This window comes from Papio anubis, chromosome 18 (assembly GCF_008728515.1).
Source record: "Papio anubis isolate 15944 chromosome 18, Panubis1.0, whole genome shotgun sequence".
NCBI lineage: Eukaryota > Metazoa > Chordata > Mammalia > Primates > Cercopithecidae > Papio > Papio anubis.
In genome coordinates, this window is record NC_044993.1 from 53,697,691 (window position 1) to 53,922,812 (window position 225,122).

Sequence of the window (225,122 nt, forward strand, 5' to 3'; positions counted from 1 at the left end):
TTCCCAAGTTAGCTGCGACCCTGAGTCCAGTCATTGTAACTTCATTCAACAGTTCAGGTCAGGTAGGAGGAACACACGAGTCTCCACGCTCAAGTGCACACACACACACACACACACACCTGCTTATAATGTCCTCTCATTCTTAGGTTATGACCCAATATTGGAAAGGGGCAAAAATAAATTCTGTTCAAAATGTGGCAGGATTTGAAACATAATTCATGACACCAGCTACATAAATCATAAAATCCCATTTGTCCATTGCAAAAGGTCCTATTAAGCATTAAACTACAAATTAGGAGTGCCATCTTGTGGACACATCTACCACTTCCACATCATGTCACTTCCTAGCCAATTCCATGGCTGCTCTCACAGTGGAGGTCTCTGCCACAGCTCTAGCATTTTATTGCAGAAGAAAACCCAGTCCTTGAACTGGTTTCTGTGTAGAACACATTGAAAGCCCTGGGAGTGGAAACCAGCAGACAGGAAGAGTAGACATGGAAGAGCAGACGAGTTCATTGCTGGAAAGCTCGAATTGTTAGTTTTGTTAACGTGGAGTCCAATTTGACTCCATGGAGCCCAACTACCTACCCTGAGCCCTCATGGTGAGTGTGTTTGTGCATGGGGTGGGAGAATGTAAAGGGAAAGGAGGCAACAGTAGGAGTAAAACACACCAAAGGAAAGTGATGTGGGTTTATACTTGGGAACAACATTACCTTGCCATCTTAGGGCTGGAGGCATTAATCATGGCTCTCCAATGCATAATTTCGATGTTGGCATTTCCTTCCCATTCCTTTCAGAGCCCTACCCTGTCAAATATTATCTCTGATGAAATATTCCCGGGGCCGGGCATGGTGGCTCATGCCTGTAATTCCAGCACTTTGGGAGGCTGAGTGGGTGGATCACCTGAGGTCAGGAGTTCAAGACCAGCCTGGCCAATATGGCAAAACCCTGTCTCTACTGAAAAAAAAAAAAAAGACAAAAATTAGCCGGGTGTGGTGGTGGGTCACTGTAATCCTAGATACTTGGGAGGCTGAGGCAGGGAGAATTGCTTGAACCTGGGAGGTGTAAGTTGCAGTGAGCCGAGATCACGCCACTGCACTCTAGCCTAGGCAAAACAGTGAGACTCTGTCTCAGGGGAAAAAAAGGAAAAAAGAAAGTTCACATCAATTTGTAATATGCTATAATTATTGTTTTTGGTCACATATACTTTTTCCATGTTTTGAGGTGAACAGATTGGTCTTCATTCTAAGACTGTGTTGTTATATTGATTGATTCAAATTATAAATAAACCTTTCCTTCCTGTGATAAATCCAGCTTGGTCTGGATGTTTTATTCTTTTAATATATTTCTAGACCTAATTTGCTACTAATTTGTTTAGGATTTGTGCATTTATGTTCCAGAGTGATACTGGCTTTAACTTTTTCATTCCCCCTATTCATGCATTTTTCTATCATAGATAAAATGAGTTAGGAAGTGTGGAAGGAAAAAAAAAAATCTCAGGACCCCCAAATCACTAAGCCAAAGGGAAAATTCAAGCTGGGAATGATGTCAGACAAACCTGCCTGCCGTTTTATTCCTAAATAAGACAGCTATAAGGATAAAAAGCTACATAAGCTCCCTCACAATTTGCCCGCAGGGAAATTACATGCGCGTCTGAAGATCTTTACCCTAAAACAGTTCTGTTGAATTTCACCCTGGCAATGTAAATTGATAGCTTAATTAATTAATATTTATTTATTTATTTATTTTTGAGAGAGTTTCACTCTTGTCACCCAGGCTGGAGTGCAATGGCACGATCTGAGCTCGCTGCAACCTCCACCTCCTGGTTTCAAGCGGATTCTCCTGCCTCAGCCTCCTCAGTAGCTGGGATTACAGGCATGCGCCACCACGCCGGGCTAATTTTGTATTTTTAGTAGAGACAGGGTTTCACCATGTTGGCCAGGCTGGTCTCGAACTCCTGACATCAGGTAATCTGCCCACCTTGGCCTCCCAAAGTGCTGGGATTACAGGCGTGAGCCATTGCACCAGGCCTGATAGCTTATTTTCACAGGTTCAGGACAAAGGACAGAACTGAAAGTCCATCTTAAACAAATGTGTATCTGATTGCTTCCTCTGCCCTATTGTTTACATTATATTATGTAAAAATAATGAAGATTCTCTGGGCCAGACAATGACATAAGTGACTATTCCTCTGCCCATCCTCTTACATGTAAATTGTATATTCAGTGAAAGGCTGATCAAAGATTCAAGAGGATGCAACCCTTTGTCTCTGTCTACCTACACATTTAAAATTTTTTTTTTCCTTTTCTTTTGAGACAGAGTCTCACTCTGTCACTCAGGCTTGAGTGCTTCCAGCACTTCCTGAACTCAAGCAGTCCTCCCACCTCAGTCTCCCGAGTAGGTGGGACCACAGGCGCATGCCACCACATCTGGCTAATTTTTGTATTTTTGATAGAGATGGGGTTTCGCCATGTTGCCCAGGCTGTTCTCAAACTCCTGAGGCCAGTCCACTGGACTGGCCTCCCAAAGAGCTGAAATTAACATTTTAAATTTTCTTCCTTTTCACCCATATCAATCCTTTCTCCTTAAATATTGAAGCTCTCAAAATCATCTTTGGAGAAAGGCATATACATGGCTGTCAGGCGCTGATCCTTACCTTGGCCATGTAAACTTTCCACATTGATTGAGACCTGTCTCAGATACTTTTGGTTCACAGAAGTAAATGTCTTTCCCCAGCTTTCGTATATTTCACATGCTCCCTTTGATTTTGTCAGGCTTTTATTTTATTCTTTGTTAGGGTGGGTCTATTTACGTTTTTGATCTTATTCTAGGACATGATCTTTACTCCTAAGGCATGGCTTTTCTGGAGTTAAAACTATAAGGGGTGCTCAGTAAGGTGTCTCTACTGTGGCTCAGTAAGAATTCCGACGTTCTCTGCACTATGTAAACTCCGGGTCTACGTTTGTTACAGGTAGTTAGACAGGTATGAGCGGGGCAGGAGAGGGCTCTCCCCTCAACCACCAGGAATGTCGGGTGATGATTTGGCAGTTATCACATTGCCTCTCTAAAAGTGATAAATTGGGCCAGGTGCAGTGGCTCACACCTGTAATCCCAACACTTTGGGAGGCCAAGGCAGGTGGATCACCTGAGGTCGGGAGTTCGAGACCTGCTTGAACAACATGGAGAAACCCTGTCTCTACTAAAGATACAAAATTAGCTGGGCATGGTGGCGGGCACCCGCTACTCGAGAGGCTGAGGCAGGAGAATCACTTGAACCCAGGAGGTGGAGGTTGCGGTGAGCTGAGATTGTACCACTGCACTCCAGCCTGGGCAGCAAGAGCGAAACTCCGTCTCCAAAAAAAAAAAAAAAACACAAAAAAACCAAGAAAATAAAAAAACGATAAATTGGAGAGGCCATTTCCTGATAGTCAACACCTGTTGCACGAAATTAACGGTGTTAATTGAATGCAGACACCAGGGAGTAGCAACTTCCTGGGCATGTGCATTAAGAAACAAAATGGCGGAGTATGACTTTCCAGGGTTACTCCACTAGAACTTCTGAGGGAAGAAAGCCTCAGATGGGCATGTGGACAACTTCCGGAACACGCTGCGCGTGCTCACCTCCAAAGGGTGAGGGGGGCACCAGGCATGCGGGCAGCCCACCCTAAGGGAAGAATCATGAGAAAGGGGCCAGCCTATAAAGTACTAGGATCACTGTTAAACAGGGCGCTTGACCTCGGTGCCTGGTTGGGTCTCTTCAAGCATACTTTCCTTTCCTTTTTTATCCTGTTCTAAAGCCTTTTAAATAATCTTCCACTCCTGCTCTGAAACCTGCCTTGGTCTCTTTTTCTGCTTTATGCCCCTCTGTTGAATTCTTTCTTCTGAGGAGGCAAGAATTGAGGTAGCTGCAGCTGCACACAGATTCACCGCCAGTAACTCAGCTATCTTCCACCGGTAACACATTCAGTTCTCAGTCCAGCAGGTGCCATTCTCTGATAGGCCTCACAGCATCTCTCCCTTTGCACATGGCACAGGCCAGCTCATGACTCACAGCAAACCCCATTCAAATTTCTGGGCTCTCGCTTCCTCTTTACCAGCACCCTGCTCTTCAAATTCTAGCTGCTTTAGCAATCCTAAACTCTCTCTTCATTGATAGCTTTTGAGGTTCAGAAGCTACAGTTCAAATAAAACTAAGATTTATTGTTTCATTTCTGCAAAAGGAAGATGTGAAGTTACACTGATTTGCCTTATTACTCATATCTGAAACCTAGTAGAATATTAGACAGTTTCATAATTAAGTAACTGTGGGAAAAGGAGCCTAGGTATTGCTACGGGCTTCATTTCAAACAGCAGGGACAAAAGGAAGCACCTCAAACATTAGCAGCATCAACAAAAGGTGCAGCAGCATAATGACTCACCTGTAGATGTTGATAAGCCCATCAGCATGAGGCTCCAGTTCAAGTGAATTCAACCATTTCTTTACAGTTGGATCTGGGGCTCAGAGACTCCCTATAGTCTGGCATACATGATCATTATTTCCTGAGCAGTCATATATTCTAGCAAGACATCAAATTCAGGACAATAACCAATTCTTGACCTTAACCTAATTACAAGAATTGTATTAAGTAAAAACCCAAGTCATCTATCCCACTAGACAACCACGGATAAGATGGCAAACCTGCAGTCTTCCAGGCCATACTTCTAAGAGTCCTACAAAGATATTTTCTTGTAAAGGGCTACAGAATTATAGCTGTCAGATCTATCGTAGGACATTGGAATAGTAGGTTCCATAATTCAGTTTTAATGATCTTGGGGATGAAGAAGTTAGAAATGAAATTCCAGAGCCTACTCATTTTGGAGGAGTACCAGATTATGAGATGGTCTTCTCATTAATCAAGAACTCCAAGGGGAATGGCCGCCATGGATATATTTGCACTGTTCAACCTGTACAACATCTTGTCCATATAAAGGCTGAACCAGAACCAAAGCCTTTCCCCACCCCGCCAACCTGCAGACTGCAGTGAGTGTTGCTTTAGCAATTAGTCAAACCCCTCTGTTGATTTACACTCAGGTGAGCATAGCCTACGAACCAGAGAAAGAGCTATAAATTCAATTTTGTTTTAATTGGAGACTTCTTATACTCCTAGACACTTCATAGAAACAAACTCCAATTCCCTCTTTATCTAAAAACAAAAACAAAACCAAAAAAAACCAGTAAGCATCTGGTGGATGTCACTTTATAATCAACAATATCCAAGTAAGGATTTGAAAACATTGAACAAGTCACCCCAAAATAGAGCAGCTTTATAGACTCTCTTCATCTTGCAATTCTACAAGAACCATCCTAGTTTTCTACTCAGTTGTCTACGAATCCTGAAGAGGTGATTAGATTTCTCATATTATTTATGGGGGACTCCAAGTATCTGCCTAGGCAAGAATCAGAAGAAAATATCTCTGTGTCCCTCCCTCTTCACTTTATTTCTTCTTCTTTTCTTCTTTATTAGAGGGGAGACAATGGTAGAAAAGAAAACACATTATTTTTAAATAATCCTTTTTTTTTTTCTGGTCATGGGCCCCAAATGCTCTTGGTGCAAAAATTCTCTTTCAACTGAAGCATATGAACTTTATTTTGGATGTCTGAAATAGTAACGCAACTCAGCCCTCCAACACTGATGATTTATATTAGATATATGTGTATGTGCATGTATATCTGCACCTGTGTGTGAGTATGAATGTGTGTGTGGTGTGTGTGTGTGTGTATCCATGGGAAAGCTGATGTGATCCAGGCCTTATGCTCTTCTTATCCATAACTCAACTGCTAAAACATAAAGCTCTTGTTCTTTGGGCTGTTCCATCTGACAGCTCCATCATTACTGGATCTTTCTGTTCAAATGTCCAGAACCCTCAGGAACAGGTTCCTGTCCCAACCCTGACAAATGCTGCTCTTTCATATCTCAAGGAGAGAAAACAGGAATTTCACCAAATGTCTTCGGATTTGAGCATGCTGGATACACAGGTTGCTCATCTAAATCTGCAATGAAGGGGACAAACGTTCTTCTTTGGGAAAATCTTTATTATGTAAATATATTTACACCAAGATACACATGCACAGGAAAGTCCCCCTATGCATCCAGGTGTCATCTATGAAAGACACGAGGGTCACTGGTTGTAAATGAATCTCATGGCACCTCGTTTTCATCATCACTGGATACTTTCTCTGGGTTAGCAAAGGTCAGGAAGACTTGTTCCAGTGTGATCTGACTGACGGAATAGTCTTCTAAATCAAATTGCTCTTTAGCTTGCTCTAAAATGCCGAACACCTTTAACAACAGCAACAAAAGCGCAGTTACCATTGCAATCTCCCCTTCAGCCCCCAACTCAGATGAGCCTCTCCTCCACTCCCCCAATTCCTATCAAATGTATGTTGGAGGACAAAAGCACAGAAGGGAGAGGTGAGAAGGTGGAAGAATAGAGAATTGAGAAAGTGAGAGAAGGCCATTCTCTGTTCCCATTCGCTTGATGGATATGGAGTAATAATGGAATTCAGGACAAGAAATTGTAGCTATTGAACTCTAGGCGTGTTTGAAAAGCAACCTAATGGTGCTACTCCCCCAACAATGCCAGGTTCCCATTCCACATTCCCGAATCCCAAATACTCCCCATCGTTAGTGCTCTCTTAACATGCAATGTTAGAAGGGCAAGGTTGCTACTATCACCTTTCCCCAGCGATTGTCCTTGCTAGGAATGTAGTAGTTAAGGATCCCTTGATTCTCATGTTTTAAGACACTACCTAAAAAAGGAAAATAGGACAGGAGAATAATCTTACAGGCTTCATTTGAAATTGCCAAAATATTACTACATTTAATTATATACTGTGGAGGAGTGAATAGAGGAGGTCAATATGAAAGGAGATATGACCCGCTAACCCACTCTCTTTGGTATCCATGACATGATTAATGCTTTTAGCAGATTTATTCCTTATGAAATCATCTTATTATGTGGAGTTCATAGCAATTACTGAAGGCAGGATTTGAGGTACAATAAATTATCAGCTGACATGCCCAATGTGAAAAACCTGAGCCTTCTAAAAGTCTTATGTTTGCAGAGGGACCCAATCCAAGACAGCCTATTAGAAGTGGCTGTGGTTCCCAGTACTCACGGAGAAGAATGGAGAGGAGTGAGTGAATTTAGCACCTTCAGCTGACATATCCAGATTCTCACATTGGGACCAACTTGGCTAAAAACTCAACCCATGGAGAACAAGGAAGAGCACGGGGTGGAGATGGCCCACCAAGGAGCCCCATGGAGCCAAAGGAACCCCTACCCCTAGCCAAGAGAAGCACCGAGTGATTATGAGACCCTGCCCAGGAAATCATGCTTTTCCCATGGGTCTTTGTAACCCACAGCTCAAGAGATCCCCTCATGAGCCCACACCACCAGGGCCTTGGGTCTGATACACAGAGCTCTGTGAAGTCTTGACAGAGCATCCACTCAGGTATACACAGAGACCCAGGAGTTTTATATACTCCAGCCTTGGGATCCTTGGCAAGGTGGGAGGTCCATCTGTACATATCCCTAGGAAGGAAGCTGAATCCAGGGAGCCAAGCAGTACATTCTGCAGGCCCCACTTCCACATCACATCACAACTTAAGACCTACTGGCTTGGAATCCCAGCCAACCAATGGCAGTGAGTTGGAGTCTCCCTGAGATGGGTCCAAGTTCCTGGGGGAGGGGCAGCTGCCATCTCTGTGGTTTGGTCAACTCAGCCACTTCAGCCTGTCAGCTTTGAAGAATACAGGCAGTCCAAACAAGGAAAGGTCCCCCACAACACAGCACACCTGCTATACCAAAAAGCAGCCAGACTGCTGCTTTGGGTGGGTCCCTGATCCCTTTCTTCCTGACTGAGTGAAACCTTCCAACAGAGGTCTCCAGCTACCTCCTACAGGTACATGTAGGCTGGTGACCAAAGGAGGGACTCCTCCCTCCCTAACTCATTCTATGAGGCCAGCATCATCCTGATACCAAAACTGGACAGGGATACAACAAAAAAGAAAACTTCAGGCCAATATCCTCGATGAAAATCAGCGCAAAAATCCTCAATAAAATACGCAAACTGAATCCACCCACACATCAAAAAGCTTGTCCACCACGATCAAGTTGGCTTCATTCCCGGGATGCAAGGCTGGTTCAACACATGCAAATCAATAAATGTGATTCGTCACATAAACAGAACTAAAGACAAAAACCACGTGATTAACTCAATAGATGCAGAAAAGGCCTTCGATAAAATTCAACATCCCTTCAGGTTAAAAATTTTCAATACACTAGATACTGAAGGGACATACCTCAAACTCATAAGAGCCGTATATGACAAGCCCACCACCAATATCATACTGAATGGGCGAAAGCCGGAAGCATTCCCCTTGAAAGCTGGCACAAGAACAAGGATGTCCTCTCTTACTACTCTTATTCAACATAGTATTGGATACAGTATCTTGGTTGGCAGGTTTTTTTCTCTTCAGTAATTTGAACATGTCATCCCACTCTCTCCTTGCCCATGAGGTCCCTGCTGCGAAATCTGCAGCTAGCCTTATGGAATCTCCCTTATATGTTATTTGCTTTTGTTTTTTCTCTTGCTGCTTTCAGGATCCTCTCTTTGTGCTTGATTTTTGACCATTTAATTATAATGTCTTGATGTAGCCTTGTTTGTATTGAATCCGAATGCAGATATGTGACCCTCTTGTACCTGGATATTTATGTTTTTCTTAATATTTGGAAAATCTTCTGCTTTTATTTCTTTAAATAATCTAACAATTTGTTTTTTCTTCTTCCTCATAAACTCTAATAATGCAAATACTGGCTCTTTTGATGCTGTTCTATAAATCTCATGAGCTTTCTTCATTCCTCTTAATTTTTCTTTTAATTGTCTAACTGTATATTTTCAAAAAGCCTATTTGAGTTGAGATAGTTTTCTCTGCTTGATAAATTCTGCTGTTAATGCTTTCTACTGCATTCTTCATTTTATTCACTGTATATTACATATCCATGATTTCTGTTTGATTTTTTAAGAAGAAATTTCAATGTTTCTATTAAGTTACTAGTCTGGGTAATTTATTGTTTACCTGATTTTGTTGAATTGTTTTTCTGTATTATCCTGAAGTGTGCAGAGCTTTTTGATTTTGTTTTTAAGATGGAGTCTCACTCTGTTGCCCAGGCTGGAGTCCAGTGGCGCGATCTCAGCTCACTGCAACCTCCACCTTCCGGGTTCAAGCAATTCTCCTGCCTCAGCCTCCCGAGTAGCTGGGATTACAGGCACCTGCCACCATGCCTGGCTAATTTTTCTATTTTTAGTAGAGATGGGGTTTCACCATATTGGCCAGGCTGCTCTCAAACTCCTAACCTTGTGATCCGCCCACCTTGGCCTTCCAAAGTGCTGGGATTACAGGTGTGAGCCACCGTGCCTTAGCCTATAGAGCTTTCTTAAAGTGATTTATTGATCACATCAAATCGAACTCTGACACAATAAGTCCTCAAAAATATTTGCCACACACACGCATAAGTGAATATTCAACTTCTTAATGGACATATCCATCTACATGTGTCAAGGGCACACCATAAACACTATGACCAACACCGGGGTGATAATTTTTCCACACAGCTCATTCTTCACATATGCTTGACCATCCATTTCATATCTGTTTTCTGATTTTCTTTTTTTTGCTTTTTTGAGATGAAGTCTCTCTCTGTCACCCAGGCTAAAGTGCAATGGCATGACCTCTGCTCACTGGAACCTACACCTCTCTGGTTCAAGTAATTCTCCTGCCTCAGCCTCCTGAGTAGCTGAGACCACAGGTGCACGCTGTCATGTACAGCTAATTTTTGTATTTTTAATGGATATGGGGATTCATCATGTTGACCAGGCTGGTCTTGAACTCCTGACCTCAGGTAATCCACCCACTTCAGCCTCCCAAAGTGCTGGGATTACAAGCATGAGCCACTGTACCTGACCCTGATTTTTATTCTTACTGTGTAATCAATTTTGCTATTTTCCATTGCCTAGGAGACAAATTTTCAACCCCTTAGCCTAACACACAACAGGAACTTCTGTGGTATTTTGCTCAGCCTACCGAAGTGGAAACTAAGATGAAAAGCCAGAATTATTAAAAGCCTTGCCATTGCCCACACTTTAGGTTAAGGAAAGAGAGATAAGAGACAGATCGAAATGGATGGTCTCTCTTGTACTGTTCCATGTAGGCAGAGAGGTGCCTACTGAATTTAGCATGAAGAAACAGCACTCAGAAACCAAACTCCTCTTGAAAGGAGAGAAATATGTTCTTGAGAAATGTGTTACATTGTATTTGTTGTTCTCACCATTCATATGATTTATGTCTTCAATACCAGTTTTCTGTGAGTTATTGATAGGTATTGATTTTCTATAATGTTCCTTTGGCAACGTTCTTATTTGCATTTCAATACCATATCCTAACTGAGACAGCAAAAGCATAAAGTTGCATGTGTAGTGTGAAGGAAAAAACCTTAAAACTTGGCATGAATAATCTGTGAAAATAATTGAGAATTATGCTAAAATAGGACTTTAGGTATATAATTTATTTTTAGTTTTTATTTATTATCATTATTTTTTTAGAGATGGGGTCTTGCTCTGTCACCCAGACTGGAGTGCAACAGCACAATCATAGCTAATTGCAGCCTAAACCCTGGGGCTCAAGCAGTTCTCTGGACTTAGCCTACCAAGTTGCTGGAAGTACAGGCGTGAGCTACTGCACCCAACTAATTTATAAACATAAAACTGCCTTGTTAGGTGATGTAAGAGTTTGTGAGAACCTCTGTTTTTTGTGAAACTTAGCATAATCTGCCACAAGAGACTTATAGTATCAAACGTTGTCAAAGGAACATTACAGAAAATCAATACCTATCAATAACTCACAGAAAACTGCTATTGAAGACATAAATCATATGGATGGTGAGAACAACAAACATGATTTAACACATTTCTCAAACTCCTGAGCTCAAGTGACCTGCCCGCCTCAGCCTCCCAAAGTGCTGGGATTACAGGCGTGAACCACTGCCCCGGGCCGATGTAATATATTTCTGACAAAGGTAGCGCAACTTAATTCACCTGGAAATGTTGTTGTAACAAAACGTTTAAAATCCTCTAATTTATCTTTAGTCTTGACCTTGACCTTGAGGATGTAAATGTTGCCAAACTTGTTCTTGAGATGCTGAGGGCTGCCCAAGCACATGAACTTCCCTTGCACCATGATGGCTAGACTGGTACAGAGCGCGTCACATTCCTCCATACTTGCAAAACAAAAGGGCAGAATGTTGTAAGGGTAAAAGTTAAAAGTTCTCTTTTGGAGGACACTGTGTAGTTCAATCAGAGCCAGAATTTTGTGACCCTATTTTCAATCAGAAGTTGTATTTTTCCAATCATAAAACTCATTGATGGGAAGTGGGAATTTTTCAAATGAAAAAGAACATAGTGCCCAATTTTCAAATAGAGCATCTTCTGAAGTCCTGTCTTTTCCTCACTTTTTTTGTTAAACTCAGTGAGGGTTTTAAGTCATTTGATTTATTAGGATTAACATGAATCCTAATTCCTAATGAGGAACTAACGTACTCAGGCAAGTTTACTGTCCAATATTATCCACTGGGCCTAAATAATTCCCTCTTACAGCCACTACAACTCTCTCGCTAACCCTCAACCAAGCCTCCCAGTGAGCCACACCTGTGGGAGGTTATAACGATGGCTTTTCCACTTTCGCGTGTCTTTGTCACTATGTTCCAGAGCAGGCGTCGGGCTACTGGGTCCATGCCAGTTGATGGCTCATCCAGGAAGATGACTGAAGACCTTCCCATTAGGGCAATAGCAGTACTCAGCCTACGTTTGTTTCCTTCACTTCATGGCCAAAGAAGGAGAGAAAAAGTGAGAGAAGAAATGGCTATACATATCAGTTATGTATAGGAAAGAGTTAGTACAAATTTCCCAAATGCTGAGCGTCCCAGCAAACACTTAACATGGACGTCCACAATGCTGATTATATGTGACTTTGATTAGGTAGCAGGCCCAATTACAGACGTGTATATCAATTCATTTAAATTTGAGATATAGAGGAGTGACTTTTATGTAATAAATTTTGGCAGCATTATCAGTGGCATTTATTTACCCATGTTCTTAGAGTGTTACAGTTTCCAAGTCACATAAATCACATCATAATTCAAAGGGCCTACATTCCTCCTTACTTGGTAGACAAAGAACTATAGGGACCCTAGAAAGAGAAGACACTCCTTTTTTTGAGGTTCAGAGGATATAGTTCAAATAGAACCAAGACTTTGCGTTTCATCTCTGCAAAGGGAAGATGTAGAACTGTATTGATTTGCCTTATTACTGGCATCTGAAGCCTAGCAGAACATTAGATAGTTTCACAAGTAGGTAATTGTGGGAAGCGGAGCTTAGGTGGAGCTGTAAGCTTCATTTCAAACAGCAAGAACAAAAGGAAGCACCTCAATGTTAGCAGCATCAACAGAAAAGAGTGGTAGCATAGTGACTCACCTGTAGGTGCTGATAAGCCTGTCAGCATGAGACTCCAGTTCCAGTGAATTCAACCATTCGTTCACATACAGCTTAATCTGGGGCTCAGAGACTCCCCATATTCTGGCATACATAATCATTATTTCCTGAGCAGTCATATATTCCAGCAAGGCATCAAATTGAGGACAGTAGCCAATTCTTGACCTTACCTAATAACAAAAATTGCCTTGAGTAAACAGCCAAGTCATCCATCCCACTACACATCCATGGATGAGATGGCAAACCTGCAGTCCTCCAAGCCATGCTTCTAAGAGTCCTACCAAGATTATTTTTTTCCTAAAGGGCTACACAATTATAGCTGTCAGACCTGTTGTAGGACATTGGGATAATAGCTTCCATAATTCAGTTTTAATGATCTTGGGGATAAAGAAGTTAGAAATAAAATTCTAGAGCCACACAATTTGGAGGATTATTAGAATATGAAATGCTCTTCTCATTAATCAGGAACTCCAAGGAGCATGGCCACCATGATGTTTTGGCTTTGTTTAACCTGTAGAGCCATATGTATATCTTGTTCCAGAGTAAGGCTGAACCAGAAGCAAAGCCTTTCCGCATTCATCCCCAAACCAGAGACTGCAATAAGTGTTGCTTTACCAATTAGTCAAACCCTTCTGTTGATTTACACTGAGGTGCACATAGCCTAAGAGCCAGAGAAAAGGTTATCAAATTAAATTAAATTAAATTACTAATTAATTTACAGTGTTTCCAAACTCTTCATACCCCCTAAACTCCTGGCATGGCATGAGCCCCTGCCCCTCTGTTTGAAGTGACAGGGGCTTTAAAAGACTAGCTCCCTTTACACACCATCCTTCATTTTTCTCATTTTCCTCTTTTGGGATTCATACATTAAGTATTAGGGCATTAAAACACAACTGCATGTATAAATAAAATTATAAAGTAACCACACATGCTCAGGGAAAGACACAGGCTCAGAAAATGCCTGAGAAGAACGTATTTTCACACCCCAGGCTGATCCTAAGCACAGAGACAGCAATCCAAAAAACAAAAACAATAAATAAAAAGTAACAAACAGCAGCAAACCTAGGAGAATGAGGAAAATATAATTTCCAGAATTCCCACTTTATTGGAGTCAAATGTCCAGGTTTTAATAAAACTCAGAATCATAGAGGGAAACAGGAAAGTATGACCCATCAAAGGATGAAAGGAAAAAAAAATGAATGGAAACTGTACTGAAAAAGACATGAAGGGCAGATATACTAGAAAAATACCTTAAAATATTGTCTTAACAATGCTTTAAAAACTAAAGGGAGGTGTGGAGGAAGTCAAGAAAATGATGTGCAAACAAAATGGAAATATCAATAAGAGGTAGAAAACTTTAAAGGGAAACAAAAAATTCTAGAGTGGAAAAGTACAATAACTGAAATAAAGTATTAACTAGTAGGATTGAAAGTCATGTTTGAGGCTGGGCGTGGTGGCTCACACCTGTAATCCCAGCACTTTGGGAGGCCGAGGCAGGTGGATCACGAGGTCAGGAGATCTAGAGCATTCTGGCTAACATGGTGAAATCCTGTCTCTACTAAAAATACAAAAAATTAGCCAGGTGTGGTGGTGGGCGCCTGTAGTACCAGCTACTCAAGAGGCTGAGGCAGGAGAATGGTGTGAACCCAGGAGGCAGAGCTTGCAGTGAGCCGAGATTGCACCACGGCACTCCAGCCTGGGCGACAGAGCAAGACTCCATCTCAAAAAAAAAAAAAAAAAAAAAAAAACAGTCATATTTGAATAGGCAGAAGAAACAATTAATTAACTTTACTGTAGGACAATGGCAATTATTTAGTCAGAGGAACAGAAAGAAAAAAGATCAAAGAAATGTAAACAGAGCCTAAGGGACCTTTGGAATACCATCAAGTGGACTAATGTATACATTGTGGTATTCAAGGAGAATAAAGAAAAGGGCAGAGAGATAATTTGAAGAAATAATGATTGAAAACTTTCCAAATTTGATTAATAGAAACATCCAGGAGCCCAATGAACTCTAAGTAAAATGAGCTCAAAGAGACCCACACCAAGACATGTTATTATAAATTTGGCAACAGCCAAAGACAGAGAGAGAATCTTGAAATCAGGAAGACAGAAGCCATGGATCACGTTAAAAAAAATCTCTCAAGATTATCAGCAGATATCAGAAACTTCAGCAACCAGAGGCAATGGGCTGAACCAGAAGAAAAGCCTTTCCCCATCCACCCTCAAAACTGTTAAAAGAAGAAAACTGTCAAACAAGAATCTTGCATCTGGTAAAACTAGTTCAAGAGTGAAGAAGAAATTAAGACATTCTCAGATAAATGAAAGTTGATAGAGTTTGTTGTCAATAGACCTGTCCTGTAGGAAATGCTCAAGGAAGTCCTACAAGGTGAAATGAAAAGACACTGGACAAGAAGTTAATGCCATAAGAAGTAAAGATCTCAATAAAGGTAAATACATAGGGAATGATAAAAGCTAATAGTATCGTAACAAAAGTTTGTTACTTTACATTTTGTTTTCTACGTAATTTAAAATTTTAATGCATTTAAAATAATGTTTTGGGCACATAGTGTATGAAGATGTAATTTTGTGACATCAACAACTAAAAGGGGTGGTGATGGAGCTGTAAAGGAGCAGAGTTTTTTATGTTACTGAAGTTGATATAAATTCAAATTAGTATTATAACATTAATATATTAAATGTACTGTCTGACAACTACAAAGAAATAGTTATAGAATATTTACAAAAGAAAATGAGAAAGCAATTTAAATATTTTACAACAAAAAATCAACTAAATACAAAGGAAAATAGTAATGCTGGCTGGGTGTGGTGGCTCACATCTATAATCTCAGCACTTTGGGAGGCTGAGACAGGTGGATCACTTGAGGTCAGGAGTTTGAGACCAGCCTGGCCAATATGGTAAAATCTATCTCTACTAAAAATATAGGAAAAAACAATTAGCCTGGTATGCTGGCATCAGCCTGTAATCTCAGCTACTCTGAAAGCTGAGGCAGAAGAATCACTAGAACCCAGGAGGCGGAGGTTACAATGAGCTGAGATTATGCCACAGTACTCCAGCCTGGGTGACAGAGTGAGACTCAATCTCAAAAAACAAAACAAAACAAAACAAAACAAAACAAAACAAAAAAAAACCCAAAGCAGTAATGCAGGAAATTGGGGATATAAAAACTATAAGGCATATAGAAAAAATAGCAAAATGATGGAATAAGTTTCTCCTTATAAGTACTTTAAATATAAATACATTAAACTCCCCAATCAAAAGACAGAGATTGGCAGAATGAATTTAAAAAAAATGATTCAACTAGATGCCATCTCCAGGAGACTCACTTTAGATCCAAAGACATAAGTAGACTGTTAGTAATCAAATGGGGTGTAAGGGTGGCTACACTAATATCAGATAAAATAGACCTTAAATCAAGAAAATTTAGAAGAAGCAAAGAATATTACATATTAATAAAAGGTTCAATTCAGAATGGAGATGTAAAAAGTAAAAACATTTACACATCTAATAGCAGATCCTCAAAATAGATGAAGAAAAAACTGAGAGAATTAAAGAAACAATTCTATAATAATAGTTGGATATTTTAATATCCTACTCTCATTAATGAATAGAACAACCAGAGAGAAGATCAATAAGGATATAGACACCTTAAATAACACAATAAACCAATTAGATCTAACTAACGTATGCAGAACACTAATCAACAAAAAACAGAGTACACACTCTTTTCATGTGCACATAGGACATCTTCCAGGATGAACCATATTTTAGGCTATAAATTAAATCTCAGTAGATTTGAAAAGATAAACCACCTTTTCCAACCATAATTGGATGAATTTAGGTATCATTAACAGGAGAAAACCTGGAAAATTCACAAATTTGCAGAAAGTAAACTACACACTCTTAAACAACCAATGGCTAAATGAAGAAATCATAAGAGAATTTAGAAAATGCTTAGAGATGAGTGAAAACAAAGAAAACACTACACAAAAACTCATGAGGCCCAGCAAAAGCAGTGTTCAGGGGGAAATTTATAGCTATGTTCTGTCCTTGGAGCCAATGGTCAGTGTTGCCCCAAAAGTGGTGGCTGAGGAGTTCTTATAGTGGACTGTCCCACATCACCCTGAGGTAGAGCCAATTGGGATTCCAAAGAAAGAAGCCCTAGATAACCGTCCAAAACATTTGTTAGGAAAATTTACATATGAGAGTTGTGGTGTCCTTGTGATGGATAGCAGAAAAGATGTTCTACCTGGGTATGGCTATAAGGAGGGAGTTGGTTTACAGAGTGTTTAAAGAATTTGGCTCAGGGCCAGGGCTACTTTCTATGTGTTTAGCAAGATGTTTGACCTTTCAGTTTTGGGCAACAACTTAAAGAACTTCATCAGTGTCTTGGAATGTTCCTGGGCACCTTCCAGGCCCTGGCTTGTGTCCAAGCCTGTAGGAGAAGGCATAAAGTTGGCCTTGAACAGCAACTCAGTTTGGTCAAGGCACTCTGTTTTCTCAGTCAGGACAAAGATAGAAAACAGGGGAACTGGGAGCCATACAAACTATAAATGCTTACATTAAAAAACAAAGAAACAAAAATAAACATGGAAACCAGCTCTGTGATTCCTGGATGTAAGTCAAGTTTCCATGGACTCTGGCACCATGAAAAAGTGACTAATTCACATAGACCTTGCTACTTCTACATTTAAAAAACGAGGGCCACCCCTGTATTTAAAATGAGGTCTGCCAATATCCCATGAGCCATAGTTGCTGCTCAGCATGTCTCTGAGTGGGAAAAACCACAAAATATCAAGCACAAAGTTGACTGATATGCATAGATTTGAACTAGTTTGGTCACCAATATGGCCTTCTATGTAATACCTTCATAGCCCTGACTAGGAGTTATTTTTCCCTATCCTCCCATAACTCGATGGTGCTGGACACCAAGTGATCTGTCTCTTGACTCTACTATAACCACTATAGCAACCATCCCATTTTTTTTCCTCCAGGCAGAGAATGACAATACAACAACAATGACAAAAAAGGCAGCATCCTAGCAAATTATAACCATGATCCAGTTTTATATCCCTGAATATTCACTCAGTCAGGTTGCTTGGACCCTGACTTCTATTTGGAAAAGATAGTTGCATTTGATATGAAGTCAGATCTCATAGTTAATATAGATTCTAAGAAGCTTAGTGGTAATGTTGTGGCACTTTCCAAGTTAATCAAAGTGAGTTTTTCTATAGACTTATCTCTTCTCTGGATTTATTATTTTCCTCTTAATTTTTCTTGAATTTTTATGCATCTATTCTGTTCATATTGTGCAAGGTATAGGGAAATTAATAGATTGATCTATTTTTTTTCTTTTAAAAAATCAGTTACATTTCTATATGCTAACAATAAAACTCCCCAAAAGGAAATTAAGAAAACAATTCAATTTATATAGCATCAAAAAGAGTAAAATGCATAGGAATAGACTTAACCAATAAGTTAAAAGTCTCTTACACTGAAAACTATAAAAATTGCTGAAAAATTAAAGAAGACATAAATAAATAGGAATACATCCCATGTTCATGGATTGAGAAACTTACTATTGTTGTTACAAATAATCTCCAGATTCAATGCAGTTTCTATCAAAATCCTGATAACTTTTTTTTTTTTTTTTTTGCAGAAGTAGAAAAATGCATCCTAAAATTCATGTAGTACCTTCTGGGACCCAAATGGCCAAAACAATCTTTTGAAAGGAAGGATGAAATTAGAGGACTCATACTTTATAAATTCAAAACTTACTGAAAAGTTTCAGTAATGAAAAACTGTGTGGCATAAATACACACATATAGATCTGTAAAAGAGAACAGAGATCCAGAAATAAATCCTCAGGAAATGATCAATTAATCACACATGGGTGCCAAGACCATTCAATAGACAAAGGACAGACTTTTCAACAAACGATGTTGAGAAAACTGGATATTCACATGAATAAGATTGATGTTGGATCCTTCCCTTACACTATATACCATAATAAACTCAAAATGGATCAAAGACCTAAACATGTTAGTTAAACTATAAAGCTCTTAGAAAAAAAATAGAGGAAAAACTTCATGACATCGAATTTGACAATAATTTTGTGGATAGGACACCAAAATCACAGGCAACAAAAGAAAAATTAGATAAAATGAACTTCATATTAAAACATGTGTGCACCAAAGGATACCAGAAAAGGCAGAAAAAGCTCAGTTTACACCCTGTCTTCCAGGTGGCATGTGCAGCCAATGACTGGTAGATGCAGAGATACAAAGGCTAGCAACCTTGCTTCAATTGCGGGACTTGTGAAAGGTCATCTTGCTGCAGAGCTCTCAGTAAAATGGAGCAAGGCCTCAGGTGCAACTGAATTGCAGGTCATCTTCTCCTTCTGCCCAGTCTTGCCATCCTTACACCCTTATAGCACCTTGTCTGGCATATGTTATATGTAATGGGAAAAAATATTTACAAATCATGTATGAATTAATATCCAGAATATATAAAGGATTCCTCCAGTTCAACAGCAACTGAAACCAAACAACACAATTTAAAATCGTGCAAATGATTAATATAGGCACTTCTCCAAGAAGATACACAAATGGCCAGTAAGCACACGAAAAAAATGCCCAATATCACTAATTGTTAGGGAAATGCAAATCAAAACTACAAGGGGATACCACCTCACAGTCATTAGGATGGCTACTATTAAAACAAAAATTAAGAAGAGTTAGTGATTACGTGGATAAATTGGAACTATTGTGCATTGCTGGTAGGAATGTAAAATGACGCAGCTGCTGTGGAATACAGTATAGAAGTTCTTATGAAAATAATCATAGAATTACTATATGATTCTGCATTCCACCTATAGGTATGTATCCCAGATAATCAATAGCAGGGGCTCAGATATTTGTGTATCAATGTTGATGCATTATTCGCAAGAGCCAAAAGGTACAAACAACCCAAATGTACCATAAATGGATGAATGGAAAAGCAAAATGTTGTATACTCATACAAAGGAATATTATCAGCCATAAAACTGAATGAATTTTTTTTTTTTTTGAGACAGAGTTTCGCTCTTGTTGCCCAGGCTGGGCTCACTGTAACTTTTACCTCCTTGCTTCAAGCAATTCTCCTGCCTCAGCCTCTCAAATAGTTGGGATTGTAGGCACACACCACCACACCTGGCTAATTTTAGTCTTTTTAGTAGAGATGGGGTTTCACCATGTTGGCCAGCCTAGTCTTAAACTCTTGACCTCAAGTGATCCGCCCACCTTGGCCTCTCAAAGTGCTGGGATTACAGGCATGAGCCACCGTGCCCAGCCAAACTGAATGAAATTCAAATACATAGGTGAACCTTGAAGGTATTGTGCTAGGTGAAGTATATCAGATATACAAGGAAAATAGTATATGACTCTACTTACATGAGGTACCTAGTATAGTCAAATTCAAAGGAGTAAATGAAAGGATGAGGAGTTGTTGTTTAATGAGTAGAGATATTTAATTTAAGGAAAAAGTTATGAAGATGAACTTTTTTATATTATGCATTTTTCAATTTTTATATTATGCATTTTTACCACAATAGAAAGACAATGTAAAATTTTTTAAGGTCTGAATAAATGAAAATATTACCATCTGTTACATAAAATATGATAAATGTTTTAGAATAGCAAACTTGGAGAGATTCTCTGAGGCTTGAAAGAGTTCCCTCAGATTTACTGAACTTTGAATCAGTCCTTGCAAAAGGCTGACATTTTGCCCATATGCCTGTTCTTTTTTAAAATATGACATTTTGTATTAACTGTCTTTTTAGTTCCCAATTTAGCTTTTGCTCCTTGGTACCAGATTCACTTAAACTTTTTCTCCATTACTCACAGTCAGGAGACTGGACTGTTTTATGCCACCCTTATGTTCCCCAAGGGGACAAATGGTATGAACAAAGATAGTTAGGGGAGACCTCATGTCCCCCGACTTTTTTGCAAGGACCACCTGGCAGGAACAGATCACCTCCTGCCATCATGTATCACCCCCTCCTCTGTTTCTTTAACTCCTCCCCTTCTAGTATAAATGTGCTTGAGTTATTCACCCTATGAAATATTTTCTGTCCTTAACACAAGTCTGGGTGAATTTTCATTCTTCATTTTGCCTCACAGCTAACTGTCTTCAAAGTATAATCCACATTTTTAGCTCCACTTCTGGTTACCAGATGATATGCTTTGGCTGTGTCCCCACCCAAATCTCATCTTGAATTGTAGCTCCCATAACTCCCACTTGTCATGGGAGGGACTCGGTGGGAGGTAATTGAATCACAGGGGCAGGCCTTTCCTGTGTTGTTCTTGTGATAGTGAATACATCTCATGAGATCTGATGGTTTTAATGAGAGTTCCCCTGCACAAGCTTTCTTGCCTGTTGCCATGTGAGACATGACTTTGCTCCTCATTTGCCTTCCTCCGTGACTGTGAGGCCTCCCCAGTCATGTGAAACTGTGAGTCAATTAAATCTCTTTCCTTTATAAATTACCCAGTCTCGGGTATGTCTTTATTATCAGGATGAGAACGGACTAATAAACTAGACTACTGTTTATCCCGCAGGATGCAGACTCTGCCAACTCCATTTTCCTACTTCTATGGTGATAGTGGCTGATGTGATGAAGTGAGGAGAAATGAATTCACTATTCACGCTCTTGTTACTACCACCTACTTAACCCTAGTGCAATTGCTCTTGCCAACCTCATCAATGAAGTTCTACTTACTAAAGCCAATGTACATTATCCAGGCTTTACCTTGCCTTAGTCTTCCTGGCGTTTGACACATTTGCTAATTCTCCTATTCTTGAAATTCTCCCCACACTTAGCTTCTTTCCAAGGTTACACCTTCTCTTCCAAGTGGCATGTGTGGCCAGTGACTGGCAGATGCAGAGATACAAAGGCTAGTGCCCTTGCTTTACCTGGGGGACTTGTGAAAGGCCATCTTGCTGCAGAGCTCTCAGTAAGACGGAGCAAAGCCTCAGGTGCAACTGAATTGCAGGTCATCTTCTCCTTCTGCCTAGCCTTACCATTCTTACACCTTTACCATACCTTGTCTGGCATATGTTAGATGTAATGTTGAAAGAACTTGCCTTTTACTTTAACAAAGAACACAGAAGACACTCTTGTTTTAGATTCTGCTCTTACTGCTTCACTCTTCAAAAGTTTATTTCCCTCTCCAGAATCCATTGACGGCATCAACAAAACAAATATCAATACATACCATATTTCCCATCTCCCTTCCCTAGCCACCTACCTGTTACCTGAACCTGAGTCATTCATTATGCTTCTCACATCTTAGACTAACAGCCTCTTACCTGTAGGATATCTTTTGTGATGCTAAAGCCATCAATCAACACATCTCCAGAGGTAGGGCTTGCTTCCCCAGTCAAAATTTGGAAAGTAGTTGTTTTTCCAGCTCCATTGAATCCAAGCAATCCAAAGCACTCCCCCTTTTGGATTGCAAGGGAGATATTTTTTACAGCCAGAATGGCTGGGCACTTAAAATATATCTAAAAAAAAAATCCAGGAAACACAATTCAGTAAAGAATACTTATAGGTAAAGTACAATTAGTAATATCTCAGACCCCTATGGATCACTACTTGAGACAGTTTCATGATAACTCTTCTGTTCTACTGGGAGAATACATATAGAGCCCAAAGAACCACAGTGAGCCCTTGGCACCAGTGGCACACTTGTAAGTAGAAATGAAGCCAGTGTATGTTAGCCATTGAATTATATTACCTTTATGAGTTCTTTAATAAGTACTATAGAATCCAGCAACTCCTGAGGCTGCTCCAGGATTCTCTTTCTTTCGTTTTGTACATCTTCATCTTCAGATTGCCCAGATAATTCCTTGGACACTATCTCCTGTATTTTCAAAACAAAAATTATAGAGGCAGATACCCTTTAGGCATCTGTTTTAGCCTGGGTGGCTTCATAAAAGCTAAATTGAGGGATAATATTAAAAGATGTTAAAACAGAAAGTTTGAGTCATTTCTAAGAGACTTCTTGAATAGCACTTCAGCGCTCACGTATAATTTGATAAGTTGTGAGTAATGAATAATTCACTAGAGAAAGAAGAGTGAGGACCAGAGGAGAGGAAAAAGGTACTCAGATGGTAGAGAGACTATTAATTAACATGCTACGATGTGTACTTTAATACTTTGAAAGACAACTTAAAGCATTTAAAACAGAAAAACGATTTTATCACCTGGATCCTTAAGAAGAAAATCATCTCAAGAGAGTAAAAAAGCTTTTAAACATAACAGTAATGAGTTTGTAATGATAAGTGCCCTTTGAAGGGAATGGGAGCTAAGAAGTTCAGCAAGATTTAAAAGGACTTTTCCTAAGAAACTCACTGGACCCCATGGTCTATGTTTTCAAGATAAATGTTGCAGATATTAATGCTCTTTAGTCACCTTGACTAGACCAAGTAGTTTCAGGAAACTGATCCAAACATGTTAGAGCAGAAATTTGGCATAATTTTCAAGACATTTTTGTCCAGTTATTTCAGAACACATTGATTTCTGTTTTCTATAGATTAAGAAATTAGGATTACATAACTTGTTTTTTCATGAGGTGAATCAGACACCTCATGAAAAATTGAAGCCACACTGAGATAAACAAATATGATTTGTTACAACCACAGAATGTTCAACACATAGAAAGAATAATAAGAACTGACTCTGTTTTATGAAGGAGAGAGAAAAAGTCAGTAAGACTTGATACGGAATAATTTTGAGACTTCCAGAATAACAGTTTAACAGGTCTGTAAACCTGTACCCCAGTGAAACTGGTGAAAGTTATTTTAAAATATAACCGCTTAAAGCCTTTAGTAATGATCCTGCCTTAGTCCATTTTCTGTTGCTTATAACGGAATACCTAAAACTGGGTAATTTATATAAAGAAAAGCAATTTGTTTATTGCAATTATGGAGACTGGGTAGTCCAAAGGCGTGGCTCAGCATCTGGTGAGGGCTTACTCCTGGTGGGGGCTTTCTACAGAGTCTGAAGGCAGCACAGAACATCACCTGGTGAGAGTGCTGACATGCTTAATCTCATGCTAACATGCTTACTCAGGTTGCTTTCCCTCTTCTTATAAAGCTACCAGTTCCACTTCCATGTTAACTCATCAATCCATTAATCAATGGATTAATCCATTCATGAAAGCAGAGCCCTCAGCATCCAATCACCTCTTAAATGCCCTACCTTTCAATACCGCCACATTGGGGGTTCTGTTCCCAACACATGAAATGTGGGAAACACATTCAAACCACAGCGGATCCTAAGGGCATACAGCAAATGAAGAAACATGTATTCAAGGAAATCTATTAGACTTGTTAAGAACAGTGAAATCCATGGTCCACATCCTCTCCTTCCTTCCCACAGGCCAGTGTGACAGAACGTTACTCTAGGCAGGTTCAGCCAAAAATATTAGACTCCCTTTTCCCCCAGCTTCCAATCAAGGGCTAAGGTATATTTCTATAAGGGGAAAAAGGTTAGCATGTCTCATCCCATCCTTAGCAACCTTTTGCAGAGGTTATGTTTTGGGTAAGTATAGCTATGACTTTGGGTCTCCCTTCTTCGACTCAGCCCCTACTCATAAGGTGAAGGCTACCTTGGGCATGAGGTGCTATACTGGGGACTGGGCCCTGGCTCATTCATAGGGAAAGGGTTTTATGCTTGGAGAGGCAAGCCAAGAAGACCAGAGACTACTGTCCTCCACTGAACATCCAGCCCTGAAGCAGAAAAGCATTCCATTATCCCAGCTCAGAGGTTTTGCCTAGGGGGAGAGTTGGGCCATAAGACAGAGAACACCTCTGCTCTCCCCAATTTAATTGACTTAATTTGAAACAGAGGATGGAGGAAGTTAAAGCCTAAAGATGCTGTAAAAAACAGACCAGGTGCAGTGGCTCACACCTGTAATCCCAGCACTTTGGGAGGCCAAGGTGGGTGGATCACCTGAGGTCAGGAGTTCAAGACCAGCCTGACCAACATGGAGAAACCCTGTCTCTACTAAAAATACAAAATTAGCTAGACATGGTGGTGCATACCTGTAATCTTAGCTACTCGGGAGGCTGAGGCAGGAGAATCATTTGAACCCGGGAGGGGGAGGTTGCAGTGAGCTGAGATTGCACCATTGCACTCCAGCCTGGGCAACAAGAGTGAAACTCCATCTCAAAAAAAAAAAAAAAAAAAAAAAAAAAAAAAAGGAAGTTTTGATGGAAAGCAATTAAGAGGTGACTGATAGCTAGCTCCATTACAGGTATAAATCAAACCATATGCTAGGTAGTTTACTGAAGAGAACCAAGGAAAAAGACAGCTACGAAGAGCCCTCCTGGGGTAAAGATGAAGCTTAAACCCTGACTTCAAATTACCCATATAATTTAATTGGATCAGTTTTTGGAGAAATTCACACCCCAGGGCATTGTTGAAACCAATAAGAAATAAGAGATTAGTCAAGTTTAATAGCTGGATTAATATTAAACTTAGTGGAGTTTAATAGCTGGATGTAATCATGAAAAGAGACAGTCAAGAACCCTGCAAAAATCACTGTCATCCAGGGATGACTGTGCCCATGCCCAGGTCTGCACCCTCTGAGGAACAACCTCTGAGGCTTCACACAGGAAGTGAAAGACTTCACTGAAACTGCTCAGCAAGTCACTAAACAATAAACTAGCAAACAGCAACAACTCCCTTGGTGAGAATAGTACCCACGGTTACCAACCTATATTATCAAAAAAGTTCAGAGCTCAGTTAAAAAAAAAATTACAACACATGCAAAAAAAAATAAAAGTTTGTGTCACATATAGGAAAAAAACCAGGCAACAGAAACTGTGAAAGTGACCAGACATCAGTTGTAACAGACAAAAGCTTTAAAGTAACCATTACAAATATATTCTAAAAGTAAAGGAAACCATGCTTAAAGAAATGAAGAAAGGTATTATGGCAATGTCTTATCAAACAGAGAATAATGAGATACAGATTATTAAAAAGGAACCAAATATAGGTTCTGGAGTTGAAAAGTACAATAACTGAAATGAAAAACTCAGTAGAGGAGCTCAATAGTAGATGTGAAGAAAGAATTAGCAAACATGAAGATCGGCAGAAAGAGATAATGCAGTCTGAAGAACAAAAAGAAAACTAATGAAGAAAAACAGTCTCAGGGGAATTTGGGACAACATTAGGCGTATCAACATTCCCATAATGGGTATGCCAAATAGAAAGTAGAAAAAGGAACAGAAAAATTTTTGAAGAAGTAATGGCTAGAAACGTCCTAAATATGATGAAAAATATTAACCTACACATCAAGGGGGCTTAACGTACACCAAGCAGGATAAACACAAAGACGTCTATACATAAATATATCAGTACATTTGCTGAAAGCCAAAGACAAGGAAAAAATCTCTTGAAATAAGAAAGAGAAAAACACTCATAACCTACAAAAGAACCCCAGTAGGTTGACAACTGACTTCTTATTAGAAACAATAGAAGGCAGAAAGCAGGGGAATGACATGTACGAAGTGCTGAAAGAAAAAACAAAAACAAACAAACAGAAAACTATCCCCAAGAATCCTATGTCCAGCAGAGCTATGTTTAAACAATAAAGGCAAAATAAGGACATTACCAGATAACAATTTTAAGAAAATGTTGCTAGCTGACCTGCTCTACAGGAAATCCTAAAGGAAGTTGTTCAGTCACAAGCAATTGACCCCAGACAGAAATTTGAATCCATATTTATAAAGACATGGAATAAATATCAATAATAAATAATTATTTAATCCATGCTTATAAAGACAATTATGGAATTAAGAAATGGCATAAATGCATGTTTCTTCTCCTTTCTTCCATTAGCTGACTTAAAGAACAACTAACTGTACAAAATGATATGTATATACTTTTTTGTATGTTTGGGCCTATAACAGAGAAATATAATATATTTGCCAATAATAGCACAAAGAAGGTGGGAGTGAGCAAATCTGTGTTCTTCTAAATAAATGACACTAGATGGTAACTCAAATACATAGGAACAAATGAAGAAAACCAGAAATGGTAAATACAATGGTTAGTATAACAAGGGCTAAAAATACATATTTGCTGTCCATTCTTCTCTTAGTTTATTTAAAAGACATGGATGCAGCTGGAAACCATCATTCTTAGCAAACTATCACAAGAACAGAAAACCAAACACCGCATGTTCTCACTCATAGGTGGGAACTGAACAATGAGATCACTTGGACTCAGGAAGGGGAACATCACACACCGGGGCCTATCACGGGGAGGCGAGAGAGGGGAGGGATTGCATTGGGAGTTATACCTGATGTAAATGACGAGTTGATGGGTGCTGACGAGTTGATGGGTGCAGCACACCAACATGGCACAAGTATACATATGTAACAAACCTGCACGTTATGCACATGTACCCTACAACTTAAAGTATAATAAATAAATTAAAAATAAATAAATAAATAAATAAAAGACAAAACATTACATAAAGTAATAAGTATGATAATGTATTGCTGGGTCTATAACATGTAGATGTACTATGTATAATAATAGAAAAAAGAGGAATAATAGATAATACCGATATATAGGAATAAAGTTTTTATATCTCACTGAAATTAATTTAGCATTAAACTGAGGTAGATTTTAATAAGTTGAGTAGATTTGATAAGCGAAGCATATTGCAAGTCCTAAAACAACTACTAAGGAAATTACTCAAAAAACATAGTGAAAAAATAATTGAAAGAATTGAAATGTTACTTTATAAAATTTTCGCTAATTGCAAAGGAAAGCAGCAAAGGATGAACAGAAGAACAAACAAATGATACAGAAAAAGTGTAAAATGGAAATATATCCAACTATATCAATAATGACATTAAATGTGAATGGATTAAACAATGCAAACACAAGGCAGAAACTGTCAGACTGGATTTTTAAAGCCGCAACTATATGCTGTTGTGATGGTTAATTTTACATGTCAACTTGGTTAGGCCATAACAGGCAGATATTTGGTAAAACACTAATCTAGATGTTGGTGTAAAGATATTGAAACCACCTTTGCAAAAATTATAACTGAGAAAATTATGACAGTGAAAGAGATCTAACCTAACAGACTCCATCATGCTTCCAACCTCCAAGCTGTCCTGGCTCATTCCTGGGCATAGGCTGCATTAACTTTAGGAGGAACTTAGTTTGTAGTTTAACTTTAAAACAAATACAATAACAACATTTTCCCAAAACAACCCTTTTCCTGCCTGGGGACTAGACTGTCTTTGCAGGACTAACAAATTAGTTACAAGATTAGAAATCATGGTTTAGGGGTCATTTGGCTAAAGGCTGCAAGATTGTGAACCTCCCCAAATTGCTCTGCGGGTAACATGACTGATCTTAGGTTAAAACCTAAGATGCTTTGCAGACCCTGTACTCAATGGATCAGCTGGCACGACCCAGATTGATAAACTGACCCATCTGGTCTTGGCCCTCACGCAGGAGCTAACTCAGCACAAGAGGACAACTTTGACTCCCTAAGATCTCATCTCAGACCTGACCAATCAACACTCCCCACTTTCTGACCTCCTACCCACCAAATTATCCTTAAGAATCCCAATCCCCAAGTTTTGGGGCAGACTGATTTGAGTAATAATAAAACTCCAGTCTCCCATTCAGCAAGCTCTGTGATTTAAACTATTTCTCTACTGCAATTCTCCTGTTTTGATAAATCAGCTCGGTCTTGGCTGTGGGAAAGGAGAACTCGTTGAGTGGTTACAATATTTTAAAATCTTCCCTGGGTCTCCAGCCTGCTAGCCTACCCTTCAGATTTTAAACATAACAGCATCCACAATCATGTGAGCCAATTTCTTAAAATCTCAATCTCAATCAATCTCTCTCTTTCTGATAGTCCATGACTGATGTGGCAACAAAGATCTGAAACCACTGGACACTCATAATCAAATTCTTACAAGAGGCAAGATACTGGGTGACCACGTATCCATATGTATGATACTGGTCAATGTATGATTTTTGTCAAACTAACAAGCATAATGAGATTAGCTAGATGCTTCTAATTTTGCAGGACAAAATAGGGAAAGAAAAGGATAAGCTTAGGGATTCAAATTTCCAGATGAAGGGCTACATAAATGTCCTTAAATGTCTACGTCTGTCAAGAAAGAGACTCATACAGCCACAGGGCTGAGATTGCTAAAAAAAAAAAACCCCACAGCCTCATTCTGTGGGTGGCTGAATTACAACACAAATTGAATTCCCAACTTTGCAGAGTAACTACCATTAAAGTGAAGGCATTGCTTAGGAAGGAATGATATCCTGAAGACTGGAATGTGGACAAATGAGAAGATTCTGATGAAGCTGGGAACGATGAACTCCTACATTCTTATGAGACTTGTTTGCCAGTAGAAGCAGGTTCTCTGTACCTATGTAAAAAAATTAACACTACTGCAGGGCGCGATGGCTCACGCCTGTAATCCCAGCATTTTGGGAGGTCGAGTCAGGTGGATCATGAGGTCAGGAGATTGGGACCATCCTGGCCAACATGGTGAAACCTTGTCTCTACTAAAAATACAAAAATTAGCTGTGTGTGGTGGCAAGCACCTGTAGTCCCAGCTACTCAGGAGCCTGAGGCAGGAGAATCGCTTGAACCCAGGAGGTGGAGGTTGCAGTGAACTGAGATCACACCACTGCACTCCAGCCTGGTGACAGAACGAGACTCCATCTAAAAAAAAAAAAAAAAAAAAAAAATTAACACTGCTTTGTCTAACAAAACTATAATGGCCTCCCCTGAAGTAGATGTCTTGCAAAACATTGCTGATTCTTCTCAGGACCCGCCTCCACACCTCTTTGGTTTTAGAGCCATAACTAGAGTCATTTCTACCAGGCCGCTAAAGGTGAGGTACAAAGTGTGACTTATGAGGAGCTATGCTACACTCCAAAAGAACCACAGCACCAGTCAGGTCCCCATATCCTCCAGACTCCAAGTACTTAAGTACTTACAGTACTGAGCCTCCAGTCCTGCCCGGACACCAGGACAGATACCAAAGTCCCAGGATCCAGGCCATATTTTGTCCCCGGAGCACCCCACCATCTACAGTGTGGAGCTGGCTCCCACAGCCCTACACCTCAGGACTTCCCCAACACCAGGCTGACCTTCATAGCCCTAGTCATCAAGTTGGTACTCACAGACTGAGCCTTCAGGCCTTACTCGGTGGATACAGGCCACAGATGGGGCACAGAGCAGCCCCTGTGGTCGCAGGCTTCAGTCCAGTGAAACAGACTTGATCTCCACAAAGAACCTAAGCTATGGACCAGTCTCCAAACCAGGCAGTCTTTGGACCCACTCCAATACCAGGTCAGCCCTACAGATTCAGGCTCCAGGCCTATCTCAGGGCCAGGACAGTGCCAGTGGCCCTGGGCTCTGAACCATACCCAGAACTTGGCTGACTTCCATAGTCATAAGTCCCAGGCCAGATCCAGTGGCTCCAGGTACTAGGCTAGCATCCATGATCTTAGAACTCAGACCAGCGCCCATGGAACCAGGCTCCATGCTGGCTCTAGCACCAGGCTGGCTTCACCTTCCAGGATGGCCCTTATGGTCCCATGCTCTAGCAGACCCTGGGTTCAATCTTTTCCCAGTAGACCTAATAACCTGGACCACCAGGGGATACAGGCTTCAGGACCAACCTTATGGTCCCAGGCACCATACCTACCTAGCTGCTATCCCTGGCAAAAGAACAGCTTGCCCAAAGACTCCAGCAGCAAATCTGTACTTGAAACAGTCTGCTCAGAATCTCTGAACAGCTGACAGGTAAAAGGTTTTCCTGGAAAAAGCCAATCTACAAAAATTGGAATTAGTTCCTACTTATTCAAATGTGCATACATCAAAGTAAGGCAAAAACAAAAACAAAAAAACAAAAACAAAAAAACATAAAGAACAAAGGAGATCATAATGCCACCAACACCAAAACAAAAAAACACAAGTCTCTCCCAGGAGCTGACACTCTTCAAAATGATACACAAATAGTCTGACAAAGAATTCAAAATAATCGTTTTAAGGAATGTCAAACATACTTCAAGAAAATATAATAACAACAATGAACAAGTCAATTAAATCAGGTAAACAATAATGACTCAAATGAGAAATTTAACAGAGAGACTGAAATTATTTTTTAAAAAAATCTAACAAAAATTCTGGAGCTGAGAAATACAACAAATTTGAGATAAAAATTGCAGTAGAGAGCATGAACAGAAGACTTGATCAAGCAAAAGAATGAATCTGTAATTCATTTGAACATGCAGACAAGTTATTTGAAAACAGACAGAAAAGGAAAAGGATTAAAAATAATGAAAAAGAATAAAGAAATCTTATGGGATTTATTAGATAGCATCAAAAGAGCAAATACGAGTTAGCAAAGGAGAAGAAAAAAGTAAATGGTTAGACAGTTTGTTTAAAGAAATAATAGCAGAATACTTTACAAATTTGGGGAAAGTTATACATTTCCAGGTACAGGAGGGTCAAATATGTTCAATCAGATTAAATTTAAACAATACTACACCAAGACATATGAAAATCAAATTGTCAAAAGTCAAGCACAAAAAGAGGATCTTGAAAGTGGCAAGAGAAAAAAGCAAATAACATATATAAAGGAGATCCAATAAGGCTAGCAGCGAATTTCTCAACAGAGATCTAACAAACCAGAAGAGAGTAGGATGATGTATTTAAAGTGCTCAAGGGAAAACAAAACTGTCATTCAAGAATCCTATACCCTGCAAACTTGTCATTCATAAATGGAGAGATAAAGGCTTTCCCAGGAAACAAAATCTAAGGGATTTCATTACTACCAGACCTCAAGATTGTGATTACTTACAAGAGATGCTAATAAAATTTTTTCAAGATGAAAGAAGAGGGTGCTAATGAGTAACAGAAAAACATATGAAAATATGAAACTCACTGGTAAAAGTAAACATACAGTCAAATGCAGAATACTCCAATATTGTAATGGCGGTATGAATTACTTCTAACTTTAGTATAAAGGTTAAAAGACAAAATGTGGTATGTTCTTAAGGGACATATAATATAACGGAAAGTAAACTGTAACATTACAAATTTTAAATGTGGAAAGAGAAGGAGTAAAATTGTGGAATTTTAAAATGTGATCAAAATTGAGTTACTATCACCTTAAAGTAGCCTACTATAACCATAAAAATTTCTTGGGAAGCCTTATGGTACATGCAAAACAACAAAGCAGATAAAAAGAGATAGAAAATAAAGACTTAAAGCATACCAGTAGAGAAAATTATTTAATCAATAAGGTGATTGCAAGAGAGAGAAAAAAGGAACAAAGGATCTACAAAATAATCATAAAACAACAAAATGAAGGTAGTTACCCATCAATAATTATGTTCAATTTAAATGAATTAAATTCTCCAATCAAAAGATACAGAGTAGCTGAAATATATGCTATCTACAAGGACTCATTTCACCTGTAAGGACATACCTAGACTGAAAATGAAGGGATAAAAATAATATTTTATACAAATGGAAACCAAAAAAAAAAGAGCAGGAGTAGCTATGCTTAGATGAAATAAGTTTTAAGTCAAAAATTGTAAAACAAGACAAAGAAGGTCATTATATCATGATAAAGGAGACAATTCATCAAGAGGATGTAGCAATTATAAACATACATGCACCCAACTTCAGATCACATAAATATATAAAGCAAGTATTAATAGATCTGAAGGGAGAGATAGACAGTAATACAAGAATAGGAAAGTAGGAAAATTCAATACCATACTTAAATAGCAACTCATACGTTCAGAAAATGAATACAGAAACACTGGACTTAAGCAACATTTTAGACCAAGTGGAATTAATAGACATATGTAGTACATTTGATTCAACACCAGTAGAATACAAATTCTTCTATAGTGTGCCCAGAACATTCTCCAGGAGAGTTCATATGTTAGGCTATAGTACACATCTTAACACATTTCAAAAGACTGAGATCATACCAAATATCTTTTCTGATCACAATGATATCAGACTAGCAATCAATAACATGAGTAATTTTGGAAACTTCACAAATACATAAAAATCAAACAATATACTTCCAAATAATGAGTTAAAGAACAAATTAAAAGGGAAGTTTAAATCTTGAGATAAATGAAAGTGGAAACACAACATAACAAAACATAGATGCAAAAGTTCTCAACAAAATATTAGCACAAATAGTATTTCTCACAAAATACTAGCAATGTGATTGAGTTCTCAATTAAACTCAATAGCACATCAAAAGGATCATTTACCATACCAAGTGGCATTTATCCCAAGAATACAAGGATGGTTTAACATAACAGAAATCTATAAATGTGATACCACATTAATCGAAGAAAGGACAAAAACATATGATTCATATGAATAAATGCAGAAAAAGCATTTGACAAAATTTAACATCCTTTATGATAAAAAGACTCTCAACACATTAGGTATTAAAAGAATGTACCTCAACACAATAAAGGCCATATATGACACACCTACATCAAACATCATACTCAATGGAGAAAAATTGAGAGCTTTTTCTCTAAGATCAGGAATAAGGCAACGATGTCCATTCTTGCCACTTTTATTCTGCATAGTCCTGAAAGTCCTAGTTAGAGCAATTAGGCAAGAAAAAGAAATAAAAGTTATCCAAATTGAAAAGGAGTAAATTGAATTGTCCCTATTTGCAGATGCCATGACCCTAGAAATAGAAAACCCTAAATATTTCACCAAAAATATGTTAGAACTAACAAATGAATTTAATAAATTTGTGGGATACAAAATCAACATTCAAAAATCAATATTTCTATTCACTAATAACTACCTATCAAAAAATCCAAAAACCAATCTCATTCACAATAGCATAATACTTAGCAATAAATTTAATGAAAGAGCTGAAAGGTCTGCAAACCAAAAACTATACAACAGTGACTAAATATTTTGTAGAAGACAAAATCAACAGAAGATATCCTGTGTTCATGGATTGGAAAATTTAATATTGTTAAAATATTTATGTCATCCAAAGTAGTCTGCAGATTCAATGCCATCCCTATCAAAATTCCAATGGCCCTTACCACAGAAATAGAAAAGACAATTCTCAGATTCATATGAAACCCCAAAATACCTCCAAATAAATAGCCAAATAAATCTTGAGCACATAAGAACAAAACTCCAGGCATCACACAACTTGATATCAAAATCTACTACAAAGTAACAGTAGTCAAAGCAATGCAGTACTGGTACAAAAGCAGACATACAGAATAACAGAGGAGAACAGAAAGCCCAGAGATAAAATTATGCATTTAAGGTCAAATATATTCAGCAAAGGTGCCCAAAAGACACAGCGAGGAAGACAGTTTCCTTAATAAATGCTATTGGGAAATTTGAAGATCCACATGCAAAAGAATGAAGTTGGACCCTTATCTCACTCAATAGAAAAAAAATGAACTCAAAGTGGATTAGAGACTTAAACTTAAGGCCTGAAACTGCAAAATTCCTAGAGGAAAATACAGGGTAAGAGCTTCTTTACATTGGTCTGGCAAAGGTTTTTTTCAAATAATCCACAAAGCACATGCAACAAAAGCAAAAATAGACAAATAAAATTGCATGAAACTAAAAAGTTTCAGCAGAGTAAAATAAACAATAGAGTGAGGAGACAGCCTATGGATTGGGAGAATATATCTGCAAACCATTTATCTCATAAGGGATTAATATCCAAAATATATAAACAATTACAACAACAGAATAGTAAGAAAACAAATAATCTGATTTAAAAATGGCAAAAGACCTGAACAGACATTTTTTGAAACAAGACATATGAATGGCCAAAAGGTATGCAAAAGATGTTCAACACCCCCAACGCTGACACCGCCACTGGCGCGAACGTGCAGACATTGGCAACCCCACGCCCTGGTGCCGCCCCACTGCTGCTACAAATGCGCACAAGGATGTTGGCAGCCTCATCCACCCTGCGCTGCCAATGCTGCCTTTGGGAGCACAAGCACCACGGAGGCCAACAGCGCCATGCTCACCAGTGCCCCACTCTCGCCATCACTGTTGCAAGCATGAGTGTGAGCACCAACACTGGAAACCCCAATCCCAGCCCTCACCGCCAGCACCCCGCCCTTACCACACCACCACTGTAACTTGTGCAAGCTCAGCAGGCATGCGACAGCCTTGCTTCTGACAGTACCCCAATCAGCTGAGGCGTGTGCACCTCGCTGTACCGCTGTGGCTGCTGGCACAGGCAAGCAAGCATGGATCCCGCTGCCGCTGCCCCAGTGAAGTGCTTTGGCCCACGCCACTCCTTGGAGTGTTCTGGCCAGTGAACTGGGACCACTTCAGCCCCTCCAGTGCAGCAGATTCCTAACTTCCAGGGGCCAGGGAACAAAGCTGTGGGCCCAGGACCAGCTCCTCAGAGATAGAGCATGCAGCCCAAGAGTGCTGAGCTGAGACTTAGCCCCCTAAAGTCTTCCAGAAACAAAGCAGTCAACTGAACCCACTTTATACCACAATCAAATCCCCAAGGGCATAAAAAAGATACAAGCAAAAAACAAACAAACAAACAAACAAATAAAAAAACACAAAAAACCAACCCATCCAAAGGACAGCAATTTCAAATATTGAAGGAACATAAGCCCACACAGATGAGAAAGAACCAGTGCAAGAACTCTGGCAACTCAACAAGCCAGAGTATCTTCTTACCTCCGAACAACCACACTAGTTCCCCAGCAGTGATGGTTCATACCCAGGCTGAAATGGCTGAAATGACAGAAATAGAAATCAGAATATGGATAGGAACAAAGATGATCAAAATTTAGGAGAAAGTAAAAACCCAATCCAAGGACTCTAAGGAATATGGTAAAACAATACAAGAGATGAAAGATGAAGTGGCCATTTTAAGAAAGAATCAAGCTGATCTTATAGTGCTGAAAAACTCACTTCAAGAATTCTGTAACACACACTTCAAGAATTCTATAATACAACTGCAAGGATTAACAGCAGAATCAAGCAAGCTGAGGAAAGAAGCTCACCTCAAAGACCAGTTCTCTGAAATAACTGAGTCAGACAAAATAAAGAAGAAACAACAAAGAAGAATGAACCAAACCTGAGAAATATGGAATTATGTAATGAAATAAAATCTATGACTTACTGCTGTCACTGAAACAGGGAGAGAAAGCAAGAAACTTGGAAAATATATTTCCGGATATCATCCATGAAAATTTCCCAAACCTCACTAGAGACACCAACATCAAATTCAGGAAAAGCAAAGAACCCCTATGAGATACTATACAAGATAACCATCCTCAAGACACATATTCGTCAGATTTCTCAAGGTCAAAATGAAAGAAAAAATGTTAAAGGCAGCTAGAGAGAAGGAACAGATCACCCACAAAGAGAACCCCATCAGGCTAACAGTGGATCTCTCCGCGGAAACCCTACAAGCCAGAAGAGATTGGGGGCCTATATTCAGCATTGGTAAAGAAAAGAAATTCCAACCATCAATTTCATATTCAGCCTAAGTTTCATAAGCAAAGGAGAAATAAGATCCTTTTGAGACAAGCAAATGCTAAGGGAATTCATTGCCACCAGACCTGCCTCACAAGAGGTCGTGAAGGGAGTGCTAAATATGGAAAGGAAAGACCATCACAAAAACACACTTAGGTAAAAGAGCCTTGACACTATAAAGCAACTCTACAATCAAGTCTACATAACAACCAGCCAATGACATGATGATAGGATCACGTTCGCATATATCAGTATTAACCTTGAATATAAATAAGCTAAATATCCCAATTAAAAGGCACAGGGTGGCAAGTTGGATGAAGAAGCAGGACTCAGCTGTATGCTATACTCAAGAAATCCATCTCACATGCAATGATACTTACAGGCTTAAAGTAAAGAGATGGAGAAAAAGCTAAGCAAATGGAAAACAGAAAAAAAGAAGGGTTGCTATTCTAATTTCACACAAAACAGATTTTAAACCAACAAAGATCAAAAAAGACAAAGAAGGGCATTACATAATGGCAAAGGGTTCAATTCAACAAGAAGACCTAACTATCCTAAATATGTATGCACCCAACACAGGAACACCCAGATTCATAAAGCAAATTCTTGGAGACCACAAAGAGGCTTAAATAACCACACAATAATAGTTGGAGACTTCAACACCTCACTGACAGTATTAGACAAATCATGGAGGCAAAATATTAACAAAGATATTCAGGACCTGAACTCGACATTGACCATATGAATCTAAACGACACCCACAGAACTCTCTACTCAAAAACAGAACACACATTCTTCTTATCTGTGCATAGCACATACTCTAAAATTGACCACACAACCAGCCATAAAACAGTCTTTCACATATTATTAAAAAAAACCCCACAAAATCATACCAACCACACTTTTGGACCACAGTGCAATAAAAATAGATATCAATATGAAGAAGATTGCTCAAAACCTTACAATTAAATGAAAATTAAATAATCTGCTCCTGAATGACTTTGCATAAACAATGAAATTAAGGCAGTAATAAAAATCAGAAAAAGATACATAAAAAAAGAAAGAAGACAACAGACAAATATCCCTGATGAATACTGATGCAAGAATTCTCAACAAAATACTAGCAAACTGAATTCAACAATACATTACAAAGATCATTTTATCATGTCCAAGTAGGATTTCTCCCAGGGATGCAAGGATGGTTTAAGATACAGAAACCAATCAATGTGGTACATCATGTCAACATAATGAAGGACAAAAACTATATAATCATTTCAATTGATGCTGAAAAAGCATTTGATAAAATTCAACATCCATTCATGATAAAAACCCTAAAAAATGAGTATAGAAGGAACGTACCTCAACATAATAAAAGCCATATGTGACAGACCCATAGCAGGCATGCTATTCACAATACCCAAGATTCGAAAGTAACCTAACTACCCATCAATGAACGAATGGATAAACAAAATATGATACTTATACACAATGGAGTACTTTTCAGCCATGAAAAAGAATTAGATTATCAGTGAAATAGAAAATAGTCAGCATTAGAGAAAATTCATAAAGACAAAATCTGGACCTTTGAAATGACCAACAAAAAGAATGCAATTTAGTGTAGGTAATTCTATCTCAATATAGGTTAAGAAAATACAATCTTGTAGACACAGATTTTTCTTTCATCAAATAACTTCCAAGCTTCCTGAGTAGCTGGGACCACAGGAGCATGCCACCAGGCTGGCTAAGGTAACAGTATATAGATACATACCTCTCAGACCTAATTTTCAATTCTCTTAGAGTTGTTTTTAAATTATTCCACACTTGAGTACTTACTTTCCTGTATCGCTTGTAGATACCAAAGTAAATGTATTGATTGAGGAATGTTCTTAGTCTCCATGAAGTAGTCTCCCAAAAGAAAATCAACACAAGGAAAATAAAGCCTGCAGTACTCATGTCAATCAAATACTTTCCAATCATAGGCTCTTCCAAAGAATAAATATTCTTCTCAGTATCTGAAATTGGCAAAAAAGAAAATACAAGACGGCTAATCTTAGTGCACAACATTGATACTATGAATGAACAAGAACTCGGAAAACAACAAAGAAAAAATATAGTATAAAATCAAATATTAGACTAAATTGAGACAAGGTATTTAGTGTGAGAAGTACTTATCCTGCTACAAAAATGCCATTTGAACAATAAATTTTGGAGATCACCTTCATTAACATAATGCATGGTAATTAAGTAAGCATATGTATATTAATATATTTATTTATCTGTCTAATAATCATTGCTTACTATGAACAATATATCCCAAATCCTTTCAGAAATGTGAAATCTTAAGTTGCTAATTAGAAGAAAGCTTTAAAGTACAAATACTCTTGGAAAAGAAGACACACTCGCCTTTAAACAATGTAAAACTGACCATTAGCTGACACTTGTAAAACTTTCTTGGAAAGTTCATGAATAAAAGGCACAGAATTCATGTTATAAGAAAATGATAGCCTGGCACAGTGGCTCACGCCTGTAATACCAACACTTTGGGAGGCCGAGGCACGCGGATCACCTGAGGTCAGGGCTTTGAGACCAGCCTGGACAACATGGTGAAACCTCGTCCCTACTAAAAATACAAAAATTAGCCAGGTGTGGTGGCTGGCACCTGTAATCCCAGCTACTTGGGAGGCTGAGGCAGGAGAATCACTTGAACCTGGGAGGCAGAGCTTGCAGTGAGCCGAGATCGGGCCATTGCACTCCGACTGGATGACAGAGCAAGACTCCATCTCAAAAAAAAAAAAAAAAAATCCTGTTATAAGAAAATTATAAACTTTCCTCTCCTTGTTTTAAAAAAGGATATTTTAGAATAGTTTTAGATTTACAGAAAAATTGTAAAGAGAGTAGAGCGCTCCACATATCTGGTACCCAGTATCTCTAATAACATATACTAGTAAGATACATGTTACAATTAATGAATTTTAATACATTATTATAACTAATGTACCTAATTTATTCAGATTTCCTAGTTTTTAAAATATAATGTCCTTTTTCTGTTCCATGCTCCAATCCAGATACCACATTACATTTAATAGCCATGTCTTTTAGGTTCCTCTTGGCTGTGATAGTTTCTTGGATTTTTCTCATTTTTAATGGCATTGACATTTTTGAGGAGTACTGGGGGTCAGGTATTTTGTAGAATACGATCTGGGAGACCCTCAACTGGGATCTATATAAGGTTTTTTTTTCATGATTAGAATGAGGTTATGGGTTTTTGGAAGGAATACCGCAAAGGTAAAATTCAATCTTTATCATATTTAAAAGGAGAGCTCCATACACTCAAAGCGAATTATTTACTGCTGACGTTGCTCTTGGTCACTTGATTGAGGTGGTGTTTTTCAGTTTTCTCTGCTATAAAGTTTTTCCTTTCTTCCCCCTTTATATACTAGAAATTATATATTTGAATTCGAATAGATATATTTGAACATCATTTAAATAGATGTCAAACTAAATATCAGAATTACTTTAATAAATCAAAATAGACTTACAGATATTATTTGTTATATTTTGGGTTATAATCTAGTACTACCTTATTTTGTTGCTCAAACTGTTCTAGTTTTGGCCACTGAACTCTCCGTTTTTCGGAATCACATTTTATAAGTCTTTGTCATTGATGTATAGAAATGCAATTGAATTTTATGTTTGTATTTATTCTGAGTTCAGCAACCACATTAATTATTATAGAATCTAATAGTTCATTAGGGGATTATTTCAGATTTCTGGGTAGACCATTATATCTACTATTATTTCATCTTTTACATTTCTCATACTTTAGAATTATGTTTTAAAAATACTTGACTCATATCAAAGACTATATGGTATAATATTTATGCATATATATATGTATATTATTTTTTGAGACTGAGTCTCACTCTATCACCCAGGCTGGAGTGCAGTAGCACGATCTTGGCTCACTGCAACCTCCACCTTCCAGGTTCAAGCGATTCTCCTGTCTCAGTCTCTTGAATAGCTGGGTGCATGCCACCACACCCGGCTAATTTTTGTATTTTTAGTAGAGACAGAGTTTCACCACATTGGCCAGGGTGGTCTCGAACACCTGACCTCAAGTAATCTGCCCACCTTGGCCTCCTAAAATGCTAGGATTACAGGCGTGAGCCACCGCACCTGGCCTTATTTATAAATTTTAAGAATAATATCATAATGGCATCTATAAGCCAAGCCTCAAAATGAAAAGTTTACAAATATTGTAAACAGAATACTTATGTGATCCTTCACTTTTCTATTCTCCACAGGTAACTGCTATGATGAAGTGTGTTCTGATTTCCTGTGTTAATTACATACAAGTTGATCTTTACATGTATGCACTACCAATATTTTAATTTCTAAATTTGAGCTTTATAAAAACAGTATCGTACTCTCATATAGTTGTCTGAAGCCCATTTTCTCCTTATTTCTAAAATTCTCAAACATAAAGTGAAATCGAAATAATAGTAATAAAATAAACACTGTTCCCTCTGCATAGTATCAACATTGCTAACAGTTTGACACATTTTCTGGCCCCACCATAGGTGTATTCGTAAGTATGTCGCCTTTGTGTTTTTTAAAGGTTATTTTGTCATGTGCACTGTTTTTATTCCTTTTTGTCCTCCTTTCATACTTTGTATAAATGTATCCTACCTCTTTCTGGTGTGAACTGTGAATTCTCACGGACCATCAAAAACAGTAATTCTATGAAATGGTGATAATGGTTTGAGAAGATGACATGGTTGCTTGGTTTATGACAGCTATTTCTGTTGGTAGAGTGAAATATAGTTTCTTTACATGTAAATGTCTTTTTACTGGGGAGGGTGTGATGGGGTGGTGGTGGTAGTGTGGATACAGTTTTCTGATTTCCTGATAGCCTTTTGGTTCTTCAGGACCCTTAACTTATGCTGTATGTTTCCTTCTTTCTACATCTCAAGTCTCCAAGGGACAATTCTATCTTCCAAATTGTCCTGACTTTTCCCAGAAATTTTGTCTTCCCAAGAATGACAATCTTCCAAAAGTAATGAGACATCAAATCACAGATGTTAGAAGCTTAGAGCATCTAAGTAGAAAAAATGCCAATCCCTCCAACCACACTGAGATACATTCTAGTCACAAAAAGAATGCAGAGTGACAATAAACAATCTAAGGGCTCATCTTGTGATGTTAGAGAATTAATCTCCCAAATTTAGAATGTAGAAGAGGAAAATAATGTAGAAAATAAATTTTTAAAAATGCAATAAAAAATCAACAAAGTTGAAAACTTATTTTTTGAAGACTAACAAGATGATAAACTTCTTTTAAGACTGTTTAAAAAAACACAAGTGGCAAAAATTAGACAGAAATGAAAACGGAGACATCATTATTAATCCTACAGATGTTAAAAAGACCATAAGGTATTGTGAATAAATGTATTCCAATAAACTGGAAAATTTAGATGGAGTGAAATGGTCCTGTAAAAACTCAACTAACAACTCCTCACCCAGATTATTAATAAGATACCCAAATAATCCTCACTTAGAAATGTGAACAATTAAAAACCTCCCCAAAGGACAATCTCCATGCATAATTAACTTCACATATGAATTACACCCTATTTAAGAGGAAATAACACCAAACATTTAAGAAGATATGTTGGTAGATACACAAAGTCTTTGAGCAAATAAAAAATAGGAAGCACTTCTTACTTTGTTTATTTTTTATTTTATAAAGTTTATTTATTTATTTTTTTGAGATGGAGTCTCGCTCTGTTGCCCAGGCTGGAGTGTAGTGGGATGATCTTGGCTCACTGTAACCTCTGCCTCCCACGTTCAAGCAATAGTTGTGCCTCAGCTTCCCAAGTAGCTGGGATTACAGGCGTGCTACACCACGCCCAGCTAATTTTTGTATTTTTAGTAGAGACAGGATTTCACCATGTTGGCCAGGCTGGACTCAAACTCCTGACCTCAGGTGATCCACCTGCCTTGGTCTCCCAAAGTGTTGGAATTACAGGCATGAGCCACCATGCCCATCCTGTTTAATTTTTATACCAAATGTTGGTAAGTATTTCACTAAAAATTCCCAATAATTTTAGGTTAATCTTTTTAATAGACACAGACACAAGAATCCTTAATTAATATTAGTGAACTTAATCCACAATATATAACATTTAATATATCACAATAATGCTTGCTTTACCTAATTTATTACTTGATTTGTTATCATGTACCATTGCAAATTCAGCTTGTATAATTCACCATGTAGTTCAATGGAATAAATATGTAATTCAAGAGAATAAAGAAGAAAAGTTCAATAGAAGCAGTAAAAAACACCTGTTAAGATTGAACATGTATTCATAATTAAATAAACTAAACACAGAATAGAAAGAAACTTCTCGATTCTGATAAAGGGTTTCTATAGAAAACATCATTCTTGATAGTAAAATATTATAATGTTATCTTTTAAATTGAAACGAAACTGAAGGTCTATGATGACCAATTTGATTAAATTTGAACTATGTGTCTTTGACAAAGCAGGGAGTCAAGAACAAAAAATAAGTGTACATGGATTGGAAAATAAATACGTTATTAGCAGCTGCTTTGAATACATCCATTAAAATAAAAAATATACACCTAAATTATTAAAATAATTTTACAAGTTCAATAATATACAGAAAATGAACTTTTTCAACTGTATTTCTCTATATCAGCAACAAACAAAAATGACATTCAAAAAGTCATATCATTTATAATAGTATCAAAAGATACATAGGAATAAAATGAGCAACATAGTTGCAACACTTTTAAACTAATAACCACTAAACAGTATTAAATAAAAACGGTGAAGACAGAACAAATCCTTCCTTATGGGAATGCATTATGCAGTGGAAGAATAAAAACTTTGAATCCCAGTCTGGACCATAAGAGCTGTATGACACAGTCATTTTCCTCAAATGAGTATAAAAACAGGTAACTTGAGATTGTTGTGAAGACTTACAATAACGCAGGTAAAGTTAGTACATGGTTGATTATTAGTACTTCTTATTGTATATCTGATGACCACTTTAAACTTACCCTGGATTTGCTTTTGAGGCTTTATTATATTTATTTGTTTTGGTTTGGTTTTTTGAGATGGAGCCTGGCTCTGTCGCCCAGGATAGAGCGCAGTGGCACGATCTTGGCTCACTGCAACCTCTGCCTCCTGGGTTCAAGAGATTCTCCTGCCTCAGCCTCCTGAGTAGCTGAGATTACAGGTGCGCACCATCATGCCCGGCTAATATTTGTATTTTTAGTAGAGACGGGGTTTCTCTATGTTGGCCAGGCTGCTCTCGAACTCCTGACCTCAGGTGATCCGCCCACCTTGACCTCCCAAAGTGCTGGGATTACAGGCGTGAACCACTGCACCCAGACTGAGGCTTTATTATATTTAAGGAGGTTTTTTCCAGCCTTGTAAAAGGACTTATGTACCAAACACGTGTCCTGACGCTCTCCGATGAAGGAAGGGCAGATTCCCCACATGTTTTACAGCATGAACCTGAAGCTAATTTGCTAGACTTAGGGACCCTGAGGTACTTACTTGCTTTGCTACAATTTAGGTGGACAGGATGCTTCTTTAAGGTGGTGCACAATATCTTCACGTCGTAGATAGTTGTATACTGACTAACGCACTTTGCAAGGTTGTAATTGGGAAAGAGCAGCAATGAATTACGTACAACGGTTCTGGTGGTGTTTGAGATGTTGGTTAGCTTTTCTGAAAAGATAAGATTAGGTTATATTACAGGAAATCAACTATCCCCAGGACAACAAATCCTCCAGTGATGATCAAATCAAGCTCAGAAAATTGAAAACCAGACGATTATCTTTGAAGAACATTCCAGTGGCTGTCTGGAGTGGCCACTGCCATCAGTGACAAAGTTTGTGCTGACGATTATAGAATTCTGAAGCATTTTTGGTGAAGTGGGTATCCATATAAGTCTTCCTGGCACTTGATAGGGTCAGGAAGTCACTAGTGGCTATTTTTCAACACTTCTAACATGAATTGATTAAGGGAGTAAAGTACAGCCAGGAGATAGAGGCTAGAATTCAACAGTAGAGAATGGATAGGGCAAATTCTGAAACATTTGGGCGTTCAAGAAAATTTCAAAGAAACAAGCTGATAAGTTAATTAATGTCTTTCCAAAGAACGAAGTGCATATAAGTAATTAGAGACTAAGTTCCTGGGGATATGAACATGTTTAATTTAGGAATTTCCAGTGTAGAATTTTGATAATGCATTCATACATTTGGGAAGAGGACAAAAGACAGGTCTAAACAAAAAGTTCTCATAAAACACTTTGAGCAGGGAGAGATGGCCAAGACGTGAACCCTCAAACGCTAAAATTATGGCAAGTCGATCTTAACTTGATATGAGTCCTAAGTAGATCTTAACTTGATATAGAGAAAAATAATTGACACAGAATGAATAATTCTGGATATTGGCTTTTTGTACAGATGCAAAAAATATCAAGGGCTAACCCTACAGACTAGCACTGTCCAATAAAACTTTACATCATTATGGAAATACCCTATAAATCCTCTCTAAAGAATTCTAGGGAGGACCATATTTAATACGTGCTTCTTTGGCTTGCCTCGGCACATCTGTTCTTATACTTCGGTAACACTTCCTCAGATTTTATAGCATTTTTGACTAATGGTAGTTTATTTTCAGTCTATACACACTTTAATAACTTTTCTATATTACAGAATGGAATTAAGACTGATGTATAATGTTTAACAGAAGTGGCAATAGCTGTCATCCTCATCTAGTTCCCCATTTTTTTTTTTTTTTTTTTTTTTTTTTTTGAGACGGAGTCTCGCTCTGTCACCCAGGCTGGAGTGCAGTGGCCGGATCTCAGCTCACTGCAAGCTCCGCCTCCCGGGTTCACGCCATTCTCCTGCCTCAGCCTCCCGAGTAGCTGGGACTACAAGCGCCTGCCACCTCGCCCGGCTAAGTTTTTGTATTTTTAGTAGAGACGGGGTTTCACTGTGTTAGCCAGGATGGTCTCGATCTCCTGACCTCGTGATCCGCCCGTCTCGGCCTCCCAAAGTGCTGGGATTACAGGCTTGAGCCACCGCGCCCGGCCTTAGTTCCCCATTTTTAAAGGAAATGCTTTTGAAGAGTCAGTACTGCATACTATATTTGCTATAGGTTTCTGTACATGCATATGTCCATTATAAAGCTCAGCAACTTTTCTTCCTCTTAATCCTTGTTTACTAAATTTTTTTTTTACTATGTAGCAATGATTTATTTGTATTTATTAAGATTTTTATGTTTCCTCATTAATCCCTTAAAATGGGAATTTTGTTGATAGATATTTTAATATAAAAGTAAACTTCCTAGATTCAATTTGCTAATATTTTGTTCAGAATTTTTTGAATCTATATTCATGAATGAGAATAGTTTGTGATGATTTTGCCAGGGTATGGCATGGGGCTTTTGCTCATCTCATAGGAGGAGTTAAGAAGTAGCATCTTATGTTTTTATATGCTAACTGGAAGAATATATAGAACTCAGTAGTAAAGCCATCTAGGCCTTGTGTTTTCTTTGTAGAAATAATTTTAACTATTAATTTAATTACTTGAATACTTAAGTACAAATTAAATTTTCTAATTATTCTAAATCATATTCAGTGAAGTGTATTTTTTAGAAATGTAACAATTTGTTTAAATTTTTCACATTTGTTGGCCTAAAGTCATATCTTCTTAGATTTCAATGTTATAACAGCTATACAAATATACATACATATATATATTTATATAACAGCTATATAAATATATATATTTAAGTAATTCTCCCTGTCTCAGCCTCCCGAGTAGCTGGGATTACAGGCACCCACCACCACGCCTGGCTAATTTTGTATTGTTTTGCCAAGTTGGCCAGGCTGGTCTTGAACTCTTGACATCAGGTGATCTACCCGCCTCGGCCTCCCAAATTGCTGGGATTATAGGTGTGAGCGACCAGGCCCGGCCCCATTTTCTGTTTGGTTAAATTTTACTTTTATTTGTTCATTCTTTACACTTTCTTTGAATTTGTTAGGCTCTTATTTTTCTAACTATTTAAATTAGATAGTATGTTAGTTAAGTTTCAGGCTTTTTAATGTTAGCAGTTAAAGGTATAAAATTTCCTCCAATAACTCATTTGCTTCAGAGTATTTAAATTTCTCTTCAGTTCTAAATATTCTCTAATTTCTGTTATGATTCTCTCTTTGGCCCATTAACTATTAAAATGTGTTTTAAAATTCTCGATTTTGTGTTCTGTTTCTAGTTATCATTTTGTTACTCATTTTTAATTTAATTGCCTAATGGTCAGTAAATACATCATTACATATTAATTTTCATGATGTATCATCTGGGTCAGTTTCTGAGACTTATGTGTTTGAAAACATGATTTGGGAATCCATGTTCTGTGTATGTCCATTAACGCAAGTTTATTAACTGTACTGTTCAATATATAACATTCATTGATTTTCCCCACTGCTTTATCCATCAGTTACAAGAGAGGTATGTTCAAATCTCCTTCTGTAATGTTGTGTGTCTGCCTATTATTCCAACTGGTTATTTTGACTATATATATGTCTACATTATATTGGTATATAAGTGAAAATTTGGAATTCTTTTAACTTCATGCTCAATTGAATCTGCTATCATGTTGTAAACCTCTTTGTCTCTAGTAATTTTTAATGTTAAAAACATTTTTTCTCTTAATAGATTTTATGTTTAAAAATGCAATAAAAAATCAACAAAGTTGAAAGCTTATTTTTTGAAAAGACTAACAAGATTGATAAACCTCTTGTAAGATTAGTTAAAAAAATACAAGTGGCAAAAATTAGATATGAAAATGGTTATTTTTAGTCACTACTGTTTTATTTTTGTATTTTTCCTGTTACATCCTTTGCCATTCTTGCACTTTCTGTGTCTTTATTTTTTTAACTATGCCTCCTGTAAAATGCATGAAGCTAGAATTTGGGGTCAGGGAGAATCCAGAATGCAATCTTGTTTATTTAATGAGCACATTTTGTTGCTATTTAATTTTGCTAATGATATATTTGGGTTAATTACTATCATCATATTGCTTTGCCATGTATTCTTTTCTATTTCAATTTTTCTCCCTTCACCCATCTTTTGGATGTGACTTAGTTTTCTTCTGTATTGCTAGTATTTATGTGTTTCAGAAGTTATACTTTAAAAATATTCTTTCAGTGGTTACACAGGATATTTTAACCTGCCTATTTAAGTTTTATCTCCGGTTGCCTCAAAGATCTCTTCAGCCTTGGTGTTCTGAAATTTCCCAATGATGTGTCTAGGTGAGAATTTAAAACAATTCAGTCAGCTTCTGAAACTGAAGATTTGTCTTTGAATAATTCTGGAAATTCTCAGCCAAACATGAACCCCTTGTCTTCTATTATTTCTTTCTGAACTCTTTTTGACTGTACATTGGAATGTCTATCTTCCATGACTTTTAACATTCTTTCATATTTTCCATTTTTTAAATCTCATGGGATACATTATTTCTTTTGTTATCAGTTGTTGCAATTATTTCTGAAGAATTTTTAACAATTTTAGCTTTTATTTTAGATACAGGGGGTACCTGTACAGGTCTATTACCTGGGAATATTGTGTGATGCTGAGGTTTAGGGTATGGATCTCGTCACCCAGGCAGTGAGCACAGTACAGCATAGGCAGTTTTTCAACCCATGCCCCCTTCACTCCCTCCCCACTCTGGTAGTCTACAGTATCGATTGTTCTCATGTTTATGTCCATTTATGCTCAATGTTGAGCTCCCACTTATAAATGAGAACATGTAGTATTTGATTTTCTCTTCCTGTGTTAATTTGCTTAGAGTTATGGCCTCCAACTGCATCCATGTTGCTGCAAAGGATATGATTTCATTCTTTTTTTTTATGGCTGTGTAGTATTCCATGGTGTATATGTACATTTTCTTTATAACCGGTCTACCACTGATGGACACCTAGTTGATTCCATGTCTTTGCTATTGTGAATAGTACTGCAACAAACATACGAGTGCATGTGTCTTTTTGGTAGAATCATTTCTTTTCCTTTGGGTATATACCTAGTAATGGACTTGCTGAATTGAATAGTAGTTCTATTTTAAGTTCTTTGATAAATCTCCACATTGCTTTCTGTAATGACTGCATTAATTTATATTCCCACTAACAGTATTCCCTTTTTTCTATGAAATCACTAGCTGCTGCTTTTTGATCATTTGATAATAGTCATTATGACTAGATGGTGTCACATTGCGAGATGGTGTCACATTGTGGTCTTGATTTGCATTTCTCTGATGATTAGTGATGCTGAGTGTTTTTTAAAATATGTTTGTTAGCTGCTTCTAATGTCTTCTTTTGAAGAAGTTTCTGTTCATGTTCTTTGCCCTTTTTAAATGGGGCTATTATTATTATTTTCTTCTTAATTTGCTTAAGTTCCTTATAGATTCTGGATATTAGGCCTTTGTCAGATGCACAGTTTGTGAATATCTTCTCCCACTTTGTAGGTTGTCTGTTGATATTTTCTTTTACTGTGCATAAGCTCTTTAGTTTAATTAGATCCCACTTGTCAATTTTTGTTTTTGTTGCAATTGCTTTTGGGGACTTAACTGAAAATTCTTTGCCAAGGCCAATGTCAAGAAGAGATTTTCCTAGTTTGTCTTCTAGGATTTTCGTAGTTGGAGGTCTTACATTTAAACCTTTGATCTATTTAATATTTGTACCTGGTGAAATGTAGAGGTCTAGTTTCAATTTTCTGCATATGGCTAGCTAGTTATCCCAGCATCATTTATTAAGTAAGGAAGAGTTTCCCCATTGCTTGTTTTTGTTGGTCTTGCCAAAGATCAGATGATTTTAAGTGTGTGGCTTTATTTTTGTTATTCTGTTCCATTGGTCTATATGACTGTTTTTGTACCAATACCATGCTGTTTTGATTGCTATAGCTTTATAATAGAGTTTGAAGTCAGGTAGTGTGATGCCTCCCCATCTTTGTTCTTTTTGTTTAGGATTGCTTTGGCTAATCAGGCTATTTTTTGGTTCCATATGAGTTTTAGAATAGTTTTTCTAATTCTGAGAAGAATGTCATTGGTGGTTTGATAGAAATAGTGTTGAATCTGTAGATTTTTTTGGGCAGTATGGCCATATTTATGATACTGATCCTTCCAACCCATGAGCATGAAATGTTTTTCCATTTATCACTAATTCTCATGCCAACTGTCTACAATATCTATTGATTCTTAATTTAAATTATAATTTTCTCATTTCTCAAGATTCTATTTAGATCTTTTCAAATCTAAAAGGATCCCAATACTTGTGTATATGTGTGTATTATATTATTTTCTCATATTTCTGAGACTCTGTTTAGATATTTTAAACATACATGTTTTACATTCTATTCTAAAAAATTATAAATCTGAAATATATGCAGGTTTGATTCTATAGTTTGTGGTTTCTGCTAGTACTTGCTCATAAGGTCTTGCTTCTTTTTATTTTCTTTCTTCAGTCTTTTAAATTGATCTCTAGTAGCCTCAGTTAGATTCAATTTGGTTAGACACCTTTGACCTTCCTATACTTGGATATTTATGTTTTTCTCCAGGTTTGAAAAGTGTTCTGCTCTTATTTCTTTAAATACACTTTCTACTCCTTTGTCTTTCTTTTCACTTTTTTTTAAACACATGACTTAAATATTTGCCCTTCAACACTTTCCATAAATTCCGTAAGTTCTCTTCATTCCCTTTTCTGCTTTTTCCTCCTCTGACTATATATTCTCAAAAACCTATCTTTAAGTTCACAGACTTTCTTTTGCTTGACCAATTATACTGTTGATGCTATTAAAGTCCAGGATTTCTTTTTTAAAATTATTTCCATATCTCTATTAAATTCCTAGCTCTGGTTATTGTTTTTCTCATTTCTTTGGACAGTTTCTCTGTATTTTGTATTTTTTGGGGGGGTTTGCTGAGCTTCCTTAAAACCATTATTGTGAATTCTTTGTCAGGCAGTTCATATATCACCTTCTTTAGGGTCAGTCATTGGCATTTTATTTTGTCTATTTGGTGATGTCATGCTTGCTGGATTATTCATGACCCTTGTTGCAGGTCTGCACATTTGAAGAAGCACTTATTCTAGTCTTCCCTGACTGGCTTCATCTAGGAACACGCTTCAACAGTAATTCTGTACAGAGATTCTGGGCAGGCCACCTAGGGTAGTCCCTAAGCCTGAGATTGCTGAAGCCACTGAAAAACTAGAAGGCACTCTAAGCCCAGACCACCATGGTCAACACAGTGCCAGGCTGGAATATCATGGTTCTAAGGCTGATGTAGCTCTGGGGCATGACTGAAGGTGGTGTACATTGAGGACTGCCTGCCACTGAGAACTATCCAGAGCCAGGATAGTTGGTTGGCTGGTGTTGATGCAGACTGGAGATCGAATCCACCTTACAGGGACTATGGGTTCTTACCTAGTGCTGATGCAGGTTTGCCCAATTTGCAGGTACTGACTTAGATTTAGGGACAGGGGAGGTCTGCCCGTTGCTGGGTTTTACTGTAGCAGACATGCTATTAAGGTTTAAGACAAAGTCATCCTTTTATTTCTCCGTCTTTCCCTCAAGCTAATGTTATCTTTCTCCACCTGTGCTTTCTGAGCTTCAGAGAGGGATGACATGGATAATAAAAAACTGTCCTTCCTACCATCCTCAATATTTTTTTCTTATTATTGTGCTATAATAAGGTACTGTGATCTCTCATCTGATTTCTATAGTACTTCTGAAGGTATTTTTTGTGTGCATGTGTGCGAATAGTTATTCAAATTGATGGTTCTGTAGGGGAACAATCACTGGAGAATCTTGTTGCATCATCTTTTTCCTACCCCAGCTTTATAAGCTAGCATTAAAAGTGGCTTTTATTTGAAGTTATTGACTGCATCTGTTGACCTTAGTCATTTATTTATTTATTTATTTATTTATTTATTTATTTTTTGAGATGGAGTCTCACTCTGTTGCTCAGGCTGGAATGTAGTGGTATGATCTTGGCTCACTGCAAACTTCACCTCCCGTGTTCAAGCGATTCCCCTGCCTCAGCCTCCTGAGTAGCTGGGACTACAGGTGTGTGCCACCATGCCAGGCTGATTATTATTATTCTTAAGTTTTTTGTATTTTTAGTAGAGACAGGGTTTCACCATATTGGCCAGGATGGTCTCAATCACCTGACCTCATAATCCACCAGCTTCAACCTCCCAAAGTGCTGGGATTACAGGCATGAGGCACCACGCCCAGCCAAATCTCTTATACGTTGTGAGGAACACAGCGTTCAGGAAAAAAAATCACAGAAGTAAAAGTTGGCTTTCTGAAAAGATTAAGAAAACTGACAAATCTCTAGCTAGACTAAGAAAAAAGAGAGAAAATCGAAATAAATAAAATTATAAATGAAAAAGGAAACATATTTGATACCACATTAATACAAAGGATCAGGAGACACTATAATAAACAATTATACCTTAAAAATTTGATAACATAGAAAAATGTATGTATTCTTTGACACATGCAACCTACAAAGACGGAATTATGAAAAAGCACACTATCTAAACAGACCAATAATGAGCCAGTAGATTGAATAAGTAATAAAAAGTCTCCTACCAAAGAAAAGCCTAGGACCTAGTGGCTTTAGTACTAAATTCTACCAAAGATTTAAGGATGAATACCAATTGTTCTCAAACTCTTCCAAAAAATTTAAGAGGTAAGAATACTTCCAAACTCATAAGGCCAATATTACCCTAATATTAAAACCAGACAAGGACCCAACAACACATAAAAAACTATAAGCCAATATCCCTGATGAACATAAATGCAAAAATCCTCAACAACATAATAGAAAACCAAATTCAGCAGCACATTAAAAGGATCATTGACCATGATCAAGTGGGACTCATTCCAGGGATGCACAGATGGTTCAGCATATGCAAATCAATAAATGTGATACATCACATTAACAGAATGAAAGACAAAAACCATATGATTATTTCAATAGACACAAAAAAAGCATTTGGAAAATTCAACACTCTTTAATGATAAAAAAAAAATCTCTCAACAACTTAGGTATAGAGGGAATATACCTCAGCACAATAAAGGCCATATATGACAAACCCAGGGCTAAAATAATACTCAATGGGGAAAACAAACTGAAAGCTTTTCCTCTAAGCTTTAAAATAAGACAAAGATGTCCACTCTCACCATTTACATTCAGCATTGCACTAGAAGTCCTAGCCAGAGCAATTAGACAAGAAAAAGAAAGAAAAGGCATGTGTTCTTAGATATAGATGTGTTCTTAGATATAGAAAGCCATAAATACTCTAGACAGAAACTGTGAAACTTCCAGAAGAAAACAGGGGAAAAACTCCATGGCATTAGTCTAAGCAATGATTTTTTTAGACATGACAGACAACGAAAGCAGAAATAGATAGATGGGATTATATTAAGCTAAAAAGCTTCAGCTAAATAAATGAAATGATAATGAAGAGATAAACTGCAGAATAGGAGAAAATGCTTGCAAAGCATACATCTGATAAGGGGTTAATGTCCATAAAAGACCAGGATGTCAAACAACTCAGTTGCATGAAAAGCAACTTAATTACAAATGGGCAAAAATCCTGAACAGACATTTCTCAAAAGAAGACATAGAAATGGCCAACAGGTATATGAAAAAATGCTCAACATTACTCATCATCAGGGAAATGCAAATCAAAACCACAATGCGATATGACCTCACTCTTTTTAGAATGGCTATTATCAAATGGTAAGTGTTGACCAGGATGTGGGAAAAAAATCCTTGCACAGTTGGTGGGAATGTAAATTAGTAAAGGCATTAGGGAAAACAGTATGGAGGTTGCTAAAATAATTAAAAATATAACTATCATACGATCCAGCAATCTCATGATGGATATACAGCTAAAGGAAACAAAATCAGTATGTCAAAGTGATAGCTGCACACCCATGTTTATTGCAGTGCTATTCACAGTGGAATCAACCTGTGTTCATCAATGGATGAATGCATAAAGAAAAGTGGTATATATACACAACAGAACACCATTCATCCATAATGAGAAGGAAATCCTGTTCCGTGGTGACAACATAAGTGAACCGGGAGGACATTATGTTAAGTGAATAAGCCAGGCACAGAAAGACAATACTGCACAATCTCACTCATATGTGGAATCCCAAAGAAGCAGATCTCATAGAAGTAGAGAGTAGAATGGCGATTACCAGAGGGGGAGTTGTTGAGCAAAAGATACACAAATTCAGTTTAATAATAGCAATGAGTTCAAGAGCTCTATTGCACAGCATGGGGACTATAGCTAATTGGGTAAGTGCTCTCACAACAAAAATGATACATATTTGAGGTCATGCATATGCTAATTAGCTAGATTTATCTATTCTACAATATATATAGATAATATTTCAAAACATTTTGTACATTATTAATACATCCAACTTTGTCAATTAGAAAATTTGAAAAAATAAATACAATCCTCAATGTATAAGCTAAAATATAAATACAAACTTAATTTGCAATTATACCCATGTACTTATAAAGCCAAAAACAAATAAACCCTCTGGTAAATTGTAGTCTGTCTTAATATTTTGCATAACTTTGAAAACTCATTTTGTTTCATGTTTAAAAAAACAAATGCTTGCTTACTTCCAAGGACACTGGCTTTCACTTTATTGCTGGTCTATGCCAATTCCATATTTTCTTCTCAGTTCATTATTTTTGTCAAAGTATTATTCACAGTGTTTGTTATGTAGCTGAGAAGGGGAAGTCTCTTGACTTTCTAATTGCCAAATCTACTTTCTTCTTTTCTTAACCTCACCCTAGATGACTCTTCGCAACACATTCTTCTTAAAACATGACTTTTTGAGTTTCTAAAAAGAAAGCTATCTCTTTGTTCTCTCTTTTGACAAATGATTCTCAGTGACAAATACTCCTAAAATTTCAAACTCAGTTGCAAAACTGATTCCTTGATTCATGTGATGGAGATACAGGAGGTGGGGATAGAGAGGACCTGTAGTTCAGATTGGGTCTCACCATTTCAATATGAGGATTCTAGATCTTGACAGAGCAGGAGCATTGCCATCTTGGACAAGCACCACCATTTTAAAGTTCACCTTGATCAAAAACTGCCTAAATCCAAAGGGCATCAGCCTCGTGGCTAAGGTCAGCATGACCATAAACCACAAATGACATCTGCAATCAGAAATATTCCAACCATAAAATAAATCCCTCCCTGACCATCAGGCCTCTGAGCCCAAGCTAAGCCATCATATCCCCAGTGACCTGCACGTATACATCCAGATGGCCTGAAGCAACTGAAGATCCACAAAAAAAGTGAAAATAGCCTTAACTGATGACATTCCACCATTGTGATTTATTTCTGCCCCAACCTAACTGATCAATGTACTTTGTAATCTCCCCCACCCTTTATCATCTCCCCCAACCCTTAAGAAGGTTCTTTGTAATCCTCCCCACCCTTGAGAATGTACTTTGTGAGATCCGCCCCCTGCCCCCAAAACATTGCTCTTAGCTCCACCGCCTATCCCAAAACCTATAAGAACTAATGATAATCCCACCACCCTTTGCTGACTCCTTTTTCGTACTCAGCCCGCCTGCACCCAGGTGAAATAAACAGCCACATTGCTCACACAAAGCCTGTTTGGTGATCTATTCACAGGGATGCATGAGACATTTGGTGCCAAAGACCCAGGTTAGAGGGATTTCTTCGGGAGACCAGTCCCCTGTTCTCATCCTCACTCCGTGAAGAGATCCACCTACGACATTGGGTCCTCAGACCAACCAACCCAAGGAACATCTCATCGATTTTAAATCTGGTAAGCGGCCTCTTTTTACTCTCTTCTCCAACCTCTCTCACTATCCCTCAACCTCTTTCTCCTTTCAGTCTTGGTGCCATCCTTTAATCTCTCCCTTCTCTTAATTTCAGTTCCTTTCGTTTTCTGGTAGAGACAAAGGAGACACATTTTATCCGTGGACCCAAAACTCTGGCACCAGTCATGGGCTCGGGAAGGCAGCCTTTCCTTGGTGTTTAATCATTGTGGGGACGCCTCTCTGTTTATTCACCCACGTTCCAATGGTGTCTGATCTCCATGGGGATGCCTGTCTTGGTCATTCACCCACATTCCCTTGGTGGCAAGTCAATTGCAGGGACGCCTGCTTTGGCTGCTCACCCATGTTGCAGTCCAGGGCTGCTCCCCACCCCCTTCTCCGTGTCTCTACCCTTCTCTTTAAACTTGCCTCCTTCACTATGGGCAACCTTCCACCCTCCATTCCTCCTTCATCTCCCTTAGCCTGTGTTCTCAAGAACTTAAAACCTCTTCAACTCTCACCTGACCTAAATTCTAAGCGTCTTCTTTTCTTCTGCAACACCACTTGGCCCCAGTACAAACTCGACAGTAGTTCCAAGTGGCCAGAGAATGGCACTTTCGATGTGTCTATCCTACAAGATCGAGATAATTTTTGTCGAAAAATGGGCAAATGGTCTGAGGTGCCTGACATCCAGGCATTCTTTTACACGTTGATCCCTCCCTAGTCTCTGCTCCCAACGAGACTCGTCCCAAATCTTCTTTCCCTCCCGCCTGTCCCTTCACTCCCAACCCCAAGCGTCTCTGAGTCTTTTGAATCTTCCTTTTCTACAGACCCATCTGACCTCTCCCCTCCTCCCCAGGCTGCTCCTCGCCAGGCTGAGCTAGGTCCCAATTTTTCCTCAGCTTCTGCTCCCCCACCCTATAATCCTTCTATCACCTCCCCTCCTCACACCCGGTCTGGCTTACAGTTTTGTTCCGCGACTAGCCCTCCACCACTTGCCCAACAATTTCCTCTTAGAGAGGTGGTTGGAGCTGAAGGCATAGTCAAGGTTAATGCTCCTTTTTCTTTATTTGACCTCTCCCAAATCAGCATTTAGGCTCTTTTTTTAATCAAATATAAGAACTCAACCCAGTTCATGGCCTATTTGGCAGCAACCCTGAGATGCTTTACAGCCCTAGACCCTGAAAAGTCAGAAGGCTGTCTCATTCTCAACATCATTTTATTACCCAATCTGCTCCTGACATTAGATAAAGCTCCAAAAATTAAATTCCAGCCCTCAAACCCCACAACAGGACTTAATTAACCTCGCCTTCAAGGTGTACAATAATAGAGTAGGGGCAACCAAGTAGCAATGTATTTCTGAGTTGCAATTCCTTGCCTCCACTGTGAGACAGACCTCAGCCATATCTCCAGCACACAAGAACTGCAAATGCCTGAACCGCAGCTGCCAGGGGTTCCTCCAGAACCTCCTTCCCCAGGAGCTTGCTATAAGTGCCAGAAATCTGGCCACTGGGCCAAGGAATGCCCGCAGCCCCGGATTCCTCCTAAGCAGTGTCCCATCTGTGCGGGACCCCACTGGAAATCGGACTGTCCAACTCATCCGGCAGTCACTCCCAGAGCGCCCGGAACTCTGGCCCAAGGCTCTGACTGACTCCTTCCCAGATCTTCTTGGCTTAGTGGCTGAAGACTGTCGCTGTCCCATCGCCTCGGAAGCCTCCTGGACCATCAAAGATGCTTTGGGTAACTCTTAGAGTGAAGGGTAAGTCCGTCCCCTTCTTAATCAATACGGAGGCTACCCACTCCACATTACCTTCTTTTCAAAGACCTTTTTCCTTTGCCTCCATAACTGTTGTGGGTATTGATGGCCAGGCTTCTAAACCCCTTAAAACTCCCCAACTCTGGTGCCAACTTGGACAACATTCTTTTAAGCACTCCTTCTTAGTTATCCCCAACTGCCCAGCTCCCTTATTAAGTTGAGACATTTTAACTAAATTATCTGCTTCCCTTACTACTCCTGGGCTACAGCCACACCTCATCGCTGCCTTTTTCCCCAGTTCAAAGCCTCCTTCACATCCTCCTCTTGTATCCCCCCACCCTAATCCACAAGTATAGGACTCCTCTACTCTCTCCTTGGCGACCGATCATGCACCCCTTACCATCTCATTAAAACCTAATCACCCTTACCCCAATGAACACCAATATCCCATCCCGCAGCACGCTTTAAAAGGATTAAAGCCTGTTATCACTCACCTGTTACAGCATGGCCTTTTAAAGCCTATAAACTCTCCTTACAATTCCCCTATTTTACCTGTCCAAAAACCAGACAAATCTTACATGTTAGTTCAGGATCTGCACCTTATCAACCAAATTGTCTTGCCTGTCCACCCTGTGGTGCCAAACCCATATACTCTCCTATCCTTAATACCTCCCTCCACAACCCATTATTCTGTTCTGGATCTCAAACATGCTTTATTTACTATTCCTTGCACCCTTCATCCTAGCCTCTTTTCGCTTTCACTTGGACTGACTCTGACACCCATCAGGCTCAGCATTTTACCTGGGCTGTACTGCCACAAGACTTCACGGACAGCCCCATTACTTCAGTCAAGCCCAAATTTCTTCCTCATCTGTTACCTATCTCGGCATAATTCTTCATGAAAACACATGTGCTCTCCCTGCTGATTGTGTCCGGCTAATCTCCCAAACCCGAACCCCTTCTACAAAACAACAACTTTCCATACTAGGCATGGTTAGGTACTTCCGCCTTTGGATACCTAGTTTTACCATCCTGACTAAACCATTATGTAAACTCACAAAAGCAAACCTAGCTGACCCCATAGATCCTAAATCCTTTCGCCACTCCTCTTTCCATTCCTTAAAAACAGCCCTGGCCGGGCGTGGTGGCTCAAGCCTGTAATCCCAGCACTTTGGGAGGCTGAGACGGGCGGATCACGAGGTCAGGAGATCGAGACCATCCTGGTTAACACAGTGAAACCCCGTCTCTACTAAAAATACAAAAAAAAAAAAAAAACAGCCCTAGAAGCCTGCCCCCATGCTGGCTCTCGCTAACTCATCCCAACCCTTTTCATTACACACAGGCAAAGTACAGGGCTGTGTGGTCAAAATTCTTACACAAGAGCCGGAACTGTGCCCTGTAGCCTTTCTGTCCAAACAACTTGACCTTACTGTCTTAGGCTGGCCCCCACTCCCATGACTGTATCTCCCTGATCCACCTGACATTCACTCCATTTCCCAGTATTTCCTTCTTTCGTGTTCCTCACCCTGATGACACTTGGTTTACTGATGGCAGTTCCACCAGGCCTAATCGCCACACACTAGCAAAGGCAGCCTATGCTATAGTATCTTCCACATCTATCATTGAGGCTACTGCTCTGCCCCACTCCACTACCTCTCAGCAAGCCAAACTCATTGCCTTAACTCGGGCCCTCACTCTTGCAAATGGACTACGCGTCAATATTTATACTGACCCCATATCCCGCACCACCATGCTGTTTTATGTGCTGAAAGGTTTTCTCACTATGCAAGGGTCCTCCATCATTAATGCCTCTTTAATAAAAACTCTTCTCCAGGCCGCTTTACTTCCAAACGAAGCTGGAGTCATACACTGCAAGGACCATCAAAAGGCATCAGATCCCATCACTCAGGGCAATGCTTATGCTGATAAGGTAGCTAAAAAAGCAGCTAGCATTCCAACTTCTATCCTTCGCGGCAGATTTTCTCCTTCTCACCTGGTCACTCCCACCTACTCCCCCACTGAAACTTCCACCTATCAATCTCTTCCCACACAAGGCAAATGGTTCTTGGACCAAGGAAAATATCTCATTCCAGCCTCACAGGCCCATTCTATTCTGTCGTCATTTCATAACCTCTTCCATGTAGGTTACAAGCCACTAGCCCACCTCTTAGAACCTCTCATTTCCTTTCCATCGTGGAAATCTATCCTCAAGGAAATCACTTCTCAGTGTTCCATCTGCTATTCTACTACTCCTCAGGGATTATTCAGGCCCCCTCCCTTCCCTACATATCAAGCTCGGGGATCTGCCCCCACCCAGGACTGGCAAATTGACTTTACTCACATGCCTCAAGTCAGGAAACTAAAATACCTCTTGGTCTGGGTAGACACTTTCACTGGATGGATAGAGGCCTTTCCCACAGGGTCTGAGAAGGCCACCATGGTCATTTCTTCCCTTCTGTCAGACATAATTCCTCGGTTTGGCCTTCCCACCTCTATACAGTCTGATAATGGACCAGCCTTTATTAGTCAAATCACCCAAGCAGTTTCTCAGGCTCTTGGTATTTAGTGGCTCCTGGTTTTACCTCAAACTGCCACCCTTAAGTATCTCTTTAAGTGGATAGAAGATCTTCAGTGACAAAGTACACTCCAATACTTTCACCCTGATGAAGTCCTGTTCTTTACTTTTATACTTACTCTTATTCTCATTCCTGTTCTTATGCCACCCTCTACCTCTCCCCAGCTATCTCCACCACACTATCAATCTCACTCACTCTCTCCTAGCCATTTCTAAACCTTCTTTAACAAACTATTGCTGGTTTTGCATTTCTCTTTCCTCCAAATTCAACGAGGCCCTGACTTACTGCTAAAAAAAAGGGGGGGGGGACTCTGTATATTTTTAAATGAAGAATGTTTTTACCTAAATCAATCTGGCCTGGTATATGACAACATAAAAAAATTCAAGGATAGAGCTCCAAAACTCACCAACCAAGCAAATAATTACACTGAACCCCCTTGGACATTGTAGTTGGATGTCCTGGGTACTCCCAGTTCTTAGTCCTTTAATACCTGTTTTTTTCTTTCTCTTATTTGGATGTTGTGTCTTTTGTTTAGTTTCTCAATTCATACAAAACTGCATCCAGGCCATCACCAATAATTCTATATGACAAATGCTCCTTCTAACAACCCCACAATATCATCCCTTACCCCAAAATCTTTCTTCAGTTGAATCTCTCCCACTGGAGGTTCCCGTGCCACCCCTAATCCTGCTCAAAGCAACCCTGAGAAACATCGCCCATTATCTCTCCATACCACTTCCAAAAATTTTCGCCTCCCCAACACTTTACCACTATTTTGTTTTTTCTTATTAATATAAGAAGACAGGAATGTTAGGCCTCTGAGCCCAAGCTAAGACATCATATCCCCAGTGACCTGCATGTATACATCCAGATGGCCTGAAGCAACTGAAGATCCACAAAAAAAGTGAAAATAGCCTTAACTGATGACATTCCACCATTGTGATTTATTTCTGCCCCAACCTAACTGATGAATGTACTTTGTAATAGTCCCCACCCTTAGGAAGGTTCTTTATAATCTTCCCCCATCCTTAAGAAGGTTCTTTGTAATTCTCCACACCCTTGAGAATGTACTTTGTGAGATCCATCCCCTACCCCCAAAACACTGCTCTTAGTTCCATCGCCTATCCCAAAACCTATAAGAACAAATGATAATCCCACTACCCTTTGCTGACTTCTTTTTTGGACTCAGCCCACCTGTACCCAGGTGAAATGAACAGCCATGTTGCTCACACAAAGCCTGTTTGGTGATCTCTTCACACGGACACATGAGACACTGGCCAGAGATATGCCAGTCCTGAGATAATCTCCCCTCCGGCCAGAGAAATGTCAGCCTCAAGATAACCTCCCCTCCAAACAGAGATATTCCAACCCCACAATAAACTTCTCACCCACACAGAAACATTCCAAGCCTGTGATAAGCTCTCTCACCCTAAAACCAAGATACACTCTGTCTGTAAGAGAGTGGGCTCCTGACCGAAATTGGCCAGAAGCCCCTCTCAGGTTTACGCTCCAAAAATAAACCTGTCTTTGACTGTTGAGCTGCTTTTCATGTTTCTTTCCTTTTTTTTTTTTTTTTGGTGACATGATCTTGGTTCATTGCAACCTCTTCCTCCCTAGTTTAAGCAATTCTCCTGCCTCAGCCTCCCAAGTAGCTGGGACTACAGGTGCATGCCACCACGCCCAGCTAACTTTTGTATTTTTAGTAGAGACAGGGTTTCACCATGTTGGCCAGGATGGTCTCCATCTCTTGACCTCATGATCCGCCCACCTCAGCTTCCCAAAGGGCTTGGATTACAGGCATGAGCCACCATGCCTGGATCTTTCTTCTTTTTTTTTTAACTCATACAGATCTGGCAGCACAATGCCTAGAATATCACAGGCAGTCAAAGTAAGTTTATTGCTGTACATGAAGTACAAAATTTCCTCTAAAACCTAGAATTTAGTTGTCTGTAAATGTTCTTAAGTATCTGTAGGTCCATTACTCCTTACTTATTTACTGCTGCCTTCTGGAGAAGGAGAAATTTTGTGAAACTTCACACTTACTGTTTTCTATTATCTCGCCTATGAGGAAACCAAAAGTGCCTGAAAAGTAGCTGAGTAGGAGAAGTTTGATGTAGGCAGAAGTACTTCCAGAAAACACAAAGCTTATCAGGTACACAAAGGGAATGGCAGACCAGCCATACAGCGTGAAGATCAGCATAGTTTCCAGAATGTGGTAATCCGTGACATAAATATCTAATTTGCGGTATTTTATCACTCCCTGAAACACAAAGGGTACAGAGATAAAGGCAAAGTGAAGGGCAAGTGAAAAAAGAAACTAAGCCAAAACATTTAGAGAAGGAAATAGCAAGTCCTGTCTTTATTTAGCATGGGACTAGTCATTAATTAAGTCAATCTGCCTCTTAAAACATCACTGGTCATTACAGAAATGCAAATCAAAACTACAATAAGATACCATCTTATGCTAGTTAGAATGGTGATTATTAAAAAGTCAGGAAACAACAGATGCTGGTGAGGCTGTGGAGAAATAGGAATGCTTTTACACTGTTGGTGGGAGTGTAAACCAGTTCAACCACTGTGGAAAACAGTGTGGTGATTCCTCAAGGATCTAGAACCAGAAATACCATTTGATCCAGCAATCCCATTACTGGGTATATACTTAAAGGATTATAAATCATTCTGCTATAAAGACACATGCACATATATGTTTATTGCAGCACTATTTACAATAGCAAAGACTTGGAACCAACCCAAATGCCCATCGATGACAGACTGGATAAAGAAAATGTGGCACATACACACCATGGAATACTATGCAGCCATAAAAAGGAATGAGTTGATGAGCTTTGCAAGGACATGGATGAAGCTGGAAGTCATCATTCTCAGCAGACTAACACAGGAACCGAAAACTAAACACCACATGCTCTCGCTCATAAGTGGGAGTTGAACAATGAGAATGCATGGACATGTGGAGGGGAACATCACACACTGGGGCCTGTCAGAGGATAGGGAGCAAGGGGAGGGAGAGTATTAGGACAAATACCTAATGCATGCAGGGCTTAAAACCTGGATGACAGGTTGATAGGTGCAGCAAACCACCATGGCACATGTATACCTATGTAACAAAACTGCATGTTCTGCACATGTATCCCAGAACTTGAAGTAGAATAATCAACAAAACAAAAACTTCAGCCCTGGGGATGGGCATTGTGGCTCATGCCTGTAATCCCAGCATTTTGGGAGGCTAAGGCTCAGGAGGTGGGGACTGTAGTGTGTTGTGATTGTGCCAGTGCACTCCAGCCTGGGTGACAGAGTGAGACCTGTCTCAAAAAAACAAAACAAAACAAAACAAAAAATCAAAACCTTATCCCACGAGGATGAAGTAAGTTATTTTTACCTCTTCATCAGAGGGCATTCCAGTGAGCAGAGCCACTATACTTTCCTTTATTATTTTCTTTTCTACTTGGAACAGTTATTGCAATAATACTGGCAAGTTTCCCAGAAAGTAGATTATTTCTCCAAAGACACACTTCCTCCAAAGATTTTTTTCTTTGACTACATAACTTACCTATCACTCTACCCACTGCTATGCAGCTTTAAACTGGGCCACCAGGTTCTATTCTACTTCCCCACTTCTCCCTCACATTCACCAAAACGATTAAACCAGACAGTGGAACACAAAATTAGAATGGATGGTGGTGGGGGAGAGGAACCTGTAGCTGTGAAAAGAAATAAATTTCTGGAAATTTATATCTCATTAGTTAATAGATATCACTTCTCCACAAATGACAAGATGGTCCCTTTGGGCAATTACATGATTATGTAGCAAGACAAGCAAGAAGTAAATAGTAAGATTAAGCTAAGAATAATCATTATATTGACTGATGTTCTTGGTGGTGGTAGCAAAAATAAGAGAAGATTTGCGGGAAATAGATGAATCCAGTCCCTGAAGCTATAATTATTTTGTTTGTGACTAAGCATTCTGTAAACCTAAAAGAATAAATAAAATGAAGAAATCAAATAAAAGTTAGTGTGACCTAGGAATTTCTGTGTTCAAAGTCTTATGATCTTTCAATGTCACAAATCATAACCTATTTCAAAGAAAAGCTGAATTCTGGGCTGGGTGCAGTGACTCCTGCCTGTAATCCTGGCACTTTGGGAGGCCAAGGCAGGCGGATCATGAGGTCAGGAGATCAAGACCATCGTGGCTAACACAGTGAAACCCCGTCTCTACTAAAAATACACACACACACAAAAAAATAATAATAATAAAAAAATAAAAAATTAGCTAGGTGTGGTGGCAGGCGACTGTAGTCCCAGCTACTCGGGAGGCTGAGGCAGGAGAACGGCGGGAACCCAGGAGGCGGAGCTTGCAGTGAGCCGAGATTGCACCACTGCACACCAGCCTGGGTGACAGAGCAAGACTCTGTCTCAAACAAAAACAAAAACAAAAACAAAAAAAACGCTGAATTCCTTGTTGGATAAGTAAGTAATATAGTTGTTCTTGGACAAGAGACTCATGCATTGTGAATATTTAGATTCTACTCAACTTAATCTACAAGTGAAAATGCAAACAAAATTTTCAAGTAAATATTTTAACCTCTTTATTATGAAATATACCACATATTCAGAAAAGTATATATAACATAAATGAATTATCATAATGAATTATCACAAAGCAATTCCCTGGGAAACTACTACAATGCCAATACCCACAGAAGCCTATCAGAAACTCCTCCAATCCCTGTAAAAGTAACCACTATTCCTGGTACTATTAATCTGCTTTCTGTGTCTATGAATTTACCTATTTTGGACATTTTAAGTAAATGGAATCATGCAATATATGGCCTTTTGTCCCTAGCTTATTTCAGTTAGCATAATTTTTTAAGGTTCATGCAAGCTGTAGCAGGTATCAGCATTTCATTCTTGATTATGGTTAAGTAATGTTCCATTGTATTGTATTCATATACCATATTTTATTTATCCATTTATGATATTTGGGACTTTCATTTTCAAGTATTTAAAAAATTGATGTTTGCAGTTCTCTTGGGTATAAATCTAGGAGTGTAATTGCTGAATCATATGGTAATTGTATGTTTAATTCCATTTATGATATTTGGGACTTTCATTTTCAAGTATTTAAAAAATTGATGTTTGCAGTTCTCTTGGGTATAAATCTAGGAGTGTAATTGCTGAATCATATGGTAATTGTATGTTTAATTTTTGAAGAACCACAAAACTGTTTTACATGACAGTTGAAACATTTTACATTTCTTCTTTTGTTATCCTAATGATTTTTGTTGTAAAGTCTGCTTTGAATATTATTAAAGCTATACTAGTTATCTTTTAAAGAAGCTCTTTCATCATTTTATTTTCAAATTATTTGTGTCAATGAACCTAAAGTGAGTCTCTTGTAGGTATCAGACAGTTAGATTATGTTTTTGGAATCATTCTACTAATGCCTACTTTTAATTCGAGTTTAATCCATTTATATTTAATGTAATTACCTGTAAGTTTTTCTGTCATTTGGTTATGTATTACATCATTATATTTTTCCATTCATTTATTCTGCCATTTGTGTTGAATAGATATTTTTGAGTGTGCCATTTAATTCTATTGTCTTTTAAGACTCCATGTAGTTGGGTTGTTATATTAGTGGTTGGAAATTACAATAAACATCCAATTCATAACAATACAATTTAGATTAATACCAACTTAATTTCAATATAATACAAATATTTTGTACCTATATAGCTAACCTCTCTGCCTTTTATGCTATTATTATCACAAATTACATCTTTATACATTGTGTGTCCATCATGATAGATTTATAACTATTGCTTTACACAGATGCCTTTTAAATGAAAAAATATAAGAGCTATAAACAAAAATATATTAATACTGCATTTTACATTTATCTGTTTTTACTTGTCTGGTATCCTTTATTTCTTCATTTGGATTTGAGTTACTGTCAAGTGTCCTTTCATTTCAGACTGAAGAATTCTCTTCAGAATTTCTTGTAGGGCATGACTGCTAGCAACAGTCTATTAGTTTTTTTTTCAAATTTGGAAATGTATAATTACTCCTTATTTTCTTTTAATGTAAAAAGAACATTAAACATAAGATTTACATTCTTAATACATTTTTAAGCATAAAATATATGATTGTTAACTGTAAGTACAATCTTTTACTACAAATCTCTAAGGCTTATTTATCTTGTTTGAGTGAAACTTTATGCTCACCGATTAGTAACTTTCCATTATCCTATTCTCCAAGCCCCTAGCAGCCACCATTCAACTATTTGATTTTATACATTTGACTATTTTAGATATATCATGTAAGTGGAATCATGAAATATTTGACTTTCTGTGATTGCTTTATTTTACTTAGCATAATGTCCTCAAGATTCATCCATATTGTAGCAAATGTCAGAGTCATCTTATTTTTTTTTTGTTGTTCTTTTTTTTGAGATGGAGTATCATTCTGTCACCCATGTTGGAGTGCAAGGGCGCGATCTCGGCTCACTGCAACTTCCACCTCCTGGGTTCAAGCGATTCTCCTGCCTCAGTTTCCCAAGTAGTTGGAACTACAGGCATGTGCCACCACACCCAGCTATTTTTTTATCTTTTAGTAGAGACAGGGTTTCACTAGATGTTGGCCAGGCTGGTCTCAAACTCCTGACCTCAGGTGATCCACCCACCTTGGCCTTCCAAAATGCTGGGATTATAGGCGTGAGCCACTGTGCCCAGCCAGAATCATCTTACTTTTTAAGTCTGAATAATATTCCATTGTATGTATATACCACATTTTCTTTATCCATTCATCTGCTGATGAATGTTTAGGCTTTTTTTTTTTTTTTTTCACATTTTAGCTATTATGAATAGTGTTCAGTGAATTAGGAGTGATGGTAGGTCTCTGAGATCCTGATTTGAACTCTTTTTGATAAATAATCAGAAATAGGATTGTCTGATAATATGGTAGTTCTATTTTTAATATTCTGAGGAACCACCACATTGTTTTTCATAGCAGGGGCACCATTTTGCATTCCCACCAACAGCTGGCAAGAGTTCCAATTTGTACAAACTTTACCAATACTAGTTATCTTTTTATAAAATCTTTTTTTTTAAAAAAGTCATCGTAATAGGTGTGAGCTGATTATCTCATGGTTTTGACTTGCATTTCCCTGATGACTAGGAAAATTGAGCAAATGTTCATATACCTGTTGAACATTTATATCTTCTCCTGAGAAAAATCTATTCAATTCTTTTGCCCATTTTTAAATTAGGTTATTTTTTGCTATTGAGTTGTAAGAGTTCCTTATATATTTTGGATATTAACCCCTTTTAAGAGGTATGATTTATAAATATTTCCTCCCATTCTGTAGATTTTTCTCTTGACTCTACTGATTGTTTCCTTTACTATGCAGAAGCTTCTTAGTTTGATGTAATCCCAATTTTCTATTTTTGCTTTTATTGCCCGTGCTTTTGGGGTCATAAAAAAGAATGTTTCCCCTATGTTTTCTTCTAGTAGCTTTATAGCTTCAGGACTTACATTTAAGTCTTCATTATATTTTAAGTTGATATCTGTATGTGGTGTGAAATAAGGGTCTAAATGGATTCTTTTGCATGTGGATATCCAGATTTCCCAACACAATGTATTGAAGAGACTGTTCTTTCCCCATTGTGTGTTCTTGTCACCTTTGTAAAAAATTAACTGATGGTAAATGCATGAGTTTATTTCTGTACTCTATTTTTTTCCATTAGTCTACATTTCTATTTTTATGCAAAGAAGGTACTTTTTAAACTAAGAATATGGTAAAGTTTCTACCACCAGACTTTTGCAATGTGTTTTCCAAGATAATAAGCAAAGATGGTTTATTGACAAGAGCTAGATTTCATAACCATTAGAATAGTAATTTTCCAAGAGGTACAAAAGGAAAACAAACCCTCAAGGAACTTCATTTCACACTCACCATTACTAAGCAGCAGGAGGCAAAGAAGATGATGAAATCACACAATAGGGCAGAAAGCCAGTACACAATGACAGAGACACCACTCACAAACTGGATGTGCTTCGCCTTAGTGGTTCTCTCAGTCACCGTCAGGAGACAAAAACCATTGATCAAAAGAGCCATGCCAAATTGTAAATTTATGGCCAATTTTTGTCCACTTTGAAGCCTACAAAAGAAGACATATCAGAAAATCAACACAGCAGAAAATACAGATTTCAATCAATAGCTATTTTTATCATATAAATGTAATCAGATAAAGTGGAAATAATGTATTTAAAGAGTAAAATTGAATTCAAATGAAAAGAATAACATACTCTTCATTTTCTTCAATATCAGGGAGTGGCTGAGGTTTGTTGGAAACTGTTAAGGAAGCATTGGCACCAGAAAGTGACTTGAAAAGAATGTTGTCTAACACTGCCAGGGCCACAGATGGTGAATGATATGCTTCATTGTTGAACAGAGCAGTAAGCATTACCATATTTGCCTCCGACTCAATAGAAAGTGCAATGATACATAAACGAATACAATCTTTTGTTTCCCTCAAGTACTTCAGTAGGTCACCTAGGATGAGAAAACAATATTGGTCAGTGTGTCCACAATACAGATAACCTATAATATAGGCCAGAGAAGAGGAACAGATAATTTTACTTCTCGTCACCTTCAATTTTCCCATAATGACTACTTCAAACATTTGCGGTTCCCCTCCAGCACTTTACTTCATCATTACATTCCAAGCTCTCTCACTTTATAGCCTATATCCTAAACTACTACTTCACTGAGAAAACATAGACTCTCTCAACTTACTTATCTATCTTATACTGATTTATAAGTGTTTTCATTTATAGCTTTGCTAATCTTACAGCAGACAAAACCTTCCTCTGGAAAGCACAGAAGCTAACTAAAAACATTTAAAAATATCACCTCATTAAGGATATTAGACATCTAGGAAAACTATCAACATTTGGGAAGAATGGAAATGCACTGAGATGAGTCCAACATTCTACATTCTTTTTTCTTTGAGACCTTTATAGATTTGTAAATGGTAGAGGTACCTTAGTAAATCCTCAGGCTCTCTGTGGGGCTCAAGAAGGGTAATACCCTCACAGAAATAGTGAGTAAGAAATAAACCAATTCTTTCTTTAAGAGATCGGGTCTCACTGGGTTTCCCAAGCTGGAGTGCAGTGGGAAATATTCACAGCCATGATAATAGTGCACTACAGCCTCAAATTCCTAGGCTCGTGTGACCCTCCCATGTAAGTCTCCCAAGCAGTGGGGACTACAGACCCTTGCCACCATGCCCAGCTTAATAGACACATTCTTATAAAAATTTAAACCCAGCCTCAAATTACTTCAATCCATGATTGGATTTAGATCTTTCCTTAATCTTACGGCCTGCCAGAAGTAAAACTGAATCTCCTCTGGAGAAGATAATCTCATGCAGAATCTTCATAATTTTCATACACAGTATCTGGCATTGAATTAAGAAATTATCAATTCCACTAAGAAAGAGAACCAAGAGAAAGCACAGACAACAGAAACAGATTCATTGATGACCCAGGTAGCAAAGATAGAGAATTTACCAGAGAACTGGAGTCCATAGAAATAATCAAATGTTTATGTCAGAATTAAAAAACACATTAATTACAATTAAGAAGTTAACATATAACTATAGTGGGTTGAGCACAAATAAAGTGTAGGTCAGGGCACTGGAAGACAAGTGATTAGAATACTCAAGACAAAAGCACAGTGGATGGAAAACAAGAGAGAAGACACACATCACCGATGTCAGGAATGAAACAGAGAAAATCACTACCCATCATGCAGACATAAAAAGGATGATAAAGGAATTCTATGGTTAACTCTACACAAATGTCACGGCTAATTTTATGTATCAACTTGACTGGGTTGAGGGATACCCAAGTAGCTGGTAAGGCATTATTTCTGGGCATGTCTGTAAGGGTGTTTCCAGACAAGATTAGCATTTGAATCAGTAGACTGACTAAAGTGCCTCACCAATGTGAGTGGCCATCATCCAATCCATTGAGGGACCAAATAGAACAAAAGGGTGAAAAAAAGGGCAACTTTTTTCTCTTCATGAAGGAAAACGCACCATCTATTTTCTCCTGCCCTTACACATTAGCACTCCTGATTCTCAGACTTTTGGACTCTGGGACTTACACCAGTAGCCACCTTGGTTCCCAGGCCTTTGGCCTCAGACTGAATTACTGGCTTCCTGGGTATACAGCTTGCATACAGCATATTATGGGACTTCTTGGCCTCTATAATCACATGAGCCAATTCCTCTAATAAATATTTTCTTTATACATTTATCTCTCTCTCTCTGTCTCTGTCTCTCTCTCTCTCTCTCTATATATATATACACACACACACACACACACATATATATGTATCCTGCAACTTTGATGAACTCATTTATTAGTTCTAGAAATTTTTCTTGTTTGTTCTTTGGGATTCTCTATGTAGACAATCACATCATCTGCAAATAAGAGTAATTTTCTTTCTTTGTGATCTGTATGCCTTTTGTTTCCCATATATATATATCCTGTTGGTTCTGCTTTTCTAAAGAACTCTAATACAACACATAGATTTGATGACTTAGATGAAAGGGACCACTTCTTCAAAACATACAGCTACGACAACTCAATATGAAGTAGATCATTGAATAGCAATAATTATTAAGAAAATGTAATTCTCAACTAAAAATTCCATAAAAAAGAAGTCTCCAGGCCCCAATATTTTCACTGAAGAATCGTATCAAATGCTTAAAGAAGAATAAGCACTAATTAGACACAACATATTTTAGGAAACAGAATCAGGAACATTTCTCAATTTAGTTTATAATGAAACCACACCAAGACAGTACAACAAAAGTAAACTACAGATAAATATCCTTTATGAATATAGATGCAAAACTCCTTAATAAAATATTAGCCAACAGAATTCGACAATATATACAAAGAATTATGCACCATGACCAACTGGAATCTATTCCAGGGATACAAGGCTGGTTCAATATTTGAATATCAATTAATGTCACCCTCCATATTAATAGACTAACAAGGAAAACTTACATAATTATACAAATCTGTGCAGAAAAAACTTTTGAGAAAACTCAATAAGCACTCATGATTTAAAAAAAAAAAAACTGAGCAAAATAGGAGTAGAGCAGAACTTCTTTAACTTTACATAAAGCATCTAAAAAATTCCTTACCGCTAACATTATACTTAGTGGAGAAAGACTGTATACCTTTTTTCCTAACATTGGAACAAAGAAAAACAATCAGTCTCACTACTCTGATTCAATATAGTGATGGAAGTTCTATCCAGTGTAATAAAGTATAAATGGGAACCAAAAGGCATACAGATCACAAAGAAAGAAAATTGCTCTTATTTGCAGATGATATGATTGTCTACATAGAGAATCCCAAGGAACCAACAAGAAAAATTTCTAGAACTAATAAATGAGTTCATCAAAGTTGCGGGATACATGATAACCATATAAGAATAAAAAATAATTATATGCTAGAATAAACATCTGGATACCAAAATTAAAAGGGTAATACCATTTACATTAACTGAAAAATGAAATATTTAGGCATAAATTAACAACCTATGTGCAGGACTTGTATGCTGAAAACTACAAGCGCTGATGAAAGAAATAAAAGTTCTAAATCAATAAAGGGACATCCTACATTCATGGATTCAAAGACTATACTCAGTAAAGATGTCAATTTTCTTCAATTTACTATACAGATTTAATCCAATTTCTGGCAAATTTCCAAGTTTTTATGCAGGTATAGACAAACTTATTTCAAAATGTATATGGAGGAGCAAAGGAACTAAAATAGCCAAAACAACTTTTAAAAACAAGAATAAAGTGGGAGGAACCAGTCTACCAGATTTCAAGTGTGCCATTGGTTGAAGGAATAGATACATAGATTATTGGAATAGAATAGAAAACCCCAAAATAGACCCAAACATGCCCAACTCTTTTTTGATAAAGGTGCAAAATAATTAAATGAATATCATCATTCAGTAATGGAGCAATTGCTGCCGGAGCAATTGGAGATGCACAGGCACAAAAATTAACCTGGACTCAGATATCACACCTTATGCTAAAATTAAGTCAAAGTAGATAATAAATATAAAATGTAAAGCTATAAAACTTTTAGAAAACTGTAAATCTTTTTAGGAGAAAATCTTCAAGATTTAGGGCTAGGTGGAGAGTTCTTAGACCTAACATCAAAAGCATGATCAATAAAAGAAAAAAATTCATTAAACTTTATAAAAATTAAGAAATTTTGCCCTGAAAAGAAATTGTTAGGGTGATGATAATCTACAGCATGAGAGAAAACAATTTTAAAAACTGTTTAAAACTCTATAGTAAAAAACATCAAAAATTAAACTAAAAAATAGGGAAAATTGATAAACACACATTTCACCGGAGACGATGTTCAAATGGAAAATAAGCACATGAAAAGATGTAGAAATGCAAGTCAGGGAAAGGTAAGTTGAAACTACAGTGATATACCACTACTCACTTATCACAACGGCCAAAACAAAAATAGTGACAACACCAAATGCTGGTGAATATGCAGAGAAACTGGATCACTCATACATTGCTGAGGGAAATGTAAAATGACACAGTCACTCTGGAAAGCAACTAGGTAGTTTTTTAGAAAACTAAACATGCAACAGCCCTGTTGCTAGAAAAAATTTAAAAAGAAGCTATGCCCAGTGTTCCCCTTACTTGTTGCAAGTAATAAAAATCCCCATGTTGAGTTTCCTAGACAGCAAAAGACAATTGTCTGTAAACAGACAATCCACAGAACAGGAGAAAATTTTTGCAAACTATGCATCCAACAAAGATCTAATATCCAGCACCTACAAAGAATTTAAACAAATTTACAAGAAAAAAACAAACTCATAAAAAAGAGGGCCAACGACATGAACAGAGACTTTGCAAAAGACGACATACACATGGCCAATGTTCATATAAAGAAAAGCTCAACATCACTGATCATTAGAGAAATGCAAATCAAAACCACAATGAGCTACCATCTCACACCAGTCAGAAGAGCTATTATTATTATAATTAGCTTTTTATTTTATTTATTCATTTGTTTATTTTTATTTTTTAAGTTTGGGGGTACCTGTGCAGGATGTGCAGGTTTGTTAAATAGGTAAATGTGTGCCATGGTGGTTTGCTGCACCTATCAACCCATCACCTAGGTATTAAGCTCCGCATGCATTAGCTGTTTTTCCTAATGCTCTTTCCCCGCATCCTCCAACAGGCCCCAGTGCGTGTTTTTCCCCTCCCTGTGTCCATGTATTGTTCAGCTCCCACTTATAAGTGAGAACATGAGGTGTTTTCTGTTCCTGTACTAGTTTGCTGAGGATAATGGCTTCCAGCTTCATCCATCTCCTTGCAAAGGACATTTCTTTTTATAGCTACATAGTATTCCATGGTATATATGTACCACATTTTCCTTATCCAATCTATCATTGATGGGCATTTGGGTAGATTCCACGTCTACACGTACATGTGCAAGTATCTTTACAACAGAATGATTTATATTCCTTTGGATATATACCCAGTAATGGAATTGTAGGGTCCAATGGTATTTCCAGTTCTAAATCTTTGAGGAATCACCACACTGTCTTCCACAATGGTTGAACGAATTTACATTCCCACCAACAGTGTAAAAGTGTTCCTATTTCTCTACAACCTCACCAGCATCTGTTGTTTCTTGACTTTTAAGAGTAGCTATCATTTAAAAAGTAAAAAAACAGACAAACAAATAAACAAAAAACAAAAAACAAAAAACAAAACACACATATGCTGGTGAGGTTGCAGAGAAAAAGGAATGCTTATACACTGTTGGTGGGAGTGTAAATTAGTTCAGTTACTGTGGAAGACAGTGTGGTGATTCCTCAGACTTAAAGAGAGAAATACAGTTAGACCCAGCAATCTCATTACTGTGTGTATACCCAAAGGAATATACATAATTCTATTATAAAGACACATGCATGTGTATGTTCATTGCAATACTATTCACAATAGCAATGACATGGAGTCAACCCAAATGCCATCAATAATAGACTGGATAAAGAAAATGTGGTACATGTGCACCGTGCAATACTATGCAGCCATAAAAAAGAATGAGGTCATGCCCTTTGCAGGGACATGCATGGAGCTGGAGGCCATCATTCTTAGCAAACTAACACGGGAACAGAAAACCAAATACCACATGTTCTCACTTATAAGTTGGAGCTAAATGAGGAGAACACATGGACACATAGAGGGGAACAACATATACTGGGGCCTACAGGAGGGTGGAAGGTTGGAGGAGGGAGAGAATCAGGAAAAATAACTAATGGATACTAGGCTTAATATCTGGGTGATAAAGTAACCTGTACAACCCCCATGATACAGGTAAACTTGTATCTTTACTTGTTGTCTCTTTACATAAGATTTACTGACCTCTGCTGTAATATGTTAAATAAAACATTTACAGTTTGGCTTTAGATAAAATAAAACACACAAAAATCTTAGTTCATGTACCCATGAACTTAAAACAAAATAAATAAATTTAAAAATCTGAAAAAATGAGGGCATTCTTTGACTTGAATATAACTGTCTCTAAGACATTTGTGACTAACAGGGGAAGGATAGAGTGGGTAGCCCAACACTATAGTTAAGACCTTCTTTGGAAGTAACACAAGAAGATCATCTCTGAGAGCAGTTCTTTTTTTTTTCCTCAGTGAGCTTTACCTTGTACTTCCTGAGGTCTTTGGTTGTCAGACTCGAGCATACTCTTAAGGCGTTCTGAGAGATCTGCAGTCAAATTAGAAGCCCCAGAAATAGAAAAGGGCACAATGGTTTGACCATATTGACTCAACTCCATTTGCCTAATCATTTCATGCTGTGAAGAATTTTTACTAGAACTTAAGAGAAAGGCAAGGGAGCCTATGAGTCCCAGTATCTGTAACAAAAGCAGTTTCCAGTTGCGCCAGTTGAACATCACCCTCTTTACGAACATGGCACAGAACTGCTGGCTGTAGAGAGAACACTAAGGAAAAATGAGAAAAAGATAACATTACAATAGGTATAGACTTAAACATGCCATTCATGTTGAACTCCATTAAGACGAATGCTTTGAAATTCTGTGGTATGAACATATACAAGTTTTATATTACAAACACATAAAGTTTATAGAAGTAAGTACTTGGAATAGAACCTAAGCATAGTATGACAGGACACAATTGTATGATCAATCTTTTCTTTGTATGAGGCAGGGGTCAACAAACTATGGCCCTATGGCCTGTTTTTATAAACAAAGTTTTATTGGAACACAGCGATGCCCATTTATTTCTGTATTTTCATGGTTGTTTTTGTGCTATAATGACAGACTTGAGTAATTGTGAAAGACACCAGATGGCCTACTAAGCCTTCAATATTTGTTGTCTCTTTACATAAGGTTTACTGACCTCTGCTGTAATATATTAAATAAAATGTTTACAGTTTGGCTTTAGATATAACACACAAAAATCTTAGAAGGATGATTTTCCTCAGACTCCTGATAGCCAAGAAAACTAGGGTGCTTTATAGAAGGAGTAGATGATTATAAGAAGAATGAAGAAAGTATTTGGAAACTCAGAATTCCAATGTGAAGGATCATACTAATTAGGGAACCATCCCTTACACAGTAACAATTCCCAATAGGAAAACTTATAATACTTAAAATATTGTGCATATTCAATTATTAAAAATCAGGCTCACTAGTACCCTTAACCTAGCCTCAATAAACCAACACATTTTGTGGTTACTGATTTGAAAAGAAATGAATTCTAAAACAGAAAAAAAGGATGGAGGAATAACAATGGTGAAAGCAAACCATTGCTATCTTATCTAAAACCCATCATTTCTGCATTAGAAAACTGATTAGGAAGTGGCACAGACTGCTTGCCATCTGATCGACGAAGTGTACCTCTTGCACTCCAACCATATCTACACTAGGTTTCTTGGTAAAGGTGCTCACCCCAGTATTAAAGTTAATAGTAGGGCTTTCATTCAGGGTGGGAGGATCTGCTCCCTCCACATTTCTTGACATGTTCTTATTCTGGTTCCTGTTGGAGGCTCGGCCCATTTGGGAGGAAGACTTCATAGCTTCGATATCTGTTTGTGACTCTTCTGTGTAACCGACCCTACATAAAAAAGCACAAAGTATTTCATTTCAATCTTATTCCAAAGTATCCTGTTTGAAGAATGTGAGTTGCAGCCCCCAACTCAGAAGGCTCCTTGGTGTGCTCATTGCCTGGCAGAAATCATTACTTGGAAGTAACATGGTACTTGTGGTAGAGCAATGGTTCCCAAACATGCCCCGTTGCCCTTAAATTTCTATTGGATGAAACCTGAAAGTCTGGAGAACTTACAAAGGGAACTAAGACATGTTCTTTTCCCTCCAGAGATTTTCTTTTCCCTATACATTGTCACTCACTTGAAGAAGACTTCTTCCATGGTAGTGACAGAGGCACCAACGCTAGAAATGCCCAGGTTTTCTTGTTCTTGTTCCAGAGCAGTAAACAGAGCTTCAAAACTAGGAGTAGAAGAGGAACAGAAAAAGCTAGCACCAAACCAGATGATTTTCATATTTATGTCTTTTTCTTCTAAGATAATTTCCTCTCAGCAGTAGGGAAAATGTAGATCATTTTACATTTCAATGCTTACTATAAGTTTATGCCTCTGGTAAATCAGAAAGGTGGGACAAATGGAGAGAAAGAGACTAGCAAATTGCTACAGCAATTTATTCTCTGAATTTTGTACAGTGCACACATATCAATTTCATACTTAAAGTAAAAGAGAAAAAGGAAATATGGTGAATCCACTCTACTTAGTTCTTGGATACCCATACTGTTGGTCTTCTAAGACAAGGATCAGAAGACTGTATATATGTTAATATCTCTAGTCATGAGTTAACTTATCATGAACATGAGCTAACTTATCACGTACATATATGCTATGGTTCCTATTACTCAGTAAATATTAAAAAAAGAAAGAAAATCATCCACAATTTAAAAAATACTAAAAAATAGAAAATGAAGTAAGTGCAGTAAAACTTAAAGACTTAGAGGGAATTATGTGATTAAATGTCCAGAAAAGTCTATGGAAGTTGAGCCAGATACAATGTGGAGACATCAAGTCTTTTAAAGAATGGTCTTCCTGGGAAGACATTACAGAATGTTGTGGTCAAACGATTATCTTTTTCAGAAACCTCCAGTTCTCAAATCTATCTCAAACCTTCAGTTCTCAAATCTATCTCTATCCATTTAGTTGAACCTGTCTTTGCACACACTCAGTGTTAGGGGAATTAAAAATTTCCTTTTAGAAAATCTATCAAACTTGCCTCCATATTCAAGCTTACATTCTATCTAGTTTTGCACATTAGTTCCAATCTTACACCTTGAGGTTATTTAGAATAGATACAATCCATCTGTGTGACAGCCAGTCTTTGACATATTTTAAGTCCATTTTATCCTACATTTCTTCATTTCCAATATATGACTTCTCTACTGGGATTCACTCATATTTTCTTTTTCATTTTTAAATTTGGGCTGAGTATGGTGGCTCATGCCTGTAATACTAGCACTTTGGGAGGCCAAAGTGGAAGGATTGCTTGAAGCCAGGAGGTTGAGACCAGCCTACGCAAAATAGTGAGACCCCCATCTCTTAAAAAAAAGTCAGCTGGACATGGTGGTACATGCCTGTGGTTCCAGCTACTTACGAAGCCGAGGTGGGAGGATCACTTGAGCCTGGGAGGTAAAGGCTGCAGTGAGCTGTGATTGTACCACTGCACTTCAGCCTGGGTGACAGAGCAAGAATTTGTCTCAAAAAAAAAAAAGATTAACGTGTGTGCATTGTACAAAATTCAGAAAATAAGTATATAAAGAAAATAAAAATTATCATAACACCATCCATCAAAGATAACCACTGTTAATACACTATTATTTTGGCAAAATTATTTTTGGTTCTTTTGGCTTTATGCAATATACGACGAAGTTAGAATTAAATTGTGTACTGCTTTAAATGTATTAATATAGCACAAAGTCTTGATAACCTAAATATTCATCACCAGCTTAATGAACAAATAAATTACAGTATGAATATATGACAGAATAAGATATAATTAAAATGTAGATTTCTCCACAGTCGTTTCATAAATGAAGAAAGCCTACAATTCCTAACAGAAAGTTGGCTGAGAAATCCTGGTGAGTAAACAAGGCAAGATTCTGAACATTAGTATGGTAGAATCCCATTTCTAAGAAAACTATTATTATGAGCCAGGCACGGTGGCTCATGCCTGTAATCCCAGCACTTTGGGAGGCCAAGGCAGGTGGATCACCTGAGGTCAGGAGTTTGAGACCAGCCTGGCCAACATGGCGAAGCCCCATCTCTACTAAAAATACAAAATTAGCTGGGTGTGGTGGCGTGCACCTGTAATCCCAGCTACTCAGGAAGTTGAGGCAGGAGAATCGCTTGAACCTGGGAGGCAGAGGTTGCAGTGAACCGAGATCGCACCACTGCACTCTAGCCTGAGCAACAGAGTAAGACTTCATCTCAAGAAAAAAATAATAATAAAAAATAAAAAACTATTACTATGATTGTATACACGTCAATATATATACGTAGTGTTCTTGAAAAATATGCATCAAAATAAAAACAACACAAAACAAAATAAATACACAGAAATAAAAATACACATGAAACTCTTCTCAGGGATTACTTCTATGGAGAGTAATTATGAGAGACTTTCACTTTCTAATTCATATACTCCAGAAATAAATAAGTTCTTTAATTTTTATCATCACGCAACCATAAGTAGATTAGTTAACTCTAGGTTCCTCAGTAATAAAGCAAACAGTAAGCAAAACAGAATAGAAATAAATAACAAAACAAATTTCATGAGTCAGTTGTATTATAAAGTCCTATTATGAATCTGACCTGTTTTTCTAATTATATAAGTTTATAAACCTTTTTTCTAATTATATGTTTTATATGCTATATATACAGATATTTAATACATATGGATATTATACAGATAATATATATTATCTTTTGGGGGGAATAGAGAAAAATATAAAAACGAAAAGAATCTGACTATCTCAAGTATATCCCTGTTAAATATTTGATATACTTCTTTCCATCACTACATATATTTTTAAATTTAGATTTTTTTTTCTTCTTTTCTGTGGTGCAACATACGTAAAATGCACTATGTGGCAAATGAATTTTTCCATATGAGTATACCTGGATAACATCCAGATAAGACAGAGAACAGTTCCAGCGTCTCAGAAGGGTATTCCAGGATGACCCTTTCTGGTTGACAACCCCTTTATCTGCACACACAGACACACAGACACATGTGCATATACACACAACATATGGTAACAATTGTATTAGAATCCTAGAACCAAAGATTCGTTTTGCTTTTTCTTTAGTTTTATATAAACGCCATCTTACAGTATGTGCTTTTTGGCCCACCGTAATGTCTGTGAGATTTCCTCATGTTGTTGCATGTACCACTAGTTTTTTTTTTTTTTTTTTTTGAGACAGAATCTTGCTCTGTTGCCCAGTTGTAGTGCAGTGGTGTTATCTTGGTTCACTGCACCCTCCCCCTGTCGGGTTCAAGCGATTCTCCTGCCTCAGCCTCCCGAGTAGGTGGGACTACAGGCACAGGCTACCACGCCCAGCTAAGTTTTGTATTTCCAGTAGAGACCGGGTTTCACCATGATGGCCCAGGATGGTCTCTATCTCTTGACCTCGTGATCTCCCTGCCTCGGCCTCCCCAAGTGCTGAGATTACAGGCGTGAGCCACTGCGCCCGGCCGTAGTTCATTTTTTTTTTTTTTATTGCTGAGTGGTATTTATCCATTTCCTGCTAAAGGACATTCTGGTTGTTTTTGGTTTGGGGCTAGTATGAATAAAGTGACTGTGAATATAAACATTATTTTACATGTATTTTAATGGACTTGTCTCTCCTAGGTATATACTAGGAGTGTGATTACTAGGTCATAGGGTAAGCACATACTGAGCTTACCAAAAATGACCAAATATTTTACAAAGCAGTTTCACCATTTTACACTTCTACCAGCGATGAGAGCCGGTTGCCATGTTCACGTTATAGTTCATCTTCTTAGCTTTAGCCATTCTAGGGGGTGTGTAGTGGTAATGTAATGCTTGCTTATTCTTCGTTAATTGTGCATAGTTCTGGGAAGAATTTTTGACATAGTCTTCTCTTTCATCAGTTCTGCTATTTTCTGCCATAATTATTTGGTCAGTTTTTTTTATTACCCAATCAAGAATTTATCTCACTTTTCCTCTTCAAAACTGCTGGGTCTAGATTCATAGCGTCTTCTTTAATTTGATCAAGGCTACAAAGCAGAGAGTTTCAGAAGTTTTCTATTTTTGCAGTACAATAATGTTCAGAATTGGCATTTTTAAATTTAGTATCTTGTCCACAATTCATTCTTTTCCCCCATCTTTATAAAAGGAGATTGATATTTCTCCAGGACTGACATACGATTATATACAATTTCAGGAGAAAATTATATCTAAGACTTAGGTGTAATTCTCCTTGATAAAGTGATTTTTCTTCTAAATTCTCATTCTAGGTATTGTTTTTTTCTTTTCTTATTTTTTTGCTCAAAATCAACTTTGGTATCATTGGTGGTATCAATTTGTGAAGCTTAAAATTAGGATGAGATTGGCATGTCTCCAGTTTTCTAACATCATGGTATAGATGGAAAAGCAAAAAGTTTTGGAGCTAAATGGGCCCGTGTTCAATTTCAGCCTGTGTTCAATTTCAGCCTGTATCAGTAATAACTATTTTATTTAATCTTTCCATTTGATCTACTATTGTGATTTGATTGAATCTTTCTGACCTTAAGAGTCATCATATCATTTGTAAAAAGGTAAAAATAAGTATGCTTTATATTCTCTTCATTTGTCACAATGTTACTTCACTTTAGCATTTATTCCTTTACAATCCCTTCATGGCGATCTGAGTGGCTCCTGTGTACATCTTCATTTGGAGACTGTAATTTATTTGCAGCTGTGCGGAACACTGTGAATATCTCGTCTTCCTTTTTGCTGTGCATCCCTTTTTAATTAAAAGATCATTCTCTTTGATCAAAAATATTGAATTTAAAGAGGAGTTGAGAAATTTTGCTTCCTTGATGACAGCATTGAAGCTTCTTTTCCTTGACATTCTTGGGAAAGATCTAGCTTCTGATTTTTCTTTTTCTTACTGCCAAATCCCAACCTCCAAATCCCATTTTAAAAATACAAATGGAGACAAAATTAGAAGAAATCAAGGCACATAAAAAGAGGCATTGCCAAAGCAGAACTCATGACATAAAATTTCATCTGGATCTATCATGTACATGTTTAATTTCCGGTCTATTTTTTCCTGATTAACCTGCTGGTCCTTATCTCAAATACTAGCTTTGTTTCTGTTCCACAACATAGATTTTTGTAACCCTCACATATCTTTCCAACTGTGCTGCTTAGGAGCCAACCTTTGCTCAAGATACCCCAAACTCTTAAAAAAGAGTATAATGATATTAACTACTTTCAAAACTTTCCTTGAATAACACGTTGAGGGGGTTAGACTTCCTAGTAATATTCTGTATCAGCCTGTCTTATTTGTTCTTGTTTACTACACTTTGGGTATTGCTCCATTTTCTTTAGATTTGGGATTTGGTGGTCAGAATTTCATATTGAAGTTTCCAAACATTCTTGAGGAACATTTCTTTTCAAAAAATCATGCTATGGAATCTTGCTTTTCTGTATACCTTCCAATTTTGTATGTGCCTGAATCTATCAAGTTCTTTTCCTCCTTTTCTGCCACGAAGTCTACCATGGTGTAAGGGAAACTCCCGAAGTTATCTGACATTTTTTTTTTTTTTTTTTTTTAATCTTCAACCAACATTTTCTTGATGATCAGAATTAGGCTTACAGTAGCAGTTTCTTTCTCATTTCCTCCATCTTTCTAGGAAGTTTAATCATTGGCAAGAAAAGTCAGGAATGTGTCAGGAGACCTGTAGCAACACATGTCTCTCTCTCTCTATATATATATATACACACACACCGTAATCATGTCTGTATTACAAGTCTACACTTGAATTATTCCCTTCACTATGAATCTTAAACAAACCTGTATCCAAAATATATTATGCATTTCCTCCTTCTAGCTTGCAGGAGTTTCACAAAATGATATGTAACTTGTTTCTTTCTCCTCCTGTGGTCACCCACTGTTTTTATTTTCTGTACATTTCTACCTTCTAGATCTAGAATTTTAAGCATACAAATATTCCCTGATATGCAGCACTATTCTGATGTGTCTCATATCTATCATTCCGCTATTACATTCTAAGCTTAGGTTTCATTCTACCAAGTCTCAGCATTGTTTTACAAGTTACGACCTTGTTTTAAAATTTCTTCTTCTGGACGGGCGCGTTGGCTCACACCTGTAATCTCAGCACTTTGGGAGGCTGAGGTGGGTGGATCATGAGGTCAGGAGTTCGAGACCAGCCTGGCCAACATGGTGAAACCCCATCTCTACTACTACTACTACTACTACAAAAAAAAAAAAAAAAAAAAAAAAAAGCTGGGTGTGGTGGCATGCACCTGTAATCCCGGCTACTTGGGAGGCTGAGGTAGGAGAATTGCTTGAAACTGGAAGGTGGAGGTTGCAGTGAGCCAAGATTGTGCCACTACACTCCAGCCTGGGCAACAAGAGCAAAACTCCATCTCAAAATATATACATATATGTAATTTTTTCTTTTTTTGTTTTTTTGAGACAGTGTCTCACTCTGTCACCCAGGCTGGAGTGCAGTGGCGTGATCTAAGCTCACTGCAGCCTCAATTTCCTGGGCTCAAGAGATCTGCCTGCTTTGGCCTCCCAAAGTGCTAAGATTACAGGTGTGAGCCACCAGGCCCAGTTCGTTTTAAAATTTCAAGATGACTTTCCTTGTGAGATATATTCAATGAATTGAAATACAGGTATATATGATGAAAAATTACTACTTTTCTGTTCCATAGTATTTATTCAGGCAAATAAATACATATTAGAACAATGTCTGATAGAAACTAAGTGCTCAATTGCTGTTAGGTATCAAAATTTTAGTTGGGGTAGAAATCACTGAGTATTTAACCATCATTTCATTCTTTTCATATTATGCCCTGAAATAACTAGATTTATAGGTATTTCTTTTTCTTATATTTTCTTCATCCCAATTCTTTTAGCTTAAAACTCTCCCCATAGGGGAATCTCACACCGGGGCCTGTGGGGCTGTGGGGGGCTAAGGGAGGGATAACATTAGGAGAAATACCTAATGTAGGTGATGGGTTGATGGGTGAAGGAAAACCACAATGGCACATGTATACCTATGTGATAAACCTGCACGTTCTGCATATGCACCCCAGAACTTAAAGTGTAATAATAATAATAATAATAAAAAATTCTCCCTGTTAGAACCACATGTTCTCACTCATAAGTGGGAGTTGAACAATGAGAACACTTGGACACAGGGAGGGGAACATCACACACCGGGGTCTGTTAGGGGGTGGGGGGCTGGGGGAGGGATAGCATTAGGAGAAATACCTAATGTAGATGACGGGTTGATGGGTGCAGCAAACCAACATGGCACATGTATACATATGTAACAAACCTGCACGTTCTGCGTATATATCCCAGAACTTAAAGTATATATAAACAACTCTCCCTGTTAGAGAAAACGTCATCCTGAGCAAATATATACATCCCTAAATTCATGATTTTCATTTTGTTTTGTACTGTGTGTGTCATTTTATAACTACAGCCCAGAAATCTACAATCAGTTCTTCACCTTCTAGAGTATCTTCCTATTTCTTTCTTCTGAGTGCAAACGATTAGTAAGATGATGTGGTCTCACCATATCATCTGCTTCCACGTTCTCACATTTCCTGTCTTAGAATCTCAACATGGTGTTTCTGTTCTTGTCTGAGAATGCCGTTTGTGGCCATACAAATTAGGATAGGCAGATAGTGTGGCAAGCTCAAGCAAGCTCAAGCAAGCTCTTTATCTGTGTCTCTCCTTCAGATGGATTCTGTAGCTCCTGGTGGATCATGACTACAAACCTGGCCTAAGGCACCAACATAAAATCTGCTTCCCACCTTGGTTGAATGAGTCAACTGCCTTGTATCACCAGGGAGACATAGCTAGAATATTATTTCCAGTTTTTCACTGTATTTAATTCTTCTACTCCAACTTATGACTAGGGTCTTGGTTCTACTCCACTGCCTGATTAGCTACCCCAAGCTGCTGGTTCAAGAACTTCCCAATTTTCTTTTCTTTCTTTCTTTTTTATTTTTTTGAGACAGAGTTTTGCTCTTGTCACCTAGATTGGAGCACAATGGCGCAATCTTGGCTCACTGCAACCTCCGCCTCCCGGGTTCAAGCAATTATCCCACCTCAGCCTCCCGAATAGCTGGGATTACAGGCACCTGCCACCATGCCTGTCTAATTTCTGTATTTCTAGTAGAGATGGAGTTTCACCATGTTGGACAGGCTGGTCTCAAATTCCTGACCTCAGGTGATCTGCCTGCCTCGGCCTCCCAAAGTGCTGGGTCTACAGGTGTGAGCTACCACAGCAGGCTGAACTTCCCGATTTTCTGAGTGAACAAAACTCACATGGCACAGTTCTTCTTCCTTTACTGTTTCTTTTATGACATATTCCTGTTGTTCTGGGAAAAAAAATTAAAGTCCCCCATCTCCCATATTCTTTATGAATATAACAACTGGCTTGAATCTAGAGAATACTAAAGCAACTACATAACTGTATGTGGCAAGAAGCTAAAAATATCATACTCTGAAAGTCACCAATGAATACTCTTAGTTTCTTTTTCTCTTTTTTAGGATAGTTATCACAGGAAAAGTTATTATTCTTTGACTCCCTTTCATGAGTAACTTGGCTAACTGGTGAATCCAAGCTGCCTATTTCCTCTCGGTTCATGTCATCCTGACTCTAAGAGCCATGTTTAATTAAGCCATCCATTTTTTTTCCTCTCATTATCTTAATATTTCCCTTCACTCAACTCACCAGGAGCACCAAAAACATTCATCAGTTATCCCAATTAACACCAGAAAACTATAGCCATTAGGTGCATCTCTCTGTTCACTGCAAATGGCAGCTGTAACAGGATTTTTGTCTTGTTAAATAAACTCTACTTGTTAAGCCTGAAGAAACTAGGAAAAGAAACAATGATTTCTGGCTCTCTAAGAATTACTCATTTAGCATTCTCTGGATCCATACCTGTGTGCATAATTTTTGGGCAGAATAAAAGATAACTCAGTTCCAACATCATTCTCCAAAGTGGCTGTTGGTATATAATAATGAATTAATTTTGAGACTTCTTCAACATTACAGTCAGGTGTCTTCACCATGACAATGCGGTATCCCACACCTGAGAAAAATCCATGTAGAAGAACAGATAAAATGATTTTGTATTTCCCATACTTGTGAGATCACATGTGACTTTCATTACCTGGGTAAGCTAGAAGATAGGGCATGTCAGAGATCATTAAATTACAACTCTAAGGAGCCTAATAAGTACTTCTTTTATAATTTCATTATTTCTCTTAGGGCCTGATAGTGACCTGGATTATATAACCAGATAGAGCAGAGATAGGATGAAAAGCCTCATTATCTGGCTTCTCATCCTATTGACACTGAAATCTGAGAGGACAAGATTAATATGCATTAAAGAGATATTTGTTGGTTGTCTACTACATGCCAGGTAGTAAATAAGTCAGATAAAAATCCTTTCAGAAACTGAAGAAATTGGCCGGGCATGGTGGCTTATGCCTATAATCCCAGCACTTTGGGAGGCAGAGGCGGGTGGATCACCTGAGGTCAGGAGTTGAAGACTAGACTGGCCAACATGGCAAAATCCTGTCTCTACTACACACAAAAATCAACACAGAATTCTATAAATGGCAAAAATGTATTTTAAAAGTAGAGACAAACATAAATGAGATAATTCATTACCCACAAAAGTACGCTACAAGAAATGTCAAAGGAAGGGCTTTAGGCATAAGAAACAGTATATTTTAACTGAATGAAAATAAAAATGCAACCTACTAAAATTTGTGAGGTGTTGCTAACACAGGACTTAGGAAGAAAGGTATAGCTTTAGATTCTATATTTGAAAGAAGAAAGGTTAAGAGTCAATGATTTAATGTTCCATCTTAATAGCTGGGTGTGGTGGCGTGGTGGCATGGTGGCATGTGCCTGTAACCCTAGCTACTTTGGAGGCTGCGGCAAAAGAATGGCTTGAACTCAGCAGGCAGAAGTTGCAGTAAGCAGAGATCACGCCACTGCACTCCAGCCTGGTTGAGAGAATGAGACCCTCTCGTAAATAATAATAATAATATTCCATCTTAGAAAGGTAGAAAATGAGTGAATGAATCCAAACTAAGAAACAGAAGTGAAATAATAAAGATGAACAACGAAATAAGTTAAATAAAAAACAGAAAAATGATAAAAATAATACAGCTAAAAATTCTTCTTATTCATAAGATGTATTATTAACAAGAATGATCAAGAAAAAAAAGAGAAAAACACAAATAATCAGTGTCCGAAATGAAAGTCAAGACATTAACATACGTAATACAAACATTTAAAGGATAATTAAGGGGATATTAGTTATCTAAAAAATTTAAAGTTATAAAAAAGTTCACAAAAAAGATGGAAAATCTAAATAGCCCTATATTTTTCAAAGAAATACACACACACACACACACACACACACACACACACATATATATATATTTTTTTTCACTCTGTCGCCCAGGCTGGAGTGCAGTGGCATGATGTTGGCTCACTGCAACTTCCACCTCCTGGATTCAAGTGATTCTCCTGCCTCAGCCTCCTGAGTAGCTGGGAATACAGGCATGCACCACCATGCCTAGCTAATTTTTATATTTTTAGTAGATACCGGGTTTCACCATGTTGGCCAGGCTGGTCTCAAACCTCTGAGATCGCTGGTCTCAAACTCCTGAGATCAAGTGATCTGCCTGCCTCAGCCTACCAAAGTGCTGAATTACAGGCGTAAGCCGCTGTACCTGGCCAATAAATAGATTTTTAATTAGTAAAACTCTCCCAAATAGTAATCTTGAGACCCAGATGACACTTTACTGGTTAATTCTATCCAACACTTAAGAAAAAAATAGTAGAGCCTTATATAAATGCTTACAGACGACAAAAAAGAAGAAACACTTCTGAATTCATTTTATGAGGCCAACATAAACCTGATATCAAAACTAGACAGAGATTTCAAGAAAAGAAAACTATAGACATTATAGACCAAAGTCCCTGATGAACTTAATATCTACAAATCAAATTCTGCAATTTATAAGTAATACATAATGCCTAATAGGATTTATCCCAGGAATAAAAGCTTGGCTTTATCTTTCAAACATAAATGAATGTAAATCAGAATACAAACAAAATTAAAGAGAAAAAATATGAATATTCCACTAGATCCAAAAAGAAAAACGAAAAAAAAGCATTGATGAAATTCAACGTCTACCACAGATTTTTAAAAACCTCCTAGCAATCTCCAGGAAATAAGAGAGAACACAAACAAATGGAATAACATTCCATCCTTGTTGACAGGAAGAATCAATATTGTGAAAATGGCCATACTGCTCAAAGTAATTTATAGATTCAATGCTATTCCCATTAAACTACCATTGACATTCTTCAGAGAATTAGAAAAAGCTACTTTAAAATTTATATGAAGCCAAAAACGAGCCTGTATAGTTAAGACAATCCTAAGCAAAAAGAACAAAGCTGGAGGCATCATGCTACCTGACTTCAAATTATACTACAAGGCTACAGTAACCAAAACAGCATGGTACTGATACAAAAACAGACACATAGACCAATGGAATAGAAGAGATCTCAGAAGTAAGACCGCACATCTACAACCATCTAATCTTCAGCAAACCTGACAAAAACAAGCAAAGGGTAAAGGATCTCCTTATAATAAATGTGCTGAGAAAACTGGCTAGTCATATGCAGAAAATTGAAACTGGACCCCTTCCTTACACCTTATACAAAAATTAACTCAAGATGGATTAAAGACTTAAATGTAAAACCTAAAACTTTTATAAAAACTATAGAAGAAAATCTCAGCAATACCATTCGGGACATAGGCACAGGCAAAGGTTTGATGACAAAAACATCAAAAGCAATTGCAACAAATGCAAAAATTGACAAACGGTATCTAAACTAAAGAGCTTCTACACAGCAAAAGGAACTATTATCAGAGTGAACAGATAACCTACAGAATGGGAGAAAATTTTTGTAATCTATCCATCTGACAAAGGTCTAATATCAGAAAGTAGGCAAAGGACATGAACAGACACTTCTCAAAAGAAGACATTTATACAGCCAATAAACATATGAAAAAAAGCTCAATGTCACTGATCATTAGGGAAATGCAAATCAAAACCACAATGAGATACCATCTCACACCAATCAGAATGGCCATTATTAAAAAGTCAAGAAACAGATGCTGGCAAGGCTGTGGAGAAATAGGAATGCTTTTACACTGTTTGTGGGAATGTAAATTAGTGCTACCATTTTGGAAGACAGTGTGGCACTTCCTCAAGTCCCATTACTGGGTGTGTACCCAAAGGATTATAAATCATTCTATTATAAAGACACATGCATGTACACGTTCATTGCAGCACCATTCACAATAGCAAATACATGGAATCAACCCAAATGCCCATCAGTGATAGATTGGATAAAGAAAATGTGGTGCATATATACCATGGAATACTATATAGCCATAAAAAGGAATGAGATTATATCATTTGCAGAGACATGGTTGGAGCTGGAAGCCATTATCCTCAGCGAACACACACAGGAACAGAAAACCAAACACCCCATGTTGTTACTTAAAAGTGGGAGCTGAACAATGAGAACACACGGACACAGGGAGAGGAACAACACACACTGGGGCCTGTCATGGGGGACAGGAGGACGGAGAGCATTAGGATAAATAGCTAATGCATGTGTGGCTTAATACCTAGGTGATGGGGTGATAGATGCAGCAAACCACCATGGCACACATTTACCTATGTAACAAACCTGCACATCCTGCACATGTATTCTAGAACTTAAAATAAAACTTTTTTAAAAAAAGAAAGAAAATCTCCTAGCAAAAAAGGAAAATTCATTAAACTGGTAACAGGCTTCCAAGTAATCCTTCAGGAAATCTCATACTTAATGATGAACATTATACATTTCCCCTCTAAGATAAGGAACAAGGCAAGTCTGTCTACTTTTATCAATCCTATTCAAGAATGTGCTATAAGTCCCATATAAGACAATAAGTCAAAAGAAAAAGATAAAAGGCATAAAGATGAGAAAGAAGCAAAATCTTCTGATTCACAAGTAATAGGATTGTGCATAGAATCTACAAAAGTATCATCAGACCTAATGTATGAATAAACAAGTTTACAAGATACAAGGTCAATATAAAATTATTGTATATATAAATACTACAAGAGAAACATTGGAAAATGACATTAAATACTACCATTTGCATAAATATAAAAATGAAATACTTTGGAATATATCTAGTGAAAGACCTTGACAATGAACACAACAAAATATAGCCAAAAATGGCCTAAACAAAACCTAAATAAACCAATAAATAATATGAAGCTCATATACTGGAAGACTCAATATTGAAGATGACCATTCTTCCCAAAATGATACATAGCTTCAAAGAGATCCCAATCAATATTTAACCAGAGTTTTTGTAGAATTTAACAAAATGGCTCTAAGATCTATAGGGAAATATAAAGGGCCTAAAATAGCTCAAGCAATTTTGGAAAACAAGAAAAAAGTTGACAGACTTATGTTACCTATTTTCAGAACTTACTATAAAGATCCAGTATTCATGACTGTTGTATTTGTAAAAGAATAGACCTATGGATGAATGAAACAACAGAAAAACCAAAAGTAGACCCACTTATAGATAGTCAGCTGATTTTTATCAAAGGTGCCAAAGCAATTCACTAGAAAAAGGAATGTGTTTCAGTAAATGGTTCTGGATACTCACAGGGGGAAAAAAATCAACATCAATACCATTTGCAAAAGTCAACTTGAAATAAGTCATAAACCTTTAGAAGCTAGAACTGTAAAGTATCAAGAAGAAAATATAGGAGATCTCTGCAACCTTTATGTAAGCAAAGATATCCTAGAAAGGACACAAAAATCTTCAAAAAAATTAATAAATGAGCCTTAAAATTAAACATTTACACTCATCAAAAGATACCATTAAGATAAGTAGGCAAGGAACCCATTTGGATAAATATTCACAACCATATATCTGACAAAGAACTCACATGAAGAATATGTGAAAGAACTACAAATGTTCAATCAAAAAGATAACCAACTTGTAATAGTGGGCAGAAGACTTAAACACTTCACAAAAGAATTTATGCAAATAGCCAACTTATACATGAAAATGAACTCAATATAATTATTCTTCAGGGAAATGAAAATTAAAAACACCGAGATAACTGTTTCACACCCACCAGAATGACTAAAACCCAAAAGGCAAACCAAAGTGTTGGTGTGGGTATGGAGTAAGTGGAATTCTCAAACACGCTGACTGGTATAAAATATTACAAGCACTTTGAAGAACCTTTCAAAACATCACACACATAATTTATGACCAAGAACCCCACCAGTAAGTACCAAAATATTCCACTACTAAGTATTTTTATCCAAGATGAATTTTTAAGCAAGAGAGATCTTTAAGTTCACAAGATGGATTTTTAACCAAGAAAGATCTTTAAATTCATAGCACATTTGCTTATGATATTTGAATTCATATATCATATGATAGAAATGACCTAAAACAACATAAAAATCTATGAAGATTTGAAGTTATGTACAATTGATCCATGCAACAATATAGATTAATCTCAAACGTATTGTGCTGAAGTAAAGAAACCAGGAACAAAATTATAATATATAATTCATTTATATGACATTCAACAACAGGCAAAACTAATGTATCGTAATAAAATCAGAAAGTAATTGCCTCTGGGAGAGGTGAATTGATGAAAACAGGCTCTAAAAATACTTTCTAGAATCATGGAACTATTTCGTGTCAAAATTATATATAAAGAGTCAAAGAAGACTGATGTATAGGTAATTTTGAATAATGGCCTTAAAAAGGTAAGGAAGCTATTAGGACATATTTGGTATTTTACAGTTTAGAAAAATTTTTCATATTGTAATAAATTATTCCACTCATATAGAAGCAATTTAGTACTTCTTTGAAAAACAAGAAACAGCAGATGTTTGATTCACTACGTTTCCCTTATAATCCATCAACCTGTCTGTCTGTCTATCTAACTCTTTGAAAGCACACATGCATTTAGGCAAATTAAAATTTAAGTAGAAGCCATATGGAAAAACTGAACAGAAATTTTGGATAAAACAATAAACACAAAAGAGGGAAACAATTTTGAAAAAAAGGAGTATTATTTCAAAAAGCTCATAGTTGAATACTAATTAATAGAACAGAAGGAATCACTGAAGTTTTGGGTACCTAGAAAAAAACAATAAAACATTATGTTTGAGGAATGTTATGAAGGCATCAATATCCTGAGAATAATCAAGGAGAGACAGACCATATATTTTTTTCAGGAAAATTGAAGAGCCACAGCACCGCACGGATCCCTTGACCATGATGGCTATGCGGTCACCCAGAACATCAGCTTCATCCATGTAGTGGGTGGTCAGTAGGATGGTACGATCAAGTTTAAAATGCTGCAGGAGATCCCAGGTGACCCTCCTTGAGACTGGGTCCATGCCAGACGTTGGCTCATCAAGTATCACTACCTGAAGACCAGAAAAACAAATCCATGACCATTGTTAAATATTATATACTGGTACCACTATTGTCTTACCAGTCATGGAGCTTACTTTGATTTTGCTTTTTCACTTGGTTCAACTAGGCTAAGATAATAAGTTTAGAGGCTAAGTGCAGTGGCACACACCTGTAATCTCAGCACTTTGGGAGGCCAAAGTGGAGGATCACTTGAGCCCAAAAGTTAGAGCAACATAGTGAGACCCTATCTCTACAAAAAACTTAAAAAATTAATAAAAAGGTAGCTGGGTGTGGTGGCATGTGCCTGTAGTTCCAGCTATCTGGGAGGCTGAGCAGGGAAGATTGCTTGAGTCAGGTAGGTTAAGGTTGCTTTAAGCCATGATTGTGCCACTGCACTCCAGCCTGGGTGACAGAGCAAGACCCTGTCTCAAAAAAAAGTTTAGAAAAAAATGAATTAGGAATGCTGGAATAATTTCAAACCTATGGCCATTTTATACCAACGAGATCGACAATGTCAATCCCATCTGATTTTCATTTAGGAGGTTATATTTAGAACGTTAGCTCCATAGCAGTTCTCAAATTTGTGTCAGCTGATTCTTTTAGAGTAGCTGCAGAATGCAGTGGGAATCCATATTTGGCTTTGTTTGTTTGTTTGTTTACCTTGGAGCCCCCTATAAGTGCTATAATGATGGAGAGTTTGCGCTTCATTCCTCCACTCAGTGACTTTGACAATTTGTTACGCTTTTCTAGCAGGTTAAAAGTAGCCAGCATGCGGTCAATTTCAGTAGGCGTCATCTTTCCATGTACTCCTTTTATCTAGAAAAAGGAGCCAGAGTTTACTTGGTGCTTCCAACTTTACTCTTAGAAACATATTACACCAGCTTTTCTCTTACATCATTCATGTAGTAATTTATTCCCTTTGCTTTTCTTTATGTTTAAAGAATTCATTAAAATCAATTTCGAACTTTGTAAGAATAAGAATATTCGTAGTAGCTAATCTACCTGAAGCACATGAATAGACTGGGGGAAAAGGAAACTTTCTTTTGCTTACCACAGAATAGAAATGAAGGTGTTCTGATACCGTCAAGTAATTAAACAACAGGTTCTGCTGGGGACACAAGCCCAGCGATTTCCTAATCTGGACCATCTGCTTTGAGATACTGTATCCATTAATATAGGCATTTCCACTTGTGGGAGGATAGAGACCTGGAATCAAGCAGAAAACATAACAGAAACTTAGTTTTCATAAGGGAACGTGGAAACAAACTGCTCATTAGCATATCAACTTTGAAATTTACATACGGATGACTCATTAGCATTAGCAATATTTCACACAGAAGAAAATTCTACAAAACACCGACAGTTATTTTTGAGGTGATGAACTTAGAAGTAATTTATTTTGTAATTTCCTATTTAACTGTATGTTCTATGTTTCAATGTGTATGAATAAGTGCAAATCATTTGAGTAATAAAAACATGAGTGAGTGTCATATTACAACATGCCAGCATTGCCCATCAGCCATTTGACATTTATGAATTCTGTTTTAAGCTGTGCATTGCCTTAAGTTAAGGTGTATATGGTAAGCCCCAGGGCAACTACTAAGAAAATAACTCAAAACTATATAATGAGAAAAATTATTAAAGGAATTAAAATGTTACACACTAGAAACTATTCACTTACTGCAGGCCGGGCTCAGTGGCTCATACCTGTAATCTCAATACTTTGGGAGGCCGAGGTGGGTGGATCGCTTGAGCTCAGGAGTTTGAGACCAGCCTGGGAAACATGGCAAAACCCTGTGTCTATTAAAAATACACAAATCAGCTGGGCATGGTGGTGCGTGCCTGTAATCATGAGAATTGCTTGAACCTGGGAGGCGGAGGTTGCAGTGAGCTGAGATTGCGCCACTGCGCTCCAGCCTGGTGACAGAGCGAGACTCCATCTCAAAAAATAAAAATAAAAAAAAAAGTGTATTCTGCTGAGTGGAATTTTCTATAAATGTCAATTAGATTGTTTTGAGTAACAGTGCTGTTAAGTTTTTCAGTAATTTTAATAATTTCTGTTTACTGGTTCTATCAATTGCCAGAAGAGTGGTGTTGAAGTCTCCAACTATAATTGCAAATGTGTCTATTTCTTTTTTCAGGTCTATCAGTTTTTGCTTTGAGCATTTTGATGCTCTGTTCTTTGACTGCATTCATATTAAGAATAGTTATGTTTTCTTGGTAGATTGACCTTTTTATCATTATGTAATGTCCTCTTTCCTCTTCCCCAAAATAAATACTAATTTTAAATTTTATAACAATTATTTGCAAACTTGAAAATAAAGGAGATTATTAAAGTATATATCGCAGAAATCACTAAACTGTGAACATCAAGAGGATACACAAAACTCTCATTGCTTTATCTACAGTTTTTTTTTTTTTTAACAGAGTGGAACACCTACCTGAGAGAATGGATAGAGTGGTGGATTTTCCTGCCCCATTATGTCCTAGAAGAACAGTGATCTGCCCCTCATATAAATTCAAAGACAAGTCATTTACAGCTACTTTGGTAGTGTTGTGCATTTGGAATACCTATGGAAAAAATCCCACAAATACTAACTTTATCACAATCACATTGAAAGAACATGCACTCATACCAGCTATCAAAGACACAATACATCATCAGTTATGAGAAGAAAAATCAAAGTGTAAAGGAATGAAACTATGAAAAGAAATATTTGAAGGCATAACACAAGGTTTAGAATGTCACAGTGGATATACAAACATTCCCTGAGCAATCTTATTCATTACTGCTTTCTTTTCTATTTTACTTTATGTGTATAAATTTAAGGGGTACAGGCGCCATTTTGTTACACAGATATATGGTATAGTGGTGAGGTCTGGGCTTTTAGTGTAACCATGACCCAAATAATAAACACTGCTTCAAGTGATTTTTCATCCTTCATGCATCTCCCACAATCCCACCCTTCTGAGTCTCCAATGTCTGTCATTCCACACTGTATGTCCATGTATACATATTATTTAGCTGTCACTAATAAGTGGGAACATGCAGAATTTGACTTTCTGTTGCTGGGTTGTTTCACTTAAGAGAGTGGTCTCCAGTTTCATCCATGTTACTACAAAATACATGATTTCATTTTTTTTATGGCTGAGTAGTATTCCATCGTGTGTACATACCACAATTATTATTTTTAATTTTTAAAATTGTTTTTCGAGACAGAGTTTCACTCTTATTGCACAGGCTAGAGTGCAGTGGCACGATCTTGGCTCATTGCAACCTCCACCTCCTGGGTTCAAGCGATTCTCCTGCCTCAGCCTCCCGAGTAGCTGGGATTACAGGCATGCACCACCGTGCCCGGCTAATTTTGTATTTTTAGTAGAGACGAGGTTTCACCATGTTAGTCAGGCTGGTCTCGAACTCCTGACCTCAGGTGATCCACCCGCCTTGGCCCCCCAAAGTGCTGGGATTACAGGTGTGAGCCACTGTGCCCGGCTTATACCATAATTATTTCTTTATCCAATCATCTGTTGATCCAATGGATGACTGCTTTGTTTCAGTTTCCATCTTGAACTTATAATGCCACAATCTTCTTCAGTTAATGTCTTTGGCCTAATTTAGAGAATTGTCAATTGAAAATCACACATGGATATTTATCTCAAATTTTTTATGTGTAGACTAGTAGTGCTTCTGCTTAATATACAAGAAGGTGGAAAAAGAATCACTCCCAGTCTAGCAACAAGTAGAAGCTAAAAAATCTATGAAATTATAACTTTTCTTGAACCCATCTTAGAGGTAAGGTTTCCAGGCAACCAACCAGCCTGAAATTTAAACTTTCAAGGAGAGATGGCATATTAATATTTGCTTGTCTGGAGCAGACATGGGTACCTAGGAGCCAACTTGAGTACTTATACAAGCTAGTAAGAAGATTTAGGTTAGATTTTTTTTTTTTAAATGAGGTGAAAACAGTTTAAGAAACACAATACTTAAATGGAAGAGTTGGGATTCAAGCCCATATCATTAAGAATTAAAGCATATTTTCCTTCTAACACAACCTATAGATGGTGAATAAAGGCAAACATCTTGTGTAATAGAAAAAAATACTATTGGACTGGGTGTGGTGGTTCATGCCTGTAATCCCAGCACTTTAGGAGACCAAGGCAGATGGATCACGAGGTCAGGAGATCGAGATCATCCTGGCCAACATGGTGAAACCCCGTCTCTACTAAAAATACAAAAATTAGCCAGGTGTGGTGGCGGGCACTTGTAGTCCCAGCTACTCAGGAGGCTGAGGCACGAGAATTGCTTGAACCCAGGAGGCGGAGGTTAGAGTGAGCTGAGATCACACCACTGCACTCCAGCCTGGCAACAGTGAGACTTCGTCTCAAGAAAAAAAAAAAAAAAACAAAAAAAACCTATTTAAGTTTTTAAAAATCCCAAATAGTGGTAGGTATTTTCTCCCTAGGTGTCTTATACTGTCTTCTCCACAGACTTAAGCATCAGGCTTGCAACTGCTTATCTGAAATCTCTACTTGGATGAAGTCTGAAGTTCCTATATCCAAAAGTAAGCTCTTAATTTTCCAAACTTTCATTTAAAAACCAACAATAAACTAATCAAACTGTGACTTTTCCCCAGTATCTCCAATATTCATAACTGGTCAACTAACTCCCCATTTCCTCAAGCCACTAAACCAACAGCGACATTAGTTTCTTCCTTTTCCCTCAATCCCACATCTAACCTATACATAAGTCTTCAGTTATAACCTTAAAACACATTTTGCATCTTTTTTTTTTTTTTTTTTTTTTTGACAGAGTCTCACTCTGTCACCTAGGCTGGAGTGCAGTGGCGCAGTCTCAGCTCACTGCTACTCCACCTCCCAGGTTCAAACAATTTTCCTGCCTTAGCCTCCTGAGATTACGGGTACCCACCACCACACCCGGTTAATTTTTGTAATTTTAGTATAGACGGGGTTTCACCATGTTGACCAGGCTGATCTCGAACTCCTGACCTCAGGTGATCACCCGCCTCGGCCTCCCAAAGTGCTGGGATGACAGGTGTAAGCTACCATACCTGGCCTGTTTTGAATCTTTATACTGCGATCTCCAGTGCCACCAGCCTAGTCCATGGTGCCATCATATCCTACCTGAGCTACTATCAAAGCCTCCAATTTGTCTTCTTGTTTCCACTCACTGTCCTCACAACAGCCAGAATGGTCCTGCCTGTCCAATTGTACACTGGCACCACTTCTGATTCAAAACATAATCAACATGTGAAGCGTTTTCCAACCCAAGGGTTTTGATTTTTTTCTATTTGAATCTTTTGTTCCTTTTTTTTTTTTTTTCCTTGGGGAGGGGGATGGAGTCTCGCTCTGTCATCCGGGCTGGAGTGCAGTGGCATGATCTTGGCTCGCTGTAACCTCCGCCCCGCCGGGTTCAAGCAATTCTCCTGCCTCAGTCTCACAAGTGGCTGGGATAACAGGCGCCTGCCATCACGCCCGGCTAATTTTGTATTTTATTAGAGATGGAGTTTCACCATATTGGTCAGGCTGGTCGTGAACTCCTGACCTCAGGTGATTCACCCGCCTTGGGCTCCCAAAGTGTTGGGATTACAGGCGTGAGCCACCCACCGCACCTGGCCTGTTCCTAGCTTTTCAACCATCTGGTTCATTCTCATCTAGTATCAGCTCCAAGGGCACTGTTTCAGGTTTGGGTTTCCAGGAAACAGTTCTCAATTAGAAGATTAGAATGTAGTATGAACATTGTCCAAATCAAAATGAGGTCACTTGTGTTAAAAAACAACAACAACAACAACAAAAACAAACAAAACAAAAAAAACACAACACCTTAATAAATACATCTAGGGAAGGCCATGAAGAGAGAGTTCTCATGTACAAATGCCTGATAACAAGGGCTATCACAAAAGGCTCTGCAGAAACCACAACCTGGCAGCTGGGCACAGTGGCTCATACCTGTAACCCCAGCACTTTAGGAGGCTGAGGCAGATGGATCACCTGAGGTTAGGAGTTTGAGACCATCCTGGCCAACATGGCGAAACCTTGTCTCTACTAAAAATCCAAGAACTAGCCAGGCATGGTGGCACGTGCCTGTAATTTCAGCTACTCTGGAGGCTGAGACAAGAGAATTGCTTGAACCTAGGAGGCAGAGGTTGCAATAAGCCAAGATCACACCACTGTACTCTAGCCAGGGAAATAGAGGGAGACTCTGTCTCAAAAAAAAAAAAAAAAAAAAAAGAAAGAAAGAAAGAAAGAAAGAAAGAAAAGAAAAGAAAAAAAGAAACCACAACCTTGCATAAAGGCCATTGCAGTTCTACACAAAAAATGTTTCTGTAAAGACGTCTGCCCAGCAACTGCCTGCCTGACCTCAGACTGGCACCATGCTTGTTATTAATCCTTGTAGCCAAAAGTAATTATCTGAAGCAATCACATAATCCTCTTAATTCTCCTTTAAAAATCTTTATAATTCTTTGCTTCCATGAATATATATATATACACAATTTACCAACACACATGAATGCTCTATTCCCAAGTAAATACCATTTTCTTTCAGACAGCCTCTCTCTGTTATTGATATAAATGGTGTCAGAAGTGGGATCAAAGTGAGCTCACTTCAGAAGAATCAGCAGCCCCTGGAATCAAATGTGGTACAACTGAGGCCTCTACATTCTCTGCTTCCATGAGTTACTTTTTATGCCCCAGTGAATCTCTTCTCAGATTCTCATCCTCCCTCACTTTGGTGAGTGGTTTATGACTTCATATGGGGTTTGTTTTGGTTGTAAGGCCACCTTAGTAAAGAACCTTATCTCTCTCCTAGAATGATAAGACTTTCTTTTATGACAAGCCCTTTCTGGTATAAAGACAACTACCCTTCTGGTTTGAGTATCCTGGATTCTACATAATTTATATCCTGTGTCTGAGGCATGTATTTCTGCTGAATTCACATGGCCTGCATGCCTAGTTTAATATTTTGTTTGGTCTGCATGCCTGGGTTAAAGTTTTTGTGAACACTCTGATTTTGGTTTCATTTTGGCTTGCTTATGTGCATTTTTAAATGATTTGGCTCTTTCCCCTTGCTTGCTTCTAAAAACATTCTCAGAGTAAGAAAACATTCTAATGGTAGACGCAGATTCTAAAAGCTACTAGGATGGTCATTGCCATCTAAAACACCAGTCTACACTCCTGATATTTGCTGACAGGGTTAATGGGATTGTCTTTGCTCTCAAGAGATTAATAAGAACAAAATGGGATTCTCAAACATGAAGGAATGTTAGGTTTTCTGGGATTTGAGCTAGCATTATGGGCCATTTTGGAGCACATTTTTAAACCAATGGGAAAATTATGTTTAAAACATTCACAGCTGAAATGGTCATTCTCAAACGCTTTCAAAAGCTTCTAACTATAGAGTTGACATGTAGAGCCTTCTAAGTCCTCTATGATTTTTCCAGCCTACTCTGAATCTGCTGACTTTTCTACTGATGCTGAAATAAAACTCATTGTTTACAGCATTCCAGCCAAGAATAAAAACGTCTTAAAGGGCTTTCAAATTAATGGCTTGACAAATTACAGCAACCTGAACATTTTTCAGAAATGTCCATTTAGGATTGCCTGGCTAACAATCACTTATAGTGATGGGACAGTTAATTGAAGGATTATTAGTCTACAAGAAAAAGAACTAGGTAAATGTTCATAAAAGTGAGGCTTCCAGATCAAACGAGTCAAAATCTTGAGCTCAGATCAACATTATAAGGTATCTCTCTCCAACATAAACATTTTGCTTTGTCTACAAGGCAGGGCGAAAAAAGCCAAAAAAGAAACCTGCGCAAATGCTTCCCTACCTTCATTGACTAGTCAGCAAACCAGGCCAGCACACAAAAGAGGAGATTTGTTATTAAAAATGCAAGTCTACTTGGAGATTTTGTTTTCTTATACAATTTAGCCAGTCCTAGCTAAATGTAAGCATTGGAATACTTAATCCTAAGCTTATTTAAAACTGAAAAAAGAAAAAGAGTGTTTTGTTTGTTTTTTAAAAAATCAATCTGCTATGAAAGCTACTTTACCAAAAATTTTGGTCCACAGTCTCAATTGGAGAAAGTACCTAGCAGAGAAAATAAAGTTTAGTCATGTAAACAAGTCTCATTTTGTCAGACATATAATTTGGATCTAACTCTCCTTTATAAATTTGTGAGTTTGTATTACTCTAGCATGACTAAAATTCTAAAACAAATGCTACAGCGTCTTTGTGTGTGTGTGTACATATGTGTGTGTTTTGGTATGTTTCCACATTTGTACATGTTTTATTTTATGTATTGTGTCTACATGTAAAGTCTGGCCAAAAATCCCTTAAGAAATTCTCTTCAGATTAACTTAAAGGAGCACTCATATAAAATATACAGTAATTAACTCAAATTCCTTTTAGTTCATGTGACTTATGTATATCTTTAACAAATAAGCTGGCCTTAACATCACTGGTAAAATAAAAATAGAAATGTCTTCAAAATTGTCAACATACACCTTGCCCATACATTTTTGGGTTTACTCCTGAAACAGTTTTGTATGTTTCTCTGCTAGATGTTATAAGGTCACAAAATTATAACCCCAACTTAAAAACAGAATGATCTTTATGTAGCTCCTTGATAAGTAGGACTAATTTAATGCTGTTCATTTGATAAAAACATCTGTAACTTTTATGTTATCAGCAAAATACCCACATACTTGACGTAAAGGTTCTAACTTAGGTTAACTTAGGTAAACATATGATATTCACAGGCTATAAAAGTGGATAACAGGAAAATAGCTTAAAATGATGGCTAGCTTTGTCTAATATCTCAACTTTCATAAATAATCTAGGTATAATATTAACAATAAATTTGAGAAATATAAATGAGATAAACATTTATAAATAAACTTGTTATGTAACTTAAAATTTTAAATAGATGTTATGTTAAATTAAGTGATACTTATTGTTTGGGTCATTTCCAAATAAGACAAAAAAATAAAAAATTGCTGAACATAAATATGTTTGCTGTGGACTTCTTAAATTTTATAGAAACACTAAATAAATATATTTGGGTCTATTAATATAAAAACATATGTCATGGGGAAATATGCTTCAAAAGATTATAAAATGATTCTTTTCTATAAGATACAGATATGTGACAGTTCAAAATTGCTTACTAGAAATTAAGGTTATTAAAAGTTAAAATTCTATCAATATAGATAATTCTGTATATAGTATGCAAAAAGATGTGTTTTTGATAAAAATCATAAGGCATAAATATGTGTGTTCTTTATTGAGAAAAATATAATTTTGTCTAATAAAGAGGTTAAAGATTATTTCAAAAAGTGAATTTAGGAAATACATAAAAACAAAATAGAAAGGAACCAGGAAGTGAGAGAGAGAGAGAGAAAGAGAGAAAGAGAGAAAGAGAGAGAGAGGAAAGTTATGAATATATAGGCCAGGGACAGTGGCTCACACCTGTATTCCCAGTACTTCGGGAGACTGAGGCTGGGGGATCACCTGAGGTCAGGAGTTTGAGACCAGCCCAGCTAACATGGCAAAACCTCATCTCTACTAAAAGTATAAAAATTAGCTCGGCATGTGGTGCGCGCCTGTAATCCCAGTTACTCAGGAGGCTGAGGCAGGAGAATCACTTGAACCCAGGAGGTGGAGGTTGCGGTGAGCCAAGATCATGCCACCACACTATAGTCTGGGAAACAGAGTGAGACTCTGTCTCAAAAAAAAAAGAAAGTTATGGATATAAAGATATATTTTTGACAAGAAAGGCTGAAAAAAGAAAATAGTTTTGTGTAAAAAATCTTATGTGGTAACTTTTGTCCTAAGGTAAAATGACGTTATTTAAAAAACAGTAAGTATGGGATAAAGCAGAAAGTCTAAGCATATCACTGAATGTCTGAGTAAAGTGTGATAAGGTTTGTGAAGAATAAATTTATACAAGAAATTTGTGCGTAATTAGGTTACTATAATTAGAAGGGAATAATGTCTTTGTAAAGATTGAACTTAATATTAAAAATATACTAATACAAAACTAAAAATTTGGTCCCCTATGTTAGAACAACAGGTTTTCTTGAAGTACTGATCTGTTCTTGCTAAAAGTGCAAGAGGCTTTGATTTTTAATTCTAAAATCTGTTTCTTTAATAACTATCTTCTAAACTGCAGACAGTTTTTATTTTTGCATGTTTCTTCCTGAGACCCATTTAATTTGTATACTTTCAGGTCAGAAATATTGTTTTCTTCATTCAGAAAGGTGATTTCATTTCTTGGGATAGGGCTTTTCTCCTGAAGCTTCTCTAATTCATCTCAAAAATTCAAAAACCTCAAAAATTCAACTTTTGCTGTATCCACTGCATATGATTTGCAGTGGATCATACATCACTGCCCTCAATCCTCATCCTCCCCTTGAAAAGGTTTATCTTTTTGCTTGGTTGGGGTGATAATTTTCTCTTCAACTTTTTCATCATCTCCTGTAACTTTTGCTCCAGTTTTAACTTGGCTGTTATGATCTGACACTGCAATGTTCTGTCCTGAAGGCCTAGAAAAGCAATATTTTCTTTCAGGATAACTTGATCCTAAACTCTTGGCTTTACCTGATATATCTGAGTTTTTCCATGTAACCAGAAAATTTCTCATGCTTTTTACTAAAAGCTGTGTATTCCCCTACCAAGGTACCAGTTTCCTTGCTTACATTCTTCTATGACACGATATACATTCACAATTTTGGACATACTTCCTATGTCTGATTAAATTCAGGTAACTTTTCATTAGGCTTGACTTCCAGGATACCTAAGTAAGCTTCCCAAAAGGAAAAGCAATCACACTATAGAAGGTTCTTTACCTTTTTGGTAACTGACCTAAAACACAGTATTTTTTGTTTTATCAAGGTAATTTCCTACGTTATCTTTATGAGATTTCTTTTTGATTACTCAGGTTTGAAAGCATTATGTTTTGTATACCCATATAACTTTAAGTTAATTTTACTTTTTACAATTTATTTTTAATTTTCATAGGTGCATAATCGTTGTATATATTTATGGGGTGCACGTGATATTTTGCTAGAAGCATACAGTTTGTAATGATCAAAACTGGGTAACTGGGATATCCATCATCTCAAACATTTATTATTCCTTTGTATTGGGAAAAGTCCAGGCTGAGCGTGGTGGCTCACACCCATAATCCCAGCACTTTGGGAGGCCAAAGCGGGCGGATCACCTGAGGTCAGGAGATCAAGACCAACCTGGCTAACATGGTGAAACCCTGTCACTACTAAAAATACAAAAATTAGCCGGACATGTTGACATGTGCCTGTAATCCCAGCTGCTTGGGAGGCTGAGACAGGATAATTGCTTGAACCAGGGAGGCAGAGGTTACAGCGAGCCAAGATCATGCCACTGCACTCTAGCCTAGGTGACACAGTGAAACTTTGTCTCAAAAAAAAAAAAAAAAAAAAAAAAAAGTCCAAACTTTCTCTCCTATTTTAAAATATGCAGCAAATTATTACTAATTGTAGTTGCCTTTCCGTGCCATCAAATACTTTCTATCTAACTGCATTTTTGTACTCGTCAAGAAACCCCTTTTTATGCCCTACTCTGCACTACCCTTTCTAGTCAGTGGTCACCACCACTCTATTCACTACTTTCACGAAATGAATTATTTTAGCTCCACATATGAATGAGAACATGCAGTGTTTGTCTTTCTGTGCCTGGTTTATTTCACTTAACATAATGTCCCCAGTTCCATCCATGTTGCTGCAGATGACTTGATTTCATTCTTTCTTGTGGCTCAGTAATCTTCCACTGTGTATATACACCACATTTTCTTTACACATTCATCTCCTGATGGACATTGAGGTTGATTCCATATCTTGGTTAGTGTGAGTTATGCTACAATAAACATGAGCGTGCAGATAGATCTTTGACACATTGACTTCCTTTCTTTTGGATACATATCTAGCAGTGGGATTGCTGGATCATATGATGGTTCTATTTTCAGGTTTATGAGCAACCCCTGTACCATTTTCCAGCATGGCTGTACTAATTTACATTCCCACCAATAGTATACAAGAGTTTCCCTTTCTCTGCATCCTCACCAGCATTTATTATTTTCTGTCTTTTTTATAATATCGGTTTAGCTGGGTTGAGATAATATCTCTTTGGGGTTTTGATTTGCATTTTCCTGATGATTAGCTGCATTGACAGGTTTTTCATATACCTGTTGGCCCTTTGTATTACTTCTTTTGAGAAATGCCTATTTGGATCTCTTGCCTATTTTTAAATTGGATTTTTTTTTTTTTTTGGCTAGTGAGTTGTTTCAGTTCCTTTTATATTTTGGCTATTAATCCCTTGTTGGATGAATAGTTTGCAAATATTTTCTCCCAGTCTGTAAACTGTGTCTTCCCTTTGTTGATTGTTTCCTTCCTTCACTGTGCAGAAGCTTTTTTTTTTTTTTTTGAGATGCAGTCTCACTCTGTCGCCCTGGCTGGAGTACAGTGGCGCAATCTCAGCTCGCTGCAACCTCCGCCTCTCGGGTTCAAGTGATTCTTCAGCCTCTGCCTCCTGAGTAGCTGGGACTACAGGCACATGCCACCACGCCCGACTAATTTTTTGAATTTTTAGTAGAGATGGGGTTTTACTGTATTGGCCAGGCCGGTCTCAAACTCCTGACCTCGTGATCCACCTGCCTTGGCCTCCCAAAGTCCTGGGATTACAGGCATGAGCCACCGTGCTTGGCCAGAAGCTTTTAAGCCTGACGCAATTCCATTTGCCAATTTTTGCTTTGATGCCTGTGCTTTAGAGGTCTTATTCAAGAAATCTTTGGCCAGATGCAAGATGAATAGCCAGTCCATGTCCCTTAGGATTATATTAGGACAGATAGCCAAGGAATCTTTATAGCTCTGGACACAAGTAAATATATATTGGTGTTCATTTCAAATGAATACAAAAATCTCTGATCTGATAGTGATGGAAAGAGAGATGTTCCAAATCAATGGTCTTACATTATGTCCATAGGTTGTGTTAATCTCCTGCCACAGGCAAATGATACTAGACACAGCTGCAACTGAGTCAACTATTTACTTGAGTTTGTGGTAGATCCACTGTCATCCCACAGCATTCATCTGGGTGGATTTTTGCACGAATCAGAGTGGTAACTTAAATGGTGATGTGACCAGGGATCACTACTAATACATTCTTTTTCTTCCAGTCACCCAGGCTGGAATGTAGTGGTGCCATCTTGGCTCATTGCAACCACTGCCTCCCGGGTTCAACTGATTCTCCTGCCTTAGCCTCCCGAGTAGCTGGGACTACAGGAGCGTGCCACCATGCCCGGCTAATTTTTGTATTTTTAGTAGAGATGGGGTTTCACTGTGTTAGCCAGGATGATTTTGATCTCCTGACCTTGTGATCCACCTGCCTCAACCTCCCAAAGTGTTAGGATTACAGGCATGAGCCACCACGCCCAGCCTCTAGTAATACATTCTTCAAAGGTGGTTCTAATATCTGCCACTTTCCCAGAATGTAACAATGCTTTTGATTTACCATCTTGGCTAGTGGAGGTAGGTAGTTTCAAAGGATTCAACTTGATTTGACCCTGTAGGGGCAGCTCTTCTCTAGAGGCCATGGGGCCAATGTAAGGGTTACACCAGCTACAAAGTATGTCATTTCCAATTGTACGTGTGACAGCTGTGGAGATGCCCACTGGGTGTGTCCACGGTCCCAGTGAACCTACTGTAAGCCGGACAAGGACCAGGATTTCATTTATTACCTAGCCTGCACATACCCCTGGTTAAACAAGGGGACTATGAGGACACTTTGCATCTCTGAGTATTACCTAGACAAATAGCTATAGGTCCTTTTGCAGAAAGACTCGGGTAATCATTATCATGTGCCTTTGCCTTAGTTTTGCAGTCTGCTTCCACTTAGCAATCAAGCCCCTCCTCCAGTCAATAGGTGTCAGCTCTGAAAACTGAAAAGGATGGAGGAGACCATTAATTACTACTGGGTGCCTTGCCTCCGGCTCCTAATGATTCATTCATCCACACTTCTGGTTGTATGGTTTGAGCAATGCCCTCACTGGCTGCCCATCTATCTTGCCTCCAGGAAATTGTGTTTTATTAACCATCATTTGTGGATCAAGTGCCCCAGACTGCCACTCCAAACTTGTCACTTATTAGGAAAATTGTTCACGCCTGTGCCACACCCTGATCGCGATTATTTTTGAATCATATCTCCGTTGTTATCAGTGAGTCCAGTTCTGCAATAATATCTCCTATTGGCAACAGTTCCCAATGATGCTGGTGTTCCTCTTATTAGCACATTTCTTAATGCTTCGATAAATGCTCTCTGGGTCCACTTGCAAAACAGTCATATAGTAGATTCATTGGATGGGACTGATTCAGGGTTTCTCTGAGGTTGCAGTCAAGGTGTTAACTTGGACTGTAGTCACCTGAAGCTTGACAGAAGCCAAGACATCCACTTCCAAGGGGGCTCACTCACACGGCTGGGAAGCTGGTACTGGTTATATTGGAAAGCCTTGGTTCTTGTCCACAGAAGCAAGTCCACAGGGCAGCTTGAAAGACATGGTGGCTTACTTAAGGGCAAGCAACTGAAGACCAAAGTAAAATTCACAATACCTGCTATTTTCACTTCCATTGTATTATACAGATCACACAGGAGAGGACTGGACAAGGGTGTGAATATCAGGAGGTGAGGATCGCTGGGGACCATCGTGAAGCCTGCCAACTGTAGTCTACCCTCCAGTTCCAGTGATTCATGTTCCTCCCATGTGCAAAATACCTTCACCTGCTCCCAATTCCACAATCCTTTATAGCATCGACTCAAAGTCCTGGTAAAGCAAACCTGCACAGATTAGGAATTTAAGCTTTTCTAGAGCTCTCCTATTCTTTTGATTAAGTCTGGGGCTTAGTTCTCAGTTTTTTTCTTTTCTTTGGCTACTGAGGATGAGAATCTCTTTATATGTTTCCTAGGAGGCTCACTAAATTTTATAACACCTAGCCTCTGATGGTTAATTGTAAACAATGTCCATGTATCCGTTCTCCCCCAGCAATACCTATCCAATTCTATAGTTCATATAACCACTAATACTCCCATATTTTTCAAATGCTTGATGGATGTCACTAACTGATGCATTTATTTCCCCTGGTATATCATCCCAATTCACCACATATGAACACTGTACTGCTAACTTGTACCAGAGTCTACCACTTATCATTTACTTTCTCTGGCAACTCTGGGTATCAGTAATCACTAACTGGTTCCCTGGGAAGTAAACTGTAAGATGAAAATTGGCATCCAGGAAGTTTACATAAGAGAAATTAGCATGCAGGAGTGTTCTTGGGCCCAACACCTGTGTGAAGAAAGGAAGGATACCAATTTGAGAGAGAGAATAGTAGGGCTACAGTACATACAGTGACAACAAGGTCAACCACACAAGGAGTTCTGCAGCTTGGATGACCATTCAGAGCTGACTGGAGCTGGAGGAAAAAGCTGGGCCTTAGTATCCCCACCTTGAGCAGTCACTGGATGTAGGCTATTCCAGGAAAACGAGCCTAATTTGGGATGAGGTGGCTCTGTTCAACTGAGGTTATATTGTTGGAGAGGGTCATGGCATCCACAATGGCCATATTTTCAGAGATGCTTCATTAACATAACTTATCATTAACATAACATAACTTATCAGAAATGTTCCTCCTGTCCATCGTTCTCTCAATTAATAGATCATCACTCTATTTATTTTCCTAATGGCATATACTGTGTACTACAATTATCTTATTTTGCATTCAATTGTTAAGCACTTTTATCCACACTAAAATATAAGTTGTAGTTTATAGGATCCTTTCCTTACACCATATACAAAAATCAACTCTGGCAGAGATTTCATGAAGATGCCAAAAGCAATTGCAAGCAAAGCAAAAATTGACAAATGAGATCTAATGAAACTAAAGAGCTTCTGCACAACAAAAGAAACTATTAACACAGTAAACAGACAACCCACAGAATAGGAGAAAAATTTTGCAAACTATACATCTGACAAAGTCTAATATCCAGCATCTATAAGGAACTTAAACAATTTACAAGAAAAAACAAATCCCATTAAAAAGTCGACAAAGGACATGAACAGAGATTTTTCAAAAGAAGACATACATGTGGCCAAGAAGCATATGAAAAAAAGCTCAATACTGCTGATCATTAGAGAAATGCAAATCAAAACTACAATAAGTTACCACCTCATATCAGTCAGAATAACTATTACTAAAAAGTCGGCCAGGCGCGGTGGCTCAAGCCTGTAATCCCAGCACTTTGGGAGGCTGAGACGGGCGGATCACAAGGTCAGGAGATCGAGACCATCCTGGCTAACACGGTGAAACCCCGCCTCCACTAAAAATACAAAAAATTAGCCGGGTGTAGTAGCAGGCGCCTGTAGTCCCAGCTACTCGGGAGGCTGAGGCAGGAGAATGGCGCGAACCCAGGAGGCGGAGATTGCAGTGAGCCGAGATCGCGCCACTGCACTCCAGCCTGGGTGACAGAGCAAAGACTCCATCTCAAAAATATAAAAAAATAAAAAAATAAAAAAATAAAAAAAGTCAAAAAGTAACATACTGGTGAGGTTGCAGAGAAAAGGGAATGCTTATACACTGTTAGGGGAGTGTAAATTAGTTCAACCATTGTGGAAAGTAGTGTGGCAATTCCTCAAAGAGTTAAAGCAGAACTACCATTTGACCCAGCAATCCCATTACTGGGTATATACCCAAAGGAACAGAAATTGTTCTATCATAAAGACACATGCACGGGTACATTCATTGCAGCACCATTCACAATAGCAAAGACATGCAATAAGCCTAAATGCCTATCAATGGTAGACTGAATAAAGAAAACGTGGTACATATACACCATGGAATACTACGCAGCCACAGAAAAGAACGAGATCATTTCTTTTGCAGGAACATGAATGGAACTGGAGGCCGTCATCTTTAGCAAACTAACACAGGAACAGAAAAACAAATACCGCATGTTCTCACTTAAGAGTGGGAGCTAAATGATGAGAACACATGGACACAAAGAGGGCAACAACAGGCACTGGGACCTCCCAGAGGGTACAGGTTGGGAGAAGGGAGAGGGGCAGAAAAAATAACTATTGGGTACTAGACTTAGTGTCACCTGGGTGACAAAATAATCTTGACATCAAACCATTATGACCTGAGTTTTTCGATATAACAAACCTTCACATGTACCCCTGAACACAAAATAAATGTTAAAGAAAAAACAAAATCTAATTATATTCTGGAGGGAGGAGAAAATGACACTTTTGATTATATACTATATATATTTTATCTTTCTCAAAGGAAGTAAACATGATGGCTATGACCTGTTATTAACATCTAATTTTTATTTTGATATTTCCAGTAACAAGCATTTACAATGAACTGTAAACTAAGCTTCAGTTTCATCAAGAATAAAAGATCTTTGAAACAGTACCTTGCACAAATGTTTGATCTGGATACCTGCTCTCAAATCAGTTGGTTCAGCTTCAAAATACTTGCTTTGCATTTGCTCATAAAATTCACTTACTTCAGTTTTTTTCTCAGGTGATTCCACAAACCAGTAAGAGCGCTATGAAGGGAAGAAAAGTACAATCACTGCCATGGCACAGAAAGGCAGTACTAAACAACACTTCGGTCTGTTAGCTTTTGTACTGAGATGGATTGCACAAAATTTCTTGAAATTAAAATTTTGCAGCTAATTGGCTAGTGTCTCAACACCCCGTGCATAAAACATGGACCATCCTTTTTTTTTTTTTTTTTTTTTGAGACAGAGTCTTGCTTTGCTGACCAGGCTGGAGTGCAATGGCGCAATCTCGGCTCACTGCAACCTCCACCTCCTGGGTTCAAGCAATTCTCCTGCCTCAGCCTCCCGAGTAGCTGGAACTGCAGGTGTGCACCACCACACCTGGCTAATTTTTGTATTTTTAGTAGAGACGTGGTTTTGCCATGTTGGCCAGACTGGTCTTGAATTCCTGACCTCAGGTGATCCGCCCTCCTTGGTCTCCCAAAGCGCTGGGATTACAGGCATGAGCCGCGGTGCCCAGCCAAAAAGCAGACTATTCTGTTAAAACTGTAAGAGGCCGGGTGCGGTGGCCCAGGCCTGTAATCCCAGCACTTTGGGAGGCCGAGGCGGGTGGATCACGAGGTCAGATCGAGACCATCCTGGCTAACACGGTGAAACCCCGTCTCTAATAAATACCCGGAAAAAAAAAAAAAAAAAAGGCCGGGCGCTGTGTCTCACGCCTGTAGTCCCAGCTACTCAGGAGGCTGAGGCAGAAGAATGGCATGAACCCGGGAGGCGGAGCTTGCAGTGAGCCGAGATCGCGCCACTGCACTGCACTCCAGCCTGAGTGACAAGAGGGAGACTCCATCTCAAAAAAAAAAAAAAAAAAAAAAAAATCTTAAGGAGGACAAAAGAAAATCACTGAGAGATGAGGCCATAGCAAACAGTATTATATTACTCTATTGGATCTTCTTTTCTGAGCGATACAGAAGTGAAAGATAATATGAAAAAATACTGAGAAGAGAGGTCAGGATGCAAATACTCCTCCTTTCTCCGTGGTTCTGACTCTAGGAGATCTTACCTAACCAAGGAAATAATGCAGGTGGTGAGCACCCAGATATAACTAACCTCTCCTAGCACATAAAGACCCATCATATATTAATTTATTTTTATTTTTATTTTTTTGAGATGGAGTTTCGCTCTTGTTGTGCAGGCCGGAGTGCAATGGTGTGATCTCGGTTCACTGCAACCTCCACCTCCTGGGTTCAAGCAATTCTCCTGCCTCAGACTCCCGAGTAGCTGGGATTGCAGGCACCCGTTACCATGTCCGGCTAATTTTTGGATTTTTGTAGAGATGGAGTTTTGCCATGTTGGTCAGGCTGGTCTCAAACTCCTGACCTCAGAAGATCCACCCACCTTGGCCTTCCAAAGTGCTGGGATTACAGGCGGGAGTCACTGCATTGGCCCCATCATATATTAATGTCTTTATGCCAGAGTTTAATCCTTTTAAAACATTTTCCTATAAAAGTGATAGATGACTCATAATTTGTAAAGTTTGAGGTCTCAAGCTTTCTTTTTTTTTTTTTTTTTTTTGAGATGGAGTGTCGCTCTGTCGCCCCAGCTGGAGTGCAATAGCACGGTCTTGGCTCACTGCAACCTCTGCCTCACGGGTTCAAGCGATTCTCCTGCCTCAGGCTTCAGAGTAGCTGGGAGTGCAGGCACGCCACCACACCTGGCTAATTTTTTGTATTTTTAGTAGTGACAGGGTTTCACCATGTTGGCCAGGCTGGTCTCGAACTCCCGACCTCAGGTGATCCACCTACCTCAGCCTCCCAAAGTGCTGGGATTACCAGTGTGAGCTACCATGCCCAGCCGGTCACAAGCTATCATCTACCACTATTTACGTTTACTGGAGGGCTTAGAGGGGATTAGGATATGGCTAGTGAATTAGTATGGCTGGAGTGTAAATGAAAATGGTTCTTCCACCTGACCTACTGATTCTATTACAGACAGAACTTTTATAAATATCATAAATGAAGTTCATAAGGATGGTGCCTCTATCAATAACAGAAGAATTATAACTTACCTGTAAGAAAAAGTTCCATGGCTTGGGCACACCATAGCTTCCTGGAAAGACAGCTTCTATATACCAGGCCACAAGGCTATACAAGAAAGCATCAAATAAAAACATTCCCAGCACATGGGCAAAATAAAAGTTATCCAGTGTAGTTGATGAGAAGATGTTACTCCATTTAAGTCCAACTCCTAAGACATAACAGCAGAGGATTAATTTGGTGCCAACTGAGGTTAAAACAGTTATTTATCTATATCAAATTAAATACTTAAGAAAATAATTGTGTTGATGCTTTCTGGAGATCCCTACTACAGTCAGTCACTTTCTTGCACCCTTAGAATTTAGGTTGCCCCTGAGGGCATCTCAGTAACTAATCAGGTAATATGCTCCCCATTATACCCCAAACAAGTAAATAATTGGAAAAGACTGAAACAAAAATAAAATGTAGCTGTGCGTGGTGGCTCACACCTGTAATTCCAACACTTTGGGAGGCTTAGGCGGGCAGATCACCTGAGGTCAGGAGTTCGAGACCAGCCTGGCTAACGTGGTGAAACCCCGTTTCTACTTAAAATGCAAACATTAGCTGAGCATGGTGGCAGGTGCCTGTAATCCCAGCTGCTCGGGAGACTGAGGCAGGAGAATTGCTTGAACCTGGGAGGCAGAGGTTGCAGTGAGCTGAGATCACACCATTGTACCCCAGCCTGGGCCATAGAACAAGACTGTCTCAAAAAAAAAAAAAAAAATTATATATGTAAGAAAAAGTTCCATGTCTGGGGCACACCATAGCTTCCTACAAAGGCAGCTTCTATATACAAGGCTATACAAGAAAGCATTAAATAAAAATATTCCCAGCACATAGGCAAAAAAAATTTTTTTTTGTTACATATATAAAAGTCAGGAAAATAGGGTTTAACAAAAATAAGCAGGCTTATGGGTTGTTAAGACAGTGGCTCCTCTCTCTCCACCCCTCCTCATGCCAAATGTTCATGGAAATAAAAAATTTTAGAAAAACATAACCATTGAAAAGTAGGGATGAATGCTGACCAAAAGACAGAAGAACAGAAGAATTCTTGCATAGATACTGCGCTCATAGTAAAAGGAAGGAGGATACTAAAAGCAGACCGTGTCACTTTCCATCTATCATTAGACAGCAGGAGGCAACTCCAAAAGGAGTGGGAGGAGGCTTGCAGGAAATTTTGGAAATACTAATACAGAATGCGGAAGCACTCACGTCTATAGGTGGTGGTATATAGTACTGCAGTTTTTTGAAGGAGAGTTTAGCAGTCTCAATCAATATTAGAATTGGAAATATCCAATCAGATACCAAAGATGTATCTACTAGAAACATTGTAAAAATTACAAGGTAAATACTCACTCCATGTTTCTGCATCAGCTAGAAATTTAACTCCCAATGCCATTGCAAAATTTGAGCTGAGACAGGCTGCCAGCTTCTGGATAAATGTCATTTTTCCATAGTAGAGATGGAGGCCAGCAGCTGGAAAGTAGATGGCGAAAAAAAACAAACCTCCCAAAGCAACTGCAATATTCACTGCAATTAAGAAGAAAATTATAAGGTCAATTTAAGCAATCTTCAAGAATCTAACATGCAAATATTTTTGTTGATGTGTGCACGAAAATAAGTGCTGTGAGAAACAGAAACTTGACTGTTTTATACAACATTGCTTCCCTCAGCACAGGGCTCTAATAGATAAAGTAAACAGCAGGCAAAATGAGTAAGCAATATAAGTATAGAGATAAAAATCCTAAGAATGAATGAAAAAGAAATGCTAACGATTAAAAACAGTGTAACCAAAATGAAGAATGCCTTTGAGGGGGGTTTATTCATAGACTGGACATGGCTAAGGAAAGAATCTCTGAGCTTAGAGATACGTGGATAAAAATCTCAAGAACTGTAAAGCAAAGAAAACAAAGACTGAAAAAAAAAAAAAAAAGGAGATGGGCGGATCACGAGGTCAGGAGATCGAGACCATCCTGGCTAACACAGTGAAACCCCGTCTCTACTAAGAAATACAAAAAATAGCCGGGCGAGGTGGCAGCGCCTGTAGTCCCAGCTACTCGGGAGGCTGAGGCCGGAGAATGAAATGAACCCAGGGAGGCTTGCAGTGAGCTGAGATCTGGCCACTACACTCAGCCTGAGCGACAGCCAGACTCAGGTCTCAAAAAAATAATCCAAGAACCATGTGACAATTGCAAAAGGTATAATAAATGCATAATGAGTACATAAGAAGTGGAAAAAAGAAAGAAACAGAAGAAATATTTGACACAATAATGACTGCAAATTTCCCCCACATTAATGTCAGACCACACCACAAACCCAGAAAACTCAGAGGAGAGGACACCAAGCAGGATAAATGCCAGAAAACTTCAACTAGGCAAATCATTTTCAAGTTACGGAAAATCAAAGCTAAAGGAAACAAAAGCCTGAAGAAAGCCAGAGGAAGAAAATACTTTACTTACAGAGGAACAAAGATAATTACATCCAACTTCTTTTCAGAAACAAAACCAGAAGGGGATTGAAATATTTAAAGTGTTGGAAGAAAAAAACTTTCAATCTAAAATTCTGCACCCTGTGAAATTATCCTTTGAATGTAAAAGAGAAATAGACTTTCCTAGACAAACAAACATTGAGGAAATTTGTTGCCAGTTCACCCGCCTTGCAAGAAACATTAAAAGAAATTATTTTAAGAGAAGAAAAGTGAAACCTGAATCTCTTTATGTAGATTAGGTTAGAACCTCTAATCCACTTAAAGAAGAGCACCAAAGAATTAATAAGTGAAGGTAACGTAAAATCTTTTCCCCCCACCTTTATTGAAAAATAACAATTGTATATATTTCAAGTGCATGATGTGATTTGATATACCTATACATTGTAAAATGATTATCACAATCAAGCTGATTGACACATCATCTCATATTTGTGTGTGTGGGGTCGGGTGGAGAGAGAATACTTAATATTTACTTTGGATAAAGAAAATGTGGTACATACACACCATGCAATACTACACAGCCACAAAAAAGAATGAGATCATATCCTTTGCAGGGACATAGATGGAGCTAGAAGCCATTATCCTTAGCAAACTAATACAGTAATGGAAAACCAAATACTGCATGTTCTTACTTATAAGTGGGAACTAAACGATGAGAATGCATGGACATATAGAGGGGAACAACACACATGGGGGACTTTTGGAGGGTGGGGAGTTAGACGACAAAGAGGATTGGGAAAAATAACTAATGGGTACTAGGCTTAATACCTGGGTAATGAAATAATCTGTACAACAAACCCCCACGACACAAGTTTACCTATGTAACAAATCTGCACTTGTGTCTCTGAACTTAATAAAAGTTAAAAAATTGAAGTATACAATATAGTATTATTAACTATTGTCATCATGATGTACATGTCTTGTTCTTAGTTGATCTAACAACTAAGAGTTGATTCACAAAAATAACAGCAACAATGAATTTGATTATGTACACTTATGTATACATATATCTTAGGTATATATTTATGTATATATGAAATGAATGACAACCATGATAGGATGGGAGAAAGGAATTAGAATTATTTTGTTAGTATAAGGTACTCACACTACTAGTGAAGTAATATAGTGTTATTTTAAAGTAATTTTGAATTACTGTAAATGTATATTGCAAACTCTAGGGCAACTACTAAAAAAAGTAAAAAAAGAAAAAAGAAGTACAACTGATATGCTGGGGAGAGAAAATGGAACCATATAAAATGCTCAAGGAAAACCACAAAAGGCAGAGAAAGAATGGAAGACAAAAGTAGAAACAAAGAATAAGGGCAACAAATAGAATACTATTGAACAAATATGGTAGATATTAATCTAACTATATTAATAATCACTTTGAATGTCAAAGGTCTAAATGCACCAATTAAAAGAGATTGTCAGAGGGGATTAGAAAAAAATAAGGCCCTATGGAATGTGGTCTACAAGAAACCCATGTTAGCTATGAAAACCCATGTAGATTAAAAGCAAATGGGTGGAAAAAATATACCATGCTAACACTAATCAAAAGAAAGCAAGACTAGCCATATACATTACAGTCTCAGCACACTTCAAAGCTAGTAAAGTTATCAGAGATGAAGAACGGCATTACATAACAATAAATGGGTCAAATCTCCAAGAAGACATAACAATCCTTAAAGTGTATGCACTTAAGAGCAGACCATCAAAATACATGAGTGAAAAACTATAGAACTGTAAGGAGAAAAAGCTGAATCCACTATCATAGTTGGAGACTTTCATAACCCTCTATCAGAAATGGACAGATCCAGCAGGCAGAAAATCACTAAGGACATAGTTGAACTCAACAACACCATCAATCAATAGTATATAATAAACATCTATAGACTACTTAATTTAACGACAGCAGAATACAAATTGTTGTCAAGCTCACATGTAACATTCACCGGGACAGACCATATTCTGGATCATAAAACACATTTTAACAAACGTAAAGGGACAAAAATCATACAATGTCAGCTCTCAAACCATATGACATTAAAATAGAAAAAAAATAACTGAAACATACTGGGAAACATCAAAACACATGGAGATTAAATGATATATTTCTAAATTACACTTGGGTCAAAGAAGAAATATCATGAGAAATTAATGCGTTGAAGGCATATATTAGAAAAGAAGAAGGATCTAAAACCAATAATCTAAGTTTCTACCTTAGGAAACTAGAAAAGGAAGAACAAATTAAATCCACAGTAAGCAGAAGAAAAGAAATCATGAGCATTAGAGTAGAAATTAATGACATTAAAAACAGGAGATCAGTAGAGAAAATTAATGAAACCAAAAGCTACTTGTTTGAAAATATTAATAAATCTTTAGGCATGCTAAGAAAAAAAAAGACAAAAATTAATAATACAGTAAAAAAATAAGTTTGCCAGGAGTTGAGTGATTACGATGTGTTAATATAGGTTTATCAATTGTAACAAATGTACTACTCTGATGTGGGATGCTGATAATGGGTGAGGCCTTGCATGTGGGGAGCAGAGGGTCTGCAGGAAATCTCTGTACTTTCATCATAATTTTGCTTTTAATCTAAGACTGTTCTTAAAAATATCTTTTAAAAAAATTAGGAAGGGCCAAGGGTGGTGGCTCATGCCTGTGGTCCCAGCACTTTTGGAGACTGAGGCGGGCGGATCGCTTGGGGCTAGGAGTTAGAGACCAGCTCGGGCAATGTGGTGAAACCTCATCTCTACTAAAAAACACAAAAATTAGCCAGGCATGGTGGCACACGCCTGTAATCCCAGTTACTTGGGAGGCTGAGACACGAGAATCACTTGAACCAGGAGGCAGAGGTTGCAGTAAGCCAAGATGGCACCAGTGTACTCCAGCCTGGGCAACAGAGCAAGACTGTCTCAAAAACAAACAAAAAAATTAAGAGATATTAGGAAATTCTCAGATTAGCTAAAGCAAAGAAAATTTAATAGATCTGCCCTACAATGTGGTTCTTTCAGCTTAATGAAAGGACATTAGATGGTAGCGTGAAGTCATATGAAAAAATAAAGAGCTCCAGTGAAGGTAACTACATAGGCAGATATAAAAGCCAGTGTTATGATAATGGTTTCTTTTTCCTTTTATATGATTTAAAAGATAAATGCATAAAATAATGATAAATGTGTTAATAGGCACACAATATAAAGATGTAATTTGGAAAAATACCAACATAAAGAGGAGCTGACGCTTGACAGAAGAGTTTTTGTGTAGTATTAAAGCTAAATTGTTATTAATCCAAATTAAATTGTTTAAGATACTATTTGTAATATCCAAATTATCCCCTCAGAGAAGAACTAGAAAATACACAGAAAAGGAAATTAGATGGGACTCAAAATGGAAGATTTGAGGGAAAAAAAGATATGACATATATAAAACAAATACCCAATGGCAGATGATGTCAGTTCTGTATTTTTTTTTTTTTTTTTTTTTTTTTTTGAGATGGAGTCTCACTCTGTCACCCAGGTGGGAGTGCAGTGGCATGATCTTGGCTCACTGCAACCTCTGCCTCCCAGGTTCAAGTAGTTTTCCTGCCTCAGCCTCTGGAGTAGCTGGGATTACAGGCACATGCCACCATGCCCAGCTAATTTTTGTATTTTTAGTAGAGACAGGGTTTCACCATGTTGGTCAGGCTGGTCTCGAACTCTTGACCTCATGATGTGTCCGCCTCAGCCTCCCAAAGTGCTGGAACTACAGGCGTGAGCCACCGCACGTGGCCAATGTTCTGTATTATTATCTTCACTAAAAGGCAAAGGTGGCAGAATGGATTTTTAAAAAATGATTCAAATATACAAACTTGTTGAAAGTGAAAGGATGGAAAAAGATACTCCATGCAAATAACAAAAAGAGATCAGGGTGGTTATATGAATATTAGACAAAATAGACTTTAAGTAAAAATATTGTGAGAAATTTTCAATAACTATAAAAAATTAGAATGCATTAACAGTTACAGAAGAGGAGACACACATGACTCATATTAGTAACATGCTCAGCTTCATTAGCAATTGGGAAATGCAGATTTAAGTTGCTATGCAATAACATTTCATAGCTCTAATTTGGCACAATTTAAAGCTTGGCAATTCTAAATATTGGCAAGAATATGAAGCATGATGATTCTCATCTTCTTCCAGTGAGGTTGTAAATTCATAAAACCACTTTGCACATAAGCCCTCAATGGGAAAGGAAACAATTTTTCTTGTTCTTTGTATGTTAGACCCTATACAAGGTCAGATACCCACATTTTTTTTTTTTTTGAGACAGAGTCTCACTCTGTTGCCCAGGCTATAGTGCAGTGGTGCAATCTTGGTTCACTGCAACCTCCACCTCCCAGGTTCAGGTGATTCTCCTGTCTCAGCCTCCTGAATAACTGAGATTACAGGTGCCCACGATCACACATGGCTGATTTTTGTATTTTCAATAGACAGAGTTTCACCACGTTGGTCAAGTTGGTATCGAAGTCCTGACCTCAAGTGATCCACCCACCTTAGCCTCCCAAAGTGCTGGGATTACAGGTGTGAGCCACCACTCCCAGTCACAGATATCCAAAAATTTAAATGAATGAATGAATGAATGAATGAATGAATGGTTGCATCCACTGACTTGACTTCCTATTCATTCCCTTCTTCCAATCCTTCACAAACCTACCTCAATTGAAGCATTTCCAGGCCTTTCTCAACCTGGAATATCTTAATCCATTTCCTTTTTTTTAAATGTGTACACTATACTTCATTAATTTTCGTTGTTCTCTGCATGTCTTCTTATGATGGTTAATGTTATGTGTCAACTTGACTCTCCATGGGGTATACAGATTAAACATTATTTCTGGGTGTGTCTGTGAGGAGGTTCCCAAATGAGATAAGCATTTGAGTTAGTAGACTCAGTAAAGCAGATGGTCCTCCCCAATGTGGGCAGGCATTATCTAATGTGTTGAGGGCCTAAAAAGAACAAAAGGGTGGAGGAAGTGGGAAATTCTCTCTCATTTCTTCCTTGCTGCCTGCTTGACTGGGACATCAGTCTGTTCCAGCCTTTGAACTGGAATTTACACCATCACCTCCCCTGGTTCCCAGGCCTTCAGAGTCAGACTGGAATTATATCGCTGGTTTTCCTGGGTACCCAGCTTGTACTCTGCAAATCATGTGACTCTCGCTAATGTATTTCATAAACTACTTTGTTTGCATATAATATTCATGTCCCCAAGGTCAGTATTCGTTCTGTGGGGCAGACAGTATATTTCAGATACATATGCTGGGCATGGTGGCTCATGCCTGTAATCCCAGCACTTTGTGGGGCTCAGGCGGGCGGATCACCTGAGGTCAGGAGTTCAAGACCAGCCTGGCCAACATGGTGAAATCCCATCTCTACTAAAAATACAAAAATTAGCCGGGCATGGTGCCAGGCACCTGTAGTCCCAGCTACTCGGGAGGATGAGGCAGGAGAATTGCTTGAACCCAGGAGGCAGAGGTTGCAGTGAGCCAAGATTGAGCCACTGCACTCCAGCCTGGGCCACAGAATGAGACTGTCTCAAAACAAACAAACAAACAAAAAACAAAACAAAACAAAAACAAATACACAGAAGACACACAATGAGGATCTATTAATTAAGTGCAAGAACCCTTTCTTTCATTGAAGCAGTACTGCCGTTTTCTTTCTCTTCACATATACCACTCTCATCATCAGATACTAGCAAACATCAGTCCCTCCAACGGAATATACAGGAGCCATCTCCATCTCAACCCTTCCTGGTGGAAGGGTTTGACAAACACCATACATGAAGTAGCAGCTAAAGGTTAGAAAGAATACCCAGACATGATCTTATTTTGGTTTTTGTCTTTTTTCACATGTATCCTATGCTATGTTAATTGTCTCTTCATTCCCTTCCAAATCATTTCACATGTATATGATATGTGTCTTTTCGGTTAGAGTGTGTAAACAGAGGCTGTAGATGAGTTGGCAGCTAAAGTGTAGTTACTGAGAATATTTCACCACTGGAATCTCAGACTCACCTTTACTGAATAAAGTGCTAACCATAAAGCTGAAGCATATTGTGGCGATGGCATAAAACAGCAAAAAGACAATGATAAGGGTTGGGTCACTGCTTTGGATGACTGGTGCCGGTTTAACCTAGCAAAACAATTAGGAAACCAGTTTAGTCATGCTCTAAGTGGTACTGCACCAAAACCAAAGAGGAAAAATGAAACATCCATAAGTATTTTAAGAGTCTTAGTAAAACTGATGACTTTGCTCAGTGAAATGGAGAGTTAACAATTTATTTCTTACAGATGGCCCATCCCTCTAGGTCTAAAGTTTTGTTTGCTGAGAGACTAAGCAGTCTCTGAGTTTCCACTGTGGAGTCAACAAAAGCCACATTTTCATCCCCTAGAAACCCAAGGCCCATTTGGCCCCACACCATGTTTCCCCTTTCCCTCTCAAAGTTTATTCACAACATGCTGCAGTCAAATAGACACTTGCCTTGACAAAGAAAACTATGCACATAAAAATGATGATAATGGAATACAAACAGAGGAATGTGAAGAAATAGGCCACCCAGAGCATCCAATTACTGACTCCTATCATGAGCTGATACTCCTGCGGGAGAGTTGACAGAAATCAGATACATGTAAAATAATACATCCATACAGTGCCTTAGACTTTTCAAAATACATTCACAAATATTATCTAGTTTAATGTCTACAATCAAAATGGGTTAAATAATGAGTATTATTATCTCCAATTTATAAAGGATAGAATCAGGGCTCAGAAAGTCAAGTAGCTTCATCAAAATTAGTCAGCTAGTGAGTAGCAGTACTGTGATTCTTAAAAGCCCAGAAATAATTTCCCCAGTAACTCACCTTATATTGTTAAGACATGTAAAACAGTTAAATGAAGCTATAAACCATCTATATTATCATCTCCTTTCTTTTTATATCCTCTCTCAGAAAGAATTAAAAAATTTTAAATATATTTTAATTCATTCACAATGGTTAGAAACAAACATTAAAAATAAGATAACAGGTAAGGAAGAAAAAGCTCACAGAATTTTAGCAATAATCTTTATGAACTATACATTTTCTTTAGAGGTAGTTGTTTATAGACATATGTGGTATTTCAAGTTTTAACAAAAAAAACTTGAACATAATGTATAAGTCTGTTAAGAAGATTCAAGTAAGTGATATAAGTTTTCAGAGGCTAATTTAGATATTTTTACTGAATTTTATTAATATGTCAATAGTAAATTCTATAGCTTTAGGCTGTATAAGGGCAGATAACTGTATCTGCCTGGCACATAGAAGGTGTTTAATAAATGTCTGCTGAATAAATAAATGAATGAATGTGAGAATCTTTGGAAATATGCATATTTTTCAGTTTTAAAAAATGAATACAGGACCACTTTATTAGTTACAGGGGACAAAAATAGAGAGATAAAGTGTCTCTTTTAAATTTTCTAGGGATCAGTGCTAGAACCAGACTTAACAAATTTTATCAAACAATTAAAATGACAAAGTATATTTAACAAAAGAAGTGCAAGAGTTCTACACAGAACACTATAAAGCACTGTTGAAAGAAATTAAAGCATAATAAATGGAAAGATGCCTCACTTATATGGATCAGAAGACTTAATATTATTAAGATGGCAATACACCTCAATTTGTTCTGCAGATTGAGCACAGTCCCTTTCAAAATCTCTGTGGTTATTTTACATAGATTGACAAGCATATAGAGTCTTGCTCTGTCACCAAGGCTGGAGTGCAATGGTGTGATCTCGGCTCACTGCAACCTCCACCTCCTGGGTTCGAGATCAGTAAGGAAAAAGAGAGCCAATTTAACCTAACATACACAGAGCATGCCACCCAGCAAAAACAGAATACAGATTTTTCTCAAGTGTGCATAGAACATATCCAGGATAAACCACATTACTCTACAAAACAAGTTTTATTACATTTAAAGACTGAAATTATACAAAATACCTTTTCTTATCACAAAGGAATAAAACTAGAAAACAATAGCAAAAGGAAAACTGGAAAATTCATAAATATGTGGAAATGAAGCAAAACACTCTTAACCAACCAAAAGCTAAATGAAGAAATCAGAAAGAAATGTAGCAACTGCCTTGAGACAAATAAAACAAAAGCACAACATACTAAAACTTGTAAGATGCAGTGAAAGCAGTACTCAGAGGGAAATTTATAGCTGTAAATACCTACATTAAAGAAAAATAAAAATTTCAAATAAATAACCTAACTTTACACCTTAAGGAACTAGATGAGTAAAGTATACATAAATTTAGGAGAAAAAAGGAATTGAGATAAATAGAGAATAGGTAAACAATAGAGAAATTCAACAAAACCAAAAGTTAATAATTTGAAAAGATAAAGAAATTGACAAACTTTTAGCCAGACTAAGAACAATTGAGAAGACTCAAATAACTAAAAATCAGAAATGAAAGTGAGAGCATTACTTCTGATTTTACAGAAATAAAAAGAATGATCTCAGAGTATTATGAACAACTGTATGCCAAAATATTGAATAACATAGATGAAATGAACCAATTTGTAGGAACATACAACTACCCAGCCTGAGTCATGAAGAAATACAAAATCTGAACTGACTTATAACTAGTAAGGACATAAAATCAGTAATCAAACCACTCAACAAAGAATAACCCTGGACCAGGAGGCTTTACTGGTGAATTCTACCAAATATTTAAAGAAGAATAAACAATAATCCTTTTCAAACTCTTCCAGAAAACTGAAATGGAGATAACACTTTCTAACTTATTTTATGAGGCCAGGATTACCTTGATAGCAAAGCCAGGCTAAAACATGACATGGAGAGATTATGAATATTGATGAAAAGGTTCTCAACAGAAATATTAGCAAGTAAAAATCCCCAGCATATTAAAAGGATTATATATCATGACCAAGGAGGATTTATATCTGGAGTACAAAGAGGATTCAACAAACACAATCAATTAGTTTAATGCATCACATGCAGAAAAGAATGGAAAAAACACATAATCATCTCAATTGACGCAGAAAAATATTAACATTTTTTAAATGATGAAACACTCAATGCACTAGGAATAGAAGGACATTTCCTCAACATAATAAAGGCCATATATAAAAATCTGCAACTGACATCATAGTATTTCATCAACAATCAGGAGAAAGACAAATATGCCTGCTTTTTCCACGGGCTAGAAATTTAAGTTCTAGCCAGAAAAATTAGGCAAGAAAAATAAAAGCCATCCAAATTGGAAAGAAAGAAATAAAAATATCTCTGAAAATGACAAGATCTAGCCATACTTACACACAAAAAATAAATTCAGCAAAATTGTAGGATACAAAATCAACACACAAAAATTACTTGCATTTCTATATACTAACAACAGACAATCCAAGATGAAAATTAAGAAAACAATCGTATTCACAATAGCATGGAAATGACTACAATACTTAGGAATAAAGAACAATGGAGACAAAAGATTTCAACACAAAAAAACCCACAAAACATTGCTGAAAGAAACTAAGGCAAATACACGTTAAAAACATCTCATGCGTTTTAAAATGTAGATTTTATTATTACTCAAGTATAGTGAAGTCAACAGATCAGGAGACAACTGCCACTGAGAAAACATAAATAATGATCCATTACTGGGTATATACCCAAAGTATTTAAAATCATTCTACTATAAAGACCCATGCACACGTATGTGTACTGCAGCACTGTTCACAATAGCAAAGACTTGGAACCAACCCAAATGTCCATCAAGGATAGACTGGATAAAGAAAATGTGGCACGTGGATCGTTCCAAGACAGCCAAAGAGGAACAGCTCAGGGCTATAGCTCCCAGCGTGATCGACGCAGAAGATGGGTGATTTCTGCATTTCCAACCGAGGTATGTGGTTCATCTCACTGGGACTGGTTGGACAGTGGGTGCAGCCCACGGAGTGTAAGCCAAAGCAGGGCAGGGCATTGCCTCACCTGGGAAGTGAAAAGGGTCAGGGGATTTCCCTTTCCTAACCAAGGGAAGCCATGAGAGACAGTACCTGGAATATCCGGACACTTCCGCCCTAACACTATGCTTTTCCAGTGGTCTTCACAAGAGGCACACCAGGAGATTATATCCCACACCTGGCTCTGTGGGTCCCATGCCCACAGAGCATAGATCACTGCTAGTGCAGCAGTCTGAGATCGAACTGCCAGGCGGCAGCCAGGCTGGGGGAGGGGAGTCCATCATTGCTGAGGTTTGACTAGGTAAACACAGCAGCCAGGAAACTCAAACTGGGTGGAGCCCACCACAGCTCAACGAGGCCTATCTGCCTTTGTTGACTTCACCTCTGGGGGCAGGGCTTAGCTGAACAAAAGGCAGCAGAAACTTCTGCAGACTTAAACGTCCCTCTCTGACAGCTCTGAAGAGAGCAGTGACTCTCCCAGCATGGAGTTTGAGCTCTGAGAACGGACAGAATGCCTCCTCAAGTGGGTCCCTAACCCCCAAGTAGCCTAAATGGGAGACACCTCCCCAGTAGGGGCCAACTAACACCTCATACAGCTAGGTGCCCCTGTGAGATGAAGCTGCCAGAGGAAGGATCAGGCAGCAATATTTGCTGTTCTGCAATATTTGCTCTTCTACAGCCCCCGCTGGTGATACCCAGGCAAACAGGGTCTGGAGCAAAAAACTCCAACAGACCTGCAGCTGAGGGTCCTGACTGTTAGAAGGAAAATGAACAAACAGAAAGGAATAGCATCAACATCAACAAAAAGGACATCCACACCAAAACCCCATCTGTAGGTCACCATCATCAAAGACCAAAGGTAGATAAAATCACAAAATGGGGAGAAACCAGAGAAGAAAAGCTGAAAATTCTGAAAACCAGGGTGCCTCTTCTCCTCCAAAGGATTGTAGCCCCTCACCAGCAATGGAACAAAGTTGGACGGAGAATGACTTTGACAAGTTAACAGAAGTAGGCTTCAGAAGGCTGGTAATAACAAACTTCTCTGAGCTAAAGGAGCATGTTCAAACCCATCGCAAGGAAGTTAAAAACCTTGAAAAAAGATTAGATGAATGGCTAACTAGAATAAACAGCATGGAGAAGACCTTAAATGACCTGATGGAGCTGAAAACCATGGCACGAGAACTACGTTACACATGCACAAGCTTCAGTAGCCTATTCATTCAAGTGGAAGAAAGGGTATCAGTGACTGAAGATCAAATTAATGAAATAAAGTAAGAAGACAAAGTTAGAAAAAAAGAGTAAAAAGAAACAAACAAAGCCTCCAAGAAATTTGGGACTATGTGAAAAGACCAAATCTACGTTTGATTGGTGTACCTGAAAGTGACGGGGAGAAGGGAACCAAGTTGGAAAACACTCTTCAGAATATTATCCAAGAGAACTTCCCCAACCTAGCAAGGCAGGCCAACATTCAAATTTAGGAAATACAGAGAACACCACAAAGATACTACTCGAGAAGAGCAACCCCAAGACACATAATTGTCAGATTCACCAAGGTTGAAATGAAGGAAAAAATGTTAAGGGCAGCCAGAGAGAAAGGTCAGGTTACCCACAAAGGGAAGCCCATCAGACTAACAGCAGATCTCTCGGCAGAAGCCCTACAAGCCAGAAGAGAGTGGGGGCCAATATTCAACATTCTTAAAGAAAAGGATTTTCAACCCCAAATTTCATATCCAGCAAAACTAAGTTTCATAAGTGAAGGAGAAATAAAATCCTTTACTGACAAGCAAATGCTTAGAGATTTTGCCACCACCAGGCCTGCCTTACAAGAGCTCCTGAAGGAAGCACTAAACATGGAAAGGAACAACTGGTACCAGCTACTGCAAAAACATGCCAAGTTGTAAAGACTATCAATGCTAGGAAGAAACTGCTTCAACTAATGAGCAAAATAACCAGCTAACATCATAATGACAGGATCAAATTCACACATAACAATATTAACCTTAAATGTAAATGGGCTAAATGCCCCAATTAAAAGACACAGACTGGCAAACTGGATGAAGAGTCAAGACCCATCAGTGTGCTGTATTCAGGAGACCCATCTCATGTGCAAAGACACACGAGGCTCAAAATAAAGGGATGGAGGAGGATCTATCAAGCAAATGGAAAGCAAAAAAAAAAAAAAAAAAAAACAGCGGGGATTGCAATCCTAGTCTCTGATAAAACAGACATTAAACCAACTAAGATCAAAAGAGACAAAGAAGGCCATTACATAATGGTAAAGGGATCAATTCAACAAGAACAGCTGAGTATCCTAAATATATATGCACCCAATACAGGAGCACCCAGATTCATAAAGCAAGTCCTTAGAGATATACAAAGAGACTTAGACTTCCACACAATAATCATGGGAGACTTTAACATCCCACTGTCAATATTAGATCAATGAGACAGAAGGTTAACAAGGATATCCAGGACTTGAACTCAGCTCTCCACCAAGCAGACCTAATAGACATCTACAGAACTCTCCACACCAAATCAACAGAATATACATTCTTCTCAGCACCACATCGCACTTATTCCAAAATTGACCACATAGTTGGAAGTAAAGCACTCCTCAGCAAATGTATAAGAACAGAAATCACAACAAACTGTCTCTCAGACCACAGTGCAATCAAATTAGAATTCAGGATTAAGAAACTCACTCAAAACTGCACAACTACATGGAAACTGAACAATCTGCTCCTGAATGACTACTGGGTAAATAACGAAATGAAGGCAGAAATAACGATGTTCTTTGAAACCAATGAGAACAAAGAAACAACATACCAGAATATCTGGGGCACATTTAAAGCAGGGTGTAGAGGGAAATTTATAGCACCAAATAAATGCCCACAAGAGAAAGCAGGAAAGATCTAAAATTGACACCCTAACATCACAATTAAAAGAACTGGAGAAGCAAGAACAAACACATTCAAAAGCCAGCAAAAGGCAATAAAAAACTAAGATCAGAGCAGAACTGAAGGAGATAGAGACACAAAAATCCCTTCAAAAAAATCAATTAATCCAGGAGCTGGGTTTTTCAAAAGATCAACAAAATTGATAGACCGCTAACAAGACTAATCAAGAAGAAAACAGAGAATAATCAAATAGACTCAATAAAAAATGATAAAGGGATATCACCACCAATCCCACAAAAATACAAACTACCATCAGAGAATACTATAAACACCTCTACGTAAATAAACTAGAAAATCTAGAAGAAATGGATAAATTCCTGGACACACACACCCTCCCAAGACTAAACCAGGAAGAAGTTGAATCCCTAAATTGACCAATAACAGGCTCTGAAGTTGAGGCAATAATTAATAGCTTACCAACCAACAAAAGTTCAGGACCAGACGGATTCACAGCCAAATTCTACCAGAGGTATAAAGAGGAGCTGGTACCATTCTTTCTGAAACTATTCCAATCAATAGAAAAAGAGGGAATCCTCCTTAACTCATTTTATGAGGCCAGCATCATCCTGATACCAAAGCCTGGCAGAGACACAGCAACAAAAGAGAATTTTAGACCAATATCCATGATGAACATTGATGCGAAAATCCTCAATAAAATATTGCCAAACTGACTCCAGCAGCACATCAAAAAGCTTACCCACTATGATCAAGTTGGCTTCATCCCTGGGATGCAAGCCTGGTTCAACATATGCAAATCAATAAACATAATCCAGCATATAAACAGAACCAAAGACAAAAACCACATGATTATTTCAATAGATGCAGAAAAGGTCTTTGACAAAATTCAACAGCCCTTCATGATAAAAACTCTCAATAAATTAGGTACTGATGGGATGTATCTCAAAATAATAAGAGCTATCTGTGACAAATCCACAGCCAATATCATACTGAATGGGCAAAAACTGGAAGCATTCCTTTTGAAAACGGGCACAAGACAGGGATGCCCTCTCTCACCACTCCTATTCAACATCATGTTGGAAGTTCTGGCCAGGGCAATCAGGCAGGAGAAAGAAATAAAGGGTATTCAATTAGGACAAGAGGAAGTCAAATTGTCCCTGTTTGCAGATGACATGATTATATATTTAGAAAACCTCATCATCTCAGCCCAAAATCTCCTTAAGCTGATAAGCAACTTCAGCAAAGTCTCAGGATACAAAATCAATGTGCAAAAAACACAAGCTTCCTATACAACAATAACTGACAACAGAGAGCCAAATCATGAGTGAACTCCCATTCATAATTGCTACAAAGAGGACAGAATACCTAGGAATCCAGTTTACAAGGGATGTGAAGGACCTCTTCAAGGAGAACTACAAACCACTGCTCAATGAAATAAAAGAGGACACAAACAAATGGAAGAACATTCCATGCTCATGGATAGGAAGAACCAATACTGTGAAAACAGCCATACTACCCAAGGTAATTTATAGATTCAATGCCATCCCACTCAAGCTACCAATGACTTTCTTCACAGAATAGGAAAACAACTACTTTAAAGTTCATATGGAACAAAAAAGAGCCCGCATTGCCAAGACAATCCTAAGCCAAAAGAACAAAACTGGAGGCATCATGCTACCTGACTTCAAACTATTCTACAAGGCTACAGTGACCAAAACAGAATGGTACTGGTATCAAAACAGAGATATAGACCAATGGAACAGAACAGAGCCCTCAGAAATAATACCACACATCTACAACCATCTGATCTTTGACAAACCTGACAAAAACAAGAAATGGGGAAAGGAGTCCCTATTTAATAAATGGTGCTGGGAAAACTGGCTAGCCATATGTAGAATCCCTTCCTTATACTTTATACAAAAATTAATTCAAGATGGATTAAAGACTTAAATGTTAGACCTAAAACCATAAAAACCCTAGAAGAAAACCTAAGCAATACCATTCAGGACATAGGCATGGGCAAGGACTTCATGTCTAAAATACCAAAAGAAATGGCAAAAAAAAGCCAAAATAGACAAATGGGATCTAATTAAACTAAAGAGCTTCTGCACAGCAAAAGAAACTACCATCAGAGTGAACAGGCAACCTACAGAATGTGAGAAAATTTTTGCAATCTACTCATCTGACAAAGGGCTAATAATATTCAGAACCTACAAAGAGCTCAAACAAATTTACAAGAAAATAACAAACAACCCCATCAAAAAGTGGGCAATGGATGTGAACAGACACTTCTCAAAAGAAGACATTTAATCAGCCAAAAGACACATGAAAAAATGCTCATCATCATTGGCCATCAGAGAAATGCAAATCAAAACTACAATGAGATACCATCTCACACCAGTTAGAATGGCGATTATTAAAAAGTCAGGAAACAACAAGTGCTGGAGAGGATGCGGAGAAATAGGAAAACTTTTACACTGTTGGTGGGACAGTAAACTAGTTTAACCATTGTGGAAGACAGTGTGGCAATTCCTCAAGGATCTAGAACTAGAAATACCATTTGACCCAGCCATCCCATTACTGGGTATATACCCAAAGGATTATAAATCATGCTGCTATAAAGACACATGCACATGTATGTTTATTGCGGCACTATTAACAATAGCAAAGACTTGGGACCAACCCAAATGTCCATCAATGATAGACTGGATTAAGAAAATATGGCAATATACACCATGGAATACCATGCAGCCATAAAAATGGATGAGTTCATGTCCTTTGTAGGGACATGGATAAAGCTGGAAACTATCATTCTCAGCAAACTATCACAAGGACAAAAAACCAAACACCTCATGTTCTCACTCATAGGTGGGAATTGAACAACGAGAACACTTGGACACAGGAAGGGGAACATCACACACCGGGGCCTGCTAGGGGTTGGGGGAGGAGGGAGGGATAGCATTAGCAGATATACGTAATGTAAATGAGTTGATGGGTGCAGCACACCAACATGGCACGTGCATACATATGTAACAAACCTGCACATTGTGCACATGTACCCTAGAATTTAGAGTAAAATAAAAAAATAAAAATAAAAAATTTTAAAAAAGAATAAATCAGATCGAAATCATGGAACTAAGGATTCAATTAAGAAAATAAAAAATTCACTCAAGAGCTTCAAAAGAAGACTAGATCAGACTGGGTGCAGTGGCTCACACCTGTAATCCCAGCACTTTGGGAGGCCGAGGCAGGTGGGTCACCTGAGGTCAGGAGTTCAAGACCAGGCTGACCAACATGGTGAAACCCCATCACCAATAAATACAAAAAATTAGCCAGGCATTGTGGCACATACCTGTAATCCCAGCTACTTGGAAGGCTGAGGGAGGAGAATCACTTGAACCTAGGAGGCAGAGGTTCCAGTGAGCCAAGACTGTGCCATTGCACTTCAGCCTGGGCAACAAGAGAGAAACTCTGTCTCGAAAACACAGAAACAAAAACAAAAAAGACTAGCTCAAGCAGGAGAAATAACTTCAGAACTTGAAGACAGGTCTTCTGAAATTACCCAGTCAGACCAAAGAAACAAAATACAATAAAAAGAATGAACAAAGCCCATGTGTCATATGTAACACCATAAAGTGACTAGACATTCAAATTTTGAGAGTTCTAGAAGGTGAAGAGAAGCCAAAAGGCAATAAAACCTATTTAATGATATAATAGCTCAAAACATCTCAAGTCTAGCAAGACATTTAGGTATCTTGATACAGAAGGCTCAGAAATCCACAAGTAGATACACCCCCAAAAGGTGTTCTCTACAGAACACTGTAGTCAACTGTGGTAAGTCAGAGACAAAAAGAGAATTCCAAAAAGAACAAGAAAAAGCATCTAGTCACAAATAAGGAAATCCCCACAGACTAGTGGTGGACTTCTCAGCAGAAACCTTACATGCCAGGAGAGAATGGAATGATATATTCAAAGTGCTGAAAAAACAAAAAACGAAAACAAATGTACCAGGCAAGAATACTATACTCAGCAAAGTTAATCTTCATAAGTAACAGAGAAATAAATTATTTCCTCGATAAACAAAACTGAGGGAATTCACCACTGACTGGACTTAAAAGAAATGCTTAAGAAAGTCCTACACCTAGAAATGAAAATGTGTTTCTAATAAGAAATAGTGTCAACAGCTTGGTACTGCCATAAAAATGCACATGTTGACCAACGGAAGAGAACAGAAAGTCCCCAAACAAACCCATGTATTTGCCATCGATTGATTTTTGACAAAGGTACCAATAATACACAATGGGGAAAGGATAGTCTTTTTAATAAATGGTGCTGGGAAAAATGGCTATCCATATGCAGAAGAATGAAGTTGGTCTCATCTCACATCATATACAAAAATCAACTCAAAATTGATTAAAGATTTAAATGTAAGACCTGAAACTATAAAATTACTACAAGGAAAACCACGTAACATTGGTCTGGACAATTATTTTTTTTTATTTGACCCCAATAGCTCAAGAACAAGAACAAAAATAGACAAATGGGATTACAATCAATTAAAAAGTTTCTTAAAGGAAACCCACGCACATACACAGACACATGAAAATCCACAGAGTGATGAGACAACCTTGTATTGGAGGAAAACAATGTTAGATGTATACACCTGATAAGAAGTTAACATCCAAGTTATGTAAGGTATACACCTGATAAGAAGTTAACAACCAAGTTATGTAAGGAACTCAACTCAATAGCAATAAAACAAATAACCCAATTTAGAATGGGCAAAGGATCTGAATACACATTTCTCAAAAGAAGATGTACAAATGGCCAACATATATTTAAAAAATGCTCAACATCACTAATCATTAGAAAATTGCAAACTAAAACCACCATGAGATATCACCTCACATTTGTTACAATGGCAAAAAAACAAAAGGTAACAAGTGTTAATGAGGATGTGGAGAAAAGTGAATACTTGTACACTGTTGGTGGGAATGTAAATTAGTACAGCTATTATGGAACACTTTATGCAGATTCCCCAGAAAACTAAAAATAGAATGACCATATGATCTGGTATTCCCATCCAGTTATATATTCAAATGAAATAAAATTAATATGTTTAGGAGAGATCTGCTCTCTCACATTAATTGAGGCATTATTCACAATAGTCCAGATATTACTCAACTTAGATGTCCATCAATAAATGAAGGCATAAAAAAGCAATTGCAACCAAAGCGAAAATTGACAAATGGGATCTAATTAAACTAAAGAGCTTTCGCACAGCAAAAAAAACAAAAAACAGGGGGGCGGAGCAAGATGGCCGAATAGGAACAGCTCCAGTCTCCAACTCCCAGCGCGAGCGACACAGAAGACAGGTGATTTCTGCATTTTCAACTGAGGTACTGGGTTTATCTCACTAGGGAGTGCCTGACAATCAGTGCTGGTCAGCTGCTGCAGCCTGACCAGGGAGAGCTGAAGCAGGGCGAGGCATCGCCTCACCTGGGAAGCGCAAGGGGGAAGGGAATCCCTTTACCTAGCCAGGGGAACTGAGACACACAACACCTGGAAAATCGGGTAACTCCCACCCCAATACTGTGCTCTACCAAGGATCTTAGGAAACGGGCACACCAGGAGACTATATCCCACACCTGGCTGGGAGGGTCCCATGCCCAGGGAGCCTCCCTCATTGCTAGCACAGCAGTCTGCGATCTCGGGCAAGGAAGCAGCAAGGCTGTGGGAGGGGCGTCCGCCATTGCTGAGGCTTAAGTAGATAAACAAAGTGGCTGGGAAGCTCGAACTGGGTGGAGCTCACAGCAGCTCAAGGAGTCCTGCCTGTCTCTGTAGACTCCACCTCTGGGGACAGGGCACAGCTAAACAACAACAACAACAACAAAAAGCAGCTGAAACCTCTGCAGATGCAAACGACTCTGTCTGACAGCTTTGAAGAGAGCAGTGGATCTCCCAAAACAGAGGTTGAGATCTGAGAACAGACAGACTGCCTGCTCAAGTGGGTCCCTGACCCCTGAGTAGCCTAACTGGGAGACATCCCCCACTAGGGGCAGACCGACACCCCACACCTCACACGGTGGAGTACACCCCTGAGAGGAAGCTTCCAAAGCAAGAATCAGACAGGTACACTCGCTGTTCAGCAATATTCTATCTTCTGCAGCCTCTGCTGCTGATACCCAGGCAAACAGGGTCTGGAGTGGACCTCAAGCAATCTCCAACACACCTACAGCTGAGGGTCCTGACTGTTAGAAGGAAAACCAACAAACAGGAAGGACACCCACACCAAAACCCCATCAGTACGTCACCATCATCAAAGACCAGAGGCAGATAAAACCACAAAGATGGGGAAAAAGCAGGGCAGAAGAGCTGGAAATTCAAAAAATAAGAGCGCATCACCCCCTGCAAAGGAACGCAGCTCATCACCAGCAATGGATCAAAGCTGGATGCAGAATGGCTTTGTGAGATGAAAGAAGGCTCAGTTCATCAAACTTCTCAGGGGCTAAGGAGGAATTACGTGCCCAGTGCAAAGAAACTACAAAATCTTGAAAAAAGAGTGGAAGAATTGATAACTAGAATAATTAATGCAGAGAAGGCCATAAGCAGATGGACAGAGATGAAAACCATGACACGAAAATAATTGACAAATGCACAAGCTTCAGTAACCGACTCGATCCAACTGGAAGAAAAGAGTATCAGCAATTGAGGATCAAATGAATGAGAGAATGAAGCGAGAAGAGAAACCTAAAAGAAAAAAAAGAAGAAAAAGAAATGAATAAAGTCTGCAAAGAGTATGGGATTATGTAAAAAACCAAATCTACATCTGATTGGGGTGCCTGAAAGTGAGGAAAATGGAGACAGAAGTTGGAAAACACTCTTCAGGATATCATCAGGAGAACTACTAACCCCTAGTAGGAGTAGGCCAACATTCAAATTCAGGAAATACAGAGAATGCCACAAGATACCCCTCAAGAAGAGCAACTTCAAGACACATAGTACCAGATTCACCAAAGTTGAAATGAAGGAAAAATGTTAAGGGCAGCCAGAGAAAGGTGGGTTACCCACAAAGGGAAGACCATCAGACTAACAGCAGATCTCTCAGCAGAAACTCTACAAGCCAGAGAGTGGGGCCAATATTCCAACATTCTTAAAGAAAAGGAATTACCAACCCAAATTTCATATCCAATAAACTAAGTTTCATAAGTGAAGGAGAAATAAAATCCTTTACAGATAAGCAAATGTAGAAATTTGTCACCACCAGGTCTGCCCACAAAGAGACACTGAAAGGAAGCACTAAACATAAGAGAAAGGAACAAGCCCGGTACCAGCCGTATTTGCAAAAAACATGCCAAAATGTAAAAGACCACGCCAGGGGCTAGGGAAGAAACTGCATCAACTAACGAGCAAAATAACCAGTTAATATCATAATGGCAGGATCAAGTTCACACATAACAATATTAACCTTAAATGTAAATGGACTAAATGCTCCAATGAAAAAGACACAGACTGGCAAACTGGATAAAGAGTCAAAGACCCATCAGTTTGCTGTATTCAGGGCTATCTCACATGCAGAGACATACACTTAGACTCAAAATAAAGGGGATGGAGGAGGAGAGATCTACCAAGCAAATGGAGGGTACTAAAAAAGCAGGAGTTACAGAAAATACTAGTCTCTGATAAAACAGACTTTAAACCATCAAAGATCAAAATAGACAAAGAAGGCCATTACATAATGGTAAAGGGATCAATTCAACAGGCAGAGCTAACTATCCTAAATATATATGCAGCCAATACAGGAGTACCCAGATTCATAAAGCAAGTCCTTAAAGACTTACAAAAGAGACTTAGACTCCCCACACAGCCAATAATGGGAGCTTCAACACCCCACTGTCAACATTAGACAACAGATCAACTTGAGATGAAAGAGAAGTGAACAAGAATATCCGGGGTGGAACTCATCTGCAGCAAGCAGACCTAATGAACATCTACAGAACTCTCTCCACCCCAAATCTGACAGAATATACATTCTTCAGCACCACATCACACTTATTCCAAAATTGACCACATAGTGGAAGTAAAACACTCCTCAGCAAATGTACAAGAACAGAAATTATAACAAACTGTCTCTCAGACCACAGTGCAATCAAACTAGAATTCAGGACTAAGAAACTCAATCAAAACGCTCAACAACATGGAAACTGAATAACCTGCTCCTGAATGATTACTGGGAACATAACAAAATGAAGGCAGAAATAAAAGATATTCTTTGAAACCAATGAGAACAAAGATACAACATACCAAGTCTCTGGGATACATTTAACAGTGTAGAGGGAAATTGCATAACTAAATGCCCACAAAGCTGGAAAGATCTAAGAATTGACACTCTAACATCACAATTAAAAGAACTAGAAGCAAGAACAAACACATTCAAAAGCTAGCAGAGGAAGAAATAACTAAGATCAGAGCAGAACTGAAGGAGATAGAGACACAAAAACCCTCAAAATCAATGAATCCAGGAGTTGGTTTTGAAAAGATCAACAAAATTGATAGACTGCTAGCAAGACTAATAAAGAAGAAAAGAGAAGAATCAAATAGATACAATAAAAATGATAAGGGGATCATCACCGACTCCACAGAAATACAAACTACCATCAGGGAATACTATAAAACACCTCTATGCAAAATGAAACTAGAAAATCTAGAAGAAATGGATAATTTCTTGGACACTTACACTCCCAAAGACTAAACCAGGAAGAAGCTAAATTCCTGAATAGACCAATAGCGAAACCTGAAATTGAGGCAATAGTGGCCAGCCTACCAGCGAAAAAAGAGTCCAGGACAGATGGATTCACAGCTGAATTCTACCACAGGTACAAGGAGGAGCTGGTACCATTCCTTCTGAAACTATTCCAATCAATAGAAAAGAGAGTCTCACAACTCATTTATGGGGCCAACACCTTCCTGATACAAAGCCTGGCAGAGACACAACAAAAAGAGAATTTTAGACCAATATCCCTGATGAACATCGATGCAAAATCTCAATAAAAATACTGGCAAAGCCAGATCCAGCACATCAAAAGCTTATCCACCACCATGATCAAGTGGGCTTCATCCCTGGAATGCAAGGCTGGTTCCTCACATGGAAATCAATAAACATAATCCAGCATATAAACAGAACCAAAGAGACAAAAACCACGCCCAGTTATCTCAATAGTGCAGAAAAGGCCTTTGACCAAAATTCAACAGCCCTTCATGCTAAAAGCGGCTCAATAAATTAGGTATTGATGGGCGTATCTCAAAATAATAAGAGCTATTTATGACAAACCCACAGCCAATATCATACTGAATGGGCAAAACTGGAAAAATTCCCTTTGAAAACTGGCACAAGACAGGGATACCCTCTCTCACACTCCTATTCAACATAGTGTTGGAATTTCTGGCTAGGGCAATCAGGCAAGAGAAAGAAATAAAGGGGTATTCCAGTTAGGAAAGAAGAAGTCAAGTGTCCCTGTTTGCAGATGACATGATTGTATATTTAGAAAACCACATTGTCTCATCCCAAAATCTCCTTGGCTGATAAGAAGCACTTTGTAAAGTCTCAGGATACAAAATTAATGTGCAAAAATCACAAACATTTCTTATACCAGTAACAGACAGAGAGCCAAATCTTGAATGAACTTCCATTTCACAATTGCTTCAAAAGAGAAATACCTAGGAATCCAACTTACTAGGGATGTAAAGGACCTCTTGGAGAGAACTACAAAACCACTGCTCCAGTGAAATAAAGAGGACACAAACAAATGGAAGAAATTTCATGCTCATGGATAGGAAGAATCAATAATATCGTTAAAATGGCCATACTGCCCAAGGTAATTTATAGATTCAATGCTATCCCCATCAAGCTACCAGTGAGTTTCTTCACAGAGATTGGAAAAAACTGCTTCAAAGTTCATATGGAACCAAAAAGAGCCTGCATTTCCAAGACAATCCCTAAGCCAAAGGGAGACAAAGCTGGAGGCATCACGCTACCTGACTTCAAACTATACTACAAGGCTACAGTAACCAAAACAGCATGGTACTGAGAATTTGCCAAAACAGAGATATAGACCAATGGAACAGAACAGAGTCCTCAGAAATAATACCACACATCTACAGCCATCTGATCTTTGATAAAACCTGAGAAAAACAAGAAATGGGGAAGAAAGGATTCCCTATTTAATAAATGGTGCTGGGAAAAGATTGGCTAGCCATAAGTAGAAAGCTGAAACTGGATCCCTTTTCCTTACTCCTTATCACGAAAATTAATTCAAGATGGATTAGAGACTTAAATGTTAGACCTAATACCATAAAAACCCTAGAAGGAAACCTAGGTAATACCATTCAGGACATAGGCATGGGCAAGGACTTCATGTCTAAAACACCAAAAGCAAGTAGCTGGGATTACAGGCGTGCGCCACCACACCTGGCTAATTTTTGTATTTTTAGTAGACGTGTGGATTCACCATGTTGGCCAGGCTGGTCTCAAACTCCTGACCTTGTGATCCACCTGCCTTGGCTTCCTAAAGTGTTGGGATTACAGGCGTGAGCCACCACGCCTGGCCCCGTTTTATTTCTTAACAGAGCCATAATGAAATGGGGTTGCTTTCTTTATGATAAATTGATTTAACCATAACCTTATGATTTGTGTACTTTTCTGTGTATGTATGACAGGCTTAAATTTAAAAAAAATTAAAGAATAAATAGCATAAGCCATATGAATGAAGTCTGTATAACATCCTCTGAGTGACACAAAGGAAAAAGGATTAAATAATAGTTGAGAATTAAAGAGAAACATCAACAAGGAGATGGCAACTATGAAGGATGAGGCAGAAAGTTAACTGTGTTCATCAATCAGAGAACACACTCAAGAAAGACATTACAGTCGGAAGAAATAAACATAAGCAAGCTTGAAAATCAGCCGGTCATTTTCGCTGGAAGAAAAGGGAGTTGGCTAAACAACAACAACAAAATGGAAAGTAGTTAGGTGCTAAATCTTAGGAAATCTGTTTGCTTAAATGGATTTCATTCAGCAGACAATAGAATAAATCAATCTCTAAAATTATTTCTAGCCATCTGCATTACAGGATAACTACCCTGGCAACAATGTGTGAGGTAGATTGGGGGTGAGCAAGTGGGTAAGGAGATGAGAAGAGCTAGTAAGAAGTAACGTGAACCTGATCTGTAAAGTGGTGTTGCCACTCATGAAGGAAAGAAAGAAAATGACATGACCTTTGACGATACAGAAGAGATCAGTGAAATGGAGAGACGACTGATACTAATAGCTGAGGCCCAAAGTTATTGGGCCCCTGCTATGTGCCAGGCACTGTACAAAACACTGTACGTGAATTTCCCTTTTTTGCCTTACAATAGTAGGTCTGGGTGATTGGAGGGTGATAACTTTCCAGGTAATATCTCACCAATATCATGACGGCCCTGCATGTCAGGTATCATTAGTGTCAATTTACATCTGAGAAAATAAGCTAGAAAAGTTATGTGTGCCATGTAACAGAAATAATAAGTAATACAGCCAAGGATTCAAACCTATGATTTATCGGAGTCCCTGAAACAAAGTGGATACTTAATAAATCAGTAATGAATAAATAAATAATCATTGAATGAATCATTGATTAAATGGCTGATGATGACTGGATTTTGAAGACAACATATTCTGGGCTAAGACATAATACTGGAGGGGACAATAAGAGGTCATGTATTTTAAATAATTCAGGGATCAGAAATTTGATTTTAGAAAATCACAGCATTGGCCAGGCACGGTAGCTTACGCTTGTAATCCCAACACTTTGGGAGGCCGAGGCGGATGGATCACCTGAGGTCCGAAGTTTGAGACCAGCCTGGCCAACATGGTGAAACCCCGTCTCTACTAAAAATACAAAAGAAAAGTTAGCTGGGCGTGGTGGCTCACACCTGTAATCCCAGCTACTCGGGAGATTGAGGCATGAGAATTGCCTGAACCTGGGAGGTGGAGGTTGCAGTGAGCTGACATCACACCACTGCACTCCAGCCTGGGCGACAAAGTGAGATTCGGTCTCAAAATAAATAAATAAATAACTAAAAATCAAAATAAAAATCACAGCATCATAGAATATTGGAAGTGAGTTGTATCTGAATTCATTTAGATATAATTCCAACAGTCCAGTTGATTATTACTTTATTCCAGAGAGATTTTAGGGCGTTTGGCATTTAAATTCTAACTGTAATATTCTTGTGAAGTAGACTTCTAGAACTAAAATGAAAAACTATACCTAGAATTCTAATTAAAAACAAAGTTATAGAATATTGCCAAGAAGCCTAAATGCTCGGTTCTTGCCTGCTACTGAAACACAACCATCCATCAGTGTTGACTATGTAGAAATAATTGAACCTTCCACCAAATAAATTTGCCCCACACACTCAGAATTTTCTACAGAAGCTTCCTCTACTACAAGAAAAGGGGAGTTACCTTCAGTCGATTTTCCTTTTCCCACACAAGGGATTGAACAAGGGTAAGATGATTCAGAGAGAAGATACATACAAGTACTAAAGGAATGAAAACACCAGAAAACATAAAGAAGAAATCATGGTAATATGATGGGTAGGGAAATCTCTGAACATAAACGCTGATACTGCTAAACAGCATTTCTGCAGCTTGGCCGCTATGATATTGCATGATGGCCTTATCCAGGGAGTGTTGCACAAACAGGAACCCTTCACTGATGTACCCTAAATGAGAAAACAAAGATTGATAAGTACAATAGACCAAAAAACAGCTGAGCTGAACGAAGAGAAAGGGAATTAATGTATGTCAGAGATAAAGCTAAGTGTAAGGAAGCTCTTCTGATAGTCTAAATTTCAGAGCAGCTATCATGGTTTTGCCACACAAAGACATAATACTTTCTAAAATGATCCTCACCCCCAGCTTACCAAAAGTGAAATATTGCATGAAATTGGAGAGCTGCTTTCTGCAATCTCAATTAATTTAAATAAGTGAGAATTGGATTAATTATCGGATAGGTAAAGACTTTGATTCTGTATCCTGGACACTTGAAGAGAGAAATGAAGCTCATACAACTAAGTGACATCAGTGAGTGATGCTGAAGTGCCACAGCTGAGTGACATACATGAGCTGACGTCTGATAGTCAGTGATAAACCAAGTGTGGTCCTTTGACTGGTGACAGTATGCAAACAGTTTCTTAGTGGTGCATGAATTGAGCACAGAAATGAAGGACAAGCACTTAAAACTTGCATAGAAATGTAGCATTGCCATAACATCTAAAAACTATTTTTTATGTTAATTTACATAGGTCCTTGATATACTCTGAGTGTTATTCCTGTATTTTCTCCCCTAGCAATCTTGCCTTTTTAATAGTGTCTTACATATAAGAAGTATTTAACTTTGATAAAGTCCTATTTATCCATTTCTTCTTTTTCCAATTTTTTTCAAAAGTGCCTTTTGTGCCCTAACCAATCACTACCTACCCTCAAATCATAAAGATATTCTCATCAATGTTGCCATAGAAGCTTTATCATTTTAGCTTTAGGATCATCTTGGATTAATTAATTTTGTGTAGGCTGCAAGGAAGTGATCAAGATTCATTCTTTCCATAGGAATACCAAGTTACTCCAGCAAAAGTTGTTGAGAAGATTTTCTTTCCCCAGTGAATCATACTGGCAGTTTTGTAGAAAACCCCGCGACCATATGTGTATATTTCCGGACATCCTATTCTTTCTGTTGGTCTATCTGTTCATCCTCACACCTATATGACAACGTCTTAATTACCGTAGTTTTACAGAAAATCTTGAAATCAGGCAGAATATGTCCACTGACATTGTTCTTTCCCAAGATTACTTTTTCTAATTCAGATCTGCCGAGACCGGCTCGGTCGTGGACACCCTAACCCAGCAGCACTAGAGGAATTAGACACACACACACAGAAATATAGCATGTGGAGTGGGAAATCAGGAGTCTCATAGCCTTCAGAGCTGAGAGCCTCGAACGGAGATTTACCCACATATTTATCGACAGCAAGCCAGTGATAAGCATTGTTTCCATAGATTAGAGATTAACTAAAAGCATTTCTTATGGGAAATAAAGGGATGGGCTGAAATAAAGGGATGGGTCTGGCTAGTTAGCTGCAGCATGAACATGTCCTTAAGGCACAGATCGCTCATGCTATTGTTTGTGGCTTAGGAAAGGCTTAAGTGGTTTTCCACCCTGGGTGGGCCAGGTGTTCCTTGCCCTCATTCCGGTAAACCCACAACCTTCAGTGTGGACATCATGGCCATCATGAACATGTAACAGTGCTGCAGAGATTTTGTTTACGGCCAGTTTTGGGATCAGTTTATGGCCAGATTTGGGTGCCTGTTCCCAAACCAGATCCTTTTCATTTCCATGTAAATTTTAGAATAAACTTGTCAATTTCTCCAAAATAGCATGCTGAGGTTTTTTGTGTTTGCTTTTGTCTTTGTTTGGAGACAACGTCTCACTCTGTTGCCCAGGCTGGAGTGCAGTGGTACGATCTAGGTTCACTGCAACCTCCACTTCCTGGGCTCAAGCAATTCTCTTGCCTCATCCTCCCTAGTAGCTGGGACTACAGGCACATGCCACTCACTGTGCCGGTTAATTTTTTTTTTTTTTTTTGGTATTTTTTGTAGAAACGGGGTTTCATCATGTTGCCCAGACTGGTCTTGAATTCCTGAGCTCAGGTGATCTACCCACTTTGGTCTCCCAAGGTGCTGGGATTACGGGCATAAACAACCACAGCCCAGCCCGTGCTAAGATTCTGACTGTGTGTATATTGACCCTGTAGCTCAGTTTAGGGAGAATTTACATTGTAACAATTTTGAGTCATCCAATCAAGGAAGTTAAAATATTTTGCCACTTGAGGTTCTTTAAATTTTTCTTTTAGAAGTGCTTTGTTATTTTTGATGTATGCTTATTATAATTTATTTTCATGTATTGTACTTGTATCTTGGGATTTTACTAAGTTAACACATTAGTTGCAGTAGGGTTTTTTTTTTTTTTTTTAATTTCTTTTATCTGTATACATGATTCTGTCACCTGCAAAGAAACATAATTTCTTTCCTTCTTTTCCAAAATTAATGCCTTTTATTTCTTTTTCTTTTTCTGGTACAGATGAGAACTTCCAGGAATACGCTGAATAGAACTGATGAGAGCAAACATAACTGGTATCAGGAGGGAAACGTTCAATTTTATCAGTAAGCTACAAACTTTTCGCAATGTGCTTTATCAGATTGAAGAAATTCATTTTTTGGTACCTCAGGTAGGAAAATTTTTAAAAATATACTTTTTGGCTGCGCACGGTGGCTCATGCCTGTAATTCCAGCACTTTGGGAGGTGGAGGTGGGTAGATCACTTAAAACCAGGGGTTCGAGACCAGCCTGGCCAACATAGTGAAACTCTGTCTCTATCAAAAATACAAAAACAAGCTGGATATGGTGGCACATGCCTGTAATCCCAGCTACTGGGGAGGCTGAGGCAGGAGAATCGCTTGAGCCTGGGAGGCGACGGTTGCAGTGAGTTGAGATCACGCCACTGCACTCCAGCCTGGGTGACAGAGGGAAATTGTCTCTAAATAAATAAATATTTTATATATATGTGTGTGTGTGTGTATGTGTGTGTGTGTATAATCTTAGAAGAAAAATAGTCTTTGCAGAATAGTTGCAAAGGCAATACAGAGAATTCCCATATACCATGCATTCTCAATGGGGTCACAGTATATGAACACACCTACAGTGTGTCTGTGGTATTAATACTTCATGGGGAAGCAGATATGGAAAAAATGTCTACAGGTCTCCTTAGAAAGGCAATAATAAAAAAGATTGAGAAATACTATTATATATCCTGCATGAAACCTCCCTAACTCCCTAATATTACATTTTACATTACCATCATACATTTGTCAAAACTAAAAACAAAAAAAATTGGTGCATGCAACAGCATTTATATTTTACACAAACTTTATTGCATTTTACCAGTTTTTCCCGAATGTCTTTTTTTTTTTTTTTCTGTTCTAGGATCCCATTCAGAATATTGCATTGCATTTAGCTGTCACGTCTCCATACTCTCCTCTGAGCTGTTAAAGTTTCTCATTCTTTCCTTGTTTTTCACGACCGTGAGAGTTTTTAAGAATATTGGTCAGCCATTTTGGAGAATGTTCCACAATTTGGGTTTAATGTTTTCTTACTAGTAGACTAAGGTTATAATGCAGTAACATAATGCATAAGAAACATAAGATTTCATTTCAAATTTTATGACTGGAAAAATAATATTTGAAAATTGTTATTTTTATTAATTTTTTTTTGGAGACAGAGTCTCGCTCTGTTGCCCAGGCTGGAGTGCAGTGGCATGATCTTGGCTCACTGCAACCTCCGCCTTCCAGGTTCAAGAGATTCTCCTGCCTTAGCCTCCCAAGTACCTGGCATTACAGGTGCCCGCCACCACACCCAGCTAATTTTTGTACTTTTAGTGGAGATAGGGTTTCATCATGTTGGCCAGGCTGGTCTTGAACTCCCGACCTCAAGTGATCCACCTACTTCGGCCTCCCAAATTGCTGAGATTACAGGTGTGAGCCACCGCACCCAGCCTGAAATTATTTTAAAAGAGAATAACATACATCACAATTCTGCCACCCTAACAGAGCAATTGTTTTCATATTTGGGTATCTGTCCCGGTTTTATGTTGATGAATATGCAGTTAACAGAGCTATGATTTGATAACAGAGTTCTGAACTTGGCTTCTACAAAAAGATCTCATGAATATTTTAATGACTGCACAATGCTCTGTCAAATTATATTTATATTTGTACTATTAACTTACCATACCTAAGATGTAGGTTATTTCACATTTTTAAGAATTATGCTAAATCAATCAGTTTATTTCTTTGGTTGAATAGTTTCCTCAAGGTAAGTTTGCAAAGTTATTGGTAAAAGCAAAGTCCCCACACTAAATCCTTATAAATGGTAGGCTGTATAATAAGTTGACGTTTTTAAATTACTATAGTTATATTAAAAATCACTCATCAATCCAACAGGACAACACACAGTTACAATTAATCAGGTTGTGTTGGTACCTACAAATGTTCATTAAGTCATGTAAGTCAAAAGTTCACAATTAAACCACATGAAAATATAAAGATACACAATGGTAAGGACCAGGAAAGGATAAAAGGCAATAAAAATATGTTGTTCAAAGATATAGAATGTTTCATATGGGGTTTTGGACATATTTAAAAATCACCAAAATAGTAAGTTAAAAATAAGCAGCTTCCATTGCAAGAGTAAAGAAACAGAAATTTAAATATGTAATGGCTCATCCTATATGACTGGGATATTAAGAATAAAGATCTGCTTACCAGGACTCCCCCCATCTTCATCTTGGTTTCTGGGTCCCACCGAAGGGATAGGTGGAAAGAGAAAATCTGTCAACCAGCTTGCTTCTTCATAAATATTTTCCAGCATATTACTCTTCTTTTCATTACTAAAACGCAGGTAATATTTTACCTAGAGGGAGCAGTAAGAAACAATCAATATCTAAGAGCTCCCCCAATCCCAAAATAATTAAAGAATAATCAGAAACAAAAGAAAGTTAAAGTACAACTGGGAATATGTGATTTCGAGGTAGACTGCCTGATGAGGCTGAAGTATATTCTGGACATCAGGAAGCGAGAGCAAATTTGTCCTAAGGCATCTATGCTCTAACTACATCTAAATTCAAGCCCACCTCCTTTAAATCCATCCTTTGTTAATTTTGTGAAATTTTTTATTGAGGTGTCAGCAACACTTAGATGCATACTGCAGGCTTGTGGTAAGCAAATATAGTGACAACTATAATTATGAATGTTTTTTTCCCTAAACAGACAGATGGCTGCATACTAAAATGAAATGTACCAAAAGGCATTATTAATTTTCCTTCCCTTTATGTCAGTCAAGTGTAGTGTTCTAAGAGGAAAATCTCTTCCTCTCTTAAAAGCAATGATAGCATAAAGAAGACTCCGATATGAGAATGGAGGAGGAATGTGATAAGATCTAAGTGTGGAGTGTTGCATAATCTAATTATTAAATGAAAATGTAGTATTACTTTTGGAGAACTGAGTAAATGTCATGCTGAGGTTAACTAACTTTAAAAGATAAAAAATGCGCCAGGAGTGGTGGCTCCTGCCTGTAATCCCAGCACTTTAGGAGGCTGAGGTGGGTAGATCACTTGAGGTCATGAGTTCGAGACTAGCCTGGCCAACATGGTGAAACCTTGTCTCTACTAAAACTACAAAATTAGCCAGGTGTGGTGGTGGGCACCTGTAATCCCAGCTACTTTGGAGGTGAGGCAGGAAAATCACTTGATCCCAGGAGGTAGAGGTTGCAGTGCGCCAAGATCACATTACTGCATTCCAGTCTGGGAAACAAAGTGAGACTCTGTCTCAAAAAAAAAAAAAAAAAAAGATAGCAAATGGACCAAGAGTTGTCAAAAGTCAGAAGGCTCAGACCAGAGAAATCAGGAAGAGTAGGAGAGACAGGCAGAGGCCATAGGTCTGGATGAATATTCATATACTCAGTTATCTAGACAAAAGTTTTAGGAACTTATCCCATGTTCAAGGAGGCAGCCCCTATTCCTCAAGGAACCCAAATTCTAGTTGACGAAACATACTTACATTGTAGTATAAACTCAGTGACAGACACATGGTTAAGGTATTCATGGAAGGATGTAGGAGAGAAGGGGTACATGTGGTCAGAAGAGACAACACAGAAAAAGTCACAGCAGCAGTTGCACAAGGTAAGCATGTGCAAGCCAAATATAGGGCAGGGAGAGGGAGACCATGCCAGACAGAAGAGGTGAAGTTTTCAATTGCACCAATTTAAATTTAAATTGCCAAGCCCAGTGTATACCATTGAGCCTAGATCAGCATCAGTTTATAAGGAGTCACCATCTTGAGGGACACTGACCTATACGGAGGAAGTTATGGGGTGGAATGAACGGATACCTATTACCCTAGTTAAAACCTGGCAGTTTTCCTTACTTTTTTGTTCCATTGACAACCATCTGTATCCTAAATGCAGAATGTTGGCTCTGGGCATATCTATATGTTATACTTTGGTTATTTCACTCAACACCAGAGACCCCAAGTTCAAAGCATTGTCCTTGCTTCTCCTCCTTGGGGGGTTGTTATCAGAATCTTCCTTGGTGTTTGCAGATGTTCTAATTTTGATTCAGCCTGCTTCAGTCCTCGAGTTATTTTCTTTATTTATAATTAGAAGAGAAATTATGAGACTCACTCAAAAGAAAAAGGAAAAATTTCATGTTGTGTTCCCTGCTAATGAAGATGCGTATGTTTTATTTACTGCATCAGGTGTTTTGTCCCAGGAAATGTGCATTTTCTTTACCATCATCTGTAGGGCTACAGACAGTTGCCCTATCAGATGCAATGACAGAGGCAATGTCCACAATCGTCAGCATTTCCTATGAGTCCAGTTTATGAATAAAGCCTGGCAGGTAGTTAATACAAGTCCTTCCACATCAGCATGAGGCACTGACTAAATTAGTGCACGGACACTGAAGTTAGTTAGATCTGGATTCCAATCCCTGCTGTACCACACATAAGCACTATGATCTTGGGAAAGCTATGGTCTCTCCACTTACAAAATGGAAAAATGAACAAATACCTCTACTTCATTAAATCTCTGGAAACTGGAAGTAGAAATATGAGGTTTTTGCATAAAACTTTCTCACCTTCAGTGGCAGGGGATCATTGCTATTTTTGAAGTCATGATCAAAAACAATAGCAGCCAGAACCTTTTCAGAGTTATTTACTTCCTTAACGTAATCTTCAAATTCTTCTTCTGTGGAAAAGCCTAGAACTGTAGAGAGACAAAAGTCTAATATGTGAGTTGTCCATATAAGAACAAAATATATGATAGCTCTTCCTACATGTAAGATGGGAGACTATTTTACATGGATAAAAGGCTACCAAAATATTGTTATTAAATTTCAAAACACTATTGCTGAAACATTGACATAATGAACTAATGGATACCTTGAGTGCATAAAAATGTTAGGGGTTTTAAAAAATTTGACCACAAGTTTAAAATCATAATAAATTGTTATAATAAATACAGTTAAGTAAACCAAGGAATAAAGGATGCTTCAAACAGTGTTTTGAAAGTTCCATCTTAGCTGTGCAAAAATCCCCAATAAAACACTGGCAAACCAAATCCAGCAGCATATAAAAAGCTTATCCACCATGATCAAGTGGGCTTCATCCCTGGGATGCAAGGCTGGTTCAATATATGCAAATCAATAAATGTAATCCAGCATACAAACAGAACCAAAGACAAAAACCATATGATTATCTCAATGGATGCAGAAAAGGCCTTTGACAAAATTCAACAGCCCTTCATGCTAAAAACTCTCAATAAATTCGGTATTGATGGAACGTATCTCAAAATAATAAGAGCTATTTATGACAAACCCACAGTCAATATCATACTGAATGGGCAAAAACTGGAAGCATTCCCCTTGAAAACTGGCACAAGAAAGGGATGCCCTCTCTCACCACTCCTATTCAACATCATGTTGGAAGTTCTGGCCAGGGCAACCAGGCAAGAGAAAGAAATAAAGGGTATTCAATTAGGAAAAGAGAAAGTCATATTGTCCCTGTTTGCCGATGACATGATTGTACATCTAGAAAACCCCATCGTCTCAGCCCAAAATCTCCTTAAGCTGATAAGCAACTTCAGCAAAGTATCAGCATACACAATCAATGTGCAAAAATCACAAGCATTCTTATACACCAATAACAGACAAACAGAGAGCCAAATCATGAGTGAACTCCCATTCACAATTGCTTCAAAGAGAATAAAATACCTAGGAATCCAACTTACAAGGGATGTGAAAGACCTCTTCAAGGAGAACTACAAACCACTGCTCAACGAAATAAAAGAGGACACAAACAAATGGAAGAACATCCCATGCTCATGGATACGAAGAATCAATATCGTGAAAATGGCCATACTGCCCAAGGTAATTTATAGATTCAATGCCATCCCCATTAAGCTACCAATGACTTTCCTCACAGAATTGGATAAAACTACTTTAAAGTTCATATGGAACCAAAAAAGAGCCTGCATTGCCAAGACAATCCTAAGCCAAAAGAACAAAACTGGAGGCATCATGCTACCTGACCTCAAACTATACTACAAGGCTACAGTAACCAAAACAGCATGGTACTGGTACCAAAACAGGGATATAGACCAATGGAACAGAACAGAGCCTTCAGAAATAATACCACACATCTGCAACCATCTGATCTTTGACAAACCTGACAAAATCAACAAATGGGGAAAGGATTCCCTATTTAATAAATGGTGCTGGGAAAACTGGCTAGCCATATGTAGAATCCCTTCCTTATACCTTATACAAAAATTAATTCAAGATGGATTAGATTAAATGTTAGACCTAAAACCATAAAAACCCTAAAAGAAAACCTAAGCAATACCATTCAGGACATAGGCATGGGCAAGGACTTCATGTCTAAAATACCAAAAGAAATGGCAAAAAAAGCCAAAATAGACAAATGGGATCTAATTAAACTAAAGAGCTTCTGCACAGCAAAAGAAACTACCATCAGAGTGAACAGGCAACCTACAGAATGTGAGAAAATTTTTGCAATCTACTCATCTGACAAAGGGCTAATATTCAGAACCTACAAAGAGCTCAAACAAATTTACAAGAAAAAAAACAAACAACCCCATCAAAAAGTGGGCAAAGGATATGAACAGATACTTCTCAAAAGAAGACATTTATGCAGCCAACAGACACATGAAAAAATGCTCATCATCACTAGCCATCAGAGAAATGCAAATCAAAACCACAATGAGATACCATCTCACACCAGTTAGAATGGCAATCATTAAAAAGTCAGGAAACAACAGTTTCTGGAGAGGATGTGGAGAAATAGGAACGCTTTTACACTGTTGGTGGGACTGTAAACTAGTTTAACCATTGTGGAAGACAGTGTGGCGATTCCTCAAGGATCTAGAACTAGAAATACCATTTGACCCAGTAATCCCATTACTGGGTATATACCCAAAGGATTATAAATCATGCTGCTATAAAGACACATTCACACATATGTTTACTGCAGCACTGTTGGGGGGTCGGGGGAGGGGGGAGGGGGGAGGGGTAGCATTAGGAGATATACCTAATGTAAATGACAAGTTAATGGGTGCAGCACACCAACATGGCACATGTATACGTATGTAACAAACCTGCACGTTGTGCACATGTACCCTAGAACATAAAGTATAATAATAATAATAATAATAATAATAATAATAAAAGAAAGTTCCATCTTAGCTGATCCATTCCAAGATGGCTGAATAGGAACAGCTCCAGTCTGCAGCTCCCAGCATGACAGATGCAGAAGACAGGTGATTTCTGCATTCCAGCTGAGGTACCTGGTTCATCTCATTGGGACTGGTTAGACAGTGGGTGCAGCCCACAGAGGGTGAGCTGAAGCAGGGCGGGGTGTCACCTTACCCGGGAAGCGCAAGTGGTCAGAGGATTTCCCTTCCCTAGCCAAGGGAAGCCATGACAGACTGTACCTGGAAAAACGGGACACTCCCACCCAAATACTTCACTTTCCCCAAGGTCTTAGCAACCGGCAGACAAGGATATTCTCTCCCGTGCCTGGTTGGGTGGGACCCATGCCTATGCAGCCTTGCTCACTGCTAGTGCGGCAGTCTGAGATCGAACTGTGAGGCAGCAGCCTGGCTGGGGGGAGGGGCGTCTGCCATTGCTGAGGCTTGAGTAGGTAAACAAAGCGGCTGGGAAGCTCAAACTGCAGCTCAGCAAGGCCTACTGACTCTAGACTCCACCTCTGTGGGAAGGGCTTAGCTGAACAAAAGGCAGCAGACAACATCTGCAGACTTAAATGTCCCTGTTTGACAGCTCTGAAGAGAGCAGTGGTTCTCCCAGCATGGAGTTTGAGCTCTAAAAATGGACAGACTGCCTCCTCAAGCAGGTCCGTGGCCGCTGTGTAGCCTAACTGGGAGACACCGCCCTGTAGGGGCTGACAGACACCTCATATAGGTGGGTGCCCCTCTGGGATGAAGCTTCCAGAGGAAGGATCAGGCAGCAATATTTGCTGTTCTGCAATATTTGCTGTGCTGCAGCCTCTGCTGGTGATACCCAGGCAAACAGGGTCTGGAGTAGAACTCCAGCAAACTCCAATAGACCTGCAGCTGAGGGACCTGACTGTTAGAAGGAAAACTAACAAACAGAAAGGAATAGCATCAACATCAACAAAAAAGGACTTCTACACCGAAACCCCATCTGTAGGTCACCAACATCAAAGACCAAAGGTAGATAAAACCACAAAGATGGGGAGAAACCAGAGCAGAAAGCTGAAAATTCTAAAAATCAGAGCACCTCTTCTCCTCCAAAGGATCGCAGCTTCTCGCCAGCAACAGAACAAAGCTGGATGGGGAATGACTTTGACAAGTTGACAGAAGTAGGCTTCAAAAGGTCAGTAATAACAAACTTCTCTGCGCTAAAGGAGCATGCTCGAGCCCATCACAAGGAAGCTAAAAATCTTGAAGAAAGGTTAGACGAATGGCTAACTAGAATAAACAGTGTAGAGAAGACCTTAAACGACCTGATGGAGCTGAAAACCATGGCATGAGTACTTCACGATGCATGCACAAGTTTCGATAGCTGATTTGATCAAGTGGAAGAAAGGGTATCAGTGACTGAAGATCAAATTAATGAAATAAAGTGAGAAGACAAGGTGAGAGAAAAAAGAGTAAAACGAAATGAACAAAGCCTCCAAGAAATATGGGACTATGTGAAAAGACCAAATCTGTATTTGATTGGTGTACCTGAAAGTGATGGGGAGAATGGAACCAAGTTGGAAAACACTCTTCAGAATATTATCCAGAAGAACTTCCCCAACCTAGCAAGGCAGGCTAACATTCAAATTCAGAAAATACAGAGAACACCACAAAGATACTCCTTGAGAAAAGCAACCCCAAAACACATAATTGTCAGATTCACCAAGGTTGAAATGAAGGAAAAAATGTTAAGGGCAGCCAGAGAGAAAGGTCGGGTTACCCACAAAGGGAAGCCCATCAGACTAACAGCAGATCTCTTGGCAGAAACCCTACAAGCCAGAAGAGAGTGGGAGCCAATATTCAAAATTTTTAAAGAAAAGAATTTTCAACCCCAAATTTCATATCCAGCCAAACTAAGTTTCATAAGTGAAGGAGAAATAAAATCCTTTACTGACAAGCAAATGCTGAGAGATTTTGTCACCACCAGGCCTGCCTTACAAGAGCTCCTGAAGGAAGCACTAAACATGGAAAGGAACAACTGGTACCAGTCACTGCAAAAACATGCCAAATTGTAAAGACCATCAATGCTAGGAAGAAACTGCATCCATAAACGGGCAAAACAACCAGCTAACATCATAATGACAGGATCAAATCCACACACAACAATATTAACCTTAAATGTAAATGGGCTAAATGCCCCAATTGAAAGACACAGACTGGCAAACTGGATAAAGAGTCAAGACCCATCAGTGTGTTGTATTCAGGAGACCACTCTCACATGCAAGGACGCACATAGGCTCAAAAAAAGGGATGGAGGAAGATCTACCAAGCAAATGGAAAGCAAAAAAAAAAAAAGCGGGGCTTGCAATCCTAGTCTCTGATAAAACAGACATTAAACCAACGAAGATCAAAAGAGACAAAGAAGGCCATTACATAATGGTAAAGGGATCAATTCAACAAGAAGAGCTAACTATCCTAAATATATACGCACCCAATACAGGAGCACCCAGATTCATAAAGCAAGTCCTTAGAGACCTACAAAGAGACTTAGACTCCCACACAATAATCATGGGAGACTTTAACATCCCACTGTCAATATTAGACAGATCAATGAGACAGAAGGTTAATAAGAATATCCAGGACTTGAACTCAGCTCTGCACCAAGCAGATCTAATAGACATCCACAGAACTCTCCACCCCAAATCAACAGAATATACATTATTCTCAATACCACATTGCACTTATTCCAAAGTTGACCACATAATTGGAAGTAAAGCACTCCTCAGCAAATGTAAAAGAACAGAAATCACAACAAACTGTCTCTCAGACCACAGCGCAATCAAATTAGAACTCAAGATTAAGAAACTCACTCAAAACCGCACAACTATATGGAAACTGAACAAGTTTCTCCTGAATGACTACTGGGTATATAACAAAATGAAGGCAGAAATAAAGATGTTTTTTGAAACCAATAAGAACAAAGGCACAAAGTACCAGAATCTCTGGGACACATTTAAAGCGTAATGTAGAGGGAAATTTATAGCAGTAAATGCCCACAAGAGAAAGCAGGAAAGATGTAAAATTGATACCCTAACATCACAATTAAAAGAACTAGAGAAGAAAGAGCAAACACATTCAAAAGCTAGCAGAAGGCAAGAAATAACTAAGATCAGAGCAGAACCGAAGGCAATAGAGACACAAAAAAACCCTTCAAAAAATCAATGAACCCAGGAGCTGGTTTTTTGAAAAGATCAACAAAATTGATAGACCACTACCAAGACTAATAAAGAAGAAAGGAGAGAAGAATAAAATAGATGCAATAAAAAATGATAAAGGGGATATCACCACATATCCCATAGAAATACAAACTACCATCAGAGAATACTATAAACACCTCTACGCAAATAAACTAGAAAATCTAGAAGAAACGAATAGATTCCTGGACACATACGCCCTCCCAAGACTACACCAGGAAGAAGCTGAATCCCTAAATAGATCAATAACAGGCTCTGAAATTGAGGCAATAATTAATAGCCTACCAACGAAAAAAAGTTCAGGACCAGAAGGATTCACAGTTGACTTCTACCAGAGGTATAAAGAGGAGCTGGTACCATTCTTTCTGAAACTATTCCAATCAATAGAAAAAGAGGGAATCCTCCCTAACTCATTTTATGAGGCCAGCATCATCCTGATACCAAAGCCTGGCAGAGACACGACAAAAAAAGAGAATTTTAGACCAATATCCCAGATGAACATTGATGCAAAATTCCTCAATAAAATACTGGCAAACAGAATCCAGCAGCACATCAAAAAGCTTATCCACCACGATCAGGTCGGCTTCATCCCTGTGATGCAAGGCTGGTTCAACATATGCAAATCAATAAACATAATCCATCACATAAACAGAACCAGTAAGAGAAACCACATGATTATCTCAGTAGATGCAGAAAAGGCCTTCGACAAAATTCAATAGCCCTTCATAATAAAAACTCTCAATAAACTAGGTATTGATGGAATGTATCTCAAAATAATAAGAGCTATTTATGACAAACCCACAGCCAATATCATACCGAATGGACCAAAACTGGAAGCATTCCCTTTGAAAACCGGCACAAGACAAGGATGTCCTCTCTCACCACTCCTATTCAACATCATGTTGGAAGTTCTGGCCAGGGTAATCAGGCAAGAGAAAGAAATAAAGCGTATTTGATTAGGAAAAGAGGAAGTCAAATTGTCCCTGTTTGCAGATGACATGATTGTATATCTAGAAAACCCCATCGTCTCAGCCCCAAATCCCCTTAAGCTGATAAGCAACTTCAGCAAAGTATCAGGATACACAATCAATGTACAAAAATCACAAGCATTCCTAGTGAACTCCCATTCGCCATTGCTTCAAAGAGAATAAAATACCTAGAATCTAACTTACAAGGGATGTGAAGGACCACTTCAAGGAGAACTACAAACCACTGCTCAATGAAATAAAAGAGGACACAAACAAATGGAAGAACATTCCATGCTCAGGGATAGGAAGAATCAATATTGTGAAAATGGCCATACTGCCCAAGGTAATTTGTAGATTCAACGCCATCCCACTCAAGCTACCAATGACTTTCATCACAGAATTGGAAAAAAACTAAAGTTCATATGGAACCAAAAAAGAGCCTGCATTGCCAAGACAATCTTACGCCAAAAGAACAAAGCTGGAGGCATCACGCTACCTGACTTCAAACTATACTACAAGGCTAACAGTAGCCAAACAGCATGGTACTGGTACCAAAACAGATATACAGACTAATGGAACAGACCAGAGCCCTCAGAAATAACACCACACATCTATAACCATCTGATCTTTAACAAACCTGACAAAAACAAGAAATGGGAAAAGGATTCCCTATTTAATAAATGGTGCTGGGAAAATTGGCTAGCCATATGTAGAATCCCTTCCTTATACTTTATACAAAAATTAATTCAAGATGGATTAAAGACTTAAATGTTAGACCTAAAACTACAAAAACCCTAGATGAAAACCTAGGCAATACCATTCAGGACATAGGCATGGGCAAGGATTTAATGACCAAAACACCAAAAGCAATGGCAACAAAAGCCAAAATAGACAAATGGGATCTAATTAAACTAAAGAGCTTCTGCATGGCAAAAGAAACAACCATCAGAGTGAACAGGCAACCTACAGAATGGGAGAAAAATTTTGCAATCTACCCATCTGACAAAGGGCTAATATCCAGAATCTACAAAGAACTCAAAAATATTTACAAGAAAAAAATAAACAACCCCATCAAAAAGTGGGCAAAGGATATGAACAGATACTTCTCAAAAGAAGACATCTATGCAGCCAACAAACACGTGACAAAATGCTCATCATCACTGATCATCAGAGAAATGCAAATCAAAACCACAATGAGATACCATCTCAGGCCAGTTAGAATGGTGATCATTACAAAGTCAGGAAATAACAGATGCTGGAGAGGATGTAGAGAAACAGGAATGCTTTTACACTGTTGGTGGGAGTGTAAATTAGTTCAACCATTGTGGAAGACAGTGTGGCGATTCCTCAAGGATCTAGAACTAGAAATACCATTTGACCCAGCAATCCCATTACTGGGTATATACCCAAAGGATTATAAATCATGCTACTATAAAGACACATGCACACGTATGTTGATTGCGGCTCTATTCACAATAGCAAAGACTTGGAACCAACCCAAATGTCCATCAGTGATAGACTGGATAAAGAAAGCGTGGCACATAAACACCATGGAATACTATGCAGCCATACAAAAGGATGAGTTCATGTCATTTGCAGGGACATGGATGAAGCTGGAAACCATCTTCTGAGCAAACTATCACAAGAACAGAAAACCAAACACCACCTGTTCTCACTCATAAGTGGGAACTGAACAATGAGATAACTTAGACACAGGGTGGGGAACATCACACATCAGTGCCTGTCGTGGGGTTGGGGGAGTGGGGAGTGATAACATTAGGAGAAATATCTAATGTAAATGACGAATTGATGGGTGCAGCAAACCAACATGGCACATGTTTACCTGTGTATCAAACCTGCACATTGTTCACATGTATGCTAGAGCTTAAAGTATAAAAAAAAGAAAAAAAAAAGGGAAGTTCCATCTTAAAGGGAAATTAAAAAACAGATCTGCCTGGGCGAGGTGGCTCACGCCTGTAATCCCAGCACTTTGGCAGGCTGAGGCAAGCGGATCACCTGAGGTCAGGAGTTCAAGACCAGTCTTGCCAACATGGCGAAATCCCTTCTCTACTAAAAATACCAAAAATTGGCCAGGCATAGTGGTGGGCTCCTGTAATCCTAGCTACTCAGGAGGCTGAGACAGGAGAATCGCTTGAACCTGGGAGGTGGAGGTTGCAGTGAGCCGAGATTGTGCCACTGTACTCCAGCCTGGGCAACAAGAGCAAAACACCCTCTCAAAAGAAAAGAAAAGAAAAAATCCACAAAATTTATTCAAAATCCACATTATGAGAATCTCTACTATGGAAAACACTAAGAAATTAAGGAATGATACTACTTTATTGTTTCAATATTTGAGGCAATTACGTTTCAATATTTGAGGTGATCAATCAACGGATTTAGCCTAGATTAAACTGAATCTAATTGAAATTTTAAAAGACCAGGGTGTCATTTGTACTCTTCTGAGCCAAAGTAGTCATTTAAAATATCTGTATGTGGAATTGTATACACTAAAGATTTTCTTAGGAGTAACATGTTTGATGTAAACAGGATATCAAAGGCTTCAAAAACCTGCAGGGGAAAATGAAATATCATGTGGTTTTATTACTACGATTTAAAAGGCTTGATTGTCACAACTCTTCCTGCGGCAAATCCCCAACTATCTGATTCTCAAAAGCTTCCATCGGGAGCCTCATTATTGCCAACGTAGATGGAATAGCTTGAGAGAGAACATCAACATCCTCACCAAAGGTGCTATTCCATGCTTCTCAAGTCCCCATTTCTCAACAGGGCTTCCACTCCCTGCCACACCTGTCACCTGGACTCCAACGTATCGCTAGTTCTGAATCTCAAAAAGACGAGCATACAGTCAGTTCCCCCAGCTACTTTGCTCCACTCATTTTTTGCACAAAAAAACTATGAAAAACAAAGCAAAATAAAAATGTAACACTCAACTCCAAAGATTTAGCCCCCATCCTGGACAAGTGTCTTTTCTCTATGTATGGATCCTGGGTGGAGACCCTTGAGTTTTGAGCCTCCAAAACATCTGCATTTAGGTAAATGTGGTGGTTGGGCACTTGCTTTATATTTGCATAAAAATGAGGCATTCCTATAGTTCTCATAAACAAAGAAACAGGTTTATCCAAAGGGAAGAGGGAAGAATGAGGTCAGATTCTGGTGTTCCTGGGTCAATATTTATTTAGCCTGAGGGGTGATTGTGCATTCACAATATTTATCTCCAAAACATGTACTGTAAGCCCTCACTTATCATCATCAATAGGTTCTTGGAAACTAACTTTAAGTGAAATGATGTATAACGAAACTAACTTTGCCATAATCTAATTGATATAAACAAGAGTTAAGGGCCAGCATCGTGGCTCAAGCACTTGGGAGGTTGAGGCAGGAGGATTGCTTGAGGCCAGGAGTTTGGGGCCAGCCTGACCAACATAGTGACACTCTATTTCTACAAAATTAAAAAAAAAAAAATTAGCCCAGGAGTAGTGGCCCACATCTATCATCCCAGTTTCTTGGGAAGTTGAGGTGGGAGGAACGCTTGAGCCTGGGAGTTTGAGATTACAGTGAGCTATGATTACACCACTGCACCCCAGCCTGGGTAGCAGAGCAAGACTTTGTCTCTGGGAAAAAAAAGAGTTAAGTTTTTATTGCATATTACTGTTTTCTTTTTTCGAGGGGATGGGATTTTGTTCTGTACTCCTAGGCTGGAGTGCCTATGGTATGTTTATGATCAGAAAAAACATCACCAAACATCTAAATAAATACCAAAACACTTCTAATATTAAGCATTGAAATAAATAATGTGAGCCATATATACATTTAAGACAGATTAACAAACACAAGTAAAATAATCATTTAGCTAGTTATTCCAGTTCAAGGTTGCAGGGGGCCAGAGCCTGTCCCTGCAGCTTAGGACACAAAGTAAGAGCCAACCCTAGACTGGATGAATGCCATCACCGGGCACAGTCACGCACACCCCACATTCACTTAGACTGGGACAATGTCGACATGCCAATTGCCCTAAAGTGCACATCCCAGGCCAAGGCTGGGAATCACCCTTGGAGGACTCAAACATTTTGCCACTCTCTGCATGTCTGCAAATGACCTCAAAAGTTACTTTGATGCAGGAGGAAACTGGAATGCCCAGAGAAAACCCACACAGATATGGAGAGAACATGCAAGCTCCACACAGACGACAGCCCGGGCTGGGAATCAATTTCTTTTTTCCAATCAAAGTTATAACAAAATGACGCTGGACAAAATGACGTTATTCAAGGACCTGCTGGATTTGAGGCAGCCACTGGAAGAAAGGATCCGGCCTCCCTGACAGCTTTTTATACCCAGATTTCCATGTTGATCTCTAGTCAGCAACATAATCATTCCCCAAAGAGGATGAAATGTTGATGAGAGTAACAGCTTTCAGCATGAGATGAATGAGACATCTCTCAGCCTCATGTGTGACTCCATATGACCAGCTTATACTTGGCCGCCAGTGTTCTTCTAAATCACTCATCAGCTTCAAAGAACCCCAGGGCACAGACCAGGACAAGGCTTGATCTGCGCTTGCCGCTAATCATGGTACCTCATGACTGAGGGTGTGTCCAAGATTTTGGCACCAACCCGAGCCCTTTACTGCATCTCAAACAGGGTGGGGATGGTAGGTATCAAGGATAACCCAATTCGTTTTGAAAAACAGTAAATAGACTGCTTTTCTGGTCCATAATGCTAATAATTGTGATACATTGTGATACAATTATGGTGTCAGAAAAAAATGTGATTGTCCTTAGGGACTGTCACTGATGATACATTTTGATATAAAACTGCAGGTTTTGGCCAGGTGTGGTGGCTCATACCTGTAATCCCAGCACTTTGGGAGGGAGAGGCAGGCGCATCACTTGAGGCCAGGAGTTCGAGACCAGCCTGGCCAACATGGTGAAACCCTGTCTCTACTAAAAACACAAAAAATTAGCTGGGCGTGGTGGCTTGTAATCCTAGCCACTTGGGAGGCTGAGGCAGGAGAATCCTTGAACCCGGGAGGCGGAGGGTGCAGTGAGCCAAGATCGCGCCACTGCACTCTAGCCTGGGCAACAAGTGTGAAACTCCGTATTAAAAAAAAAAAAAAAAAAAAAGACTGCAGATTTATTATTGTGAGGAAAGGGTTAATAGCAAACATAAATCCTATTTTCCTGGACCCAGATGTACCCACTAAGATAGCTATGAGTTTACTCTCTGGCAGCACTGTGCCTAGGTATGTGCTGAGCTAAAAATATAGAATGTTAGCAGTGCCTGGAACCCATTATCAACATTGTTTGCTGCAATACATCTCATCTAGAGACTGAACTTGGCTTGAGAAGAAAGTAACTAGGACTTTGCACAAATTCTGGCAAACAAAAGTGGCGGCTTCCCTATAATTACAGGGTCTACACCGTATCGACCTCAGCTCTTGAACTGCATGTGCCCTGTGTACTGGGGGAGTGTACAGCTGCACCTGCACTGTTGGGAGACTTTCATATGAAAGTGCCGATGCTGTACATGTTATGTTCCCATCCTGGATGCCATCCATTTTCATTATTCACAGTTATATTCTATAAAGTCATCACAGACACTTGAGTTAGGGAATACTGAATGATTACTCCTAGGGAAAATACAAAATTAGGTTCCTGCAAGCCTCTGGTCACATTTTCATCAATTGATCAATACATAAGCTGTTTTTTGGGGTGTTTCTGTTTAAAGACACCTTATTTAATACATACTGTTGATTCACTAACACTGACCTTATGGCCAGCAGCAGTATAACTCATGCCTGAATTAAGCTTCTCTAACACAGGTACTTTGTACTTTCTCCAAAAGACATAATCAGGGCCAGGCACGGTGGATCACGCCTGTAATCCCAGCACTTTGGGAGGCCAAGGTGGGCAGATCACTTGAGATCAGGAGTTCTAGACCAGCCTGGCCAACTTGGTGAAACCCCATGTCTACTAAATATATAAAACTGTAGCCGGGCACGGTGATGTGCCTATAGTTTCAACTACTCAGGAGGCTGAGACAGGAGAATGGCTTGAACTGGGGGAGGTGGAGGTTGCAGTGAGCCGAGATCATGCCATTGCACTCCAGCATGGGCAACAGAGTAAGAGCCTGTCTCAATAAATAAATAAATAAATAAATAAATAAAAAGATATAATCATAGCCCTTTTGCACTTAGGAACATGAGACAGTACTTCAGCACTATGCCTGGGGGTGACATTAAACAACAAAATCACCAACATAAAGAACAAAGATGCAAAAAAAATAAAATAAAATAAAATAAAGGCACCAACTATATCAAGTCAAGAATACTTGTTTGTAGTATGAGAGTTGAAACAAGGTGGACAGGGTGTCATCTTATTTGACCTGGCCAAGGCTGGGAACCACCCTTGGAGGACTCAATTTTTTTGCCACTCTCTGCATGTCTGCAATTGACCTCAAAAGTGAAATGTGAAACGGTTACTGATTTTGAGTTACATATAAATTTTAGTGAGTCATTGAATTCACAAATTCAGAATCCACAAATAATGACAGTCAATTCTACTTTCTCAAGATAGTTTAATCTGGCGGTATATTTGGACTGCCAAATACTTAATACTTAAAGTATATTTGGACTGCCATCCAAACCTGAGAACATTGTTGGTGGCTATGAAATTATGCTAAGGGGTCATAATTATCACTTTTGTAACACTGCAAAATACCAGGTGCATCTAATAATCTCCCTTTCTCAGGGGGTAGGCAAAGCTGGCACATACATTTCAAAGCTGAAAGTAGCTTCTCGGGGCCTGGAATCAGGGGGGCACCTACACGGTTGGTCAGGAGCAGGAGGAGACAAGGGCCTCAGAGAATTCAAATCATCAAAGCTGGTAAAACTAAGTCCACTCTTAAGAAAAAAATAAAGGCTGGGTGCGGTGGCTCAAGCCTGTAATCCCAACAGTTTGGGAGGCCAAGGTTGGTGGATCACCTGAGATCAGGAGTTTGAGACCAGCCTGACCAACATGGATAAACCTCATCTCTACTAAAAATAGAAAATTAGCTGGATGTGGTGGTGCATGCCTGTAATTCCAGCTACTCGAGAGGCTGAGGCAGAAGAATTACTTGAAACTGGGAGGCGGAAGTTGCGGTGAGCCGAGATCACACCATTGCACTCCAGCCTGGGCAAGAAAAGTGAAACTCCATCTCAAAAAAAAAAAAAAAAAAAGAAAGAAAGAAAGAAAAAGGGACATAGCTGGAAATAGAACATAATATCAAAATGTAAGAGCTAGATGCTGGAAATGGAATATAACATCAAAAGTTAAAAGTGGCCAGATGCAATAGCTCACACCTGTACTCCCAGCACTTTGGGATGCAGAGGTGAGTGGATCATTTGAGGTCAGGAGTTCAAGACCAACCTGACCAACATGGTGAAAACCCGTCTCTACAAAAATATTAAAAAATTAGCCAGATGTGGTAGCAGGTGCCTGTAGTCCCAGACACTCAGGAGGCTGAGACAGGAGAATTGCTTGAACTTGGGAAGTGGAGGTTGCCAAGTGGGCCGAGATTGTGTCACTGAAGTCCAGCCTGCGTGACACTCCACTCCTCCATCTCAGAAAAAAAAAAAAAAAGGTTAAAAGTTAGGTGGAAGTGAAATAAAAGGGAAGAATCACAAAGAACAAACCCAGAATGCTCTTGAGTTCCAATAAAGCTGAAATATTTGCAGTTGTCCTTTATGACTAGGCAGGCTTAAACAAGATCCAGGTGGTAAGATTAAGATCAGAGAGGAAACACAGGGTTGATTTCCTTGGACCAGGTAGTTAAAGGCAGAAAGTTTGGTTATTTCCATTGCCTTGAATGAATCCAAGAAGCAGTAATCCAAATTTCAAATGGACAGGTTTACAGAGAGAGACATGGTTTCCTGTTCAAAATGTTTCCTCTACTGTTCATTTTGTTTCATATTTTGTATCATTATTTGTGAAAGAGAAGACATATTGGAAGTATTGCTAGATGCTACAGCTTTTCCTAATAGTCACGGGTAGGCTGGCCTTATGGTGATACTCAGCATAGATGCTGGCAGAGCAGAAAGCTGTGTTTCCTATAATCATAATAAATCCAGTCTTTTTTTTTTTAGACAGAGTCTCACTCTGCCACCCAGTCTGGATCGCAGTGGCATGATCTTGGCTCACTGCAACCTCCACCTCCCAGGTTCAAGCGATTCTCCTGCCTCAGCCTCCTGAGTAGCTGGGACTACAGGTGCCCACCACCACGTCCAGCTAATTTTTGTGTTTTTAGTAGAAATGGGGTTTCACCATGTTGAACAGGCTGTTCTCAATCTCCTGACCTCATGATCCACCTGCCTTGGCCTCCCAAATTGCTGAGATTACAGGCATGAGCCACTGTGCCTGCCCAATAAATCTAGTCTTTACTGAGCACTTACTATGTGCAGAGAACTGGTCTAAATACTTCACATATACACAGCTACTCTATAAATATGACACTATTATTATTTTCTTTTTACAAGTGAGGAAGTATGCTGTTTATTTTGGTTTGTCCTAGAACCCCTAGAGCAGCGGTACACAACCCCCAGGCCATGGACTGGAACCACATCACACAGCAGGAGGTGAGCAGCTGGTGAGCGAACGAAGCTTCATCTGTATTTACAGCTGGTCCCTGTCACTTGTATTGCCAGCTGAGCTTTGCCTCCTGTCAGATCAGCAGAGGCATTTGATTCTCATAGAAGTGCAAACCCTATTGTGAACTGCGCATATGAGGGATCTAGGCTGCATGCTCCTTGTGAGAATCTAATGCCTGATGATCTGCCACTATCTCTCATCACCCCCAGATAGGACTGCCTAGTTTCAGGAAAACAAGTTCAGGGCTCCTGCTGATTCTACATTATGGTGAGTTGTATAATTATTTCATTATATATTACTATGTAATAAGAGAAATAAAGTACACAATAAATGTGATGCGCTTGAATCACCCTGAAACCATCCCCCCTCCAATGGTCTGTGGAAAACCTGTCTTCTAGGCAACCAGTCCTTGGTGCCAAAAAGGTTGGGGACCATTGTCCTAGAGAAACTGCTGTAGAGAGATATTGATGTGTGGAGCTGGTGGTGCACTGGTTATATGATATGTAGCTTCAGAGGTCTTTGGTCAAAAGCCATTTTACATTCCCATCACTTGACATCTGAAATCATTCTTTTCCTAACTTCGTTTCCTTTCTAGTTTAGATTCCAGGACCCATCTCTTTAATAACTCTTCCAGTTCTTCAATTCGTTTGTCTCTCCCACCTTCAATCCTAGTGACCTGGCCAAAACAAAACAAACAAAAAACCCAGCCCTAAAAGAATCTTTCACCTTTTTTCATTCCAACATATACCCAACTTGCTTAGCCCCAAGAAGGAGAGCATTAAACACACACAAACATGTAACCATGTCCTGAAAGCCTAGACTGGGGATAGCTGTTCTTCCCATTGTGGTCATGCGTAAGAAAGCAAATGCTGCAGCCTGGGATGATGACGATGATGATGGGATGACGGGGTAGAGCTGAACCCCAGCTGAAACTCCAGACACCTGAGCAGCTCTTCTCCTCACCCCTCCAGTAGTTACACGAGTTCTGCTTCTCCTGGTATAGGAGGTTCCATTTGCTTTCTTCCTTTCATTGTTCCCGGTCTCCTCAGATATCTAAACTGTTTTCCTGGGTATTCATCTTTCTTTCTCTCTCTCTCGCTCTTTTTTTTTTTTTTTTGAGACGGAGTCTCACTCTGTCACCCAGACTAGAGTGCAGTGGCACGATCTTGGCTCACTGCAACCTCCACCTCCTGGGTTCAAGCGATTCTCCTGCCTCAGTCTCCCGAGTAGCTGGGACTACAGGCACCCGCCACCATGCCTGGCTAATTTTTGGTATTTTTAGTAGAGACAGGGTTTCACCATGTTGGCCAGGATGGTCTCGATCTCGCGACCTTGTGAACTCCCACCTCTGCCTCCCAAAGTGCTGGGATTACAGGCGTGAACCACTGGGTCCGGCCCGGGTATTCATCTTTGACTGTCAGCTGCCTTAATTAACCATATGTATCCAGGAAGAGGGGCGAAAGCCTGGGTATGAACTTCTAGTCTTCCAAGTGAGTACAGGCAGGTAGATGACAGTGGCTGGAGGGCTAAAATGCTGAGCAGTGATTTCAGCAGCTGCACCAGGCTGGGGAGACAGGATGGAGCTCAAGCCCCACAAGGTAAGGAGCCTTCTTGAACCCCCGACTTTCAGTTGAATCATGGAATGGTCATGTCCTAGGAGTAAGGATCAATCACACACTAATACCAGGGTTATGCCCAGAAGTAAAGAGAAAACAGAAATAGGGTGGTCTTCAGTGAAGCTAAAACTAGCCTTCAGTGGGGGCAGGGGGAGCTACCAAAAGAAAATTTAACCTTCTTTGGATAAAGAAATATCCCCAAGAGCGTTCAAAAGTTTTCATCTGCAACATCTTGGATTTGATAAAAATATACAAGGCATGTTACAAAATAGAACTCAATCACATAAAAGAAAAAAGAAAGATAAACAAGTGATCCAGATACCAGAACTTCCTGGCAGGGATTCTAAAGTAACTATGGTTGATATGGTTAATAAACTTAAAAATGGTACATTTTCCAAGAGACCTGGAACCTATTAAAGATAGAGATAAATGGAAATTCCAGAACTGAAAAATATTGTTTTAAAAATGATTCAATGGAAAGATCACATGAACTTTAATTCAAAATAAATAAGCAAAAAGAAAAATAGCTAAATCTCAGTTGGAAATTTTAATATCTCAAAAATATATAAATTTGAATATATAGAGGCTGGGCACGGTGACTCATACCTGTAATCCCAGCACTTTGGGAGGCAGAGGCGGGAGATCGCAAGGTCAGGAGATGGAGACCATCCTGGCCAACATGGTGAAACCCCATCTCTACTAAAAATACAAAAAATTAGCCAGGCGTGGTGGCAGGTGCCTATAGTACCAGCTACTCAGGAGGCTGAGGCAGGGGAATTGCTTGAACCTGGGAGGTGGGAGGTGGGAGGTTGCAGTGAGCCGAGATTGTGCCACTGCACTCCAGCCTGGTGACAGAGCGAGACTCCGTCTCAAAAAAAAAAAAAAAGAAAAAAATTAATACATACAGTATATAACTTATTTAATCCTAATAATACCTGATTGGAAATTTAACACTTCTTTCAATGACTGATATAATAAGCAGACAAAAAAAAAAAAAATAGAATACAGATGACTTGAAAAGCATGACACTTAGCCAGCTTTGCCTAGGTGGCATTTATAGAACACCAGAAGCAAAACCTACAGCACACAGTTTTTACAAATGCACAGAAAACATTTGTCAAAATATACCATGTACTAGTCATAAACAATTCTCAAAATGTCAAAGAACTGGAATTGAGTATACTCTCTGATGAAAGGAAATTAAAACAGAAATCAACAACAGAAAGATAGCAAGAAGCCCCCAGTGCTTGGAAGTTCAGCAACACATTTCTAAAAATTTTAAAATTCCATGCATCAAAGAAGACATCAGAGTGGAAATCAGAAAATATTTTGAGTAACCCAAACAGACTGTTGGAGTAACCCATAATAGACTCTAAATTTGTTGGGATATTTTTGTTGTAGAATTTAAAAATTACTGGGAACTTCATATTCTTTTGTTTCAGTCTTTATTTTAAAATAAGAATGTTTTGATAAAAAAGCAAACAACAAAAAAGAATGCTTTGAGATGGCATCTACTCTCAAGGACTCTCATATCTCTTGAAAGACAAAAAAAGATGGAAAAGTTGCATGAGTGTGTGTGTGTGCGCCCATGCACACACATGTGTAGAGAGAGGTATGCTAGGGAGATGCCCACAAACTTTTTCTTCTTCAATTTTTTTTTTTTTTTTTTTTTGAGACAGAGTTTCGCTCTCTCACCCAGGCTGGAGTGCAGTGGCACAATTTTGCCTCACCACAACCTCCTCCTCCTGGGTTCAAGCAATTCGCATGCCTCAGCCTCCTGAGTAGCTGGGACTACAGGTGCACACCACCACGCCTGGCTAATTTTTATATTTTTAGTAGAGATGGAGTTTCACCACGTTGGCCAGGCTGGTCTCAAACTCCTGACCTCAGGTGATCTGCCCGCCTCGGCCTCCCAAAATGCTGGGATTACAGGCGTGAGCCACCGCGCCTGGCCGGCCCAAACTTCTGACAGTATTTACCTCTGAGAGAAAGAGATAAGAAACTGATCTGGGAATATGAAGGTAAGTGAGGGACTGAAGGCTTTTAAAATAATGCTACATAGCTTGAGTGTTTTCTAAAGCCTTCCTATATTACTCACACCACATTTTAATATAAAACATTGTTTTAAATAACTGACCACTGATCGGTGGCACAAAATCACACACCCCTGAAGGTATACTTACCCAGGTTCAAGAAGCACAACCAGATAGAAAAAAACAGTATCACAAAACTGGATAACAACTTAGAATCATCATCATAATTGGTCATCTCATTTTGAAATATTACTATTTGTTCTGGGCTCTACGAACAAAATATTTTCTGGAAATTTAACTTTCAAGTGTAATGAAGTCCATAATATTTACACTTAGTATGAGGATTCCAACGACGTTTTAATTGGGAGGTTAAGAACCAGTTAATAAGGTTGTAAGTATGTCTTCACTAAATCAACTTAGTAATTCTGTATGTTTTTTCAGAAAACGTTAAGTTCTAACCTTTCATTTGGGGGTTTAAATCCATTTTCACCCTTTCGACAATACCCTGAACCACAGTACTTCTGGAAGGCACATAAGCCAATTCCAAAGGGAAAGCAGAAGCTAAGGAAGCTGTGACGTAGAAAGGCACTTCATCGACAGGCTGAGCAGCAAAATCAAAAGGTCCGTTCTTCTTTATAACAATAACAGAGCGTACTGCCAAGAGTGCGGCACTAAACAGAAATGTGAGGACCATTTCCACAACTAAAGCAATACATCGCCGCCTCTAGAAGAAGAAGAAAAAAGATTATGTTAATTGCCCTAAGAGGTTATTAACTTTGCAAGTTCATTTTTGAATTTTTTTTTTTAATTTTTAATTTTCGTGGGTACATAGCAGGTATATGTATTTATGGGTTACATGAGATATTTTGATACAGGCACACAATGCATAATCATCACATCAAGGTAAATTGGGTATCCATTCCCTCAAGCATTTATCCCTTACGTTACAAACAATCCAGTTATACTCTTTTAGATAGTTTTAAATGTATGATCAAATTATTTTTGACTCTAGTCATTCTGTTGTGCTAGCAAATACTATGTCTTATCCATGCTTTCTATTTTTTTGTACCCATTAACCATCTCCGCTTCCCCCTTACCTACCCCAAGATACCCCTTCCCGGCCTCTGTTAACCATCCTTCTACTGTCCATCTCCATGAGTTCAATTGTTTCAATTTTTAGTTTCTACCAATAAGTGAGAACTTGCAAAGTTTGTCTTTCTGTGCCTGGCTTATCTCACTTTACATAATGACCTCCAGTTCCATCTATATTGTTGCAAATGAGAGGATCTCATTCTTTTTCATGGCTGAATAGTCCTGTATTGTGTATAATTCTTTTATATTAAGATAAAAGATACTTCATAAAAGAATATATAGGTTGCCAAAAACACAGCTTCACTCTATAATAGCAGGAGTTTCCTGGACTGTCTTTTTTCTGCTTTCTACATAACAGCCTGCTATTATCTCTCTCTGGGAGAACTCTATATTTGGCAGAGATAACCCAGCCTTCGTACTGAAAAAAGTAAAACAGTAAAAGTTGAAATTCAATGATCAAGCTGTCAGAATTTCCCCCTGTGGCCTCTGAGCTGTTGGAATAACCCTATAGGTAGTTCAACTTACCTTTAAAATAAAATTCTTCCAGAGAAGAACCATAAATTTTTTGGCCTCCGAGAAATCCATTCTTCTAAAAAGAGAGGAGGTTCAACTCTATGGAGGGAGTAAAGATTTTTTAAAAAGAAAAGATTATCTAATGATGTATAAATTTTAGACAAGTAAATTACTTAAATTTAAACTACTTAATTTTATAATCAAGCTTTAAAGACAAGAAATATTTAATAAAGGTTTAAAATAGGAACTATAAAGATTTAAAATATTTGAGAAATTGTTTATCCCTATTATTTTTTTGAGACAGAGTCTCACTCTGTCACCCAGGCTGGACTGCAGTGGTGCAATCTCAGCTCACTGCAACCTCTTCCTCCCACAAGTGATTCTTCTGCCTCAGCCTCCTGAATAGCTGGGATTACAGGCACCTGCCACCATGCCTAGCTAACTGTTGTATTTTTAGTAGAGATGGGGTTTCACCATGTTGGCCAGGCTGGTCTCGAACTGCTGACCTCAAGTGATCTGCCCGCCTCAGCCTCCCAACCTACATTTTTAATTTAGTCAACATCTATGGAGCTTCTAATATGGATAAAATACCAACCACAAAACAAAGATCAATAAGTTGTTGATGCAAGTTTCCAGATAAATTTTGCCAGTAGTTTTCCCAATCCCCATGGAAATACTAATTTAAAAACAACAAAAAACAAGTAAGTCACCACCAATGGCAAAGCAACAAAACAGTACATAAAATCACAGCACAACTATAAGCCCAAAATGCTATTCAATAATCTATCAGATTGGAAGTAACTACCACTAACAGTATTGCTAAGGGGAACAGATTTGCAATGAACTGAATGTTTATGTTCCCCTAACTTCTTATGTTAAATCCTAACACCCAAAGTCAAGGTATTTAGAAGTGGGGATTTCGGGGCTGGGCACAGTGGCTCATGCCTGTAATCCCAACACTTTGGGAGGCCAAGGTGGGTGGATCACCTGAGGTCAGGAGTTCAAGACAAGTCTGGCCAACATGGTGAAGCCCTGTCTCTACTAAAAATACAGAACATTAGCCAGGCCTGGTGGCAGGCGCCTGTAATCCCAGCTACTCGGGAGGCTGAGGCAGGAGAATTGAGGCAGGAGAATCACTTGAACCAGGGAGGTGGAGGTTGCAGTGTGCTGAGATTGCACCACTGCACTCCAGCCTGGGCAACAAGAGTGAAACTCTATCTCAAAAAATTAAAGAAATAAAAGAAAATAAAAATGAAGTGGGGATTTAGAGAGGTGATTAGAATGGGATGAATTCCCTTATAAAAGAGGCCCCACAGAGATCTCTCATTCCTTCCACCATCTGAGGACACAAAGAAAAGACAGGCCAACAAGGAGAGGGGTCCTCACTAGACATGGAATGTGCTGCCACCTTGATCTTGGACTTCACAGCCATCAGAACTGTGAGCAATAAACTTCTGCTGTTTTTAAGCCACAGTCTGTGGTATTTTGCTATAGTATCCCAAATGGTCTAAGAGAAAATTCATTCTTATATTTAATGAATATTTTCTGAATACCTACTACATGTCATGTGAGGTGTAGATATACAATGGGAAGCAAAACAAATGAAATTCATCCCTCATGGTAAGGGTGACATGGAAGTTTCCTTTTCCAAGGATCTGAAGTTAGACTGCGTAGGTTGAAATCGCACCACTACCATGTGGGATTTCACAACTACGTGACCGTGAATATCTGACTTAAATTCCTGGGACTACGAGAAAGAGAGCTGGAATTCAGGGCCAGGAATGGAAGGGATTAGATTAGGACTTGACTTTGTAAGTAAGGAGGAACCTAAAGGAGATTGACCTTCCCTGGGACTCCAATAATCTCAATCCCCCTTTTTTTTTTTTGAGACAGAGTCTCACTCTGTCGCCCAGGCTGGAGTGCAATGGTCAGATCTTAGCTCACTGCAAGCTCCGCCTCCTGGGTTTACGCCATTCTCCTGCCTCAGCCTCCGAAGTAGCTGGGACTACAGGCGCCTGCCACCTCGCCTGGCTAGTTTTTTGTATTTTTTAGTAGAGACGGGATTTCACCGTGTTAGCCAGGATGGTCTCGATCTCCTGACCTCGTGATCTGCCCGTCTCGGCCTCCCAAAATGCTGGGATTACAGGCTTGAGCCACCGCGCCTGGCCAATAATCTCAATCCTTTTAGCTTCTACAAACCCCAACTTCAAATAATCTCAATCCTCAATACAGGATGAGGGCGCTCCCAAGATTGCAAGTACTGACAGCTGCCTAACATAAAAAATGGAAAAAAGTAACAAAATGCTATAGTCAACTACTCCTACAAGCAATTTTTTCTGAATATGACATGAGACGAACATAAGATACTTTAAAATTTCTACTATTACTACAGAATATCTTTCTGACCTTGGGGTAGGCAGAGATTTCTTAAAATGGATACTAAGGATACAAATCATAAAAAAGGGGCTTTATCAAAATCTAAAATTTCTGCCCATCAAAATCTAACCTAACATCAAGAAAATAAGTCGGGGACTGAGCCTTCACGTCTGCCCTAGCACCAGGCTAGATCTCACAGCTCCAGGTTCTGGGCCTACCTGGTAGACCCAGCTGCCAGGCTGGCCCCTACAGATACAGGCTCCAGGCTTACCCATTGCTAGGCTAGTACCAGCAAACTGAGCCTCCAAGCCCAAACCCATGCCAGGCCAGATTCTGCAGTCCCAGGTTCCAGCCCAGCCTGGTGGACTTGGTCTCTGGGCCTGCCCTTGCACTAGGCTGACCCAAGCACTAGGCATGTCCCAGTGGCTCTGGACTTCAGCCCCATCCCAGAATAAGGATGGCACACCTGGGCTCAAACATCTGGCAGGAACCTGCAAACACAGGTCCCAGGCCTTTCCTGTGCCAAGCCTTGTGAACCCAGGTCCTAAGATGGCTCCAGGACCCAGTTTTTCACAGACCTAGCTTCTGGGCTAGCAACCATACACCCAACCTCCAGGCTGGCACCAGTGGACACAGGCTACAGGTAAGACCCAACTAGGCACAATGCTAATGCCTAGTTCTAGGACCCCTGAGGATAACAAAATCCATGGATGCTCAGTGTCTTATATAAAATGGTGTAGTATTTGCATATAATCTACACACGTACTCCTTATGCCTCAGATTTTCTCTAGATACTCATAATACCTAACATAAAATCTATATAAATATTTGTTACACTGCGTTGCTTTTTATTTGTATTATTGTCATATTGTTATTTATTATTATTATTTTTACTATTTTTGGCCCAGAGTTAAATCTGTGGATGTAGAACACACAGATATGGGGGGGGGTCAATTGTACACATTCTTCTCAAGCACACACACAACATTCTCCAGGAGAGTTCGTATGTTAGGCCACAAGATAAATCTTAGTAAATTTATGAAGCCTGAAATCCATTTCAAATACCTTTTCCAGCCACAGTGGTATTATACTAACAATCAAAAATAGAATTTCAGAAAATGCAGAAGCACGTGGTAATTAAACAACATTCTCCCAAACAACCAATGAGTCAATGTAGAAATTAAAGGGATTTAAAAATATCTTGAGGCAAATGAAGATGGAAACACAACATACAAAAATATGTAAGTTATATAGTGTACAGCAAAAGTGGTTCTAAGAGTAAAGTTTATAGCAATAAACATCTCCATCAAAAAAGAAGAAAGATCTCAAACACCCTGACATTATACCTAGAAACTAGGTATAGGAACTGGAATTGGAAACTAGAAAACCAGGAACTAGAAAAACAAGGACAAACTAAGCACAAAGTTCACAGAAGGAAGGATAAAATAAAGATCAGAGCAGAAATAAATGAAATAGACTAGAGAAACAATAGAAAAAAATCAAAAAACTTGTGATAAAGATAAAACAAACTTTTAGCTAGAATAATAAAAAAAGGAGAGGAGTTTTAAGTAAAATCAGAAATAAAAAAGGAGACATTATAATGGATACTATGGACATACAAATTATCACTAGAGACTATGATGAACAATCATGTTAACAAATTAGATAATCTAGAAGAAATGAAAAAATTCCTAGATACATATAACCTACCAAGTATTAATCACAAAGAAAAGAAAATCTGAACAGACTGATAACAAACAAACAGACTGATAAAATAGACTGATAACAAACAGACTGATGAAAAAAAAAAAAGACTGAATCAGTAATAAAAAGTTTCCCATTAAAGAAAAGCCTAGAATCAGATGGCTTCTGGGCTGAATTCTACCAAACATTTAAACAAGAAATAAGACCAATCCTTATCAAACTCCAAAAAGTTTAAGAAAAAATATTTCCAAACACATCGTATGAAGCCAGCACTACCCTGACACCAAAGCCAGACAAGGACATACAAGAAAATTACAGGCTGGCCAGGCACGGTGACTCATGACTGTAATCCCAGCACTTTGGGAGGCCGAGATGAGCAGGGCAAGAGTTTGAGACCAGCCTGGCCAACATGGTGAAACCCCATCTCTACTAAAAATATAAAAATTAGCTGAGCATGGTGGCACATACTTGTGATCCCAGCTACTTGGGAGGCTGAGGCAAGAGAATTGTTTGAACCTGGGAGGCAGCAGAGGTTGCAGTGAGCTGAGATCATACCACTGCGCTCCAGCCTGGGCAACAGAGTGAGACTCCATTTCAAAAAAAAAAAAAAAAAAATTACAGGCTAATTCCCTGATGAACATACATGCAAGAATCCTCAACAAAACACTAGCAAACTAAATTCAACAGCATATTAAAAGGATCATTCATTCACCACAATAAAGTGAGACTTATCCTTGAGATCCAAGGATGGTTCAACATATGCAAATAAATGTTAATACACCACATTAACAGAATAAAGGACAAAGACCATATATTATCTCAACAGATGCAGAAGAAGCATTTGACAAAATTCAATATCCTTTCATGATAAAAACTCTAACCATATTAGGCACTGAAAGAATATAACTCAACACAATAAAGACTATATATGACAAGCTCACCATTAATATCACACACAAGAGTAAGATAAAGAAAGCTTTTTCCAAAAGCATCTCAGGAAAGATACAAAGATGTCCGTTCTTACCACTCCTATTCAATATAGTAATGGAAGACCTAGCCAGAGCAATCAGGCAAAAAAAGAAAGAGAAGTCATCCAAATTGGAAAAGAAGCCAAATGGTTCCTGTTTGCAGATAATATGATGTTATGTATAGAAAACCCTAAAATGTCAGTGAAAACACTGCTAGAACTAATAAAATACAACAAAGTTACAGGATATAAAGTCAACCTACAAAAATAGTAGTTTCAGCCGGGCATGGTGGCTCACACCTGTAATCCCAGCACTTTGGGGGGCTGAGGCAAGTGGATCACTTGACCAGAAGTTCAAGACCAGCCTGATCAACATGGTGAAACCCCATCTCTACTAAAAATACAAAGTTATCTGGGCATGGTAGCACACATCTGTAATCCTAGCTACTTGGGAAACTGAGACAGGAGAATCGCTTGAACCCAGGAGGCGGAGGTTGCAGTGAGCCAAGATTTCGCCATTGCATTCCAGCCTGGGAAAGAAAAGCGAAACTGTCTCCAAAAAAAAAAAAAGTTTCTATACATTAGCATTAAACCATCTGAAGTGAAATAAAAAAGGCAACTGTATTTACAATAGCTATGAAAAATACTTATGAACAAATATAGCCAAGGGAGTGAAAGACTTGTATATTGAAAATCATAAAACATTGATGAAAGATATTGAAGGCACAAATAAAAAGAAAGATATACCATGTTCATGGATTGAAACAATATTGTTAAAATGTCCATACTACCAAAAGTGATTACAGATTCAATGCAATCCCTGTCAAAATCCCAATGACACTTTTCAAAGAAATAGATTAAAAATCCTAAAATTGTTATTGTACCACAAAAACCCAAATATCTAAAACAATTTTGAGGAAAATGAACAAAATGGAGGCATCATACTTCCTGACTTCAAAATATATTACAAATCTACAGTAATCAAAACAGCATGGTACTGCTATAAAAACAGACACATAGACCAAAGGAAGATAACAGATAGCCCCAAAATAAACCCACACATTTACCATCAATTGATTTTTGACAAAGATGCCAAGAATACACAATGGGAGAAAAGACAGTGTCTTCAGTAAATGGAGTTTAGAAATCTGGATTATATATGCAAAAGAATGAAATTAGACTTTTATACCATGTGCAAAATCAACTCAAAATTGATTAATTTTTTTTTTTTTTTTTTTTTTTTTTTTGAGACAGAATCTCGCTCTGTCACCCAGGCTGGAATGCAGTGGCGCAATCTCTGCTCACTGCAATCTCCGCCTCCCAGGTTCATGCCATTCTCCTGCCTCAGCCTCCCAAGTAGCTGGGACTACAGGCGTCCACCACCACGCCCGGCTAATTTTTTATATTTTTAGTAGAGACGGGGTTTCACTGTGTTAGCCAGGATGGTCTCGATCTCCTGACCTCATGATCTGCCTGCCTCAGCCTCCCAAAGTGCTGGGATTACAGGCATGAGCCACCGTGCCTGGCCATTCAGATCAAATTCTTAAACGTAATACCTGAAACTGTAAAACTACTAGAAGACAACATATAGGAAAAAACGTGTAACTAGCTCTACCAAATATTAAAACATACTACAAAGTCTCTATAGTTAAAAATGTGTTGTATGGTACGTGAATTGAAAGACAGGCAAATGGAACAGAATAGAAAGTCTAGAAATGAACCAAAATACATATAGAAATTTAGTTTATTATATAGGCAACATCCCAACTAACTGGGAAAAAATTCTACTTTATAGTAAATGGTGCTATAACAAATAGTCATTTGGAAAAATATAAAATGTGGGAGTGGGAAAAGTCTCCATGAATCAAAATCTATTAATCAAGATAAGTCTGAAACATAGTATGTACAAATATGTTTTGTGAAGTAAATGTCAACACAAAGCCAAAAGATAAACAACAAACTGGGAGAAAATAACATGTATCACAGATAAAGGGCTAATCTCTCCTATATATATATGAAGAGGTCTATAAATTGAAGGGGGAGGGAAAACCATTAGAAAAATGAAAAAAAATTGTTTAAGTTCCCTGTAGATTCTGGGTATTAGCCCTTTGTCAGATGGATAGATTACAAAAATGTTCTCCTCATCAAAAAGTGGGTGATAGATATGAACAGACACTTCTCAAAAGAAGACATCTATGCAGCCAACAAACATGAAAAAAAAGCTCATCATCACTGGTCATTAGAGAAATGCAAATCAAAACCACAATGGGATACCATCTTACGCCAGTTAGAATGGTGATCATAAAAAAGTCGGGAAACAACAGATGTTGGAGAGGATGTGGAGAAATAGGGATGCTTTTACACTGCCGGTGGAAGTATAAATTAGTTCAATCATTGTGGAAGACAGTGTGGTGATTCCTCAAGGATCTAGAACTAGAAATACCATTTGACCCAGCAATCCCATTACTGGGTGTATACACAAAGGATTATAAATCATTATACTATAAAGATACATGCACATGTATGTGAATTGCAGCACCATTCACAATAGTAAAGACTTGGAACCAACCCAAATGACAGACTGGATAAAGAAAGTGTGGCACATATACACCATGGAATACTATGCAGTCATAAAAAGGATGAGTTCATGTCCTTTGCAGGGACATAGATGAAGCTGGAAACCATTATTCTCAGCAAACTAACACAAGAACAGAAAACCAAACACTGCATGTTCTCACTCATAAGTGGGAGCTGAACAAGGAGAACACATGGACACAGCGAGGGGAACATCACACACCTGGGCCTGTCAGGAGGTGGGGAGGGGGGGCGCTAAGGGAGGGACAGCATTAGGAGAAATACCTAATGTAGGTGACGGGCTGATGGGTGCAGCAAACCACCATGGCATGTGTATACCTATGTAACAAAACTGCACGTTCTGCACATATACCCCAGAACTCAAAGTATAATAAAAAATGTTAATGAAAAAAAAGCAGTTCAAAGAAAAATAGTCCTCAAACATAACAAAAGATCTTCATATTCACTCATAACAAGAGTAATGTCAATTAAAACTGACAAGTCATTACTTACTTTCAGATGGACAAAATTTCAGAAGCTTTACAACACATTGTGGGTGAGGCTTTAAGAAAAGAAATACAATCCCATCAAAGTTCCAATAAGCAACTGCATAGAAATTCTAGTGCTAGAATAGTCAAAAACAACTTTAGAAAAGAACAAAACTGGAGGTCTTATACTATCTGATTTCAAGATATATTATATAAAGTTACAGTAATTAAAACTGTGTGGTATTGGTGAAGACACAGATACATATATCAGTGAAACTGAACAGAGTCCAGAAATAGACCCACACTAAGATGGTCAATTTTTTTCCCACAAAAGTACCAAAGGAACAAAGGGAAGTCTTTCCAAAACTCAGTTATCTTTCCAAAAATAACTGAATATCCTTATGGGGGAAAAAAATAGCACCAACTTTACCTCATACTAGGCACAAGAAATTAACTCGAGATGGGTCACAGACCTAAATGAAAAAAGCTAAAAGTATACAAATTTAAAAGAAAACAGGAGCAATGAATGAAATGAAGAAACATAGGAGAAAATCTCTGTTACCTTCAGGTGGGTAGGGATTTCTTACTTTGCACACCCAAGGTATGGGCCATAAAGGAAAAATTGGTAAATTAAATTCCATTAAAATATAAAAAATGTACTCTTGTAAAGACACTGCTAAGGAAACAGAAATGCAAGTGGAGAAAGAAAATATTCATAATACATATCTGATAAAGAATGTTATTCACAATACATATGTATTCACAATACATATCTGATAAAAATACAAAAAAAAATTAGCCAGGTGTGGTGGCACATGCCTATAATCCTAGCTAATCAGGAGGCCGAGGTGGGAGGATTGCTTGAACCTGGGAGGCAGAGGTTGCAGTGAGCCAAGATCACGCCACTGCACTCCAGCCTGGGCAAACAGAATACATAAAGAATTCATACAAAACTACAAGGGCAGAAAACAGACCAGCAGTTGTCGAGGTCTAGGGATGGGAGGATTTACACAAAGGGGTACAAGGAAGACAAAGTAAGATACCCAAAAAAGTATTTTCTGCATGATTCCATTCATATAAAGGCACAGGCAAAAACCACATCAATGGTTATAGGGGAGGGGTTTGTGATTGATTAGGAAAGGGCAAGAGGGAATTTTCTGGTGTTACAGAAATGTTCTGTGTCTTGATTAGGTGTGCACATTCTTTGAAACTGATCAAACTGTCACTCAAAATCTGAGCACTTCATTTCATGTGAACTGTATCTCAATAGAAAAACATTTTAGAAATCATTACAATTGCTATATACTGGATACAGACAATAATCTTAAACTACCCAGTGGTAGGGATGGTATCTTGTTCTCCTTTGTGTCTCAAACACCATGGAGCTTAGTGCATTGTGCATTATTTTATATAAAGGACATGGCCCTGCAAATCTCAATTAATACATGACTAAATTTTGGGGTTTTTTTGAGACGCAGTTTTGCTCTTGTCACCCAGGCTGGAGTGCAATGGCACAATCTCGGCTCACTGCAACCACCACCTCCCAGGTTCAAGTGATTTTCCTGCCTTGGCCTCCCGAGTAGCTGGGATTACAGGTGTGCACCACCACCCCTGGCTAATTTTTTGTGTTTTTAGTAGAGACGGGGTTTAACCGTGTTGGTGAGGCTGGTCTCAAACTCCTGACCTCAGATGATTCACCTGCCTTGGCCTCCCAAAGTGCTGGGATTACAGGCATGAAATACATGACTAATCTTAATCAAACTGGCAGAGCAGGTGTTTGGCTGATGTGGTGATGGGGTAAAATCAGTTTATGATTCACACAGCCTTCCAACTTTGCAATTATGCCATTCTTAAAGGATTTTTCATGGAAGGGGGATTCACATCAAGTGCTTACTCCTTAGTGCAGCTGATCAATACACTCAATACATGTCTGCAAACTTTAAAGGAATTTATGCAGCAGATCCAAGTCTTAAAGATTAAAAAAAAAGAGCAAACAAACCTAGAAACAAAATTCATAAAGTAAAACCATAGCAAAACAAAGATTCAGGCAGAAAGATGTTCATGATAACACTGGAAAACAGTAAGATCAAATGAAAACAGAAAGAATGATTACACAAATCATGCCAATACCTTCAATAAAATCCTGTTCCTCTATTACAAAGAAGGGATAGATATAGATGTACTATCATGAGAGGATAATATATTGTTAAGGTAGAAAAAGTAAATTGCAAAACATTATACATGATATAAACACATTGTTTGGAAATATATATATACATAGAAAAGTAGTACATGTATAGAAAAGAAACGTGGTAGAAGATCTGTTGATAGTATGTCCTCAGGAGGTGGAAAATGGGGGACTTACACATTTTACAAATTGTATGTCTATAGAGTTTGAACTTTATATAATGTACCTATATAGTTTTTCTAATTAACTCTTCAGATGGGGGAACAGGTAAACCTGTGAAGAAGGAATCATCCGAAACACTCTCCCACTAACTTTTTTCTCTTGCTCTTTTAGTGGGTAATGTTTTGGAATATTAACCATAAGTTTTCGATTCAGTAACATCCCTCATTCAATCTTTTATTTTTTGGTCTCAGGGAAGACAGAGCAATACTTAAACCTACAAAGACAATGGCCAGTTCTTTCAGTTGACCTTTTCCAGGGTAAAACAATGGATTGGAAATAATGCACAATAAGGAAATGCCGAAGTCCAGCTGCTCAGCATCATCCCATCCCTTTCACTGTTCCCAAAATAGATTTGGGGGATCTTATTTATAGCAGAAGAGTTCTGACTCCAAAAGAATCTGGCCAGGAACAAATGCACATCAACATCCTGGTCCTAAATATGTAACACCCTCCACCCTTATCCCTGATAACTTGGATGCAACCCTTGTTAGGGAAAGGAGGGTTGGGAGGAGCATGAACCTAAAATGCCTGAAAATTATTAGGGCAACCTGCCAAACTGTAGTTGCAAAAGAACAATTAGTTATTGAAAATTAAGCAATTACATGGTTCATAGCCCTGAATTATTAGAATTAAATTTACACTATTTAATTTCAGCTCCTTTTCTAAAAACCACTGAACTGCTTTAACTGAGACATTGTAATTTTCTTAATTATACTTAAATATATGTTTCTTTTCTTTTAAACTTTCTGCCTACTTTGCACAAAATGAGGTAGCCAAGACAGCCTTAAAGTTCTCCTCGGCTTGACTTGAAAAGGCTTTTTCCTGACTCTAGGCCCAAAACTCTCTTTTCTTAGAGCATGATATGGTTTGACTGTGTCTACACCCAAATCTCATCTTGTAGCTCCCATAATTCCCACGTGTTATGGGAGGGTCCCTGTTGGTGATGACTGAATCATGGGGGTGGGTCGTTCCTGTGCTGTTCTCATGATAGTAAGTCTTATAAGATCTAATGGTTTTAAAATGGGGAGTTTCCCCACACAAGCTTTCCCCTCTTGTCTGCTGCCATGTGAGATTTACCTTTCGCCTTCCGCCATGATTGTGAGGCCTCCCCAGCCACGTGGAACTGTAAGTCCAATAAACCTCTTTCTTTTGTAAATTGCCCCGTCTTGGGTATGTCTTTATCATCAGTGTGAATATGGACTAATACAGTAAATTGGTACCAGCATAGGGGGACACTGCTGAAATGATACCTGAAAATGTGGAAGCAACTTTGGAACTGCGTAACAGGCAGAGGTTGGAATGTTTTGGAGGGCTCAGAAGAAGACAGGAAAATGTGGGAAAGTTTGGAACTCCCTACAGACTTGTTGAATGGCTTTGACAAAAATGCTGATAGTGATATGAACAGTAAGGTCTAGACTGAGGTGGTCTCAGATGGAGATGAGGAACTTGTTGGGAACTGGAGCAAAGGTGATTCTTGTTATGTTTTAGCAAAGAGATTGGTGGTATTTTGCCCCTTCCCTAGAGATCTATGGAACTTTGAAATTGAGAGAGATGATTTACGGTATCTGGTGGAAGAAATTTCTAAGAAGCAAAGCATTCAAGAGGTAACCTGGGTGCTGTTAAAGGCATTCAGTTTCAAAAGGGAAACACAATAAAAGTTTGAAAAATTTGCTGCCTGAAAATGCAATAGAAAAGAAAATCCCATTTTCTGAGGAGAAATTCAAGCTGGCTGCAGAAATTTGCATAAGTAACAAGGAGCTGAGTGTTAATCACCAAGACAATGGGGAAAATGTCTCTATGGCATGTCAGAGACCTTCATGGCAGCCCCTCCCATCATAGGCCCAGAGGCCTAGGAGGAAAAAGTGGTTTCATGGGCTGGACCCAGGTTACCTGTGCTGTGTGCAGCCTAGAAACTTGGTGCCCTGTATCCCAACTGCTCCAGCCATGGATGAAAGGGGCCAATGTAGAGCTTGAGTCGTGGCTTCAGAGGGTGCAGGCCTCAAGCCTTGGCAGCATTCATGTAGTGTTGAGCCTGTGAGTCCACAGAAGTCAAGAATTGAGGTTTGGGAACCTCTGCCTAGATTTCAGATGTATGGAAACTCCTGGATGCCCAGGCATAATTGTGCTATAGGGGTGGGGCCCTCATGGAGAGCTTCTGCTAGGGCAGTACAGAACAGAAATGTGGGGTTGGAGCCCCCACATAGAGTCCCTACTGGGGCACTGGCCTAGTGGAGCTGTGAGAAGAGGGCCACCATCCTCTAGACCCCAGAATAGTAGACCCACTGACAACTTGCACTGTGTGCCTGGAAAAGCCACACTCAATGCTAGCCGGTGAAGGCAACCAGGATGGGGGCTGTACCCTGCAAAGCCACAGAGGCAGAGCTACCCAAAGCCATGGGAACCCACCTCTTGTATCTGCATGACCTGGAGTCAAAGGAGATCAGTTTGGAGCTTTAGGGTTTGACTGCCTTGCTGGATTTTGGACTTGTATGGGGCCTGTAGCCCTTTTTGGCCAATTTCTCCCATTTAGAATGGCTGTATTTACCCAATGCCTGTACCCCCATTGTATCTAGGAAGTAACTAATTTGCTTTTGATTTAACAGGCTCATAAGCAGAAGGGACTTGCCTTGTCTCAGATGAGACTGTAGACTGTGAACTTCTGAGTTAATGCTGAAATGAGGTGAGATTTTGAGGGACTATTGGGAAGGCATGATTGGTTTTGAAATGTGAAGATACCGGATTTGGGAGGGGCCAGGGGCAGAATGATATGGTTTGGCTCTGTGTCCCCACCCAAATCTCATCTTGTAGCTCCCATAATTCCTGTGTGTTGTGGCAGGAACCCTGTGGGAGATGATTGAATCATGGGGAAGGGTCTTTCCCATGCTGTTCTCATGATAGTGAATAAGTCTCATGAGATCCGATGGTTTTAAAAAGGGGGGGTTCCCTGCACAAGCTCTCTTGTCTGCCACCATGTGAGATGTAACTTTCACCTTCCATCACGATTGTGAGGCCTCCCCAGCCACGTGGAACTGTAAGTCCAATAAACCTTTCTTTTGTAAATTGCCCAGTTTTGGGTATGTCTTTATCAGCAGCGTGAAAACGGACTAATACAGAGCATTTTCTTTAGAAAGCTTTTCACTGTAAATCATTTCTCTGTCTTGAGATATACGTAATTCTTTTTAATAGCGTCTTACTAGTTTTACAAACCAGAATAATCTTTGTCAAGGACCTGGGAGCCATTCCTTTGAAATGCAATCATCAAGGAAGACAGTCCCCCTATCTCCCAGTTTCTATGGGAGGGTAGGAGCATAACTTCCCTGAGAGCCCATTAGCAAACACAGCTGGCCTAATCACGGAGGAAACCTTTGTAAACTCAGCAAACAACTCAGTATGCTTCCTACAGCCCTCCAGCCCCTTTCTACTCTCATCCTAAAGCTTAAAAAACCCTGCCCGACTTTGTTTCAGAGTTAGTTTAGACTGAGTTCTGGTCTCCCTTCCCTAGGACAACATCTTTGCCTAAAGTATTCTTTGTTTATGTGACTTTCTCTGGTGGAATTTATGCTTTGACAAACGAAAACTAAGACAAATTAAACTACTTATCATCACTGAACTTCCACAGCCCCTGCTGCCATTTATGCAACACTTAACATGTTCTTGCAATGTAAGTATCAGGACCGCCCTCTGGGTTGGATACAATAGCATCCTTTCCTCTTACAGTTATTTTCAGATACAAGCCTTAGGAAATGGAGGCTTAGAGAAACCAAGCAATTTGCCATAGGTCACAGCAAATAAATTCTGGACTAGTGAGGACTAGGGACAAGGCATTTGCCTCCAAAGTCAGTGCGTTCAAGCACTTTGCATAGCCAATATAAAATTCCAAACAGTGCTTCTATTTGATTTGATTATGTGTGTGTGTGTGTGTGGTGGTGGGGAGGGGGTATGAGGAAGTCTCTGGAGATTTATATGCGTGAGTTTTGTTTGGGGGGTCGCCCTTTTGGGCTCTGCGCGCCCGCCTCCAGTGCGTCAAGGAGCAGCGGCCAGCACAGGGGACGCCCGCAGGAGGAGGACTGGCCGGGACTCCTGGGCACTCACCGCTCAGGCCTCGCCGCCGCCTCTGCCACTGAAGAGCGCGCGTCCACCGGGGCGGGGCTCCTCCCAACGCCCTCCCCAACCGCCAGCTGCCCGCGGGCAGGTCTGTAGCCTGGCCCTCGCGCGGACTCGGCTGGGAGCTGGCTGCACGAGGGCGGAGGGCGCGCAGTAAGCGGAGCGGTAGGAGTCAGCGGTGCCGGCCGCGGGAGGTACAGTTGAAGCAGTTGGTGGTGCGCGAGGGGAGCACGCAGGAGCCGCCTCAGTCCCTCCACCGCACGTGCGCCCACGAGTGTAGTCCCCAGTTTGTTCCACCTGTTATCCCTCAGCTCCAGTGCGCCCACCTGCTGCCCCACCTGCCCAACGTTACTTCTTCCCTGCTTCCCCTACAGCCCGACAGGGGTCGGGATCCTCACCCACCGCCCCACCCACCTCGTTCATGCACACACCCATCTCGTCCCATGCGCCCTGCCCTACGCCCCAAGTCCCTGAAAGGGCCCCACCTAGGTACCCTTTTGGATGCTCTTCAGGTTTTTCGCCTATCGACCCTCCTGGACGACCCCACAATCCTCCGCCTCTCGCGGGCTCCTCTCTCTGTCGTGTGCCATGGTCACCTTCAGCAGGCCCAGCCGCTGATGACAAGTTTAAGAAGATTCATGAGCCGCTGCTCCTCAGGGTCTACTGGGGTTTAGCAGACAACTTCCCAAAGGCCCGGGGTCCTGCAAACACCTCATACGGGCCACTCAAAAGATGCCGTCCTGGGGCAGACCCCGCGCCACGCGCGCTGTCCTCGCGTTCCCTTCTCCAGCTTGCGCAGCCCCTGCGGCTTCTGTCCCGGACGGTTCAGCGCGGGGGACGCTCCGCCCGCCCGCTTCATCTGCGCCCGCTGCCTTTACCCGCTTAGCCACCCCGGCGTTTCCACCTCCGTGTATTTCTCATGCTCCCAAGTTCTATAATGCTTGCTCCTCTTGGCCCGCCCAACCCCAATTCTCGCGTCCAGTGTTTGTTTAGAATCGCAGGTTTTGATTCGATCACAGGCCAAATTCACTGTCCCCTGCGATGCCCGGTACGACTTGCTCCAGCTCCGAAGTTAAGCTTTTGTCAGGAGAGGGCGCTAGAGGAACACTGCAGGACAAGGAGTTCTCTTCCTAGTTGGGGAAAAATCCAGGACTATATAGAACATCCTCCGCCCCAAACTGGGAAGGAGCCAGCAGACCAAAGAAGGACTCAGACCAGTCCAGCTTGACCAGTACATGAGTTTATTAGGACTCACGTATAGGCCATTTCTTTTCTTTTTTTTTTTCTTTTTTTCTCTTTTTTTTTTTTTTTTTTTTGAGAGGGAATCTCATGGCACCTCGTTTTCATCGTCACTGGATGCTTTCTCTGGGTTAGCAAAGGTCAAGAAGACTTGTTCCGGTGTGATCTGACTGACGGAATAGTCTTCTAAATCAAATTGCTCTTTAGCTTCCTCCAAAATGCCAAACACCGTTAACAACAGCAACAAAAACGCGGTTACCATTGCAATCTCCCCTTCAGCCCCCAACTCAGATGAGCCTCTCTTCCACTCCCCCATTCCTATTAAGTGTATGTTGGAGGACAAAAGGCACAGAAGGGGGAGGTGAGAAGGTGGAAGAACAGAGAATTGAGAAAGTGAGAGGAGGCCATTCTCTGTTCCCATTCTCTTGATGGACATGGACTAATAGTCAGATTTAGGGGAAGAAATCAAGGCAATTAAACTCTAGGGGTATTTGGAAAGTAACCTAACGCTGCTGCTCCTCCCAACAATGCCAGGCTCCCATTCCTAATGCCCGAATCCCAAATACTCCCCACCCTTAGTGCTCTCTTAACATGCAGTGTTACAAGGGCAAGATTTCGACCATCACCTTTCCTCAGTCCTTGCTGGGAATGTAGCAGTTAAGGACTCCTTGGTTCTCGTGTTTTAAGACACTACCTAAGAAAGGATAATAGGACAAGTGAATAATCTTACAGACTTCATTTGAAATCGCCAAAATATTGCTCTATTTACTTAATTATATACTTGGAGGGGTGGATAAAAGAGGTTAATACAAAAGGAGATATGACCTGCTAACCCAATCTCTTTGGTATCCATGATATAGTTAATGGTTTTAGCAGATTTATTCCTCATGAACTAGTCTTATTATGTGGAGTTCATAGCAATGATTGAGGGTACAAATACTAGCCAGTTCACCTGCCCAATGTAAAACACCTGAGCCTTTTAAAAGTGTAATGTGGTCAGGTGCAGTGGCTCACGCCTGTAATCCCAGCACTTCGGGAGGCCAAGGCGAGCGGATCACCTGAGGTCAGGAGTTTGGGACCAGCATCGCCAACATGGTGAAACCCTGTCTCTACTAAAAATAGAAAAATTAGCCACGCATGGTGGTGCACGCCTTTAATGCAAGCTACTTGGCAGGCTGAGACAGGAGAATCGCTTGAATCCAGGAAGCAGAGGTTGCAGTGAGCCGAGATCACGCCACTGAACTCCAGCCTGGGCGACAGAGTGAGACTCTGTCTCAAAAAGTAAAAAATAAAATTAAAAAAAAACCTAACTAAAAGCCTAATGTTACTACGAGACTTTATTCCTAAATGCAGTGCTGAGAATCTGAACCGGGACGTTTTCCTCCCCGGCGGTGTGTGGGCAGGTACAGTGTGTTTGGTGGGGAGGACAACAGGAATAATCACAATAAGAACAAGATTAATAACAATCAGGATTAATCATAATAAGAATAATCACAGTACGAATAGCCTCACACTATTCTTGTAATTATACAACCCCATGCCATGTGGAACAGGAAATCACGTATAAATCACCAAAGTCAGACCACTTGTTCTAGTTTCTTAACAGGGGAGTAACGATCCACAGGTGGAGTAGGAGGAAAAAGGGTGGTGTCTATTCCTAATTTAGAATAAACATTTGTATTTACACTTTTATTGCATATTTGTAGATTATAGCAAATGAAATTAACTGGGATCATAAATGTTAGAAAAAACACATGTTTGTCACGGTGTGGGATTTTTCTTAATGTTAGTCGTAAAGCATGTATTGCCTTCATGATCACACAAATAAATACGAAATATTTCAAATATCGAGCTTAATGAATGATTTAAAGCAAATACACACAAAACCACCCTATCCAGGTCAAGTAATAATAACCCATACATTCCCATGTGCTACTTCCCAGCTTCTGTCCTCTATAAAAAGTAGCCATTGCTTTTATTGTTATTTGAGCAGTTCCCTAGAAGTTCTCTTATCTTTTTATCTACACATGCACCTCTAAAATTGTGATTTGGATTTTTCTACTTTAGAACTTTATATGAATGGAATCATCCAGTATTCATTCTTTTCTTTCTGCTTCACTCAATAGTATGTTTGTAAACTTCACTCATGTTGCATGTAATTATAATTCATCATTTTCCTTTCTGCACAGTAATCTGGTATATGAATGTTGTATATTTTCCATTTGTTTACTAATAGACATGGGTTGTTTTTAGTGTTTGTTGACTCTTGTGAATATCACTTATTTGAATATTATTTTAATGTATCTCTTGGCACAAGTGGATGCAAGTATCTCAGGTATATACCTAAAGGTAGAATTTTTGGGTCATTGCTTTTTGTAAAACTGGTTATGCCAACTTTAGCTTTCCCTCGGAGGTACACAGAACTGGTGAGTGTCCTCTTCACATAAAAGCCTGGACAAACTGCAAATTAATAGCTTTTATTTAACCTATCAGTTCTCTGATTGGGCAAATACTGGACAAACACCTAACCCAACATCAGGGGAGAGACAGGTGCCTACAGGGAGCAACAGGACAAGAGCACCTACTTACACCAGGCAGACACTGCTGAATGTCATATCAATTGGTAAGAAGATTTAAACATTTTTTAACGCATTGCTAAAGGCCAAGTATTGGTCTATCATGAGAACATAAAGATCATTCTTTTATTTTTAACCTCTGTGATACAGTTTGCTTTAGCTGTGTACGGCAGAGGGTTGGATTTTGCTTTTTAGCCACTCTGAAAAATATTTTTTTCACCTAGTCAGAGAATTAAGGCTTTCTATGTTTATTGAGAGGACCAATATGTGCTACAGAAGTTCTCCCACACTGTTCTATAATTACATGTCAATGGAAATACACATATCTACATACATGCATAAGTAAAGACTCACACGTGACACATATCCCCACTCTGGCTGATTCTATTTATTGTTATATTCATGATATAGAAACATTTATGCATTTTTAAATTATGTATCAATTGTTATATTTTATCACACAGATACCTTTCATTTAGCCCAAATTTTAGAGGCACATATAGTCGATGCCCACCATTAATTCTTATGCACAAGCTCTGCCAATCAATTTTTAGTTAATGGGAATTTTTTCATTTGTATGTTTTTCAGGAAGAGCTAATGGAAACAATATTCCTTGTGTTCATGAGTCTTTGTGACTTTTTTTTAAAAAATAGAGTTTTGCTCTCATTGCCCAGGCTGGCGTGCAATGGTATGATCTCGGCTCATTGTAACCTCCGCCTCCCAGATTGAAGTGATGCTCCTGCCTCAGCCTCCTGAGTAGCTGGGACTACATGCATGCACCACCATGCCTGGCTAATTTTGTGTACTATTAGTAGAGATGGGGTTTCACCATGTTGGCCAGGCTGGTCTCAAACTCCTGACCTCAGGTGATCCACCTGTCTCGGCCTCCCAAAGTGCTGGGATTACAGGTGTGAGCCACCACGCCTGGCCCTTTGTGACTTTTAATCTTGAAGGTCATTTTGGCTGGAGGTAAAAACCTTGCTTGTGTTTTTCTTTCAATGAGTATCTCAAACATCTGACTTGCTCTCCTAGCATACGACTTTCTTATTACAAAGCCTGCACTCAATCAGACTTTTTCTATTATGAAATACTTGTCTTTTTCATCTACATATATAAATGTCCTTGCCCCATTTTATTATTAAAGTGAAGTAGTTTATTAGAATATTCCTTGGTGTTAGTGATTAGGGGGTCAGTTTTTTCAGGTGCTTTCAATGAGTAGATTTGTGTTCTTTTATTTCAGGAAATTTTCTTGAACGATAGTTTTTAGTGTTTCTTCTGTGATTTTGCTTTTTATCTTTGTGGACTGCTTTCATAATTGTTTTGAATTGATATTCCCTTGTTTCTCCCTGACAAGTTCTCATCTATATTTCCATTTGATTGTTTTTCTATTTTTCTCTTTTCCAATCTCCATTTCCCTTACACTTTCCACACTATTAGCTCTTGAAAAGTAAGTGTTTATTAAATGTTTACTTTAAAAAATCCAGCTGGGTGCAGTGGCTCACACCTTTAATCCCAACACTTTGGGAGGCTGAGGCAGGTGGATCACTTGAGGTCAGGAGTTGGAGAGCAGATTGACCAATATGGTGAAACCCCGTCTCTACTAAAAATACAAAAATTAGCTGGGCATGGTGGAAAATGGTCTTTTACTTATGATATTTTTCTATGGACTTCAATTATAATCTTTCAAGTTGTTCATGTTTTAGTGAGATGAATTTTCTTCTGGTTTTGGAAAGAGTTTCATAAATAGGAGATTGGGTGCAACAAAATAACTTTCTTTTTTCTTTTCTTTTCTTTTTTTTTTGAGATGGAGTCTTGCTCTGTCTTGCCCAGGCTGGAGTGCAGTGGCATGATCTCGGCTCACTGCAGCCTCCACCTTCTGGGTTCAAGCGATTCTCCTCCCTCAGCCTCTCAAGCAGCTGGGACAACAGGCGTGTGCCACCACACCCAGCTAATTTTGTATTTTTAGTAAAGACAGAGTTTCACCAGGTTGGCCAGGCTGGTCTCAAACTCCTGACTTCAGATGATCTGCCCACCTTGGCCTCCCAAAGTGCTGATTACAGGCGTGAACCACCACACCTGGCCTAATTTTCTTTTTTTGATATTACAAATAACTTTATACCATTGTATTACTGTAGTTAACAATTTAAATGAAATGGATGAATTCCTTGAAAAGCACACCATATAAAACTGACATAAAAATAACTACCTATTCTAAAACCCCATAAAAAAGTGGGCAAAGGATATGACAGACACTTCTCAAAAGACATTTATGCAGCCAACAAATACATGAAGAAAAGCTCAACATCACTGATCATTAGAGAAATGGAAATTGAAACCATAATGAGTTACCATCTCATGCCAGTCAGAATGGAGATTATCAAAAAGTCAAGAAACAACAGATGCTGGCGAGGCTGTGGAGAAATAGGAAAAAATGCTTTTACACTGTTGGTGGGAATGTAAATTCGTTCAACCACTGTGGAAGACACTGGTGATTCCTCAAGGATCTAGAATCAGAAATGCCATTTGACCCTGTACTCCCATTACTGGGCATACACCCAAAGGAATACACATCATTCTACTACAAAGACACATGCACACGTATGTTTATCGCAGCACTATTTACAATAGCAAAGACATGGAACCAAACCAAATGTCCATCAATGATAGACTGGATAAAGAAAATGTGGTGCATATATGCCATGGAATACTATGCAGCCATAAAAAGGAATGAGATCAGCCAGGTGTGGCGGCTCACGCCTGTAATCCCAGGACTTTGGGAAGCTGAGGCGGGTGGATCACTACGTCAGGAGATCGAGACCATCCTGACCAACATGGTGAAACCCTGTCTCTACAAAAAATACAAAAAAATTAGCCGGGCGTGGTGGCGTGTGCCTGTAGTCCCAGCTACTTGGGAGGCTGAGGCAGGAGAATCCCTTTAACCTGGGAGGTGGAGATTGTAGTGAGCTGAGATCGCGCCACTGCACTTCTGCATGGGTGACAGAGCAAGACTCCATCTCAAAAAAAAAAAAGGAATGAGATCATGTCCTTTTCAGGGACATGGATGAAGCTGGAAACCATCATTCTCAGCAAAGTTAACACAGGACCAGAAAACCAAACACTACATATACTCATAAGTGGGAGTTGACAATGAGAACACATGGACACAGGGAGGGGAACATCACACACTGGGGCCTGTCGGTGGGTGGTGAGGAAGGAGAGGGAGAGCATTAGGACAAATACCTAATGCACGTGGGACTTAAGACCTAGATGATGGGTTGATGGGTGCAGCAAACCACCATGGCACATGTATACCTCTGTAACAAACCTGCATGTTCTGCACATGTATCCCGGAACTTAAATTTTTTTTTTAAAAAAAGAAAATAATTTGCGAATAAGTTCTGCTCTGCACCCTCCAGAGCCAGAGAAAATGGTCCCACACTGGGACTGCAGACTACCTCTGCTTCAAGACCATGGCCACTCCAGTGCCAGGGAGGGAGAGGGGCAAGCGCATGTAAAATCATCACAAAACTATCCGCTGTTTTGAAGTGACTTTTTTATTGGTTCAGTATTCATTTGGTGGCTATAAACTTCTGATGGTTTTCCATAGTCCTGACAAAATTGGTCTGGACAGTTTCTGCTAATTTTTGAAGTTTTTGTGAGGTGGGAATGAGAAGTTATGCCTATTTTACCATTTTGCTGACAAATTGTTCTCCAGTTTCCTGTATATTGATATTTAGTTACTATTTCCCTCTGCTTTGTGGTTAGTTTTCTTTGGCAGGCGAGGGACAGGAATTTTCATCAATTGAAGTATTTTGATATTCTTGTTTCCTTCCTATGGCATATTAAATTGACTATCTGAACCAACAATAACAAGTGATTTAATGGATGAATGGTAATATTTTGGTTAGTTTGCTAAGCTTCTTAGTACATATTCATCCTCTTCTATTAACGCGGTGAAGTGTGGTTTCTTTAACAAATAGAACTTTTTCTAAGGGAATGAAGAGACTCGATTCTGTGATTCTGGCTAATATTTGTATGAAGTTAAATTATGCTGGCCGTGTCCTTATTTCTCTTTGCTACCCTTATTCTAATGGGCACTTCTATTTTCTAAGTTGCTTCTCTCTACCTCCAAAGTAATACCTCTCAAGATTAACATTTATAGCTTTACGCATTTTCAAGTCTCTTTATTTATTTCCCCCTATAACCAGGATTTTGATGGACTAGGTCTAGTTCTCAGAGATTTTTTTTTTTTTTTCAGTATTTCCCAGCTCATGATGGATCTACCACCATTGGCACTGTGTTCCGTATTCTCTTTTCTGCAGAATCCTCACCTGCTCTCTATGAGAGATTCCTTTGTTCACCGTCTCCTGTAGCATTCAGATTTGCTTTTCCCTAGATGCATCTAAAGTGGGTGTTTCAATCTATGCTGTCTTTCAGAATGCACAGCTTTCACAACCTTCTTCCTACTGGGACAGGGTTAAGAGGTTATAGGGATTTTGTTTGCTTGTCTGTTTGCTAGGTAGTAAATAATCACGAGCTTTTATAGGTTAGGGTCATGACCAGTAATTGAAATGACTATCCTTTCTCCCTTGAATTACTTTGGCACCTAATCTAAAATCAATTGACCGTACATGTATGAATGTATTTTTGGACTCTGTATCTTATTCTTTCTATCTATCTATCTATCTATCTATCTATCTATCTATCTATCTATCTATCTATCTATCTACCTATCTATCCATCCATTCATTCATCCATCCATCCATTCATCCATCTATCCATCCATGCATTTATCCTCTATGTCTCTATTCATGCTAATACCACACTGTCTTAATTATCGTAGTTTTATAGTAAGGTTTCAAATAAGTTGATGCAAAGTCTTGCAGTGAAAAAAATATACAGTTTTGGATAATCAAGTTCTTTTGAATCCAAAATCAATTGGCCATACACGTGTGAATCTTTTGAACTCTGTATCTTATTCTATCTATCTATTTTTCTATCTTCTATCTATCTATCATCTATCCATCCGTCATCTATGTCTCTACTTATGTTAATACCACATTGTCTTAATTACTGTAGTTTTAAAATAAGTTTTAAAATGAGTTGGCACAAAATCTTGCAATTAAGAAAATATTTATTTTTGGATAATCAAGTTCTTTTGAATTTCCATATAAATTTTAGAATCAGCTAAATTTCTACCAAAAATAAAGTCTCTAGGATGTTGATTGAGATTGTTTTGAGTGTATAAATCAATTTGGGGACAATTGATAGTTTAAAAATATTGAGTCTTCTGATCCATGAATAAGGTATATTTCTCCATTAACTCAAGTCATCTTTAATTTTTCTCAGCAATGTTTTCAGTCTTCAGTGTACAGGTACTGCACATCTTTTGTTAAAAACCTCCCTAAATGTTTTATGTATTTCATGCTACTGCAATGGTATTGCCTTGAAAATGATATGAGCAACAGAGATTTCTAGATTCCCTTACTCAAACTGAAGATATTTCATTCTAGTCCTCCTTTGCTCAAAAGTCTCTTTTTTGGTAGATCATTCCTTTTTATTGCTGAGGGTATTCCACTGCATGAATACTTCACAGTTTGATTACCTATTCACATGTTGATGGACATTGGGTTATTTTCAATTTTGGGGCTTTACAATTAAAGCTATTTATGAATATTTGCATACAAGTCTTTCTACGCTCATATGCTTTCATTTCTCTTAAAACTTCTAGAAGAAAACATCCAATCAAGCTTTTGTGACTCTGTACTGGGCAAAGTTTTTTAGATATAGTACTAAAAGCACAATTCACAAAAAAATGATAAACTTCATCACAATTAAAAACGTTTGGTTCTTAAAAGATGCTTTGAAGAAAATAAAAAACAAGCCATAGTCTGGGACAAAATATTTGCAAATGGCATACTAGACAAAGGACTGATATTCAGAATGTACAAAGAATTCTCAAAACCCAATAGTAAGAAAAAAGACCAATTCAACAATAAACGAAAGAAAAGTTCACCGGTCACTTCACCAAAGATGATACACATGCGGCAAATAAGCACATGAAAAGATGCTGAGAAGTTTCATCATAAAAGGGTGTTAAATTTTTTCAAGTACTTTCCCCTCTATTGAGATTAATGTATAATCAATATAGATACTAATCACAGAGATTGTTTCCCACAGAGAAAATGCATTATGCATATAAGCTTTGAATCTTAGTGCTATCTTGTACAAATTTTGTGATACTGAGCAAGTTTTTACATTGTGTAAACTTTAGTTTTTTTCAAAATGAGGATAACATATAACTTGAGTTATTGTCAAGATTCACAGTAATGTATGTAGAATTATTCACATGTAATAAGTAATTGACGACCAGTAGCTCTGATAAGACTTGTAGAGCCTCAGATACTCACTTTCTTTACTGTAATTTATGGAGTTAGGAATACTTTTCAAGCAGGAACACAACATATTCACCTCTTGGATATCAGTATTTGCTGATGCTCATCCCAAGGTTATAAATGGGTAACAGCAGGAATGAATCAAGGAGAACGTTTTTAAAAGTATTATTCCAATCTGCGATGAAAAAGATAACGTTAGCATGCTTTATATGAAATGAACTGTCCCAGGATAACAAAAAGTCTCCCAAGTTGATAAAATTAAACAGAGAAAATTGAAAGCTGTAACATTATTCTCACAAACCCTCTGTTTTTAGCATAAAGTATATTACCCCTGATTTCTTGAAACATAGTTTGTGTTGATAATTAACAGCTTTGGAAAATCCTTTTGGGAAAGCTGATGTCCATATCATCTGTCTTCCTGTCATCTGATGTGAACAAGAAACCAATGCTGATTATTTCTCTTACCCTTAATTCTATATAACCAGTGAAAAAGCAAAGTTGTGATAGGAAATGTAGCCTAGGACTCGACAGTGGAAAAAGGATAAGGAATATATTATCAGTTGAAAGGACATACATCTTCAGAGAAACAAACTTGATGCTGAGATTCCTCTAAATACTAAATTAAATACGTATAATAGTTTATGAATATATATGAGAAAATAGGAAACACGTTTCAAGAGGTAAGGTTCTGAACTGTTACTGCAAGACTTCAAGACTGAGTTCAGATTACTGGAAAAAAAGATGAAATTATAAGTCTGAGTAAAAAGCATATTTGTAAGATGCTTTTGTGTCCGGAATTGGTTCCTTCCGGTGGGTTCTTGGTCTCGCTGACTTCAAGAATGAAGCGGCAGACCCTCGTGGTGAGTGTTACAGTTCTTAAAGATGGTGTGTCCGGAGTTTGCTCCTTCAGATGTTCAGGTGTGTCTGGAGTTTCTTCCTGCTGGTGGGTTTGTGGTCTTGCTGACTTCAGGAGTGATGCTGCAGACCTTTGCAGTGAGTGTCACAGCTCTTAAAGGTGGCACTTCCAGAGTTGTTTGTTCCTGCTGGTGGGTTCATGGTCTCGCTGGCTTCAGGAATGAACCCGACAACCTTCGTGGTGAGTGTCACAGCTCATAAAGGTAGTGCGGACCCAAAGAGTGAGCAGCAGCAAGATTTATTGTGAAGTGCAAAAGAACAAACCTTCCACAGTGGGTTGCTGCTGCTGGCTCAGGTGGCCAGCTTTTATTCCCTTATTTGGCCCCACCCACATCCTGCTGATTGGTCCATTTTACAAAGCGCTGATTCGTCCATTTTACAGAGTGCTGATTGGTCCATTTTACAGAGTGCTGATTGGTCCAGCTGTGCTGATTGGTGTGTTTACAATCCTTTAGCTAGACACAGAGTGCTGATTGGTGCATTTACAATCCTTTAACTAGACACAAAAGTTCTCCAAGTCCCCACCCGACCCAGAAGCCCAACTGGCAATCAGCACTCTATAAAATGGACCAATCAGCACTCTGTAAAATGGACCAATCAGTGCTCTGTAAAATGGACCAATCAGAAAGATGTGGGCAGGGCCAAATAAGGGAATAAAAGCTGGCCACCCAAGTCAGCCACCCAGCTGGCTTCACCTCTCACTTCCATAGAAGAGAGGGTGGCACCTGAGTGAGGAGGTAGAGGATAAGTTTGCACCTAATACGTAAATTCTTATGACATTCTTATGACAAAATGGTAGAAGTATGTCTTTCCCTATCAGTGATTAGATTAAATATAAATAAATTACTGCTCCAATTAAAGGATATTGGCAGAATGGATTTTTAAAAGCATGGTCCAATCATATGCTACCTATGACAGATTCAATTTAAAGGCACAAATAAATTAAAAGTTTAAAAGACAGAAAAATATATTCAATGCAAACGGTAACTGAAAGAGAGCTGGAATTATTCTACTAATGTCAGACAAAATAGGTTTTAAGATAAAAACTTACAAGAGATGAAGGACATTATATACTATTAAATGTATTAATTCATGAAGAACATATAACAATAACAAACATATATGGTCCTAACAACACAGCCCTAAAATATATGAAGCAAAAACTGACAGAATTAAGGGAAAAATGAACATTTCAACAACAGTAGTTGGAGATCTCAATACCCCACTTTAAATAATTATAGAACAACTACACAGATCAAACAAATATCAGATATGAACAACAAAATAAACCACCTGACCTAAAGGTATATATAAAATACTCTAACCAACAATAACAAAATACACATTTTTTTCCTCAAGTGCACATAAAAAAATTATCCAGGATAGACCATTAATTAGGCCACAAAAGAAGTCTTAATAAATTCTAAAAAACTGAAATAATATGAAGTATCTTATATGACTACAATGGAACAAAATTAGAAATCAGTAACAGAAGGAAATCTGAAAATACACAAATATGTATAAATTAGACAATACAAGCTTAAGCAACAAATGAGTCAAATAAAAAATCACAAGGGAAATTAGAAAATACTTTGACATGAATGAAAACAAAAATATGGCATACCAAAACTTATGAGATATAAGGAAAGCAGTATAGCTTTTTCACATTTATTCTTACATGTAAAACTATTTCAAATAAATAATCTAGTCTTCCACCTTAAAAACTAGAAAAAGAAGAGCAAACCAAACCCAAAGCCGGTGGAAGGCAGGAAATAATAAAGACTAAAACAGAGATAAATACAGAATGTAAAAGCAATAGACCAGGGAAACTATACAATCCCTTTAAAGAATCAACACAAGTCAAAGACCTTTATATTGACTGACCAAAATAAGAAGAAAGAAGCCTCAAATTATTAAAATCAGGAAACTAAGAGAAGACATTACAACCAATCTTACAAAAATAAAAAAAGATTACAAGAGACTACTATGAACAAATGTAGGGCAACTGATAACCTAGATGAAAAGGACACAATTCGTAACCTAGATGAAAAGGAAACATTTGTAGAAACACATAAACTAACAAACTAACTCAAGAACAAGCAAAATATCTGAATAGACCCATAATAAGATATTTAATTAGTAATTAAAAACCTCTCAGCAAAGAAAAGGTTGGGATAAGATGACTTCAATGGTGAATTTCACCAAGCATCTAAAGAATAGTTTACATTGGTCTTCCTGTTTGGTTTTTAAATAAACAACCAATTGTCCTATTCTCTGACACCCCAACTGGGTGTCCTACAATTGAATTCAATTCTAGCACTACTTATCTGGAGTTAGCACAGACTCCATGGGTTAAAGAACCAATCCCACAAGATTGCACCCACTTTAGACACAGCCACAAATAGGGAATACAGGGTACCTGCACTTCTACCTGGATAACTACAAATGTTAGGATTCCCACAATTGTTCATCTGGTTTGATAATGTGCTAAAAACAACTCACAGAACTAAGGAAAGTGCTACACTTACAATTACAGTTTATTACAAATAAACAGGCAAATGAAGAAGTACACAGGGCAAGGGGCATGGGACAAAGAGTTTCTATGCCCTCTCCAATGTGCCACCTTCCCAGCACACTGGGATGTGTTCACCAACCCAGAAGTTCTCCAAATCTCATTGTTCAAGAGTTTGTAGCAAGACTTCATTATGTAATCATGATTGATTAAAGCAATGGCCTTTGGTGACTGAACTCAGTCTCCAGTCTTCTTCCCTCCTGGAGATCAGGGGTGAGGATATGGGCTGAAAATTTCAATCCTCGTCACATGGTTGATTCCTCTGGCAACCAGCACCTATCCTCAAGTTATCTAAGGGCCTTCCAGGAGTCACCTCATTAGCATAAACTCAGGTATGGTCAAGTTTTGAACAAGAAAAGACATTCCATTCATTCCAGAAATTCCAAGGACTGTGGGAGCTCTGAGACAGGAACAAGGGATGAAGACCAAATACATATTTCTATAATATCATACCTTCTCAGACTCTACCAAAAAATAGGTCTTATGATTGTTTGGAAAACAATTTCCTCTCTAACAAAGAGTACAGGCTTTTCTATTTGAAATCTTTGAATTATCACTTTGACTAAATGAATGACTATTATTTTACAGTGACCTGTGATCCTATTTTGATGAAGTGTTTTAAGCCTTTAATATTTGACATACTTTCAAAAATCAAATTTCAAATTCTAAAATTAAGTATTTTCCAAAAGGAACTCCTAGATGTCCAAGAGAGACATATTAGGCTTATTTAATACGTTAAAATTATATAGGAAGCACTGTCAAATAAGAAATGGTGCTTGACTTTCTTTGAGTTATGTTTGTATAAATGTGTTATTAAAGTATGTTCCAAAATTGTAAAAAATTCCTACAATTCTGATCTGTCTTGGTATATGTTATCAGTAATCATTATAATGATGTTAAATTGTATGCCACAGAAATAATCAAATTTCCTTGCCAATTGTGTCTTTAGGCTGGGTGCGGTGGCTCATGCCTGTAATTCCAGCACTTTGGGAGGCCGAGGCGGGTGGATCACCTGAGGTCAGGAGTTCAAGACCAGGCTGGCCAACATGGCGAAATCCTCTACTAAAAATGCAAAAAAAAAAAAAAAAAAAAAATTAGCTGGGCATGGTGGCAGTCGCCTGTAATCCCAGCTACTTGGGAGGCTGGGGCAGGAGAATTGCTTGAACCTAGGAGGTGGACGTTCCAGGGAGCTGAGATCACACCATCGCATTCCAGCCTGGGTGATGGAGTGAGACTCTGTCTCAAAAAAAAAAGAAAAAAAAGAAAAAAAAGTTGTCTTTAACCATGTCTATTCTAAGAGATTTCTCATTCTGAATTATTGGTTTACTTTGATTCTTCTCAAAAATTGGTATATAATCAGCTACAGTCCAAAATTTGCTTCTTCTTTAAGGAACTTCATGGAAAGAACTATGACAAGTACTCATGAATCCAGCTTTCTGATAACTTTCGAGATCACACCATTGGAGTGCGTAAAAACTTCCAGGGTTCTAATAAAAAAGCTGATGCATTCATGAGGGTTGCTAACCCAACATCAAGTGGGATAATAATTAACTACATGGGACTAAACTGATAGAGGACAAAGATGATTTTTAATAACTTTTTTACTTGAAACATTGCTGATTCTTTTTATGTTTTGTTTCCAGAGTTAATAAAACTTTTTTCTTTTGAGCTATTCATAGCTTACAAAAATTGGGTAAATATACCTTTGTGGGCAAATGTGAAGCATTTGCCTTTCTCATTACTGGATTTCTCCAAAATCTGTAAACTGTGAGTATTCTTAATTTATGGCAAAATAGTTATTTGCATAAGTTCAATAAGGATCTGTTTTATTTTATAACAGGACATAATTAGATACACTGGCTATTTTATCAAGGCTTTAGCTGGGATGGCCTATTTTCAGAGATGACCAGACTGCTTGGAGGAATTGAGATTAACTTTACAATTTTATAGTGCTGATAAAAAGCCCTTTTGAAAGTCTGGCATGGTTCCTTGTCTACACAGTTCCCTTACATGGTTTCTGTCCTTGCAGTAAGTAAAGAATGTCGCTTTCTGGCAGGGCCACGAGCCTCAGTATATTTTGGGAACTCAAGAAGAGAGAAATGAACCCAGTTCAAACAGGTATTACAGATACAGCCAAGCAAATACGTGGCTTGGCTTCCTAGCCTCAAGACTTTTCAAAGTCTAACCCAAAATTTCTTATAAAAGTCCCAGCAAAGTCAACTTTTAAAAGCCTACATGGCCATTCACTATGCCCATTGCGTTTTATGTAAATAACCAGGCCAAGTATCATAAGCCCCAAATTTATTTTGCAACTATGCATCTGACAAGGGTCTAATACACAATTTCTACAAGGAACTGAAACAATTCAACCAGCCGAAAACAACCCAAATAAAACATGGGCAAAAGGAACAAACATTTCTCAAAACAAGACATACAAGTAACCAAAAAATATACGAAAAAATGCTCAATATCACCAGTCACCAGAGAAATACAAATAAAAACCACATGGAATATCATCTCACATCAGTCAGAATGGCAATTATTAAAAAATCAAAAAACAGATGCTGGTGAGGCAGTGGAGAAAAAGGAATACTTACACACTTGGTGGGAATGTAAATTCGTTCAGCAACTGTGGAAAGCAGTTTGGGGATTTCTCAAAGAACTTAGAACTACCATTTGACCCAGCATTCCCATTACCAGGTATATACACAAAGGAAAATAAATCATTATACTAAAAGACACATGCATTTGTATGTTCATTGCAGCATCATTCACAACAGCAAAGACATAAAATCAACCTAGGTGCCTATCAGTGGTGGATGGATAAAGAAAATGTGGTACATATACACTTTGGAATACTATACAGTCATACAAAGGAATGAAATTATGTCCTTTGCAGCAATGTAGATGCAGCTGGAGGCAAAAAAAACAAAAAAAAAAACAAAAAAAACAAAAAAAAAAAAAACCAGAAAGAAAGAAAAGAAAAGAAATGTCCAGAACCTACAAATATACAAACAAAAAAGTGGATTGGCAGTTGGGAGAGGCAGTGGGGTAAGGAGAATGGGATGTAACTGAACGAGTACAGGGTTTATTGGGGGGTGATGAAAATGGGATTAGATGGTGGTGTTGCTCGCACAACATCGTGAATATAGTAAAAGTCACTGAACTGTGCACTTTGAAAGGGCAAAAATGGTGAAATTTACTTGAATTTTACCTCAATCTTCTAAAAAAGAAAAAGAAAAACCCGATGAAATGGATAAAATGTTATTTCTGCATTACTGATGAGACGCGTAGGTCACTGTCACGTTGCCTCAGGTCAGACTAGCACCAAAATTGACTACACCGCTCGAACAAAACAAGTTAAAATTCAACCCTAAGTCCCTATGGGTTTTCATTTGTTGGAGGCGCGCGCTTTCCAGCTCTGCGCGCCGACCACAGGCAGCGGGTGGGTGGGCCCCCCCGCAGCGTCTGGAGCAGCTGCAGGCGCAGAGGACGCGAACAGGAGGAAGAAGAGCCGGCCGAGGCTCCCAGGAACTCACTGCTCAAGCCTCGCCGCGGCCTCCGCCGCTGCGGGGCGCGCATGCACCCGGGTGGGGCTCCTCCTCCCAACGCCCTCCCCAGCGGCCCGCCGCGCAGCCGCCCGCGGGCAGGTCTGTGGCCTGATCCTGCGCGGACCTGCCAGAGGCACACCAGGAGGCGGGGAGCTGAGGGCGCGCGGGGCAGAGCTGGGTGGGAGCGTGGGAAGCCGGGGGGGCGCGGAGGAGCCGAGAGCGCCACCTCAGTCCCCCGCCCACCGCCCCACCCCGCGCATGCTCCCAAGAGCCCCAGACCACCCTTCTCTGACTTCCCAAATATTTAATCCCTTGCTTTTCCTGGCCCACCGCTCAGTCCCCCAACTCTAGGACGACAGAGGTTAGGGATAAGGGGAATGAGACACCGGCCTTGGCTACAGCATTCAAGGTGAAGCCAACTCAATAGTCAAAATGAAGACTTTCATACAATATTTTAAAATATTTAAATAAAATGTAAATATAAAATTTCAGAAGGAGCTATGTTGGCTTCTACAGCGAAAGGAAAAATCAGTAATCCTGAGCCGTCTTTGTTTAAAATTTTTATACTCTGTTCATTGTGGATTTTTTGGCATTGATTTTTATTTTAAATATTGCATTTAGATGTTTTAGTTTAATATTTATCATGACTGCCGAGTGAATCCTATAAATTTTGTGCCATAGGTGAGTACCTCAGTTATTGTACTTGCCTCACTATGGTACAGCTCTACCCTGCTGTTGTCTTCACTGTGGTAGTGGCAGAAGTCTAGGGGAATGCAAGTAACCCCCTCCTTCACAGGGTTTGTTAGGGGTTAGCAGGAAATTTCCAGAGGCTCAGGCACAGGAGCTTACAAGCCCCCCAGGCTTGTCCCGGGACAAGGTCTCAGGGAAGGGCAGGGAAGAGATTTACACCAGCTTTCTCAATACTGACCCCTGCATTACTAGAAAGTTTATTATTCTTTCTGTTAAGTCATGATTATAATAGCAATTTCATTATTTTAACAGTAATAAAATAAGACACCTCAATAATACCTAATATTTAATATGCTACTTATTAATAATACTTATTATTGGAGGCTTGGGGCAGTTAATTCTCTGTGTCTCTGGTCTCAACAGAACTGATGCAACCAAGACTGGTTTTCTCAGTGCTACTTTACTGAGGACCTGGGTGATGTGAACCAAAGCTTTATAAGGAAGATGGTTTGAGATGATTTGCAGAGTTATCCTGTTTCTACAGGATTCACTGGAGTGAATTCCTATTATTGAGGTTTCTTATTTTGTCATTGTTAAAATAATGAAATTACTATTATAATCATGAGTTAACAGAACATTAATAAACTTTCTAGTAATGCAGGAGTCAGAAATAAGATTTCTATTTAATCAGGGCTAAATTCCTGCATTTACTATGGAAACAAATACATATCTGGCTTTCTTATTTCATATCTCTTTTAGTTGATGAGTGTTTGGTTTTGCTTTTTTCTCCTTGTTAACTTAAAAAAAAAACACACACAATTTATAAATTTAGACAGGAAGAGACTTTCTTATACAAGGTTACAGCCTGCAAGGTGGGATCGTATGCTGGGAAGCATGCTGTATTATTCCGTTTTCATGCTGTCTGTAAAGACATACCTGAGTCTGGGCAATTTACAGAAGAAAGAGCTTTATTGGATTTACGGTTCCACATGGCTGGAGAGGCCTCACAATCATGGTGGAAGGCAAGGAGGAACAAGTCACATCTTACATGGATGGCAACAGCAAAGAGAGAGCTTGTGCAGGGCAACTCCCATTTTTAAAACCATCAGATCTCATAAGACCCATTCACTATCATCAGAACAGCACGGGAAAGACCCACCTCCATGATTCAATCATCTCCCACTGGGTCCCTCCCATAAGACATGGGAATTATGGGAGCTATAAGAAGAGATTTGGGTGTGGACATAGAGTCAAACCATATCACATGCCTTGGCTAAGATCAGAGACAGGCACTTTGAAGGAGGAGGGATGGTGTAGGAGCTTTATGCTGAACAGGTTGGCTAAATATACATATTCAACAGGTGAGAGAAGAAGCTATGAATATTCATGAAAGTGGTCCTGATGCATGCGTATTTAACAAACATGCATGTTACATACAACTCACGTTCATTCTGGGGTGGATGCAACATTTAAATATATTGCAATTCAGCCTGATACGTCAAAAGGTCTTTTCAAGACATGAAGGCATGCAAGTGTGCAACCTCTGTAAGTCAGCCAGAACCATCCTATGGTCGGTAGTCTTATCAGGAGAAAGGTACTGAAATCAGTCTCTTGTCCAATCAAGCTGTAGTTATGGCTGGTGGAACAAGGAATCAGTTTGTCAATATCTGTGATCTGGATGAGTTGTAATTGTCTTAATATTGCCTATCTTCAGCCAGGCACAGTGGCTCACGCCTGTAATCCCAGCACTTTGGTAGGCCAAGGCGGGCGGATCATCTCGGGTCAGGAGTTCGAGACCAGCCTGGCCAACGTGGCAAAACCTCGTCTCTACTGAAAGTACAAAAATTAGCCGGGGGTGGTGGTATGCACCTGTAATCCCAGCTCCTTGGGAGGCTGAGGCAGGAGAATCGCTTGAACCCGGGAGGTGGAGGTTCCAGTGAGCCACTGCACTCCAGTCTGGGTGACAGAGAGGGACTCTGTCTCAAAAAAAAAAAAAATATATATATATATGTAGATAGATACATATACGTGAGTGTGTGTGTATATATATATATAGAGAGAGAGAGAGAGAATGAGAGAACCACTATCACCCAGACTGGAGTGCAGTGGCACGATCTCGGCTCACTGCAACTTCCACCTCCCTGGTTCAAGCAATTCTCCTGCCTCAGCCGCCCAAGTAGCTGGGATTACAGGCACAGGCTACCACGCCTGGCTAATTTTTGTATTTTTTGTAGAGATGGGGTTTCATCATGTGGGCCAGGCTGGTCTCAAACTCCTGGCCTCAAGTGATCTGCCTGCCTCGGCCTCCCAAAGTGCTGGGATTACAGGTGTGAGCCACTGCACCCAGCCATGTTCCCTATCTTCTTTGAGCAGGGCTGGGGAAAAGAAAAACAAAAATATTGCTTATCTTCAAGCCAGTGCTTGTTTGGCTGCTGGAGAAAACAAACTTTGTAGCAGTTAGCACATAGTCTTTTTCTTTAAAGTGTAAGGGTGCATGACTTAACCTTTGCCTGGCATGGCCTTAGATCCTGTTTATAATATGTTATCGTATTACCACAAAGAGTCTGTTCTATCAGTCTTGTGATCTCTGTATTAACATTAAGGCTGCTCAATTGTGTCTAAACTCCAAAAGGGAGAGGATGTAATGAAGCGTGTCTGACTTGCCATCCCATCATGGCTGGAAACTAAGTCTTTAAGGTTTTGCTGGGGTCCCCTTGGCCCAGAGGGGGTTCATTCAGTAGGTGGGGGTCATAGGATTTTGTTTTTAGTTTACATTCGAGAAACAAAGGGCCAAATAAAGTCTTACTGTGTCACACAAGCTGGAGTGCAGTGGCGCAATCTCGGCTCACTGCAGTCTCTGTCTCCCGGGTTCCAGCGATTCTCCTGCCTCAGCCTCCTGGGTAGCTGGGATTACAGGCACCCGCCACCACACCTGGCTAATTTTTGTATTTTTAGTAGAGACAGGATTTCACCATGTTGGCCAGACTGGTCTTGAACTCCTGACCTCAGGTAATCCGCCCACCTGGGCCTCCCAAAGTGCTAGAATTACAGGTGTGAGCTATCATGCCAGGGCTATATCTCTGTGCTTTCTAAACCCAATAAGTGTTATGTAATAATGATGCTAATAACACACATAATGGGCCAGAAACATTTCTATAAGCCCAGCGGCTCTGGGCATAAATTTCTAGGGATGGTGAACTGAAGAAACAAAATTGTGCATTGAAACCAGCTTTTCCCAACCACCAGTGTCTCTCTCTCTCTCTCTCTCTCTCTCTCTCTAATGTAAGTGTTCACTTATTATGTGGCTACTCTGTGCCCAGCACTGTTGCTAAACACATTATGTACAATTTCTCGTTTCATTGGTACTGATTTTGACACTTACTCATCCACTGTCTTTTATCATGATGTGACCATTTCCTACAAAATGTTCTGTGTAGCTTCCAACCAAAATACCACAAAGCACAACTTAAGCAGTCCTGCCTCTTGACCTGTCTCCCAGGCTCTGCTCTCGCTCATCTGTTCCATCCTACACGTTGGCAGAAGATCCATCTTTCTAAATGCTTATTCTCTTGAAGCATGTGATTTCTTTCCTAGGAATCACCATTCTTAGCTGCTTGACTCCAAGCATTGTTCTCAGTTTTATCTCCTGATCCTCCTAGACCTCAGTAACTTATTCCAGCCTAACACGTCTGGCAACTCACTGTTCCCAGAGTTTTTCAACTTGCCTTACACCCCAGGGCTTTATTTGGCCCGTAATGCCCTCTTCCTCTCTTTCTGCCAAAGTAGCTTAATGATTAGGAATATAATTCTGAAGTCCAACCAAGGGGCAAAGCCAACTCCTCTGCTGACTTGGTGGATGATCTTGAACTAAATTTCTTCCCTTCTCAGAGCCTCCAATGGACAGTAAAACTAATAACAACACCCCCCTACCTTAGAGGTTGTTGTATAATTAAATGAGATAAGATACATAAAGTGCATGGTGCAGTATCTGGTACATAGTAAAGATCAGTAACCTGATGTTACCATTGTTGTCATCACTATTATTATTTCAGACCTTCGTTTCGCCCTCACTCTTTCATGAAGCCCTTATCTAACCACTCCAGGTCAAAATAATCTCTCTTTTCTTTGAATTAACTTACTTTTCCTATTACTGATTTGATGGCTTGGATTTATTGCCTTAAGCTTTACATCATTTGTTTCGAATTTTATTTCCCCATCTCAGGTAAAAACTCCTTGAAGAAAAGATCCTGCAATTTGGCTTTTCGTGAGATGGAAACGATTACACCCTGCTCTGCAAACTTCCCCCTTTAAAGGTGAAGGTTTGTTAGGTTGGTTAGCCCGTGAGAAAATTGTGCATTCTTAGCAATCAAAGACCAGACATCTGGGGGTACAGGTGGGTGGAAGACTAGGATAAGAGACTCCAGATGGGGACAGAATTAAAAGGGGGAAAAAAAAATTTAAATAAGCCTCCGTCTCCTTTTATCTCCTAGCAGTAGGCAGTAATTTAAGAAATAAAGGAGCCCCATTACCGTTTTCCCTGTCCATTCTTTCCCAGGCACGGTGACCTAGACAGCAGCAAAAAGCGAGTTAATGGGCAGGGGTTAGGTAGGATGCAAAAGTCAAGGAATGTGGCTACAGCTGATTATAAGAACTGAGAAAGTGGACTGAACAATATTGACTCCCAGCACGCCACCTCGATGCCCATCTTGGGGAATCCGTCGCTGAAAGGGACCCATCTCGCCCACCCTTAGGGGTCGAGGTGGGTGAAGGGGGAGGAGAGAGCTGGCGGGGCGGGGTGGGGTTGCTCCGCCCCCAGAGGCTGGGCTGTGACCAGCAGGCGGCTCCGCAGCGCAGCGGGCGCGCTCATATAGGGCACAGCCGAGGGTACGTGGATCGCGGTGCGGAGACTGAGGTTAGAAGGCAGGTGGCGAGATGAACCGCGTACCAGCGTTCCTGAGCGCGGCCGAGGTGGAGGAACACCTCCGCAGCTCCAGCCTCCTCATCCCGCCTCTAGAGACGGCCCTGGCCAACTTCTCCAGCGGTCCCGAAGGAGGGGTCATGCAGCCCGTGCGCACCGTGGTGCCGGTGACCAAGCACAGGGGGTGAGTGAGGAGGATCGGGGCCAGGGGCAGGAGAAACTGGAAAGGGGGAAGAGGAGGAGCAGGAAGAGGAGCGGTGGAAGAACGGAAGAGACGGCTTGACTAATTGTTGCTAACAGCTGCCACTTTTAATAGGCGCTACCCGGTGTGCTAAGTGGGAGCTTTACGGGTGTTACCTTGTTTATTTCAGCGCACTCTCCACCTGGGGAGATATTGATGCCACCGTTTTATTGATGGAAAACTGAGACTCAGAGAGGTTAAGTGACTTACCTAGGCTTACACAGCTACTAAGTGGCAGAGCTGGAATGGTTTTCTGATCCAGAGTCAGACTTCTGAACATACTATGCATAGTGTCTAAGGGAAGGGCAGAGGGATGCGGGGGCTGGGAGAGGGCCAGTGGGGCCGTGACGAAGGAAAGAGAAAGGAGGGTATATGGGTACTTTCTAAGAGACCCCAGCATTGATGGAAACGGGCTGAAGCTGCTCCCTCTCTCCTTGTAGCTACCTGGGGGTCATGCCCGCCTACAGTGCTGCAGAGGATGCCCTGACCACCAAGTTGGTCACCTTCTACGAGGACCGCGGCATCACCTCGGTCGTCCCCTCCCACCAAGCTACTGTGCTACTCTTTGAGCCCAGCAATGGCACCCTGCTGGCGGTGAGCAACTTCCTGTCCCGGGGTGGAATGGGGCCCCTGGGCCCAGATTTAAGTTCAAAAGTGAGTTCTCCACAAGCAGGGGGAGTCTTGATTGTGACTACATGTGTCCCTCTGCAAGTGACTGGATACCAGCAACAGTGAAGGTTATCTGTGTTCATGCATCTATTTCTAGGACTGCCTGAAGATGCATAACACAGCACCAGCGCCCACTGCTGCCTCAAGCATGTGACAGTGTGGAAATAATAATCTTGTCATTCTTGCATATGTCCTTGTCCTATACTCAGTTACCCCAAATACACAGCTTGAAGGAACCCATTAGCCAAGGGAAGATTTACTTACTGAATCCTTGTCAACATGGAAAAGAAGGGGGTGTTCTGTAATCCTTGCAAGCCTTTTCAGAGGGGTATACGGTGTGACCTGTTTTAATATCTAATCATAGTATCAAAAGGTAGCAGTAGCTCTCGTTTATGGAGTACTTTTTTAAAGTGTCAGGCACTGTTCTAAACATTTCACATTTGTTAATCCTCTTAAAGCCATTCTATGAGATGGGTAATATGATTACTTACACTTTATAGATGAGGAAACTGAGTCAGAACAACCATGTTCAACTTACTGAGGTCTATGTAACCAACAATTAGCATGGCTGGACTTCAGAGCTGCTCAGTCTAAGTCAATGGTCCATAGGTCCAGACTCTCCTAAGACCACTGCCATTTTAACTGCCATATATTGGGCACTTATGTGTCAAGAAGGAGACACTGATCACATTCAATTCTGAAAAATTCCTCTATGGGTGTTTTTATTAACTCTCCTTCCCCTCAATTTCTGTTGAGGTCCTCGAGGCTCAGGTAAGTATAGTCACTTTGCTTGAGGTCACACAGCTGGTTAGTGAAAGACTCAAGAATCAATCCTAGGTCTGATAGTTAACTCTTGTGGTCTGTGCACTCCAAGCTGGGTCTTACAACGTCCTTCCTTTTCCCCTGAATTTCTGGATCGCCAAAGAATCTGGCTGTTCAACACTCCTTTGAGAATATCTAGCTCTTCCCAACTCATCCAATGGAGACGGCATTCATATACCTGCCAACAGCAGTTCCCCAGGGGGGTAGAACCCGAGACTTTGAAACTAGATGACAGCTGAATCTGTTCAGTAACTTGGTGATTCACTTCCTCATCTGTAAAATGAGGTTGATGATGCCTATTTTTTGGTGGTCAGCTGAGATGAATAACTTATAAACAGAGAAGGGTGCAGAGGGTGGCTGTTACTAGCAAGGCATAATTTTCAACCTTCGCTGTGTATCAGAATCACCTGGGCTGTCTGGGTCTGACTCCTAGAAGAGATACAGACTGGGTTAATCTAAGGGTGGTATCTGAGCATCTTCACGAAGCTTTCCACATGTACAGCAGGAACAGAGAGCCACTAAGAGTTTCATGACCCTTGTCCAAATGTCAAACGGCAACCTTCTCTCTCAAGTTCCTTCTTAATTTGGTGTTTTGAGAATCCTAGGGCAAGAAAAGAAAATGATAGTTCTTGAGGGCTCAGCATGTGCTAGATGTTTCCAGATAAGCCAGTGCATTTAATCCTCACAATAACCCTCTGAATGGCTGGCATTATCTTTGTTTTTACAGGTGAGGAAACCAGTGCTTAAAGATTAAAGTGTTTGTTCAAAGTTGCATATCTCTTAAGTGGAGGAATCGGATCCAGGGCTGACACGAAAACCATGCTGTTTGTAGGATGCTATAAAACTTCCTAGGCTAATATTTTAGAACTGTTTCTTCTAATTTAAGTAGTGGACAGGGATGCCCCTTGCTCACTGTCTCTCCTTTCCTCCAAGGTCATGGATGGAAATGTCATAACTGCAAAGAGAACAGCTGCGGTTTCTGCCATTGCCACCAAGGTAAGATGAATGGCTGGCTGTACTATGAAGGTGAGCTGTTGGGTGGGGTCTGGTATCTCAATCTTGAGAGACTAAAGGAGAAGTGGGGAACTTATTTTGGTTTCCTGTTGGACATAGCTGGAACTCCAGATGTCAGATATATCAGGTGAGCACAGTAATTCATGAAATTATTAGCTACCATTTAATGTGCATGACCAGATTCCAAGTACCATACGTGCATAATTCTCAATCTTCCCATCAGTCTTGAAGAATAGAAATGAGAAATTCTCTCCACCTTCCAGGTCAAGGAATATGGCTCAGAGAGGTTCTGTGAATTGCCCAGGATCACACAGCTCACAAGTGCTAGAGTAAGAATTTAATACCTGACCTCTCTGGCTTCCAGGACTGGCTTCTTGTCCCTGTACCACATTGCCCCTGGTAAGACAGTATGATTATCCCATAGACCAAAGCTAGTACTACACAAGAGGCAGAGTGAACTGAACAGAGCTAAGCCAGATCCGTGTATTCATTCGACAAGTATTGAGTGAGCTCCTATCCTGTGTCAGGCGCTGTTCTAAATGCTAGGGAAATGGCAGTGAGCAAAACAGAGGGGCACGCATAGGGGAGGTAGACAATATCAATAAAAAGGGAAACACAGGCCGGGTTCAGTGGCTAACGCCTGTAATCCCAACACTTTGGGAGGCTGAGGCAGGAGTATCACTTGAGGTCAGGAGTTGGAGACCAGCCTGGTCAACATGGTGAAACCTTGTCTCTTGTGAAAACGCAAAAATTATCTGGTCTTGGTGGCGGGTGCCTGTAATCCCAGCTACCCGGGAGGCTGAGGCAGGAGAATCGTTTGAACTCAGGAGATGGAGGTTGCAGTGAGCCAAGATCGAGCCACTGCACTCTAGCCTGGGCAACAGAGTGAGTCTCTGTCTTAAAAAACAAAACAAAACAAACAAACAACAACAAAAAAACCTTTTGAGTTTAATAATGTGTTAAATAGTAATAAATAATATATAATTAAATAATTAGCACATATTAATAAATGATTAATAGTGTGCTTAGAATTTGCTAAAAAATAAAAGCAACAACAACCCAAAAAGTCACATAACATGTTAGAAAGATGAAGATAAAGCAGAAGTGAGAGTATGGGAGAAGGTGTCACATTTTACATTATCCAAGAAAGACCTCGCTGAGAAGGTGACATTTGAGTCAAAGCTGAAAGCAGTGAGTTAGTGAACCATGTGGAAACGCGGAGCGGCGCTCCGGGCAGAGGGAATGGTAAGCAATGGGGGTGATGATGCTCCCGAGCAATGTCAAGTCATCCTATAAGAAAAACAGCATTTTTAGAAGTTAGAGTTAAGAGGATCAGGCTTAGAAAACAGGGTGTTTGTGGGAACGATTGGAATCTGGAGTCTTTCACGTTAAATGTGGAAGTACAAGGTCTTGGGACACTGGTTTTCCTAAGTTATTATAAAGGGAACATGGTAACCCAGGGAAAGGTGTAGCAGCAAAGACCAGGTGTTCGGGTTGTATCTCAAAGTTTTCTAGGTACCTGCTGGAGGGGTGGGGGGAAGAATGGAAGGATTAATCTGGTAATTGTATACGAAGGGAGTAGACCAACAGCACCCACCTCAATGAACTGGTTTTTAGTTATATCCAGACCTGACTCAAGTAATCAAGGACTCCTTGCTATGTTTGCTGGTTGGGAACAGAATGAATCTCGTATTACTGCCTGTCATTTATAAAGAGCTTTAGTCTTTTTCAGAATCATTTCCAGCCCTTTGTCTGGACTATGAGTTTCTGTGAGGAAGGCAGGGAAAGTATTAATGGCTTCATTTTACGCAGCAAAGAATAGAAACTTGGATTTCCTGAAGTCATACAACCAGATGCCTGTGGGTTCTTTTGAGGCCACATGGTCTTGGCCCAGATGAGAAGTCTCCAACATAAGCAAGCTATGCAGCAGCATTAGCTAGGGAAGTTTTTAAAAACTCAAATTCCCATGCCTACTGAATCAAAACACAGAGTGTAAGGATCAACCAGGTCTGGAAACCACACTTTTGGTAGACCCAGCCTGCAATAACACTGCTTTGTTGCATTAATAAAAATCTGTGCTCCCAGAAGAATCAGGAAGCCTCGGGTTGACACTTCAAAGTTTAGACACTTCAAAGTTTAGGCTGAAACTTCACAGCTTTATTTCCAGGGGCTCAGATGAACACTTTCAATAAGGAACAAAGGGTCTATTTTACTTGTTGCCTTGAATCTTGTCCACCATTTCTCTTTTATTTAGGGCTTTTGTGGGGGAGAATAAGTATAGGGAGCTCTAGGGTCTGATGAACATAATACATTTTTTGTGCTTGGGTCTCACATAAGCTTCATTGAAGACTGATATGTTTTCTCAAGGTGACAGTATGTATCAGGGTTTAGCACTGACATGCATTTATTCAACAAATATTTGAGTGTCCACCAAGTGCAAGGTTCTATGCTCAGCATGGAGTAAGCAAAACCAGATATAATACCTGCCCTCATGTAGTACAGGGTCCAGTGGGGGAGACAAGATATAGTCCAAAGATCACACCAACAGGCTGGGTGTAGTGGCTCACACCTGTAATCCCAGCATTCTGGGAGACTGAGACAGGCAGATTACCTGAGGTCAGGAGTTCAAAACCAGCCTGGCCAACATGGCAAAACCCCATCTTTACTAAATAGACAAAAAAAAAAGAAAAAAAAAATTAGCTGGGCATGGTGGCGGGTGCCTGTAATCCCAGCTACTGGGGAGGCTGAAGCAAGGGAGTCGCTTGAATCCTGGAGGCGGAGGTTGCAGTGAGCGGAGATCACACCACTGCACTCTAGCCTGGACGACAGAGTGAGACTCAGTCTCAAAACAAACAAACAAAAAAAATTATGCCAATAAATATGAAACTACAATGCTGACAAGTGCTATGAGAGTGTAAAGCAGTTATGTCTTGATCTAGTCTGTGGCTGTGCCTCTGTAAGGGATATTTGAGCTAGGATTGAAGGATAACAGGAGTTACTTGTGAGGGGCAGAGGGGACAAAGAAGCCTGGCATCCTATGGCGAGGAATTAATTCATGCAAAGGCCCTGTGGTTGGAGGAAGTACATGAGCTTGGGAAGCTGCAAGGAAGCCAGTATGGCTGGAAGACAGGAAGTACAGGGGAACATGGCATGATGGTATGAGAGAGGACTATACAGATGGGAGGGCCAGACCACGCAAGGCCTTGGAAAATGCAAATGAAACAGACTTTCAGACTCTTTAAATGAGAAACCTAGCAGATTCATATACATGTACTTAACCTACATGCTTATGAGAAAAGATTGAAGTGCCACTAATGCTATTTAATAAATCTTATAAACGTATCATTAAAAGTTGACTGGGTGCAGTGGCTTACACCTGTAATCCCAACACTTTGGGAGGCCGAGGCAGGTGGATCACTTGAGGTCAGGAGTTCGAGACCAGCCTGGCCAACATGGCGAAATCCCATCTCTACAAAAAAAAAAAAAAAAAAAAAATTAGCCAGGCGTGGTAGTGCATGCCTGTAATCCCAGCTACTCAGGAGGCTGAGGCACGAGAATCACTTGAACCCAGGAAGCAGAGGTTGCAGTGAGCTGAGATCACACCACTGCATTCCAGCCTGGGCAACAAAGCGAGACTGTCTCAAAAAAAGAAAATTTTTAAAAAATATCAATTATCACACTATTACCAGGGCAACAAATTATCAAGTAAGAGAACCAATCAGAATTACACATTTAGTTTAGGAAATTGAAGGTTATTTTTATGGGATACTGTAACAATTTCTGAAGCTCAGCTGTACTTGCAAGAATAGATTCATATTAACTGAGAACAGAAGAAAATGGTAACAATTAAGGGAAAAAAATCATCTAATTATCCTTATCAGACAGAAACATAAGATTTCTAGTCTTGTGGATATTATCATTTTGAAACCTTTTCAAATCAGAGACGTCGAACTATATTTTATGGCACAGAATGGTATCTCTCCTTCGGTAGCTGCAGGAGATAAAATTAATTCCTAATATTTCAGAGATGACATTTTGCTAGTAATTAGTAGTTAAGAAGATTTTTCACTTTTTAAATATTATACTCCAGAATTCCAGTGAGTAGCATTGTATGAAAGAACAGACCCCAGGGAACTCAAAGTTTACTAAATGAAATAGAGAAAAGGCAGAAGAGGGTTTTATTTAATATATACGATGTTGAGGGCCAAGTGATATCTTTCCTCTATGCCAGTGCTTCTCCACTGAGCATGAGTTTGTCACCTGCTCCAGAGACATTTAGGAGTTGCGCAGACATTTTTAGTTCCCACAACTTCAAGGGGTGGAAAATGCTACTAACATCTAATGGATAGAAACCAGAGATACTGTTGCACATCCTGTAATACCCAGGATGGCGCCCCTCCCCAACAAAGAATTGTCCAGCCCACGTGTTAGTAGTACCAAGGTTGAGAAGCCCAGTGCTACCTCTTGTAGGTCATAGTAGGTGTGTACCAATTCTGTGCAAATAAGACTACCTCTGTCCTCATGGGGCTTAAAGGCCTGTAGAAGAAAATCTACAAACAAATAAGGCTATGGCCTCGTGCATTCTATCAAGGAGGCCACAAAGGCCTCATTGGAGAGGTGGCACTGGACATGAGCTGATCACAGAACCCTGCTCTCAAACACAGACACCCTCAGGAGGTGCCACAGATGCTAATTTTACATTCGTCTTTAGAGGAAGACAGAGGCTATGAAAGCATCAACAGAGTGTGCCTGGCAAATATAGGTAGAACCCTGGGAAGGAAGGGCTCACAGCATCCAGGCAGCTCTTAGAAGCAGCTCAGAGCTCTGAGAAGTGGGTATGGCTGAGCATGCACCTGAGACACAATGGCATAGAAGAAAGGACATGGGCTTTGGGGTATGGAAGATGTGACTTTAGATCCCCACTGTGCTCTTTAATAGCTGTAAAGCCCAGCTGGGCACGGTGGCTCACGCCTGTAATCCCAGCACTTTGGGAGGCCGAGATGGGCAGATCACCTGAGGTCAGGAGTTTGAGACCAGCCTGGTCAACATGGTGAAGCCCCATCTCTATCAAAAATACAAAAATTAGCCGGTCATGGTGGTGCACACCTGTAATCCCAGCTCCTGGGGGGCTGAGGCAGGAGAATCACTGGAACCCAGGAGGCAGAGGTTGTAATGAGCCGAGATCGTGCCACTGCACTCCAGCCTAGGTGACAGAGCGAGATTCCGTCTCAAAATAAACAAATAAATAATAAATAAATAAATAAATTTATAAAATAGTTGTAAGACCCAGAGCAAGTTCACCTTTCTGGACCTCAGTCTCTTCATCTGTAAGAAGAAGATAATAGGAGTCCCCATCTCATAGGGCCAATGTCTAGACTAAATGAGATCATGGGGGTAAAGCATTGGCATACATTAGCTGTTCAGTGAAGCCTTCTTCCTTCTCTTCCCACTCGACGCAGGGGAAACTAAGACACAAAAGGGAATTCTCTTGATTGCCTGCAAGCTCTTGAGGGAGGCAGAAGAGAGGGCAGAAGTCATTTGATACTCAAACCGTCTTAGTTTTGTACCTATCTGCTAGGGTCTCCCTTGACCTTTGCCACTTCATTTCTCTCTCACAGTTTCTGAAACCCCCCAGCAGTGAAGTGCTGTGCATCCTTGGAGCTGGGGTCCAGGCCTACAGCCACTATGAGATCTTCACAGAGCAGTTCTCCTTTAAGGAGGTAAGTCCCGGGGCGGGGGTGGGAGAGAAGAGGGAAGCGGGTGGTCCTTGAGCTGTCTGTACTCCTTCACTGCACCACAGGTTATTCTGAAATAATTACGTTGTGAGCCCCACCTAGACCATTGTTGTATCTTCATGACTTCCCAGAAGGGGATGGATGATAAGAGTTGGGGAAAGATCTGGTTATCTGTTTCCAGTCCTCAGTTCACAGGGCATTTGTCTGAGGATACAGCAAGCTTACTCGGTTAAAGGATTGTTTTATACCTCTTGTATACATTCAGTTGTCCTTTTAGCCCCTGTCTATTATGTTTTTCTTAGGAGAATCCAGAGTTTTTAAGTATTCAAGGTTATGGATCAAGAAACTGGGTGGGAAGAGATGTGGAGACCAGTAAGCCACAGCCTCTCTCTTTTGCAGTCTCCATACTGGTCCACCTTCCCTTCTCTGCGGCTCATGCTTCCCCCGGGAATGTTTGATGCTATCTTATTTTATGTGTGTGTATGAAAGGGATGGAGCAGATTTAAAGTATGATTTAATGATGAAAATAAAACCACTGCCTTGGGAAATATAGACTTAAAATTAGATGAGTGCAAAAGTAATTGCAGTTTTTTTTGTTTGTTTGTTTTTTGTTTGTTTGTTTTTTTGAGATGGAATCTTGCTCCGTCGCCCAGGCTAGAGTGCAGTGGCATCATCTCGGCTCACTGCAACCTCCACCTCCCGGGTTAAAGTGATTCTTGGGCCTCAGCCTCCCCAGTAGCTTGGATTATAGGTGCCCACCACCACACCTGGCTAATTTTTGTATTTTTTAGTAGAGACGGGGTTTCACCATGTTGGCCAGGCTGGTCTCAAACTCCTGACCTCAGGTGATCCACCTGCCTTGTCCTCCCAGAGTTCTGGGATTACAGGCATGAGCCACTGTGCCCGGTTGCCATTACTTTTAATACAAGAAGAAAACAAAAGAAAAATGCCCTTTTATCTGTTTTCAAAGGCAGTTAATGTTCTCTGATCTTTCCTCTTCAGCTTTTTATAACATAGTGTTAGTAATGTTAGATACGCACCATTTTATATCCTCTCTTACTGAATGTTCTAACATCACTTTTCAGGTTATCTAATTTTTACATAAAATTTGCATAGTCTTCTATTAAGAAGGATGAAGAGGTTAACCATGCACTTCTGGCTGGGCAAAATGTTCTGTTTTTCACCTTGCTTGGTGAACATGCTTAGGCATAAAGTTTGTTTCTGTATGTATTATATTCCCTTATAAGAAATTCTGTAGGCCTTATTTTCAGTTGACGGGTGACAAGCCCTTGACCCAAACATTGGAACCTGTCAAGCAAGTCGGCAAGTCCCCAGCTCCTGGCGAGGCCACTGTCCCACCCCCTAACCCCAGCAGCTTTCAGGATTCCAGCTGCAGCTACCATTCTTGGCCTTTTCATTGGCTGTGCCATTTACCTTCAAACTCTTCTGATCTTGAATTTCCTAAGTATCCTTCACCAATCAAGTCATTCCATGAAAAACATTGTCATAAATAATCCTTTGTATGAATCTCGCACCCATTACAACTCCTTTACAGGGTCTCAGACATAAAGTGTGAGTTCCACACAGACTTTGCCAGTTATCACTTCCATTTTACAGACGTGGAAACTGAGGCTGAATGACATGAAGCAATTTCAGGAAGTAGCAGAGATTGGTTCCAAGCCTACCTGGCTCCAGAACTTGCTCTGCTAATTATTATGCTATTAATATATAATAGCTATTTAGCTATTGAGGCTGTGCATCTTGGCCTAGAAGTGAAATACTTCTACCCTTTTTAAACGGGGAAAGTGGTAGAGAATGCTCATTTTCAAATACCTGGCCAGATGTCTAAGTTAATGCTGTACCCCTGATCAAATGTCCATTCTCCATGGGGAATGATTTAGGAGTGATTTAGATAACCATCAGCCCCTATCTCAGAGTGGTTCAACTTTCCCTTTGCATCCCTGGGCTCAGTGTAGCATAAGCAGCCAAAAAATGGCACTAGTGTCCTTCTTGTTACTCCCAATGAAGGTGAGGATATGGAACCGCACCAAAGAAAATGCAGAGAAGTTTGCAGACACAGTGCAAGGAGAGGTACAGGTCTGTTCTTCGGTCCAGGAGGCTGTGGCAGGTGCAGATGTGATCATCACAGTCACCCTGGCAACAGAGCCCATTTTGTTTGGTGAATGGGTGAAGCCAGGGGCTCACATCAATGGTAAGTAGAGTGGCTCCATAAGGCATGATGGGTGGTGGCCAGGCTACTCTCTAGACTGGACCAGTCGGCTACATCTGTAGAGCTAGTTTATTCATGCAGAATGCCCAAGCTATTTAAGGGCCTTGAAAATGTGTGAGATTGAAAAAAACAATATTTGGCCAGGTGCAGTGGCTCATGCCTGTAATCCCAGCACTTTGGGAGACTGAGGCAGGTGGATTGCTTGAGGCCAGGAGTTTGAGACCAGCTTGGTCAACATGGCAAAACCCCATCTCTACTAAAAATACAAAAGTTAGCGAGGCCTGGTGGCTTGCACCTCTAGTCCTAGCTACTCATGAGGCTGAGGCACAAGAATGGCATGAACCCAGGAGGCAGAGGTTGCAGTGAGCCAAGATTGTGCCACTGTACTTTAGCCTGGGCAACAGAGTGAGACTCTATCTTAAAAAACAAACAATATTTGCTCCAAAAAATGTAAAAGGGAAATTACAAATTTGAAACTAATGAATATTTAATGTTCTATAAAAGGTAAATTTTTTTTCTTTTTTTGAGACAGGGTCTCACTCTGTCACTCAGGCTGAAATGCAGTGGCGAGATCTCAGCTCACTGCAACCTCTGCCTCCTGGGTTCAAGCGATTCTCCCACCTCATCCTCCCAAGTAGCTGGGACTACAGGCATGTGCCACCATGCCCAGCTAATTTTTTGTAAGTTTTGGTAGAGACGAGGTTTCACCATGTTGGCCAGGCTGGTCTCGAACTCCTGACCTCAAACAATCTACCCACTTCAGCCTCCCAAAGTGCTGGGATTGATTACAAGTATGAGCCACTACGCCTAGCCATAACATGTAAAATTATGGTAAATGGTAATTCACAGCTGAATTCTGAAATGTGATGGAGTTTAAATCACAAAGGCTAAATGAGTCATTTGTTCTTAACACTAAGAATTATAAAACTTTAAATTTCTTTTGTTCTGTAATTTTTTTTTTTTTTTTTTTTTTTTTGAGACGGAGTCTCGCTCTGTCGCCCAGGCTGGAGTGCAGTGGCCGGATCTCAGCTCACTGCAAGCTCCGCCTCCCAGGTTCACGCCATTCTCCTGCCTCAGCCTCCCGAGTAGCTGGGACTACAGGCGCCCGCCACCTCGCCCGGCTAGTTTTTTGTATTTTTTAGTAGAGACGGGGTTTCACCGTGTTAGCCAGGATGGTCTCGATCTCCTGACCTCGTGATCCGCCCGTCTCGGCCTCCCAAAGTGCTGGGATTACAGGCTTGAGCCACCGCGCCCGGCCCTTTGTTCTGTAATTTTTTATGTGACATGTATATGCTTTTTAATATGTGTGACAGGACAAGGGGCAGGAGAGGGGATTCTAGACATGAGGGTGCCTGGGGCCTCTGTAGACCTTCAGATGGCTCTGGGTATTATAGCAAGGGCTGGTCTATATCTAATACTATTGCAGGTGCTATCCAAAATTCTTTGTATAATTCTTTGCATATTAAATGACATTATTCTATGTATAATGTCATTAAATACTTATAACCAACTTATAAGGCAGGAACTACTATAATAAACTCCATCTTACAGGGGGATAAACCAAGGCATGGAGAAATTATATAACTTTTCCAAAGTCACACTTTTTTTTTTTTTTTTGAGATGGAGTCTCACTCTGTCACCCAGGCTGGAGTGCACTGGCATGATCTCGGCTCACCGCAACCTCTGCCTCCCATGTAAAGTGACTCCTCCTGTCTCAGCCTCCTGAGTAGTTGAGATTACAGACACGCGCCACCACGCCCAGCTACTTTTTTTGTGTTTTTAGTAGAGACGGGGTTTCACCATGTTGTCCAGGCTGGTCTCGAACTCCTGACCTCAAATGATCTGCCCGCCTCAGCCTCCCAAAGTGCTGGGATCACAGGTGTGAGCCACTGCGCCCAGCCCAAAATCAGAGGTTCTTGATGGCAGAGCTGGGATTTGAACTGAGACACTCTATCCTCAGAGTCCAAGCTTTAAATAATACTCATTATTGCCTTCCAACAGGAAGACTGAATTCTGGTGAGCAGAGCAGGCAAATTCTAGAGGATTTAAAGATGGTCTCGGTGCCCTGTGTTTTAGTGACAAGCACATGGTGTGAACTCAGACGCTAAGAGCTTTGCACACGTGGGCAGATGAGCAGGCAAGAGCCAAGTAAAATGATGACGTATTCAATCATACATTCTGACTGAATCTCTGCCGTGTGCCAGGCACTCTTCTAGATGCTGGGGATGCCACAATAACCAGACAGTCAAGGTCGCTGGTTTCCTGGTGGTTAATTTCAGTGAGGAGAGATAGACAACAAACGAACACATAGAGGAATTAGATAGTTCTGGCTGAAGACGAGACCGGAAAGAACAAGGCCCTGGGTGATAGAGGCTGGTGGTGGAAGTGGAAGGTAGAAGCAGAGAGAGGTGTTTTCAATTGGGTTATCTGAGAAGCTCTCTAAGCTGTGGGTTTTGAGCTGTGAGCTGAATGAAGAGGAAGAACCAGCCATGCCAACAGCTGATCAGATCAGCTGAAGCCGTCCCCAAGAGAGAACAGCAGATACAAAGGCCTTGAGTGTGGAAGCGAACATGGCACGTTTGAGGAAGGGATCAGAGTAATTTGAAAGTCTCAGATTTCCACCAGCATGGGACTCGTGGTCAGATTGGGTCCAGGGAATGGGTAAGAGGTGAGTCAGGGCTGAGTTTATAGACAATAAGACCATTTCTGGAAGGACTTGGGAAATCAAAGGGAAACCAGTTCATGGTGAAATGGGTTTCCAAAGCTGCATCTTCAGGAAGACAGACTTGATTTTTTTTTTTTCCCCAGCTTAAAACAACACATTATTATCATCTCACAGTTCCTGTGGTTCAGGAGACCGGGCGTAGGTAGCTGGATCCTCTGCGCAAAGTCTCACGAAAAAATAAATTGGGTGACACCCAGGCTGCAATCTCATCTCATGCTCAGGGGTCCTCTTGCAGGCTCCCATGGTGTGGCAGGATTCAGTTGCTTACGTTGGAGGATGGGGGAGCCCCTTTCCTTGGGGCCATTCTCAGCTCCCAGAGAAGACCCAAATTCCCTGTCATATGGACTCTCCATCCTCACATCCATCCACAGAGAATCTCCCTTGTGTTGGATCCCTCTCTCGCTTGGAATCATTCTCCAGGAAGGGCTGACTTGATTTTGAGTCAAGGCATCTCTTCTGCTTTCCTGGCCCAGGGACAAGATTGGTTTATGTGTTCACAGAGGCAACACATACATTTAAGAAAAATGTGTCACAAGCGCAGACAACAGGGAAACACCAACAGATTCTACTTAGTTTACAGCTCGGCGGAGTGACAGGCCCAGTTCCAACCTCCCCCACGCCTCCTTCCTCCTGCCCCGACACCCTGTCAGCCTGTCTTCGACCCTCACTCATTTAGCCTCATCATAGCCAAGCCAGAGCCTTGTCTGAATCAGGCCTCTCTCTCTTCACTGCCTGGCCTACCTCCCTCCGCCTGAGTGACCTCACACAACCCTTTGAGAACTTGCCCCGCTCATAAGCAGTGGTTGTGCGGGGGAAAGGGTCCAGTGAGAAGGAGTGGCCTGAGAAAGGGGGATTTTGTTCCCACCAGCTTATGATTTATTTACAAGCTTCCTTAGCTAGTGCTTTTGTTCTATAGAACTCTCTGCACAAACAACCTTCAAGATGGACATTTTTACACAACTGTCTTTGGAAATTAGAATGAAGGAGAACAGAACGGGAGGGAACAAAGGGAGAAAACTGGGCGGCAGTGGAAGAAGGCATATAAATGCTGTCTTATATTTGTATAAGGCTTTATAGCAGTTTTCAAAGACTAGCCGGCCAGGGGCTGGATCCAGTCAGCACATGTGTTTGGTTTGGACCATAGAGTGATCTAAAACTCAAGGAGTGACATATGCAAATAGATTTCCTGTTTCTCTTTTACGAAAACAACTGGGGCGTATCTGGTAACAGTGGATCTACATTCACACATGGTAATGATTAGCTAGAGCTGAACAATGGCTGTCCCCTTCGGAAGGGCCTGCTGGCTTCTCCGCCCCTCAGTCTCCACCACATCTAATCCAGTCCCTCTGACCTGCTTTGCTCATTTTCATTACCTCCCTGGCCTTGCAGGCATTTGGTGGCAGCCTCTGCATTCTCCTGTGTCCCAGTGCCCTAGGGGGCGCAACACCTTGGATTCATCATTCTGGTCCTGGACTCCATCCACAGAGGATGCGGATAGTTCAGGCCAGGATGAAGTCAGTTTTCTTTCTGCCAAGACTTCTCCATGACCCTGACACTGGGCTTTTTTTTTTTTTTTTTTTTTTTTGTCATGAGTTAAGAGAGAATCCGGGGTGAGGAGAGGGAAAGGGGCACAGTGGCACATGCCTGTGGTCCCAACAGTTTGGGAGGCTGAGGGCGGGAGGATCACTTGCGCTCAGGAGTTTGAGGCTGTGGTGAGTTTTTGTTTGTTTGTTTTTTGAGATGGAGTCTCGCTCTGTCACCTGGTTTGGAGCGCAATGGCGCAATTTTGGCTTGCTGCAATCTCCGACTCCCAGGTTCAAGAGATTCTCCCGCCTCAGCCTCCCAGGTAGCTGGGATTACAGGCATGTGCTACCATGCCCCGCTAATTTTTGTATTTTAGTAGAGACAGGGTTTCACCATGTTGGCCAGGCTGGTCTTGAACTCCTGACCTCAAGTGATCCACCCACCTCAGCCTTCCAAAGTGTTAGGATTACAGGCGTGAGCCACTGCGTCCAGCCCGTGGTGAGTTCTGATTGCACCACTACACTCCAGCCTGGACAACAGAGTGAGACCCTCTCTCCAAAAAGAAAAAAATAGATATTAAAAGAACTGGTTGGGGGTGAGGAATGGGAATGATGGAGATCAAGAGGAAAGTAGGGTGTGAATAAGCTCCAAGTGATGTGTCTGGTTCGGGATTTTTGTGAGGAAGTTGTTGCTCCCGTTAAGCAGAAGAGGTGTGAAAGCCCAGGGGCTCTCTCAGACCTAGATTCACCCATCAGATCCTTTACCTTGGCAAACACCTTCACTTCTTTGAGCCTCCATTTGTGCATCTGTTAAGTGAGAACCAGACTTTGAAATGTACTTGTGAGAACTATAAATAGTATGTGCAAAACATCCCACAGATAGTAGACACCCTGTAAATGAATGCTGTGTCGTCTCAAAATCTTTTGGCAATGACGTGGGATATGGAATAGAAAGGCAAAATGGTAGGTAGTATTTATTTATTTTTTTCCTTTGAGATGCAGCCTCACGCTGTTGCCCAGGCTGGAGTGCAGTGGCATGATCTTGGCTCACTGTAACCTCTGCCTCCCAGGTTCAAGCGATTCTTGTGCCTCAGCCTCCAGAGTAGCTAAGACTATAGGCGTGAGCCACCACACCTGGGTAATTTTTTGTATTTTTAGTAGAGACAGAGTTTTGCCATGTTGGCCAGGCTAGTCTCAAACTCCTGGACTCAAGTGATCCGCCTGCCTCAGCCTCCCAAAGTGCTGGGATTACAGGTGTGAGCCATCACACCTGGCCTATTTCTTAATAAGGTATTTGGTCTTACTGATTGGCAGAGGCATGGCCTGGGGGATGAGGGGGTATTTTGAATCTGAGTGTGCTCACGGGTCCTTTGTTCACCTGTCTCCTATGCTTTGGCTTTCTTAGTAGCCTTTGGCACTAATCCTGGGCTTAGGGTCTGTTTTGCTGTCTCTTAGCTGTCGGAGCCAGCCGACCTGACTGGAGAGAACTGGATGATGAGCTCATGAAGGAAGCTGTGCTGTACGTGGATTCCCAGGAGGCTGCCCTGAAGGAGTCTGGAGATGTCCTGTTGTCAGGGGTGAGGCTCTTCTGACCCGGGTCAGGGCTGCCACTGGGCTGGCCTCACCTGAATCCCAGGGTTTCATTAACTTCCCTTCCAGTTAGGTCTGCTCGAGACCTCAGCCACCCCATCTCCTTGTAGGGGAGGGAGCTCTTAAACATTTTGCAACCCTCTTTAATTCCATTGCAGAAAAATGTGGGCATTATAGGTGGTGACATGTGTGTTCCTGAAAGGAGAAGCTCAATGGATTTTATTTTTTTGCTGGGCTGTCCTATAAAGCAGTGGGATTGGAAGCTTCTTGCAGCCTGGAAACCTTCCCAATGTGGCCAACACGATAAGACTGTGTTGCCCACCTTCTGGCCTCATTTTACTGTTATAATCAGCTTCAAAACAAGAAGGGAGCTGCTGGCATGCATGTTCAGATAAAAGCATGTCTATTTCCTCACTGACACAATGATCTTGGCACGACAGCTCCCTGGACACCAACTTGAATCTCTGTGTTTATGGTATCACAAAAGCCAATGCCACCCCAAAAGGATTTCAGGGACCAGCCTCTTCCCTAATATCATTCAGTGTACAAAGAATAATTTTTTTTTTGAACCAAATTTCTCTCTTATCCAGCTCAGGAATTCCCTGGGCTGGCTTCAAAAGTCAACCCTGAGCAGACTTTAGCTTCATGCCTGGGTCAGCGTATGTTTGTTTCCTAGGCCGAGATCTTTGCTGAGCTGGGAGAAGTGATTAAGGGAGTGAAGCCAGCCCACTGTGAGAAGACCACAGTGTTCAAGTCTTTGGGTAAGATCCACTGCTCCCTGGGCACAAATCCAACTAGAGCACAAGGCAGGTTCACCCATTGGTGGGAAGAGGAATGACCACCAGACTCTGCAGCTGAATCATTGTGCTCCATCATTCAGGTCAATTATTTACATGGCTTAGCCTAGTGATGAAGCCCATGAACTCTGGAACTCAGCAGTCCTGGGTCGGAGTCCCTTCCCTGCCACTCAAAGGCATGTGTCCTTAGGCAAGTGATCTGACCTCTCTAGGCCACAGTTTCCTCACCACCTGTCACCAGTGAGGATTAGGTGGGATGTGCATATAAAATGAATCAGTTAGGTGCAGATCTTAATGAAACTCAGAAGGTACCCTTCAGAGATGGAGGGGGCAGCGGACAAAGATGTTAAAAGACAGGATCCTTAAGGGAAATGGCAGAGACCCAACCTGAAAGAGAGTCAGATGGAAAGTATAGCCTGAGCCCTGTTCATTCCCTCCTTCCCTACTCTCCCACTTGCTGCTTTGAGGAGGGCTTCCACGGGGAGCCCCCTACCACCTGAGTTGTATGGGGTACCTTATAGAAGCCCAACAAAGGGTGGGGTCCCAGTGGCCAGTCTGTCCCTTGCCCCAGGTCCTCTTCCACCCTATGAGACTGAAGGAAACAGAAGTACATGGGAACAGGCTGAGCTCTGTGGCTTACGCCTGTAATGCCAGCACTTTGGGAGGCCGAGGTGGGCAGATCACTTGAGCTAAGGAGTTTGAGACCAGCCTGGCCAGCATGATGAAACTCTGTCTCTACTAAAAATACAAAAATTAGCCAGGCGTGGTGGTGTACATCTGCAATCCCAGCTACTAGGGAGGTTGAGGCAGGAGAATCACTTGAATCCGGGAGGTGGAGCTTGCAGTGAGCCAAGATCACGCCACTGCACTCCAGCTTGGGCGACAGAGCGAGACTCTGTCTCAAAAAAAAAAAAAAAAAAAAAGAGTGTCCTCTGTCCCCCTCTCATGACCTTCCATACTTCATGATCAAGCAGCAAAAGAGTTAATGCCTGGCAGAGCATCAAGAGTGCTCTGGCCACCCAGAGCCCATGCCATTGGTTAAGTATGCATGCCTTGCAGGTTGGTAAATGTCTTTAAAATCTCTCATGCACTGGAAGACAAAGGCAATAAAACTTTATGTGGAGCCTGGTTCAAAGACATCACATGGATCCAGTTTTGTCTGAAAGCTTCAGAGGTCATGGCAGATCAGGGGTCAGCCAGCCCCCACTTAAGGAGCCAAAATGCTGCAGAAACTTGTTTTGTTCTTTCTGGCAATTTTTGCTATCTTACTTTTGGGGATTAGTTTATTGGCACATCATTTCACCTAACGGATGCATATCAAGCACCTAATTATGTATCTGCGCTGGGTGCAGAGGTTGAGGTGTCTACCAAAACTACACGACAAAGGGGAGCTGCCAAAGGATGCAGCGTTCGAACTGGACCAAGGGTCAGCAAACTGCAGCCTGTGGGCCAGACCCACCCGGCTTCCTGCTTTTGTGTGGCCTATGAGCTTGAAATGTTTTTTAGATTTTCAAATGATCGGGGGGAGAAAATATTTCATGATGTAGGAAAATGATACAGAATTCAAGCTTCAGTTCCATACATAATTTCACTGATACACAGTCAGGCTCTTTTGTTTACCTGTTGGCTGTACTTTCTACTCTAAAGGCAGAGTTGAATAATCGTAGTAGAGACCCTGTGGCCCACAGTTTGCTCAGGCTGGGCCTGGTGGCTCATGCCTGTAAGCTCAGCACTTTGGGAGGCCGAGGCGGGTGGATCACCTGACAGGAGTCAGGATCTCCTGAGGTCAGGAGTTCAAAACTAGCCCGGCCAACATGGTGAAAGCCCAACTCTACTAAATATACAAAAATATATATCTATTTAGCCAGACCTGGTGGCATGTGCCTATAATCCCAGCTACTCAGAAGGCTGAGGCAGGAGAATCGCTTGAACCTGGGAGGTGGAGGTTGCAGGGAGCCAAGATCACACCACTGCACTCCAGCCTGGGCGACAGCGAGACTCTGTCTCAAAAAAATAAGTTTGCTCAGCCCTGAGCTAGATTTAGAAGGACACACAATTTTTTGGTGGGTGTTTCTTAGTGTCATATTCTCTGCCCCTTTGTAGACCATCTAAGCCTGAACTCACCTCTGAGTATCAGTCCCTGTTATTCCAATGGGCACTGGCAACATGGACACGTATCAGGAAACTGCCAGCCATGGGGCCTGGGTTGTTTCAGGAAAAGTTGTTCTGACCAAAGGTGAACCAAATTTCTGTCTATTCTAGGAATGGCAGTGGAAGACACAGTTGCAGCCAAACTGATCTATGATTCCTGGTCATCTGGTAAATAGAACAAAGGAACTTGGTGTTGAGATGGATGCTCGAGGAATGTTGCTGCTGGTTCTCATAATTTCTAGAGTAAATGAGGAAGTCCAGTCCCCAGTGAACTCTCCTTTTGTGCTTATTGCGTTTTACCTTAAGTGCTGAGATCCTCATTTATGTTTGTAGTTGGAAAGCAAAACTAGCCATTTCTTCTGCTATACCAAGTTATAATAGCATTCATTTCCCTTTATATTTCCCTGAAATAAAGCACTATCCAATTCTGCAGTGTTTGCTTTGGTAACTTCTATTCCTATCACAAGGAAACTGAGAGGGATCAGATGCTTCTATTCACTCCCTGGGGGAGCTCCACTGGCTATAATGAAATTTCTTTTATATTTATTATTGTTTTGAGACAGAGTCTCTCTCTGTCGCCCAGGCTGGAGTGCAGTGGCGTGATGTTGACTCACTGCAACCTCCACCTCCCGGGTTCAAGCGATTCTCCTGCCTCAGCCTCAGCCTCCCGAGTAGCTGGGACTACAGGCATGCACCACCACACCCAGCTAATTTTTGTATTTTTAGTAGAGATGGGGTTTCACCATGTTGGCCAGGCTGGTCTCGATCTCTTGACCTCATGATCCGCCTGCCTTGGCCTCCCAAAGTGCTGGGATTACAGGTGTGAGCCACTGTGCCCGGCCTCTTTTCTTCTTCTTCTTTTTTTTTTTTTTTTGCAAATACAACTCATACTCTAAGATCTACTGTTTTAAAGAATACAATTCAGTGTTTTTGTTTTTGTTTTCTTTAGATGGAGTTTCACTCTTGTTGCCCAGGCTGGAGTGCAATGGCACAATCTCAGCTCACTGCCACCTCCACTTCCCGGGTTCAAGCGATTCTCCTGCCTCAGCCTCCCAAGTAGCTGAGATTACAGGCGCACGCCACCATGC

The 225,122-nt window shown here is 39.5% G+C and overlaps 2 protein-coding genes across 5 annotated transcripts; one reads left to right on the plus strand and one right to left on the minus strand.

The window, feature by feature from the left end:
* Window positions 1-6,052: 6,052 nt before the first annotated feature.
* LOC101003272 (ATP-binding cassette sub-family A member 3-like) lies at window positions 6,053-182,650 on the minus strand. 4 transcript variants are annotated; one of them, XM_031658405.1, is made up of 31 exons: window positions 182,167-182,650; window positions 167,071-167,157; window positions 165,913-166,177; window positions 146,338-146,465; window positions 143,969-144,116; window positions 139,056-139,315; window positions 120,151-120,267; window positions 119,685-119,802; window positions 112,500-112,673; window positions 111,137-111,315; window positions 108,982-109,116; window positions 93,899-94,028; window positions 92,509-92,663; window positions 92,118-92,273; window positions 91,258-91,468; window positions 84,845-84,995; window positions 75,992-76,090; window positions 75,533-75,698; window positions 74,266-74,563; window positions 67,784-68,030; window positions 67,431-67,635; window positions 61,502-61,718; window positions 43,793-43,966; window positions 38,036-38,214; window positions 22,388-22,513; window positions 21,960-22,154; window positions 12,572-12,759; window positions 11,747-11,917; window positions 11,138-11,319; window positions 6,717-6,790; window positions 6,053-6,320 (listed from the first exon to the last, which is right to left on the minus strand). In XM_031658405.1, the coding sequence occupies exons 2-31, from the start codon at window positions 167,128-167,130 to the stop codon at window positions 6,180-6,182; spliced, it is 5,049 nt and encodes a 1,682-aa protein (XP_031514265.1). In that variant the 5' UTR covers window positions 167,131-167,157; window positions 182,167-182,650; the 3' UTR covers window positions 6,053-6,179. The 4 variants fall into 4 exon arrangements, with proteins under 4 accessions (XP_031514265.1, XP_031514266.1, XP_031514264.1 ...); XM_031658406.1 differs by having other exon boundaries at window positions 182,175-182,618; XM_031658404.1 differs by lacking the exon at window positions 182,167-182,650 and adding an exon at window positions 181,670-181,752.
* Window positions 182,651-203,642: 20,992 nt separating this feature from the next.
* On the plus strand, window positions 203,643-224,466 carry CRYM (crystallin mu). Its single transcript, XM_003916647.3, has 8 exons — window positions 203,643-204,721; window positions 205,219-205,372; window positions 207,203-207,265; window positions 212,902-213,003; window positions 215,047-215,230; window positions 220,952-221,073; window positions 221,763-221,847; window positions 224,146-224,466. Exons 1-8 carry the CDS (start codon window positions 204,552-204,554, stop codon window positions 224,208-224,210), a joined length of 945 nt encoding a protein of 314 aa, XP_003916696.1. The 5' UTR covers window positions 203,643-204,551; the 3' UTR covers window positions 224,211-224,466.
* Window positions 224,467-225,122: the final 656 nt, after the last annotated feature.

Excerpts from the sequence above, each read along its gene's own strand:
- CRYM (XM_003916647.3), top strand. The coding sequence starts at position 204,552 with ATGAACCGCGTACCAGCGTTCCTGAGCGCGGCCGAGGTGGAGGAACAC. Across the intron at positions 204,722-205,218 it reads CCGGTGACCAAGCACAGGGG|CTACCTGGGGGTCATGCCCG; the intron begins GTGAGTGAGGAG and ends CTCTCCTTGTAG. Across the intron at positions 205,373-207,202 it reads GCAATGGCACCCTGCTGGCG|GTCATGGATGGAAATGTCAT; the intron begins GTGAGCAACTTC and ends CTTTCCTCCAAG.
- LOC101003272 (XM_031658405.1), bottom strand. The coding sequence starts at position 167,130 with ATGGATTTCTCGGAGGCCAAAAAATTTATGGTTCTTCTCTGGAAGAAT. Across the intron at positions 67,636-67,783 it reads GATATTGAAGAAAATGAAGA|GCTTCAAAGTGGACAAAAAT; the intron begins GTATGTTATTCT and ends CTTCTTTTGTAG. Across the intron at positions 43,967-61,501 it reads AGGCGAGATAATAGAAAACA|AAAAGCTAACCAACATCTCA; the intron begins GTAAGTGTGAAG and ends TTATCTTTTCAG.